Raw genomic sequence first — 288,358 nt, 5'->3', positions numbered from 1 at the left:
TCTCAGCTCATCATACTACTATTCCACCATCCATGATTTTTCCAAGGATGAAGCATCCCCCACACATACGCAAGAAATTTCTACCAGGGAATGTGGGAGTTTCTCATCCCTCAGGGTGGATGACTGTAGAGAACTTTGTTTATCCTAAGTACTTTATCAAACAAACATAATATTGTAATTATGACCAGCCTGCGTTATATCTCTGATCAAGCTGTGCACTGGGGTACATTGGTCACTCCTGACTTTGCATGTCAAAAATGCTGAACAACATAATGGGCATAATGGGTTTTGTTTAAGATAGTAATTAAAGGGATGCTTTTTAGTAAGTATTAATTTTAGGTTTTTTTTTTAATAATGATATTGGTAAGTTTTTATGGCTCCTTGGGGTGATGATTATGAATATGATAGCAAATTTAATGAAAATGTTAAGGTTTAAGTTTTGTGGTGCTTTTTGGGTACTGTAATATAGTTAGGTTATTATTTTTTTTGTTTTTTTTTTTTGTTTTGTTATGTTAGTGTATTTTTGCCACCCCCTTGGACAAGTTTTTACTTCTTGGGTTGACCACTAAACTTATGTTAAGTTGTTCGTTTGCTTAGAATAAATCTCTCTCTCTCATAAAAGTCTTAAAAAAATAATAGGGGCCAGAACAATGAATCCTGCAACATTTGGTGTTCAAACCTTTCTTCTAGCCTTCCCACTTTGGCTAAACTGTCTATAACAGCAAAAGTGGGACAATTTATATCCACCTTCCCCTTCAACTACTGCAAAGAAAAGAAGAAGGAAACAAATTATTCTATATATTATGCTGTACATAATATTTTCTGGTCTATCTGAATTATAAGACATTCTTGTGATTGAGACTTTGCAAAATAGCCAACTGAGAACCATTGTTAAACTGTTTTCAAGAATTTTCTCATATTTATCTTCATTTTTCTATTGTAAAACATAAACACTGGTGCTTTGAAAACCAGTTATTGCAGATTAATTTGGAATTTAACCCCAGGTTTTCAAGTTCATTGCAGAAATGTTTACATTGTTATCACTTTTCTTTATTTTAAATTTTCAGTTAAGTTTTATCACATATTTTACATTTTTTAAACTAAACATGTCTAAGTAAAATAAACTTCTAGTGTTTTCAAAATTAAGTTATCTATTAGCTTATTCTTCCTAATTTGAAAAAAATCTAAAAAAAATTTGACAAGCAACTTCATGTACAACATACTTTACTTAATTGATATCACAATATGGTAGAACATGGAATACTATGTTCAAACATGAATAGTGTATGGAAAAATTCTTTTTTGGGGAAGAAATTTAAAATCCAAAAAATTATATATACTATGACAATGGGAAAGTATCTAAGACCATAACTATTAAATCTGATGCATTGCTTGGAAAAAACAATACGGGACATAAATATAAAAAAATGGCAATCATGTTTTTTTTGGTCAAAATTTTATTTAGGAAAATTAAACACAAGGCCCTTCATTTTCTAGTTTCATTATTATTGCCTCTTCATATTTGCAATTTTTTTTGGGGCTCCTTTATGGTTTTCTATCCATAAAGGATTTTATTAATCCATAAAATACAAACAATTATTGTGACTTTTAAAATGTATAACCAAAGAAACAGACAATTAGTTTTATTTCGGTTAACTTGTAGTGATGACTGCCAATTAGGTAAGCTACAATAGGAGTAATCATGTAAATCTCCAGCTTTTTTAATTTTTTTGTACAGCTTCAGTTTACAAAGCAATAGACAAGTAATTTGCAAAAAGATCTATCAACCCCTAATTACTATTGCTCTATTACAAATAACAATAAGACCAAATTTTTCAATGCAACAGTACCTAAATAATATACTAGCAACGACTTTATAGTACAAAATAAACAGACTGAAAAAATTTGTTGTTTTAAACTTTTTGGTCCAGGATTTTTGTTCATATCTGTGCTAGACGTGTCTATAGCCAAGTCAACTATTGCACACCCTGAGGGGTGTGGGAATAGGCCATAATTATAAGCCAACAGGCAGTTGATGATTTATTAAACTCTTCAATTTGATGGAGTGCTTGGAAAGCGCTATCTGACATGCATATCATGAAATAACAATAATGCATTTGTTTTTTGTTCCAACTCTTACTTCACAAGAATATTTATTATTTAATACATACTGTAAACTGACAGGTTTCAAGGTTCAATTCTATTTTTGAATAACAAATTTTCCATCGTGTATTTTCAGCTTCATTAATTGTCATCTCTCATGTTTGAAGTTTTATTGCTCCTTTATGGCATTTTAGGTGGTTATACTTCCTGATGATACTGCATTTTTTGTTTCTTGCTAAGTCTGTGGTTAATTTATGTAATTTATTTTTGAGCATAATAAAAGAAAGTCTTTTAATTAGACTTATTAGACCTAAATTAAAAGTTTTCCTGATCAGGTCTTAAGAACTCTTTTGCAACCTTTTTTTATTCAAACACATTTGTTTAACTGATTTAAAGACACAGGTATCACTTGTTCAAGTAATTAAATTTGATTTTTAAGACCTGAAGAAGTTGAATAGATAAGAATGTGTATGATGGAAAAATTATGGACAAGAGATTTATCATTTGACTCTAAAATCAAAAACCAAATAACTTACAGCTATGTTTGATCCCATTAGGAGTAGAGACAAACATTGAACTATTTGTGGGCTCATTCAAAAGCTAGTTTGTATGTCTAAGCAGTATCAATTTAATGTTTTTATTTCACATCAATAATGGTAAATGCTTGGTTGACAATATAATTTAGCTTTGATGAAAGTCACTGCATTGCATGATGAATTTTTTTATTCTTTTTCAAAATTTAATAATTACTCTGGGGGGGACAGTCAGAATTTAAACCCCCAAAGGCCTCAAAGCCTATAGTAACCAGAAGTTTAAAATCATTCAAAGAAAACTCTCTAGTGAAAAAAATAGTTTGTAGCTGATTCAAGAATGGTAGGCCTAATTGTTATTTTACAATTTTACTTTGAAGAACAAGTGTGAGATAAAGTTGGGAGAAATAAAGGGGGTCAGTTAGGTGAAAAGTTTGGATGACCAAGTCCCTCCTTGAGCATTCAAACATGGTGTATATAACAGGTAAAGGGGCCTGGATTGAGTTGGGAAGTCTCAAGACTTGGGCAGATGTCCAAGAATCTCTTAACATGAGCAGTGAATAGGAATAAAACAAATTTATTCTCTTCTGTCTATTTGTTCAAATGGAGCCCAGACAGTAATTTGGAGATGTTTTTTGGCCATCCATGCAGGCAATTTTATTTAGAAAAAAAAAAATTAAATGAACTTTTTAAAAGTGTCTGATGCCCATTGAAAATGACTTCACAACAAAACTTAATTCATTTTTGAGAGCGCTTCAGGCTCTTTTAAAAAATTCTGCAAAATTTTTGTCATACAAATATTTGAAAATTAAGAATAAGAAAAATAAAAAATATCCTGTGAACTACCCAGGGCTATAAATTTAACCGAAAAACAAGCCTTTAATGAGTTGTTGTGGTCCCCATCAATGACTCAAAATGGAACTAGTCCCTATAAGGGAAAGGAGCATGAGAGAGGTATCGAGTGATCTGATCATTTTCTCACTGGCTAAATTGTAGGAAAAAGTAAGCCTATAAATTTATCAAAATGCTCCCAGATAATTGTTAAGGCTATTACTTCATTCCTTAGTGTTATTTAGTCTATCTTTCTCAACTGTTGGTCAAGAACATCAAAAGCCTCTCAGGTAAATTTTACCAATAGGCTAGGCTATATTCTGTATTTAAAAGCATCTTCCTGGGTTATGTTTAGGACCTAGGCTATGATGGAAAATTCCATATATCCTGCCACACTAGGAGGGAGGCTCCTAGTGTGGAATGGTAGGCCTGGAATTGCAGTGTGGAATTACTTCTAGTAGTAATTGGAAAGAGTTTTTTTTTATTCAACAAAAGATATAAAATCTTTAATACCTACCTTGTTTTTGGAAGAGAAAACAATCATTCTCATAGCTAACAAATTGCCACAAATTATTCATTTTTCAATAACAAATCGCCAAAATTTATCAAATATATACAAGATTCTATGCAGGTTGACGTTCTACTCTGTTATTAACACAGAGTAGAACTTTCGATGGATTTGAGATCAACTTTGAGTTCAACTTTAGATGGATTCGAGGAGGATTTACGCAAAAACATACATCCAGCTAGCAAATCCAGCGCGAAAACATAAATCCACGTGGATGTTGAACTCGAGTTCAACTCACGTCCTCGTGAAAACGGCCTCTAGGAGGCACATGAAAGGGCTCTAGGAGGCACATGAAAGGGCTGTGCCCTCCTCAACGCCTCGCTCTTTACGCTAAAGTTTTTATTGTTTAAAAAAAAGAGTTGTGAGAAAGTCAAACTTTAGCCTAAAGAGCGAGGCGTTGAGGAGGGTACAGCCCCTTTCATATACGGAATAATTTCTGTTCGTTTTAAGATTTAATGTCGCTCCTTACTTTCAGTTTAAAAAACCTTTTTTTTATTTAAAGGCTGCAAAAGCGGGGGGTTTGGGGGGGGCGGCAGCCCCCAACTGTGCCTCCTAATCCCTGTACGTTTTAAGGTTCGACCTTGTAACTCAGCCTCTTTAACTCTTTAGAAAGCGTAGTTTTTTTCAAATAATTTCTGCACGTTTTTGTACAGTTTATTACTTATTATTGCTTGACTAACTGTTAGCTGATCGTGTCAGGAATTAAAGATGGGGCTGCCGCCCCCCAAAGCCCCCGCTCTTGAACATTCTTGTGTTAAGACTTTTAATTCCTGATTACTCAAATCACGTCGTACAGGGTGCCTCCTAATCCCTGTACGTTTTAAGGTTCGAACTTGTGACTCAGCCTCTTTAACAGCCCCCCAACTCTGCCTCCTAATCCCTGTACGTTTTAAGGGTCGACCTTGTAACTCAGCCTCTTTAACTCTTTAGAAAACATATTTTTTTTCAAATAATTTAAAAAAGAAACTGAGTTTCTTTTTTAAAGTTTAAATTCAGTATATAAAAAATTTGCTCTGACGGTGAATCGAACCCGGGTTTTCCACATGAGAGTCTGGAGTATCAACCCCTGGACTAAAGAGAAACAATTGTAATTGTTTTTTAGTAAGGGGAATCTATTTTTAACGCAAGCAAATCCCTACAAAACTTGATATTTGGTTTTTGGAAAACAGGGAAGGAGTGATCAGACTGAGCTGAAATTTCGAGGATAAGCTCCCAGGCCCCAGAAAAGCTTATTCTCTAAATTTCAGCCTGATCAGACAACGTTAAAGGGGGGTAGTGGTGGGAAAAATTAACATGGGCTATTATAGGAAAACGAGGTTTTTCGTAAATGTAAATTCGGGGGATCATTTTTTCGGTCTGAAAATATCAAAAAGCCCTAACAGGTCGAATTCTGCTTCGAATGATTCCTCATTCACCCGGATCAGTTGCCAACTGTGGCCTGTAGGCGTGGATAACAAAAAAAAGAGAAATGAAGGTTAAGTGGCTATATTTGGTTTTTTGAAAACAGGAGTTTTTTGAAGGAGTAATCGGATTGAACTGAAATTTCGAAGATAAGCTCCCGGGTCCTAATAAAGCTTAACCTCTAAATTTCAGCCCAATCGGACAACGTTAAAGGGGGGCTGTGGTGGGAGGGTCGAAACTTCCGGCCAGTTTACCCCATGAAGATAAAGTCATAGGAGGATGAAATTTTGCAAGTTTTTTAGTTTGAGCTTGGGCTACAAAATGCGATTACCGCCGTCTCTCTGCGACCTCTAGGACCTGAAATCGCTTAACATTGTGGTGGGTCGCCTCTTTATAGAGGCACAGTGTGCCTCTTTGAAAAGAAAAGAACTTAAATTTTACACACTGAATGAAAGGCTCCAAAATGATGTGAGTATCATGACAGCTGAAATAGCTGCCATCAACATTGCATTGGAAACCATTATAAAGATGCCAAACCCCCCAAGAAACACCCCGCTTATAATTTATTCAGACTCAAAATCAGCCCTTGCCTCAATATCACCAGAACATTCACACTACCCAGACAATGATACCTCCACCACTCTTGTACTATTGAACCAACTACTTAAACAAGGTATATCCACAAAATTCCAGTACATCCCAAGTCACATGGGTATAAAAGGGAACCACAAGGCAGATGAAATAGCTAAATCTGCCCTTCAGCATGAAATAATTTCTGGAAGACCTATCCCAGTAAGAGATGTAAACCATTGGCGCCTAAAAATTTATCTAACAAACCAATGTCCACCAAACCTTTCTCCATTTACATCCCGGAAAGACTCAAAGATGTACCACAGAATACGATCAAATGCTACTGGCCTTAACAGCCAAACTTATCTCTATCAAAACACAACCATTCCAACAGTAATCAGCCCTCTTTGCCGCCTATGTCAAACCTATGATGAGACCATCAACCATGTTCTTTTTGGTTGCCCTGTGGCAACTCTCAACCATAAAAAAGAATGGCTAACTTTATCTGCTATATTCAAGCACCTCCAGCTAACCCCTAATATTGACCAACTAGCACAAACGAGACACTCTTCAACTGATGATGCTGAATTGTTCAAAGCTGTCTTTAACTGCCTAAATATAGGTGGTTTCATCAATGATGTATAAAGCCTATTATTGAATAATAATAGTCTAATCTCTATATTTGATTTCCCAGGACACCCCTGACATAATCATACAATACGAAAAAGGTTAAATGGATTCATCCAAAGCCTATAATTGAAGAAGAAGAAGAAGAAAGAAAAAATTTAAATGGTAAGAATTCCTGAAAAGATAAATTCCGGCCTTTCCAAGATGCACAAAGTAGTTTAGGTTTAAAATGGTAGATGTACTAGCCTAGTTAAATAGTTTCTGGGCTTTTTAACGTCACCTACATTTTTAACTTCCTGAACAGGCAACTATTTGGCTGTCTAGGGTAGGCTATTCTACTGTTTAAATGAGGGTAAATTTCTAGGTGGCACTGTAGGCTAATTTAGCTAAGATGAAAGTGAAAATGTCATTTGATGCCTTTGTTTATGCTCTTTTTTAATTCAGTAATTGCATCTGGGGTAGTTGCATCTTAGGTCCTTTAGGGGCCCCAAAGGTATTTCATTTTTGTAACCACCCAAAGAAGTTATGAACTCTAGTTGGTAAAGTTCTATGAAATCATATTATTGAGTTAGGACAAAAGTGAATACACCATTCAATGCCTTTTTTATGCTGATTACAAATAAAATAATCATTTCTATTGGAAATGAATTTCAGCCCCCCCCCTATATATGCCAATTCAGGGTTAGGTTAGGTATAGCCTATATAGGGGGGGGGGGCTGAAAATCATTTCCAATAGAAATGCTTATTATGTTCGTAATCAGCATAAAAAAAGGCATTGAATGGTGTATTCACTTCATTCCTAACTCAATATTATGATTTTGTAGAACTTTACCCACTAGTTAAGTTATTGAAAAGTGGTTAAAAACATCACTAGTTTATAAATAAGTTGTTCAAGAGTAATACATTCCAAAAATACTTACTTATAGTAATTTAAATCTCATTTATTAGGCAACTCAAATATAAACTGTTTTCCTACCATATCAAGTTTTTCAAATGCTGTCAACAAAAATAGCACTGAATTTTGCAATTTAAAACTTTGCCATCAACAATTCAGGGTAGATATTTGCACAATAGGGGAGTAGGGGTGTGTAAATTTCAGGGTTTCTTTGCAGTGGGCCATATAATTTAGTTAGGATAAAAGTGAAAACATCATTTGATGCTTTTTTATGCTCTTTCATAATCTTTGTAAAATGCCTTTGGGGCCCCTTTAAGGGCTCAAGATGCAATTAGCCACAGAAGCAATTATTGAACTATGAAAGAGCATAAAAAAGGCATCCAATGACATTTCACTTTCATCTTAGCTAAATTATAGTGCCACCTAAAAAAAAATACCTAACTTTCTCTGTAAATTTACATTTTTACACGTTCCCTGTCTTGTTTTTCAAAATAAATAAAGGCCTAGAATATTTCTCTTCATAAGGTGACATGCTAGAACAAAAGAGAGAGAATTTTTATTTTTGTGTTTTGGACAATTGATCCCCAGTTCCCCTTTCCCCCTAATGGTCTTTATAGGCTTAGGCTATTCAATCAAAGTGATATAATAGTGTACTAAATCATATACAAGAATGGATAAAATTGAAGAAACAAAGGAAATATGGTCAACCAATATCTGCTGTAAATTATTAAGAAAAAATTTAAATCCAGTCAATTATAAAGAATTTTAATGTACAATCAGGTTCTTGAGAAGGAATCATCATATAACCATTAACTGAATCAACATTGACAAATTCCACTCTACTAACAGGAAATGCATTTGAAATATATAGCTTTGGCTTTATGTTATGATTTTAAGATTGTTAAAGGTTAAGATTTAAAACTAATTTGAATATTTTTAGGTTTTTATTGTTCTTGAAATTTTTTAAATTTGCAAACTAAAGAGGGTTAGGGAGTAAAGTAAAGCATAACTCTTTAGGAATGATGTTAGTAATTTTTTTTTGATTTTTTAAAGTTGTTTTCAAAATTCATTAGTGTTCTCTTCTGATGACACTGAACTATTCATTAACACCTTATTTCACTCTGAGAAGGATTAGTTCTGTTTTGGCACCAAATAATTAAATATTACAATTTTCACCCATAAATGTTACAATTTTAGGTTGTTTTTTTGCCCTCAGGACATGCCACGCAGGGCACTTAGCACATATCAGTCTTAAATTAACCCATCAAAAATGTTTTTTTTTTTTGTATCTGGTTTTCTTGTAAAAGCCCATATAATGCCCAATTACCAAATTTTGAGACAGCCATTTTGTTCAAAAATAGTCCAAAGGTCATATAACTGTGCCTCATTGTTAAGGGGACAGCTTTTCTCCCCTTCCAGCTTCTAAGGCAAGGGCTTTAAGCTATGCTTTTTTGGGGAAGGGGGAAATGGTTAAAAGGGTATATTTTGATTCCAAAACATCCTAACTTTTTGAACATTAAGGTAAATATATACAGTTTTTGTAAAACAGCACTTTTTCTACTCCAGAAGGCTTAATTTAATGACTTTTGCTTTGAAAAGGGTTTCAGTATGTAGAAAAAATATCTACAAATCTAACTGTTTCATTTGAAATTTACAGTTTTATCAGAGAAGGGTACAAAACTCCAATTTTTTAAATTGGAGGGTTTTCACCTATAAATTCAACTCAAAAAGTCAAAGTCAAATGCTCAAAAAATATGAATATAGCATTAGGCCAAGCTGCAGTTCCTCAGATTACGGAAAAATCTAGCATCTAGCATAAAATCAGTTGGGTAAAGATACTGATGATTCAACAGTTTTTGTAGAACAACACTTTTTCTACTCCAGAAGGCTTAATTTAATGACATTTGGTTTGAAAAGGGTTTCAGTATGTTGAAAAAATATCCACAAATCTAACTGTTTCATTTGAAATTTACAGTTTTATCAGAGAAGGGTACAAAACTCCAATTTTCTTAAATTGGAATGTTTTCACCTATAAATTCAACAGATAAAAAAAGTTACCTGTTTTTGGTTTAAGTTGGAACCCTATTTGACACATGTCAAAATACTTCAGGAATACTTGCAGGCAGATCCTGGTGGATTTGACATGTCTATTCTTTTTATTTTATTGAATTGTTTCTCTTCAACTTTGTCAAATGCATAATTGTATAAAATACTATTCAGATAGTGGAAGCAAAATACTAAAAAATAGCTTCAATTATAGGGACAAAATTGGAAAATAATATAGAGTGTAATTGTGTGACCTCAGTCTCTATAATATATTGTGTGATATAGGCTTATAGTCTGATATAGGTCTCTTTATAAGTGCTACTTAGAAAAGCCCACTTTGTCTCAGCTTTAATTGTTCTGCAAAGATTAATTTGTTGTTTGCAGTTAAGGTGATATCAACATTTGGCCATTTCAAAGTTAATCTACCAGTTTAATCTACTTTAAAAAAACTTTAGTTTGGAAAGTCCAGAATTCTTGAAATATGCATGTCCTACTTAATATGATTAAAACTTTGTGATGCCAATGAGTTTAACATGTTTCATTAGAATTTTGGGTGGGGTAGAAATTCTATGCTAATTATGGAGGGGTTCAGAGAGCATATTTTGTATTTTACAGCTTGGGATCTATTTGAAAGAAAACATGTATAAAATTTGCTAAGAGAGGGTGTACTTCAAATTTATTCAGTGATTAATGAATTAGGGTGTTGTGATCAATCAAGTCAAATGCTTAAAAATATGAATAGAGTATGAGGCCAAGCTGCAGTTCCTCAGATGATGGAAAAATCTAGCGTCTAGCATAAAATCAGTAAAACTACAATAAAAAACAACTTTTTGAATGTTTTTTTTTTTTCATGTTAAATACTATTAAAAATTATAGTCATCAAAACATCTCATTTTTGAGAAAGTATCCATAAATTTCACAACTGTTTTCATCAAAGAACCCTCGAATTTTGACACTAATTTTTGCTATCAGTTTTACATGTGCAGTGAAGTTTTGACAGAGTCACCTATATTTTGACAGTGCCTGTTGCTGTCTGTCAAAGAATTTGACAAGGTTACCATAAGACATTTTCAAAAGAAATGAATCTCATAATAGAAGCCAATATCTACATTTGAATTTGGCTGAAGGAAGATTTTTAGACACTTGGAGCATAGTTTCATCAATAGACCTGTAATATTAGCTGCCATTTTAACTTAATTTTATCAAGAAAAGGTCAATATGGCGGCATTTTACAGAAGATCAGCTGTATCTTGATGCATTGGTGCTGATCCCAACTTTTTTTTTTGACAAAAAAATCAAGTAATGACGGTTTGAACATTACATAGCTAAAAAATTGTCAGGAGCTCATTTTGTGTCAAAACAGGAAACTGATTGAATTGAATATTCTTTTAATACCTGGGTGTATTGGGTATAGTGTCCACGTTTTGCATTGTCAAAATATAACAAAGGCTTCAAGAGATGGTGTTTCAAGTCATAACTAAGCAGAGTTATCCTGTTTTGAAGAAAAAATTCAACAGTGGCTCCAAAATTGCACTGTCAAATCATTGGTACCTTTACCTTACACAACAATCAAAATTCATTTTAATATTAAACTGTAAAAAATCATCCATCATTTGTGCAGGAATATAATTTTGATTAAAACAGCTGAACTACCATGTTTTTGCTGGGTTCTATTTCTATGAAAAATTGGTATTCTTTTACATCAATTTTATTTGCAGAATTTTTATCTAAGAAAGTCTCACAAAGGCCTAAAATATCAGTACCCAAATCAAATAAAAACTTTTCAATCACATCCTGAATGCTCACCCATCCCTGACAATGCCAGAACAATATCCTTCTAAAGCAAGAATTCTTTTGAGTTAATTCATTATAAAATACATATTTGTTTGGTTGAATATTAAAACAATGTAAAATATTATGACCTAAAGGATCTTGAAAAACCGAATTCAATAAAACTGACCTACTTTCTAATTCTTGTAACCTTGATAACAGGATTTCATTCAAAATACTATTCATTATCATAATAAAATTATCATTATCATAATATTAAGTTATATTTGTTACTGTTCTGCAAATATTCACATGTAAAAACACTTTATTTTTTCAAAGCAAAGTAGTCAAAACACAAATTATCCTGCTAAAGTGTGTGTAGCTTTTGGAATTTTGTCTAGTTCTGCTACTGGCAGCTTTGGAACTATTTTCTTTTGTGACCTATATAGGTCTAGACAGGTTTTTAAGATAGATAACAGCAAAGACAAGGAAACATGCTATTAGAAGATAAGTAGCATTGAGAAATATAAGTGACATTGAGAATCAGAATTTGTCAAAAACAACAATGGAGAACAAAGAATTGTGCAGTCAGCAGTCACGAAAAAGCAAATATCAGAGAGCATCAAAAATGAAAGTGAAGAACAAAGAATTGTGCTATTAGAAGACCAGCAACTGCGAGAACAAGAGTAAATCAAAAATGACAGTGAAGTAGAAAAAAAATATTATGTTAGAAGAACAATGCCATTGCAATCTTCAACATGAGTAAACTCTTGTGAAAAACACAGTACAAAACTATAAACATGCAGTAGGCTATGCAAGTCATAATCAAAAGTCATTGGGACCAGTCAGGGTTGTATGTATTTTCTGTGGAGTCGTCAATTTTCCCAAGGAAAAAGCACCCTACAAAGGTGATTCATTTGGAGGTTGCTGTTTGCTTGGTCGAAATGCATTGCCATCTCAAGAATTTTCAAACGAATTGGCTTGGCGTTTTATACTGCATCACATGCTCTCTAAAGAGTTCTGCAAGTAATTTCGAAACTTGAATTTAGACAAAATATTTTGTGAGGCACAAAATACTATGCCAAAGTTCAGGTTAAGACGCAAGAAGCAGAGGATGATGTAAATTACTGCTCTCAGTATAACCCACAGTTAAGACATATTGTGTTTTGTGGTAAAGGAACAATGTTAAAACTTAAAACAAACAGAAATTATTCCGTATATGAAAGGGGCTGTCCTCTCCTCAATACCTTGCTCTTTACGCTAAAGTTTTTATTGTTTAAAAAATAAAGTTGTGAGACAGAGTCAAACTTTAGCGTAAAGAACAAGGCATTGAGGAGGGGACAACCCCTTTCATATACGGAATAATTTCTGTTCGTTTTAATGTTCTGTTCATTTTAATGTTGCTCCTTACTTTCAGTTAAAAAATAACTTGTTTTTTTTTACTTAATTTCTGAACGTTTTTGAATTAATGCAGCTTTGATTTTGGCTCACCATAAATGAATAATTAAAACGAAATTTGCATATTAATTTTCCTTTTTTTTTGGCTAATTGGCTTTCTCGAAATTTTGTTCTGACGTAACTTACGAATTAACTTCCTTAACGAATTTCTATATTTGTATGTTTTTATTACGTATAGTAGGGAGTTTGCTCCCTATTCAATACCTCGCTCTTTATTCTAAAGTTTGAATTTTGTTCGAATCACAAACCCCTGAATCACAAAGGCTGGTTAATTAGAATAGATAGCTCTTTTGAAAGTACTAAAAAACTTTAGCGTAAAGAGTGAGGTATTGACTAGGGGGCGAACCCTCTCATATATGTAATAATTTCTGTTTGTTTTAATGTTGCTCCTTATTTTCAGTTGAAAAAAACTTGTTTTTTTATTTAATTTCTGATCGTTTTTTAAATAATGCTGGAAAATCTGGCGCCCCCGTCATGGAAATATTCCTTCCCCCAAGGAAAGATCCCCCCCGTAACTCCTACTCCGACCCCAACCCCCCACTAGAAAAAAATTCCTCCTGAAAACGCCTGTATACTTACCAATAACCAATACTATATGCAAACAATGGGCAAAGTTTATAACTTGCAGCCATTCCCCCAGGAACAGTGGGGGATTAAGTCATCCTCAAAGACATATTAAGTATACTTTAGACTATGCTGAACAAAATGGCTATCTAAAAATTTTGATTGGGTGACTTCGGGGGAAAAATTAGCATAGGAGAGGGCGAAGTTGCCCTCCAGGTTTTTTTGTCATTTAAAAAGACCACTAAAGGTTTTAACTGCCTTTTAAATGAGACATTTTAAGATATTTTAATACTGTTCGATCGATACAATCACCCCTGGGGAAGACATAAAAAAAGTAAACACGTATCCGTGATCTTCCTTGTGGCAAAAATACAAAACTCATTCTTGAAGATGGGAGCTTGAAACTTCGGTAGTAGGGTTCTCTGATACGCTGAATCTGATGGTGTGATTTTCATTAGAGTTCTATGACTTTTAGTGGTTGTTTCCCCCTTTTTTTGAAAATAAGACCAATTTTCTCAGGCGTGTAACTTTTAGTGGGTAAGACTAAACTTGATGAGACATATATTTGAGATTAGCATAAAAATCTGATTCTTCTGATGTATCTATTGGTATCAAAATTCCTTGTTATAGAGTTTTGGTTACTATTGAGCCAGGTTTGCTCCTTACTTACAGTTTGTTACCACGAACTGTTTGATAAAGGCCCCTATAGTCCCTTTTCTTGCTTTTGTTTAAAGCTTAGTGTCATGAAGGCTACCAATACCCGTGCCAAAACTGCTAAACATAAGAAGAATGTTACCACAAAGCTAACGCCAAATCTGCTTCATCTCTTGGCAGTATCTTACATGGAGAGTGTGAAACCAGCAAAACTGTCCATGCACCTAGGTGCTTACATAGTGTGGGATGAAACAACAGTTGCAGAAATTACATGGGCTTTGAAGATGATTGAGTCTTACTATTCTGGGATATCTGCAGAAAAAATAGCAGATATATTTGGAAAAATATTGCAAGATACAGTGGTGAAAAGCTTTTCCTTTAGGCTAGCGAAGTTTGCTTATTTTTTAACCAAAGCTCTTGGATTATATTTTTTGGAAGACCTTTGATGAAGTTGGCAGAAAGCAGTTGTTGAAAGCGTTAACTTTTCTCTATCCCAATGAAGTTTCAAAGCCAGTTTCTGCTCACAGTTTGTTATATATTGCCAGGAAGCTACCCATCGTGACGCAAAAGGACATGTTAGTTGACAATTTTAAGCTACTCCAGCTATCTGGACTTCCACTTGAGCCGGGAAAGATCAACTGCAAGCAGAACAACGTGATCCAAGAAGAAAAATATTCAAACTTGTCTGAAGTTGTAAAAAATGCTTTGACCACTTCACACGAGTCTGCCAGCATTGAGCGGTGTTTCTCCCTTTTCGTGTGAGTTCTCAGCAAAGAAAAAGCTTTGATGAATGAGTGAAATTTGAATGCAAAACTGTCTGTGATTTTGAGGACGTTTGTAAAATGTTGCTGTCACTGAAGACTTAATGAAACTAGCCAAATCCGCTAAAAAGAGCTATGATTTCTACCTACAGCAGGAAAAAGTTTTGAAAGAAAATACTGAGAAAGAGTGGCAGAATTTGAAGGCAAGAAAATAACTAAGAAAACAGCTGCTCGCTGAAACCTCTTTGAAAAGACAGACAATAGAGGCTATCGAAAAAACTCTCAAAGAAAAACAAAAAAGAAGCGTTTGGTTCCAAGGAATAGGCTGCAGATGAGTTACTAAGGAAAGCTCATAACTTGCTGAAAAAAGACACTAAAAAGAAGGACAAGGTTGAGATACAGCTAACGCAGGCTATGATCAATGGGACTATAAGAATAAGCAGCATTTAGAGTCAAATAAACAGTTAATGATCACATCTCTGTTTCAGTAGAAGGCAGTGCAAAAATGTGGAAACAAATAGCTTGTGTGTTCTTTTTACAGTACCCTTATCTCTTTCATCATATTTTTGTGTTTGATATTTGTATTAGAAATAAAGTGTTCAGAAAAAAGAAGAAAAAAGCTCCTCCCATGATATGATTATTCCCTGGTGGTCGGTTTGTTAATTATCACTTGGCCTCTGATCGTGGAGAAATGTCCGCAAATGATCATTGTTATTGTTTGCGTCCAGAATGGTTCCTAGAGGGGTCCATTTTTTGACCAAAGAGAGGTCCCTAAGTTCTGTATTTCACCACTTGAACCTTTGGCATCCCTGGTTTACTTCATTTCTTGTAAAAAAAAAATTATCCCACTCAGTTTGGTTTCTTGGGAGGTAGGTCAACAGAGCAAGCAGTAGCTTCTTTACTTCATTTCTTATCAGAGGCTATGGATCACATGATCAGTTGGAAAATATTGTTTTTTAAATTATAAAGGCTTTTTATGCAATGGACCTTGCTCTTCTTCTTGATAAGTTGAACAATGCAGGAATTTGTGGAATAGCTCTTGACTTAGTGATATTGTATTTATCTGAAAGAATTTTTAAAGTCCAAGTTGGGAAGGAATCATCTTATATTTTTCCACTAGAAAATATAGGGACACCTTAGGGGTCTATATTGGGGCCAATACTTTTTAATTTATAAAAATCATCTTCCAAATTGCATGCCTTTGGAATAAGAATTACCGATATTATTTGCGGATGACAGAGCAATTAGTTTGAATGCGGGCAATGAGGAGGACCTACGATTATCTCTCGAAACTGTTGCTTTGAATGTAAATTCTTGGGTTTATGCTAATCGACTAATACCTAACCTAGAGAAGTTGGAATTTATTGTTTTTTAGAGAAGTTCAAGGTCACTGAGGTATGCCTCATTTTAAATTGTTAATATTGGAATTTCTTCCATAAAAAGAGTGAATGCATTTAGATATTTATATTGATTCGGCTTTGTCGTTTAAAGCACTTATTAGTAAATACATGGCAACAGTGTCCATTTAATCTTGGTTGTTTGCATAGATTAAAGTTTCTGTTTCCATACCAGATTATGAGGACTTCATATTTTTCATTAGTTGAAAGCTAATTTCAATATTGCCTGAGCGTGAAATTATGGAAGGGTAACTACCTCCGGGAAAGTTATTATGTTGGTAGGACTCACTGGGTGAGAATTCAAGAGAAACTTTCCAAGAACAGTTGAACGCTAAACTTGAGAGTTTAAAATTTGACAAGGTAGAAGATGGTTAGAATAATTTGAGAAAAACAATTTGTGAAGTTGCTGATGGTGTCTTAGGGAAGAAAGATATGACTGCAGCTAGTAATATTATTGAAAAAGCTTTATATCTAATAGAGGAGAAGGGGCTTGTACAAGAATTATCTGAATGATAGATCATATGAAAACAAGGGAAATGTAAAGTAAGTGCAGAAAGCATTAGAATATGAACTAAGGTGTGAAGTGGAGGTCATGGATAAACTTGCCGAGGATCTGGAATATTGTACTGGCATGTTAATAAATTGAGAGGGAGTAGTCAATCCATACTTGTCCCAATCAAAGATAGAAACAGGACCACAATTAGTGATAAGGAAAGAGTTATGAGAGATGAGCAGAATATTTTGAGAGTGTGCTAGACCCAGATATTGTTGCAGGTACAGATATAGAGGAAAATGAAAGTTAGTTATACCTTGGATGTGAAGGAAGATTTGTTATGCGAGGGAGAATCAGTGACAGTATTGAAAGGATCAAAGAATAATAACGCTTCAGGGGCTGATAGTTTGGTAAATGAGTTTTTTAATTATGGTGAATCTGAGGTTAGAAATAAGTTACTGAAGATTATGAATATGATTTTTGAAAAAGGGGAAGTACTTACAAGTTTAAGAAAACTTTTATTAAACCACTATAAAAAAGGTGATAAGAGTGAGTTTGGTAAATATTAAGGCATTAGTCTGGTCTCTGTATGTAGCAGATTACTTAGTAATATGATACTTTTTAGACTGAGAGATCATGTAGACAAAGTTTTAAGAGAAGAACAGTATGGTTTTAGAAAAGGTAGAGGATGTGTTTACTAAATCTTCACTCTTAGGCTAATAATTGAGAAGTGCCTGAGTTGTCAAACGCCTTTGGTCTTCAGTTTTATAGATTATGAGGAAGCATTTGATTCTGTTGATAGAAGAGCTTTACAAAGGTTTTATCCTTGTATGGTATATCAGATAATTACATTAAAGTGATTAGTGGTATGTACGAGAATAACACGGCTGTGGTTAAGGTAGAAAATGAAGATAGCTGCTGGTTCTGTATTAAATCAGGAGTTAAGCAGGGTTGTGTTTTATGTTCGACTCTGTTGATAGAAGAACTTTAGAAAAGGTCTTATCCTTGTATGGTATATCAGACAAATATATTAAAGTGATTAGTGCTATATACGAAAATAACACTCCTGCGGTTAAGGTATGAAATGAGGTTAGCAGCTGGTTTTGTATTAAATCAGGAGATAGCAGGGTTGTGTTCTATCCTCCTTTATATGGATCATTTTGACGGACTTTGTCTTAAGGAGCACAGGAAAGGCATTGGGAGACCACGGAATCAAATGGGGAGGAAAATACTCCTGGAATTAGATTATGCTGATGATTTAAGCATCCTAGATGAAAATGTGAGCAAAGTGAATGACCTTATAGAGAATTTGCAAGCTCAGGGTGCTAGAATATGTAATCATGGTGCTAGTAATCAAGGTTTGAAAATTTATGTTGAGAAGACTAAGTCACTAAGGCTAGGAACAAGTGAAGATTAAAAGGTGACGATGGGTAACGAAAAGATTGATCATGTGGGCATCTTCATTTACCTTGGTAGTATAATTAGCAAAAACAGGGGGAGCAATGAAGATGTCGAAAAGAGAATAGCCAGGGCTCAGGGTGTTTTTTCACAGTTAAAAAAAGTTTGGAAGAAAAGTCTGTTCACGAAGATTAGAATATTGGAAGCTACAGTGGTGACAGTGGTCAAATATGGCTCTGAAAATGGGCGCTCCAAAAAGCGGATGAAGATTTGCTAGATATTTTCCAGAGAAATTACCTATGGATTGTTCTGGGTACCTGGCTGACTGACCGTGTTTCAAACAGTAGGCAGAAAAACAAAAAAATGTGGTTCAATCCTGCTTCCTCGGCCTATGATGAAAGATAGGTTGAGATGGCTAGGGCACGTTCCACGGATGAAGGATGACACATTGCCGGAGATTTTTTTTTTGGCTAACCGTCTAGGGCTAAACGGAAAGCAGGGCGTCCTCGTCCAGGGTGGGGCGATGCCATAAAGAAAGATTAAAAGGTAATGGGAACTTCCTGGGAGGGTTTAAAGTGGGAGGTTTTGAATAGATTGGGATGGAGAAGCGTGTGTAGCTGTTTTGGCCTCAGGCAGGTTATTGCTCCTGTGAGTTTTTAGTAGTAGTAGTTTCGATGTTCACTTTCCTTTCACATTTACGAGGTCTCCAAATTGTTCAAAATAAATCAGTAAGAATCCTGGACCATTTTAACACACCCTTGGAAGACAGAAAATTTGTTTGAAACTAAAATATCTTTTTATTTCTCGATATTCTTGATTTGCTACAAATGTATTGCTACAAATTCCCCTTAATTTTGGCATATAGTTTTCAAAAATCCAAAAATCCTTTTTTTTAAATAAATAGTTTAAGTTCATTAGTGTCTGAAATTGCATATCTTTACATAAAAATACAAATGCACGCAGTTTGAGGAAAAAAGAATTAACGTGGGGTATTAATGTTTATTTAAATATAAATACCCTGCGACAATGTGACAAAGCGCCAATAATTTACCGAATTGACAAGTTAAAAAAAAAAAACGAGTAACAACTTTTTTTTCAAAATGTGTTTTTAAACTTTTTGGTTGCAACGGGCTGTGTATATTGTCTACAATATCAGGAAATTCTCCTAAAAATTTTAGGGCACTGAAAGATGTTAATTTTTTTTTCAAAACGTATTTTTAAATATTTGGTAACAATGGGGTTTGGTTTATCTTTAGTAGGTTGCTAAAAAAGGTTAGAGAGGAACCATTAGAAAAGGTTGGACGGCAAATTTGTGGTTAATTTTTGTTTCAAACGCCATTCTAAAGGGTTTCTTGCCATTTCAATATCTTTGTACTCTGTCTTACGTTACAGCCGTCACTGAAACCATAGTAATTAGAGAATCTTTTGAATAGGGATATTGTTTGTTGTTTTTCACATTGGTACGTCGTCTTCAAGCGTAATTAAAGAGTTTTAACAAAAGGGTGAAATTGATTTCATAATAGCATTGGCATTGATGCTGAAACAATATCAGAGGCAACGATGTAGCGTTGCCTATAGTAAAGGCCAGACGGATCCAATGTTTTATTATTTTTTTTTCCCAGGGGAACTTCATATGGAAATGGTCGTCGTAGAAACATCAAAGGGGGCTCATTCGATTGGAAATCGAGAGTTCTAGAAATTGATTGGAGGGCAACTAGCCCCCCACCCCCCATCATTCTTCCAAACACATCCAATCAAAATTTTGAGATAGCCATTTTGTTCAGCATAGTTGATTCCCTTATAGAAAATATATTTTTGAGGCATATTTTATGCTCTGGGAGCATATAAGGTTCTTATAGAAGGCGTTGTCGTAGAAACTTCAAAACAGGCTCATTCGATTGGAAATTCAAAGGACTAGTGCCCTTTTTAATAGTAGAAAGTAATTGGAGGGCAACTAGCGCCCCCCACGTCCATCATTTCCCCAAACACATCCAAACAAAATTTTGAGAGCCATTTTGTTCAGCATAGTGGATTTCCAGATAGAATATATGTTTTTGGGGAGGACAGACCCCCCCCCCCCCCCCACAACCCTCAGGGCAAGGGTTTTAAGTTATGCCCTAGGGGCATATAAGCTTTTATAGAAGGCGTTTTTGTAGAAACTTCAAAACAGGCTCATTCGATTGGAAATTCAAATGGCTAGTGTCCTTTTTAATAGTCGAAAGTGATTGGAGGAAAACTCGCCCCCCCCACGCCCATCATTCTCCCAAACACATCAAATCAAAATTTTGAGATAGCCATTTTGTTCCGTGTAGTTGATTTCCAGATAGAAAACATCTTTTTAAGGAGGAAACTCCCCCACAACCCTCAGGGCAAGGGTTTTAAGTTATGCCCTTGGCGCGTAAAAGGTTTTTATAGAAGGTGTTGTCGTAGAAACTTCAAAAAAGGCTCATTCGATTAGAAATTCAATGGGCTAGTGCCCTTTTTAATAGTCGAAAGTGATTGGAGGGCAACTAGTCCCCCCATAATTCCCCAAAAAACATCCAATCAAAATTTTGAGATAGCCATTTTTTTCAGCGTAGTTGATTTCCAGTTAGAAAATATGCTCTGATTCCCCCACAACCCTTAGGGCAAGGGTTTTGAGTTATGCCCTGGGGGAATATAAGCTTTTTATTGAAGGCTTTGTCGTATAAACTTCAAAAAGGGCTCATTTGATTGGAAATTCAATGGGCTAATGCCCTTTTTAATAGTCGGAAGCGATTGGAGGGCAACTAGCCCCCCCCACGCCCATCATTCCCCCAAACACATCCAATCACAATTTTGAGATAGGCATTTTGATCAGCGTAGTTGATTTTCAAATAGAAAATATGTTTTTTGGAACACACTCCCCCACAACCCTTAAGGCAAGGGTTTTGAGTTATACCCTGGGGGCATATAAGTTTTTATAGAAGGCGGTGTCTTAGAAACTTAAAAATAGGCTCATTCGATTGGAAATTTAAATGTCTAGTTCCCCTTTTAATAGTCGAAAGTAATTATAAGGCAACTGACACCCCTTCCACGCCCACCATTTCCCTGAACACATCGAATAAAAATTTTGATATAGCCATTTTGTTCAACGTAGTTGAAAGTTCTGGAAAGTATAGATAAATCGTGTATTTCCAAAGCCCAAGAGCCATATACACACAAAAATTTATGAAAAATAAAGAAATCACAACAGAACAAATTACGAAACACACATTAACATGATGCATAGCAAAAAATACCTTATTGTAATTTATGAAGAAAATAAGTGTAATTTCATATAATAAATAATAATTAATTGTAAAAACTTTTCCTTCTTTCTAATCTCTTCTCTATGTACGCACCAATACGAAATATTGTGGTTGGATTACTACTTTGTAAAATGGCATTTTCGGAGAAAATGGTCCAAGTCATCTTCCTCATATCATCTCTACAAAGAGGACACACATACCGACCATCAAGATGTACTATCCCCCTGTCGAACACCATTTGCCTGCTCTGGATCGGAAGGTACATAAGATTATAGCCGGTAAATTAAATTTAAAATAAATTTCCTCTCCAAAACTATGTTTAGCCTGATTATAATGATACAATGTAGCAAAATTTAAAACCAGCCCTTGCCAATACTTAATTTTTTGACCCTCTAAGATAAATTGTACCTGGCCTACTAAATTTGTGGGTAGATCGTGGGAACCAAGACCGTCATTCCATGAGTAAGGCATTCCCACTCTTTTTAGTAATGACCTTATTTGGGATGGCCACGACGTTTTCGAACCCTAACTCAACATCTGATAATAAGCAGCTCTTACTTGTCTATCTTCATTACACCTAATGAGCTTCAACCAAAATCTAAGCATCAAAATAGACCTACGTAGTTTTAACGAAAACAGGCCCATATCACCTTTCAGAATCTGTGAATGAGTTGGCTGATGTAATACAAACAGTCTTTTATAATATAATTTAGCAGGACACTCCCCCCACAGTCTTCAGCGGCAATTGATATAAGTTATACCCTGGGGGCATATATGGTTCTTATGGAAGGAATGCTCATATAAGCTTCAGAGAGTGCTAATTTGATTGGAAATTGAAAGTTCTAGTTCACTTTTTAAACGTCAAAAGATATTGGAGGGTAGCAAGCTCGCCCCCCCCCCACACCCGTTTTCCCCAATACAGCCAATACAAATTTTAAGATAGCTATTTTGTTAAAAATAGTTCATTGATCATATAACAAAAATTTCGGTGTCGACACAACTCACCAGGGCCCGGGGGCAGGCGTTGTAAGTTATGCCCTGGGGGCATATATGGGTCTTATGTAAGGGATGCTCGTATTAACTTCAAAGAGGGATCAATTTGATTGGAAATTGAAAGTTCTAGTTCACTTTTTACAAGTCAAAAGAGATTTTAGGGCATCTAGCCCCCCCCCTCCCCTGTCCATGCCCTTTTTTCTTCAAACCCATCCGATAAAAACTTTGAGATAGTTTTTTTTTTTTAATAGTTCAAAGATCATATATCGAAAACTCAGGGATCAACACAGCCCCCCAGGGCGCGAGGGCAGGTGCTGTAAGTTATGCCCTGAGGGAATATATGGTTCTTATTGAAGGGATGCTCGTAACAAATTCAGAGATGTCTTATTTGATTGTAAATTGAAAGTTCTAGTTAATTTTTTTAGAGTCAAAAGATAATGGAGGGCAACCAAGCCCCCCCCTCCCCTCGCCCCCCTTTTCCCCCAAATGCATCCAATAAAAATTTTGAGATAGCCATTAAGTTAAAAATTTCTCAAAAGTCAGATAACAAAAACTCAGGTGTCGTCACAACCCCCTAGGGCCCGAGGGCAGGCGTTGTAAGTTATGCCTTCGTATAAAAGGGATGCTCGTATAAACTTCAGAGAGGGCTCATTTGATTGGATATTGAAAGTTCAAGCTCATTTTTTAATATTCAAAAGAGATCCGGGGGCAGCTAGCCCCCCCCACGCCTTCTTTTTCAAAACCCATCTGATGAAAATGTTGAGATAGACATCTTGTTAAAAATAGTTCAAAGGTCGGATAAGAGAAATCCGGCGTCAATAGAACCCCCCAGGGCAAAGGGAAGGCGGGCGTTCTAAGTTATGCCCTAAGGGCATGTATGGTTCTTTTGAAAGGGATGCTTATATAAACTTCAGAAGGGGCTCATTTGATTGGAAAATGAAAGTTTTAGTTCAATTTTTAAGAGTCAAAAGATATCCGAGGGCAACTGCGCCCCCACCGCACACCCTTTTTTCCCAAGCCCATCCGACAAAATTTTTATAAAAGCCATTTCATTAAAAATAATTCAAAGGTCAGATAAAAAAAATCCTGTGTCGACGGAACCCGCCAGGGCCCGGAGGTAGGCCTTATGAGTAATTCTCTAGGGGAATATATAGCTCTTATGGAAGGGATCCTGGTATAAACTTCGGAGAGGGCTCATTCGATTTTAAATTGAAAGTTCTTGTTCAATTTTTAAGAGTCAAAAGAGATCGGAGGGCAACTACCCCCCCCCTCCTCCACGCCCTAAATGCATCAGATAAAAATTCTGAGATATACATTTTGTTTAAAATAATTCAAAGTTTTGATAACAAAAAACTCCGGTGTCAACACAGCCCTCCAGGGCCCGGGGGTAGACGTTGTAAGGGTAGACTGCCATATATATGGTTGTTATTGAAGGGATGCTCGTATAAAATCCAAAGAGGGCTTCTTTGATTGTAGATTGAAAGTCGTAATTCTCTTTTTAAGAATAAAAACTGACTGGAGGACAGCTAGCCTCCCCCCAAACTCAAATTATTTTTTCCCAGAGGTAATTTATATAGAAGGGGTCGTTGTATAAACTTAAAAGGGATTGAAAATCGAGAGTTCTAGTGTCCTTTTTAAGATTAAAAAGTGATCAAAGGGCAAGTGGCTCCCCAAGCTCTTTTTCCCCAATACATCTGATAAAAAATTTGAGGTAGCCATGTTAAAAATAAATCAAAGATCATATAACAAAAACTCCTTTATGTATGGTCATTTCGTTAAAAATAGTTCAAAGAACAGATAAGAAAATCTCCTGTTTCGCACAATATCGGATTTTTATCGGATGGATAAACCCATCCGATAAAAATTTCAGGTGACCATTTTATTTAAAAATAGTTCAACCACCAGATATTAAAACTCCCGGGTCGACACAACCCCCCAGGGCCCAGGGATAGGCGTTGTAAGTTATACTCAAGGGATATATATGGTTCTTGTAGAAGGGATACTCGTATAAACTTTAGAGAGGGCTCATTTGAATGAAAATAGAAAGTTCTAGTTTACTTTTAAAGAGTCAAAAGAGACTGAAGCTTAATCCAGTCCCCCACGCCCTTTTTCCCCAAACCCATCCGATTAAAATTTTGAGATAGCAATTTTGTTAAAAATAGTTCAAAAATCAGATAATAAAAACTCTGAGGTTGGCACAAACCCATTTTTTCACTTTGATATTGTTACTTTGATATCAGTTTTGATACTTTGATGAATATTTGATTTTTTTTTAAACTTTGATTTTGAAATAAGGAATTTTGAAAAACTCGAAATTTTTTGAAATAAAAAAATAAAAAAAAATATTAAAAAAAAACTTTCATAAATAGAATTTTTTAAAATAATTTCAATCTCAATTTTAAAATTATTATATACATATCAAAATATCTTTTAAAATGTAACATACAAACGATCATAAATTACTATTTAATAAAGAAGGAAACCCAAAACGAACAGAAATTAAATAGCCAATCATAGCAACAACATACAACAAGTTATAATATAAATGAATAAATAGATCTAAAGCGAGTAATGCTTAGATTGAATATGAATATCAAGCTTAGCAAGAAAAAGAAATTTTCCTCTTGAAGTATAAATGAAACTTAAAACGAGCAGAAATTAAATAAACAATCAATGCAAACAAACATACAATTGATATTAATGTAAATTAATAATTAAATCTTAAAACGAGTAAAACTTAAATTTAATATGCAAATCAAGCTTGAAACGAACAAAAATCACCACAAACAAGAGTTTGGGTATGACCTCCTTCTCTCAATGTAAAAGTCTAAGACCTACTGCGTCATTTGCGCTTTACTGAAAACTATATGCTTCTTGAACAGTCTTGGAAAGTTTAAACAACATCAAATTGAATATTTTATGTATAATGATATTAAATGTTGAAAGATCCATCAGTTCAAGTATTTATTTCACAGTAATTGTATTTTTATTTTCAATACTGTAAGAACTGGAAAAGAAAATATTTGTAGTATAATCTGTTTTCAGTTAAGCGCCAATGACTCAGTAGGTTTTTGGTTTTTATTTACAGTTAGAAAAGGAGGCTGTATCCAAGCATTTATTTGTAGGGAAATTATATTCGTCTTTAACAACTTTAAAAAGATCTAATAAATTAAACTGAATATTTGATGTATAATGATATTAATTGCTGAAAGCTCATCAGTTCAAAATGTTACTTTAATTTAAATTTTTATTTTCAATTTTAAGTACAAAAGAAAATATCTGTCATAAAATTGGTTTTCAGTAAAGTGGCATTGACGCAGTAGGTTTTAGACTTTTACAGTGAGAGAAAGAGGTCATACCCAAACTCTTGTTTGTGGGAATTTTTGTTCGTTTCAAGCTTGATTTGCATATTCAATTTAAGTTTCACTGGTTTTGAGATTTATTTATTAATTTTACATTTTGGGTTTCATTTATTCTTTAATTGTAATTTCTGGTCGTTTTGAGTTTGAATTTTAAAAGGAATTTGAATCTGCTGAGCTTAAGTTTAAAATGGCCTTTACTTTTCATTGAAAAACTTATTTTTAGGAAAGTTTTTTTTTAATTAATTTGTATAAAAAAGTAATTAAAGGCAAATTTAGACCTTGTCTTAAGTGGTTCTTACCAGTTTAACCTTAGTTAACCGAGTTGTCCTCCTAAGTTAACCTACACAATTGATTGATTTTTCAGAACAATTTAAGACAAATATTATTACGTTTTAGTGGACATTAAAGAACTAAAAAATTTTCTGGAAATATTTCGTAAATTGCTTGAGTTTCATTCTAAATTAGAATAATAAATTCCTTTAGAAGGTAATTACTTATTTTTTAATTGATAAATACAATGCTATAGCATAATATCTTTTTCGATCTAATTTTAGGTCTATTGTCACATTGTTGAAGCCCTAAAAGTAAGAACAACTAGATACATCCTTTTGAAAATACATAACGCATATATATATATATATATATATAAATATATATATATATATATATATATATATATATATATATATATATATATATATATATATATATATATATATATATATATATATATATTAGACCTACACTTTGTAGTGTTTTAAACATTAAAACAATGAATAAAGCTGTCATTTCACGGGTTGAACCAAATTTCCAACCTAATAGTTTTTGGCTTGAAAAATTAACTGAAAGAATACAGCAAGCAGCCGTAACAGCTAATAGAATAAGGTTTTGCTTTTTTACCGTGAAAGTTTATTATAACTTAAAATCAACAACTGCACTTTAAAAATAGTTACATCAAAAAGCCAGTGTTTGAATTTTTGCGCTCTCATCTTAAAAGAAAAGAAATGGCCAGATTTCTAATGGCTTTGACTGCTAAAGGAGTTGAGCCTGTGCTTTCGACTGTATTAAGATAAAATATGCTTTGCAGTGGTTAATAGTCATTATTATTCATCAGTATATCACTATATTTTTCGTATTTTAGGACTCTCCTGACTAAAATCTGTGTCGTATCCAAGTGTAAATGATAGTATTATACTTCTCATAATTTGCATTAAGTCCATTCATAGATCTTTCATGGACTTGCAACAAATTCCGAAAATGGCCGATCTCATCACGGTTTCTGAGGAGTCTTTCATTAAAAACGGTAATTCTATACATTTAACTTTTTTGTCATTAAGTGGTCCTAAGAAAAAAAATATAACTGCATATGTTCTTGGATCTAAGGATTAAGAGCTGAGGGGTGATAAAAATGGCTTCTTTGTGCTGCAACACACATTTAAATTCAGATAATTAGCTTTTATTTTTAAATTTGGTGAGACAAGTAATCATCCTGTAGATAATTTTTCAGTCAATCGTTTCTGTGTGCAGGTATGATGAACAATATTTTACCACGAAAGTAAGGGTAGTCCTGTGGCTTCAGGTGGCAATATCAAGTTACAAGACATGTAAGAGATGAATAAAGTTAGTTAAATTCAGCCATTAAATTTTAGGAGACTATATTTTGTGTTTTATTGTTTAGGAACTTATGCAGAAAACTCCCAATTGATTGGTATTTTTTTTTTCTTTAGTTGTGTCATTTTTTTGTGATTGTTAAGCTTTAAAATTTTTTTTTTTTGTTTAAATTTTTTATTCGATATTCATTTTTTTAATTTATTATGTTATCTTAAATTTACACTTATCCAGCTATTATTTATATGCTATGAATTTTGTTCTTATGAATTTTGTTTTATGACTTTCAGGTTTTCGTTCGTTCTATGTTAATGAGTTTCGTTGAATGTTTCAGGTTTTCTTTTGCTTTATAGAAAACAGATTTTAGAAATGATTTGTGAAAAAACAGAACATACATATAATTTTATGTGTACATATTATGTCTGTATATTTACGTTTTTACACGTAACTAAAAAGGAAAAGCCGTTAGATTTGTTTCGTAAGTTTTACTGTTAAATTTTTCTATGTCTGTTTAATTCAAAATTTGTTTTAGAAGCTGAAGACGCTTTATTAGGTGACATTGAGAAGCCCTTTCCTTTTCCAAACCATCTTTTGTCACCAAAACTTGAAGATGTTCCCTTGCTCAATTTACCTAGCATTTCAGGACCATGTAAAATGGAATGCGACAGCCAGGAATTGCAGCCCAAATGTTCTAACAAGGAAGGTATATCTGAAACATTGTGTTTTTGTTGATTGAAATGTATTGGATAATATTTTATGGGACAAAAATAGGACAAAGGGGCTTAATCTTAAGATAGAACTTTTGTTTTATCTTATTCCAATGTGCAGGTGTTAGCCAAACCGTTTTTGTAGTCTTTCATGAACATTTTTAAATTTTTGCCTGCAAGTAGCCTAGTTTGGCAGGTTTTATTATTTTTCAAAAGGCTTGATAATAAGCCTTATATATATTTATTATATATTTATAATAAATAATATGCATGATATATGAAATATTTATTAGGTAATAATATACTTGTACATATGAAAAGATATATTACTAGAATTTGTTTAGAAACATACAAAATCTAAAATTAAAAATTGCACAATAATTTGCAAAATTGTATTTATTATAGTTAAAAATCATATGCCCTATTTTTCATCACAATCGCTTTTTTTTTGTAGCCTATGCCTTAATAATTTTTTTTGTAGTAGCCTATAACATAAACGTCTTAGTAGCCTACTAGTAGCCTATTCTGTGAACGTCGTAGTTCACTTGAATATATTTGAACGCAGGCGTTGAGTGGTAAGTATTAAATTAAAATTTAAATAGATAAATATGTATATTTTTTCTTATTCCATAACAAATTAAATCTTGGTTGAATGTTCGATGCTGCTGGACGTAAGACGTTTTGAATATTATTTAGCAATGAATAATATTGAGATTAAAGCTGAGAAAACTTTTATAAAACTTTCAATTTTATCATTTGAAGTAAATATATTGCTTTTTTTTTAGATAAAAGTTGAGATTGTTTAATTTTGCAACGACCAATAACAGCATCTTGGATGGTCATAAGTCATTTTGAAACATTTTCGTTTGGTTTGAAAATATTTCAATTCCACCCTTTAATAACAATAATATTCGTAAGCTTCAACCTCTTTACAACCATTTTACTTTTGCATTTAATAATAAAGTTATTTAGTTGGAATCCGTATCCTTAGAGAGATTTGAAAGTAAACGGCTGTTAAGGGCATGGCTCTTAATAAAATTTATAATTATAACAGTATCCTGAAGCATGTTATTTAATTCTGGGTCTGTTTTTTGCTGCAAGGGTGTCTTGGAGAATAAGGTAGTGAGTAAAAGTTATTTGATCAAATTTTGAAAAAATTATTTAAAACCAATATTTTTGCCCCATCTGTACATCTTACACCATCTGTGTATTTTCAACAACAATTTTATCTTTCCAAACCTTCAGTTAAAAAATTTTTCAACTTTGTAATATAATTATGTCTTTCCCTGTATTATGGTCTTTTATAGCACGAAAAATAACAATTCTTCCTCCACGAATCTTTATAAATGTACCTGACATATACTAACAACTGAGCCAATTTATTAATATCAGTTGTCTCGTTCAACTGAATTGAAAATTTTGGGATTTCTTTAATTCTTGTAAGAAGTTGCACTAGTTGGTCTTTGTATATTAGAAATTCTGTTCGAGACAGTGTTGTTTGACAAAGAATTTTTTTGATTTCATTGGCATATGAATTCTTCTAGTATTTCTATAATTTTTCTACAAATGGCAGCATGTAGTACAATATCTGTTCGAATAGTGAACGGCATTTTATTTTTAGCAATACAGCCTGAAACTTCATGTGACATTAGTAAATATTTTCATTAATGGTCATTAATTTCGCAAAGGATTTTTTTTGCTTTATTTAAAGATTCATACTGTCTTTCAAAAATTATTTTGGTTTATTGGCATAAAAACATGCTTTGATTCAAGATGTATTATTTTATTTTTGAAGGTTTCATACCCTCTGGAGCCTATTATTTATTGTTGATCAACCAAAGTGGTTGTTGATTACCGTTACAATTTTGAAATGTAAAGCAGAATTGAAGAAATCACTCATTATATTTTTTTTTTGTACATTAGATATTTTTTTCAATACTTTGTTATAAAATATACTTTTTCAATTCATAGTAAAAGAAAAGCTACTTAGCTCTAGAAAATAATTGTCCATTTTTTTCTCCTTGCTCATTAAGTGGTTCTAAGAAAAACAAAAATGTAACTGCATATGTTCTTGGATCTAAGGATTAAGAGCTGAGGGGTGATAAAAATGGCTTGTTTGTGTTGCAACACACATTTAAATTCAGATTATTAGCTTTTGTTTGTAAATTTGATGAGACAAGTAATCATCCTGTAGATAATTTTTCATGCAATCTTTTCTGTGTGCAGGTATGATGAACAATATATTACCACCAAAGTAGGGGTAGTCCTTTGGCTTCAGATGGGAATATCAAGTTATAAGACATGTAAGAGAGGAATAAAGTTAGTTGAATTCAGCCATTAAACTTTAGGAGACTATATTTTGTTTTTATTGTTTAGGAACTTATGCAGAAAACTCCCAATTGATTGGTATTTTTTTTTTTTTTTTTTTTTTACCTTTAATTATGTCAATTTTTTGTGTTTCTGTAAGCTGTAAAATGTTTATGTTTATAGTTATATTTTTTTATTCAATATTCTTTTTTCTTTTTTTTAGTATGTTATCCTAAATTTACAATTATCCAGCCATTAGTATCTATGCTATGAATATTGTTCTGTTAATTTCAGGTTTTTGTTCGTTCTATGTTAATGAGTTTCGTTTAGTGTTTCAGGCTTTATTTTGCTTTATAAAAAGCAGATTTTAGAAACGATATTTGAATATACATCTAATTTTATGTATACATATAATGTTTGTATATTTACATTTTTACACGTAACTAAAAAGAAAAAGCAGTCAGATTTGTTTAGTAAGCTTTACTGTTAAATTTTTCTATGTCTGTTTAATTAAAATTTTGTTTTAGAAGTTGAAGATGCTTTACAAGGTGATTTTGAGAAGCCCTTTCCTTTTCCAAGCCATCTTTTGTCACCAAAACGTGAAGATGTTCCCTTGCTCAATTTACCTAGCATTTCAAGACCGTATAAATTTGAATACGACACGCAGGCATTGCAGCCCAAATATCCTAACAATGAAGGTATATCTGAAACATTGTGTTTTGTTGATTGAAATGTATAGGATAATATTTTATGGGACAAAAGAACTTAATCTTGAGATAGAACTTTTGTTTCATCTTATTCCAATGTAGAGGTGTTTGCCAAATCGTTTATGTAGTCTTTCATGAATTTTTTTAATTTTTTACCATATCAGCGATTGTGGGTGGTTCAAGTTCTAATTCAGCAGATTCCTCTTGAGCTATAAGTGACATGTTAATCTCATTTAAGCCAATATGAAACAGTCTTTGAATCCAAGCTACCTTTTTGAAATCAATATTTAATCTAAAATATGTACAGAACTGTGTTACTAGCGCTATGAAGTGATCTACAATAATTTTTGCAATAAACGCTTTAGAATGATTTCTCTCGGTTATAAAATGGTCCACACTGGAAAATATTTCGAATGATTCTTTTTTTCTACCACAATTACCAATAATTGATGCTTTCTTTTATAAAACTTTCGATTTTATCATTTGAAGTATATGTATAGCATTATTTTTGGTGATACAAGTTGGGATGTGGGTGATACAGTTGGTGATACAGTTTGAAAATATTTCAATTCCACGGTTTAATAACAATAATACTCTTAAACTTCAACCTCTTTACAACCATTTTACTTTTGCATGTAATAACAAAGTTGTGTAGTTGGAATCCGTATCCTTAGAGAGATTTGAAAGTAACCGGATTTTAAGGGCATTGCTCTTAATAGAATTTATCATCTTAACAGCATCCTGATGTACATCGTTTAATTCTGGTGCTATGTTTTTTGCTGCAAGGGCGTCTTGGAGAATAAGGCAGTGAGTAAAAGTTATATGAATATAATGAGCAGCTTGAAAAAATGATTTAAAACCAATATTTATGCCCCATCTGTGTATTTTACACCATCTGTGTATTATCAACAGCAATTTTTTCCTTCCAAACCTTCAGTATTAAAAATTTGTCAACTTTGCAATATAATTATGTCTTTCCCTGTATTATGGTCTTTCAAAGCACGAAAACATTACAATTCTTCATCCACGAATCTTTATAAATGTATCTGGCATATACTAACAACTGAGCCAATTTAGTAATTTCAGTTGTTTTGTTCAACTGAATTGAAAATTTTGAGCTTTCTTTAATTTTTGGAACAAGTTGCACTAGTTGGTTCTTGTTAATATCAGAAATTCTATTCGAAACAGTTTCGTTTGACAAAGAAATTTTTAAATATCATTGGCATATTTACTTTCATCTAGTATTTCTACGATTTTTCTACAAATAGCAGCAGGTAATACAAGATCTTCTTGGATGGTGAACGACATTTTTTTTTAGCAAAACAGTATGAAACTTCATGTGACGTTAATAAATATTTTCATTGATGGTCATCAATTTCTCAAAAGATTTTTTTGCTTTATTTAATGATTTATACGGTCTTTCAAAATATTATTTTGGTTTATTGGCATAAAAACATGCTTTGATTCAAGATATATTTTGTTTAAGGTTTCATTCTCTCTGGAGCCTATAACTTATTGCTGATCAAACAGAGGAGTTGTTCATTTCTTTTACAATTTTGAAATGTAAAGCAAAATTGAAGAAATTACTCATCATATTTTCTTTTTTGTGCATTAAATTTTTTTCAATACTTTGTCCTACCTGAACAAATTTGTAGCATTATTTTCTGCGTCAGTTTCAGTCTTATATAAGTTGAGCCATTTATCCATGGCTAAAACTTATTATGATCCCAAAATCAAATAAGTATATAAGATAACATATTACATATAATAATTGACTAATTAATGAATAAAAAGAAAAAAAAATTAAATCTCGTTTAAAAAAATTTAACGGCAAAGTGTTGCCAGAAGGTACAAAAATAAGTCACAGTCTTGAAAAATAATTCTACAGTGCAAAACGCAATCTCCGACTACATAATCCCGAACCTATTAGAAGAATTGACAAACAAAAGCCTTTAGTTCGCCCTTCTCTGCCTTTCGAGCACACAGAGAGCACAGCTTTGTTATGTGACGTAAAAATTATTTGATTCAAGTGATTTATGGAAGTCCGAAGAACATGTTTTTTTTCCGAAAAAGCAATTCATCCCAAAAAATAAGCCAGATCACAATAACATTAGCCAAGATTTAAGCCAGTAGATAAATAAAAAAAAATATCACCATTCACCATCAAAATAAGTCAGTCTGGGGAGAAATAAGCCAATATGACAACACCGCGAGTAGTTTACATTACTGTCAGTGTTGTTTAATCATGGTTTTGCTGAACGCGTGTGTGTGCATTCCAAACTTTTTTTGAGCACAGGTTTGTGAGAGTATTTCTGCAAAAATACACATCTAGATGCTATAAAATCGTCTATTTAAATATTTAACATTAAAATCTCTCGCGACCCCAGAATTTTGCTATTCGACCCCATTTCGAGTCGCAATCCATAGTTTAAGAAGGCCTTATGTAGAATATTAATTTACTGAAAAAACTAGATTCAAACACAAAATACAGAATGTGTTTTGTGCAGATGAATTCAAAGTTTTTTTTGTCGAAGTTTTTTTTTCCCAAAGATTTATTATATGGACCATTATTGAAGTGGTTTGGCCCGGATTAGCACAAATATTTCTGTTCTGCAGGACCCGAGGACGAAAGTGACCCCTGGCCCAAAAAAAAACTTTCCAGCTTCTCTCATGTCCAAACAGCCTAAGAAGGGGTACTTTTTCTTCTGGTGGGAGGGAAGTTATTTTCACGATTAAACATGACAACACTGACGGAAATGGGATATATCCCTAACAACTTCTTAATTTGACCCCCCCCCCCTCCCCAACAAAAAGAAACTTAGAAATCTGCAGTTTTTAGGTATGAATAGACCTAAGAATGGTCCAAGAGGGTGAATATTTAATTTTAAGTTGAGTTCGTTGGAATTGTCCGTTGGAATGATATATTTATTAATATATAAATATATTTATTATGTTTTGTCAAAGATTCAAAGATTATTATGTCAAGTATTCAGTTTAATTTTATTAGTTCTTGCCAAAGCTCTTAATTTGTTTTGGAATAAAGAATTATTTTGAAATAGGGAATTTTGATAAACTTAAACAAATTAATAAATTTTAAAACAAGGAAAGCTTTAATTGACTATGCAAAATATATTTTGCTATTGAGGTATAAATGAGACCCAAAACAAACAGAAATTAAATAAACAATAATAGCAAACAAACATGCAACAGGTAATAACACAAATGAACAAATGAATCTTAAAATGAGTAAAACCTAAATTGAATATGCAAATCAAGCTTAAAACAAACAAAAATCTTTTGCTATTGAGGTATAAATGAAACCCAAAACGAACAGAAAATAAATTAACAATCATAGCAAACAAACATACAATAGGTGGTAATACAAATGAATAAACTCATCTTAAAACGAGTGAAAGTTAAATTGAATGTGCAAATCAAGCTTGAAATAACCGAAAATCATCACAAACAATTGTTTGGGTTTTGCCTTCTTCTCTCTGTAAAAGTTTAAAACCTACTGGGTAATTGGCGCGTTACTGAAAACGTTTCTTGAACAGCCTTTGAAAGTACAAATAAAATCAAACTGAATCTAGGTTTGATACTTTCAAATAACAGGTTTAATGTTCATATTAGGGAAGGGGGCAGTATCCTAACTCTTGTTTGTGGTGGAACTATATTTGTTTTGAAAATAAATAATAAAATCAAACTAAATATTTGAGATATAATGATATTAATTGTTGAAAGCTCATCAGTTCAAAATTTAATTTTTCCATAATTTTTATGTTTATTTTCAATGTTGTAATTAGTACAAAAGAAAATATTTCTAACATAATTAGTTTTCAGTAAAGTGCCAATGACGCAGTAGGCTTGAGACTTTCACATTGAGAGAAGGTGGCAAACCCCAAACTCTTGTTTTTAGTGATTTCTGGTTGTTTCAAGTTTGATTTGTACATTCAATTTCAATTTAATTGCCATGATTGTGTATTTAATTTCTGTTCGTTTTTGGTTTCATTTATACTTCAAAAGCAAAATATTTTTCCTTGTTTTGAGTTTGGTTTGCATATTCAATTTAAGCTTTTATCGTTTGAAGATTTATTTATTGGTTTATAATAATACTTGTTGTATGTTTTTTTTGCTATAATTATTTGTTTAATTTTTGTTCGTTTTGGGTTTAATTTATTCTTTAATAACAAGTTCTGGTCTTTTTAAGTTTGAGTTATTGTAGATTTCCATTTTTTCTGACCTTAACTGATAAGGGTTTTTATGCAAATCAAACAAATAAATAAATCAACCACCAGAAGCAAACTTGTTTAGGCTATACACCCTTAAAAAAAAACCTGATATATAAATCGCTATCAACAAAGTAAAACAAAAAAATAAAAAATAATAAAAAAAAAAAAAACACGGCACAACCTCCTCCAACTTAGTGCAACTCCTAAAAAAAACCATAACTAATTATCACCGTTCTCTCACTACCACCCTCATACAACCACAATAAATACAACTGAGAGACCACTCAAGAGAAAATCGCTAAGAAATATTATACTCACCAAAACACAGAGATTTTAACCTACTCCTTAAACTAGCAATATTTTCTTCAACTAATAATTTATTTGGTAAACTATTATAAAACCCTGGTCCCACATGACGGATAAAGAAGAATGATCTTCGAGTTGAAGCCTGGGGTCGTCTTATCTGGGATTCTGTTCTGGTTGAGTATTCATGGACATTACATCCAGCCACGAACATTTGACCGAAACATTGTGGCAATAATCCACGCTCATATTAAAACAAAAACAAAGCTGAATAAAATTTAAAAACTCCTTGTAAAGGCAGAATATGTAGTTCAACATATCTCCTTCTCACTGATGCACCTTTTTTATCACCACAAAGCACTGTAATAGCTGAGTTTTGCATCGCACGAAGCGGAAGTAGATGTGTCGGGAAAGTACTCGACCAAACGACATTACAGTACAAAAGGTACGGGTGAACAGGAGAAAAATACAAAGACCTTATTACATCACAGGGGAAAAAATTCTTCAGCTTTCTCATAATCCCAACATTCCTTGCAATCGTACGACTTAACAACTCTATATGGGGTTTATAACTTAAACATTCATCTATCAGGACACCAAGGTACTTGACAGTCTTTAGTCAATGGATTTAAGTATCAACAAGTCTAAGCTCATTAATCCATGGATAGTAATTGGGGTTTCTTCCGTAAACTAGAAACTGTGACTTATTGTTATTTAAACTCAGTTTGTTAACTCTTCCATTTCTCAATTTGGTTCATACCCGTAATAAGCTTCTCCATGAGTTGCAGTTCCGTCTTCGCTGCCACTGTAAAATGCGCATCATCCGCAAATAGCGCAATAATTAACTTTATGGTTTCGCTAACGGGAAAATTCAGGTCAAACGGCAAATCCTCCACAGCTCCGCACAAATCATTAATGAAGATTAAAAACAGTGTAGGCCCGAGCACAGACCCTTGTGGCACACCATATTCAACTTTCTTTGTACCTGATACGGCACCTACAACACTCACATACAAAGAACGATTATGAAGGAAAGACATTAAAAGGCCTAAGAACGCACCAGGAAATCCACAATTATCAAGTTTTGCAAGCAGAATACCATGATCAACCGAATCAAAGGCCTTCACAATATCGAGGAAAACTGAAGATGCTTTCCAACCAGCATCCAGGGCATCATTTACGAACGTCACCAAAAACAGAACGGCCTGATCCGTCGACATTCCTCTTGGGAATCCAAACTGGGTTGGAATTAAAAGTCTCCGTGATTCTAGAAACTCAACCATTCTAGCATTTATCGTCTTTTCAAACACTCTACTTAACACTGGGAGAAGAGTTATTGGTCTATAATCATGGAAAGAATTCTTATCACCACCTTTAAATAACGGAATAACTTTAGCCGACTTAAAGCAATCAGGAAAAATACCACATTTCATACACTGATCAAATAGGTACACCAAATGCTCTGATACAACTGGAAATACATGCTTCAAAACGTTCAGGGAAAAATAATCACTACCTGCGGTATTACTCTTCATGCTCCAAGCTGTATTTTGGAGCTCCTCAACATTAATCGGACATAAAAAAGCAGAAATATCACTAGCCATAGGTAAAAACTGAACAAAAGACTCTTCTACAGAGGAGGAGGATCCTGTACCTGCCATATTTGCTGCTTCCTGCGGCGATGAGGTACAAACTGGGGTTACAGAACTCTGAGTTGGGCGGTTTGCCGAGTTGATTGTTTTCCAGGTCTTCGCAGGATTTCCTTCCGAATTTTTAAATCTTCTCTGCAATATTATATTTTAGCTTTTCTAAGTAGCTTATTTAATTCGTTATTATTTTTCTGTACCTCTCTTCGGCATATGGTGATGTATTAGAATACTTAAATAACCACCTCCTTTTCATTATCGCAGCCATCAATACTTTATAAATCCAAGGTTTAACTGGTGTCTTGGTTTGAACTGACTGCCTTGACATTTCACAACATGACTACAATATTTCATTCACTTTACCGTACCATAAACAAAACTTCATATTTACATGAAGTTCACTATCTTCAAGAAACTGAAACTTACATTTTTCTAATTCATTTTTAAACCAAATCAAAACATCTCCATCAATTCTCAGTCGATCCTTATGTGTTTTTGAATTCTTACTCTTCGATGTACAACAATTATTCACACATAGCAGAACACCAAAGTGATGAGAAACATTATTAATCACAACCGAAACTGAATCATACTTAATATCACAAAAAATATTATCAAGGAGGGACTAGGAATTAGCAGTTACCCGAGTACAGATATTCACCATAGCAAGCCATAGCACACCATAACAAGACATCACATTCAAGAATTCACGAATTTTAGGATTAGCACTCACTCTTTTTAGGTCCAAATTAAAATCACCACACACGAACAAAAGTTTATTACTATCAGCAAGCTCATCCAATTGCTTTTCTAGGAGCTCCAAGAATTCCTCAGTAGAACCTGACGGCGGTTGGTACACTACAACCACAAAAAATTTCTGTCCCGATTGACATAATTCTAATACCAGACTTTCAAATACCATTTCCTTATTAACACGCTTTTCATTCCTCACCTTAATATCGAGACCATTCGCAACATAAACTGCCAGTCCACCATGTTTCCTTTTCTCTCTATTCTGAACATGAAGTCGATACTCACCTATATCTAATAAACTTGTCGTATGATCTCTCAACCATGTTTCTGTCAGAGCAATCACATCTAATTTCGAAAACAGACACAATTCGTTTAAATAATCCAATGAGCTATTTAGACCTTGACAATTCCACAATAACAACTTCAGTCCACTGGGTCCTGACAACACATTATTAATTTCAATAGTGCATTTATGATATGTTTTAGGGTGTACCTCACAAAAATCCTGATCTAGATCTTTATGGGGAATACCACCTTGTAAATCCTGAAAATTTAGCGATTCTCTCTCAAGTGATTTCAATCTTTCCAAATCAACAACTAGAATAATAACCATTCATCGAAGGGGTAGCGAGAGAACGGTGAAACAAAACTACTACTTTACCAATTACTTTTCCTGGTTCACACCAAATCGAAGACAGGCCGGCCGTAAAAAGAAAATAAACCTGAAAAAAGAAAAAAATTTAAAAACAAATTACAGAAAAATGGAACAGAAAATAAAAGCAAAAAAAAAACAAATTAACACACAACTAGCGAAAGGAAATTCCGCCACAATAATAAGCGCATCCATTCAACAATATAGGAGCCTACTACCACCTTCTCATATTTATCCTTTAAACTAAAATAGAAAAAAATCTTTACTCTTAAACAAACTAACAAAAAAATAACAAAACAGTTTTCTTTTCATAAGCTAAACTTTTCAAAATTTTTCTAATCAACCATTCATGTACAAAACCAAAAAAAAAACATAAAAAAAACAAAAAACTATCAAATCAATCATTCCTTAGGGCCCCCGGGAGCCGCAGAGGGGGGAAGTCCATACGCTAATTCTTTGATCCACTCATTGCAAGTAAACTTCATTTTTCGACCACCAGGTCGTTCAAAGTGGAGATACGGTGGCACTGTATTAGACACCCATGACGTAATACCGATTGAACTAAGACGCGATTCCTTTTCATACTGTCTTTTCCTCGCCTCTCTCACAGAAAGTGGGGCATCATCACTCACATAAATATTTTGCCGGTTTTGCATCATTTTTCCCTTAAGCTTTTTTCCATTCTTGAGTATTTCGATCTTATTCTAACGGTTGCTTACATTAACCTTGAAATATTTCTTGTCCTTTTTAATCTCAATAACCGAAAACTGTGGTATCACTGGTAAAGCCAAACCGTCTGTAAATAACTCAGTAAACATTCCTTTAGCCTGATCCTCGTCTTCACCAACTGTGTTCCATACTACCACATTATTTTCTGTCGGCTGATACTCTGTAGCCATAATCCTACCAGACATACGCAAAGTCTTTTCTTTGTAGTACTTCACTTCCGTTTGCAGGTTAACAACTTGAATTTCAGCATAGAAACTTCATTTCCCACAGCAGTCATACGTGAACTCGACCCCGAAAGTTCAGTCCGTAAAGCCATTTGCTCCGATTCTATTGCTTGTATTTTATTTTCTAGTTTAGTAAATCGCTGATTGATCGAATGGACTGAGTTACCAGTATCTCGCAAAATGTCCATCATTTTTGCAAAATCCCCTGACAAGGTCTGTAATGATGCCGGAGTTTTCGCCGACTCCCGAGTAATTTCAGACGTATTGGGGGTGCTTGTCGTCATATTCTCACTTAATAAATCCTCATCCTGACGACTCCTCTTATTCTTTTTCCTAACCATTTTGATGTTGGAAATAATAACAAAACTGTCTTACCCGAAAAAGCACCAAATCTTTACCCACGTTGGTGCGAACGCGCAGTAATCTTAGCCGTTAGGCACGGCAAACACCTTAATCCGCTTTCAATTGAATTCAAGATCCAAATCTTCTTTCTGCGCATCAATTGGTTACAGCAAATATTCCTTCAGACAGAAATGTATATCCTCAATAAACCTCTATTATTTTGCAAACATTTTCCTCCGATCACAGCACACAGAGTTTAGCATTAATCAAACTATATTCATTTCGTGACGTCACTCACAGAGCAGGCGATAGCAAGCGCCTAGAGATGTTAACCGGGTGATAGCTGATTCATTACTAAGTTCAATATGACCTTTACTTTTTTTTAAAGACGTCTTTTACAGAAAGTTTTTTTTTTTAATCAATTTCTGTTTGTTTTTGATTGCCAAAGTTTCAAATTTTACATAATTCCCTATTTCAAAATAATTTTTTATTCCAAAACAAATTAGTAGTTTTGGCAAGAACTAATAAAATTAATCTGAACAGTCGAAATATAATGATATAAATTTCTTAAAGCTCGCTAGATCACGATTTTGTATCACCCAGAGTCAAGGTTGTGACACTTAAAGGTATAACCGTTTTTGCCGCTTTACGTTTATAAGTTTCCGGGGAAATTCCCAAAACTCTGGGTATAGTGAAAACTGCAAGGCCTATTTATAAATCTTTGCCTGATTTCACTGCAATTTTCATTTAATTTTCAATGTTGTACTAAGTACAAAAGAAAATATTTATAATATAATTTGTTGTAGTAAAGCACCATATACGAAATAGGTCTTATGCTTTTACCGTGAGGGAAACGAGAAGTAGTCAAACTCTTGTTTATAGGGAAGAATATAGATGTCTTGAACAGTTTTGAAAAGAGCTTATAAAATTACACTTAATTCCCATGACTTTTGGAATAAAACATCTTTAATAAGTTGCTTTTTTCGGGGGGGGGGGAGGGAGGTTGGGCTCTGGATCAGCTCCCATGATTTCTCATTGAAAATTTTTTCGGTGGGGGATGGGTATCGGGCCTTGGAGGGGCAGGGGTGAATTCCGATAATATTTGGAATAAAATATCGTTAATAAATTTGATTTTTTTTTGGGGGGGGGGGGTGGTTGGGTATTGCAGGGAGGGCCAGGGGTCAGCTCCCTAAAGTTTTGGGATGAAATATCGTTGGTAATTTTTTTGAGTGGGGGTGGGGGTCAGGCTTATCTGATCTTTGAACTATTCTAAAACCCTCGCATAAAGGCCTTACAAGCCCCGGCATAAAATACAACACTTGCTCCTGGGCTGTGTTGACACTGAAGGCTAAAAAGTTCGATTGGATGGATTTGGACAAAGATGGCAGGTGGGCTAGTTGCCCTCCAGTCCCTTTCGACTCTTGAAAAGAGAACTATAACTTTCAATTTCCAATGGAATGAAACCCCTCCGAAGTTTATACGACCATTCCTTCCATGAAAACCTTATATGCCCCGGAGCATAATCTACAACACTTGACCCTGGGTTCAGGGGGGTTGTGTAAACCTCGGAGTTATTATTATATGATCTTTGGTCGGTTTTAGACAAAATGAGTATCTCAAAAATTCGATCAGATGCATTTGGGGAAGAGGATTTGTTGGGGGGGGGGGCAGTTATCACCGGATCACTTTTGACTCAAAAAGGGAACTAGCACTTTCAATTTCTAGTGAATATGAGGCCCCTCCGAAGTTTAACTCTTCCATAAGAACCTTATATGCCCCTGGGGCATAAGTCACAACCCTTCCCCAGGCTCTGGTGGGGTTATGATGACCCAAAAGATTTTTTATCTGATCGTTGGACTATTTTTAAAAATAGCTATCTTAAAAATTTTGATTGAATGCATTTGGGGAAAACAGGATGAGTTTGTGAGTGGGGGGGGGGGGGGGTAGATGCCCTCCGATCACTTTTGAATCTTAAAAAGGTAACTTGCACTTTGAATTTCCAATCAAATGAGCCACTTCTGAAGTTTATATGACCACCCCTTACATAAAAACCTTATACGCTCCAGGGGTATAGCTTACAACACGCCTCCGGGCTATGGTGGGTTGTGTCGACCCCGGAGCTTTTTTTTTTTATTTAATCTATAAAGTGTTTTCAAAAAAATAAGTATCTCATAATTTTGATTGGATGCATTTGGGAAGAGGGTTTGTGTTTGTAGGGGGAAGGGGAGGGGTAGATGCCCTCCAATAGCTTTTGACTATTTAAAGGGTAGTTATTACTTCCGATTTCCAATTGATTGAGCCCCCTCCAAAGTTTATATGAACATCCCATCCATATGAAGTGCCTCTTGGGTTAAGAAATGATAAAACATTGGAGCCTTAGGGTTGGTGGGGGGAGGTTAGTTGCCATCGGATCACTTTTGACTCTTAAAAAGAGAACTAGAACTTTCAATTTTTAATCATTTGAGTCCCCTCTGAAGTCTGTACGACCACTTGTTGCACAAAAACCTTAGATACCCCTGGGCCCGGGTTCTCTTTGGGGTTATGTTGACCTTGAAGTTTTTGTCGTATGATCGTTGGACTACTTCAAACGAAATGGCTATCTAAAAATTTTGATGGGATGCATTTGAGGGAAAGAGGGGGGGGGGGGTAGATGCCTTCCAATCACTTTTGATGACTCTTAAAAAGATAGTTTTTGTTAATTGATGTTTGAACGAAACGACTATCTCAAAATTTTGATTGGGTGGATTCTGGTAAACAAGAGTCTTTTTTTTGGGGGGGGGGGGCTGGTTTCCATCTGATCACTTTTGACTCTTCAAAAGGAGAAATTCCAATTTACAATCAAATGATCCCCCTCCGAAGTTTATCTGACCATTCCTTCCATAAAAATATTATATGTCACCGGGGCACAATTTACTACACTTGCTCCGGGGTTCTGGGCGGATGTGTTATCCCTGGAGTTTTGTTATATGATCTTTGGTCTATTCTGAACAAAATGGCCATAAAAATTTTGATTGGACGCATTTAGGGAAAAGAGGCTTGGGGGGGGGGGGGGCTCGTTGCAATCAGATCACTTTTGACTCTTAAAATGGGAATTAAAACTGTCAATTTCTAAAAATTTGAGTCCCATTCCAAGTTTATGTGACAACCTTTTCCATAAAAACCTTATATGCCTTCCGGGCTTAAGTTACAACCCGTTTCCGTGCTCTGGGGGCTATAATGATCCCGAAGTTTTTGTGGTCTGATCGTTGGACTATTTAAAACAAACTGGCTATCTCAATATTTTCAGTCAATGCATTTGGGGAAAAAAGGGCGTGCGTGTGGGTGGGGGGGGGGGGGTAGACGCCCTCCCTTCATTTTGACTCATCAAAGGTAACTAGAACTTTCAATTTCGAATCAAATGAGCCTCCTCTGAAGTTTATACGACCACCCCTTACATGCTCCTGGGGCATAGCTTAAAAGCTTGCCCCCTGGCTCTGGGGGGTTGTGTCAACACCGGAGTTTTTTCATCTCATGTTTGAACTATTTTTAACGAATAGGCTATCTCAAAATTTTTATCAGATGGGTTTGGGGAACAAAGGACGGGGGGGGGGCTAGTTGCCCTACTATCCCTTGACTCTTAAAATTGAACTACAACTTTCACTTTCCAATCAAACAAGCCCCCTCTGCAGTATCTACGAGCATCCCTTCCATAAGAACTATATATACCCCAGGGTATAACTTACAACGCCTACCCCCGGGCCATGGGAGGCTGTGTCCACCCTGGAGGTACTGTTGTCTGATGTTTGATTTGTTTTTTAGCAAAATGGCTATTTCAAAATTTTTATCGGATGCATTCGGGGAAAAAGGCATGAGGGGGGGTTAGTTGCCCTCCTATCACTTTTGACTCTTATAAAGGGTATTAAAACTTCCGATTTCGAATCGATTGAGTCTCTTCTGAAGTTTATATGAACATCCCTTCCATAAAAACTCATATTCCCCCGGGGCATAACTTAAAACACTTTCCCCAGGGTTTTGGGGGGTTGTGTTGTCCCAGAAGTTTTGTTATCTGACTTTTGAACTATTTTTAACAAAATGGCTGGTCTCAAAACTTTTTACCGAATGGGTTTAGGGAAAAAAGGGCGGGGGGGTATTTGTCATCCAATCTCTTTTGAGTCTTAAAAAGTGAAGTTGAATTTTCAATGTCCAATGAAATGAGGCCTCTCTGAAGTTTAAACGAGTATCCCTTCCATAAAAACCATATATGCCCCCAGGGAATAACTTACATCACCTGCTCCCAGGCCCTGGGGGTTTGTGTCGATCGCGGAGTTTTTGTTATCTTTTTTAAAACTATTTTTAACAAAATGGCTATTTCAATTTTTTTTTCAGATTTATCTGGGAAATAAAGGCGGGAGGGGGCCTGTTGCCCTCCTATCAATTTTGACTCTTAAAAAGGGCACTAGAACTTCATATTTCCAATTGAATGAGCCCATCCGAAGCTTATACTACCACCCTTCCCTTATGAATTGCCTCTGGGGAAAAAATAATAATAAAACATTGAAGCCTGACGGCCTTTACTATAGGCAACGCTCTAGCGTTGCCTCTGATTAGAATAACAAATTTTAAAAGCCAAAATAAGCGTCACCATGTGGGAGAGGAGAGGAATCCAAAGTAAAATTAGTTCTTAAAACCTCTCGAAAGACATACTTCTTCTTTTTTTTAACTCTGTAGACTTTCCAAACATTTTGAGAGATATTGTTTTCGTTTTTTTAGTTTTGATTTTGGTGTTATTTGGTTTTCGTTTTTTTTAACTGTAGAATTTTAAACTTTTAGTTCACTCTTCACCTCATGTGTCTGGACTTCACTTACAGAGAAATACGTCTCTAGTTGTTTCAAAGAATCCATCTACCGGCGGTGCCTCAATTGTATTTGCACCAAAATCTGAAGGGAAAAACTTGGAAAATCAGAAAACAGGTTTTAAAAGTCGCCTTCAAAGTAAAAAGTGTGGAAAATTGGAAGGATATCAAATAAATCATAAAGAAAAAAAGATACATAAATGTGAGGTATGTGACAAGACTTTTTCTCAATTGTACAATTTGAACAGGCACCAAAGATTGCATACAAGTGAGAAACCGTATAAGTGTGATGTTTGTGATAAAACCTATTCTGAAGCAGGAAGTTTGAACACGCACCAAAGAGTGCATACAGGTGAGAAACCGTTTAAGTGTGATGTATGTGATCAAACTTTTTCTTAAGTATCAAATTTGAACCGACACCAAAGAGTACACACGGATGAAAAGCCGTTTAATTGTGACATTTGTGACCAGACCTTTTCTACAGCATTAGATTTGAACAGGCACTAACAAATACATGCCGGTGATAGCCCATTTAAGCGTAATGTATGTGATCAGACCTTTCCTCATGCATCAAATTTGAACCTGCACCAAAGAATTCATACGGGTGAGAAACCGTTTAAATGTTATGAATGTAACAAGACTTTTTCTAACTCAGCAAATTAGAAAATACACCGAAGACTGCATACGGGTGAGAAACCGTTTAAGTGTGGAGTATGTGACAAGACCTTTTCTCGCCTAGCAACTTTGAACCAGCACCAAAGAGTGCATACAGGTGAGAAACCGTATAAGTGTGATATTTGTGACAAAAAGTTTTCTCAGGCAAGAAGTTTGAACACCCATCAAAGAATGCATACGGGTGAGAAACCGTTGAAGTGCGATATTTGTGATCAAACCTTTTATCAAGCAGGAAATTTGAAACAGCATCAAAGAGGGCATACGAGTGAGTAACCAATTAAATAGTGTGCATGTTTGAAGTGTTTTTTGCAAGCTTTCAGTGTGAATACACATCAAAGACTGCATATAGGTGAGAAACCTTTCATATGTGATGTCTGTAGAAAAACTTTTTCTAATGTTAGCAATTTTCACAGGCATCAAAAAGTGCATTCGGCAGTTTAGGAAGATTTTTGTAGCACAAGCTGTATCTTCATTGGTTTGTGGTTATTATTCTCACAACCAATTAATAATACATCGCATTAGTTTTTTTCAATGTTTTTCCATGTGTTTAGTTTCAGCAATTTCATCATCATCCTGATAAAAATAGTGATACATAATTGCTTGATTGTGATAAATGTGATGGTTGTAAGAAATTCTTATCTACATCAAGGTTTTGAATGAGTTCCAAACAATTCATACAACTGAAAAAACTGTTTAAAAGGCTTTTTATGTAGGAAGTGTTTGCCTTGACTGGACTCTTTGAACACGCACAGAGTGCATACAGGTGAGACACCATTTAAATGTGACTTGTGCAAAAGAGTATTTTGATTTAAGTCAGCTCTGAATTAGTATCCAATATCCTATTCTAGAAAAAGCATCTAACAACCTTTTCTAGAAAAGTCTCTGAGATTACAGACTACAAGAAGACCTTTGGAACCATAGTGATTTTTATTTAAAGAAGAAAGCTTGATGAAGAATCAAAGCTCTTCTACGTTGGCTAATTCTCATATTTGAGTTAACACTTTGGATATTTATATAATTTTTCGGTAATTTCGATTTTTGCAAGTGAAGCTAGTCTTTGCATCCAAGGACCAACGTGGAGTCACATGAGCCGAAAAAAGCAAATCCCTATTTTCCGAAAAATTTGCTCTTTAATTGATAATCTCAATAGAAACAGAAGTTTACATTGTCCAAAACTGAAATGCATAATAATCAGAATTTTTAAGCAAGCAAAAATTTACGCAAGAAAGCAAAATATAATTTATTGTCATTAGTTTCATTTAATTCCACAAAAAGAAAAAAAAGATGAAAGGGATCAAAAGGCAAAAGAAATGGGAATCATGGATCAATTGACGATTGTCCATTGTTTCTTTTTCTTCTTTATAAACAATCTGCACTTAATTACTCCGGCTTCTATTGTAAAATAGAACTCTGTAAGATAAATTTCAGCCACAGGTGTACCTCTTTTGTTTATGGTATTGTGCAGAATTATGTATCTTTAGACCAAGAGACTCAACCGCACAAAAGAACTGAAAACATTGATTTGTCCATATATTATGTTAGGAAAGACCCAAAAGCATTGTTTTTGAATTGCTTGGAACTTTTATTTGTCAGTACATAGGAAAAGTGTTGTTTTGTATCTTGAAAATGAAAAAAATGGTCATCTTCCATACAACATTTTAATGCGTTCCAATATTAGTATGTACTATAAAAATTTACTTTCTGAATTACTTTGAAATTTTTAGAATTTTTGTTTGCTTGCCTAAGTAGATCAAAAGATTTATTTGAGAGGGAGGGGCCTACAAATGATCAAGATTTCATGAACTCGCTGTTCTTGGCCAAGGTAACCGACATTTTGAAAAACTGAAAGACTTGTTTGTTTTTTTCATAATATTTGTGCTGGTGAAGCCCCAAACCGGGATTCAGAGTAGAATCCAATTTTTTATGGATATATTCTGAACTTATGCTGATAAATTCGTGGTGTAAGAGGGGTCTTATGCTGAAAAAAGTAATAAAAGAGCAAGTCCTCTCCTCTCAAAAACGGACTCAATAAGTCTGTTTTGATTTGTTTTGTGAACAGTCTAAGAGGGGATCAGCAGAAACTGATCGAAATTAGCATTCTAATCAGCTTGAAAGGATCCATTAGATTATCTTTTTTTGCCACCAAGACCAAAAAGAATCAAAGATTTGTGTCTAAAATTGGCTTTTAAATTTCATACATTGGTTGTGTATCTTGTGTCAATAGGTCTTCTATGTGGAAAAATTGAGAGGACCTTTTTGTTTACTTTTATTAAGTCAAGTTGCTGGTTATTTAGCATCCCTTATAATTTGTCTGGATTTAAGAGCCCCCCCCTCTTATTTCAAGGCATTATTCAAAACTTGCTGATTTTATTGGGACTTTTTCCAAACAACATTGAGAATGAACTCTTGGTGGGCAATAATTAGGCAAATTCTCAAAATCAGAAATCTTTTATATGTAAACTAGGGTTAAGTACAGACATTTGCAGAGAAAAGACAATGTAGTTAATTTTGATACCAGTCCAAGAAGATTCAATATAGGAAAATTTTCGTAAACAAATGTAGCGTCTCAGTAAGAGGGGGGGAATTCTGCTGTTACAAATGGTGAGAAGTTTCCAATTTGTTGTAAACTTTATTGATTCCTAATAATTCCATTAGATCAAAGGCATAAAATTACTAAAGCTCCAAATAATCCTTAAAAACCTTGTTTTATTTACTTGGAAACTGTTTGTTTCACCTACTAAACCTGTAATCTGAAAACAATGCCGTCACTATGTACACATTAACACTCTGAGAAACAGCAGAACTGGGCTTTGAATTAAAATTAGAATGTTTAAACCCACAGTAACACCTCTTGCTCTCAGATATATTTAATCATAAAGTTGAAGAAGGATTAGTTTTAGCTCTTCCAGAGAATCGAGTATTGGAAGTGTTTGTTTAACTGATCATAATAAACGTTTTACTGGTTGCCGAAAATTGGCCATTTTGGCAATTTTTATCATTCTATACGAAATAAGTGAGTTGCCAAAGACTCACTACCTTTATAAAAACATATTTTTTTATTTTGGTTTCTTTGATATTCACAATGAAATTTTAAAATGACATTTTTAAATTGCCACAATGGACCAAGATGTGATGAATAGTATTGCAGGTGGCCTAGTTGGAGCCTTCAGACCTCTCCCTGGAGACTATATGGTACCCAATATATTCAATTATACATTCTATAATTGAATATATTGGAAAATCTATTGAAATATTTAGTATTTTTTGTGAAATTTTATCACTGTTTGTGAAGGTTATCACTCTCTATTAAAAGGAGTTTATCCATATTTGAACTTTTATCTAAAGTACTGACTTATCCATAGAAGCCTTCTTTTAAACTCATTAAATATAAGATTGAATTGTATTTAAGGTGGTCCTTACCTTAGTCTGATCTGTGAAAGTATAAATGAGAGTGTGGGTCATGTGATGCATTTGTGTGTATAATTGAGCGAGTTGAGAAATAAAGTCTATTAAAAGTATTAGGTTGGATAGGAGATGGCTTGTGAATGTTTTCAGGGAATGAATATTTTGCAAGATTCAAAAACTCAGGACAATTGCTCCAATTGGCAATGGAGCACACATGAAGAATTTTTTTTTTCTTTGTTTCCGTTTTGGTTGTTGTTTTTCTTTATTTCTGCAATGTAAAATAATTAAAGTTATTTTTCATTCTTTGTTTTGTAATGGGACTGAAGTGGACTGAAATAGCTATGTGTCCAATAAGAGAGTCATGCATACTCCTGCCATTTACCCGTTCCCCAGCCATTTAAACATTTGCCTCTCAATTACTTGGACTATCTGTCTTGACTTTTCTCTGTCTACAGTTACCCAGCGTCTTGATGCAACCTATGCATCCTATTGTAAAATACTTGATAACTTCAATTCAAAATCAACGGATTTCAGAATGTGGGGCTAAGCTTAGGTAACGAATAGGTAGGGGAGAGTGTGTTTGGTTCGGACACGGGGTGAGTCTGGACAAGAGCCTCTCTTCCTACAACGCCCTCTAAAATTCACCAAAAAAATACCATAGACGTGCCATCTAGTACCCTACTTGAGTATGTAGTTTGGTTATCACACGTGCAATCGTTTTGGAAATATTTGAGAAAAACCGAAAACAGGTTGGTGTGGCGTCCTGTATCTTTCTTTGTTTGTGATTTTATTTGGCCATTATTACTAGTCATTGAATTTTGCTGACTGTTGCAGCGTTTAACTATGGCATTGCTAAATTGTTTAAATTTTAGTTTTTTGCGGCATCTATAGTAGTTACAGTGTCAGTGAGGTTTCAGACTTTTTATCGCGGGTAGGGTTGCTTCGGACAACGGTAGTGGGGTGGATTCGGACATTGTCTGAACCCACCCCAGACACTTTTTGTGGTCAGTATTTCCAACTTTTCCTCTTTTTTTCACATCGTGTACCTGTTAATATGCATTTTATTACTTGTTACTAAAAACAGTTTCTTTCAGAATGCCCCGATCATACAAAAGGCAGCGACAAGACCCTCCCGTTAACCTAGAAAACATGAAGAAAGCAGTTGGGGCCTATCTGAAAAAGAAAGGAACATTGAGACAAATTGCAGAAAACTTCGGCATAAAGAAGTCGGCGCTACTGGACTATGTAAGGCGCTCACGGCTGCAGACAGGAGAAGCGAATAAAAGTGCCAACAAAAAACCTCGGCCAATACAGATAAACTTTCGGACGAGACCAAAACATAAAAGGCAAGTTTTTGAAAGCAAACACGAGCGAAAACTAGCTGACTACTTTCGCACTTGTTTGAGAATGAACCATGGACTGACAACAACTGAAGCACGAAAATTTGCTTACTCTTACGCCCGTGCGAATAACATTTCTGTACCAGAAAACTGGTGTTTCAATGAAGCAGCGTCAAAGGACTGGCTTCTTGCGTTTCTGAAGCGGAATTCAGACATCTCGGTGAGGAAGCCAGAAGTCAGGCGAGAGCCTCCGGCTTCAACAAAACTGTCGTTCAGACGTTTTTTGACAAGCTACTTGATGTCTATGGAAGGTTTGGAGCCAAACTGACGGCTGATCGCATCTGGAACGTTGACGAGACAGGTATAGTCACCGTGCTTCCACCACCGAAAGTCCTAGTACCAACTGGACAAAAACAGGTTGGTCAGACTGTGTCTGCAGAAAAAGGTCAAAACGTGACTGCTGTATGTTTCGCCAGTGAGTCTGGACCGACTATTCCACCGGTCTTCATTTTTCCGTGAGTGGATTTCATACCTAGAATGACAAACGAAGGCCCCCCTGGTTGCCTTGGGCTTGCAAATCCTAGTGGTTGGGTCAACGGCGACTTGTTCTTGGAGGCTATGTGACACTTCACGAAAATAACCAAGCCAGATGAAGAGACTCCCATCCTACTGCTCATGGACAACCATGATAGCCATCTGGATGTACGTGTGATCGAACACTGTAAGCAAAATCACGTGACACTGTTGACATTCCCACCCCACTGCTCCCACAAGCTTCAGCCACTTGATGTAGCAATGCTTTCTCCTTTCAAGGGTGCACTGAAAGAGCTCTTCAATGAATGGCTGCAGTTGCATCCCGGACAGCGCATTTCAATTTATGAAGTAGCACCACTCAGCAGGGTTCCTTTCCTGGAGAAGTTCAGTGCATCCAACATAGTCTCTGCGTTTCGAGCAGCTGGAATCTTTCCATTCAATCGCAATGTATTCCCAGAGGGAGATTTTGCCCCATCCTTTGTGACGGATAGGCCACTAAACCAAACAACCAGTTCGCGGAGCCCCTCGTCGCAAGCCAACTCCGAAGCTGGACCACCAATTACTTCTTTCATAAGGTCGCCCGAAGAAATAAGACCTTTTCCCCGAGGGGGGGCTGTTACTGCTCCGGGACGTGGGAATCGCAACAGAGGGAGGACCCGTATTCTCACTGACACCCCTGAGAAAGAAGAGATCGTAGCTAAAAAGGAAAAGAAGGCCAAGCCGACGCCATCTACAAAGAAACGTAAGAACAGTGTGGTCCACAAGCTTAACGAAGACGATGTAACCGATGAGGCGGAGACTCTTTCTGAACCTGTTGCCCCGAGCGACTCCTCAAGCGACGAGTCTGTTCACTGTGGAGACGTAGAAGAGAATCTTGAGCCTTTTGATATTGACCAAGCTCAAACGGATAGCTATGTTCTGGTAAAATTCGAATTGGGCAAATCGAAGAAGTTGGATATCTTCTACGTTGGCCAGATAAAAGGAAAAACTGGAAGCGATCTAGAAGTCTTGTTCCTTCGCAGAAATGAAGCACGGTTCATTTTTTCGGATATTGAGGACAAAGCCTTCGTCCCTTCAAACGACATTGTTCTTTCTCTTCCATCACCAACTGCCACTGTAGGGACTGAACGGACAAAGCGAGGACTCACTTTTCAATGTGATCTCAGCAGCTACAACATGAGATAGAGCTCCTGTGAGCTTTGGTTCAAATTACTGGATTTTTTTCTTCAACTTTCATTTTACTTGTTTTACTTTTATACATATTCAAATTTTCAGTAAATGGTGTTTTTTTCTATAATCTGTGAGGTAGCCGAACCCATATTATTGCTGTCCGAAGTAACCCCACGCCATGTCCGAACCCACCCCACACCGTGGGGTAACTTCGGACAATTATTTTTTTTTATTGTTGGATTTTTTTGTCTAAAGACGAAAGATAGAAGTCTACCAAAATTCCTGACAAATCTTGGACACAATCTCTTTCTTTTAAGATGAAAACGGAAGATGGATACTGATTGGGACAGAAGCTGCACCCAATCAAAAAATTTTGTCCGAACCAACCCCACCCTCCCCTACTATCTGAAAGATAAAGATGGCTTTAAACGATTGTTCACCTTTTTTTGTTTCAAGCAAATTTATGGTCCTATGTCAGTTTTAAATTCTTCGTCAACCTTCTTAAGACCATAGGCAGGTGAGCCTTGTTTGCCTCTTTTTGAAGTCTTGATCAGCATGCCTAAGACTCTAGGCAGGCCTGCCTTTCCAAAAACTAACCTGAAAAGTATGTGTCCTATAAGAGAGTCATGCAACCTAACCTAACCTGTCTTGACTTTTATCTGTCTACAGTTACCCAGCGTCTTGATGCAACCTATGCAACCTATTGTAAAATACTTGATAACTTCAATTCCCTTGTTTTTGAATTAAAGTTATCAAGTATTTTACAATAGGTTGCATCAAGACGCTGGGTAACTGTAGACAGAGAAAAGTCAAGACAGATAGTCCAAGTAATTGAGAGGCAAATGTTTAAATGGCTAGGGCACGGGTATGCAGGAGTAAAATAGCGTAAAGTATAAATGGCAGGAGTATGCATGACTCTCTTGAATTGAAGGTATCAAGTATTTTACAATAGGTTGCATCAAGACGCTAGGTAACTGTAGACAGAGAAAAGTCAAGACAGGTTAGGTTAGGTTGCATGACTCTTATTGGAAGAAATTGAATTCCTTCTTTTTTCTAATTTACTAAGATAAATTGGGTATACGGGTTTTCATTTTCAATTTAGAATTTTTTTTTCTTGTCCATCGTGTTCTAAATTTAGCGAATTTTAGAATATACAATCTTACCAAATCTTCATTTTAGAACCGAATCTTACTGAGCAAGGCTGTGTCCCAAATTCAATAGATTTCAAAAGAAGAAAATTTACCCTTATAAAGAATAATCTTAGTTTTTATTAACTATCTTAGGCAGCGCAATTGCGATGCCTAAGTAAAGAACGATGTTGGCACAATGTAATTTTTTTTTTTTTTTGGTTTTAGACCAGGGCTCTTCGTATCAAAGAAGTTGTCGTAGAAACTTCCAAAAGGACTCGTTCGATTGGAAATTGGAAGGGCTTGTGTCCTTATTAATAGCAGAAAGTGATTGCAAGGCAACTAACACCCTTTCCACGCCCACCATTTCCCCAAATAAATCCAATCAAAATTTTGAGATAGCCGTTTTATTCAACGTAGTTTAAAGATCTGGAATTATATATCTTTAAGGAGGATACATCCCCCACAGCCCTCAGGGCAGGGGTTGTAAGTTATGCCCTGGGGGCATATAAGGTTGTTATAGAAATTTTTGTCGTAGAAACTTCAGAAAGGGCTCATTTGATTGGAAATTCAAAGGGCTAGTCCCCTTTTTTTATAGTAGAAAGTAATTGGAGGGCTACTAACCCCGCTCTCACGCCCATCAATACCCCAAAGATAGACAATCAAAATTTTGGGATTTCCATTTTTTTCAACATAGTTTACATTTTTGGAAATTTGGTCTTTGAAGAAGACAACCCCCCCCCCCCACACACACACACAGGCTTCATGGCAAGGGTTGTAAATTATGCCTTGGGGGCATATAAGGCTTTTATAGAACGTTTTGTCGAAGAAAACTTCAAAAATAGCTCATTTGATTCGAAATTGAAAGGGCTAGGGCCTTTTCAGTAGTCGAAAGTGATTGGAGATCAAATAGTCCCTCTCTGACGCCAACCATTTCCTCAAACACACCCAATCAAAATTTTGAGATAGCCATTTTGTTCAATACCGCTGAAAATTTTGAAAATTGTCACTTTGAGAATATCAACCCCCCCCTCCATAGTCCTCAGAACCAGGCTTTTAATTTGTACCTTTGAGTAATGCAAGGTTTTTATAGAAAGCGTGGTCATTGAAGATACAGAAAGGGCTCATATAATTGGAAATTGAAAGGGCGAGTGCCGTCTGTAATAGTAGAAAGTGATTGGAGGGTAATTAAACCCCCCCCCCCCCTCACGCCCACCATTTTCTCAAGCACATCCAATCTAAATTTTGAGATGGCCATTTTCTTCAACGTGGTTTAAAGTTCTGGAAATTAGGTCATTGAGGATGACACAAGGGTTGTAAGTTATGCCCTGCGGGCATATAAGATTTCATAGAAAGTGTCGTAGAAACTTCAAAAAGGGCTCATTCGATTGGAAATTGAAAGGGCTAATGCCCTTTTTAATAGTCGAAAGTGACTGAAGGATAAATAACCTCCTTCTCACGCCCACCATTCCCCAGACACATCCAATCAAAGTTTTGAGATAGCCGTTTTGTTCAACGTAGTTGAGAGTTCTGGAAATTATGTCTTTGAGGATGACAAAGCCCCCATATCCCTCAGGGCAAGGGTTGTAAGTTATGCCCTGGGGACATATGTTTTGATAGAAAGCGTTGTTGAAGAAACTTCCACAAGGGACTTCCACTATATCCAAAACTTCCACTATATCCACAAACACATTCAATCAAAATTTTCAGATAGCCATTTTGTTCAATGTAGTTTAAAGTTCTGGAAACTAAGTCTTTGAGGATGACAACCTCCCACAGCCCACAGGGCAAGGGTGGCAAGCTATGTCCTGGGGGCATATTAGGTTCTTATAGAAAGTGTTGTCGTAGAAACTTCAAAAAGGGCTCATTCGATTGGAAATTGAAAGGGATAGTACCCTTTTTAATATTCGAAAGTGATTGGAGGGCAACTAACCCTCTCTCACGCCCACCATTTCCCCAGATACATTCAATCAAAATTTTGATAGCCATTTTGTTCAACGTAGTTGAAAGGTCCGGAAAATATGTCTTTGAGGATGACAAACGTCCAACAGCCCCCAGGGCAAAGGTTATAAATTATGCCCTTGGAGCACATAAGGTTTTTTATAGAAAGCTTTGTCGTACAAAACTTCAAAAAAAGCTCTTTCAATTGGGAATTAAGAAGGCTAGTGCCCCTATTAATAGTCAAATGTGATCGGAGGGTGAATGCCCCCCGCCCATCATTTCCCGAAAAACTTCCAATCAATATATTGATATAGCCGTTTTTTTAATGTAGTTGAAGGGTCTGGAAATTGTTTCTGAGTAAACAACCCCCCCCCCCACAGTCCTCATGGCTAAGGTTGTAAGTTATGCCCTGAGAGCATATAAGGTTTTTTTTAAAAAGTGTGTTCGTAAAAACTTCAAAAAGGCTTCATTCGATTGAAAATTCAGAGGGCTATTGCTCGTCGAAATTAATCGGAGGAAGAATCCCCCAGCCTACGCCCATCATTTCCCCAAACATTTCCGATCAACATTTTGGTATGGCCATTCTGGTCAACATAGTTGAAAGGTCTGGAAATTATGTCTTTGAGGATGACAACCTTCCCCTCATAGCCCTCAGGACAAGGATCGTAAGCTATGCCCTTTGTGCATATACGGTTTTTATACAAAGTTTAGTTGTAGAAGCTTCAAAAAGGGCTCATTTGACTGGAAATTGAGAGGACTAGTGCCTTTCTTAATAGTCGAAATTGATCAGAGGACAAATCCCCCCTCCCCACGTCCATCATTTCCCCAAACACTTTCAATCAAAATTTTAAGATAGCCATTTTGTTCCACGTATTTGAAAGGTCTGAAAATTATGTCTTTCAGGATAACAAATCCCCTCAGCCCTCAGGGCAAGGGTTGTAAGTTGTGCCCTGGGGGCATATAGTACTTTTTATAGAGAGCCGGGTCATATAAACTTCAGAGGGGGTTTATTGGATTGATAATCATATGCTCTACTGATTTTTATAAGCGTCAAAGTAATCGGAGGGTAGCTATTTTAAACTGACAATGCACATTTTTTGCAGTAAAGTACAAATTATATTTTGGCTTTTAGAAAGCATAGGGTTTTAGAAACCTACTCATATTAATTTCTGCTCGTTTTAAGTTTGATTCTGTTACTTATTTTAATATCTGTTTGTTTTGGGTTTCATTTATTTATTGATACTTATTTTTGGTAGTTGTATGCTTGGTAGATTATTTGATCCGAATGTTTCGTTACTTGAAAAAATGTCTAAAACATATTGTGGAACAAAGAAATATGTATTTGAAAGATAAGAGGAAGCGAGAATTATAATGAGGCAAAACCAAAAGTGAAGAACAAAAATATACGGATACAAGTCATCGGACAACGAGGATCATAACGAATCGAAAATGAAAGCAAACAGCAGATAAATATGTGTTTAGAAGATACGCGAACGGGAGAATCAGAACGTGTTAAAAATGAAATTAAAGAACAGAACTGTGTGGTTAGCAGACACGCGTTAGAGAGTAACAGAACTTGCCAAAAATGAAAGTGAAGGAGATTGAATTGTGCTTTTAGAAGACAAATGAAAGCGAAAATCAGAAAGATTTTCAGAAATTTTATGCTCATTCCAAATATAAAAATTATTTTACCTGGAAATGTTATGATAATAGTGGACCCTAAACATGAGACCTCTTTCTGTTATTCCTGGCTTTAGAAAAAATGTCAAAATGTTCAATAAAAACTTGATTTTATTTGATTATAATTCCATTTTGTTAAAGTCATTTAATTAACAGTTATTGATATATCAAGATCCTATTGAATAAAAATATTGTAAATCTTTTCAAATTTCCCTATATGTAACTTTTGTTTAAGCCCATGTATTCATAAATGGATTTGACTTTGACCAGGGCTGTTCCTAGGATTGGTGGTGCCTAGGGAAGTATTAATTTAGTGTCCCCTTCCAATTCAAATATAAGCAAAAACACTAAATCCAAGTGAAAATTCTGGTCAAAGTGGGTAATTCTCCAGCTACACCCCTCTCTCATCTGCACTGGCGCTTAGGGCAGTTGACCCAATTGCCAAACCCTCTAGGAATAGCTGACTGATAAAATCAAGATCCAGAAAAAAACAGGCATAAATAAGTTGGACTATTTATTTACATATTAGGGGGGATTAAGGGTAAAGTATAGTGGATCTGCAATCAGGGCTGTTACTAGCCAAAACGTTTGGGGGGGGGACAAGAGATTTTACCAACTGGCTTCTCATTTTACCGACTGTTTTTGACAAAAACTAGTATAATGTCCGTTTCGAATACAATAAATAAAACTACTGCACGAGTCAGCAAAACTGCTGCATTTACCAGCCAACATTCAGATTTTGGTACATATCATGCCACTATTTTAATCCTATTTATTTGACAAAATGGAAATTGTGTCACCATCTGTATAATTACTGCAGGAGTAAGTAAAACTTCTGTGTTTATCGACCAAGTTCGAAATTTCTGTAGATGACATGTCGGTTTTTTGTGATCATTATTGAAGATAATGATATGATAATCATTAGATAATGATGCACATTCTGATAAGAGCGGGATCTTCGGCAATTTAAAATGGAAATTGAAAACTACTAGCACCAAACGCAGCGTTGTGACTGGGGAAATCATTAGCTGCGTTCGTTTTCGTCGTTCTATGGAAATCCAATTTTCGGTTCTACAAATAAGCCGTTCGTTTTCACCATTCGGTTTTATTTTGCGCTTATAAGCCGTTCTTGAAAATGCCGTTCTTCATTCTTAAGGGCTAGGCACACGTAGCTGATTTCGGGAACTGATTTCCAAATCAGCGCCGATTTTAAAAGAAATCGGCGTCAATTTGAGCTTGGAAAATTTTCTAGTTTTCGGCGCAGATTTACAAAATCAGCGCTGATTTTCATCATGATCATACAAAAAAATAGGGATACAAATAAATAGTAAGCCAGAGATATCTGTGGTGAGAAACGCCACTACTGAGCTGAGAACTAAGCTGAGATCAACCAAGCAACTATTAATAAACTCCGGTTTATGATTCGTGTCCATGATTTTTTGTTTTGAAAATTTTGCGCAATAAATTTTTCTTTCCAAAAAATTTGCTTACCGCTATCGTTTGTCCACTGATGCTGAAATCGGTTCCCGAAATCAGCTTCGTGTGTCTAGCCCTTTAGAACGACGAACTGAGCCTCATACTCCGTTTCACTACTTTAGTTTTATTTTTGAGCGCCATAATTTAAAATCCAAAACAATGCAAAAAGAACTACCAGCCAGTGAATTGATTTGTTTAACTTTGTAGATTTCATGGTTAGGACGTTTCATCTAGAAATGGTAGGAATTTGTTTTGTAGATCTGTCAGAGGGTTAATACCTTTTAACAAGTTTATGGAAGCAGGTTTGGCATCAAGTGTTTTCCAAACTTACCAGAAAAATTCCTGAGGTGTACTTTGGAAAATCTATTACTATTACTTTCAAAACATATGGGAGGTAACCACTGGCCCTCCTTTGCTTAACCCTCCCGCCTTCCAAAAAAAATATTTGCAATACTTTATTCCCAAAACTTATGCAGAAAAATATTTTATTCCAAAACATACTATGCAGAATAATTGTAGCTTACACATTGTGCCTGTAACCCTGCTTTACTTTACCGAACCCTCCTAATGTTCAAATCTATACCTGAAATTTCTTGTTTCCCTTTTTTATGCCAATCTCTCTCTTGTTTTAACCAGTGTACCTGTAAATTCAATCTACCGTGACCAAACAAGAACTAGAAAAACAATGACAGGCAGCAGAATGCTTTTGAAATATAGAATTTTGGCTACATATTTGCACATTATGGGGGCTGGAGTGAAGTATGGGAGAGTTGCATGATTGTAGGCTAAGCGGATGGTCAGTTGTACCCGATGCTGTCCCTACTGCTTTTAATTAAATGGCGGAAAATCCAAAAAAGTCTCACTGGAAAAGAAAGAGCCCAAAGGTGAGATTAAATATGTCAAAGCTTGAAGGTTTATCCCTTCTGTCTGTTTAAGGAACACAGATACATAATTGAAGCTTTTTTTCATTTTTATCTTAAGGGTGCCCTTCATTTAATTTGTCCTGCTTATTTTCTACAAGAGTGCTTTTTTTTACAAATGTCTCGTTTATCAGAGGTTCATTTTGTGATAGTGATAAAAAGTCACAAAGAATACTAGATGTTTCGGTCACATGTATATGTTAGCAAAATATCTAGTATTTTGTGCGAAAGTTATCACTGTCTGTTAAAAGGAGTTTATCCCTATTTGAACTTTTATTTATCGTCATGGAAAGGCAGTGTGGTCTTCAAAATTATCTTAGTCAGTAATTAAATATTTTTTCATCCTTGAGCAACCTAAAGGTGGTAAAATAGGGACGCTTGAAACTAAGGAACCAAGCTTACTAGGCTTCGTAATTTGTTCCCCTCTTGAGTCCAAGCAATTTCTGTCCAGCATTTTGCTTACAGGTCCAGTGGACATTGTCTGTCGTGAGTCAAATTGCAAATCTTGATCATCCCTTAGTTCTAGGACTATCTACCTTTGTTCTGCCATAGGATGGATCGATGGATAAAAGATTATCTATCAACAAGTAAAATGACATCATTTTTATGATATCTTCAAAAAGGTTGATGCCCGATTTGCCCTTTAATTAGCCCTGGTTTGATGGCAACTTCATTTTAATTAAAGTTGTTATTAAAGTATCTCCCAAATCATTCGTAACAGAAATTTGTCCATGGTTGGTTTAGATTCTTTCTAAAATGTTTTAATACAGCGGGGATTTTAAAATCAAGTTTACTGAATCAGCAATATGAATATTTATAACATTTTCAAGACTTTATACTTTTTTATGAAAAATTTTCAACAAAGCAAATGCACAGCTTTAATTTTGTTCTATGTCAGCTCTAGAAAATTCCCCAGCAGCAGGTGCAAAACATAGACGTGAGGTTCCTGATGTCACATTGTCTGCCACAGTTTTTAGCTGAATTTCTTTTTCAGAATCACTTCACCGCTCTAACAACTCTAATGCTTGTTTTGCTGCATTCAGAACTATCGTTTCCATTTTGGTTGCGGTTGAATTTCTATCTGGCTGATTGAATTTCTATCTGTGGTTTGAAATTAAGGAAGCTCTTGTTTCAGCTAAAACAACGTTCTTAGAGCGGCAAAATAAAACGCAATTTAAGAGTAAAATCCAGAACATCTTCCTAGAACTAAGAACGACGAACGGCGAAAACGAACCCAGCTATTAAAAGTGTCTCTTAATAAGTGGAAAATTGCAAACAGAACTGAATACAGGGTCGCCACTACCATGGATATATCAATGTTTGCATGAATTTCTTGACCTATTACATGAAAATTTGAAATGCCATGGATTTACATGGATTTTTACTAAAAAACATAGATTTTTACCTGAAAACATTGATTTTTTCCAAGAAATCACGAGTTTAAACTTTTCTGTTGAAATTTTTGAATACCAGATAAATTTAAGTTCAAAAACGGCTCAAATAGCCAAAAAAAAAGGTCAAAATCACAAGCTGGGCTTCATTAACTGCGTTTATCTTCGTGTTTCTATGGAAATCCAATCATCGGTTCTACAAATAAGCCGTTCGTTTTCGCCGTTCTGTTTTATTTTGCGCTTATAAGCCGTTCTTTGAAATGCCGTTCTTTGCTCTTAGTACGTCGTTCTTAGAACGACGAACTGAGTCTCATACTCTGTTTCATTACTTCAGTTTCATTTTTGAGCGCCATAATTTAAAATCCAAAACAATGCAAAAAGTACTGCCAGCCAGTGAATTGATTTGTTTAACTTTGTAGATTTCATGGTTAGGACGTTTCATCTAAAAGTGATAGGAATTTGTTTTGTAGGTGCATCAGAGGGTTAATATCTTTTAACAAGTTTGTGGAAGTAGTTTTAGCATCTCAAGTGCTTTCCAAACTTACCCAAAAAATTTCTGAGGTGTACTTTGGAAAATTTTAAGAGGAATTCATCGGTCATTCAGAGCGATAACATCAATTAGTTTAAAACAGTTAATACACAATACAGTGTGCAAGGACGAGGAGAAGTTAGCTGCTCCTCCCAGTATAGCAGCGTCTCTGGATAAAGATTCATTTCTTTGACAACTGAAGAAGAGAGCGCTACAAAGCTGTGTCCCGGGCTAAAGCGGGACGCAACGAATAAACTCTACTGCCGGAGAATATTGCTGGCAGAGAATAAGGTAGGCAATCTTAATTATCTTGAATAAGCAAGCAGAAATGGAGGGGAATCAGATTCAGCCACCTCAACTTCCGAATGCGTCAGATCCCGACGCGATTTCTCAGTTTATGCGTGAAATAAATTGGATTTGATCCTACAGCTCTCAAACAGCTTATCCGGTATAGAGGCAAAAATGAATAGTTTTAGTAAACAGCTAGATACAACAAAATCAGAAATTTCAAATTTTTTTGCCAATCTGTCTCTCTCATTTTAACCCATGTGAAAAAAAGACCGGGACAGGCAGTAGACATGGAGTGAAGAACAGTGACAGGCAGCATAATGCATTTGAAATTTATAATTTCAGCTATATGTTTGCACATTAGGGGGGTGGGAGTGAAGTATGGGAGAGCTGCATGATTTTGCCCTTGATATGTAGTCTAAGTGGATGGTTATTTGTACCTAATGCTGTCCCTACTGCTTTAATTAGATGGGAAAAGATCCAAAGAAAGTCTCCCTGGAAAAAAAGAGCCCAAAAGAGAGATTGAATATGTCAAAGCTTCAAGGTTTATCTCTTCTGTCTGTTTAAGGAACACAGATGCATAATTGAAGCTTTGTTCATTTCTATCTTAAGTGTGCCCTACATTTATGAGCTTACAAATGATGGGTGAAAAATGGTACTTTTTCAGCCGTCATTTGTCCTGCTTATTTGCTACAAGAGTGTTTTTTTTTTTTGCAAATGACTCATTTATATCAGATGTTCATTTACAAGCTGATGACCTTTTTTAGAATCCCTAGTCTCGAATTTATATTTGAATCTTTTGAAGATAGGAGGTATAGACATCCTGCCTGTTTAAAGAAAATGGATACACACAAATAGGTTTAATTGCACTAGCACCCTAAGACCATGACATTACAAAACAAAGAATAAAAAATAACTTTTAATTATTTCACATTGCAGAAATAAAGAAAAACAACAACCAAAACGGAAACAAAGAAAAAAAAAAAATTCTTCATGTGTGCTCCATTGCCAATTGGAGCAATTGTCCTGAGTTTTTAAATCTTGCAAAATATTCATTCCCTGAAAATATTCACAAGCCATCTCCTATCAAACCTAATACTTTTAATAAACTTTATTTCTCAACTCGCTCAATTATACACACAAATGCATCACATGACCCATACTCTCATTTAAACTTTCACAGATCAGACTAAGGTAAGGACCACCTTAATTACAATTCAATCTTATATTTAATGGGTTTAAAAGAAGGCTTCTATGGATAAGTCAGTACTTTAGATAAAAGTTCAAATATGGATAAAATCCTTTTAATAGACAGTGATAACCCTCGCAAACAGTGATGAAATTTCACAAAAAATTCTAGATATTTCAGTCCCACGCATATGTAAGAGAAATATCTAGTATTTTTTGTGAAATTTCGTCACTGTTTGTGAAAGTTATCACTGTCTATTAAAAGGAGTTTATCCCTATTTGAACTTTTATTTATCGTCATGGAAAGGCAGTTTGGTCTCCAAAATTATCTAAGTCTGTACATAAATATATTTTCATCTTTAAGCCACCTAAAGGTGGTAAAATAGGGACGCTTGAGACTAAGGAATTAAATTTATTAGGCTTAGTAATTTGTTCCCCTCGAGTCCAAGCAGTTTCTGTCCAGCATTTTGCAAATAAGTCCAGTTGACATTGTCTGTCGTGAGTAAAACTACAAATCTTGATCATCCCTTAGTTCTATGACTATCTACCTTAGTTCTGCCTTAGGGTAGATCGAAGGATTATAGACTACATATCAACAAGTAAAATGACATCATTTTATACGATCCCGAAAAAGGCTGAGGCCAGATTTGCCCTCCAATTAGCCCTGGCTTGATGGCAACTTTATTTTAATTGAAGTTGTTATTAAAGTATCGCCCAAATCATTCGTAACAGAAACTTGTCCATGGTTTGTATACACTCTTTCTAACATATTCTAATGCAACAAGGATTTTAAAATCAAGTTTACTGAATCAGCAATTTGAATATTTACATCATTTTCTAAACGTAATACTTTTTTAAGACAAAGTTTCAGCAAAGGAAAAGCACAGCTTTAATTTTATTCTATGTCAGCTCTAAAAAAAAATCCCTAGCAGCTGATGCAAAACATAGCTGGGAGGTTCCTGATGTCACATTGTCTGCTACAGTTTCTAGCTTGATTTCTTTGTCAGAATCACTTTTCTGCCCTTGTAACTCTAATGCTTGTTTGCTGCATTCAGAACTATCGTTTCATTTTCGTTGCGGTTGAAATTCTATCTGGCTGATTGAAGTTCTATCTGTGGTTTGAAATTAAGGAAGCTCTTATAAACCGTTTTTTCAGCTAAAACGACGTTCTTCGAACGGCAAAATAAAACACAGTTTAAGAGTAAAACCGAGAACATCTTCCTAGAACTAAGAACGACGAATGGCAATAACGAACGCAGCTATTAGCTGCGTTCGTTTTCGTCGTTCTATTGAAATCCAATCCTCGGTTTTACAAATAAGCCGTTGTTTTTCGCCGTTCGGTTTTTTTTGCGCTTATAAGCCGTTCTTTGAAATGCCGTTCTTCGTTCTTTGTACGTCGTTCTTAGAATGACGAACTGAGCTCATACTCCCTTACACTACTTTAGTTTATTTTTAAGTGCCATAATTTAAAATCCAAAACAATGCAAAAACACTGCCAACCACTGATTTGATTTGTTTAGCTTTGTAGATTTCCTGGACAGAACGTTTCGTCTAAAAATGGTAGGAATTTGTTTTTTAGGTATGACAGAGCTTTAATGTCTTTTAAAATGTTTGTGGAAGCAGTTTTAGCATCAAGTGCTTTCCAAACTTATCCAAAGAATTTCATGTACTTTAGAAAAATTTAAGAGGAATTCTTCCATATCATAGATTACAATTACTTTCCAGAACATATGGGAGGTAGCCCCTGGCCTCCTTTGCCTAGCCCTCCTCCCCTCCAAAAAGTATTTACAATGCTATATTCCGAAAACTTATACAGAAAAATATTTTATTCCAAAACATACTATGCACAATAATTGTAGCTAACACATTTTGCCTGCAACTCTGCTCTACTTGACCCCAACCCTCCTAATGTTCAAATATATACCTGAAATTACACATTTCCTATTATCTCTGCCAATCTGTCTCTTTTCTTTTAATGCATGTACCTGTAAATTCAATCAACTTTGGCAAAAAAGAGCTAGAAAAACGGTGACAGGCAGCAGAATGCATTTGAAATATATAATTTTGGCTATATATTTGCACATTATGGGGAATGGGGTGAAGTATGGGAGAGCTGCATGATTTTCTCCTGGATATGTATGCTAAGTGGATGGTCATTTGCACTTGATGCTGTCCCAACTGCTTTTAATTAGATGTGAAAAAATTCAAAAAAGTCCCTGGAAAAAAAAGAGCCCAAAAGTGAGATTGAATTTGTCAAAGCTTGAAGGTTTATACCTTTTGTCTGTTTCAGGAAACCAGATGCATAATTGAAGCTTTGTTCATTTCCATCTAAATGATCCCCTTCATTTATAACCCTACATTCGATGGGTGAAAAATGTTACTTTTTCACCCATAATTTGTCTTGCTACTTTTCTACAAGAGTGTTTTTTTTAATAATGACTCATTTACACCAGAGGGACATTTACAAGTTGATGACCTACTTTAGAATCCCAAGTCTTGAAATTACGTTTGAACTTATTGAGGCTAGGAGGTATGGACCTACTGTCTGCTTAAAGAAAATTGATACATATAAGTAGGTTTTATTGCACTAACATCCTAGGGCCATGGAAATGAAAAACAAAGAATGAAAAATAACTTAATTATTTTACAGTGCAGAAACAAAGAAACAACGAAAAAAAAGAACCAAAACAGAAACAAAGAAAAACAAATTACAAAATTATTCATCTGTGCTCCATTGCTAACTTGAGCAACGGTCGTAAGTTTTTAAATCTTGGAAAATATTTATTCCCTAAAAACATTCACAAAGCCATCTCCCATTAAACCTATAAATTCAATCAACTTTATATCTCAAGTCACTCAATTAAACACACACATACATCACATGAGCCAAACTCTCATCTATACTTTTACAGATCAGACTAAGGTAAGGACCATCTTACTGACAATTCAGTCTTTCATATAATGTTTTTAAAAGAAGTCTTCTGTGGCTTAGTCAGTAATTTAAATAAAAGTTCAAATAGGGATAAAATCCTTTTAATTAACAGTGATAACTTTCACAAACAGTGCTAAACTTCACAAAAAATACTAGATATTTCGATCACATACATATGTAAGCAAAAAATCTAGTATTTTTTTGTGAAATTTTATCACTGTTTGGGAAAGTTATCACTGTCTTTTAAAAGGATTTTACCCCTATTTAAACTTTTATTTATCGTCATGAAAAGGCAGCATGGTCTCTAAAATTATCTTAGTTAGTACTTAAACATTTTTTTCATCTTTGAGCAACCTAAAGGTGGTAACAAGGGGCGCCTGAGACTAAGGAACCAAGCTTATTAGGTCTAGTAATTTTTTCCCCTCTGACTCCAAGCAATTTCTGTCCAGCTTTTGCATACAAGTCCAGTGGACATAGTCTGTCATGAGTTAACCTACAAATCTTGATAATCCCTTAGTTTTATAACTATCCATCTTAGTTATGTCCTACGATGGATCAATGGATAATAGATTATCTATCAACAAGTAAAATGACATCATTTTTATACGATCCTGAAAAGGGCTTATGCCAGATTTCCCTTCCAATTAGTAATGGCTCGATGGCTACTTCATTTTGATTAAAGTTGGAATTAAAGTATCTCATAAATCATTCGTAACAGAAATTTGTCCATGGTTGATTTATACTCTTTCTAAAATGCTTTAATAGAACAGGGATTTTAAAATCAAGTTTACTGAATTAGCAATACGAATACTTACATCATTTTCTAAACGTAATACTTTTTTAAGAAAAATTTTCAGCAAAGCAAATACGAAGCTTTAATTTTAATCTATGTAAGCTCTAAAAAAATCCCCGGCAGCAGGTGCAAAACATAGCTGTCAGGTTCCTGGTGTGACATTGTCTGCTACAGTTTCTAGCTGGATTTCTTTTTCAGAATCACTTTCCTGCTTCTTCAACTCTACTGCTTGTTTTGCTACATTCAGAAATATCCTTTCAATATTCGTTTCGGTTGAAATTCTATATGGCTGATTGAAATTCTGTCTATGGTTTGAAATTAAGGAAGCTCTTACAGAGTCTTACAAGCCATTTTTACAGCAGAGTAAAACCGAGAACATCTTGTTAGAACTAAGAACGACGAATGGTGAATACGAACGCAGCTAATCAAAATGGTTTCACTTGGACTGCATTCTCATCCATAGCAAAGAATTCAAAAAGTTTGTGTGAATTATTGCCATGACACCAAGAAGAAGAAGAGTAACGGTTGAATAAATATCTTCTTTCTGTGTTAAAAAATGTTAAAAAATATCATTATTTGTGGAGATTTCAATACCCACAGCCTTTTGTGGGGGAATAAACCAGCAAATAAAGCTGGTAAATTGATTGAGCATATGACTTCAAATAATAATTAATTAGCTGTCGCTACCCCTTCAAACCTGAATACATATTTCAACCCCAAAAGTGGTAGATTCTCCACAATTGACCTACAAATTGTGTCATTAAATATTTTGAATAAAATTTATATAAATAAAATTGATAGTCTATGTACTGACCACTTTGCTATAGTTTGCTCCCTAAATGAACCTGCTGAAACTATCACATACCTCTAAATATATCAACACTAAAGCAAATTGGTCTATGTTCCAAAATAAGCTAAATGATGAAAGTACAAGTTTCACCCAAAATTCATGCATTTCAAACACAACAGTTGACACACATGCTGAAGTCTTGACATCTTTACTAATAAATACAGCTAATCATGCATATCTCCAGGACAACACCCAAGAAAACCTTCCCTAAACACATTCCTAAAGCATGGTGGACAAGTGAGTGCCAAAATAAATGGAGAATAAAAAGGCAGGTAGGACAGAATTCATAAAAAAAACATCACCAACTACATATGTTAAAAAAATACAAGCAGAATCTTATCTAAAAAGGACTATAATAGATGCTAAATATAAATATTGGAATAATTTTGCAAATAATCTCTCCAGAGAAACACATGAGCCAATTATACATAAAGTCATAAGCCACATCTGTGGGAAGAAGACTTCCCCCAACCCACTCCTGTATAAGCTTATACATAATAATACCCATTATGACTATGATAATGAAGAAGCTAAGCTATTTGCAACTCTTTTTGTTAATAAGTTAACATCAAATAATTGAAGCAAAATGTCCTCAATTCCCATGAACCCAAGTTACCAACCACGCTCAGGATCCGAGTATATAACTAGTCCATTTTCAATCCAGGAAAGGAATAATGCAATACATCATATTAGGACCAAAACTAGTGGCAGCTATGACAATATACACCCTACATGGATACAGAATCTCACCCCTTCATGCAAACAAGAACTTCTAAATTGTTATAATCACGCTTGGGCATCTTCTATGTTCCCCAATATATGGAAATGTTCGTCCCTCCTACCAATCCTAAAGAAAAATAAACCCAAAAATAACCCTGAGTCCTATAGGCCCATAATGATTACTCCTGTGATGGGTAAAATAATGGAGAAAATGATCTATTACAGACTCCTCTGGTTTGTTGAAAAAAATAATATGATCCCTCACACTCAAACTGGATTCAGGAAACACCACTCCTCAACATATGCTTTCATTTTGCTAACAAATGCAATAAATGAATCATTCTCAAAAAATAATGTCCTAGTTACAGCTTTCCTAGATTTTGAAGGGGCATATGACAATGTGAACCACCAAATCCTTTTAAAGAAACTTGCAAACCTCGGACTACCCCCCAAGCTAGTATCTTTTATAAAATCCTTCATAGAAGTGCGAAGTTTCATTGCTTGTGTTGGTTCAGCCTCTTCACCCCAAAAGACAATAACCAAAGGCCTACCTCAGGGAGCAGTCCTCAGTTGCCTCCTCTTTGCCCTATATCTCTGGGACATGAACGTACCCCACACGAATCTATAATATGCTGACGATCTGGTGCTATGATCATCTGGCAACACCTTTGAGATAGCACAGTCAAATCTGCAAAAGTCACTTTTCCAATTTGAAAAATTCTCTCAACATTCAGATTTACCAATTGCACCTACAAAGTCAAAAATAATCCAATTTTACCGGAAGCAAAACCATGTTAATGCAAAATTAACTCTAAATAAAACAACTATTCCAGAAGATAATCATATTAATTACCTAGGTCTCATGCTTGACCAAAAACTTAATTTCCACCTCCACATTTCAAACACAATAAAAAAATGCTATAAAACAACAAATATACTAAAAAGACTTTTTTCCACACCCTGGGGATATAAGGAGAAAACCTTACTCCAGTTTTATAAATCACATATAAGACACCATATTGACTATGGGCTCAAGGTCTATGGTGCATGTGCAAAGACCCAGATACAAAAAATTTAAACAATACAAAATGATATAATGCGTCTCATATTTGGTCTTAGGAAACCCACAAGCACCAAGTTTCTGGTCTCCGACTCTCTTTATTGTATAATGCCTTGAGTTGCTGGCCTCAGCTCCTCAGTATAAGTTGGACATTGAGACTTATCATTGTCTCAGTATTATAGATAATCTTGCTTCAAGTGGCATAAAAACTTATTTCCAGTATATTCCTAGCCACTCTGGCATAAGTGGTAATCATCAGGTTGATGAAATAGCAAAAAAATGCTGTAAATATTGACCAGCCAAGTGGGAGACCAATCCCAATCAGAGATATTTACCGATGGAGGCTATCAGATATTAATTTTAATAAGATTAATCCTATCCTTTTTCCCTTTCCCAATAAGTATCTTTCTAAAACTTATCATAGAATTCGTTCTGGAACAAATGGACAAAATTTTCTTGCATTCTTATATAAGGTTTCTAATTCAAGTGGTTCAATTCCCCTGTCCCCTCTTTGCAGGCATTGTAATAAGAATAATGAAACAATTGACCATTGCCTATTTGAATGTAATATGCTGACGTCTTCACAACATACCTTGCTTTGTAAACTGTTCAAATGCTTCAAACACCACAAAATCTCACTATCAGCCAAGAGCCTAGCCAACTATACCTGCACACAGAGCACAGAAATTGATATCTATCATCTTATATTTGAACTCCTTGAGTCAAAAGATCTACTGAAAGATATCTGACAATATCTAATAAATAAGAGACAACCAAGCCAGTAGCTCTGATGCCCACAGAGTGAAGCAAAAAGAAAAGGGCTAAATAGTATCAACTGAATAGCCCACCTGCTATGAATTAGAAGAAGAATAATTTTAGGTACAGTTCTACCAAATCATATTATTGAGTTAGGAATAAAGTGAATACACCATTTGATGCCTTTTTTTATGCTGATTACAAATATAATAATCATTTCTATTGGAAATGAATTTCAGCCTCCCCATATATGCCAATTCAGGGTTAGGTTAGGTTGTAGAAATATAGGCTATACCCTGAATTGGCACATATAAGGGGGGGGGGCTGAAATTAATTTCCGATAGAAATGATTATTGTATTCGTAATCAGCATAAAAAGAGGCATCAAATGGTGTATTCACTTTATTCCTAACTCAATAATATGATTTGGTAGAAATTTACCCATTTCTTACTTTATAATATTAGTCTGGGACCCAACCGAAGGAATGTGCTCTATTTCAGTTTGTGAGTGGTCAGTGAAATGACCAAGATTTTTCTGTACCAAAGGACAGAGCATGACCTGCTGATCCCGAGAAGGCCCGCTATACCGGTGTCAGACGCTGGCATCAGCAGCTATATCAGTTCGAAGTTGCCTTTTCGCTTCTTTTTTTCTCGGCTAGCAACGCCATTATGAGAGTACAAGATACATGCCCTAAGTAGAAAACGCTATTGTCGAGGGAAAGTATCTGGATAGAATGATCCCACAAAAGCCAACAAGCTAATTTCATTATCTCATACATCCAGCATATATCAGTATTTGCCAGCGTGTTTCAGGCTTCATCAGTGATTTATCAAGTGTAGTGTATCTAGCAAGCGTAGCCTAGTATTAGTAGGCTATAGCCTAGTATTTCAGGGGTTGACAACCTTCTGTATCAGCTTCCTGTTCAGTTCCGAGCACAGTTTATAGAATTAGCAGTATGATCATTCCCTATCTCACCCATTATAAAATTAGTGACTTACAAATAAAGTAAACATACTACTTGATGCCCTTTTTATGCTCTTAACCAATATAATAATCATTTTTGTCAAAATGAATTTTCTCCCCCCCCCCTAGGCTATATATACCAATTCGGGGTATATATTTGCACATTAAAGGCAGGGGGGTAAGTTTTAAACCTACCTCTCATGTGTATCAGAAATAAACTTTACCCCCACTGCCCGAATGTGCAAATATATACCCTGAATTGGTATTAATAGGGGTGGGGGTAAAAGTCATTTCTGAAAAAGAGGGGTAGAATATAGAAAATAGAGAGGTATTGTCTGGGTGACAACTATCATTTTGAGAAAGCATAAATTCGGGAATCTAAAAATTTCAGTTGTATTAACATGCTTCAGAATTTAGCCTAGTTCTAATAGCACTATTTCTTACATTTAGAAACAGTAGGCTAACAAAGGGGGAATAATTGATCATTATTTTTTTTTTAACCTTGTTTCCATCAGGGGCATAGCTCCAGTATTGATAAAATTCTACTTAAGCTACTTTTGGCTATCTTGGATAGGGGATAAGTTAGGAAAATGAAACTTTCAGGGATGGGTCTACAGGCTAAAGTATGTCCTGGGAAGGTATTCTGAAGTACCCACCTCCACTCCTCCCTCTAGAGGGTCCTGGCCTTTGATTTTGAGTGAAACCTTGCAAAATAGATCTTCTGCTTGAATGAATTAAAACAACAAAATTTTCAGCTTCACAATCCCAAGCATTAAGGTTTTAAAGATATGCAAATACATTTTATATATTAAAAAAAAAAATATTAATATGGCTCAAAATTCTACTCAAATAACAGGAATTATATTTTCAGAACTAAAGCCAGAGAATAAGAAACCAGTAACTGAAAATTAAGGTAATGAGTTGTTTTGTCAAATTTCAATAGGTTCTACCTGTCATGTAGGCAAATTTCGGGACCCTTTAGTGGGAGAAAGAGTGGAGGAAGGTACTTCAAAATACAATCCCAGGAGATACCTTAGCCTGTAGATCCATCTGTCTTTTTGGTAAAATTCTACTTTAGCTACTTTTGGCTATCTTGGATAGGGGTTAGGTTAGGAAAATGAAACTTTCAGGGATGGGTCTACAGGCTCAAATGTGTTATGGGAAGGTATTCTGAAGTACCTACTTCCACTCCTCCCTCTAGAGGGCCCTGACCTTTGATGACTTTTAAATATCTGTGTGTTATGAAAGTGAAACCTAACGTAAGTCTATCGGATCAAGCTATTTTGCGCCCCCCCCTAAAAAATCCTGGATTCGCCCCTGAAACCATCACACCTATTCCACCAGTTATTAGAAGAAAAAAAAATCCTTATTTTCACAAATTTCATCAACCCCCCGCTCCCTTTATATAATTTGTTGTAGTAAAGCACCATATACGAAGTAGGTCTTATGCTTTTACCGTGAGGGAAACGAGAAGTAGTCAAACTCTTGTTTATAGGGAAGAATATAGGTGTCTTGAACAGTTTTGAAAAGAGCTTATAAAATTACATTTAATTCCCATGACTTTTGGAATAAATCATCCTTAATAATTTGTTTTTTTTGTCAGGGGGGGGGGTTGGGCTCCGGATCAGCTCCCATGATTTCTCATTGAAAATTTTTTCGGGGGGGGATGGGTATCGGGCCTTGGAGGGGCAGGGGTGAGTTCCCGTAATATTTGGAATAAAATATCGTTAATAAATTTGATTTTTTGGGGGGGGGGTGGTTGGGTATTGCAGGAAGGGCCAGGGGTCAGCTCCCTAAAGTTTTGGGATGAAATATTGTTGGTAATTTTTTTGAGTGGGGGTGGGGGTCAGGCTTATCTGATCTTTGAACTATTCTAAAACCCTCGCATAAAGGTCTTATAAGCCCCGGCATAAAATACAACACTTGCTCCTGGGCTCTGTTGACACTGAAGGCTAAAAAATTCGATTGGATGGATTTGGACAAAGACGGCAGGTGGGCTAGTTGCCCTCCAGTCCCTTTCGACTCTTGAAAAGAGAACTAGAACTTTCAATTTCCAATATAATGAAACCCCTCATAGGTTTACACGACCATTCCTTCCATTAAAACCTTATATGCCCCAGGGCAAAATTTACAACATTTGCCACAGGGTTCTGGAGGGCTGTGTAAACCCCAGAGTTTTATTATATGATCTTTGGTTGGTTTTGGAAAAAATGAATATCTCAAAAATTCGATCAGATGCATTTGGGGAAGAGGATTTGTTGGGGGGGGGGCAGTTATCATCGGATCACTTTTTACTCAAAAAGGGAACTAGCACTTTCAATTTCTAGTGAATATGAGGCCCCTCCGAAGTTTAACTCTTCCATAAGAACCTTATATGCCCCTGGGGCATAAGTCACAACCCTTCCCCAGGCTCTGGTGGGGTTATGATGACCCAAAAGATTTTTTATCTGATTGTTGGACTATTTTTAAAAATAGTTATCTTAAAAAATTTGATTGAATGCATTTGGGGAAAACAGTGTGTGTTTGTGAGTGGGGGGGTCTAGAAGCCCCTGATCACCTTTGAATGTTAAAAAGGTAACTTGCACTTTGAATTTCCAATCAAATGAGCCACCTCTGAAGTTTACATGACCACCCCTTACATAAGAACCTTACATACTCCCGGGGCATAACTTACAACACGCCTCCGGGCTCTGGGGGGTTGTGTCGACCCGGAGCTTTTTTTATTTAATCTATAAAGTGTTTTCAAAAAAATAATTATCTCATAATTTTGATTGAATGCATTTGGGAAGAGGGTGTGTGTTTGTAGGGGGGAGGGGGAGGGTGTAGATGCCCTCCAATAGTTTTTAACTATTTAAAGGGTAGTTTTTACTTCCGATTTCCAATTGAATGAGCCCCCTCCAAAGTTTATATGAACATCCCATCCATATGAAGTGCCTCTTGGGTTAAGAAATAATAAAACATTGGAGCCTTAGTGTTGGTGGGGGGAGGTTAGTTGCCATCGCATCACTTTTGACTCTTAAAAAGAGAACTAGAACTTTCAATTTTTAATCATTTGAGTCCCCTCTGAAGTCTGTACGACCACTTGTTACACAAAAACCTTAGATACCCCTGGGCCCGGGTTCTCTTTGGGGTTATGTTGACCTTGAAGTTTTTGTCGTATGATCGTTGGACTATTTCAAACGAAATGGCTATCTCAAAATTTTGATCGGATGCATTTGAGGAAAAGAGGGGGGGGGGGGGTAGATGCCTTCCTATCACTTTCGATGACTATTAAAAAGATAGTTTTTGTTAATTGATGTTTGAACTATTTTGAATGAAACGACTATCTCAAAATTTTGATTGGGTGGATTCTGGTAAACAAGTCTTTTTTTTGTTGGGGGGGGGGGTTGTTTCCATATGATCACTTTTGACTTCAAAAGGAGAAATTCCGATTTACAATCAAATGATCCCCCTCCGAAAGTTTATCTGACCATTCCTTCCATAAAAATATTATATGTCACCGGGGCACAATTTACTACACTTGCTCCGGGGTTCTGGGCGGATGTGTTATCCCTGGAGTTTTGTTATATGATCTTTGGTCTATTCTGAACAAGATGGCCATAAAAATTTTGATTGGACGCATCTAGGAAAAGGAGGCTTTAGAGGGGGGGGGGGCTCGTTGCCATCAGATCACTTTGACTCTTAAAATGGGAATTAAAACTGTCAATTTCTAAAAATTTGAGTCCCATTCCAAGTTTATGTGACAACCTTTTCCATAAAAACCTTATATGCCCACCGGGCTTAAGTTACAACCCGTTTCCGTGCTCTGGGGGCTATAATGATCCCGAAGTTTTTGTGGTCTGATCGTTGGACTATTTCAAACAAACTGGCTATCTCAATATTTTCATTCAATGCATTTGGGGAAAAAAGGGCGTGTGTGGGGGGGGGGGTGGATGCCCTCCCGTCATTTTGACTCATTAAAAGGTAAGTAGAACTTTCAGTTTCCAATCAAATGAGCCTCCTCTGAAGTTTATACGACCACCCCTTACATGCTCCTGGGGCATAGCTTAAAAGCTTGCTGGGGGGTTGTGTCAACACCGAAGTGTTTTCATCTCATGTTTGAACTATTTTTAACGAATAGGCTATCTCAAAATTTTTATCAGATTGGGTTTTAGGAACAAAGGATGGGGGGGGGGGGCTAGTGGCCCTACTATCTCTTGACTCTTAAAATTGAAATACAACTTTCACTTTCCAATTAAACAAGCCCCCTCTGAAGTATCTTCGAGCATCCCTTCCATAAGAACTATATATGCCCCAGGGTATAACTTACAACACCTACCCCCGGGCCCTGGGAGGCTGTGTCCACCCTGGAGGTACTGTTGTCTGATGTTTGATTTGTTTTTTAGCAAAATGGCTATTTCAAAATTTTTATCAGATGCATTCGGGAAAAAAGGCATGGGGGGGGGTTAGTTGCCCTCCTATCACTTTTAACTCTTATAAAGGGTATTAAAACTTCCGATTTCCAATCAATTGAGCCTCTTCTGAAGTTTATATGAACATCTCTTCCATAAAAACTCATATTCCCCCGGAGCATAACTTAAAACACTTTCCCCAGGGTTTTTGGGGGTTGTGTTGTCCCAGAAGTTTTGTTATCTGACTTTTGTACTATTTTTAACAAAATGGCTGTCTCAAAACTTTTTATCGAATGGGTTTAAGGAAAAAAGGGCTGGGGGGTATTTGTCATCCAATCTCTTTTGAGTCTTAAAAAGTGAAGTTGAATTTTCAATTTCCAATGAAATGAGGCCTCTCTGAAGTTTAAACGAGTATCCCTTCCATAAAAACCATATATGCCCCCAGGGAATAAATTACATCGCCTGCTCCCAGGCTCTGGGGGTTTGTGTCAATCGCGGAGTTTTTGTTATCTTATTTTAAACTATTTTTAACAAAATGGCTATCTCAAATTTTTTTTTCAGATTTATCTGGGAAATAAAGGTGGGAGGGGGTCTGTTGCCCTCCTATTAATTTTGACTCTTAAAAAGGGCACTAGAACTTCATATTTCCAATTGAATGAGCCCATCCGAAGCTTATACTACCACCCTTCCCTTATGAATTGTCTCTGGGGAAAAAATAATAATAAAACATTGAAGTCTGATGGCCTTTACTATAGGCAACGCTCTAGCATTGCCTCTGATTAGAATAACAAATTTTAAAAGCCAATATACGTGTCACTATGTAGGAGAGGAGAGGAATCCAAAATAAAATTAGTTCTTAAAACCTCTTGAAAGATATACTTCTTTTTTTTTAACTCAGTAGACTTTCAAAACATTTTGAGAGATATTGTTTTCGTTTTTTTATTTGTGTGTTATTTGGTTTTTGTTTTTTTTAACTGTAGACTTTTAAACTTTTAGGTCATTCTTCACCTCAAGTTTCTGGACTTCACTTACAGAGAAATACGTCTCTAGTTGTTTCAAAGAATCCATCCACCGGCGGTACCTCAATTGTATTTGCACCAAAATCTGAAGGGAAAAACTTGGAAAATCAGAAAACAGGTTTGAAAAGTCGCCATCGAAGTAAAAAGTGTGGAAAATTGGAAGGATATCAAATAAATCATAAAGAAAAAAAGATACATAAATGTGAGGTATGTGATAAAACCTTTTCTGAAGCAGGAAGTTTGAACAAGCACCAAAGACTGCATGCAGGTGAGAAACTGTATAAGTGTGATGTTTGTGATAAAACCTTTTCTGAAGTAGGAAATTTGAACAAGTACTAAACAGTGCATACTGGTGATAAACCGTTTAAGTGTGATATATGTGACAAAACCTTTTCTCAAAAATCAGATTTGAGGCGGCACCAAAATGTGCATACGGGTGATAAACCGTTTAAATGTGATGAATGTGACAAGACCTTTTCTCACCCAGCAAATTATAAAAAGCACCAAAGAATACATACGGGTGAGAAACCGTTTAAGTGTGGTGTATGTGACAAGACCTTTTCTCGCCTAGCAACTTCGAACGAGCACCAAAGAGTGCATACAGGTGAGAGACCGTATAAGTGTGATATTTGTGACAAAACCTTTTCTCAAGCAGGAAGTTTGAACACCCATCAAAGAATGCATACGGGTGAGAAACCGTTGAAGTGCGATATTTGTGATCAAACCTTTTATCAAGCAGGAAATTTGAAACAGCATCAAAGAGGGCATACGAGTGAGTAACCAATTAAATAGTGTGCATGTTTGAAGTGTTTTTTGCAAGCTTTCAGTGTGAATACACATCAAAGACTGCATATAGGTGAGAAACCTTTCATATGTGATGTGTAGAAAAACTTTTTTGATATTAGCAATTTTCACAGTCATCAAAAAGTGCATTCGGCAGTTTAGGAAGATTTTTTTAACACAAGCTGTATCTTCTTTGGGTATGTGGTTATTATCCTCACAACCATATAGTAATACATCGAATAATGGTTGTTTATTAATTTTTTTTTTTTCATGTGTTTAGTTTCAATAGTAATTTCATCATCATCCTGATAAAAATAGTGATACATATTTGCTTGATTGTGATAAATGTGATGGTTGTAAGAAATTCTTGTCTACATCAAGGTTTTCAATGAGTTCCAAAGAGTTCATTTAAGTGCGAAACTGTTTAAAAGGCTTTTTATGTAGGAACTGTTTGCCTTGACTGGACTATTTGAACACGCATAAAGAGTGCATACAGGTGAGACACCATTTAAATGTGACTTGTGCAAAAGAGTAATTTCATTTAAGTCGGCTCTGAATTAGCATCTAACAACCTATTCTAGAAAAAGCATCTAACAACCTTTTCTAGAAAAGTCTCTGAGATTATAGACTACAAGAAGACCTTTGGAACCATAGTGATTTTTATTTAAAGAAGAAAGCTTGATGAAGAATCAAAGCTCTTCTACGTTGGCTAATTCTCATATTTGAGTTAACACTTTGGATATTTATATAGTTTTTCGGTAATTTCGATTTTTGCAAGTGAAGCTAGTCTTTTCATCCAAGGACCAACGTGGAATCACATGAGCCGAAAAAAGCAAATCCCTATTTTCCGAAAAATTTGCTCTTTAATTGATAATCTCAATAGAAACAGAAGTTTACATTGTCCAAAACTGAAATGCATAATAATCAGATTTTTTAAGCAAGCAAAAATTTACGCAAGAAAGCAAAATATAATTTATTGTCATTAGTTTCATTTAATTCCACAAAAAGAAAAAAAAGATGAAAGGGATCAAAAGGCAAAAAAAATGGGAATCATGGATCAATTGATAAAAATAAATTTGTGGCCCATGTGTTTCTTTTTCTTCTTTATAAACAATCTTCACTGAATTACTCTGGTTTTTATTGAAACACGAACTCTGTAAAATGAATTTCAGCCAAAGATGCACCGCTTTGTTTATGGTATTGTGCAGAATGATGTATCTTTGGACCAAGAGACTCAACTGCACAAAAGAACTGAAAACACTGATTTGTCCATATATTATGTTAGGAAAAACCCAAAAGCTTTTTTTTTGAATTGCTTGGAAATTCTATTTGTCAGTAGATAGGAAAAGTTTTGTTTTGTGTCTTGAATATGAAAAAAAATGGTTATCTACCATACAACATTTTAATGCGTTCCAATATTAGAATATACTATAAAAATTTACTTTCTGAACTACTTTGAAATTTTTAGAATTTTTGTTTGCTTGCCTAAGTAGATCAAAAGATTTATTTGAGAGGGAGGGGCCTACAAATGATCAAGATTTCATGAACTCGCTGTTCTTGGCCAAGGTAACCGACATTTTGAAAAACTGAAAGACTTGTTTGTTTTTTTCATAATATTTGTGCTGGTGAAGCCCCAAACCGGGATTCAGAGTAGAATCCAATTTTTTATGGATATATTCTGAACTTATGCTGAACTGCACAAAAGAACCATGACAAAACACTAGTGAAATATTCCAACTCTTTCATTTCAATGAAAGAAATTCAAAATGAACTTTGAATAATCAAGAGAATGTTACTGTGACAAGGTAAACCACAACAAAACACTACTGAAATATTCCAACTCTTGCATTTCAACGAAAGAAATTCAAAATGAACTTTGAAAAATCAAGAAAATGTAACTGTGAAATGTAAAACACAAGAAAACACTACTGAAATATTCCAACTCTTGAATTTCAACGAAAGAAATCCAAATGAACTTTGAAAAATCAAGAGAATGTAACTTTGACATGGTAAACTACGACAAGAAACTACTGAAATAGTCCAACTCTTGCATTTCAATGAAAGAAATTCAAAATGAACTGTGAAAGATCAAGAGAATGTAACTGTGAGAAGGTAAACCACGACAAAACACTACTGAAACATTCCAACTCTCACATTTCAATGAAAGAAATTCAAAATGAACTTTGAAAAATTAAGAGAATGTAACTCTGACAAGGTAAAGCACAACAAAACACTACTGAAATATTCTAACTCTTGCATTTCAATGAAAGAAAAACCAAAATGAACTTTGAAAAATCAAGAGAATGTAACTGTGAAAATGTAAACCACAACAAAACACTACTGAAATATTCCAACTCTTGCATTTCAATGAAAGAAATCCAAAATGAACTTTGAAAAATCAAGAGAGTGTAACTGTGACATGGTAAACCGCGACAAAACACTACTGAAATAATCCAACTCTTGCATTTCAATGAAAGAAATTCAAAATTAACTTTGAAAAATCAAGAGAATGTACCTCTGACACTGTAAACCACAACAAAACACTACTGAAATATTCCAACTCTAGCATTTCAACGAAAGAAATTCATAAATGAACTTTGAAAAATTATGAGAATGTAACTGTGACAAGGTAAACCATAACAAAACGCTACTTAAATATTACAACTCTTGAATTTCAATGAAAGAAATTCAAAACTGAACTGTGAAAAATCAAGAGAATGTAACTGTGACAAGGTAGATCACAACAAAACACTACCGAAATATTCTAACTCTTGCATTTCAATGAATGAAATTCAAAATGAACTTTGAAAAATCAAGAAATTGTAACTCTGACAAGGTAAACTACAACAAAACACTACTGAAATATTCCAACTCTTGCATTTCAACGAAAGAAATTCAAAATGAATTTTGAAAAATTAAGAGAATGTTACTGAGACAAGGTAAACCATGACAAGACACTACTGAAATAATTCAACTCTTGCATTTCAACGAATGAAATTCAAAATGAACTTTGAAAAATCAAGAGAATGCAACTGTGACAATATATAGCACAACGCAGCCCTCCTGAAATATTATAATGCTTTAATCTAAATTAAAAAAATAAAATTTATCTTCTGAAATTCAAGAAAATGTAACTGTCAAAATGTTAACAAGAACAAAACGCTGCTGAAAAAATCTAACTTGCATTTCAGTTACAGACATTCAAAATAAATTTTGACAAATCAAGAAAATGTAACTGTGACAAGGTAAACCACGACAAAACACTACTGAAATATTCCAACTCTTGCATTTCAATGAAAGAAATCCAAAATGAACTTTGAAAAATCAAGAGAATGTAACTGTGACACTGTAAACCACAACAAAACACTACTGAAATATTCCAACTCTTGCATTTCAACGAAAGAAATTCGTAAATGAACTTTGAAAAATCATGAGAATGTAACTGTGACAAGGTAGACCATAGCAATACACTACTGAAATAATCCAACTCTTTCATTTCAATGATAGAAATTCAAATGAACTTTGAAAAATCAAGAAAATGTAACTGTGACATGGTAGATCACAACAAAACGCTACTGAAATATTCCAACTCTTGCATTTCAATGAAAGAAATCCAAAATGAACTTTGAAAAATCAAGAAAATGTAACTGTGACAAGGTAAACCACGACAAAACACTACTGAAATATTCCAACTCTTGCATTTGAATGAAAGAAATTCAAAATGAACTTTGAAAAATTAAGAGAATGTAACTGTGACAGGGTAGACTATAACAAAACACTACTGAAATATTCCAAATCTTGTATTTCAACGAAAGAAATTCCAAATGAACTTTGAAAACTCAAGAGAATGTAACTGTGACAATGTAAAGCACAACAAAACACTACTGAAATGTTCCAACTCTTGCATTTCAATGAAAGAAATTCAAATGAACTTTGAAAAATTAATAGAATGTAACTGTGACAATGTAAGCCTCAACAAAACACTACTGAAATATTCTAACTCTTGCATTTCAACGAAAGAAATTCGTAAATGAACTTTGAAAAATCATGAGAATGTAACTGTGACAAGGTAGACCATAACAATATACTACTGAAATAATCCAACTCTTTCATTTCAATGATAGAAATTCAAATGAACTTTGAAAAATCAAGAGAATGTAACCGTGACAAGGTAGATCACAACAAAACACTACTGAAATATTCCAACTCTTGCATTTCAATGAAATAAATCCAAAATGAACTTTGAAAAATCAAGAAAATGTAACTGTGACAAGGTAAACCACGACAAAACACTACTGAAATATTCCAACTCTTGCAATTGAATGAAAGAAATTCAAAATGAACTTTGAAAAATTAAGAGAATGTAACTGTGACAAGGTAGACTATAACAAAACACTACTGAAATATTCCAACTCTTGTATTTCAACAAAAGAAATTCAAAATGAACTTTGAAAAATCAAGAGAATGTAACTGTGACAATGTAAAGCACAACAAAACACTACTGAAATGTTCCAACTCTTGCATTTCAATGAAAGAAATTCAAATGAACTTTGAAAAATTAAGAGAATGTAACTGTGACAATGTAAAGCACAACAAAACACTACTGAAATAATCCAACTCTTGCATTTCAATGAAAAAAATTCAAAATAAACGTTGAAAATCAAGAGAATGTAACTGTGACATTGTAAACCACAACAAAACGCTACTAAAATAGTCCAACCCTCGCATTTAAATGAATGAAATCCACAACGAAATTTGAAAAATCCTGTGAATGTAACTGTGACAAGGTAAACCATAACAAAACACTTCTGAAATATTCCAACTCTTACATTTGAATGACAGAAATTCAAAATGAACTTTGAAAAATCAAGAAAATGTACCTGTGACAATGTATATCACAACAAAACACAACTGAAAAATTCCAACTCTTGCATCTCAATGAAAGAAATCTAAAATGGACTTTGAAAAATCAAGAAAATGTAACTGTGACAAAGTATAGCACGACAAAACACTACTGTAATATTCCAACTCTTGCATTTGAATGAAAGAAATTCACAATAAACTTTGAAAAATTAAGAGAATGTAACTGTGACAAGGTAAACTATAACAAAACACTACTGAAATATTCCAACTCTTGCATTTCAACGAAAGAAATTCAAAATGAACTTTGAAAAATTAAGAGAATGTAACTGTGACAATGTAAAGCACAACAAAACACTAGTGAAATATTCTAACTCTTGCATTTCAACGAAAGAAATTCAAAATGAACTTTGAAAAATTAAGAGAATGTAACTGTGACAAGGTAAACCATGACAAAACACTACTGAAATATTCCAACTCTTGCATTTCAACGAATGAAATTCAAAATGAACTTTTTAAAAATCAAAGGAATGTAACTGTGACAAGGTAAACCACAACAAAACATCACTGAAATATTCCAGTTCTTGCATTTAAACGAAAGAAATTCAAAATGAACTTTTAAATATCGAAATAATGTAACTGTTACATGGTAAGCCAGGATCAACCACGACAAAACATTACTGAATTATTCCAACGCTTGCATTTCAATTAAAGAAATCAAAATGAACTTTGAAAAATAAAGAGAATGTAACTGTGACACGATAAACCACAACAAAAAAATACTGAAATATTACAACTCTTGCATTTCTATGAAAGAAACCCAAAATAAACTTCGAAAAATCACGAGAATGTAACTGTGACAAGGTAAACCATGACAAAACACTACTGAAATGTTCCAACTCATGCATTTCAATGAAAGAAATTCAAAATGAACTTTGAAAAATCAAGAGAATGTAACTGTGACAATGTAAACCACAACAAAATATTACTGAAATATTTCAACTCTTGCATTTCAACGAATGAAATTCTATATGAACTTTGAAAAATCAAGAAAATGTAACTGTAACAAGGTAAACTACAACAAAATACTACTGAAATAATCCATCTCTTGCATTTCAATTAAAGAAATTCGCAATGAACGTTGAAAATCAAGAGAATGTAGCTGCAACAAGGTAAGCCATGACAAAACACTACTGAAATAATCCAACTCCTGCATTTCAATGAAAGAAATTCAAAATGAACATTGAAAATCAAGAGAATATAACTGTGACAAGGTAAGACATGAAAAAACACTAGTGAAATAATCTAACTCTTGCATTTCAACGAAAGAAATCCAAAATGAACTTTGAAAAATCAAGAGAATGTAACTGTGACATGGTAAACCATGACAAAAAACTAATGTTGTGAAGGGGAGTCAAAAGTTGGGGGTGGGGCCCTTTTGTGTCCCAAAATGCACAAATTAAAAATTATTAAAAAATGGGGGCTCAGGAGCTTTTGGGGTGCCGGGGGACCTTTGGGGGCCCGGGGGCCTTTGGGAGCCCGGGGGTTCCTTCGCGGTTGGGGTAGGGGAATCGGAGCCCTTTGGGGTTGGGGTAGAGGACCTCACGACACTGTTCAAATGGAACTTGTGTAAAATAACGACCACAGAGTTTCACCCTCAAATCCTCTTCTAAAACATCTTTTAAAATCATCTTTTAAAATGTCTCTAACTGTTTCGCCGAAATAATTCCCTAAAATGTCTAAAACGGTTTCGCCCAAATAACCCCTAAACGTAATTTCTGCGTGTTCCTTTTGTTTTTGACATCCCTGCGCTGTCACATTTCAAATTACTAGGAAACCCTCTCCCGCGTTAATCTCTTCATCTCTAAGATCAAAACATTCGCCTGGAAACAATTCTCCTGGAAGAACTCCAAAGACATTAATAAACATTCGCCTGGAAACAATTCTCCTTGGAAATAAATCAAAGACATTAATAAATTTCACCCGGAGACAATTTTTCGGAAATGTGATCTCTCTGGGGATTCCATACCCATATAATGTGTGCTGTTCGGGACTGACAGCACTGGTGTTCTCCCCAGGGACTCTTTGCCCATATATGGACCCCTGTCAGCATTGAAGTAAATTGTAGATGGCAGCAGGGGTGAAGGGTGGGAGTCAATAAGGCCTTTCTACTGTTCTCATTTCCTTTAAATCTTTCTTTATGACGTCCTCCCACCCCAGACGGGGACGACCTGCTTTCCGTTTAGCCCTAGATGGTTGGCCGAAAAGAACAACCTTCGGCAATCTGTCATCCTACATCCGCAACACGTGCCCGAACCACCTCAACCTTTCTTTCATTATAGCCCTAGAGAGCGGTATTGAACCACATTTTTCGTATAGCCTATTGTTTGAAAAACGGTCAGTCAGCCGGGTACCCAGAACAATCCTTAAACAATTTCTCTAGAAAAAATCTAGCAAATCTTCATCCGCTTTTCTGAGCGTCCATGCTTCAGAGACAAATTTGACCACTGTCATCACTGTAGCTTCTATTATTCTAATCTTGGTTTGCAGACTTATCTTCCTATTCTTCCAGACTTTTTTTAACTGTGAAAAAACACCCTGAGCCTTTGCTATTCTATTTTTAACATCTTCACTGCTCCCACCATCTTTACTAAGAATACTACCAGGGTAAGTGAAGCTGCCCACCTGATCAATCTTTTCATTACCCAACGTCACCTTTTCATCTTCACTTATTCCTAGCCTTAGTGACTTAGTCTACTTAACATTAATTTTCAAACTAAGCCTTGCACCCAGAACTTGCAAAACCTCTAAAAGTTTATTCATTTTGTTCACACTTTCATCTAGAATGCTTAAATCATCAGCATAATCCAAGTCCAGAAGACTGTTTCCTCCCCATTTGATTCCGTGGGCTCTCATTGCCTTTCCTGTGCTCTTTACAACAAAGTCCATCAAAATAATCCATATACAGGGGGATAGAATACAGCCCTGCTTAACTCCTGATTTAATACAAAACCAGCTGCTTACCTCATTTCCTACCTTTAACGCAGCAATGTTATTCTCGTACTTAGCAATAATCACTTAAATGTATTTATCTGGTATGCCATAGAAGGATAAAACCTTTACTAAAGCTCTTCTATCAACAGAATCGATCGCTTGCTCGTAATCTATAAAACTGAGGACCAAAGGTTTTTGAAAATTCAGGCACCTCTCAATTATTAGCCTAAGAGTGAAAATTTGGTCGACACATCCTCTACCTTTTCTAAAACCGCACTGCTCTTCTCTTAAAACTTTGTCTACGGCATCTCTCAGTCTAAAAAGTATCATATTACTAAGTAATTTACTACCTACAGAGACCAGACTAATGCCTCGATAATTATACACTCACTTTTATCACCTTTCTTATGAAGTGGCTTAATTAAGGTTTTCCTAAAATCGTTAGGTACTTCCCCTTTTTCAAAAATCATATTCATAATCTTCAGTAACGTGTTTCTAACCTCAGAACTACCATATTTAAGAAACTCATTTTCCACCCTATCAGCACCTGGAGCCTTATTATTCTTTAATCCTTTTAGTACTGTTGCTAATTCCTCCTCACAAAACAAATCTTCCTTCACATCCAAACTATCACAAACTTTTTCATTTTCCTCTTTGTTTTTTCCTGCAACTCTATCTCGGTTAAGCAAGTTCTCAAAATGTTCGGCCCATCTCTCTTTACTTTTTTCCTTATCGCTAATTGCGACCCCCTTCCTATCTTTAACTGAGACAGGTCCAACTTGGCTATTCCCTCTTATTTTGTTAACGTACCAGTACAAAATTTTATTATCATGCCGTCTAGCTGCATCTTTAAGATCCACGGCACTCTTATCCATGAGCTCCATTTCACATCTCCCTAGTTCAAATTTTAATACTTCTCCACTTTCTTTACATTTATTTTGTTTTCATACGATTTATCACTCTGATAATTCTTGTACAAGTCATTTCTCCTTTCTATTAAACATAAAGCTTTTTCACTAGTATGCTTAGCTGCAGTTCTAGCTTTCTTCCCTAATACACCTTCTGCAACTTCACAAATTATTTTTCTAAAATTATTCCAACCATCTTCCACATTATCAAATTTTAAACTCTTAAGTTTAGTATTCAACTGTTCCTGGAAAGTTTCTCTCAAATTCTCATCCTGGCGTACTACCAACATCATAACTTCCTGGGAGGTAGTTACCCTTCCGTTATTTCAGTTTTACATTAACCCTTGACACTACTAGATGGTGATATTTACTTTTAACATCAATAACAGCACTCTTATATACCCTAGTATCTTGTATTGATCCTGCAAGTCTTCGGTTTAGTATAACATAATCAATAAGGTTCGCTGTCTTACCATCACGTGAATACCATGTTAACTTATGAGCCATTTTATGACCAAACACCGTATTGATTATAACTAGATTGTTATACCTACAAAATTGCAAAGGTCTGTATCCATTACTGTTTTCTTTTCCTAGACCAAATTTACCTAGGCTGGGTTACCATCTATCCCTATTTCTACCAACCTGGACATTAAAATCTCCCAGTAATAACATCATATTTCTACCTGGGACCTAGTCTATTTGCTCCTGTAACTGTAAGTAAAATTCATCTGAGTCCCTAGTATCTCTGTCAGTCGGTTCTATAGGGGCGCATACTACTATAACTGATACCTTGAACTTTCTAGTCATAAAATGAGCAATTAGTATTCTATTATTAATACATTCCCAGCCTAAACAAGACTTGACAGCTTCCTTATTCATCATAAGCTCTACTCCCTGTCTATTTACCCCATCCTTCCTGCCTGAGTAAACAAATTCTATATCACCTAATTTCATGCTTCCTACCCCTGGGATATGAGTTTCTGAAACCCCTAATAAATCCAATTCGAATCGTCTGAATTCGTCAGCCAACATGTCGATATGATAGTCATTTTTTAATATTGTAACATTCCAAGTTCCAATTTTCATGTTCTTTAAATCATTGAAATTATTTTCGCCTCAGGAAAAGCAAGGATCCCGGATACCAGTGCAGGACGTGGATCACATATCTTCTCAAGTCTACACAGAAGTGCTTAAGCCGACTTAGAACCGGACAGCAAGAAGTCCCTGGGACCTCCATGAATGGAGGTTTTGTGCAATCCTGGGCCCATCTTGGTCACAACATAGTTTTAAGCACTTGGCGATGCTCTTCTATCAACAAGAGTCAAAATCCTGCACAGACATTTTCAAGCCTATTACCTCCGACTCATTATATATTCATTCCTACAAATATTATGCTACTACGGGGAGGCAACCCATTATAGATAAATTAGCTAGGAAGAGGTTTTTCAGCCCATCAAAACATACCAAGCCCAGAAGAATTGTCCATTAGTCAGAATCCCGTGCGAATGCTGTGTCGTTTACTAGGCTATAATTTCCTCGAGGGGCGTCCCTCCTCAAGTGGGAATATAGTTGACCGCAAGCTCCCCAGTCTTGCAGGTACACCAAACAGGTCGAGGCAACCCTTTGAGTCCGTTGTCCATAGATCTGGATCTTACGCCCTGCCACAGTTGTCCTCCTATAGAGGATCCTCCCGCGTTGGTGTTCTGCATCACCATGCAATTTAACCCATTACTGGGAGAAAGTATGCAACTCATGGGACTTGTGGACAAACCAGCGGGTCCTTTTGAGTGTACATTTGAGGGGCCTTCTTCCTCCTCCACCTGTATTTATGACCCCGGGCGAGGGTGTCAATCACTTATTACAGACGATAAAAGGCAAAATCCGGATAGGTTAAACTAATTGGAAAAGGCAGCCTACTTACGACCTATATTTCTAGCACTTCTAGGCTATGATTGTTACTTGGAAAGGTTTCGGTTGGTCAAAACTTAATTTTGATTCATTTAACGAGCCATCACATGAATATAATCTAAATAAAATTATTAAAAACTAATCTACAGGATTTAAGAGATAAAAAAACTAATCTATACTTCTAAATAAAAAATGAACAAACAGAAGTTAAAATAATAATACTTTTGATCAAACCAAAATCAGCCAACTGTAAATAAATGAGGCTTGCTCAGCAACAAAAGACTTTAGAATTTCGTTTTTGATCCCATAGATACTTCTTTCACTGCTGCTTGATTAAAAATGCGTTTTCAGCATTTTTACATTGAAGAAAGCATTAAATCTGTATAACTTTAAATCTTTCAATGCTCAGTTAGAGTAGGAGTGGCACAGCGTGAGGCAGGGGGTCTTCAAATTGAAGCCATGGATGGAGGGGGGAGTAATTTGTCTCAATGGTGCCAATTTACTAAAATAGAGAGTAGGACAAGGATTTTTTTAGTACAAACAATTTTAAAAATCTAGGGGGGAGGGAACACTTTTATTTGTTTCCTTTTATAACAAAAGTGCCAAAAAAGATTTTTTCACAGCCTAGGGGCCAATTGCCCTCCTACACACACACACCACCCCAATTGGCACTCCTGGTATGCCTTGTAATGGAAGAAATAATCTCTACATGTAATAATCTCTACATGTAGCGGTAATACAAAGAGATAAGATGTCTTTGTCGGCAGTGAAAGGAATTTTACACCTCGCGTGTGGGTTTTGCAAAGCTAAAGTACTACAAATGTTTTCTTTGTTGGCATTAAAGGGAATTCCACACCTTGTGTTCGGGTTTTACCAAACTAAGTATTACAAATGTTTTCTTTGTCAGTACTAAAAGAAATTTCACACCTAGGGAGTGTAGGTTTTTTAAACTAAGTATAACAAATGTTTAATAGTTTCTGAATCGGTGGTACAAAGAGTTAAGATGTCTTTGTTGGCATTAAATGAATTTCACACCTCGTATGTGGTTTTTGCAAACTAAGCATAACAAATGTTGTGAATTCTTTAAACTACTTATTGGAATAGGTAGGATTAGATTTGTTTGAAATGCTATGAATATTTTTGTAGTGAGAAAAGGAAGGGGTTTGGGTTTGTGTTATCTGATTATGCCAAATACTATCCTTCCCATTGTTTAAGGATGTCCCCATCGTTGTGTCCACTAGTTCTCCTTTTTCTTTTTGACTTTGACAAAGTATTTGTGATTACAGGTTTTATTGATCCAATAAATTAATTTATTGGATTATTTTATGTCAGTCATAAACTTTACACGCTTCTGACTACTTTATGATGTTTATATTTTTGAAACGTTACTTTCAGTTCCATCCCCTATTTCACTCTATTTGGCGAAGGGAAAAAAAGTTTTTCTATGGATTATTACATATTGATTATATGTCTGACTATCTAAATATTGTTTTCCTCTACCTAATATTAAAAATATGTTCACCTGATATGCTAATATCTCTGCATTACTTGAATATTTTTCACTTGTTTCTAACATTAAAATCAACCTACGTTACCTTACATGATAACGATTTTCATTAATGAAAACATATGTTCCTCATTTCTAATACTACACTATGCTTCCACCTGATGCTATACTAACGTGATGTCATTGAACTCAAACAATAGTTTGTATGACTAAGCTGCAATACATATAAATGTGAATTAAACAACTGATAAAAGAAACGAATTAACATAACGCTATTCAAAAGTTTTAACTTAATATCTGGGAGTCGCACTAAAATAATATTACTTGTTTTATTTGTTTCTGGATATTTTTTTTTATATTTAACTATACTTAAATGATAGATACCCTTACTTCATCACACACACGTACTTCATCACACTTTACTTTCTTACTTTTACTTACTTTCAGATACACTTACTTCATCATCTTATGTGTCTCTATAATACTCACATACGCTGTCACTGTATTTTGGCTTCCATTTACTTTATTTCTGGATTGGCTAATTGTTTATGGGTTTGTCTTCTTGGTTTTCCATTTTTGTCACTTTACCCCAGAAAATTTTTAGTAAATGTACAGTTTGTGTTTCCCGTCAAATTGTTCATGCGTCGTTTTTCTTGTCATGTACAATGGGCTGGTTGTGTAATATACGATAATATTTACAGATTGGTGGAAACTTAATTTTGGGGCCTGCTTCAATACATTGTCTTTGATCCTTGGTTAGGATAAACAATTGTTGAGGGATTAACCACTGGGTTGGGTTGGGTTTCTTCTCTGGTCACTTTATTCTAGGGAAAAATTTAATACACGTACAGTCTGTGTTTCCCGTAAAATATTTTATGTGTGACCCTTCTTGTTGTGGACGTTTGGCTGGTTTACCAACGCACCACGATATTCACGGATGGTTGGAAATTTGATTTTGGTTTTTTTCAATGCATTGTCTTTAATCCTTGATATGGATGTACAATTGTTGAGGTATTAACCTTTGGGGTATTATTCGGTCTTCAGGATTTAATCCCTGGGATCTTGCCGTCTAAATATAGTTACTCGACGGATTTTATGCAGTTCCACGATATGCTTAGGTTGGGGTGGTTTTCTAAATAATTGTCATTAGATAGATATGGGTATTTTGTTTGACGATATTGTTCGTGGTGGTTTTACCTGGTACTAGGTTCTGGTAACCGTGATTTTGATCATACTATTGTCTTCAGGGATTTTTCTTGTGAGTACTGGTGGTTGACGAATGATGAAGTTAGACGCTACTAGGTTGTATCCGTGTAAGGTTGCTTGTACACCATGATTAACTTCCATTAGATTACTCCAAGTTCTAGAATATGAATACTTAGGCTGAATCATATGTTCACTGCCATCGAGTGGATTAAAACACATAAAGGAATAGTACATAACTTAATTTAGAATGTTATACGGTAACTATTATTTGATGCAATTGTTGTAAGTAATCACATTAACGGTTTCGATCTAATTAAAACAATTTTAAAAGAAAACTTCACATGCGTTTTGGTATAATTCAATAATACTGGATTACTGTTTGACAGACTCAGTAACCATTGGAAAAATAATAAAGTAGAAGGAAAATTAATACAATATAAGAATTTCGACAACAATGCTAATATATACTTTCAGCACGCGTTGCTGCGCTTACTTCTTTTTAAACGTTCTTTATCGTTCAGCTAAGTCTAAATTTAATCTTAAATTATCTAATTAACCATGAGGTAGCTCACATGGTTAAATATGAGGTGTTAGTTTACTATAGGTTTTATGCATTTATTGTTCACGCACATCCATGCTGTTTAAAAAACGCTTATTTCATCGTCATAGCCGCATGGTTTTACGTAAACAATAATTAGAGAGGTAGGACTAGACATAGGATGAACGAATGAGGACCTCTATAACAACTCGATTGATAATGTCCTCCCTTTTTACTTGGCTTAGGCGTTTTGTGGGAGTTCCAGGTTTAGGTTTTGTATCTCGTTTGGTTCAATGTGATCATTCTTTGGGTTTTGCCTCTGTGGTCTAAAAATCTTCCATAATTCAGGGTTCATAACATTCTTATAGTTAGGGAAATCATAAACACGAAACATAAGGTCAAGAGTAGAGTCCACCAAAAATTTGTTGAAAATAGTCCGTATCTATTTTCTACGTATGTTAATCTTTGATCTTCATTAGTGAATAGGTGAATAAGGGAGTCTAGTGCTTCTATTATTTTTGTAAGCGGTAGGGGTCCTTTGACATTCTCAATTTTAGACCATATTGAGGTTTTTACTTCCTCGTTATTAATGCTTGGAATGGTGTACGATAAATTGACTGGTTTGAAATTGGTTACTTTAGGACTCATTATATTTGTGCTCCTGGTTATTAATGGTGTTTTACTGTTGTTTCTTTGGTTACCAGTTGGCACCCATGTTTAGGGTTATCGTTCCTACATCTTGTAATAGTAATTCAGTTACGTAGCTTGGATCAATTCTTTCTATATTATTATGACATGATAGGGTTCGAACTGTTTCTTTTGGAACAGAAAATAGCCACAGATCATTCTTAAGATCGATGAATATCTCTTGTTTCGTACTTCCTTTTAAAGCTTCACAGGAATTAGGGATTTCTTCCTGTTGGGTCTCTTTCAAAAATATATCTAACATACAAGATCCGGTTTTGACGTTGTAAATGGGCAAAGTTAGCTGACATACTAGATTTTTGAATGACATGCATTCCTTTAGGTCCTGTGGGTTGGCCAAAGCATATTTTCTTCTGTCTTGGTCGACGAGCAAGTATTCTGCTTCGGGCATAATAGTCAGGAATGAATTAGTCTATCCTATATGAGCTGGAAATGTAGAATTGTTATATAAGTGATATTTAGACTGCTGATTTATTAATGGAATTGTTACTACTGCGAACAATTGTTCATTTATCTCTGTGATGTAAACCTTCAGTTTTGTGTAATAATGGAATAGGTTCGCACCTTCTGGCTCTGTGGGTAAATGCAGGCCAAACGTTATATGCGTTTTTATTTCGTCCAAAATACTTTTTAGGTTAGAAGGATCTACTAGGTTGTAGGATAAGGTTCCTCCGGTAACGGAAAATAAAAAGAATTCACATACGACATTGTCACTATATCAAGTGACACCATGGTGAGGCTCCAATCGGTTATCACACGGTCCACCTTGTTCTTCAAGTAATTCATTATATTCACTGTCTTTGAGATTTTCTTTGAAAATGCTTCAAATTTATCTCTTTGATAATTGGCTGTGCTAGCATGTATTTTTTGGACATTTAAGGTCACGTTCATGGTATTATTTAGTATCCTTACGTTTTCTCTTAGGGCATCCATATCCTCTTCTGTTGATAACCCAAATAAGCGAGAAGCAAGTTCTCCGACAATCGGAATTAGACTCGTAGATCTGTAGTGTTTGATTTTTCGAAAAAATACTCCGAAGATTCTTGTGGTACTTTGTTTTAATGTTTTTATCTCTCTATTGAACAATTCGAATAAGGCTTGTAGTCTTTACCTATACAATATTAAGAAGGATTGGTGGATTGATACTTTTAGGGCGTTTTTCTCATTTAGATCAGGTAACGGTTCGGTATTATCTTTAATTGGCTTGTCGGCTATGGCTAGTCTGGTACATATATATTTGCCATCTATTGTCCAACATTTTTTTGGTGCGTGTTTTTCTTTTTCCTTATTTTACGAACTTTTCTTTCTGTTATTAGCACTGTACCCTAGTACTGCTATGGTTTGTGTTTGCGTATGCATTATTGGAATCCTTGCTCTTGGTTTTATATAGACTTTGCCCAAAGAATAGGTATATGTAAATGGGGCTCTTGTGGTCCTTGTCCATCTTGTAAATGACGTTGGTTTCCGATAAGCTATGGTTATTAATTCGGTTCTGTTGTTATGATCTGAAACGATTACGTAATAACTATACCAATTTAATCTAACAATGGTTACGTTACGTTACGATAGTTTACGATTAAAAGGTGTAGGCAACTAATTAAGGATCTTTACAACTCATTTACCAAATCGGCTTCGTTACTTCTGTGGCTTTTAATCTTACTAATATACCTGCATTTCTTCTTTTGTATAAGTTGTTCTTCGTAAGGGAATCACTACTCAAGAAGCTGACCCAGAGGATAATAAGAACTGTGTTCCTGCTCCATGACAGTGAATCCCTCACGAGTCGGACTTCTTTGTCCATCTTCTTTGCAGGTTTCTTTTGGGTGGTTATTTTTGTTAAAGTAATTTTCCTAGCAGTAGAATTATTGCAGGGGGTGCACGGATCACTTGATTTTCATGTATTACGTGGGGTTCTTCAATATTTTTTGTTTTCGAAAAAAAAATTAGCGGAGAAAAACCACAAAACAAGACGCCATTGGTTGGTATTTCAGGGCTGAACTCTCCACGACATAGGGTCTTTAACTTCAATTTATCGGTTCACTGTAAGTAGTAAAAACGTCGAAGCATCACTTTATTGATGGTTAAGGTGCATAGTTTTAACAAAGGTTTAAGAATTTTTTTTGAGGACCATTTCTAGTAGCGGTACAAGTTGTTTCTCATAGAAGAGTGAAGGCCAAACAGAGATGTTGAGTGGGATAATAACACCATGCAATATCAATTTGTGGCCATAGCTTCCCATGACTGAAGGTCCTTCCATTTAATTCTATGAGAGGTTACGACAAGCAGTTATAATGTCCAACTTTAATTTTATTAACTGTTGGAATATTTCTGGAGGTTTTCATTGCTTGCTTTTCGTAAGCCCTTAGGTTGATTTCCATATAGTAACTTAAACCTGCCATAATCAAACCAATAGAAAAACAAATATTACCGGTTTGACGATCGCGAACCCAAACTCCCCATGGCAGAACACGCAATTTTCCCGTTGCAGCAAGTTTCTTGACTTTCCTTTTTACTTGTTTTTTTTTGGTTGAAGCTGCGTGAATAAACATTGTACTGAACATTTTAGGTGAGTCATGTGTAGTTATTACATTTCGGTCCGGGGACCTATTGCCTACTTTCTACCTAATACTAGAGTATAATATGTACATAGTGTTCTTATGTCAATTTAACCTACTCTGTTTTATGTTTCAAATTGCAGACTTTTATTGAGAGTCTTAGTTCTCTTACTACTTCCCAGAAAAATTTCGATTTTCCCCGTATAAGTTTTACCGGAGCGTAAGGTCTCTTACTACTTATTTTTAACTGACTGTCCTTTTCAATTTACTTCCGGGTGAGTACCCGAGTTTAAGTTGTCAAAAAGATAAAAAACTAGAATTTGAGTGCCTCTTCACGCCGAACATAATCGATTCCTCCACTGATTTATTAAATCAAGGTTCCACAATGTAGGGGTTATTAACCCTAGAAGGGTAAGCTTTCGTAAATTTTACGACGTTAAAACACTTTTTCGTGGTTGCCATGGAAACGGATGCATTGCGCGAACTGACCTCCTCGATATGCTAATATTATGACTAGCCAGTTCTTGTGCCGTCACCGAGGTTTTATTATCTGAACCGGTTGGGGAGATATTAAGGGTGAGTAGTAAAATTTACGAAAGCTTACCATCTACGTAACTTTTTCACCTATTTCAGGAATAGGGATTTTTTTTATCAAAACTTGGTAATTAGTAAGCTTCTTCGGACAATGAGGTTAGATCAGTTTTTTAATGTTGTTGACAAGCTTCGTAGTAAATTTCGTGAGGAAATAGCACATGAAAATGCTGAATTTGGCTATTTTCTGATTTAACAAGTGAGCAGCAAAAATTTTTCTTTTTGCAGAATGACTTCGCGACGGCTTTCAGATGCGGAAATCCTGCGTCTGCTTGAATCAGAAGATGGTGAAGCAGCAGAGGATTCTTGTACAGACGATGAGGAGGACCAGGAAATCCTTGACATTTCTAATAGCGAAGATTCCGATGATGACTATTTTCCTCCAGACGAGAACGAATATAGCAGCCCTGATGAAAACCTTTCTACTACAATGAGTTTAAGCCAGCCGTATTCGAGGCGTAAAAAAACCGTTGCTGAAGGTCCTACATCTCCTGAGTCGTCGAATGAGACCGATGACGACCCTCCTCTATCCTCTCAGCTGCCAGGGGACGAACATATTGTCATTCCAAGGAAAAACTCTTTGAAAGGAAAGAATGGTCATCGATGGTCGGCTGTCCCGCCGTCCAGACCTAACAAGGCAAAGGCGAGAAACATTATTAGATGTGTAGCTGGTCCTGTAAGAGGCGATACAAAAGCGGCCAAAAGTGAACTGTCAGCATTTCACCTTTTTTTTTTCAAACGCTGGCTTCGAGAAAATAACGAAACAAAGGAACGAGCAAATAGTGAGGAAGAAAGACTCGTATTCACAGCAAAGTGCAACCACTGCTGCAACGACTGAGATAGAAGTTAGGGCCCTAGTTGGTATCCTCATTCTCTCAGGTTCACTCAAAGATGGGCATCTTTCGACCGAGGAGCTGTTCGACACCCAATTGAGTGGCTCTGCATACCATGCCACCATGAGCCGTCAGCGCTTCAGATTCTTGGTAAATTTTTTAGGGTTTGATGATAAAAATATTCGGGAAAAATAAAAAAATATGATCTATTTGCAACTCCAATAGACACTCGGGAATTGATCATAGAGAACTGAAAAGAATATTTTTGTCCAGCCCCAAGCTTCACTATCGAAAATCAACTTTTAGGATTCCGTGGATGTTGTGCTCTTAGAATGTATAATCACAACCAACCTAGCAAGTACGGACTTAAGATTGTCATGATGTGCGACGTTGGAACAAAGTACATGGTGAATGCAATGCCATATTTGGGAAAGGCGACAAGGACTGACAGATTTCCACTAGGACCATACAATGTGCAAGAGCTCACAAGACCTATCTGGGGGACAAATAGAAATGTCACGACTGACAACTGGTTTACATCGATTCTGTTTGCAGCAGAACTACTGAAAGAACCGTATCGACTGACTACAGTTGGTACAGTACGAAAAAACAAGAGAGAAATTCCGGAAGAGCTGCTTGTAAGCAAAGGGAGAATCACAGGAACCTCAATGTTCTGTTTCGATCGGGATCTGACTCTAGTGTCTTATCTTCCTAAGCCATCAAAAATGGTCCTGCTTCTGTCAACTTGCAATGAGGGTACCAGTATCACGTATCCAAGCAAGAAGCCTGATATCATTGAGTACTACAATAACACCAAAGGCAGTGTAGACACATTTGACCAAATGTGTAGTTCAATGTCAGCGGCTCGGAAGACCAACAGGTGGCCCATGTGCATGTTTTATGGGCTGATCAACATCGCGTGTATCAACAGCTATGTCATCTACTCCTTCAATATCTCCAAATCTGGTGGAAGACCACTTTCACGAAAGGATTTCATGAATGTTCTATTCAAAGAGTTGACCCAGCCGCATATGACCACTCGCTTAGAAACCCCCACTTTGCAGCGCTCGATCAGACTCGATAACAGTCAAACAATGGAGGTGACAGGTGAAATACATTCAGGAACGTCTGTGGAAGGGAGAAGAACGACCTGCAACCTTTGCCCAGCGCACATTCGCCGAATGACTACCAATTTTTGCAACCACTGCAAAAAACCGTTCTATGGTGAACACCGTACGAAGTCATGCATATCAGGTGACTCCAAGAAATAAAAGCAACCTTTTGTGCTGTGTAAAACATTATCTGCAGATCTGTTTTCGATAAGTCCCACTTGCTTTTAAAATATAGTTCAGTGATGAGTTTTAAAAGTCAATGTTTCTGCAAGTAGTATTTTTTACGAAAGCTTACCATCTACGTAACTTTTTGGGAAGCTTACCTTTCTAGGGTTAAAATTCTGTGTGTTGTAATTGCTTTTTTTTGTTTTTGTCCCTATTCGACTCTTGTGCCAGAAGATGCCACATCTCCCCATGTTATTATATAGTATTTTTGTGGAATATCAATAATTAAATACGGTTTATTTTTTAAATAATATTCATATATACTAAATATCAGTATTGAGCATGACGAGATCGCAGTTACAGTTAAAACCAACAGCAAATTGAAAACTTTTCTTTAATTATGATCTAAACCGTGTGCATTTATGCCGCATTTGGTGACAGTGTTCCTTAAATAAGCTTAAGAATATATTTATATTTTGTAGTGATCTCATTTGAGAGTTAGCGCTGTACTATTCCTAATTTTAATGTATTAAAATATTATAGATGTAATATTTCAGTCGTAAGGTTTATAGGAATTTGATAGGGAAACATGGAAATAAGGTCGTGCAAAACGCATATCCTCGGCATTATGTTCTACGAACTTCCAATCCACACACTATACGTATATATTTTTCTTAGTTTTTTTTTGTATACCGGTATTATGATTATCATGATTTTTATAACGATAATTAGTAAAAACCCTTTATTTAGGAAACTTTCTGACCGTGCATCGAAAGAATTTATTCAGCACTTTTATGCAAAATTTCTTGAAGGAGTTTAACAAAAAAAAAAACGGCAATTTGTGAAACATGACTTTACGATATTTTTCTTCATTTCAAATAATTTTTATAAGGTAGAGTTACGAGATCCAGGCGATTTAGGTTGGATTTAATTTCAAAAATTTTATACTTGGGTACTTTTGGATAAATATTTTAATAGGTTGCATATTGCCCTCCTTTTGCTTTCTAGGCAAAAGGTCATTGCCTATTCAGGCCTAGTGCGTATAAGGGCGTAAAGACATTTCTTTTATTAATTTCTTTCCCTTCTTTCTTCTTACTGCTAAATATTACCCAAATTATAATTTTCTTCATTGGCTTGTTCTTGTAGAGGCTTATTTAAAAATCCTTTACTACGCTTGAGTTTTTTGTGGGAAATCATTAAGTCAAGATCTATTTAAATCAAAACACTATTTCCTTATTATCGAGATCTAGAGGTAGTTTGCCTATTTCAGCCGTAGTCATTATTTGAAAAGCTATGGGTGGCTTGTAAATGATCAACTATTTAGTTATGCCATACTCGTGAAGTGCATATTCTGTGATTAATTTTACTTCGATATATATACTTGGTGCATCTCGGTTATTTTCAGTTTAAATATAATTTGCCTTAAGATAATCTTAAATTTTGTACTTTTAAATACTATTTTGCGACAATATAAGTTTGTCATTAATGCTAATTGTGTTATTACTATTAACATATGATGCAAGCTTTGGACAAGGCGAGTGCTTTACTTGTCTTAAAAGGTATGTGAAATTATTAATTATCATGGTTTTCTTTTGTATTTTAAACTTTTCTTAATGAACACATTATTTTGCTTTAAACCCATAAGAAGAAACTGTGTTCCGGCTGTATTTCGTTAGTCGCGAAGAGCTTGCTCTTTTCGTGCTCTGGACAATCAGCAGAATCTTCCTTCTGGCTGTTTTTTTTTCACATTCTCATGTACTGGGTTTTTAATTGTCGATTTTTGAAGCAAAACATTATTTTATAAGGGAATTAAACGAAAGCTTTTTTTTAAGATAGATATTTCTGTCTGTACAAGTTTCTTTTTTCATTTTCGAATGTTTAAAAGCTGTTACCAAAGATACAGTTTGGTTCTCCAGCCACGAGACATGAAGGGATGTATTTGCTAGAACTCTTGTTTTGGAGATTCTTATAAATAGGGGAAGTTTTCCCTCTCACTTATGGAATTGATTAACTGTTGTCGCAACTGGTCACCTCTGTCGATAAGATGCTGCAACTTGTTTTAACTGGTGTGCCTATTATCGGTCTTTTGGCATATACTTCTGAATGGAACTACTTGTTTGTATTTTATTAATCTAGGATAATCCTGCTTAATAATTTCACATTATTGTATGTTTATTTTTTATTAATTTACAGGATATTTTTTTCAGGTTATTTACTCTAATTAATATTTTTCTCTACTGGTTAAGGTTGCGGGTCAAATTTTGCAGCTTAAACGCGACAATTGTCCATTTATCTTAGTCGTGAATTTTGATTTTTTTTTTCATCCGTTAATCCTTTCTTGAATAAGATACGTACACGGAAAATCATCATGTGGGCCTTATATGAGTCTCCATGTTACGTTGACACATTTTGAGCCATATTTTCTTGTTTATCCAGGTTCCATTTTAGAACAATATCTGTTATTCTTGAGTTCCAAAGATATTAACATGTTTGTTCTTATGATCGGTTCTTCATATCATAAGAACAATATTGTGGTTGGTCGGATCAATAGCTATCTCCGTGTCATACGCCACTCAACTGCTCAATTTAAAAACAATTATATAGCGTATAACACCAAAACAGCCACTTAATTGTACTCTAGGTTGTACCTATATCCTTGGGCCAATTTCATTTTTATCTGTATATTCTACTTTTTCTTTTGTATCATTAGTTCAATTTCGCATTTTCTGTCATGAACACATTCCGTCTTATTTGTGACTCCATTTTACAATGTTTCGAGACTTTGATAACTAATTTATGTATTTTGGACTTATGGAAATCATTTTTCACAAAACCACCTACTTTGCAAGAATAATCTACGACTAGTTTCTTAATTACAAACATCAATTCACAAAACGACTTTATTTAAGGCAAGTGTTACACTTGACTTAATAGGTGTAAGGATCAATTTTGAATTTCACAGCAAAAATTATTTAAAAAAGGAAGTGATTACTAGGCTAATATTTAAAAATTTTCTCGTTGTTCTTATTTTCTGTAGGGTAGTTATTTTTTCTAGCTACACAATTTATTTTCGATAGTTACAATTTATTTTAAGAAAAATTTTCGCCAATTTTTTTTTGTTGAAACAATTGACAGGTTTTTGATGGCTATTCTGTCACCTGCCTATCGGCTTTACACCTCCTCCCGCTTTAGACAATCAGAGATTGCGCCACGTGGATCAAGGGTCAAAGTGTTGGTTACCAATTTGGTCCATGGTACAATCTTTCTCCCTTTACCAGCCAAAATATTTTTTTTGTCCTTTTTAATAGACAGAGTAATTAAAAGTAAAAAAATTAGCTGGCATTTGTTATTTTACGTTATTCTATGAATTTATGATTATATTTTTCAGTCTCTATGAGAAAGGCATCCTGATTTTCTAGATAAAGACGCGAAAATAAATTTATTGATTTGTCCTTAGTTTTTAGGAGTAATGGGCGTATAGTGAAACCATTTGTGTAAAATAGTTTCCCTGCACTGGCATTTTACACAGGGATAATCAAATGGCATGGATAATTTATGATGTTAAAAGCAAAAAAATGGTAATATCTTAGATAAAACCGCAAATACTCGCTGGTTTTCTTTAGATTTTGTGAGGTGGCTTAAAGTAAATTGTAGGGGTTTTCGAAATAGCTGAATTTGTTTTAAAACTCAAAAGAATACTCTCAGTTCCCGTTGGTCTATACTTTTTTATTTTACTGAGAAAAATGATATATTATTTACCGTTCATAACCACAGTTTTACGTATAGATTAAACGTCTACTTCTGTCACCAAGAATATAGAATTTTACGGGTAATTGTTTTCCATGAAAGAATTTTGCCAGACTTTTGAGTCCAAACTATTACTTTAAGAAATTAGTAATAGATTTTAAAACAATAGTAAAGCCTGTTTCTCTTGTCCTGATTGACAGAAACTCATTAGCTATAATTTGGTTAATTATTATATTTCTACTAGTTGCCAGATTATGCCTTAAATTATTATCGCGTTTATATACGTTCAATTTATTTCTTCACTGCTAATTTTTTTGCCAAGGATGTTTTTCGAACTAACAGAAAAATCTTAGCTGTTATTGGTACGACAACAACTTGTTTATAATTTTGTCAAATAAATACTCCAGGTTGTTTAGTATTTAAATAAATTCTTACAAAACGTCTGTGTACCTATTTTTGGTTATCTTTTGGGTAAAATAAAAATAATTACGTTGCTTGATTATTAGAGTATCTGAGGTTAGGAATCTCTTGTTCATTATAAATAGAATTTGTTGCATTTCTGAGGAAAAATAATATTAACTAGTTGATAAAGAAAAAGGCTTTCCAGCGCATTGGAAGATCAGGACTACTAGCGTTGCGAGCATAAGGGGGAAATTCTCGGACGGGATATACTAAGGACGCCTTTTTTTAGAAATATTGCAAAAATAGAAATATTTGAGGAAGTATTACGTGTTTCCTGCTCCTTGTGTTTTATTAAGGGCCAATCTGCGTGCTATCATGCATAGCAAACGTCGGGGCAAGGAAATACTACCATATTTATAGGAACGCTTGTTACATTAAAGGTATTGTTGATTTAATTGGTTCAAGCATACGATTTCTGAGAAAATTGTATAAGAATACATAGGAGTCAGGGAGTTTTAACCAAACTTTTATGATGACACTTACCACTTGAACAACTGTATGTAAAACCTTTTTAATAACAATAATATTTTGAGAGCTCTGGTCAACTCTCAGTCAATTTTTTATACTCTTAAGTTTTTTTTTGAAAATTAAGGTTTATTTGCTATTCAATATATCGTTAATTGGACAATTTATCCATAACTAGCAAAGTTTTTATTTGTAGTTTAACGTGTTTTCGCACGACTTATTTGATTACCGTCATATATATTTTTTGCAAAGTTAATTATACTCTAGCTACAAAAAAATTATTTTTTTTAAAAGGTGAAATATTAAGCTATAAATTTTACATTTGTGGTCTCTAAGTGGCGGTAGTGGTAGATATTTTCTTAGTTTTTTTAATCCGGCTGTAACAGTTGTGCTTTGGGCGTTTCATTTGGTAGAGTAAATTCTAAGGAGCATTGGCCAGTTAGATTATTTACTTGAGTAGTGGGGCATTCGGTTTCGGGAGTCGCACTATTCAAGGTGGAGGAGTTTTGTTGTGCAGATTCCGCTTGAAGGTCTTTAAGTGGATACTGTACTTGATTGGGGACCGTGAAATATGGGGGTTGTGGTGATCCTTCGTTATATTTGATTCCAAGAATACTTTCCAATTGTGGGTTGAATGTTAAATTGACTTCAACTGTAAATGAGGTTTCTACCGATTTCTCCAAGTTTTAACAAAATTCCCTCTGTTTTGTAATTCTTTAGTGATTTCCGTTTTGTTTTCTTCCAGTTGTCTATCTAAGCTTTCCTGTATGAGTTTAATTATTTCTTTTTGTCCCTTTAAGGGGTCGTATTTATGCTGTAGGCTTAGGAGTTTGACTTGTTCAGGTACTAGTGCTTCTTGCACCGCTGCTGTTGCAGTTAACACTGTATTGGTTCTATAATCTTCCACTTTTTAACCGATTTCTTGCATATTATTATATAAGCCTTGTAGTTTTGAGAGCTTATCAAAGTAATTGTATCCACTGATAAACGTAGCGTCGCTTAATGATTCCATTTCATTTTGGATTTTTACGGCCTGTTCTTTGACTTCCATAAACTCAGTCTCGATTAGCTTATTTATTTTTTTTAGCTACAAGAATCTCATTTATTTTCTTGTTTATTTTTTCTTTAGATGCCTTGACCTTACAAAGGGATTCAAGTGTAACTTCTATCATTTTATCAATCTTTAGCCTCTCTTTTTTGATCGGTGCCGCAGCATCTATGAGCTTCGAGTGCCTCAGGAATAATTGGTCCATAGCTTTTCTGTTAGCAACAGGATAGCACCAGATTCTTAAGGGGAAGGTCGAACAATTCTTGCTCGTGGGCTTGTAATCTCAGGGGTTTCTGTCAAATCGATATTCAGGTTATCTGTAAAGGTTAATTGTTAGTTTCGTTTTATTATTTTTTTTCAATTTCTTATCCAAACAATTTTGTTTTATATATTTTGGTATGTTTATCATCTTCAAATTTGTATTAACAATATTTTATGAGTTTTTAAGTATTTAGTTTCTAGACGTATTTCCATTTATCTGGTTTTTAGATTACTCTACCAGGCTTCGTGTTAACTTCCTCCTCGCTTTCTTGAGGTTTATTCGTTTTAGGCTTTCCCATTAATATTAGATCAAACATTTGCTTCAATAGGAATTTCTGACCTTTTAATTTAACTTCCTTCTCAAGGCCCGCAGCTGTAGTTAGTTTTCGTCTCCGTGTGTCGGGGTTCCTCAGGGGCTGATGCATCGTCTGATCCAGTGGAGCTGGTCTCAGAAGACTCATCATTAGGGCTTTTGGGGGTGGTCCTCTGCAATTTTGGGGTGTCACTGGCCTGCCCTTCATATATTTCTTCTCCTCTGGAGGGAGAAGGTTTATTTTCTGGGTCCTCATGTTGAATTCTTGACTCGGGAGAGTTAAAATATTCTTGAGATCTTTGGGAAGAGTCAATTGTCTTCGCGGGGTGCCTTCATTAATTAAATGCCATGTCCTCAGGGGGGTGGGGTATTTTTTGCACCATGGTCGCTCTTCAGGAGGACCATTCCTTGGGCTTAACTTTGAACACTGTTATATCGTGATATTTTCCTGGATTGGCATCTTCAGGTGTCTGTGGATTCCAGGATAATGTGTTTTGCCTTGTTTTTACAGGAAAGTTGATTATATCCATAGCTTTTCTCAAGTTTTTTCTTGTTTGGGTCTTTGGCCGGAGTTTTCTTTATTTTGTTACCAGGGGTTTCTATGGCTCTATTTAATTCATCCTGTAATGACAGGGGTCTCTCTATTGGGGTTGATGGTGATACCATATCATCTGGAAATCTTTTGGAGGGACAAGGGGTAGAAATTTTATAAGGAAAGAATTTGGTTTTTGGGGATAGCGAATAATCTAATTCTTCTGAACTTTCTGAGGATGAACTTTTTTACTCCTTGGTTTTTTTATTCTCATTGGTATTAGGGACTTTCTTTCAGGAACAACTAAATTTTTCATAGCTAAGAATTCCTCGAAGTTTTCTTCATCAGTATCATTTTCGAAATAATCTTGTCTGAAATTAATAGGTTTTAATTCGGCCAACCTCGATCGAGGTGGTTCGTCTTCTGCGTCTGATGAATCGGTAGGCGTGAATTGCGAAACCCATCTTTATGGAAATTTTGTCTCTTTTTATTCGACTAACGTGTATTTTATAGATTCTTCCGGTATCGGGGTTTGCCATTTTAAAGGTAAAACCGTTATCGTACTTTTCTTGATTATTGTATACAGTCCAGAGTATTTATTGGAAAGTTTTTTTCCTTCTGTTTTAGCTTCACTCTTTAGGTGGACGCAGTCTCCTATCTTGAAATCTATTTCTCCCTTAATTTTTGGTAGGTTTCTTAGCTCTTGACTTATTTTAGATTTTTCCAACTCTTGCCTAACTATCTTGTAAGTTTTCCTCATTCTATTTATGAATTCTTGTTTGTTATCTTTTGTGCTATTATAATATTGCCTGGACTCAATGATTTCTTCATAAGTTATTCTGAAGTTACGGCCATACAGTAAATAAAAGGGATTTTCTTTAGTTGTCTCCAAATAGGCACTGTTGATTACATTGGTTAGATATGGTAGGAATTTATCCAAGTCGTTCCTATTATCTTTTGTATAAACGCTTAAGACGTTCGAAAATATTTCATGCCTATTTTCTATCTTACCATTGGCTTGAGGTTGGTATGGAGATGTCACCAATTTCTCTGCATTAAGAAAACTCATTAAATCTTTTGTTATCTTGGAAACAAAATTATTTCAGTTATTACTGAAGTGCTATGAATATTTCTGAATTGCTATGAATATATATATATATATATATATATATATATATATATATATATATATATATATATATATATATATATATATATATATATATATATATATATATATATATATATATATATATATATATATATATATATATATATATATATATATATATATATATATATATATATATATATATATATATATATATATATATATATATATATATATATATATATATATATATATATATATATATATATATATATGTATTAAAACTATGGGGCAACATTAATACTTAAAACAAACAGGAATTAAATTAAACAAGTAAATTTAAACTTAAATTAAAAGGGAATTTCGACTACAATCGACACATTATTCGTTTTTCTTGCTGATTCTAAGGTTTTAATTATTTACCCCGCGGAAAATCCCCCCACTGAAAAAATTGGAAGGTACCCCTCCCCCTCACAAAAAATTCCCCGCAGAAAATACTCTCCCGCGCAAAATACTCCCGCGGAAAATACCTTGTGTGGAAAGTATCCCCGCGGAAAATACCTTCAGAAAATATCCCCCCCCCTGCCGGAGGAAAATACCCCCTCGACACACACATTTTTTTTTATTGTTTGTTTCTACTATGCTTTCCTTTCTTTTGGTTACCTCATAATTAATATATAGTCTCCAATTAGCCTTGATACAGGGTTACTAAAATTGTTCAAGCATTAGAAGTTGTAAAAGTAGGCCTAGATATTTAAACAAATTACTTGGCTATCCCGAATTTGAGCAGAACATATTTTCAATAGAATTTCCTTCGCCTAACTAACAGCTTTGCAAGACTCTAAAAAGATCCAAAACTGCAGTTTGAAATATTACGCCCATTGTAAATATTACAGGGGTGAAGGGACCAGAATACTAATTGTGAGGGGAGTACTGACAAATACAATTCTTAGATAAAAAAGAAAAGAACTTAAATTTTACTCACCGAATGAAAGAAAAAATTTAAATGGTAAGAATTCCTGAAAAGATCAATTCCTTCAATATATTATGCTTTCAATCGTTAAGTATTAAATATTAATACAGTATGTTCAAAACCAAAATAGCAAAGAGAAAACAAAATTTAAAATTATTATTCAGCTTTCAAAACAATTCTCCCTCTTTAGAGGTTCAACTTTAAAACCCAAAATCCAACCGAGCGTTCAATATCTTAAAGCAAAATTCTTGTCTAATTTTGTCAAGATTGTCTTGACCACGAATGACATAAATGTAAGAATCCTAATAACATTTGGAATACTGCATTAGCATTGGTTTAACCTAAATGCAGGAAAATGATAGTTTCGTGAAAATGTGAAGAACCGTCTATACTTAAATTATATGTGTCTGGTTATTATACAAAGTAACACAGGAGGCGAAAATTAACAAACAAGAGAGTAGTGAAAAATCATTGTACGTAAAGAAATATTTGCTAGGGATAGTCACTAGGGGTGACACCGTGATTGGTTGATTTTCGGGGAAATTTCGGGGATTCGGGGAGCCAATTCTTTTTTCGGGGACACATAGATTTTCGGTTAAATCCCCGAAGATTCGGAGAAAGCGGAAGCCCTGAACGCAGCCACAGTGTCGCAATTTTTTTTTTCACCCGACGGCAACCCTGCTGAAATGAGTGGAAAATTTTAAACAGAACTGGATAAATAATATGATAGGCCTAGCCTGAACGGTTGGATAAATATCTTCTTTCTTAAGTATATATTTTTACTGTGTTTTATCCTGCTTAATCATTTGCAATTTCGGTAAAATTCTACTTCAGCTACTTTTGGTTATCTTGAAAAGGGGTTATGTTAGGAAAATGAAACCTTCATGGATAGGTATCAAGGCTAATGTGTGACTTGGGGAGGTATCTTGAAGTATCTATCCCTACTCCTTCTTACCTTAGAGGGTCCTAATCATTTAAGACTTTTAGAAATCTATGAGTTGTAGAAGTGAAGCCTTAAAAAATAGCTCTTCTGCTTAAATAAGTTACAACAACATGGTTTTCAACTTCACAACTTTGCTCAATCCCAAGTTATAAGGTTTTAAAGGTATGCAAATACATTTCCTGAATTTTGGAAATAAACTATTTATGTGTCTTAAAATTCTGCTCAAATAACTGAAATTGCATTTTCAGGGCTAAAGCCAGAGAAAAAGAAACTGACAACTGAAAATTAAGGTAAAATGTTGTTTTTCAAAATTTCAATGGGTATAGACCTGTCATGTAGGCAAATTTCATGACCCTCTAGAAGGAGAAGGAGTGGAGGTAGGTACTTCAAAATACCTTCCCGGGAAATACTTTAGCCTGTAGACTCATCCCTGAAAGTCTCATTTTCCTAACCTAACCCCTTCCCAAGATAGCCAAAAGTAGCTAAAGTAGAATTTTACCGCAATTTCAATTATTGTTCCTTAACTATTTACATTTTCAATTATTGTGCCTTATTAAAGCAGTGAGAATTTGGCTTGTAGGGTCAATATGAGTAACCTAGACCCCCAGTTGGGGGGTCCACCTATATCAGGTGCTTATCAGTCACCACCCTATATGATCATTCAATCAAACACCAGTGTTGGTGGACAATATGGAAGTAATGTTCAGTATGTTTCAGCCCTTATGTCATACAGCCAGTATCAGGCTCGCCATTTTTCTCAACAGGGGCAGTGGCAGCCCCATCAACAAGTTGTTCATGTGCCAGTGAATAGCTCTAATCGACAACTTAGTACAGCCAGCATCAGTGGCTACAATCTACCTGTCAATAACAGGTTCCAGGTTCTTGACAATAATAATGACTTCCCATCTTTACCAGCAGAATCTGATGAAGATATGTGAAGTGTTAATCCAATGTTGGCAGAAGGAATAATAGACAGTAGTGAGGATGGAAAAATTAGATTCCCAAGTCTGGGATTGAACCCTTCTTTGGGAAGGGAACGAGTAAGATCCCCTGGTGTAAGTACACAGAGCAAAAATAAAAAACAAGAAATGGAGTCAGTAGTTACAAAACATTGTGATATTCCTGTAAATGAATTGTTTCTGACAAGAGTAGAATTTGAAGCGATAGATAAGAATCAAAAATTAGTAGATGAATTTTCTATACTTAAATCACTAAAGGAGTGTGTTTCCCCCATCAGGTTTGAATTTGAATCAAATAGAGAAAGAAATATGCTGTCAGTTTATGTGAACACCATTGAAGAAGCAGAAAAAGTTCAAAAAATTCAATCAATAGGAGGTGTAAAAGTGAAAGCACTAGAAGAGGGATTATCAAGGGAGTGCCCTTGTACTTGAGTGATGAACAATTAAAAGAGTGCATAGAGTCATCAGTTCAGATCACTGAGGTTATACGGCAGAAGAGATACAATAGAGAGTCAAGGAAACTTGAAGATAGCTATGCTGTTATGGTGGTGTTTTCTAGCAATTACTTGCCACTTATTGTGTGGTGTTGTGGAAGGAAAAAGGAAGTTTTTGTATATAATCGTAGAATTCTTCAGTTTTTTAAATGCCAACATTATGGTTATCTACAAAAAAATTGTAAAGCAAATGACCCAGTTTGCTTAAGCTGTTCTGGAAAGCATGAGTCTGTGAATTGCCCTCTCAAAAACAGTGATTCTACAGAAAAAGTACAAACTTATAGATGTGCTAATTGCAAAGGCTGTCACTCCTCAACATCTAGGGAATGTCCTATCAGGCAACAAAATAGAAATGTATTACTGATGGCAGAAAAATACAACATGGGGTACAAGAGATCCCAGGTTGTGTACAGAACATACGCACCAACAGCCTGCAAATAATCCCTCAGCCACAGCTCATTGAATCAGAAAAGTAAAGATAATACATCAGCAGCAGATATTCTTATACCTATTATTTCAGCCCCGGCTATCACACCAGAGATTTTTCAAATACAGCACAGCAGTATAAAAAGCTGAATAGATCATTTATGCACAGTTATCTAAACTTTGACCAGTGCAAAATTAGACAGTCTCAAAATTAAAGGTGCTATTTTAAATTCTCACAACAATGAACAGAACAACTAATTATCTGAAGGTAATAACATGGAACTCACAATCATTTCTTAGAAATAACAAAGAAATCTTCCCAAATTGTATGGACGAGTAAAATGTTGACATCTTTTGTATACAAGAAACTTGGCTTCTGAATAAAATAGCTCCAAAAGTATATCCCTACCAAACTATAATGAAGGAAAGAAGCAGTGGTAATGGTGGTGGTGTAATGATAGAAATACATAAAAATATACATTTTGTTCCACTTACAATGCATTCTACGGACTCTATGAATGATAAAGGAAGAGGTAATTGGGTGCAATATATTCATCAAAGGTAAGAAACCTCTATATATAATTAATATTTATAATCCTTCAGGGAACAATGACATTGGTACCGAGTTACTTGCTTTAGTCAGTGAAATCCCAAGCAATTGTGATTATATTATTGTAGGAGACCTGAATGCTCATAGTAGTGTATGGTGCTACTGCCCAATTATAAACCAAGCTGGAACCAGTGTGGAATATTTACTCCTAAATAGCACATGTTGTTTATTGACTCCCAAAGGGTTAAGAACAAGGCATAATTCCCAGAGGTTAACATATACCACCATTGATCTTCAGTTTTGTAGCCCCAATATGCTACTAAAGCAAACATATCTGTTTTAGACTCTGCATCTTTTAAAGGCGACCATAATTGTATTTCAATTGAAGTAGCACACCACCTATCACCACAAAATGAAAAACAAACACCATCAAAACATAACTTGAATAAAGTGAAATGGAATGAATATACAATGAAATGCAGACAAACTGACATAAAGGAAATTGTAAGCCATGGTCTAAGTAGTGTTGACAGTATAAATATTTTCCAGCGTGAAATTTTAAAAATTGCAGACAGTACAGTGCCACAAATTGTTGGCAGGAACAAACATAAATGGTCTAAATGGTGGAATGAAAGTTGTGAACAAGCAAAAAAAAAATTTCAACAATCTTAAAAAGAAGTATAACCGTGTAATCTGTATTGAAAATCTCATAGAACTTAAGAAGGCTAGAGCCAGTTTTAGACGAACTATAGTTAAAGCAAAAGAAGAGTCATGGAAGAAGTTCCTTGATGGTCTTGACTTTCAAAAACCTTCCTCCAATGTTTTCAGATTTATAAAGTCAATGATGGGTACTCCACCAGCCTGCTCCAATCCTCCTCTATATTTGAATGGTCATGCACTAGTTACAGATGAAGAAAAATCTATGGCAGGATTGGAACTTCTTCAATGCACTGTTGGTTTCCACGACCCAGATTCTGAGGGAGATGAACGTACTATTTGGAAAATAAATCACATCAACAACCAGAGTAATGAAGAGCCTTATAATGATCTATTTAGAGTTGTTAAGCTGAATAGTGTGATATGTAGCTTGCCAGTTACTGCACTAGGTAATGATGGAATTTACCCCCATTTCATTAAAAATCTATCTGAGACTTGAGTAACAACTCTTTTGGACATCATAAATGATCAATGGTTCCATAACGAATTTCCTGAAATATGGAAAGAAGGCGTTGCAGTTATGCTACCCAAGTTTGGCAAGGACCTAACCAGTTTAAATAGCTATAGATTTATTACCCTGTTGCCAGTTATTGGTAAAGTTTATGAGAGACTTATAAAAAATAGAATAAATTACATCACAACAGAGAAAAAGAATTTGAATGATTTTCAATGTGGATTTGTCAAAGATCGTAGTACAATTGAAAACTTGGTAATGTTTCAAAAAACTGCACTGCATTGCCTCCAGAACAAATTGATTATGGTTGCAGTATTCTTAGATCTGAAGTGTGCCTTTGATAGGATTGTTCATAGAAAAATTCTTAATAATCTTATAGAAGCCAAATTTAAGGGAAGAATACTTGCAGTAATTTATAGTTTCTTAACCAAACATAATGTCAAGGTCAAAGTTGGAAAACACACTACAGTGGACCAAATAACACCTATGAGATCTGTTCCCCAAGGCTCTGCATTGGGTCCCGATTTATTTAATTATAGTGTCAATGACATACCCATAGATGATGGATCTATTCACCCATCTGTCTTTGCGGATGATATAGCTTTATGGGCCACAGGTAGAACAATTGAAGAAGTAAAAGATGATTTAAAAAGTTCACTTCGAGCTCTGGAAACCTGGGCCTGTGATGCTGACATTGAATTTTCCTTGGAAAAAACAGTAGCCATGTTAATCACAAATAAAAAGCTTGTGACAAAGCCAACATTGCTCCTTGATGGGCATCAAATTAAATTTGTTGAAGAGACTAAATTTCTGGGCTGCAAAATTGATTCTAAGTTATCTTGGATAAATCATGTTAATGATGTAAGCAGATCGTGCCAAAAAAGACTGAATGTGATGAAAATGCTTACTGGACCCAAACATGGAGTAAAAGCTCCTTTCCTTGTGGAGTTTTACTGCAAATATGTTCGTCCAAAAATTGAATACGGCTTGCAGATATATGGTCTGTCAGGGATTAGTTCTCTGAAAAAACTTGACGCAATCCAAAATTCAGCAATTCGGATTGCCTTTGGAGCCAGGAAAACAACGCCAACAAAATTTCTACACAGTGAAGCTGGAGTACCGTTAATTTTGACCCGTATGAAAATTCAAGCACTAAGTTATCTTCAAAAGGTTTGGATCAGTGACAATAATCCTATTAAAACCAGAATCATCAAGACTGGTAAAATGCTCACAAAAAATCCACCCAGGAAAAGGAATAAGCAGTATTGCATTGAATTTGCTCTTTCATTGCTAAATGATGAAGAGATTAGACTGAACCTTACAATAGCATTGAAGGCTCCTTCAGTGATACAAATCCCTCCTTGGACACTGAAATCCCTATCAGGAAGCACTGAATTTTCTGCAATCACAATACCACATGCACTTCATTTATTTAAGAGACTTACAGAATTCCTATATAAGTATCATATCCAGGTGTTCACTGATGGTTCACAAGATAGTCAGGGAGTCAGTTTGGCATGTTTAATACCAAATTTTCGAATAATTAAAAAGTATTGTCTCCCCCCTCTCTCTTCAATTTTTCAGGCAGAGTGCATTGCAATTCAAATTGCCGTCAATGTGATCAGAAGTTATTGCCAAAAGCATGAACCATATGTAATATTTTGTGACTCTAAGAGTGTTCTAACAGTAATTCTAAATTTCCATCTAAAAAAGAATAAAAGTTCTGAAATTTATAAATGTTACTCTATGTTGCTTTATTCATTGAATAGCGGCTGGTCAATATCTTTACAATGGTTGCCTGGTCCTGCTGGGATCCCGGGTAATAAGGTTGTGGACAAACTATCAAAAGAAGCCATATTGGATGGTGAGGTTTTAATGCCAGACACACCAAATGAAATTAGCCAGATTGCTAATATAATACAAAAGATAATAAGAAATGACCAATTATTGCTAAGTAATACAGCAACAATCAGAATTAGCAATGACAGCATGACCTCAGCCAAATCAAATCTTGGCATTTACCATCATCTTAACAGACACAGAGGAAGAGCTGCTTTTCGTACAAGATCAGGACATTGTGGCCCAGGAAGTTATATGGGGCGTTTTTATGGTGAAAATCCCAATTGCGAAATTTGTGGAATAAATGAAACATTGGAACATATTTTGTTCGATTGTCCATCATATGTAAAATATAGGAAAAAGATTAAGGACTTTTTTGAATTGTATGGTTTACCATTGCAGATAAATCATGCTACATGGAATAGTGAACATTCATTAACAATAATTAATCTCATATTGGATTTTTTGTCAAGGACTGATAATTTGTAAATATGTAGTGCCTATCTATAAAATTGTAAAAAATTCCGACTTTTTATTTGCAGCAGTCGGAAGTTTACTGCACATCGAAGAAAGATAAATAACACGAAATTTGGTCACAAGGTCCTTGAAGACGTGAGGTGACCTCAACTCAACTCAATGATAGGCCTAGCCTTATCTGTAAATGTATAACATTTAAAGATGAAGTCTCTGTGTAAGTAATAAATAATCCGTATTGGTTTTGTTTCAAGAAATAATTAAATTCAATAGGCCTATCCAAGATGCACAAAGTAGTTTAGGTTTTAAATGGTAGATGTAGGCTACTAGCCTAGTTAAATTGTTTCTGGGCTTTTTAACGTCACCTAAATTTTTAACTTCCTGAACAGGCAACTATTTGGCTGTCTAGGGTAGGCTATTCTACTGTTTAAATGAGGGTAAATTTCTAGGTGGCACTGTAGGCTAATTTAGCTAAGATGAAAGTGAAAATGTCATTTGATGCCTTTGATTATGCTCTTTTTTAATTCAGTAATTGCATCTGGGGGTATTTTCATCTTGAGTCCTTTAGGGGCCCCAAATGTATTTCATTTTTGTAGCCACCCAAAGAAGTTATGAACTCTAGTTGGTAAAGTTCTATGAAATCATATTATTGAGTTAAGACAAAAGTGAACACACCATTCAATGCCTTTTTTTATGCTGATTACAAATATAATAAGCATTTCTATCGGAAATGAATTTCAGCCCCCCCCCCCCTATATATGCCAATTCAGGGTTAAGTTAGGTTAGGTATAGCCTATATAGGGGGGGGGGCTGAATTCATTTCCGATAGAAATGCTTATTATATTCATAATCAGCATAAATAAGGTGTTGAATGGTGTCTTCACTTTATTCCTAACTCAATAATATGATTTCATAGAACTTTACCCACTAGTTAAGTTATTGAAAAGTGGTTAAAAACATCACTAGTTTATAAATAAGTTGTTCAAGAGTAATATATTCCAAAAATATGTATTTATAGTAATTTAAACCTCATTTATTAGGCAACTCAAATATAAATTGTTTTCCTATATCAAGTTTTTCAAATGCTGTCAACAAAAATAGCACTGAATTTTGCAATTCAAAACTTTGCCATCAACAATTCAGGGTATATATTTGCACAATAGGGGAGTAGGGGTGTTTAAATTTCAGGGTTCCTTTGTGGTGGGCCATATAATTTAGCTAGGATAAAAGTAAAAACATCATTTGATGCTTTTTTAATGCTCTTTTTATCTTTTTTATGCTTTTTTGAAGTAATTATTGAACTATGAAAAAGCATAAAAAAGGCATCCAATGACATTTTCACTTTCATCTTAGCTAAATTATAGTCCCACCTAAAAAAATACCTAATTTTCTCTTAACTTTACATTTTTACTTGTTCCCTGTCTAGTTTTTCAAAATAGATAAAGGCCTAGAATATTTCTCTTCACAAGGTGACATGCTAGAACAAAAGAGAGAGAATTTTTATTTTTGTGTTTTGGACAATTGATCCCCAGTTCCCCTTTCCCCCTAATGGTCTTCATAGGCCTAGGCTATTCAATCAAAGTGATATAATAGTTGACTAAATCATATACAAGAATGGATAAAATTGAAGAAACAAAGGAAATATGGTCAACCAATATCTGCTGTAAATTATTAAGAAAAAATTTAAATCCAGTCAATTATAAAGAATTTTAATGTACAATCAGGTTCTTGAGAAGGAATCATCATATAACCATTAACTGAATCAACATTGTACAAATTCAACTCTACTAACAGGAAATGCATTGGAAATATATAGCTTGGGCTTTATGTTATGATTTTAAGATTCTTAAAGGTTAAGATTTAAAACTAATTTTAATATTTTTAGGTTTTTAATGTTCTTGAAATTTTTTAAATTTGCAAACTAAAGAGGGTTAGGGAGTAAAGTAAAGCATAACTCTTTAGGAATGATGTTAGTAATTTTTTTTTGATTACTTAAAGTTGTTTTCAAAATTCAATAGTGTTTTCTTCTGATGACACTGAACTCTACATTAACACCTTATTTCACTCTGAGAAGGATTAGTTCTGTTTTGGCACCAAATAATTAAATATTACAATTTTAACCCATAAATGTTACAATTTTAGGTTGTTTTTTTGCCCTCAGGACATGCCACACAGGGCACTTAGCACATATCAGTCTTGAATTAACCCATCAAAAATGGTTTTTTTGTGACTGGTTTTCTTGTAAAAGCCCATATAATGCCCAATTACCAAATTTTGAGACAGCCATTTTGTTCAAAAATAGTCCAAAGGTCATATAACTGTGCCCCATTGTTAAGGGGACAGCGTTTCTCCCCTTCCAGCTTCTAAGGCAAGGGCTTTAAGCTTTGCAAGTTGTCTATTGTTAAGATATAAAGTATTTATGGGAAGAGTGGTCTTATTAACTTTTTATTGAGGCTTATTAAAGTGGACATCAAAAGTCCTAATGCCCTTTTTAAGATTCTAAAGTGATCAGAGGACAACCACCCCTACCCATGCCCTTCCCCACTTTTTTTGGGAAGGGGGAAATGGTTAAAAGGGTATATTTTGATTCCAAAACATCCTAACTTTTTGAACATTAAGGTAAATATATAATTAGCTGTAGGGTAAAGTTACTGATGATTCAACAGTTTTTGTAAAACAGCACTTTTTCTACTCCAGAAGGCTTAATTTAATGACTTTTGCTTTGAAAAGGGTTTCAGTATGTAGAAAAAATATCTAAAAATCTAACTGTTTCATTTGAAATTTACAGTTTTATCAGAGAAGGGTACAAAACTCCAATTTTCTTAAATTGGAATGTTTTCACCTATAAATTCAACAGATAAAAAAAGTTACCTGTTTTTGGTTTAAGTTGGAACCCTATTTGACACATGTCAAAATACTTCAGGAATACTTGCAGGCAGATCCTGGTGGATTTGACATGCCTATTCTTTTTATTTTATTGAATTGTTTCTCTTCAACTTTGTCAAATGTATAAATGTATAAAATACTATTCAGATAGTGGAAGCAAAATACTAAAAAATTGCTTCAATTATAGGGACAAAATTGGAAAATAATATAGAGTGTAATTGTGTGACCTCAGTCTCTATAATATATTGTGTGATATAGGCTAATAGTCGGATATAGGTCTCTTCATAAGTGCTACCTAGAAAAGCCCACTTTGTCTCAGCCTTAATTGTTCAGCAAAGATTAATTTGTTGTTTGCAGTTAAGGTGATATCAACATTTGGCCATTTCAAAGTTAATCTACCAGTTTAATCTACTTTAAAAAACTTTAGTTTGGAAAGTCCAGAATTCTTGAAATATGCATGTCCTACTTAATATGATTAGAAGTTTGTGATGCCAATGAGTTTAACATGTTTCATTAGAATTTTGGTTGGGGTAGGAATTCCATGCTAATTATGGAGGGGTTCAGAGAGAATATTTTGTATTTCACAGCTTTGGATCTATTTGAAAGAAAACATATGTAAAATTTGCTAAGAGAGGGTGTACTTAAAATTTGTTCAGTGGTTAATGAATTAGGGTGTCGTGATCAAACAAATCAAATGTTTCAAAATATGAACATAGCATGATGCCAAGCGGCAGTTCCTCAGATGATGGAAAAATCTAGCACCTAGAATGAAATCAGTAAAACTACAATTAAAAACAACTTTTTTCCATGTTGAATTTTTTTTCATCAAAACCTTTCATTGCTGAGAAAGTATCCATAAATTTGGCAACTATGTTTTCATCAGAATTTTGACACTAATTGTTTCTCATCAGTTTTACATGTGCAGTGAAGTTTTGACAGAGTCACCAATATTTTGACAGGGTCTGTTGTTGTCTGTCAAAAATTTTGACATGGTTACTATAAGATATTGATAGAAGCCAATATCTACATTTGAATTTAGCTGAAGGAAGATTTTTAGACACTTGGAGCATAGTTTCATCAATAGGCCTGTAATATTAGCTGCCATTTTAACTTAATTCTATCAAGAAAAGGTCAATATGGCGGCATTTTACAGAAGATCAGCTGTATTTTGATGCATTGGTGCTGATCCTAACTTTTTTTTTTTTTTTTTAAAGCAAGTAATGACGGTTTGAACATTACATAGCTGAAAAATTGTCAGGAGCTCATTTTGTGTCAAAACAGGAAACTGATTGAATTGAATATTCTTTTAATACCTGGGTGTCTTGGGTATAGTTTACATGTTTTGCATTCTCAAAATATAACAAAGGCTTCAAGAGATGGTGTTTCAAGTCATAACTAAGCAGAGTTATCCTGTTTCTAAGAAAAAATTCAACAGTGGCTCCAAAATTGCACTGTCAAATCATTGGTACCTTTACCTTACACAACATTCAAAATTCATTTAATATTAAACTGTAAAAAATTATCCATCATTTGTACAGAAACATAATTTTAATTAAAACAGCTAAACCACCATTTTTTTGCTGGGCTCTATTTTTATGAAAGAATTGGTATTCTTTTACATCAATTTTATTTGCAGAATTTTTATCTAAGAAAGTCTCACAAAGGCCTAAAATATCAGTACCGAAATCAAATAAAAACTTTTCAATCACATCCTGAATGCTCACCCATCCCTGACAATGCCAGAACAATATCCTTCTAAAATAAGAATTCTTTTGAATTAATTCATTAAAAAATACATATTTGTTTGGTTGAATATTAAAAGAATGTAAAATATTAAGAGCTAAAGGATCTTGAAAAACCGAATTCAATAAAACTGACCTACTTTCTAATTCTTGTAACCTTGATAATAGGATTTCATTCAAAACACTATTCATTATCATAATATTAAGTTACATTTGTTACTGTTCTGCAAATATTCACATGTAAAAACACTTTATTTTTTCAAAGCAAAGTAGTCAAAACACAAATTATCCTGCTAAAGTGTGTGTAGGTTTTGGAATTTTGTCTAGTACTGCTATTGGCAGCTTTGGAACTTTATGCATACCTTTCGAGACCTATGTAGGCCTAGACAGATTTTTAAGATAGATAAAAGCAAAGACAAGGAAACATGTTATTAGAAGATAAGTAGCAGTGAGAATTACACGTGACAGTGAAAATCAGAATTTGTCAAAAACAACAATGGAGAACAAAGAATTGTGCAGTCAGCAGTCACGAAAAAGCGAATATCAGACAGCATCAAAATGAAAGTGAAGAACAAAGAACTGTGCTATTAGAAGACCAGCAACTGCGAGAACAAGAGTAAATCAAAAATGAAAGTGAAGTAGAAAAAAATATTATGTTAGATGAACAATGCTATAGCAATCTTCAACATCAGTAAACTCTGGTGAAAAACCCAGTACAAAACTATAAACATGCAGTAAGCTATGCAAGTCATAATTAAAAGTCATTGGGACCATTCAGGGTTGTACGTATTTTCTGTGGAGTTGTCAGTTTTCCCAAGGAAAAAGCAGCCTACAAAGGTGATTCATTTGGAGGTTGCTGTTTGCTTTGTCAAATTGCATTGTCATCTCCAGAATTTCCACTTCGGCCTGATGACCATCCTCTTGGCAAAAAAGGAGGAGGAAACAAATTGGCTTGGCCTTTTATATTACATCACTTGCTCTCTAAAGAGTTCTACAAATAATTTCGAAACTTGAATTTAGACAAAATATTTTGTGAGGCACAAAATACTATGCCAAAGTTCATATTAAGATGCAAGAAGTAGAGGATGATGTAAATGACTGCTCTCAGTATAACCCACAGTTAAGACATATTGTGTTTTGTGGTAAAGGAACAATGTTAAAACTTAAACCGAACAGAAATTATTCCGTATATGAAAGGGGCTGTTCCCTCCTCAATACCTTGCTCTTTATGCTAAAGTTTTTATTGTTTTAAAAAAAAGAGTTGTGAGACAAAGTCAAACTTCAGTGTAAAGAGCAAGCCGTCGAGGAGGGGACAGCCCCTTTCATATATGGAATAATTTTTGTTCGTTTTAAGCTTTATGTCGCTTTTTACTTTCAGTTAAAAAAAAGCTTGTTTTTTTAGTTAATTTCTGAACGTTTTTGAATTAATGCAGATTTGATTTTGGCTCACCATAAATGAATAATTAAAACGAAATTCGCATATTAATTTTCCTTTTTTTTTGGCTAATTGGCTTTCTCGAAATTTTGTTCTGACGTAACTTACGAATTAACTTACGTAACGAATTTCTATAATCATATGTTTTTATTACGTATATTAGGGAGTTTGCTCCCTATTCAATACCTTGCTCTTTACGCTAAAGTTCGAATTTTGTTCGAATCACAAACCCCTGAATCACAAAGGCTGGTTAATTAGAATAGATAGCTCTTTTGAAAGTACTAAAAAAAACTTTAGCGTAAAGAGTGAGGTATTGACTAGGGGGCGAACCCTCTCATATATGTAATAATTTCTGTTTGTTTTAATGTTGCTCCTTATTTTCAGTTGAAAAAAACTTGTTTTTTTATTTAATTTCTGATTGTTTTTTAAATAATGCTGGAAAATCTGGCGCCCCCTTCATGGAAATGTTCCTTACCCCAAGGAAAGATCCCCCCGTAACCCCTACTCCGACCCCGACCCCCCACTAGAAAAAAAATCCTCCTGAAAACACCTGCACACTTCCCAATAACCAATACTATATACAAAAAATGGGCAAAGTTTATAACTTTCGGTCCTTCCCCCGGGAACAGTGGGGGATTGAGTCATCCTCAAAGACCTATTAATTATATTTTAGACTATGCTGAACAAAATGGCTATCTCAAAATTTTGATTGGGCGACTTTAGGAAAAAAAATGAGCGCTGGAGGGGGCCAAGTTGCCCTCAAATTTTTTTGGTCACTTAAGACGGGCACTAGAACTTTTAATTTCTGTTCGAATGAGCCCTCTCACGATATTCTAGGACTACTGGATCGATACGATCACCCCTGGGGAAATAAAAACAAATAAACACGCATCTATGATCTTTCTTCTGGCAAAAAATACAAAATTCCACATTTTTGCAGATAGGAGCTTGAAACCTCGATAGTAGGGTTCTCTGATACGCTGAATCTCATAGTGTGATTTTCATTAAAGTTCTATGACTTTTAGGGGCTGTTTTCCCTTTTCGAAAATAAGGCAAATTTTCTCAAGCGCGTTACTTTTGATGGATAAAACTAAACTTGATGAAAATTATATATTTGAAATCATCATAAAAATCTGATTCTTCTGATGTATCTATTGGTATCAAAATTCCTTTTTTTAGAGTTTCGGTTACTATTGAGCCAGGTTGCTCCTTACTTACAGTTTGTTACCGCGAACTGTTTGATAAAGGCCCCTAAAGTCCCTTTTCTTGCTTTTGTTTAAAGCTTAGTGTCCTGAAGGCTACCAATACCTTTGCCAAAACTGCTAAACGTAAGAAGAATGTTACCACAAAGCTAACGCCAAATCTGCTTCATCTCTTGGCAGTATCTTACATGGAGAGTGTGAAACCAGCAAAACTGTCCATGCACCTAGGTGCTTACATAGTGTGGGATGAAACAACAGTTGCAGAAATTACATGGGCTTTGAAGATGATTGAGTTTTACTATTCTGGGATATCTGCAGACGAAATAGGAGATATATTTGGAAAAATGTTGCAAGATACAGTGGTGAAAAGCTTTTCCTTTAGGCTAGCTAAGTTCGCTTATTTTTTAACCAAAGCTCTTGGATTATATTTTTTTGAAGACCCTTGATGAAGTTGGCAGAAAGCAGTTGTTGAAAGCGTTAACTTTTTTTCTATCCCAATGAAGTTCCAAAGCCAGTTTCTTCTTACAGTTTATTATATATTGCTAGGAAGCTACCCATCGTGTCGCAAAAGAACATGTTAGTTGACGAGTTTAAGCTATTCCAGTTATCCGGACTTCCACTGGAGCCGGGAAAAATCGACTACAAGCAGAACACCATGATCCAGGGAGGAAAATTTTCAAACCTGTATGAGTTGTAGAAAAATGCTTTGACCACTTCACACGAGTCTGCCAGCATTGAGTGGTGTTTCTCCCTTTTTGGGTGAGTTCTCAGCAAAGAAAAAGCTTTGATGAATGATTGAAATTTGAATGCAAAACTCTCTGTGATAGATAGGTTGAGCATATTTGGAGGACATTTGCAAAATGTTGCTGTCACTGAAGACTTGATGAAACTAGCCAAATCCGCTAAAAAGAGCTATGATTTCTACCTACAACAGGAAAAAGCTTTGAAAGAAAACTAAGAAAGAATGGCAGGATTTGGAGGCAAGAGAATAACTAGGAGAGCAGCAGCTCGCTGAAACCTCTTTGAAAGGACAGACAATAAAGACTCTCCAAGAATCTCTCAAAGAAAAATAAAAAAGAAGCGTTTGGTTCCAAGGAATAGGCCGCAGATGAGTTACTGAAGGAAAGCTCATAACTTGCTGAAAAAAGACACTAAAAAGAAGGACAAGGTTGAGATACAGCTAACGCAGGCTATGATCAATTGGACTATAAGAATAAGCAGCATTTAGAGTCAAATCAACAGTTAATGATCACATCTCTGTTTCAGTAGAAGGCAGTGCAAAAATATGGAACCAAATTGGTTGTGTGTTCTATTTACAGTACCCTTATCTTTTTCATAATATTTTTGTATTTGATATTTTGTATTCAAAAGTAAATTGTTCAGAAAAAAGAAGCCAAAAGCTCCTTCCATGACATGATGATTCCCTGGTGGTTGGTTTGTTAATTATCACTTGGCCTTGGATCGTGGAGAAATGTCCGCAAATGATCATTCTCATTGTTTGTGTCCAGAATGGTTCCTAGAGGGGTCCATTTTTTGACAAAAAAGAGGTCCCTAAGTTCTATATTTCACCAATTGAACCTGTGGCTGCCCTGGTTTACTTAATTTCTTGTAAAAAAAAAAAAAAAAAAAAATCTCCCACTCAGTTTGGTTTCTTGGGAGGTAGGTCAACAGAGCAAGCAGTAGCTTCTTTACATCATTTCCTATCAGAGGCTATGGATCACATTATCAGTTGGAAAATATTGTTTTTGAAATTATAAAGGCTTTTTATACAATGGACCTTGCTCTTCTTCTTGATAAGTTGAACAATACAGGAATTTGTGGAATAGCTCTTGACTTAGTGATATGGTATTTATCTGAAAGAATTTTTAAAGTCTTAGTTGGGAAGGAATCATCTTATATTTTTTCCACTAGAAAATATAGGGGCACCTTAGGGGTCTATATTGGGGCCAATACTTTGTAATTTATATAAATGATCTTCCAAATTGCATGCCTTTGGAAGAAGAATTACCGATACTATTTGTGAATGACACAGCAATTAGTTTGAAGGTGAGTAATGAAGAGGACCTACGATTGTCCCTCGAAACTGTTGCTTTGAATGTAAATTCTTGGTTTCATGCTAATCAACTAATGCCTAACTTAGAGAAGTCGGAATTTATTGTTTTTTAGAGAAGTTCAAGGTCACTGAGGTATGCCTCATTTTAAATTGTTAATATTGGAATTTCTTCCATAAAAAAAGTGAATGCATTTAAATATTTATATTGATTCGGCTTTGTTGTTTAAAGCACTTATTAGTAAATACATGGCAACAGTGTCCATGAATCTTGGTTGTTTGCATAGATTAAAGTTTCTGTTTCCATACCAGATTATGAGGACTTCATATTTTTCATTAGTTGAATGCTAATTTCAATATTGCCTGAGCGTGAAATTTTGGAAGGGTAACTACCTCCGGGAAAGTTATTATGTTGGTAGGACTCCTGGATGAGAATTCAAGAGAAACTTTCCAAGAACAGTTGAACGCTAAACTTGAGAGTTTAAAATTTGACAAAGTAGAAGATGGCTAGAATAATTTGAAAAAACAATTTGTGAAGCTGCTGATGGTGTCTTAAGGAAGAAAGATGTGACTGCAGCTAGTAATATTATTGAAAAAGCTTTATATTTAATAGAGGAGAAGGGGCTTGTACAAGAATTATCTGAATGGTAGATCCTATGAAAATGTAAAGTACGAAAAGTACTGTAAAGACGGCATAATAGTAAAATATTGTACTGGCATGTTAATAAATTGAGAGGGAGTAGTCAGTCCAGACTTGTCCCAATCAAAGATAGAAATAGGACCACAATTAGTGATAAGGAAAGAGTTATGAGAGATGAGCAGAATATTTTGAGAGTGTGCTAAACCCATATATTGTTGCAGGAACAGATATAGAGGAAAGTGAAGGTTTGTTTTACCTTGGATGTGAAGGAAGATTTGTTATGTGAGGGAGAATCAGTGACAGTATTGAAAGGATCAAAAAATAATAACGCTTCTGGGGCTGATAGTTTGGTAAATGAGTTTCTTAATTATGGTGAATCTGAGGTTAGAAATAAGTTACTGAAGATTATGAATATGATTTTTAAAAAAGGGGAAGTACTTACAAGTTTAAGAAAACTTTTATTAAACCACTATAAAAAAGGTGATAAAAGTGAGCTTGGTAAATATTAAGGCATTAGTCTGGTCTCTGTATGTAGCAGATTACTTAGTAATATGATACTTTTTAGACTGAGAGATCATGTAGACAAAGTTTTAAGAGAAGAACAGTATGGTTTTAGAAAAGGTAGAGGATGTGTTTACTAAATCTTCACTCTTAGGCTAATAATTGAGAAGTGCCTGAGTTGTCAAACGCCTTTGGTCTTCAGTTTTATAGATTATGAGGAAGTATTTGATTCTGTTGATAGAAGAGCTTTACAGATGTTTTATCCTTGTATGGTATATCAGATAATTACATTAAAGTGATTAGTGTTATGTACGAGAATAACACGGCTGTGGTTAAGGTAGAAAATGAAGATAGCTGCTGGTTTTGTATTAAATCAGGAGTTAAGCAGGGTAGTGTTTTATGTTCGATTCTGTTGATAGAAGAACTTTGGAAAAGGTATTATCCTTGTATGGTATATCAGACAAATATATTAAAGTAATTAGTGCTATATACGAGAATAACACTGCTGCGGTTAAGGTAGGAAATGAGGTTAGCAGCTGGTTTTGTATTAAATCAGGAGATAGCAGGGTTGTGTTCTATCCTCCTTTATACGGATCATTTTGACGGACTTTGTCTTAAGGAGCACAGGAAAGGCATTGGGAGACCACGGAATCAAATGGGGAGGAAAATACTCCTGGAATTAGATTATGCTGATGACTTAAGCGTCCTAGATGAAAATGTGAGCAAAGTGAATGACCTTCTAGAGAATTTGCAAGCTCAGGGTGCTAGAATAGGCTTGAAAATTAATGTTAAGAAGACTAAGTCACTAAGGCTAGGAACAAGTGAAGATTAAAAGGTGACGATGGGTAACGAAAAGATTGATCATGTGGGCATCTTCATTTACCTTGGTAGTATAATTAGCAAAAACAGGGGGAGCAGTGAAGATGTTAAAAGTAGAATAGCCAGGGCTCAGGGTGTTTTTTCACAGTTAAAAAAAGTTTGGAAGAAAATGTTTTCCAGAGAAATTACCTATGGATTGTTCTGGGTACCTGGCTGACTGACCGTGTTTCAAACAGTAGGCAGAAAAACAAAAAAATGTGTTTCAATCCTGCTTCCTCGGCCTATGATGAAAGATAGTTTGAGATGGCTAGGGCACGTTCCACGGATGAAGGATGACAAATTCCCGAAGATTGTCTTTTTTGGCTAACCGTCTAGGGCTAAACGGAAAGCAGGTCGTCCTCGTCCGGGGTGGGGCGATGCCATAAAGAAAGATTTAAAGGAAATGGGAACTTTCTGGGAGGGTTTAAAGAGGGAGGCTTTGAATAGATTGGGATGGAAAAGAAGCGTGCGTAGCTCTGTTGGCCTCAAGCAGCTTATTTCTGCGGGGAGTTGTTAGTAGTAGTAGTTTGGATGTTTCCTTTCACATTTACGAGGTCTCCAAATAGTTCAAAATAAATCAGTAAGAATCCTGTACCATTTTAACACACCCTTGGAAGACAGAAAATTTGTTTGAAACTAAAATATCTTTTTATTTCTCGATATTCTTGATTTGCTACAAATGTATCAAACAGTTCGTGGTAACGAACTGTAAGTAAGGAGCAACCCAGCCCAATGGTAACCGAAAGTCTAAAAAATGGAATTTTGATACCAATAGATACATCAAAAGAATCAATTTTTAATGCTGATTTCAAATATATAAGTTTCATCAAGTTTAGTCTTACCCATCAAAAGTTAATTGCCTGAGAAAATTTGGCTGATTTTCAAAAAAAGGGGGAAAGACCTCCTAAAAGTTATAGAACCTTAATGAAAATCACACCATCATATTCAGCGTATCAGATAACCCTACTGTAGAGGTTTCAAGCTCCTATCTACAAAAATGTGGAATTTTCCATTTTTTGCCAGAAGAAAGATCACGGATGCGTGTTTATTTGTTTTTTTTTTTGTTTTTTTTTTTTTTTTTTAACCATGGGTGTTCGTATAGACCCAGTGGTCCGTTAAAATAGTGGGAGGGCTCAGTTGAAAGAAAATTAAAAGTTATATTTCCATTTTTAATTGACAAAAAAAAATGGAGGGCAACTAGGCCCCCTCCCACGCTCATTTTTTTCCCAAAGTCACCCGATCAAAATTTTGAGATAGCCAATTTTGAGAAAATATGATAAAAATTTCTTTTAGGATGACTTGATCCCCCAAAGTCCCCAGGGGGATGTCTTAAATTTATTATCTTTAATAATTGTTAAATTTTATTTTTTTTTATTTGTAAGTATAATGACTTTTTCTGTGGTTATTTTTTCTGGTTGGTGGGGGAAGGAGAGGGTCGGGGGCTATATGGAAGGATCTTTCCATGAAGGAAGTTTTCATGGGGGAAGGGACATTGCTATGAAGGGGCGCCGGATTTCCCAGCATTATTAAAGAAAAAGATCAGGAATTAAATACAAAAAAACAAGTTTTTCAACTGATCAACTGATTGTGATTAAGAGGTCATTTTTAAAGAACTGGAAAAAAAATTCGAACTATAGTTTAAAGAACAGGGTATTGACTAGGGGGCGAACCCCCTAATATACGTGTTAAAAATTTATGAATATAGAAGTTCGTTACGTAAGTTAATTCCAAGTTACGTATATTTATTACTAATAAAAACGTTCGTAAATAAAATTAAACAAGTTTCGAGAAAGCCATTTAACCAAATATAATATGCAAATTTTGTTTTAGTTATTCATGTACGATGAGCCAAAATCAAAACCTGCATTAATTCAAAGGAGTTCAAAAATTAAATAAAAAAAACAAGTTTGTTTAACTGAGAGTAAGGAGCGACATTAAAACTTAAAACCAACAGAAATTATTCCGTATATGAAGGGGCTGTCCCCTCCTCAACGCCTCGCTCTTTACGCTAAAGTTTGACTTTCTCACAACTCTATTTTTTAAACAATAAAAAAACTTTAGCGTAAAGAGCGAGGCGTTGAGGAGGGGACAGCCCCTTCATATACGGAATAATTTCTGTTCGTTTTAAGTTTTAACGTCGTTCCTTACTTTCAGTTAAAAAAACTTGTTTTTTTTATTTAATTGCTACAAAAGGATTAGAGAGGAAAGGATTAGTAGCAATATCAATCTGTATCAATTTGTAGCAATATCAATTTGTAGCAATATCAATCTTGATATTGCTACAAAAGGATTAGAGAGCTAAAAAAGATTTGAGAGGAACCATTAGAAAAGGTTGGACAGCAAACTTATGGTTAATTTTTGTTTCAAATCGAAGCCATTTTAAAGTGTTTCTGGCTATTTCAATATCTGTGTGCTCTGTCTTAGGTTACAGCTGTCACTGCAACCATGGTATATAGAAAATCTATTGAATAGGGATATTGTTTGTTGTTTTTCACATTAGTATATCGTCTTCTAGTATAATTAAAGAGTTTTAATAGAAAGGCGAAATTGATTTCATAATAACATTGGCATTGATGCTGAAACAATATCAGAGGCAAGATGTAGCGTTGCCTATAGTAAAGGCCAGACGGCTCCAATGTTTTATTTTTTTTTCCCCAGGGGAACTTCATATGGAAATGGTCGTCGTAGAAACTTCAAAGGGGGCTCATTCGATTGGAAATCGAGAGTTCTAGAAAATTATTGGAGGGCAGCTAGCCCCCCCTACCACGCCCATCATTCTCCCAAACACATCCAATCAAAATTTTGAGATAGCCATTTTGTTCAGCATAGTTGATTTCCTTATAGAAAATATATTTTTGAGGCATATTTTATGCCCTGGGAGCATATAAGGTTCTTATAGAAGGCGTTGTCGTAGAAAATTCAAAACAGGCATTCGATTGGAAATTCAAAGGACTAGTGCCGTTTTTAATAGTAAAAAGTGATTGGAGGGCAACTAGCGCCCCCCCCACGCCCATCATTTCCCCAAACACATCCAAACAAAATTTTGAGAGAGCCATTTTGTTCAGCGTAGTGGATTTCCAGATAGAATATATGTTTTTGGGGAGGACAGACCCCCCCCCCCCACAACCCTCAGGGCAAGGGTTTTAAGTTATGCCTAGGGGCATATAAGGTTTTAGAGAAGGCGTTTTCGTAGAAACTTCAAAAAAGGCTCATTCGATTGGAAATTCAAAGGGATAGTGCCCTTTTTAAGAGTCGAAAGTGATTGGAGGGCAACTAGCCCCCCCCCCCCCACGCCCATCATTCCGCCAAACACATCCAATCAAAATTTTGAGATAGCTATTTTGCTCAGCGTAGTAGATTTCCAGGTAGAAAATATATTTTTGAGGAGGACAATCCCCCACAACCCTCAGGGCAAGGGTTTTAAGTTATGCCCTTGCGGCATATAAGGTTTTTATAGAAGGCGTTGTCGTATAACCTTCAAAAAAGGATCCTTCGATTGGAAATTCAAAGTGCTATTGCTCTTTTTAATATTAGACAGTGATTGAAGGCACATAGCCCCCCCCCCCACGCCCATCAATCCTCCAAAAACATCGAGTCAAAATTTAGAGATAGCTATTTTGTTCAGCGTAGTTGATTTCCAGGTAGAAAATATATTTTTGAGGAGGACAATCCCCCACAACCCTCAGGGCAAGGGTTTTAAGTTATGCCCTAGGGGAATATAAGCTTTTTATTGAAGGCGTTGTCGTAGAAACTTCAAAAAAGGCTCATTCGACTGGAAATTCAAAGGGCTACTGCCCTTTTTAATAGTCGACAGCGATTGGAGGGCAACTAGCGCCCCCCCTTACCCATCATTCCCCCAAACACATCCAATCAAAATTTTGAGAGAGGCATTTTGTTCAGCGTAGTTGATTTTCAAATAGAAAATATGTTTTTTGGAGTACACTCCCCCACAACCCTCAAGGCAAGGGTTTTGAGTTATACTTATAAGGTTTTATAGAAGGCGGTGTCTTAGAAACTTCAAAATAGTCTCATTCGATTGGAAATTTAAATGTCTAGTTCCCCTTTTAATAGTCGAAAGTAATTCTAAGGCAACTGACACCCCTTTCACGCCCACCATTTCCCTGAACACATCGAATCAAAATTTTGATATAGCCATTTTGTTCAACGTAGTTGAAAGTTCTGGAAATTATAGATAGATCGTGTATTTCCAAGGCCCAAGAGCCATATACACACAAAAATTTATGAAAAATAAAGAAATCACAACAGAACAAATTACGAAACACACATTAATATGATACATAGCAAAAAATACCTTATTGTAATTTATCGAGAAAATAAGTGTAATTCCATAAAATAAATAATAGTAGAGAGGCCTCATGAGCTGGTGTCACTCACCCCTGCTGCCACCTACAACTTTTTTTTACATAATTTATGTCTGTTTGTTGTCATTGAGAATGAAAAAACTGGATTTTTCTCACTTTGATGGATGTTTTCTTGGATGGTTATGGGGGTTGGTCAATTTATTTGATGTTTTTCATGGATGTCAACAGTAATTTATGTCTGTTTTATGGTTTTTGTCAGTGAGAATGGAAAAACAGTATTTTTCTCACTTGAAAAAACAGAAATTTTCTCACATTGATGGTTGTTTCATGGACGGTTGTGTGTGTTGGTCAATTTATTTGATGTTTTTCATGGATGTCAACAGTAATTTATGTCTGTTTTATGGTTTTTGTCAGTGAGAATGGAAAAACAGAATTTTTCTCACTTGAAAAAACATGAATTTTCTCACTTTGATGGATGTTTCTTAGAACGGTTATGTGTGTTGGTCAATTTATTTGATGTTTTTCATGGATGTCAACATCAATTTATGTCTGTTTTATGATTTTTGTCAGTGAGAATTGAAAAACAGGAACTTTCTCACTTTAATAGATGTAGAAAGCATTTTTTGTATGTTTTTGTGATTTGTACATTGAGAATTTGAAAAAAAACGACCAGTATAGCAATTTATGGATATTTTATTGTTTTTGTCCCTGAAAATGGAAAAAAATGTAGTTTATACCATTAATAAATGTCAACAACAATTTATGTCTCTTACCTAAAACCAGTCAATAAACAAATTGTTTCCGGGCAAAGTTTAATAATGTCGAACAGGCACTGTCAATCATTAATCAAATTGTTTCCAGGCGAAGTTTAATAATGTCTGACAGGTGATGTCAAGATTGATTGATATGTTACGAAAGGGGAATTAATTTGTTGTTTCTAAGGGGAATTATTGATTCAAGAAAGGGGAATTAATTTGTAGTTTCTAAGGGGAATTATTGATTCACGAAAGGGGAATTAATTTGTTGTTTCTAAGGGGAATTATTGATTCACGAAAGGGGAATTAATTTGTTGTTTCTAAAGAGAATCGTTTCCGAGCGAATGTTTTGATCTTAGCGCTGAAGTGATTAGCGCGCGAAAAGGTTTCTTTGTAATTTTAAATGTGAAAGCACAGGGATGCCAAAAACAAAAGGAACTCGCTGAAATTACGTTTAGGGATTATTTGGGCGAAAACGTTTTAGCCATTATATGGAATTATTTCGGCGAAACAGTTAGAGACATTTTAAAAGATGATTTAAAAGATGATTTTTGAAGAGAATTTGAGGGTAAAACTCTGTGGTCGTTATAATACACAAGTTGTATTTTAACAGTGTCGTGAGGTCCTCTACCCCAACCCCAAAGGCGCCGCATACCCCCCCCCCACCCCGAAGGAAGCCCCCCGGGCCCCAAAGGTCCACCGGGCTCCCAAAGGACCAATCGGCCCTCAAGTGCCCCCCCGACCCCCAAAGGCCCTTGCCAGACCTCCAAAGGCCCTCCCCGGGCCTCCAAAGGCCCTCCCCCAGTCCCCAAAGGTCCACAGGGCTCCCAAAGGGCCACCCCGCCCTAAAGGGCCCCCCAGACCCCCCAAGGACCCCCGGAGCCCCAAAGAACCCCCGGAGCCCCAAAGGCCCCTGAGCCCCCATTTTTTAATACTTTTTTATGGCTTTATTATATCTTTTCAGAACAAGTTATTTTCTTAATGTCCATCCTAAACCCATTTTACAAGTTCTTTTCACCCACAACTTTACTATACTGATTTTTGAATGCTCCAACACCAAGCAATACTTTTCAATGGCATTTCAGAACAAGTTCTTTTCTTAATGTCCCTCCTAAACCCACTTTACAAATTGAAGTACCCATTCTTTACACCCACAACTTTACTTTACAGCTTTTTTGAATGCTCCAACATCGAACAATAATTTTCAAAAGTCATTTCACAACAAGTTATTTTCTTAATGTCCATCCTAAACCCATTTTGACAGTTGAAGAACCAATTCTTTAAATAAACAACTTTACTTTACATCTTTTTGAATGCTAAAAACAACCCAAAAATTGTCAAATGCAATTAAGAACAGTTTACTTTCTTAATGACCGTTCTAAACCCATTTTACAAATTGAAGTACCCATCCTTTTCACCCACAACTTAGTTATAGGTACGTAAGAGTTTGAATTTTTACCTTAGAGACATAGCTTAGAGTTTTAGTTTGGTTTAGTTTTAGTTAAAAGTTTAGAGTTTTTTTTTAGCTTAGAGTCTTAGCTTAGAGTTTTATTCAGAGTTCTAGTTTAGTTTAGTTTAGTTACAGTTCAGAATTTAGAGTTTTAGCTTAGAGTCATAGCTTATAGTTTTACTTAAAGTTGTAGTTTGGTCAAGTTTTAGTTAAGAGTTTCGAGTTTTAGCTTAGAGTCTTAGCTTAGAGTTTTTGTTAGAGTTGAAGTTTAGTTTAATTTTAGTTAAGAATTTGATGTTTTACCTTTGAGTTTCAGTTAGAGTTCTAGTTTAGTTTAATTTTAGTTAAGAGTTTAGAGTTTTTATCTTATAGTCTTAGCTTAAATTTTTAGTTTGGTTTTTTTTTAGTTAAAAGTTTAGAGTGTTTTTTTTGCTTAGAGTCTTAGCTTAGAGTTTTTGTTAGAGTTCTAGTTTAGTTTACTTTAAGTTAAGAGTTTAGAGTTTTTAGCTTAGAGTCTTAGCTTATAGTTTTATTCAGAGTTATAGTTTAGTTTATTTACAGTTCAGAATTTAGAGTTTTAGCTTAGAGTCATAGCTTATAATTTTACTTAAAGTTGTAGTTTGGTTAATTTTTAGTTAAGAGTTTCGAGTTTTATCTTAGAGTCTCATCTCAGAGTTTTTGTTAGAGTTCTAGTTTATTTTTGTTTTATTTTAGACTTCAGAGTTTTACCTTAGAGTCTTAGCTTAGAGTTTTATCTATAGTTGAATTTTATTTTAGTTACAGTTGAGATTTTATAGTTTTATCTTATAGTCATACATTAGAGTTTTACTTAAAGTTTTATTTTGGCTAAGTTTTAGTTAAGAGTTTCGAGTTTTAGCTTAGAGTCTTAGCTTAGAGTTTTTTGTTAGAGTTCTAGTTTAGTTTAATTTTAGTAAGAGTTTGATGTTTCACCTTTGAGTTTCAGTTAGAGTTCTAGTTTAGTTTAGTTTTAGTTAAGAGTTTGGTGTTTTACCTTAGAGTCTTAGCTTAAAGTTCTAGTTTAGTTTAGTTTTACTTAAGAGTTTAGAGTTATAGCTTAGAGTCTCAGCTTAGAGTTTTTGTTAGAGTTCTAGTTTATTTTAGTTTTAGTTAAGAGTTTAGTGTTTTTAGCTTAGAGTCTAAGCTTAGAATTTATGTTGAAGTTCTAGTATAGTTTAGTTTTAGTTTAGAGTTTTAGCTTAGAGTCTTAGCTTAGAGTTTTTGTTAGAGTTGAAGTTTAGTTTAGTTTTAGTTAGGAGTTTAGAGTTTTTTTTTGTTAGAGTTCTAGTTTAGTTTAATTTTAGCTAAGAGTTTGATTTTTTACCTTTGAGTTTCAGTTAGATTTCTAGTTTAGTTTAGTTTTAGTTAAGAGTTTAGAGTTTACCATAGAGTCTTAGCTTAGAGTTTTAGTTAGAGTTCTAGTTTAGTTTATTTTTAGTTAAATTTCAGAATTTATAGTTTTAGCTTAGAGTCATAGCTTAGAGTTTTACTTAAAGTTATAGTTTGGTTAAGTTTTAGTTAAGAGTTTAGAGTTTTTAGCTTAGAGTTTTTGTTGAAGTTCTAGTTTAGTTTAGTTTTAGTTAATAGTTTAGAGTTTTAGCTTAGAGTCTTAGCTTATAGTTTTGGTTAGAGTTGAAGTTTAGTTTAATTTTAGTTAAGAATTTGATGTTTTACCTTTTAGTTTCAGTTAGAGTTCTAGTCTAGTTTACTTTTAGTTTAGAGTTTACAGTTTTTTAGCTTAGAGTCTTAGCTTAGAGTTTTAGTTGGAGTTCTAGTTTAGTTTAGTTTTAGTTAAGAATTTAGAATTTTAGCTTAGAGTCTTAGCTTAGAGTTTTTGTTAGAGTTCTAGCTTATTTTAGTTTTGATTTCTAGTTTAGTTTACATATAGTTAAGAGTTTGGAGTTTTACCTTAGAGACTTAGCATAGAGTTTTAGTTTAGTTTAGTTTTAGTTAAGAGTTTTTTAACTTAGAGTCTTAGCTTAGAGTTTTTGTTAGAGTTCTAGTTTAGTTTTGTTTTAGTTAAGAATTTTGAGTTTTTTAGCTTAGAGTCTTAGCTTAGAGTTTTTGTTAGAGTTCTAGTTTATTTTAGTTTTAGTTAAGAGTTTAGAGTTTTTAGCTTAGAGTATTAGCTTAGAGTTTTTTTTGAAATTTTAGTTTAGATTAGTTTTAGTTAATAGTTTAGAGTTTTAGCTTAGAGTCTTAGCTTATAGTTTTTGTTAGACTTTAAGTTTAGTTTAGTAATAGTTAGGAGTTTAGAGTTTTAGCTTAGAGTCTTAGCTTATAGTTTTTGTTAGAGTTCTAGTTTAGTTTAGATATAGTTAAGAGTTTTGAGTTTTACCTTAGAGACTTAGCTTAGAGTCTTAGTTTAGTTTAGTTTTAGTTAAGAATTTTGAGTTTTACTTTACAGTCCTAGCATAGATTTTTTGTTAGAGTTCTAGTTTAGTTTAGTTTTAATTAACAATTTTGTGTTTTATAAGAAATTATAAGCATAGAATTTTCGTTATAGCTATAGTCTTTTTTAGTTGTAGTTAAGAGTTTAGAATTTTATCTTAGAGTCTTAGCTTAGAGTTTTAGTTTAGTTTAGTTTTAGTTTAGAGTTTAGATTTTTTAGCTTAGAGTCTTAGCTTAGAGTCTTTGTTAAAGTTGAAGTTTAGTTTAGTAATAGTTAAGAGTTTAGAGTTTTTAGCTTAGATACTTAGCTTAGAGTTTTAGTTTATTTTAGTTTTAGTTAAGAGTTTAGAGTTTTTTAGCATAGAGTCTTAGCATAGTTTTTGTCGAAGTTCTAGTTTAGTTTAGTTATAGTTAAAAGTTTAGATTTTTATCTTAGAGCCTTAGCTTAGAGTTTTTGTTAAAGTTGAAGTTTAGTTTAGTAATAGTTAAGAGTTTAGAGGTTTAGCTTAGAGTCTTAGATTTTAGTTTTAGTTTAGTTTAGTTCTAGTTAAGAGTTTAGAGTTTTTAGCTTAGAGTCTTAGCTTTGATTTTTTGTCAGAGTTATAGTTTAGTTTAGTTATAGTTAAGATTTTAGAGTTTTTAGATTAGAGTCTTAGATTAGAGTTTTAGTTTAGAACAAGTTTATTTAAGAATTTCGAGTTTTATCATAGAGTCTTATCTTAGGGTTTTTTAGAGTTCTAGTTTAGTTTAGTTTTAGTTAAGAGTTTAGAGTTTTAGCTTAGAGTCTTATTTTAGGGTTTTTTGTTGTAGTTCTAGTTTAGTTTAGAGTTTTAGCTTAGATTCGGAGTTTTAATTAGAGTTCTAGTTTAGTTTAGTTTTAGTTAAGAATTTAGAGTTTTAGCTTAGAGTGTTGGCTTAGAGTTTTTGTTAGAGTTCTAGTTTAGTTTAGTTTTTGTTAAGAGTTTATAGTCTTAGCTTAGAGTTTTTGTTAGAGTTCTAGTTAAGTTTAATTATAGTTAAGAGTTTGAAATTTTACCTTAGAGACTTAGCTTAGAGTTTTAGTTAAGTTTAGTTTTACTTAAGAGTATAGAATTTTAGCTTAGAGTCTCAGCTTAGAGTTTTTGTTAGAGTTCTAGTTTAGTTTTAGTTAAGAGTTTAGTGTTTTTAGCTTAGAGTCTTAGTTTAGAGTTTTTGTTGAAGTTCTAGTTTAGTTTAGTTTTAGTTCACAGTTTTAGCTTAGACTTAGAGTTTTAATTAGAGTTCTAGTTTAGTTTAGTTTTAGTTAAGGGTTTAGAGTTTTTAGCTTAGAGTCTTAGATTAGTTTTATTTAGAGTTATAGTTTAATTTAGTTTTAGTTAAAAGTTTAGAGTTTTAACATGGATTCTTAAATTAGAGTTTTATTTATAATTAAAGTTTAGTCTAGTTGCAGTAAAGAATTTAGAGTTTTATCCTAGAATCATAGCTTAGAGTTTTACTTAAAGTTATAGTTTGTTTAATATTTAGTTAATAGTTTCGAGTTTTAGCTGATTCTTAGCTTACAGTTTTTTGTTAGAGTTCTAGTTTAGCTTAGTTTTACTTAAGAGTTTAGAGTTTTACCTTAGAGTCTTAGCTTAGAGTTTTTGTTAGAGTTCTAGTTTAGTTTAATTTTAGTTAAGAATTTGATGTTTCACCTTTGAGTTTCAGTTAGAGTTCTAGTTTAGTTTACTTTTAGTTAAGAGTTTAGTGTTTTACATTAGAGTCTTAGAATAGAGTTTTAGTTAGAGTTCTAGTTTAGTTTAGTTTTACTTAAGAATTTAGAGTTTTAGCTTAGAGTCTTAGCTTAGAGTTTTTGTTAGAGTTCTAGTTTATTTTAGTTTTAGTTAAGAGTTTAGAGTTTTTTGCTTTGAGTCCTTTGCTTAGAATTTTTGTTGAAGTTCTAGTATAGTTTAGGTTTAGTTAATAGTTTAGAGTTTTAGCCTAGAGTCGTAGCTTAGAGTTTTTGTTAGAGCTCTAGTTTAGTTTAGATATAGTTAAGCGTCTAGAGTTTTTGTTAGAGTTCTGGTTTAGTTTACTTAAGAGTTTAGAGTTTTATCATAGAATCATTGCTTAGAGTTTTTGTTGAAGTTTTAGTTTAGTTTTAGTTACGAGTTTAGAGTTTTTTAACTTAAAGTCCTAGCTTAGAGTTTTTGTTAGAGTTCTAGTTTAGTTTAGTTTTAGTTAAGAGTTTGGTGTTTTACCTTAGAGTTATAGCTTAGAGTTTTAGTTAAAGTTCTAGTTTAATTTAGTTTCAGTTAAGAGTTTAGAATTTTAGATTAGAGTCTTAGCTTAGAGTTTTTGTTAGAGTTCTAGTTTAGTTTAGTTTTAGTTAAGTGTTTAGAGTTTTTAGCTTAGAGTATTAGCATAGAGTTTTTGTTGAAGTTCTAGTTTATTTTAGTTTTAGTTTAGATTTTATAGTTTTAGCTTAGAGTCTTAGCTTAGAGTTTTTGTTAGAGTTTTAGTTTAGTTTAGTTTTAGTTAAGAGTTTTGAGTTTTACCTTAAAGTCTTCGATTAGAGTTTTAGTTAGGGTTGAAGTTTCGTTTAGTTTAGTTATAGTTAAGAGTTTATAGTTTTAGCTTAGAGTATTAGCTTAGAGTTTTAGTTAGAGTTATTGTTTATTTTAGTTTTACTTAAGAGTTATAGCTTAGAGGTTTAGCCTAGAATCTTAGCTTAGAGATTTAGTTAGATTTGAAGTTTAGTCTAAACTAGCATAACCACAAAATTACACAATATTGCATAGAAATACCAAACCATAGGTTAGATTAGGTTAGGTTAGGTTAGAGGTTAGTTTTCTCCACGTTTAAGCTAGGTTATAGTAGGTTAGTTTATCATGAGCGCTCATGTTACGCTAACCTAAAATAACCTAACTTAAACGTGGAGAAAACTAATCTCTAACGTAACCTAACCTAAACTAAAGTTTTTGTATTTCTATGTAATATTGTGGAATTTTGTGGTTCTGCTAGTTTAGACTAAACTTCAACTCTAACTAAATCTCTAAGCTAAGATTTTAGGCTAAACATCTAAGCTATAAGTCTTAAGTAAAACTAAAATAAACAATAACTATAACTAAAACTCTAAGCTAAGACTCTAAGCTAAAACTATAAACTATTAACTATAACTAAACTAAACGAAACTTCAACCCTAACTAAAACTCTAATCTAAACTTTAAGGTAAAACTCAAAACTCTTAACTAAAACTAAACTAAACTAAAACTCTAACAAAAACTCTAAGCTAAGACTCTAAGCTAAAACTATGAACTATTAACTAAAACTAAACTAAACTAAAACTTCAACAAAAACTCTAAGCTAAGACTCTAAGCTAAAAACTCTAAACTCTTAACTGAAACTAAACTAAACTAGAACTCTAACTAAAACTCTAAGCTATGACTCTAAGGTAAAACACCAAACTCTTAACTAAAACTAAACTAAACTAGAACTCTAACTAAAACTCTAAGCTAGGACTTTAAGCTAAAAAAACTCTAAACTCGTAACTAAAACTAAACTAAACTAAAACTTCAACAAAAACTCTAAGCTATGATTCTATAATAAAACTCCAAACTGTTAAGTAAACTAAACCAGAACTCTAACAAAAACTCTAAACTAAGACTCTAAGCTAAAAACTCTAAATTCTTAACTATAAATAAACTAAACTTCAACTCTAACTATAACTCTAAGCTAAGACTCTAAGCTAAAACTCTAAACTCATAACTAAAACTAAACTAAACTAAAACTCTATGCTAAGTCTCGAAGGTAAAACTCCAGACGCTTAACTATATCTAAACTAAACTAGAAATCTAACAAAAACTCTAAGCTACGACTCATAAGCTAAAACTCTAAACTATTAACTAAACCTAAACTAAACTAGAACTTCAACAAAAACTCTAAGCAAAAGACTCTAAGCCAAAAAATCTAAACTCTTAACTAAAACTAAAATAAACTAGAACTCTAACAAAAACTCTAAGCTAAGAATCTAAGCTATAATTCTAAACTCTTAACTAAAACTAAACTAAACGAGAAATCTAACTAAAACTATAAGCTAAGACTCCAAGGTAAAACACTAAACTCTTAACTAAAAGTAAACTAAACTAGAACTCTAACTAAAACTCAAAGGTAAAACATCAAATTCTTAACTAAAATTAAACTAAACTAGAACTCTAACAAAAACTCTAAGCTAAAATTCTAAACTCTTAACTAAAACTAAACTAGAACTCTAACTAAAACTCTATGCTAAGACTCTAAGGTAAAACACTAAACTCTTAACTAAAAGTAAACTAAACTAAAACTCTAACTGAAACTCAAAGGTGAAACATCAAATTCTTAACTAAAATTAAACTAAACTAGAACTCTAACAAAAACTCTAAGCTAAGACTCTAAGGTAAAACTCTTAACTCTTAAGTAAAACTATGCTAAACTAGAACTCTAACAAAAACTGTAAGCTAAGAATCAGCTAAGACTCGAAACTCTTAACTAAATCTTAACCGAGACATAACTTTCAGTAAAATTCTAAGCTAAGAATTTAAGCTAAAACTCCAAATTCATTACTGCAACTAAAATTTAACTTTAAGTAAAACTCTAAGCTAAAACTCTATGGTAAAATTCTAAACTATGAACTAATATTAAATTAAAATAGAACTCTATATAAAATTAAGCTAAGACTTTAAGATAAAAAATATAAACTTTTAACTAAAACTAAACTAAACTATAAATCTAAATAAAAACGTAATTCTAAGACAAATTTCTAAACTAAAACTAAACTAAAATAGAAAATCAACAAAAACACAACGCTAATAATATAAGCTAAAAATACTAAACTAATAAATAAAACGAAACTAAACTAAAACTCTAACAAAAACCTTCGTATGAAAGGGATGTTCGTATAAACTTCAGAGAGGGCTCATTTGATTGGATATTGAAAGTTCAAGCTCATTTTTTAATATTCAAAAGAGATCCGAGGGCAGCTAGCCCCCCCCACGCCTTCTTTTTCAAAACCCATCTGATGAAAATGTTGAGATAGACATCTTATTAAAAATAGTTCAAAGGTCGGATAAGAAAAATCCGGTGTCAATAGAACCCCCCAGGGCACAGGGGAATGCGTTCTAAGTTATGTCGACACAACCCCCCAGGGCCCAGGGATAGGCGTTGTAAGTTATACTCAAGGGATATATATGGTTCTTGTAGAAGGGATACTCGTATAAACTTCAGAGAGGGCTCATTTGATTGAAAATAGCAAGTTCTAGTTCACTTTTAAAGAGTCAAAAGAGACTGAAGCTTAATCCAGTCCCCCACGCCCTTTTTCCCCAAACCCATCCGATTAAAATTTTGAGATAGCAATTTTGTCAAAAATAGTTCAAAAATCAGATAATAAAAACTCCGAGGTTGGCACAAACCCATTTTCTACTTTGATATTGTTACTTTGATATCAGTTTTGATATTTTGATGAATATTTGATTTTTTTTAAACTTTGATTTGAAATAAGGAATTTTGAAAAACTCGAAATTTTTTGCAATCAAAAACGAACAAAAATTAATTAAAAAAAACTTTACTAAAAATAAGTTTTTCAAAGAAAAGTAAAGGCCATTTTAAACTTAAGCTCAGCAGATACAAATACCTTTTAAAATTCAAACTCAAAACGACCAGAAATTACTATTACAGAATAAATGAAAAACCCAACACGAACAGAAATTAAATAAACAATCATAGCAAAAACATACAACAAGTTATAATATAAATGAATAAATAGATCTAAAGCGAGTAATGCTTAGATTGAATATGAATATCAAGCTTAGCAAGAAAAAGAAATGTTCCTATTGAAGCATAAATGAAACTTAAAACGAGCAGAAATTAAATAAACAATCAATGCAAACAAACATACAATAGATATTAATGTAAATTAATAATAAAATCTTAAAACGAGTGAAACTTAAATTGAATATGCAAATCAAGCTTGAAACGAACAAAAATCACCACAAACAAGAGTTTGGGTATGACCTCCTTCTCTCACTGTAAAACTCTAAAATCTGCTGCGTCATTGGCGCTTTACTTAAAACTATGTGCCTCTTGAATTGTCTTGGAAAGTTTAAACAACATCAAATTGAATATTTAATGTATAATGATATTAAATGTTGAAAGATCCATCAGTTCAAGAATTTATTTCACAGTAATTGTATTTTTATTTTCAATACTGTAAGAACTGGAAAAGAAAATATTTGTAATATAATCCGTTTTCAGTTAAGCGCCAATGAAGCAGTAGGCTTTTGGTTTTTATTTACAGTTAGGAAAGGAGGCAGTATCCAAACACTTATTTGTAGGGAAATTATATTCGTCTTTAACAACTTTAAAAAGAGCTAATAAATTAAACTGAATATTTGATGTATAATGATATTAATTGCTGAAAGCTCAACAGTTCAAAATGTTATTTTAATTTTTATTTTCAATTTTAAGTATAAAAGAAAATATCTGTCATAAAATTGGTTTTCTGTAAAGCGGCATTGACGCAGTAGGTTTTAGACTTTAACAGTGAGAGAAAGAGGTCATACCCAAACTCTTGTTTGTGGGAATTTTTGTTCGTTTCAAGCTTGATTTGCATATTCAATTTAAGTTTCACTGGTTTTGAGATTTATTTATTAATTTTACATTTTGGGTTTCATTTATTCTTTAATTGTAATTTCTGGTCGTTTTTAGTTTGAATTTTAAAAGGAATTTGAATATGCTGAGCTTAAGTTTAAAATGGCCTTTACTTTTCATTGAAAAACTTATTTTTCGGAAAGTTTTTTTTTAATTAATTTGTATAAAAAAGTAATTAAAGGCAAATTTAGACCTTGTCTTAAGTGGTTCTTACCAGTTTAACCTTAGTTAACCGAGTTGTCCTCATAAGTTAACCTAAACAGTTGATTGATTTTTCAGAATTATGTAAGACAAATATTGTTACGTTTTAGTGGACCTTAAAAGACTAAAGACTAATTTTTCTGGAAATGTTTCTTAAACTGCTTGGATTTCACTTTAAATTTGAATTTTAAATCCTTTAGAAGGTAATTACTTATTTTTTCACTGATTAATAAAATGCTATAGTATAATTCTTTCGCGATCTAATTTTAGGTCTATTGTCACATTCTTGAAGCCCTAAAAGTAAGAACAACTAGATACATCCTTTTGAAAATACATAATGGCATATACATAGTGGGCCTACACTTTGCAGGGTTTTAAGCATTAAAACCATGAATAAAGCTGTCATTTCAGGAGTTAAATCAAATTTTCCAACCTAATAGTTTTTGGCTTGAAAAATTTACTAAAAGAATGCAGCTAGCAGCCGTAACAGCTAATAGAATAAGGTTTCGCTTTTTTACCGTGAAAGTTTATTATAACTTAAAATCAACAACTGCGCTTTAAAAATAGTTACATCAAAAAGGCAGTGTATGAATTTTGGTCCCTCTTCTTAAAAGAAAAGAAATAGCCAGATTCCTAATGCCTTTGACTGCTAAAGGAGTTGAGCCTGTGCTTTCAACTGTATTAAGATAAAATGTGCTTTGCAGTGGTTAAAAGTCATTATTAGTCATCAGTATATCACTATATTTTTTGTATTTTAGGACTCTCTTGACTAAAATCTGTGTCGTATCAAAGTTTAAATGATAGTATTATGCTTCTCATAATTTGCATTAAGTCTATTCATATATCTTTCATGTACTTACAACAAATTCCGAAAATGGCTGATCTCATCACGCTTTCTGAGGATTCTTTCATTAAAAAAGGTAATTCTATACATTTAACTTATTTGTCATTAAGTGGTCATAAGAAAAAAAAAATATAACGGCATATGTTCTTGGATCTAAGGATTAAGAGCTAGGGGGTAATATAAATGGCTTATTTGTGTAGCAACACACATTTAAATTCAGATTATTAGCTTTTATTTTTAAATTTAGTGAGACAAGTAATCATCCTGTAGATAATTTTTCAGTCAATCTTTTCTGTCTGCAGGTATGATGAACGATATATTACTACCAAAGTAAGGGTAGTCCTGTGGCTTCAGGTGGAAATATCAAGTTACAAGACATGTAAGAGATGAATAAAGTTAGTTAAATTCAGCCATTAATTTTTAGGAGACTATATTTTGTGTTTTATTGTTTAGGAACTTATGCAGAAAACTCCCAATTGATTGGTATTCTTTTTTCTTTAATTGTGTCATTTTTTTGTGATTGTTAAGCTTTAATTTTTTTTTTTTTTGAAATTTTTTTATTCGATATTCATTTTTTTAATTTAGTATGTTATCTTAAATTTCACTTATTCAGCTATTAGTTCTATGCAATGAATTTTGTTTTATGGATTTGGTTTATGAATTTTGTTTTATGAATTTCAGGTTTTCGTTCTTTCTATGCTAATGAGTGTCGTTGAATGTTTCAGGTTTTCTTTTGCTTTATAGAAAACAGATTTTAGAAATGATTTGTGAAAAAACAGAACATACATCTAATTTTATGTATGCATATCATGTCTGTATATTTACATTTTTACACGTAACTAAAAAGAAAAAGCTGTCAGATTTGTTTAGTAAGCTTTACTGTTAAATGTTACTATGTCTGTTTAATTCAAAATTTGTTTTAGAAGCTGAAGACGCTTTATTAGGTGACATTGAGAAGCCCTTTCCTTTTCCAAACCATCTTTTGTCACCAAAACTTGAAGATGTTCCCTTGCTCAATTTACCTAGCATTTCAGGACCATGTAAAATGGAATGCGACAGCCAGGAATTGCAGCCCAAATGTTCTTACAATGAAGGTATATCTGAAACATTGTGTTTCTGTTTATTGAAATGTATTGGATAACATTTTATAGGACAAAGGGGCTTAATCTTAAGATAAAACTTTTGTTTTATCTTATTCCAATGTGCAGGTGTTAGCCAAACCGTTTTTGTAGTCTTTCATGAACATTTTTAAATTTTCGCCTGCAAGTAGCCTAGTTTGGCATGTTTTAGTATTTTTCAAAAGGTTTGATAGTAAGCCTTATATATATTTATTATATATTTATAATAAATAATATGCATGATATATGAAATATTTATTAGGTAATAATATACTTGTACATATGAAAAGATATATTACTAGAATTTGTTTAGAAACATACAAAATCTAAAATTAAAAATTGCACAATAATTCACAAAATTGTATTTATTATAGTTAAAAATCATATGCCCTATTTTTCATCACAATTGCTTTTTTTTGTAGCCTATGCCTTAATATTTTTTTTTTTTTTGTAGTAGCCTAAAACATAAACGTCTTAGTAGCCTACCCTTAGCCTATTCTGTGAACGTCTTAGTTCACTTGAAAATATTTGAACGCAGGCGTTGAGTGGTTAGTATTAAATTAAAATTTAAATAGATAAATATGTATATTTTTTCTTATTCCATAACAAATTAAATTTTGGTTGAATGTTCGATGCTGCTGGACGTAAGACGTTTTGAATATTATTTAGCAATGAATAATATTCATTGCTAAATACAAACATTATGTAAAAAACAAACAAACAAACATTTTTCCTGGAAACTTGACCCTGGAAAATTCCCCCCAAAGACTTTTTCCCCACGAAAAATTTGTCCTGGTCTTTTGACTTGAGTCACATTTGACTTGGTCTTTTGAATAAGAAGTGCCCATAAATTTGATTCGATTTAGGATTGCATGGGAGAAGGAGTGTACATTTCTTAATGAACATTTCTTTCACATTTCTTTCTTCTTTTGCTCCTGGATAACTATTTTTAGTTAACGTCAAACGTCATCTATTTTTATAAACTTCTGTCGGCGTATTTGGATCCTGCTACATACTTTTTATGACAAAAGTCGTGTATGATCTTTGCTCTAAGCTCTAAACCAGATTACGCCTTCTTAACCCCCCCCCCCCCCATGCAACGTTTTTTTTAAGTAAAAAGATGTTGACAAAAGGTGCAAAGGAACCATGGCCAAAGTTACATAGGGGCCTAATAAATAAAAATTATGCCAGTAACATTTAAAAGCTATAGGTCTCTACCTTTATCGGAGGCTTCGTTCAATTTTTTCGACCTTACTTAGTCATAAAGCTTCTAACGTCAGCATAAAGCTGAGAAAACTTTTATAAAACTTTCAGTTTTATCAATTGAAGTAAATATATTACATTTGTTTTAGATACAAGTTGAGATTGTTTAATTTTGCAACGACAAATAACATCTTGGATGGTCATAAGTCATTTTGAAACCATTTGCGTTTGGTTTGAAAATATTTCCATTCCACCCTTCAATAACAATAATATTCGTAAACTTCAGCCTCATTACAACCATCTTACTTTCACGTGCATGTAAAAACAAAGTTGTGTGGTTGGAATCTGTATCCTTATAGAGCTTTGAAAATAAACGGCTATTAAGGACATGACTCTTAATAAAATTTATAATCATAACAGCATCCTGAAGCATGTTTTTTAATTCTGGGTCTGTTTTTTGCTGCAAGGGCGTCTTGGAGAATAAGGTAGTGAGCAAAAGTTACTTGATCATAATGAGCAGCTTGAAAAAATGATTTAAAACCAACATTTATGCCCTCTCCGTGCATCTTACAACATCTGTGTATTATCAACAGCAATTTTTTCTTTCCAAACCTTCAGTATTAATATTTGTCAACTTTACAATATAATTATGTTTTTCCCTGTAGTATGGTCTTTCATAGGAAGGAAAAATAAGAATTCTTCCTCCACGAATCTTTATAAATGTACCTGACATATATTAACAATTGATCCAATTTTTTAATTTCAGTTATCTCGTTCAACTGAATTGAAAATTTTGGGATTTCTTTAATTCTTGTAACAATTTGCAATAGTTGGTCTTTGTATATTCGAAATTCTGTTCGAGACAGTGTTGTTTGACAAAGAATTTTTTTGATTTCATTGGCATATGAATTCTTCTAGTATTTCTATAATTTTTCTACAAATGGCAGCATGTAGTACAATATCTGTTCGAATAGTGAACGGCATTTTATTTTTAGCAATACAGTCTGAAACTTCATGTGACATTTGTAAATATTTTCATTTAATGGTCATTAATTTCGCTAAGGATTTTTTTTGCTCTATTTAAAGATTCATACTGTCTTTCAAAAATTATTTTGGTTTACTGGCATAAAAGCATGCTTTGATTCAAGATGTATTATTTTTTTTTGAAGGTTTCATACCCTCTTGAGCCTATTATTTATTGTTGATCAACCAATGTGGTTGTTCATTACCGTTACAATTTTGAAATGTAAAGCAAAATTGAAGAAATCACTCATTATATTTTCTTTTTTGTACATTAGATATTTTTTTCAATACTTTTTTGTAAAATATACTTTTTCAATTCATAGTAAAAGAAAAGCTACTTAGCTCTAGAAAATAATTGTCCATTTTTTTTCTCCTTGCTCATTAAGTGGTTCTAAGAAAAACAAAAATGTAACTGCATATGTTCTTGGATCTAAGGATTAAGAGCTGAGGGGTGATAAAAATGGCTTTTTTGTGCTGCAACACACATTTAAATTCAGATTATTAGCGTTTGTTTGTAAATTTGGTGAGACAAGTAATCATCCTGTAGATAATTTTTCAGTCAATCTTTTCTGTATGCAGGTATGATGAACAATATATTACCACCAAAGTAGGGGTAGTCATGTAGCTTCAGATGGGAATATCAAGTTATAAGACATGTAAGAGAGGAATAAAGTTAGTTGAATTCAGCCATTAAACTTTGGGAGACTATATTTTGTGTTTATTGTTTAGGAACTTATGCAGAAAACTCCCAATTTATTGGTATTTTTTTTTTTTTTTTTTTTTTTTACCTTTAATTGTGTCAATTTTTTGTGATTGTTAAGCTGTAAACTGTTTATGTTTATAGTTATATTTTTTTTATTCAATATTATTTTTTTTTATTTCAGTATGTTATCCTAAATTTACGCTTATCCAGCTATTAGTGTCTATGCTATGAATTTTGTTCTGTGAATTTCAGGTTTTTGTTCGTTCTATGTTAATGAGTTTCGTTTAGTGTTTCAGGCTTTATTTTGCTTTATAAAAAGCAGATTTTAGAAACGATATTTGAAAAAACCTGAATATACATCTAATTTTATGCACACATATAATGTCTGTATATTTACATTTTTACACGTAACTAAAAAGAAAAAGCAGTCAGATTTGTTTAGTAAGCTTTACTGTTAAATTTTTCTATGTCTGTTTAATTTAAAATTTGTTTTAGAAGTCGAAGTTGCTTTACCAGATGACCTTGAGAAGCCCTTTCCTTTTCCAAACCATCTTTTGTCACCAAAACGTGAAGATGTTCCCTTGCTCAATTTACCGAGCATTTCAGGACCGTGTAAATTTGAATACGACACCCAGGAATTGCAGCCCAAATGTTCTAACAATGAAGGTATTGTGTTTTGTTGATTGAAATGTATTGGATAATATTTTATGGGACAAAAATAGGACAAAAGAACTTAATCTTGAGATAGAACTTTTGTTTCATCCTATTCCAATTTAGAGGTGTTTGCCAAACCGTTTATGTAGTCTTTCATGAATTTTTTTTTAATTTTTTACCATATCAGCGATTGTGGGTGGTTCAAGTTCTAATTCAGCAGATTCCTCTTGAACTTTAAGTGACAGGTTAAACTCACTTAAGCCAATATGAAACAGTCTTTGAATCCAAGCTACCTTTTTGAAATCAATATTTAATCTAAAATATGTACAGAACTGTTTTACTAGTGCTATGAAGTGATCTACAATAATTTTTGAAATAAACGCTTTAGAAAGGTTTCTCTCGGTTATAAAATTGTCCACACTGGAAAAAATTCGAATGATTTTTTTTTCTACCACAATTACCAAATGTTGACGCTTTATTTTATAAAACTTTTGATTTTAACATTTGAAGTAAATATATTGCATTTTTTTTGGTGATACAAGTTGAGATGTGGGTGATACAGTTGGTGATACAGTTTGAAAATATTTCAATTCCACGGTTTAATAACAATAATACTCTTAAACTTCAACCTCTTTACAACCATTTTACTTTTGCATGTAATAACAAAGTTGTGTAGTTGGAATCCGTATCCTTAGAGATTTGAAAGTAACCGGATTTTAAGGGCATTGCTCTTAATAGAATTTATAATCTTGACAGCATCCTAATGTACATCGTTTAATTCTGGTGCTATGTTTTTTGCTGCAAGTGTCTCTTGGAGAATAAGGCAGTGAGTAAAAATTAAACGATTATAATGAGCAGCTCGAAAAAATGATTTAAAACCAATATTTTTGCCCCATCTGTGCATCTTACACCATCTGTGCATTTTCAACAACAATTTTTTCTTTCCAAACCTTCAGTATTAAAAACATGGTCTTGCTGAACGCGTGTGTGTGCATTCCAAACTTTTTTTGAGCACAGGTTTGTGAGAGTATTTCTGCAAAAATACACATCTAGATGCTATAAAATCGTCTATTTAAATATTTAACATTAAAATCTCTCGCGACCCCAGAATTTTGCTATTCGACCCCATTTCGAGTCGCAATCCTTAGTTTAAGAAGGCCTTATGTAGAACATTAATTTACTGAAAAAACTAGATTCAAACAAAAAATACAGAATGTGTTTTGTGCAGATGAATTCAAAGTTTTTTTCAAAGATTTATAATATGAACCATTATTGAAGTGGTTTGGCCCGGATTAGCACAAATATTTCTGTTCTGCAGGACCCGAGGACGAAAGTGACCCCTGGCCCAAAAACTTTCCAGCTTCTCTCATGTCCAAACAGCCTAAGAAGGGGTACTTTTTCTTCTGGTGGGAGGGGAATTTATTTTCACGATTAAACATGACAACACTGACGGAAATGGGATATATCCCTAACAACTTCTTAGTTTGACCCCCCCCCCCCCAACAAAAAGAAACTTAGAAATCTGCAATTTTCAGGTATGAATAGACCTAAGAATGGTCCAAGAGGGTGAATATTTAATTTTAAGTTGAGTTCGTTGGAATTGTCCGTTGGAATGATATATTTATTAATATATAAATATATTTATTATGTTTTGTCAAAGATTCAAAGATTATTATGTCAAGTATTCAGTTTAATTTTATTAGTTCTTGCCAAAGCTGTTAATTTGTTTTGGAATAAAGAATTATTTTGAAATAGGGAATTTTGATAAACTTAAACAAATTAATAAATTTTAAAACAAGGAAAGCTTTAATTGACTATGCAAAATATATTTTGCTATTGAGGTATAAATGAAACCCAAAATAAACATAAATTAAATAAACAATCATAGCAAACAAACATACAATTGGTACTAATATAAATGAATAATTTAATCTTAAAACGAGCGAAACTTAAACTGAATATGCAAATCAAGCTTGAAATAACCGAAAATCATCACAAACAATTTTTTGGGTTTTGCCTTCTTCTCTCTGTAAAAGTTTAAAACCTACTGGGTAATTGGCGCGTTACTGAAAACGTTTCTTGAATAGCCTTTGAAAGTACAAATAAAATCAAACTGAATCTAGGTTTGATACTTTCAAATAACAGGTTTAATGTTCATATTAGGGAAGGGGGCAGTATCCTATATTATACTCACCAAAACACAGAGATTTTAACCTACTCCTAAAACTAGCAATATTTCAACTAATAATTCATTTGGTAAACTATTATAAAACCCTGGTCCCACATGACGGATAAAGAAGAATGATCTTCGAGTTGAAGCCTGAGGTCGTCTTATCTGGGATTCTGTTCTGGTTGAGTATTCATGGACATTACATCCAGCCACGAACATTTGACCGAAACATTGTGGCAATAATCCACGCTCATATTTAAACAAAAACAAAGCTGAATAAATTTAGAAACTCCTTGTAAAGGCAGAATATGTAGTTCAACATATCTCCTTCTCACTGATGCACCTTTTTTATCACCACAAAGCACTGTAATAGCTGAGTTTTGCATCGCACGAAGCGGAAGTAGATGTGTCGGGAAAGTACTCGACCAAACGACATTGCAGTACAAAAGGTACGGGTGAACAGTAGAAAAATACAAAGACCTTATTACATAACAGGGGAAAAAATTCTTCAGCTTTCTCATAATCCCAATATTCCTTGCAATCCTACTACTTAACAACTCTATATGGGGTTTATAACTTAAACAGTCATCTATCAGGACACCAAGGTACTTGACCCTTATGACCCTTGCCCGGGGTCATAAATACAGGCGGAGGAGGAAGAAGGCCCCTCAAATGTACACTCAAAAGGGCCCACTGGTTTATCCACAAGTTCCTTGAGTTGCAAACCTTCTCGCAGCGATGGGTTAATTGCATGGTGATGCAGAACACCATCGCGGGAGGATCTTTTATAGGAGGACAACTGTGGCAGGGCGTAAGATCCAGATCTATGGACAACGGCCTCTGCAAATGGCTGCCTCAACCTTTTCGGGGTACCTGCAAGACTGGGGACCTTGCGGTCAACTCTATTCCCACTTGAGGAGTGGCGCCCCTCGAGGAAACTATAGCCTAGTAAACAACACAGCATTCGCACGGGATTCTGACTAATGGACAATTCTTCCGGGATTGGTATGTTTTGATGGGCGTCTTTGGGCTGAAAAACCTCTTCCTAGCTAATTTATCTATTACGGGTTGCCTCCCCGTAATAGCATAATATTTGCAGGCATGAATATATAATGAGTCGGAGGTAATAGGCTTGAGATTGTCTGTGCAGGATTTTGACTCTTGTTGATAGAAGAGCATCGCCAAGCACTGAAAACCGTGTTGTGACTAGGATGGGCCCAAGATTGCACAAGCCTCCATTCAAACTGGGGGTTCCAGGGACTTCTTACTATCCGGTTCTAAGCCGGCTTAAGCACTTCGGTGTAGACTTGAGAAGATATGTGATCCCCGTCCTGCACTGGTATCCGGGATCATTGCTTTTCCTGAGGCGAAAAAAATTTCAATGATTTAAAGAACATGAAAATTGGAACTTGGAATGTTACAATATTAAAAAATGACTATCGTATCAACATTTTGACTTACAAATTCAGACGATTTGAACTGGATTTATTAGGAGTTTCAGAAACTCATATCCCAGGGGTAGGAAGCATGAAATTAGGTGATATAGAATTTGTTTACTCAGGCAGGAAGGATGGGTTACATAGACAGAGAGTAGGGCTCATGATGAATAAGGAAGCTGCTAAGTCTTGTTTAGGCTGGGAAGGTATTAATAATAGAACACTAATTTCTCATTTTATGACTAGAAAGTTCAAGGTATCAGTTATAGTAGTATACGCCCCTGTAGAACCGACTGATGGAGATACTAGTGACTCATATGAATTTTACTTACAGTTACAGGAGCAAATAGACAAGGTCCCAGGTAGAAATATGATGTTATTGATGGGAGATTTTAACGCCCAGGTTGGTAGAAATAAGGATAGATGGTATCCCAGCTTAGGTAAATTTGGTGTAGGAAAAGAAAACAGTAATGGATACAGACTTTTGCAATTTTGTAGGTATAACAATCTAGTTATAACCAATACGGTGTTTGGTCATAAAATGGCTCATAAGCTAACATGGTATTCACGTGATGGTAAGACAGCAAACCTGATTGATTATGTTATAGTAAACCGAAGACTGGCAGGATCAATACAAGATACTAGGTTATATAGGAGTGCTGTTATTAATGTTAAAAGTAAAGATCACCATCTAGTAGTGTCAAGGGTTAATTTAAAGCTGAAATATTGGAAGGGTAATTACCTCCCGGGAAGTTATGATGTTAGTAGACTCCAGGATGAGAATTTGAGAGAAACTTTCCAGGAACAGTTGAATACTAAACTTGAGAGTTTAAAATTTGATAATGTGGAAGATGGTTGGAATAATTTTAGAAAAATAATTTGTGAAGTTGCTGAAGGTGTATTAGGGAAGAAAGCTAGCACTGAAGCTAAGAATATTAGTGAAAAAGCTTTAAGTTTAATAGAAAGGAGAAAGGACTTGTACAAGAATTATCTGAGTGATAGGTCGCATGAAAACAAAAGAAATGTAAAGAAAGTGGAGAAAGCATTGAAACATGAACTAAGAAAGTGTGAAGTAGAGGCCATGGATAAAATTGCCGAGGATTTAGAAGATGCAGCTAGACGGCATAATAGTAAAATATTGTACTGGCACGTTAACAAATTGAGAGGTAGTAGTCAATCCGGACTTGTCCCAGTTAAAGATAGGAATGGGGTGGCAATTAGCGATAAGGCAAAAGCTAAAGCGAGATGGGCGGAACATTTTGAGAATTTGCTTAACCGAGATAGAGTTGCAGGAAAAAATATAGAGGAAAATGAAAAAGTTTGTGATACCTTGGATGTGAAGGAAGATTTGTTTTGTGAGGAGGAATTAGAAACAGTACTAAAAGGATTAAAGAATAATAAGGCTCCAGGTGCTGATAGGGTGGTAAATAAGTTTCTTAAATATGGTGGCTCTGAGGTTAGAAATAAGTTATTGAAGATTCTGAATATGATTTTTGAAAAAGGGGAAGTACCTAACGATTTTAGGAAAACCTTGAATAAGCCACTTTATGAGAAAGGTGATAAAAGTGAGTGTGGTAATTATCGAGGCATTAGTCTGGTCTCTGTAAGTAGCAACTTATTTAGTAATATGATACTTTTTAGACTGAGAGATGCCGTAGACAAAGTTTTAAGAGACGAGCAGTGCGGTTTTAGAAAAGGTAGAGGATGTGTTGACCAAATTTTCACTCTTAGGTTAATAATTGAGAAGTGCCTAAGTTTTCAAAAAGCTTTGGTCCTAAGTTTTATAGATTATGAGAAAGCGTTCGATTCTGTTGATAGAGTAGCTTTAGTAAAGGTTTTATCCTTGTATGGTATACCAGACAATCTAGGAATAAGTGAAGATGAAAAGGTGACGTTGGGTAATGAAAAGATTGATCAGGTGGGCAGTTTCACTTACCTTGGTAGTATTATTAGTAAAGATGGTGGGAGCAGTGAAGATGTTAAAAATAGAATAGCCAAGGCTCAGGGTGTTTTTTCACAGTTAAAAAAAGTCTGGAAGAATAGGAAGATAAGTCTGCAAACCAAGATTAGAATCTTAGAAGCTACAGTGATGACAGTGGTCAAATATGGCTCTGAAGCATGGACGCTCCGAAAAGCGGATGAAGATTTGCTAGATGTTTTCCAGAGAAATTGCTTAAGGATTGTTCTGGGTACCCGGCTGACTGACCGTATTTCAAACAATAGGCTATACGAAAAATGTGGTTCAATACCGCTTTCTAGGTCTATAATGAAAGAAAGGTTGAGGTGGTTAGGGCATGTTGTGCGGATGAAGGATGACAGATTGCCGAAGACTGTTCTTTTCGACCAACCATCTAGGGCTAAGCGGAAAGCAGGTCGTCCCCGTCTGGGGTGGGAGGACGTCATAAAGAAAGATTTAAAGGAAATGGGAACTTCCTGGGCGGGTGTAAAAAGGGAGGCTTTAAATAGATTGGGGTGGAGGAGGAGCGTGCGTAGCTGTGTTGCCCTCAGGCGGCTTGGTGCTGCGATGAGTTGTTAGTAGTAGTAGTAGTAGGTACTTGACAGTCTTTAGTCAATGGATTTAAGTATCAACAAGTCTAAGCTCATTAATCCATGGATAGTAATTGGGGTTTCTTCCGTAAACTAGAAACTGTGACTTATTGTTGTTTAACCTCAGTTTGTTAACTCTAGTCCATTTCCCAATTTGGTTCATACCCGTAATAAGCTTGTCCATAATTTGCAGTTCCGTCTTCGCTGCCACTGTAAAATGCGCATCATCCGCAAATAGCGCAATAATTAACTTTGTGGTTTCGTTAACGGGAAAATTCAGGTCAAACGGCAAACCCTCCACAGCTCCGCACAAATCGTTAATGCAGATTAAAAACAGTGTAGGCCCGAGCACAGACCCTTGTGGCACACCATATTCAATTTCCTTTGTACCTGATACGGCACCTACAACACTCACATACAAAGAACGATTATGAAGGAAAGACATTAAAAGGCCTAAGAACGCACCACGAAATTCACAATTATCAAGTTTTGCATGCAGAGTACCATGATCGACCGAATCCAAGGCCTTCAAAATATCGAGGAAAATTGAAGCCACTTTCCAACCTGTAGCCAGGGCATCAGTTACTAACGTCACCAAAAACAGAACAGTCGGATCCGTCGACAATTCTTTTTGGAATCCAAACTGGGTTGGACTTAAAAGTCTCCGTGATTCTAGAAACTCAACGATTCTAGCATTTATCATCTTTTCAAACACTCTACTTAACACTGGGAGAAGAGATATAGGTCTATAATCATGGAAAGAATTCTTATCACCACCATTAAATAACGGAATAACTTTAGCCGACTTAAAGCAATCAGGAAAAATACCACATTTCACACACTGATCAAATAGGTACACCAAATGATGGAAAACTGGAAATACATGCTTCAAAACTTTCAGGGAAAAATAATCAATACCTGCGGCATTACTCTTCATGCTCCAAACTGTCTTTTGGAGCTCCTCAACATTAATCGGACGTAAAAGAGCAGAAATATCACTAGCCATAGGTAAAAACTGAACAAAAGACTCTTCTACAGAGGAGGAGGATCCTGTACCTGCCATATTTTTTCCAATATTTTCAAAGTGGTCACACATCTGATCAGCTGCTTCCTGCGGCGATGAGGTACAAACTGGGGTTACAGAACTCTGAGTTGGGCGGATTACCGAGTTGATTGTTTTCCAGGTCTTCGCAGGATTTCCTTCCGAATTTTTAAATCTTCTCTGAAATATTATATTTTAGCTTTTCGAAGTAGCTTATTCAATTCGTTATTATATTTTCTGTACCTCTTCGGCATATGGTGATGCATTAGAATACTTAAATAACCACCTCTTTTTCATTATTGCAGCCATCAATACTTTATAAATCCAAGGTTTAACTGGTGTCTTGGTTTGAACTGACTGCCTTGACATTTTACAACATGACTACAATATTTCATTCAGTTTACCATACATTTTTCCCTGAAGCTTTTTTCCATTCTTGAGTATTTTGATCTTATTCTCACGGTTGCTTACATTAACCTTGAAATATTTCTTATCTTTTTTAATCTCAATAACCGAAAACTGTGGTATCACTGGTAAAGGCAAACCGTCTGTACATATCTTAGTAAACATTCCTTTAGCCTGATCCTCTTCTTCACAAACTACGTTCCATACTACCACATTATTTTCTGTCGGCTGATACTCTGTAGCCATAATCCTACCAGACATACGCAAAGTCTCGACTTTGTAGTACTTCACTTCCGTTTGCAGGTTAACACTTCATTTCCCACAGCAGTCATACGTGAACTCAACCCCGAAAGCTCAGTCCGTAAAGCCATTTGCTCCGATTCTATTGCTTGTATTTTATTTTCTAGTTTAGTAAATCGCTGATTGATCGAATGGACTGAGTTAAGAGTATCTCGCAAAATGTCCATCATTTTCGCAAAATCCTCTGACAAGGTCTGTAATGATGCCGGAGTTTTCGCCGACTCCCGAGTAATTTCAGACGTATTGGGGGTGCTTGTCGTCATATTCTCACTTAATAAATCCTCATCCTGACGACTCCTGTTATTTTTTTTTCCTAACCATTTTGATGTTGGAAATAATAACAAAACTGTCTGACCGGAAAAAGCACCAAATCTTTACCCATGTTGGTGCGAACGCGCAGTAATCTTAGCCGTTAGGCACGACAAACACCTTAATCCACTTTCAATTGAATTCAAGATCCAAATCTTCTTTCTGTGCATCAACTGGTTACAGCAAATATTCCTTCAGACAGCAATGTATATCCTCAATAAACCTCTATTATTTTGCAAACATTTTCCTCCGATAACAGCATACAGAGTTTAGCATTAATCAAACTATATTCATTTCGTGACGTCACTCACAGAGCAGGCGATAGCAAGCGCCTAGAGATGTTAACCGGGTGATAGCTGATTCATTACTAAGTTCAATATGACCTTTACTTTTTTTTAAAGACGTCTTTTACGTAAAGTTTTTTTAAATTAATTTCTGTTCGTTTTTGATTGCCAAAGTTTCAAGTTTTTCAAAATTTCCTATTTCAAAATAATTTTTTATTCCAAAACAAATTAACAGCTTTGGCAAGAACTAATAAAATTAAACTGAATATTTGAAATCTAACGATATAAATTTCTGAAAGCTCACCAGCTGAAGATTTTGTTTCACTCAGGGACGGATTTAAAGCTTTAACACTTATAGGTACAACCATTTTTGCTGCTCCGTTTTTGCGAGATTTTTGGGGAAATCCCCAAAACTTCCGGGATAGTGAAAACTGCAAGGCCTATTTATAAATCTTTGCCTGATTTCACTGCAATTTTCATTTAATTTTCAATGTTGTACTAAGTACAAAAGAAAATATTTATAATATAATTTGTTGTAGTAAAGCACCATATACGAAGTAGGTCTTATGCTTTTACCGTGAGGGAAACGAGAAGTAGTCAAACTCTTGTTTATAGGGAAGAATATAGGTGTCTTGAACAGTTTTGAAAAGAGCTTATAAAATTACACTTAATTCCCATGACTTTTGGAATAAAACATCGTTAATAAGTTGTTTTTTCGGGGGGGGGGGGGGCTCTGGATCAGCTCCCATGATTTCTCATTGAAAATTTTTCGGTGGGGATGGGTATCGGGCCTTGGAGGGGCAGGGGTGAGTTCCCATAATATTTGGAATAAAATATCGTTAATAAATTTGATTTTTTTTTTGGGGGGGGGGGGTTTGGGTATTGCAGGGAGGGCCAGGGGTCAGCTCCCTAAAGTTTTGGGATGAAATATCGTTGGTAATTTTTTAGAGTGGGGGGGGGGTCAGGCTTATCTGATCTTTGAACTATTCTAAAACCCTCGCATAAAGGCCTTATAAGCCCCGGCATAAAATACAACACTTGCTCTTGGGCTCTGTTCACACTGAAGGCTAAAAAATTCGATTGGATGGATTTGGACAAAGACGGCAGGTGGGCTAGTTGCCCTCCAGTCCCTTTCGTCTCTTAAAAAGAAAACTATAACTTTCAATTTCCAATAGAATGAAACCCCTCCGAAGTTTATACGACCATTCCTTCCATAAAACCTTATATGACCCGGGGCATAATTTACAACACTTGCCCCAGGGTTCAGGGGGGCTGTGTAAGCCCTAGAGTTGTATAATTTGATCTTTGTTCGGTTTTGGACAAAATGAATATCTCAAAACTTCGATCAGATGCATTTGGGGAAAACAGGATTGGTTGGGGGGGGGGGGCAGTTATCATCGGATCACTTTTGACTCAAAAAGGGAACTAGCACTTTCAATTTCTAGTGAATATGAGGCCCCTCCGAAGTTTAACTCTTCCATAAGAACCTTATATGCCCCTGGGGCATAAGTCACAACCCTTCCCCAGGCTCTGGTGGGGTTATGATGACCCAAAAGATTTGTTATCTGATCGTTGGACTATTTTTAAAAATAGCTATCTTTAAAAATTTGATTGAATGCATTTGGTGAAAACAGGGTGTGTTTGTGAGTGTGGGGGGGGGGGGGTAGATGCCCTCCGATCACTTTTGAATCTTAAAAAGATAACTAGCACTTTGAATTTCCAATCAAATGAGCCACCTCTGAAGTTTATATGACCACCCCTTACATAAGAACCTTACATACTCCCGGGGCACAACTTACAACACGCCTCCAGGCTCTGGGGGGTTGTGTCGACCCCGGAGCTTTTTTTTTATTTAATCTATAAAGTGTTTTCAAAAAAATAAGTATCTCATAATTTTGATTGGATGCATTTGGGAAGAGGGTTTGTGTTTGTCGGGGGGAAGGAGAGGGGTAGATGCCCTCCAATAGCTTTTGACTATTTAAAGGGTAGTTATTACTTCCGATTTCCAATTGATTGAGCCCCCTCCAAAGTTTATATGAACATCCCATCCATATGAAGTGCCTCTAGGGTTAAAAAATGATAAAACATTGGAGCCTTAGGGTTGGTGGGGGAGGTTAGTTGCCATCGGATCACTTTTGACTCTTAAAAAGAGAACTAGAACTTTCAATTTTTAATCATTTGAGTCCCCTCTGAAGTCTGTACGACCACTTGTTACACAAAAACCTTAGATACCCCTGGGCCCGGGTTCTCTTTGGGGTTATGTTGACCTTGAAGTTTTTGTCGTATGATCGTTGGACTACTTCAAACGAAATGGTTATCTAAAAATTTTGATGGGATGCATTTGAGGAAAAGAGGGGGGGGGGTAGATGCCTTCCAATCACTTTTGATGACTCTTAAAAAGATAGTTTTTGTTAATTGATGTTTGAACTATTTTGAACGAAACGACTATCTCAAAATTTTGATTGGGTGGATTCTGGTAAACAAGTCTTTTTTTTGGGGGGGGGGTGGTTTCCATCTGATCACTTTTGACTCTTCAAAAGGAGAAATTCCGATTTACAATCAAATGATCCCCCTCCGAAGTTTATCTGACCATTCCTTCCATAAAAATATTATATGTCACCGGGGCACAATTTACTACACTTGCTCCGGGGTTCTGGGCGGATGTGTTATCCCTGGAGTTTTGTTATATGATCTTTGGTCTATTCTGAACAAAATGGCATGTTGCCCTCCTATCAATTTTGACTCTTAAAAAGGGCACTAGAACTTCATATTTCCAATTGAATGAGCCCATCCGAAGCTTATACTACCACCCTTCCCTTATGAATTGCCTCTGGGGAAAAAATAATAATAAAACATTGAAGCCTGACGGCCTTTACTATAGGCAACGCTCTAGCGTTGCCTCTGATTAGAATAACAAATTTTAAAAGCCAATATACGTGTCGCTATGTGGGAGAGGAGAGGAATCCAAAATAAAATTAGTTCTTAAAACCTCTCGAAAGATATACTTCTTTTTTTTAACTCAGTAGACTTTCAAAACATTTTGAGAGATATTGTTTTCGTTTTTTTTATTTTTTATTTTTGTGTTATTTGGTTTTCGTTTTTTTTAACTGTAGACTATTAAACTTTTAGGTCATTCTTCACCTCATGTGTCTGGACTTCACTTACAGAGAAATACGTCTCTAGTTGTTTCAAAGAATCCATCCACCGGCGGTACCTCAATTGTATTTGCACCAAAATCTGAAGGGAAAAACTTGGAAAATCAGAAAACAGGTTTGAAAAGTCGCCATCGAAGTAAAAAGTGTGGAAAATTGGAAGGATATCAAATAAATCATAAAGAAAAAAAGATACATAAATGTGAGGTATGTGACAAGACTTTTTCTCAATTGTACAATTTGAACAGGCACCAAAGAGTGCATACAAATGAGAAACCGTATAAGTGTGATGTTTGTGATAAAACCTTTTCTGAAGCAGGAACTTTGAAGAAGCACTAAAGAGTGCATACAGGTGAGAAACCGTTTAAGTGTGATATTTGTGACAAAACCTTTTCTCAAAAATCAGATTTGAGGCGGCACCAAAATGTGCATACAGGTGAGAAACCGTTTAAATGTGATGAATGTGACAAGACCTTTTCTCACCCAGCAAATTATAAAATGCACCAAAGAATACATACGGGTGAGAAACCGTTTAAGTGTGGTGTATGTGACAAGACCTTTTCTCGCCTAGCAACTTTGAACCAGCACCAAAGAGTGCATACAGGTGAGAAACCGTATAAGTGTGATATTTGTGACAAAACCTTTTCTCAGGCAGGAAGTTTGAACACCCATCAAAGAATGCATACGGGTGAGAAACCGTTGAAGTGCGATATTTGTGATCAAACCTTTTATCAAGCAGGAAATTTGAAACAGCATCAAAGAGGGCATACGAGTGAGTAACCAATTAAATAGTATGCATGTTTGAAGTATTTTTTGCGAGCTTGCAGTGTGAATACACATCAAAAACTATATACAGGTAAGAAACGTTTCAAATGTGATGTATTTAGAAAAACTTTTTCTAATGTTAGCAATTTTCACAGGCATCAAATAGTGCATTCGGCAGCTTAGGAAGATTATTTTAGCACAAGCTGTTTCTTCATTGGCTTGTTGTTATCATTCTCACAACCAAATAGTAATACATCAAATAAGGTTTTTTTTTCTATTTTTTTTCATGTGTATAGTTTCAATAGCAATTTCATCATCATCCTGATAAAAATAGTGATACATATTTGCTTGATTGTGATAAATGTGATGGTTGTAAGAAATTCTTATCTACATCAAGGTTTTGAATGAGTTCCAAAGATTTCATTTAAGTGAAAACTGTTTAAAAGATTATTTATGCAGGAAGTGTTTGCCTTGACTGGACTATTTGAACGCACAAAGAGTGCATACATGTGAGACACCATTTAAATGTGACTTGTGCAAAAGAGTAATTTCATTTAAGTCGGCTCTGAATTAGCATCTAACAACCTATTCTAGAAAAATCATCTAACAACCTATTCTAGAAAAAGTCTCTGAGATTATAGACTACAAGAAGACCTTTGGAACCATAGTGATTTTTATTTAAAGAAGAAATCTTGATGCAGAATCAAAGCTGTTCTACATTGGCTAATTCTCATGTTTAAGTTAATAATTTGGATATTTATATAGTTTTCTGGTAATTTTGATTTTTGCAAGTGCAGCTAGTCTTTTCGTCCAAGGACCAACGTGGAATCACATGAGCCGAAAAAAGCAAATCCCTATTTTCCGAAAAATGTCCTCTTTAATTGATAATCTCAAAAGAAACAGAAGTTTACATTGTCCAAAACTGAAATGCATAATAATCAGAATTTTTAAGCAAGCAAAAATTTACGCAAGAAAGCAAAATATAATTTATTGTCATTAGTTTCATTTAATTCCACAAAAAGATGAAAGGGATCAAAAGGCAAAGGAAATGGGAATCATGGATCAATTGATAAAAATAAATTTGTGGCCCATGTGTTTCTTTTTCTTCTTTATAAACAATCTTCACTGATTTACTCCGGTTTTTATTTAAAAACGAACTCTGTAAAATAAATTTCAGCCAAAGATGCACTGCTTTGTTTATGGTATTGTGCAGAATGATGTATCTTTGGACCAAGAGACTCAACTGCACAAAAGAACTGAAAACACTGATTTGTCCATATATTATGTTAGGAAAAACCCAAAACCTTTGTTTTTGAATTGCTTGGAAATTCTATTTGTCAGTAGATAGGAAAAGTTTTGTTTTGTTTCTTGAATAGAAAAAAAATGGCTATCTACCATTCAATATTTCAATGCGTTCCAATATTAGAATGTGCTATAAAAATTTACTCTCTGAATTACTTTGAATTTTTTAGAATTTTTGATTTTTTTTTGCTTGCCTAAGCAGACCAAAAGATTTATTTGAGAGGGAGGGGCCTACAAATGATCAAGATTTCGTTAACTCGCTGTTCTTGGCCAAGGTAACCGACATTTTGAAAAACTGGAAGACTTGTTTTTTTTTCATAATAATTGTGCTGGTGAAGCCCCAAAACGGGATTCAGAGTAGAATCCAATTTTTTATGGATATATTCTGATAAATTCGTGGTGTAAGAGGGGTCTTATGCTGAAAAAAGTAATAAAAGAGCAAGTCCTCTCCTCTCAAAAACGGACTCAATAAGTCTGTTTTGATTTGTTTTGTGAACAGTCTAAGAGGGGATCAGCAGAAACTGACCGAAATTAGCATTCTAATCAGCTTGAAAGGATCCATTTGATTGTCTTTTTTTGCCACCAAAAAGAATCAAAGATTTGTGTCTAAAATTGCCTTTTAAATTTCATGCATTGGTTGTGTATCTTGTGTCAAGAGGTCTTCTATGTGGAAAAATTGAGGGGACCTTTTTGTTTACTTTTATTAAGTCAAGTTGCTGGTTATTTAGCATCCCTTATAATTTGTCTGGATTTAAGATCCCCCCCCTCTTATTTCAAGGCATTATTCAAAACTTGCTGATTTTATTGGGACTTTTTCCAAACAACATTGAGAATGAACTCTTGGTGGGCAATAATTAGACAAATTCTCAAGATCAGAAATATTTTATATGTAAACTAGGGTTATGTACAGACATTTGCAGAGAAAAGACAATGTAGTTAATTTTGATGCCAGACCAAGAAAATTCGATGTAGGAAGGTTTTCGTAAACAAATGTAGTGTTTCAGTAAGAGGGGGGGAATTCCGCTGTTACAAATGGTGAGAAGTGTCCAATTTGATGTAAACTTTATTGATTCCCAATTATCTATTAGATCAAAGGCGTAAAATTACTAAAGCTCCAAATACTCCTTAAAAATTTTGTTTTATTTACTTGGAAACTGTTTGTTTAACCTACTATACCTGTAATCTGAAAACAATGCCGTCACTATGTACACATTAACACTCTGAGAAACAGCAAAACTGGGCTTTGAATTAAAATTAGAATGTTTAAACCCACAGTAACAGCTCTTGCTCTCAGATATATTTACTCCTAAAGTTGAAGAAGGATTAGTTTTAGCTCTTCCAGAGAATCGAGTAGACTACTGTAAGTGTTTATTTAACTGATCGTAATAAACGTTTTAATGGTTGCCGAAAATTGTCCATTTTGGCAATTTTTATCATTCTATACGAAATAAGTGAGTTGCCAAAGACTCACTACCTTTATAAAAACATATTTTTTATTTTGGCTTCTTTGATCTTCACAATGAAATTTTGAAATGACATTTTTAAATTGCCACAATGGATAAAGATGTGATGAATAGTATTGCAGGTGGCCTAGTTGGAGCCTTCAGACCTCTCCCTGGAGACTATATGGTACCCAATATATTCAATTATACATTCTATAATTGAATATATTGGAAAATCTATTGAAATATCTAGTATTTTTTTTGAAATTTTATCACTGTTTGTGAAGGATATCACTGTCTATTAAAAGGATTTTATCCATATTTGAACTTTTATCTAAAGTACTGACTTATCCATAGAAGCCTTCTTTTAAACCCATTAAATATAAGATTGAATTGTAATTAAGGTCCTTACCTTAGTCTGATCTGTGAAAGTATAAATGAGAGTGTGGGTCATGTGATGCATTTGTGTGTATAATTGAGCGAGTTGAGAAATAAAGTCTATTAAAAGTATTAGGTTGGATAGGAGATGGCTTGTGAATGTTTTCATGGAATGAATATTTTGCAAGATTTAAAAACTCAGGACAATTGCTCGAATTGGCAATGGAGCACACATGAAGAATTTTGTATTTTTTTTTCTTTGTTTCCGTTTTGGTTGTTGTTTTTCTTTATTTCTGCATTGTAAAATCATTAAAAGTTATTTTTAATTCTTTGTTTTGTAATGGGACTGAAATAGTTATGTGTCCAATAAGAGAGTCTTGCATACTCCTGCCATATACCCGTGCCCCAGCCATTTAAACATTTGCCTTTCAATTACTTGGACTATCTGTCTTGACTTTTCTCTGTCTACAGTTACCCAGCGTCTTGATGCAACCTATGCAACATATTGTAAAATACTTGATAACTTCAATTCAAAATCAACGAATTTCATTATGTGGGGCTAAGCTTAGGCAACGAATAGGTACTATCTGAAAGATAGAGATGGCTTTAAACGATTGTTCACCTGTTATTTCAAGTAAATTTATGGTCCTATGTCTATTTTAAATTCTTGGTCAACCTTCTTAAGACCATAGGCGGGCGTGCCTTGTTTGCCTCTTTTTAAATTCTTGATCAGCATGCCTAAGACTCTAGGCAGGCATGTCTTTCCAAAAACTGACCTGACAAGTATGTGTCCAATAAGAGAGTCATGCAACCTAACCTAACCTGTCTTGACTTTTCTCTGTCTACAGTTACCCAGCGTCTTGATGCAACCTATACAACCTATTGTAAAAAACATGATGACATAAATTCAGTTGATTTTGAATTAAAGTTATCAAGTATTTACAATAGGTTAGGTTGCGTCAAGACGCTGGGTAACTGTAGGACAGAGAAAAGTAAAGACAGATAGTCCAAGTAATTGAGAGGCAAATGTTTAAATGGCTGGGGCACGGGTATGCAGGAGTAAAGTGGCGTAAAGTATAAATGGCAGGAGTATGCATGACTCTCTTGAATTGAATTTATCAAGTATTTTACAATAGGTTGCATAGGTTGCATCAAGACGCTGGGTAACTGTAGACAGAGAAAAGTCAAGACAGGTTAGGTTAGGTTGCATGACTCTCTTCTTGGAAGAAATTGAATTCCTTCTTTTTTCTAATTTACTAAGATAAATTGGGTATACGGGTTTTCATTTTCAATTTAGAATTTTTTTTTTTGTGTCCTTCGTTTTATAAATTTAGCGAGTTTTAGAATATACAATCTTACCAAATCTTCATTTTAGAACCGAATCTTCCTGAGTAAGGCTCTGTCCCTAATGCAATAGATTTCAAAAGAAGAAAATTTACCCTTATAAAGAATATTTTTAGTTTTTATTAACTATCCTAGGCAGCGCAATAGCGATGCCTAAGTAAAGAGCGATGTTGGCACGATGTATTTTTTTTTTTTTTTTTAGACCAGGGCACTTCGTATCAAAGGAGTTGTCGTAGAAACTTCCAAAAAGACTCGTTCGATTGGAAATTGGAAGGGCTTGTGCCCTTTTTAATAGCAGAAAGTGATTGCTAGGCAACTGAGACCCTTTCCACGCCCACCATTTCCCCAAATAAATCCAATCAAAATTTTGAGATAGCCGTTTTGTTCAACGTAGTTTAAAGATCTGGAATTATATCTTTAAGGAGGATACATCCCCCACAGCCCTCAGGGCAGGGGTTGTAAGTTATGCCCCGAGAGCATATGAGGTTGTTATAGAAATTTTTGTCGTAGAAACTTCAGAAAGGGCTCATTTGATTGGAAATTCAAAGGGCTAGTGCCGTTTTTAATAGTCGAAAGTGATTGGAGGGCAAATAAACCCCTCTCGCGCCCACCATTTCCCCAAACACATCCCATCAAAATTTTGAGATAGCCATTTTTTTAATGCAGTTGAAAGTTCTGGAAATTAGGTCTTTGAAGAAGATTAAATAAAAAAAACAAGTTTTTTAAACTGAAAGTAAGGAGCGACATTAAAACTTAAAACGAACAGAAATTATTACGTATATGAAAGGGGCTGTCCCCTCCTCAACGCCTCGCTCTTTACGCTAAAGTTTGACTCTGTCTCACAACTTCATTTTTTAAAACAATAAAAAGTTTGACTTTCTCACAACTCTATTTTTTAAAACAATAAAAAACTTTAGCGTAAAGAGCGAGGCGTTGAGGAGGGGACAGCCCTTTCATATACGGAATAATTTCTGTTCGTTTTAAGTTTTAATGTCGCTCCTTACTTTCAGTTTAAAAAACTTGTTTTTTTTATTTAATTTCTGATCGTTTTTTAGTTAATGCAGCTTTTATTTGCATAAAAATTTTACTTTTCTTTTGCTAAATGGATGTCTTTACAAATTAACTTGCGTAACTAACTTCTATATTGGTATATTTTTCTTCTGGCAAAAAATACAAAGTTGCAGATTTTTGCAGATATGAGCTTGAAGCCTATGTAATAGGGTTGTCTGATACGCTGAATCTGACGGTGTGATTTTCATTAACATTCTTTCACTTGTAGGGGATGTTTCCCCCCTCTTTAAAAAATCGAGTAAATTTTCTCAGGCTCGTAGCCTTTGATGAGTAATACTAAATTTAATAAAATTTATATATTTAGGATCAGCATTATAAACACACTCTTTTGATACATTTATTGACATCAAAATTTAGTTTTTAAAAGTTTCGATTACTATTGAGCCGTATCGCTTGTTTTTTTATTATTTTTTTTTATTACGTATATGTTATTACTTATATGAAGGGGTTATCCCCTTAGTCAATACCACTCTCTGTACATTAAAAGTTTAAAAAAAATTTTGATTCAGAAAATCCTGAATCATCAAGGCCGTTTAATTAGAATAGATAGTTCTTTTTAAAGCACTAAAAAAAACTGTAACGTAAAGAGCGAAGTATTGACTTGGGGGAGAACCCCCTCACATACGTTATAATTTCTGTTCGTTTTAAGTTCTAATATTCCTTCTTACATTTCAGTTGAAAAAACTTGTTTTTTTTTATTTAACTTCTGATCGTTTCTTAAATAATGCTTGGAAATCCGGTGCCCCCTTCATAGAAATGTCCCTTACCCCAAAGAAACATCCTCCACGGAAATATTCTCCCGGGTAATCCCCTCCTCTCGCCCCCCCCCCCCTCCAGAAAAAATCCTTCCTGAAAATGGTTGTATACTTCCCAATAACCAATAAATAATGCTGGCAAGTCCGGCGCCCCCTTCATGGCAATTTCCCTTCCCCCATGCAACCTTCCTTCATGGAAAGATCCTTCCATATAGCCCCCGACCCGCGCCGTCCCCCACCTACCAGAAAAAATCTCCTCTGAAAAAGTCTGTATACTTCCCAATAACCAATACTATATGTTAACATTGAGTAAAGTTCATAACTTTCAGCCCTGCCCCTGCGGACTTTGGGTGATCAAGTCATTCTAATAGACATTTTTATCATATTTTCGACCATGCTGAACAAAATGGCCATCTCAAAATTTTGATCGGGTGACTTTGGAAAAAAAATGAGTGGGAGAGGGTCCCTAGTTGCATTCCATTTTTTTTGGTCACTTATAAAAGGAACTAGAAATTTTAATTTCCGTTCGAGTGAATCCTGCCACAACATTCTAGAACCACTGCGCCGGTACAATCATCCCTAGGGAAAAAAAAAATAAACACGCATCCATAATCTTTCTTCCGGCAAAAAAGTCCACATCTTTGTAAATAGGAGCTTGAAACCTCTACAGCAGGGTTCTCTGATACGCGGAATATGATGGTGTGATTCTATAATTCCATTAAGATTTTATAGATTTTAGGGGGTCTTCCCCCCTTTTTTTGAAAATGAGCCAAATTTTCTCAGGCGCGTCCCTGTTAATGGGTAGCACTAAACTTGATTAAAATTATATATTTGAAATCAGCTTTGAAATCTGATTCTTTTGATGTATCTATTGGTATCAAAAATCCATTTTCTAGAGTTTCGGTTACGATTGAGCCGGGTCGCTCCTTACTTACAGTTCGTTACCACGAACTGTTTGACAACCCCCCCGCCACACACACAGGCGTCATTGCAAGGGTTGTAAGTTATGCCTTGGGGGCACATAAGGCTTTTATAGAACGTTTTGTCGAAGAAAACTTCAAAAATAGCTCATTTGATTCAAAATTGAAAGGGCTAGGGCCTTTTCAGTAGTCGAAAGTGATTGGAGATCAAATAGTCCCTCTCTGACGCCAACCATTTCCTCAAACACACCCAATCAAAATTTTGAGATAGCCATTTTGTTCAAAGTAGTTGAAAGTTCTTGAAATTAGGTCTTTAAGAATGACAACACCCCCCCCCCCCCGCCCCAGCCCTCAGGGCAAGAGTTGTAAGTTATGCCCTGGGGGCATAACTCAATCACTGGCAAGTTATACCAGTGATTGGAGGATAATTAAACCCCCTCTCACGCCCACCATTTTCTCAAGCACATCCAATCTAAACTTTGAGATAGCCATTTTCTTCAACGTGGTTTAAAGTTCTGGAAATTAGGTCATTGAGGATGACACAAGGGTTGTAAGTTATGCCCTGCGGGCATATAAGATTTTATAGAAAGTGTTGTCATAGAAACATCAAAAAGGGCTCATTCGATTGGAAATTGAAAGGGCTAATGCCCTTTTTAATAGTCGAAAGTGACTGAATGATAACTAACCTCCTTCTCACGCCCACCATTCCCCAGACACATCCAATCAAAGTTTCGAGATACCGTTTTGTTCAACATAGTTGAAAGTTTTGGAAATTATGTCTTTGAGGATGACAAACCCCCCATATCCTTCAGGGCAAGGGTTGTAAGTTATGCCCTGGGGACATATGTTTTGATAGAAAGCGTTGTTGAAGAAACTTCCACAAGGGACTTCCACTATATCCAAAACTTCCACTATATCCACAAACACATTCAATCAAAATTTTCAGATAGCCATTTTGTTCAATGTAGTTTAAAGTTCTGGAAACTAGGTCTTTGAGGATGACAACCTCTCACAACCCACAGGGCAAGGGTGGTAAGCTATGTCCTGGGGGCAAATAAGGTTTTTTTTATAGAAAGTGTTGTCGTAGAAACTTCAAAAAGGGCTCATTTGATTGGAAATTGAAAGGGATAGTACCCTTTTTAATATTCGAAAGTGATTGGAGGGCAACTAACCCCCCTCTCACACCCACCATTTCCCCAGATACATTCAATCAAAATTTTGATAGCCATTTTGTTCAACGTAGTTGAAAGGTCCGGAAAATATGTCTTTGATGATGACAAACGTTCAACAGCCCCCAGGGCAAAGGTTGTAAATTATGCCCTAGGAGCACATAAGGTTTTTTTTTATAGAAAGCTTTGTCGTACAAAACTTCAAAAAAGGCTCATTCAATTCGGAATTGAGAAGGCTAGTGCCCCTATTAGTAGTCAAATGTGATCGGAGGACTAATGCCCCCCGCCCCACGCTCATCATTTCCCGAAAAACTTCCAATCAATATTTTGATATAGCCGTTTTTTGAATATAGTTGAAGGGTCTGGAAATTGTTTCTGAGTAAACACTCCCCCCCCCCACAGTCCTCATGGCTAAGGTTGTAAGTTATGCCCTGAGAGCATATAAGGTTTTTTTAAAAAGTGTGTTCGTAAAAACTTCAAAAAGGCTTCAATATGATTGAAAATTGAGAGGGCTATTGCCTGTCGAAAGTAATCGGAGGAAGAATTCCCCCCCCCCCCAGCCTACGCCCATCATTTCCCCAAAAATTTCCGATCAACATTTTGATAGATCTTCACCACACTTCACTTGACACTGAATCAACATTCATATTAAAGCGATATTTTTCTCCCATTCTCTCTCAAAAATACAAAACACAGCTTTTCAAAGAATTTCGGGCATGCCGTGGTTTTTACCACATTTTGGTTCGAAGGTGCCGCGGAAATGCCGCTTTTTGACGAGGCCGGCGCCGCGGAGTGGTGCCGGTCGAGTGGCAACACTGCTCTTACAAGCCATTTTTTCAGCAGAGTAAAACCGAGAACATCTTGTTAGAACTAAAAACGACGAATGGCGAAAACGAACGCAGCTAATCGAAATGGGTTCACTTGGACTGCGTTCTTATCCATAGCAAAGAATTCAAAAAGTATGTGTGAATTATTGCCATGACACATGGTTGGACCGGTTGGATAAAAGATCTTTTTCTTCAAGTTACAATTTTCTTGTGAGTATTGGTAATTGTTTGGATTTTATTAAAAAATTTTAGACTATTTAATAAATAAAAATTGACATTTGTGATTTTAGCTGAATGTTTCAGCTACCTGACCAGGTTTTACCTGGTCCCACCCAAAATTTTCACCCCCTTACACTCAACCTATAATTGGTATCCTCCCCAATGGACAAAGAATAAGAATTTTTAATCCAGCTGATATTCAAGGGAGCTCAACTCAAACAAGTGTAACTACTAGTCATATCCCTAGCTCTGTCCCTCATAGTTATGTTTTACCTCCCACATATCCTAACTACACCATCCCAACAACAAACAAATATTCTGTGCTCAATGAAGAGTGCTATCCAGCTTTACCCTCTTATGACAGTGATGAAGAGCTCAGAACAGCTGGAAATCCATTGGAAATAGAAGGAATTGCTGTGCACGAAAACGGATTAGTATTACCAAGACTAGGGCAGAATCCAAACATTGGCACAAAAAGGAGAGACTTGTCCCCAGACAGTGAAACAGGTCTAGCTGCAAAGTGTAAGCAAAGGAAATCTGCAACACCTCAAGCAAATTACATACACAAAGATACACAGAGCATCATCCCAGAACAAGAACATTATAAAGTGTTATTAGAAAGTATCATAGAGGAAAGTGTAAAAAACTTCCCTCCTGATTATGAAATTGCAAAATCAATCCAAACAATATTGAAGAATTCCAAATTTGAGCTTGAAGTTAAGAAAGAAAGAAGGAACATGCTTTTATATCTACAAGGTGAAGATGAGGCTGTAAAGATTTTATCTACCAGCACACTCTGCAACATCACCATAAAGACAAAAAGAAATTCAACCTATAGTAAGAGGAATAATTAAAGCTATCCCTCTTAACTTATCCATAGAGGAAATCAAAGAGAGCTTACAAACCCCAACAACTGTGAAAGATGCTATAAGACAGAAAAGATGCAATAAGGAATCTAAAAAACTTGAAGATAGCCTTGCAGTATTAATTATTTTTGAGGGTAGGACCCTACCACCAAATATCTGGTGCTTTGGAAGAAAAAAGGAGGTATACCAATACTATCACAGAGTCCTCCAGTGTCACAAGTGCCAGAAATATGGACACACTCAGAAAGAATGTAGAGCTAAAGAGTCAATATGTTTGAGGTGCTCAGAGAAACACCCGTCAAACCAGTGCCCACTTAAAACAATAGACCCTGAAATCAGACCAAAAGCATACATGTGTGCCAATTGTAATAGAAGTCACTCATCAACATCCAATTGGTGCCCAGTAAGGCAGCAAAACCAAGGAATCCTCCAAGTAGCTGAAAAATATCAAATTGGGTTCCGTATGGCACAGGTAGCTTATAAAAGCTACGCTGATGTGCTAAACAAGAGGAGGCTACATCACAATTAGATCAACCAGACCCCACAACGCCAGATAACTGACAGATTTGTAAAATCTTCCAAAACAGACGCAGCTGAAAAGTTAGTAATTGGTCTATTATGCAGCCCAGATCTGATGAATTTATCAAGCCTAAGCCTACCAGTTCGTATTGAAAAGCTCTGTAAGTTGGTAGAAGAATTAAATTTAGGCTCCCTTAATCAACAAAAGATTTCAAGTGTTTGTCTGCTTAATAATGCTTCATTAGATATGCATCATGGTCCCTAAAATAATGTCATATTATTCTTGACCACTGCCAGGAAAATACTATTGATATAACCTGTATCCAGGAAACTTGGCTATAACCACATATAAGAATGTGGATGACAATTTTGATGACAAAATTTAATATGCCAATTTGTAGACTTGTAGTGCAGCTTTTACAAGACATAGGAGCAGATAAGAAAATATAGTCCAGTTTGTTACTTAAATTTGGTGCATCTTGAATATAAGTGCAGTGTAAAATTATTGTGACAATTCACCCCTTACTTCCCTTTTCAACTTTCTAAAGTGATATTTTGAGAAACCATTGAATGAGGACCTAAGTGACATTTACTGTCAAGAAAGGTCCGAAATCCTGCTGCTGCTGCTGCTGCCATGACACAAAAACAAAAAATTTCTCTAGCTAGGGTAAACTGAAAATCTTCTGTATAGGGGATCCATACTAGTTTAATATTACCATCTTGGTCCTCTGCAGAAGAAACAGGAAAAAAAAAACTTAAGAGATTAATCTCTTAAGAATATAGAATAAGAAGAAGATAATATAATACCCAATATTCTATGCTGGGCCTATTTTAAGAAATTTAAAATAAATTTCTTGTGATTTATTGCCTCAATTAATCAGTAGTTGTACTGAACCAATAGTGCTCAAATCTTACTCAGGGCCATACTGCGGTGTTTCTTTTGATCCTGAAACTTTCCCCATAGTAGAGTGCAGACGGTTTGTTATCATTGTAATATCCTTTCTTGTTTTCGTTTTGTTTTAGTTTAAAGCTTATTCCAATAGGCAATGCTTAGAAATCCTCCAAAAAAAAGACCTCCAGATCCCACCCCAAATACCAGTGAAACTGATACCCATATTGGCTGGTCAAGCTCACTATCAGAAAGTTCACATGATAGCTCCAATTCTGAGAATAGGACAATGATCAGTGTAGGGGCCAATGTCACTATAAATGATGATAATGGGTTTCAAGAGGTCCTTTCTAGAAGCTCAAAAAAAAGGAAAAAATATCCTCAATCAAAAGCATTTCCCCTCTCCCTACCCAAAATCCTCCCTCCCAAAACTTAGGAATTCATCTTAAATTCTCTCGTATTAACTATTTTGAAATAAAAAAATTACCGTACTGTCATAAGAGTTACAATTACCGAACTGATAAAATCATTGTTTTCTATGAAGATTCACCATGATGGATCCCTGCTAATAGCTTTAAAAGATCAGAAACCAGCAGACTCAATAATTAATTTAAAATCCCTTCTGAACACCCCAATTAATGCATCTAAATGGAACCCAAAACAATCCCCAACAAAAATAGTAGTTTATAATGTTCCCCCAGAAATACCAATTCAGGAGTTAAAAGAAGGGCTCTCAGATAGGGCTGGAAACACAATCCCACTTGAGGATGTTACCCAACTTGGTAAACCTAACTCTAATGCCTAAAAACAAGTAGATCATTCTTATTTACACTGAAGGAAAAAATTAACATCCCAGAAAAATTAATCCTATTTGGGCAAATGAAACCACACAAGGAATACAAACCAAAGCCTATCCAATGTTAGAAGTGTCTCAAACTGGGACACACAACAAACAAATGCAATGAAATTCTGCTAGAGTGTAGTAATTGCAAAGCATTCCATCCTAAAGAGTTGAAAACTTGCAACAATACTCACCCTACATGTATCAATTGCAAAGGTTCACATGAATCTACCAATAAATCACTATGCCCTGCATATAATAAAACAGCACTAACACTCAAAATAGCAACAGAGAAGGCCATCCCACACCCCTTTGCAGCAATGGAAGCAAATGCTGCCCAACAGTACCAAATAAAGCCCATAATGAAACCAACCAAAATCCCCAAGTCAAACGCCCCCAATGCATCAAGTACCCCATATGAGACACCATCCTCTAAGCCCCCTAGCTCACATCCCTATCAGAATGAATCACCAAGTCAACAAGCCTGCTTGTCTGGTGAAATAAGGTCAGCCTGCCCCCCCCCCTCCCAAGAAGAAACAAACCAGAAACACTACCAGGAATTAATCCCTCAATTGACAAACAGGATGCACAACCAAACATGCAATCCCCACTTATATGCTTTTTCATTCTTAACTGTAATGCAGTTCAGGCCATGAACATACATCAACTACAGAAAACAAAAATCATTGCAGATTTGGCAAAAATCTACATCCGTGATGATATGCTCATTCAAGCAAAAAAAGATCTTGCTTTATTTTTAACAAAGCTGAACATTGATACACAGTCATATGAAAAATAAATCAACAACACAACACATATCAATACTCCAGTGGAACGTAGGACCACTCACAGAAAATAAACTAAATGAACTAATATCTTTTATGAATAATAATTCCATTAATATTGCTTGCCTCCAGGAAACTCATTTAACCCAAAATCAACAAATTAAGTCTCTGGGATATACTATCCTGAGAAAGCATAGATCTTCAGAGAGAAAAGGAGGTGGAGTAGCTTTATTAGTTAAAAATAATATAAAATTCTGTGGCATCAATTTTCCAAATTTTGCAAATGATGTTGATGCAATGGGTATCAGTTTTTGGTTGAATAATACAAAAACCTACATAATAAGCTTTTATAACCCTAATGGTCAAACTACATATGCAATGGCTTTCTTTAATTAGATAAATATTTCTGATATGTTAAAAAATATCATTGTTTGTGGAGATTTCAATGCCCACAGCCTTTTGTGGGGGAATAAACATGCAAATAAAGCTGGTAAATTGATTGAGCATATGACTTCAAATAATAATGAATTAGCTGTTGCTACCCCTCCAAACCTGAATGCATATTTCAACCCTAAAAGTGGCAGATTCTCCACAATTGACCTACAAATTGTGTCATTAAATATTTTGAACACAATTTATATAAATAAAATTGATAGTCTGTGTACTGACCACTTTGCTATAGTTTGCTCCCTAAATGAACCTGCTGAAACTCTATCACATACGTCCAAATATATCAACACTAAAGCAAATTGGTCTATGTTCCAAAATAAGCTAAAGGATGAAATTACAAGTTTCACCCAAAATTCATGCATTTCAAACACAACAGTTGACACACATGCTGAAGTCTTGACATCTTTACTAATAAATACAGCTAATCTTGCTATTCCCAGGACAACACCCAAGAAAACCTTCCCTAAACACATTCCTAAAGCATGGTGGACAAATGAGTGCCAAAATAAACAGAGAATAAAAAAGGCAGGTAGGACAGATTTCATAAAAAAACTATCACCTACTACATATTTAAAAAATTACAAGCAGAATCTAATCTAAAAAGAACTATAATAAATCTAAATATAAATACTGGAATAATTTTGCAAAAAATCTCTCCAGAGAAACACATGAGCCAATTATACATAAAGTCGTAAGCCACATCGGTGGGAAAAAAACTTCCCCCAAGCCACTCCTGGATGAGCTTATACATTATAATACCCATTATGACAATGATAATGTAAAAGCTAAGCTATTTGTAACTCTTTTTGTTAATAAGCTAACATCAAATAATCGAAGCAAAATGTCCCCAATTCCTATGAACCCAAGTTACCAACCACGCCCAGGATCCGAGTATATAACTAGTCCATTTTCAATCCAGGAAATGAATAATGCAATTCATCATATTAGGACCAAAACTAGCGGCAGCCATGACAATATACACCCTACATGGATAAAGAATCTCACCCCTTCATACAAACAAGAACTGCTAAATTGTTATAATCACGCTTGGGCATCTTCTATGTTCCCCAATATATGGAAATGTTCATCCCTTCTACCAATCCTAAAGAAAAATAAACCCAAAGATAACCCTGAGTCCTATAGGCCCATAATGAATGCTCCTGTGATGGGGAAAATAATGGAGAAAATGATCTATTACAGACTCCTCTGGTTTGTTGAAAAAATAATATGATCCCTCACACTCAAACTGGATTCAGGAAACGCCACTCCTCAACAGATGCTTTCATTTTGCTAACAAATGCAATAAATGAATCATTCTCAAAAAATAATGTCCTAGTTGCAGATTTCCTAGATTTTGAAGGGGCATATGACAATGTGAACCACCAAATCCTTTTAAACAAACTTGCAAACCTTGGACTACCCCCCAAGCTAGTATCTTTTATAAAATCCTTCATAGAAGTGCGAAGTTTTATTGTTTTTGTTGGTTCAGCCTCTTCACCCCAAAAGACAATAACCAAAGGCCTACCTCAGGGAGCAGTCCTCAGTTGCCTCCTCTTTGCCCTATATCTCTGGGACATGAACCTACCCCACACGAATCTACATTATGCTGACGATCTGGTGCTATGGTTTTCTGGCAACACCTTTTAGATAGCACAGTCAAATCTGCAAAAATCACTTTTCAAATTTGAAAAATTCTCTCAACATTCAGATTTACCAATTGCACCTACAAATTGAAAAATAATCCAATTTCACCGAAAGCGAAACCATGTTAATGCAAAACTAACTCTAAATAAAACAACTATTCCGGAAGATAATCATGTTAATTACCTTGGTCTCATGCTTGACCAAAAACTTAATTTCCACCTCCCCATTTCAAACATAATAAAAAAATGCTACAGAAAAACAAATATACTAAAAAGACTGTTTTCCACACCCTGGGGCTGTAAGGAGAAAACCTTACTCCAGTTTTATAAATCACATATAAGACCCCATATTGACTATGGGCTCATCGTCTATGGTGCATGTGCAAAGACCCAGATGCAAAAAATTGAAACAATACTAAACGATATAATATGTCTCATATTTGGTCTTAGGAAACCCACAAGCACAAAGTTTCTACTTATGGAGAGTGGATTAACAACAATCTGGGAGAGACGTAGCTTTCTCTTGAGAAAACATCTTACAAAAATTGAATCAAATAGCTCACACATCCTGCATAATTGGTTAAGAAATCCAGCCATGTATAGAGGCATTGCAGATGAGTATGCCAATATTCAGAAGAATTTCCCCGTACCGGCAAAGTCTATTGCACCTACTATCCCCCAATTCCCTCCATAGAATTGGTCAATTCCCATAATAAATACTGATTTCTCAAAGTGGAATAAAGATTTAACCCCCATTGCTTTTGTCCAGAAAAAATTTGCCGAACTTATTACAATTTCCTATAAAAATCACTTCCAAATATTTTTTGATGGGTAAAAAATGAATGAGAAGGTAGCAAGTGATGCTTTCCTTCCTCACCTGAAAATTGCAATGGGCGAGAGATTATATAATAATTTATCTATAATGTCTGCTGAGTTAAATGCCATAATCATGGTATTAGAACACCTTAAGGAAAACCAGCCTTTGATTTCAATTCCAAATAATACTATCATATATTCCGACTCTCTATCTAGCCTTGAGTTGCTGGCCTCAGCTCCTCAGTATAAGTTGGACATTGACACTTATCATTGTCTCAGTATTATAGATAATCTTGCTTCAAGTGGCATAAAAACTTATTTCCAGTATATTCCTAGCCACTCTGGCATAAGTGGTAATCATCAGGTTGATGAAATAGCAAAAAATGCTATAAATATTGACCAGCCAAGTGGGAGACCAATCCCAATTAGAGATATTTACCGATGGAGGCTATCAGATATTAGTTTTAATAAGATTAATCCTATCCTTTCCTCCTTTCCCAATAAGTATCTTTCTAGAACTTATCATAGAATTCGTTCTGGAACAAATGGACTAAATTTTCTTGCATTCTCATATAAGTTTTCTAATTCAAGTGGTTCAATTCCTCTGTCCCCTCTTTGCAGGCATTGTAATATGATTAATGAAACAATTGACCATTGCCTATTTGAATGTAATATGCTGATGTCTGCACAACATACCTTGCTTTGTAAATTGTTAAAATGCTTCAAACACCACAAAATCTCACTATCAGCCAAGAGCCTAGCCAACTATACCTGCACACTCAGCACATAAATTGATATCTATCATCTTATATTTGAACTCATTTAGTTGAAAGATTTACTGAAAGATATTTGAGAATATCTAATAAATAAGAGACAACCAGGGCAGTAGCTCTGTAGCCCACAGAGTGAAGCAAAAAGAAAAGGGCTAAATAGTATCAACTGAATAGCCCACCTGCTATGAATTAGAAGAAGAATAATTTTAGGTACAGTTCTACCAAATCATATTATTGAGTTAGGAATAAAGTGAATACACCATTCGATGGCTTTTTTTGCTGATTTTTTATGCTGATTACAAATATAATAATCATTTCTATTGGAAATTAATTTCAGCCCCCCCCCATATATGCCAATTCCGGGTTTGGTTAGGTTGTAGAAATATAGGCTATCCCCTGAATTGGCACATATAAGGGGGGGCTGAAATTTCCGATAGAAATGATTATTGTATTCGTAATCAGCATAAAAAGAGGCATCGAATGGTGTATTTGCCCATTTCTTACTTTATAATATGGGTAAATATATAATATGGTTAGAAATATTCACAGAAAATTTCACCTTCATACCTTCATAGGTTGTGGATTTTGAGCTAGCCAGAACAAACTGTGTGTATTCATTTAATGAACCTTCTATGGTTACTGTAACTAACGATACTAATTGTATTAAGTTGAAACTTTTGAGGAATGTTTAGGAGGTTTCAATTAAATGAATGCAGAGTTAAATTGCATAATCATGGCATTAGAACACCTTATGAATAATCAACCTTTGATTACTAATTCACAAAATATTAGTTTATTATAACTCTTTGTCAAGTCTAGAGTTGCTATCTTCAGCTCCTCAGTATAAGATGGGGTAAAATTCTACTTTAGCTACTTTTGGCTATCTTGGATAGGGGTTAGGTTAGGAAAATGAAACTTTCAGAGATGGGTCTACAGGCTAAAGTATGTCCTGGCTCCCATCTCCGGGTTTATCTCCCTGACCTAAAATTGCTTACCCGATAGCTCTGAAAATAAAAACTGTCCTTAAAAGAACTGCTGACACTTACAGCTCTCAACTGATACTAAGTTTTTGAATTTTTTTGCTATTTTTGATATTTTAGTTAAAAGTACAAATATAAGCGTGAACTTAAAATTAATGACTAAAATATTTTTTTTTCATAAATTTTTCATTGTTATTTGGAATTACTTTGTCAGGAGCTTTCAAATGAGGTGTTACATGACTATATTCAAAAAAATATTATTTTGACTGTTAGGCCAATTGAGGTGGAGGCAGGCCAATTTTGTTGCCTCATTTTTTTTATTCAAAAGCTATCAATCAGCACATCATTTAAAAGCTATCTTTCTTCTAAACATGTTTCAAAGGTTATTTTCTACATCAAACCTAAAACGGCCCCACAAATCCTCTTTTGCCTCCCATCTCCCCTTTCCTCCAAAACCCTCCTTTTCAAAACAAGAAAAATTAAAATTCGTAAACAGATTTTTTATAGTAAGATATTTCTTAAATGGAGAAGTTTTCATTGCCTAGGAATGTCCTAGTTCCATAAAACCCCCTACCCCTGAATATAAGTACCTCCCAAAGAAAAACATGGCAAATTTAAATTTGGTTCAAAAACTATTGGATAAGACTTGGATATTTAAAATCTTTATGTCAGGAGCTATCAAATGAGGTGTCGCATGACTATATTCAATTATATTTTATCTTTACTGTTACAGAGGTAGGCCAAATGAGGTCTTTCATTTTTTTCAAAGCTGAATATTTTTCTAGCATAGTGTTCTACATTAAACCTAAAAGAGCCACACAAATCCTCTTTTGCCTTTCATATCACCTTTCCTCTCAAACCCTCCATGTCAAAACAAGGAAAATGAAAATTCGTAAATATATTCTTTTTAGTAAGGATTACTTTAAACGGAGAAGGTTTCCTTCCCTAGGAATGTCCTAGCTCCATAAACCCCCCTAACCCTGAATATCAGTACCTCTCAAAGAAAAACATGGCAAATTCAAATTTGGTTCAAAAACTATCGGATAAGACTTGGATATTTAAAATATTTATGTCAGGAGCTTTCAAATGAGATGTTGCATGACTATATTCAATTATATTATATTTTTACTGGTATGGAGGTAGACCAAATGAGGTTTTTTATTTTTTGTCAGAGCTTATCAGCTTATCAAACAGCACATCATTTGAAAGCTTTCCTTCTTCTGAATACATTTCTAGCGTTGTTTTCTACATTAAACCTAAAAAGGCCACACAAATCCTCTTTTGCCTCTCATCTCCCCTTTCCCCTCAAACCCTCCATGTCAAAACAAGAAAAATTAAAATTCGTTAAAAGATTCGTTGTAGTAAGATATTAAATAAAAAAAACAAGTTTTTTTAACTGAAAGTAAGGAACGACGTTAAAACTTAAAACGAACAGAAATTATTCCATATATGAAGGGGGCTGTCCCCTCCTCAACGCCTCGCTCTTTGCGCCAAAGTTTTTTTATTGTTTAAAAAAATAGAGTTGTGAGAAAGTCAAACTTTAGCGTAAAGAGCGAGGCGTTGAGGAGGGGACAGCCCCTTCATATACGGAATAATTTCTGTTCGTTTTAAGTTTTAACGTCGTTCCTTACTTTCAGTTAAAAAAACTTGTTTTTTTTATTTAATTTTTGAACGTTTTTGTATTAATGCAGGTTTTGTTTTTGGCTCACCGTACATGAATAATTAAAAAAAAATTTGCATATTATATTTGGTTAAATGGCTTTCTCGAAACTTGTTTAATTTTATTTACGAACGTTTTTATTAGTAATAAATATACGTAACTTAGAATTAACTTACGTAACGAACTTCTATATTCATAAATTTTTAACACGTATATTAGGGGGTTTGCCCCCTAGTCAATACCCTGCTCTTTAAACTATAGCTCGAATTTTTTTCCAGTTCTTTAAAAATGACCTCTTAATCACAATCAGTTGATCAGTTGAAAAACTTGTTTTTTTGTATTTAATTCCTGATCTTTTTCTTTAATAATGCTGGGAAATCCGGCGCCCCCTTCACAGCACTGTCCCGTCCCCCCGGACCCCTTCCGGCAGGGCCCGAGCCGTCCCTATAGCGCCCCCCCCGCGCCGTCCCCCCCCTCCCCCCCACACACTCCTCTGACCACGTCGGGAGACTGCCCAAGCACCAATACTCTAGGTTAACATTGAGTAAAGTTCATAACTTTCAGCCCTCCCCCTGGGGACTTTGGGGGATCAAGTCATCCTAAAAGACATTTGTATCATATTTTCGACCATGCTGAACAAAATGGCTATCTCAAAATTTTGATCGGGTGACTGGGAAAAAAATGAGCGTGGGAGGGAGCCTAGTTGCTCTCAATTTTTTTTTTGGTCACTTAAAAAGGGCACTAGAACTTTTAATTTCCATTCGAATGAGCCCTCTCACGATATTCTAGGACCACTGGGTCGATACGATCACCCCTGGGGAAAAAAACAAAACAAAAACAAACAAACAAACAAATAAACACGCATCCGTTATCTTTCTTCTAGCAAAAACTGCAAAATTCCACATTTTTATAGATAGGATGTTGAAACCCTTACAGTAGGGTTTCCTGATACGCTGAATATAATGGTGTGATTTTCATTAAGGTTCTATAACTTTTAGGGGGTCTTTCCCTTTTTTTTTGAAAATCATCTAAATTTTCTCAGGCGCGTAACTTTTGATGGGTAAGATTAAACTTAATGAAACTTATATATTTGAAATCAAAATTAAAATCTGATTCTTTTGATGTATCTATTGGTATCAAAATTCCGTTTTTTAGAGTTTCGGTTACCATTGAGCCGGGTCGCTCCTTACTTACAGTTCGTTACCACGAACTGTTTGATGTCTTAAATGGAGAAGTTTTCCTTGCCTAGGAATGTCCTAGCTTTATAAACCCTCCTACCTCTGAATGTAAGTACCTCCCAAAGAAAAACATGGCAAATTCAAATTTGGCTAAAAAACTATTGCATAAGACTTGGATGTTTGAAATCTTTATGGCAGGAGCTTTCAAATGAGGTGTTGCACGGCTATATTCAATTATATTTAATTTTTTTATTTTTATGGAGGTAGTCCTAGAGGTAGAGTCTAGAGGAAGTCCAAATGAGGTTTTTCACTTTTTGTCAAAGCTCATCAAACAGCACATCATTTGAAAGCTATCCTTGTTCTGAACATATTTCTAGTGTTGTTTTCTACATCAAACCTAAAAGGGCCACACAAATTCTTTTTTGCCTCCCATCTCCCCTTTCCTCTCAAACCCTCCATTTCAAAACAAGAAAAATGAAAATTCGTACAAAGATTTGTTTTAGTAACATATATTTTAAATGGAGAAGTTTTCCTTGCCTAGGAATGTCCTAGCTTTATACCCCCACCCCCTCCCTACCCCTGAATATAAGTAACTCCCAAAGAAAAACATGGCAAATTCAAATTTGGTTAAAAAACTATAGCATAAGACTTAGATATTTAAAATTTTTATGTCAGGAGCTTTCAAATGAGGTGTCGCATGACTATATTCAATTATATTTTATTTTTATTGTTATGGAGGTAGTCTAGAGATAGACCAAATGAGGTTTTTTGCTTTTTGTCAAAGCTTACCAAACAGCACATCATTTAAAAGCTATCCCTCTTTCTGAACATGTTTCTAGTGTTTTTTTCTGAATCAAACCTAAAAGGGCCAAACAAATCCTCTTTTGCCTCCCATCTCCCCTTTCCTCTCAAACCCTCCATGTCAAAACAAGAAAAATGAAAACTCGTAAAAAGATTTGTTATAGTAAGATATATCTTAAATAGAGAAGTTTTCATTGCCCAGGAATGCCCTAGCTCCATAAACCCCCCACCCCTGAAAAAAGTACCTCCCAAAGAAAAACATGGCAAATTCAAATTTGGTTAAAAAAATATTGGATAAGACTTGAATATTTAAAACCTTTATGTCAGGAGCTTTCAAATGAGGTGTCGCATGACTGTATTCAATTATATTTTATTTGTACTGTTATGGAGGTAGTCTAGAGGTAGGCCAAATGAGGTCTTTCATTTTTTATCAAAGCTGATCAAACAGCACATCATTTGAAAGCTATTCTTCTTCTAAACATGTTCTTAGCGTTGTTTTCTATATTAAACCTAAAAGGGCCACACAAAACCATTTTTGCCTCCCATCTCCCCTTTCCTCTCAAACCCTCCATGTCAAAACAAGAAAAATGAAAGTTCGTAAAAAGATTTGTTATAGTAACATATATCTTAAATGGAGAAGTTTTCCTTGCCTAGGAATGTCCTAGCTCCATAAACCCCCTACCCCTGAATATATATGAATAATTGACTTTCTCACAACTCTTTTTTTTAAACAATAAAAACTTTAGCGTTAAGAGCGAGGCGTTGAGGAGGGCAGAGCCCCTTTCATATACGGAATAATTTCTGTTCGTTTTAAGATTTAATGTCGCTCCTTACTTTCAGTTTAAAAAACCTTTTTTTTATTTAAAGTCTGCGAAAGCGGGGGTTTGGGGGCGGCAGCCCCCAACTGTGCCTCCTAATCCCTGTACGTTTTAAGGTTCGACCTTGTAACTCAGCCTCTTTAACTCTTTAGAAAACGTAGTTTTTTTCAAATAATTTCTGCACGTTTTTGTACAGTTTATTACTTATTATTGCTTGACTAACTGTTAGATGATTGTGTATTATTCTTTTCTTTCTCCACAGGGTGTTTTAAGGGTCGACCTTGTAACTCAGCCTCTTTAATTCTTTAGAAAACGTAATTTTTTTCAAATAATTTAAAAAAGAAACTGAGTTTCTTTTTTTAAATTTAAATTCAGTATATTAAAAATTTTTCTAACGGTGAATCGAACCCAGGTTTTCCGCCTGACAGTCAGGAGTCAGGACTGCTGCACTAAAGATACACAATTGTAATTGTTTTTTTAGTAAGGGGAATCTATTTTTGACGCAAGCAAAACTTGATATTTGGTTTTTGGAAAACAGGGAAGAATTGATCAGATTGAGCTGAAATTTCGAGGATAAGTTCCCAGGCCCCAGGAAAGCTTATCCTATAAATTTCAGCCCGATCAGACAACGTTAAAAGGGGGTTGTGGTGGAAAAAATTAACATGGGTTATTATAGGAAAACAAGGTTTTTCGTAAATATAAATTCGGGGGATGATTTTTTGGGTCTGAAAATATCAAAAGGCCCTAAGAGGTCAAATTCTGCTTCGAATGAGTCCTCATTCACCCGGATCCGTTGCCAACTGTGGCCTGTAGGCGTGGCTAAGAAAAAAAAGAAATGAATTTCAAGTGGCTATATTTAGTTTTTTGAAAACAGGGAAGGAGTGATCGTATTGAGCTGAAATTTCGAGGATAGGCTCCCAGGCCCTAGGAAATCTTAGCCTCCAAATTTCAGCCCCATCGGACAACGTTAAAGGGGGGCTGTGGTGGGAGGGTCGAAACTTCCGGCCCTGTTTACCCCATGAAGATAAAGTCGGAGTAGGATGAAATTTTGCAAGTTTCTTAGTTTGAGCTTGGGGTACAAAATGCGATTACCGCCATCTCTCTGCGACCTCTAGGACCTGAAATCACTTAACATTGGGGTGGGTCGCCTCTTTATAGAGGCACAAGTGTGCCTCCTTGATCTTTTGGTCTCTTCTTTTCAGTCTTCGGGTTTAGAATTACAAACAGGATGTTTTGTTTAAGAAAGCTTCGACTCGATTTTGACACCATACTCTGATTCAAAATACCCTATAATTACTCTAGATACTGTGTTGATTTGCGTAATAAATCTTTCTTTTCCTTTAAAAATGGGAGTTAGTATTTGGGCCCGTGTGATATTAATTGATGTGCCAAACGTGCAGAGACTGTATACCACACATGGTTCTCCAAAATCTATTAATCAAGCACAAGCTTAAGCTCTGAAGTTGTCAACAAAATAAGTGACTGCTCCCCAGCAATTTGACTGCTTAACTTGGAAAGATATAATTCCTTGTTTTCTCAAGATTATCCGACCGATTTGTTATCAATATTGGATCGTAATATTATCTACACAACTGTATGACATCATCAAGGAGCTAAATTTGGAAGGAATTTCATTTTACTTACATTTTTTGACAAATTCGTTAGTATAAAAATAGAGGGGAGGGCGGTTAAAATATTGTAACCCCACCTCTTCTTGCATTCCATCCATAATATCACTGACTTGTAAAAGAGATTTTTGCTTTTCTATACAGATTCGTGTAGCCGTTTTGAACAATAATAGATAAATGGATGTCCACGTAATTGTGTTAATTAGGTACTGATAGCCTAAATTTTACTGTCCATTTTTATTTTATATTTTTCAGGCTAAATCAACGACACTACCTATTAAACATTGAAATATGATTTAAGGAGAATAATAACTACCTTCATAAATATCAGTTCACCGTTTATATTATTGTAATAAGTTTTCAGAAAAGTTAACACATCAGCAATCAGTTTCAAGATTTTCAACGCGGGAATGGTAACTTGGCAAAATATGGTAACTTGGGAATGCATATTTGGCATCAGCGAGGCGTTGAGGAGGGGACAGCCCCTTTCATATACGGAATAATTTCTGTTCGTTTTGAGTTTTAATATTGCTCCTTACTTCAAGTTAAAAAAAAACTTGTTTTTTATTTAATTTAAAGAATCTAACAAATTAATTACTTGGGTACTCGTGTACTCGTGTCGAAAGGCAGATCTAGAGCGACATCTTGGGTAAAGGACAATGTGACAAGGGTGCCAATAATTTACCAAATTGACAAGTTTATTTTTAAAAAAGGTAAAAACAAGAAAAAACAAATGAAGATTCCAGAAAAATCTTGGTAGGGGGGTGGTTGTTTCCCCTGCTTCCACCCTGAATCCGATAAAGTTCATGGTGTTTCCAGTGTACTTTTATGAAACCATAGAATCTTGTCAAACTGTCAAATCAGTCTGTGCCAAGATCTTACATCACCACTTCCAACAAATGTATCATTGTTTTTTAATGGAAAAGAATCTCTAGAGTTTTTGATTTGATCGCCGCTTAGGATAAAATTTAGCAATTACACTACACGACGTCTTAGACGTAAAAATTATTTATGACACCCGTCAAGTGTGTATCCTTTGCTTGTAAGTTTCCACTAATTAGGCTAGATTTCCCTTTGGGTTTATGATTTTATTGCTGTTTTACCAGCAAAGAATGAATCTTCGTACAGCACAACAGCAGAAATATTTATAACCAACTAGCGCGCTTTGATATTGTATCAATTTTACAAAAACTTTTCACTATTGTTCGTTATATATATTTCTGCTGTAGTTCAGAGTGAATTCATTTCTGAGAAGAATCTTAAAAAAAAGAAGAAGATTGCTGTTTTGCCAGACAATTACTGTACTAAAGACGATTTTTTAATATTGTTATCTAGCATGCTTGGGCACCGGCAAGGGCAGACAGGGGGCCATGCCCCCCTGGAAATTTGGGACTATAAAGTAATTATAAGGAAACCAAAGGAAAGAGAGCAGAATGGAGAAAACCCATGGAAAAAATGTTTGTTGCCCCATTGTTGGCTGCCTGCCAATAGATTTCGACCCATAATAAGGAAAGTATAAGTTCTAATTTGTAGCTGAGTAACCCCTAACCAGCTTTCCACAAATAGTTTTCCTATATGGTTTGGTTGGAGCCAAAAAAAAACAAACCAAATTCTTAATAGTAATGAATGGTAAGTAAATAATGATCCTTGTCAATAACGGAAGTATAAGAGCCTAACTATAGATAACATTCAGTCAAAGAATCATTTGATGTAGAAAACAACGCTAGAAATATGTTCAGAAGAAGGATAGCTTTCAAATGATATGTTGTTAGATAAGCTTTGACAAAAAATGAAAGACCTCATTTGGGCTACCTCTAGACTACCTCCATAACAGCAAAAAATAAAATATAATTGAATATAGTCATGCGAGACCTCATTTGAAAGCTCCTGAAATAAAGATTTTAAATATCCAAGTCTTATCCAATAGTTTTTGAACAAAATTTGAATTTGCCATGTTTTTCTTTGGGAGGTACTTATATTCAGGGTTATGGGGTTTATGGAACATTCCTAACGCAAGTTTATCGGATCAAACTATTTTGCGCCCCCCCTAAAAAATCCTGGATCCACCCCTGGTGTAAGGGCACTATAAATTTTAATTTGTAATTCAATGAACCCCGTTCCAAAGTTTATGCAACCACCTCTTCCACATAAAGCGACAGTAGCACTTTATGTGGAATACTTTCAATTTCCAATCAAATGAGCCCTCTCTAAAGTTTATACGATTATCCCTTCCATAAAAAATAATATGAAGGATTCGGAGAATCCTTAAATTACAACCCTTGCCCTGAAGGCTGTGGGAGAGTTGTCATCCTCAAAGACCTAATTTCCAGACCTTAAAACTACGTTTAATAAAATGGCTGTCTCAAAATTTTGATTGGATGTGTTTGGGGAAAAGGTGGGCGTGAGAGGGGGGTTAGTTGCCCTCAAATCACTTTCGACTAATAAAAAGGGCACTAGCCCTTTGAATTTCCAATCAAATGAGCCTTTTTTGAAGTTTCTACGACACCGCCTTCTATAAAAACCTTATATGCTCCCAGGGTATAACTTAAAACCCTTGCCTTGAGGGTTTTGGGGGAGGCTCCTCCTCAAAAACATATTTTCTATCATAAAATCAACTACGCTGAACAAAATGGCTATCTCAAAATTTCGATTGGATGTGTTTGGGGAAATGATGGGCGTGGGGGGGCTAGTTGCCCTCCAATCACTTTCGACTATTAAAAAGGACACTATCCCTTTGAATTTCCAATCGAATGAGCCTTTTTTGAAGTTTCTACGACAACGCTTTCTACAAAAACCTTATATGCCCCCAGGGCAAAACTTAAAACCCTTGCCCTAAGGGTTGTGGGGGAGTGTCCTTCTCAAAAATATACTCTGTCTTTAGAAATCAACTGCGCTAAACAAAAAGACAATATCGAAAGTTTTATGGGATGTTTTTGGGGAAATGATGGGCGTGGGGGGGGGGGGGGGCTAGTGGAACTCAGACCCCGTTCGACCGTGCAAAAATGCACTGTCCCTATAATTTCCCCACGAAAGGATCTGTTTAGAATTTGATATAAAACCACTGGCTATAAAAACCTTATTGGCCCCAATGGTATTACCTAAATCCTTAGCCCTTAGGGTTGTGGGGGAGTGTCCCCCTCAAAAATATATTTTCTATCTGGAATTCAACTACGCTGAACAAAATGGTCATCTCAAAATTTTGATTGGATGTGTTTGTGGAAATGATGGGCGGGGGGGCCTAGTTGCCCTCCAATCACTTTCGACTATTAAAAAGAGCACTAGCCATTTCAATTTCCAATCAAATGATTCCTTTTTGAAGTTTCTATGACAATGTTTTCCATAAAAAAAACCTTATATGCCCCCAGGGGATAACTTAAAACCCTTACCCTGAGGGTTGGGGGGGGAGTGTCCTCAAAAATATATTTTTTATCTGGAAATCAACTACGCTGAACAAAATGGCCATCTCAAAATTTTGATTGGATAAGTTTGAAGGAATGATGGGCGGGGGGGGGGAGGGGCTAGTTGCCCTCCAATCACTTTCGACCATGAAAAAGGGCACTAGCTTTTTGAATTTCCAATCGAATTAACCTGTTTTGAAGTTTCTACGACAACGCCTTCTATTAAAACCTTATACGCCCCCAGGGCATAACTTAAAACCCTTGCCCTGAGGGTTGTAGGGGAGTGTTCTCCTCAAAAATATATTTTCTTTTTGGAAATCAAATACGCTGAACAAAATGGCTATCTCAAAATTTCGATTGGATGTGTTGCGGGGAATGATGGGCGTGGGGGGGGGCTAGTTGCCCTCCAATCATTTTAGAATATTCAAAAACGCACTAAAACTTTTGATTTCAAATTGAATGAACCCCATTTCAAGTTTCTACAACGACCCCTTCCATATGAAGTGCCTTTGGGAAAAAAAATAATAATAAAACATTGGAGCCGCATGGCCTTTACTATAGGCAACGCTACAGCGTTGCCTCTGATTATTAAGCCTAATTACCCACTGTACTTTTTGAATTAAGACACGTTATTAGATTTCTTCTTTTTAAGTGTGCTGACTGGAAGGCCCAACATGTGCCTTCGGATTTTACGTTTATACTATTCGACCGAAAAATAAAAAAATGAAACAGTACTGAAAATGATTAAAAAAAAGAATACGATAATGTTGAAAAGAAATAAATGTTATGTTTTTATTACAGAACTTACATTCACAATTAATTGATGTAGATGTAGAAAAAGATCTCTACAGCCACCCCCACCCTTTCCTTTGAACTAATTCTGTATATGCCTGAATATCAATGAGAGTTACAATGTTTTGGTATTAACAAACACCTAAGAGGCGTCTGCCCTCCTCCCTAACAAAAGAATCAAAAGTGCAAAAAAATCATATATAGCCTATACCGTGTGTCTTAACCTTTGTTTGCCTCTCATTACAGGCAATCTAACGGTCTTATGTCAATTTTTGAATTCTTGGTCAGCATGCCTAAGACTCTAGGCAGGCATGCTACTACTACTACTACTACTAACAACTCACTGCAGCACCAAGCCGCCTGAGGCCAACACCAATAAGAATCAAAAATCAGAATTTAAGAAAATGAAGCGAAAATAGTAAAAATTTTTAGTTTATTTAGCAGTAACACATGTCTTTAAACTCCCCTCCCCCAGAAGTTTCCCCCAACCGTCGGATAATTTCCCCAGGAAAATCTCCCATGGTAAAATTTCCCCAGGAAAATCGCCCATGGTAAAATCTCCCAATTTTCCTTTCATAAAAACAGCCTAGACCAGAAATACTCACGAGAATCAAGATGGATTAAATAGCAACCCCCCCACCCGTTCCTTTGAACTAATTTTGTTTATATCTGAAGGCCCAATGACAGGTAGAATGTTTCGGTATTAACAAACACCAATTAGGCTTCTGCTCTGCTCCATAACAAGGAAAGAAACAGAGAGTGTAAGGCAGTGGCGGATCCAGGGGAGAGGAGAGAGGGCGCCCCCTCCCTAACGTTTTAGGCTTCTGCAGTGAGGCGGTGCCCAAACTCTTGTTTGTAGTTATTTTTATTCCATTCAAACTTGATTTGCATATTCAATTTAGGTTTCACTTGTTTTAAGATTTATTTATTCATTTACATTAATAAATATTGTATGTTTGTTCGTATTGATTGTTTATTTAATTTCTGTTCGTTTTAAGTTTCATTTATACTTTAATACCCAACTATTTTTTTCGTTTTAAGCTTGATTTTCATATTCAATCTAAGCATTACTCGCTTTAAGATCTATTTATTCATTTATATTATTATTTGTTGTGTGTTTTATGCTATGATTGTTTATTTAATTTCTGTTCGTTTTGGGTTTCATTTATTCTTTAATAGTAATTTCTGGTCGTTTTAGTTTTAATTTTAACAGATATTTGTATCTCCTAATCTTAAATTTAAAATGACCTTTAGTGTTCTTTGAAAAACTTATTTTTTGGAAAGTTTTTTTTAATTAATAACTGTAAAACGACATAAATATCAATACAGATCAAATCAATTTTCAATATATAGTATTTATTTTCAGGTTGAAAATTGTCCAAGGAATAGTTCTTAGAGGAAAATTGTCAGGGGTGAAATTTTTCAGATGTGAAGGATTGAATTTTCTTGGATATATATATATATATATATATATATATATATATATATATATATATATATATATATATATATATATATATATATATATATATATATATATATATATATATATATATATATATATATATATAATTATTTTAAATATCAAAGTTTTATCCAATAGTTTTTGAACCAAATTTGAATTTGCCATGTTTTTCTTTGGGAGGTACTTACATTCAGAGGTAGGAGGGTTTATATAGCTAGGACATTCCTATGCAATGAAAACTTTTCCATTTAAGATATATCTTACTGTAACGGATCTTTTTACGAATTTTCATTGTTTTTTGTTTTAACAGGGAGGGTTTGAGCGGAAAGGGGAGATGGGAGCGGAATGAGGATTTGTGTGGCCCTTTTAAGTTTGATGTGGAAACCGACACTAGAAACATGTTAAGAAGAAGGATAGCTTTCAAATGATGTGCTGTTTGATAAGCTTCGACAAAAAATGAAATACCTCATTTGACTTACTTCTAGACTACCTCCATAACAGTAAAAACAAAATATAATTGAATATAGTCATGCGACCCCTCATTTGAAAGCTCCTGACATTAAGATTTTAAATATCTAAGTCTTATGCAATAGTTTTTGAACCAAATTTAGATTTGCCATGTTTTTCTTTGGGGGAACTTATATTCAGGGATAGGGGGCTTATGGAGCTAGGACAATCCTAGGTAATGAAAACTCCATTTAAGATATATCTTACTATAACGAATCTCTTTACAAGTTTTCATTTTTCTTGTTTTGACATAGAGGGTTTGAGAGGAAATGGGAGATGGGGGGCAAAAGAGGATTTGGCTGGCCTTTTTAGATTTGATGTAAAAAACAACGCTAGAAAAATGTTCAGAAGAAGAATACTTTTCAAATAATGTGCTGTTTTATAAGCTTTGACAAAAATGAAAGACCTCATTTGGCCTACCTCTAGACTACCTCCATAACAGTAAAAACAAAATATAATTGAATATTGTCATGCGACCCCTCATTTGAAAGCCCCTAACATAAAGATTTTAAATTTATAAGTCTTATGCAATAGTTTTTGAACCAAATTTGAATTTGACATGTTTTTCTTTGGGAGGTACTTATATTCAGGGGTAGGGGGGTTTATGGAGCTAGGACACTCCTAGGCAAGGAAAACTTCTCCATTTAAGATATATGTTACTATAACAAATCTTTTTACGAACTTTCATTTTTCTTGTTTTGACATGGAGGGTTTGAGAGGAAAGGGGAGATGGGAGGCAAAAATGGTTTTGTGTGGCCCTTTTAGGTTTAATGTAGAAAACAACGCTAGGAACATGTTCAGAAGAGGGATAGCTTTCAAATGATGTGCTGTTTGATAAGCTTTGACAATAAATGATAGACCTCATTTGGTCTACCTCTAGACTACCTTCATAACAGGAAAATAAAATGTAATTGAATATAGTCATACGACACCTCATTTGAAAGCTCCTGACATACAGATTTTAAATATCCAAGTCTTATCCAATAGTTTTTGAACCAAATTTTAATTTGCCATGTTTTTCTTTGGGAGGTAGGTACTTATATTCAGGGGAAGGGGGTCTATTCAGCTAGGGCATTCCTGGACAATGAAAACTTCTCTATTTAAGATATATCTTACTATAACGAATCTCTTTACGAATTTTCATTTTTCTTGTTTTGACATGGAGGGTTTGAAAGGAAAGGGGAGATGGGAGGCAAAAGAGGATTTGTGTGGCCCTTTCTGGTTTGATTCAGAAAACAACACTAGAAACATGTTCAGAAGAAGGATATCTTTCAAATGATGAGCTGTTTGATAAGCTTTGCCAAAAAGCGAAAAACCTCATTAGGTCTACCTCTAGACTACCTCCATAACGATAAAAAATAAAATATAATTGAATGTAGTCATGCGACACCTCATTTGAAAGCTCCTGACATAAAGATTTTAAATATCTAAGTCTTACGAAATAGTTTTGAACCAAATTTGAATTTTCCATGTTTTTCTTTGGGAGGTACTTATATTCAGGGGGGGGGGGTTATTGAGCTAGGACATTCCTAAGCAAGAAAACTTCTCCATTTAAGATATATGTTACTATAACAAATCTTTTTACGTATTTTCATTTTTCTTGTTTTGACATGGAGAGTTTGAGAGAAAAGGGGAGATGGGAGGAAAAAGAGGATTTGTGTGGTCCTTTCAGGTTTAATGTAGAAAACAACGCTAAAAACCTGTCCAGAAGATGGATAGCTTCCAAATGATTTGCTGTTTGATAAGCTTTGACAAAAAATGAAAGACCTCATTAGGCCTACCTCTAGACTACCTACATAACAGTACAAATAAAATATAATTGAATATAGTCATGCGACACCTCGTTTGAAAGCTCCTGACATAAAGGTTTTAAATATTCAAGTCTTATGCAACAGTTTTTGAACCAAATTTGAATTTGCCATGTTTTTCTTTGGGAGGTACTTAAATTCAAGGGTAGGGGGGTTTATGGAGATAGGACATTCCTTGGCATGGAAAACTTCTCCATTTAAGATATATGTTACTATAACAAATCTTTTTACGAATTTTCATTTTTCTTGTTTTGACATGGAGGGTTTGAGAGGAAAGGGGAGATGGGAGGCAAAAATGGTTTTGTGTGGCCCTTTTAGGTTCAATGTAGAAAACAACGCTAGGAACTTGTTCAAAAGAGGGATAGCTTTCAAATGATGTGCTGTTTGATAAGCTTTGACAATAAATGATAGACCTCATTTGGCCTACCTCTAGACTACCTCCATAACAGAAAAATAAAATGTAATTGTTTATAGTCATACGACACCTCATTTAAAAGCTCCTGACATAAAGATTTTAAATATCCAAGTCTTATCCAATAGTTTTTGAACCAAATTTGAATTTGCCATGTTTTTCTTTGGGAGGTACTTATATTCAGGGGTAGGGGGTTTATGGAGCTAGGGCATTCCTGGACAATGAAAACTTCTCTATTTAAGATATATCTTACTATAACGAATTTTCATTTTTCTTGTTTTGACATGGAGGGTTTGAAAGGAAAGGGGAGATGGGAGGCAACAGAGGACTTCTGTGGCCCTTTTAGGTTTGACTCACAAAACAACACTAGAAACATGTTCAGAAGAAGGATAGCTTTCAAATGATGTGTTGTTTGATAAGCTTTGCCAAAAAGCGGAAAACCTCATTTGGCCTACCTCTAAACTACCTCCATAACGATAAAAATAAAATATAATTGAATGTAGTCATGCGACACCTCATTTGAAAGCTACTGACATAAAGATTTTAAATATCTAAGTCTTATGAAATAGTTTTTGAACCAAATTTGAATTTTCCATGTTTTTCTTTGGGAGGTACTTATATTCAGGGGGAAGGGAGGGGTTGGGGGATGGAGCTAGGAAATTTCTTGGCAAGAAAATTTCTCCATTTAAGATATATGTTACTATAAAAATCTTTTTACGAATTTTCATTTTTCTTGTTTTGACATGGAGAGTTTGAGAGGAAAGGGGAGATGGGAGGCAAAAAAGAATTTGTGTGGTCCTTTTAGGTTTAATGTAGAAAACAACGCTAGAAACATGTCCAGAAGACGTATAGCTTCCAAATGAAGTGCTGTTTGATAAGCTTTGACAAAAAATGAAAGACCTCATTTGGCCTACCTCTAGACTACCTCCTTAACAGTACAAATAAAATATAATTGAATATAGTCATGCGATACCTCATTTGAAAGCTCCTGACATAAAGGTTTTAAATATTCAAGTGTTATCCAATAGTTTTTGAACCAAATTTGAATTTGCCATGTTTTTCTTTTGGAGGTACTTATATTCAGGGGTGGGGGGGTTATGGAGCTAGGGCATTCCTGGGCAATGAAAACTTCTCTATTTAAGATATATCTTACTATAACGAATCTCTTTACGAATTTTCATTTTTCTTGTTTTGACATGGAGGGTTTGAGAGGAAAGGGGAGATGGGAGGCAAAAGAGGATTTGTGTGGCCCTTTTAGGTTTGATTCAGAAAAAAACACTAGAAACATGTTCAGAAGAGGGATAGCTTTCAAATGATGTGCTGTTTGATAAGCTTTGACAAAAAGCAAAAAACCTCATTTGGTCTACCTCTAGACTACCTCCATAATGATAAAAATAAAATATAATTGAATATAGTCATGCAGTTGGGGGCGGTGGTCAGCAACCTGCTCGCGGTACCCCTGCTTATACTAATCTAAGCTGACCATTTTGTTCCAATTCGTTGGTTGGTCGGTGGGCTAGTAACCTACCACCGTAAAAACTAATTACTCAAGAAACAGCAACAGATAGCCTCGGATTGACTTCTTCTTCTTCTGTGATGACGACTAATGCACGCCCCTGGACTGGATTCTTGAAAACGGCCGATTGTTTTGTATTGGATACTGGAATCTTAGAACAGTTAATCAAGAAACACAGCCAGGAAAACTCAACAGTGTTATGATAACCCTTGATAAATTCCGTATTGACATAGCTGGACTTTCTGAGACCAGGCTTACTGGTTTTGGGACTTTGAAATCTGAGAATTACCACATCTTGTATTCCGGACTTGAGACTAGAAAAGAAGCAGGTGTCGCAATGGCACTAAGTAATCGGGCCAAAAAATGCCTAGTGGATTGGGAACCAATTAGTGAGCGGATTCTTCGTGCCCGTTTCGCCACTTCACAGGCCAAATTGACAGTTATTGTAGTGTACACCCCAACGAATGATGCCTGTGATCGAACCAAAGATGAATTTTATCGTGCGTTATCGAATGTTGTTGTAAAAACGCATCGTCATGATATTGTGACTGTGGGTGGGGACTTTAATGCTAAAGTTGGAGGTGATGCTTCCTATGCCCCAACTATCCTCGGTAAACATGGACTGGGGGAAATTAATGACAATGGTGTGCGACTAATCGATTTTTACGCTACTCATGAACTTATCATCGGCGCAACATGGTTTCCACATAAACAGATTCACAAGTATACTTGGAACTCGCCTGATGGTGTAACACGAAATGAAATAGACCATATCCTAATTGAGAGGCGCAGGCGACGATGTTTAGAGGATGTTAGAACCTTCCGAGGTGCCGACTGTTATTCCGATCACCAACTTGCTGTTGCCAAGTTCAAGCTGAAACTAAAAACTGTGACAAAGCCCCAGCGGCCAGTGAAAACCTTCAATTTGAGGAAATTGCAGGACCCGAACGTATTGCAAAAGTATATTACAGCTTTGTCAAACAAGTTTTCCCTTCTAAGGGACGAAGTGTCGCTGGATAGTCAGTGGGAAAAAATTGCAGAAACCGTGAAAGAGGTTGCACAAGAAGTTGTGGGTTACAACAGGAAGAAGAAAGAGCAGTGGATATCTGAAAGTAGTTGGGATATTATTGATCAAAGGTCACAACTCAAAATCCTCGTAGATAAGTATGACCATAGCACGACTTGTTCTAGAGAATATGTAGTTAACCTGAAAGCGCAGTACAAGCGTCTCCATAAGCATGTCAAAGCAGCAACCAGGGATGATAAGAGGATTTACCTCGAAACTATGGCCGAACAGGCTGAGGCAGCCGCTAGACGGGGAGATAGCCGTACTGTGTATGCCATAACGAAGCAGTTGGCGGGTATTTCAAAGGCGTCGTCAACCCAAGTTGAAAGCAAAGATGGCATTTTATTAACCCAGACTGATGACATAGTCCGACGCTGGAAAGAGCATTTTAGCGAGGTACTAAATCAGATGCCTCCCACAACTACTTTAAATATCCCTGAAGAACCACTGTTCGATCTTGGAATATGTCCTGGACCTCTCATACTTATTGAAGTCAAGGAGGCCCTAAGGACTTTGAAAAACGGAAAGGCTGCAGGCAATGATGGCATATCACCAGAATTACTGAAGTACGGTAGAAGCACCCTAGCCAAACCCATATTTAAACTTCTTTCCCGTGTTTGGGATGAAGAAAAAGTCCCTAGTGAATGGTCGAAGGCAGTAATTGTAAAACTATTCAAAAAGGGACATAAGACTAAGTGTGATAATTGGAGAGGTATTGCTTTACAGTCTGTTGGCAGCAAAGTTCTGTGCCAAATAATTCTTAACAGGATTCAAAGTAAAGTGGAGAAAGTTCTGAGAGATGAGCAGCACGGATTCCGCCAGAATAGATCGTGTTGCGACCTGATATTTAGCCTGAGAGTCCTGCTGGATGAATCCAATGAATGGCAAGTTCAGCAACTTATAGTATTTATAGATATTCTCAAAGCTTTCGACTCGATACATCGCGGAACCATATGGAAGATTTTAGTGCATTATGGAATTCCGACCAAAATTGTAAATATAATTAAAGCGCTAGATCATGATATCATGTGCGCAGTACAGACAGAGGGTGGCCTAACGGAGTGGTTTTCTGTTCAGTCAGGTGTAAGGCAGGGCTGCATTCTATCACCATTAATGTTTGCCATAGTGATAGATTTTGTTCTCCGTGGATGAAGTTTTAGTTGCGGTATACAATTAAATCCACTGAGAGAACTCAATGATGGTGATTTTGCTGACGATGTTGCGCTTATTACCCACGACTCTGAAGATATGCAACGCAACATTAATGAACTCGGTCGTATGGCAGATGCTGTCGGACTCTCCATAAATGCTAACAAGACCAAATCAATGTCGAATGCAGTCATACCTGACTTAGCCGAAGGACTTTTGGTTAACAACGAGGAAATTGAGGAAGTGAGAGAGTTCAAGTATCTTGGCAGCATTCTTACGCAAGATGCCAATTCCGAAAGAGAAATACTGTGCCGAATAACATTGGCTGGGTCTGCTTTCAGCTACCTTAGAAATGTTTGGAGAAATAATAAATATTCCCAGAAGTTAAAGCTTAGAATTTATAATAGCAATGTGGTCTCTGTCCTTATGTACGGCTGCGAAACTTGGAGCATCACTGCTCATCTAGAACGACGACTCCAGGCATTCGACAATAATTGCCTAAGGTCTATCCTAAATATACATTGGACAGAAAGAATACGAAATGATGAAATATATCGTATGACAAATCATACCCCCATCCTTGATCTTATTAGAAAGCGGCGATGGATGTATTGGGGGCATATGGTGCGAATGGGGGAAGGAAGGCTGCCGCACGATGCATGGTGTTGGACACCCCCGGTCTCCGCAAATCAGGGAGACCGAAAATGACCCTTGGCAGGTCGCTAATGAAGGAGGCAAAGCTGGCGAGGTCCTCGTTGGAGGAGCTATGGTTGAAGGCTCAGGACAGGTCGTCGTGGCGAATCACTGTTGCTGCCTTATGCGCCCCCAGGCGTAGGAGGACCTAAGTAAGTAAGTCTAATAGTCATGCAACACCTCATTTGAAGACTCCTGACATAAAGATTTTAAATATCTAAGTCTTATGCTATAGTTTTTGAACCAAATTTGAATTTGCCTTGTTTTTCTTTGGGAGGTACTTATATTCAGGGGTAGGGGGGAGGGGGTATGGAGCTAGGACATTCTTAGGCAAAGAAAACTGCTCCATTTAAGATATATGTTACTATAACAAATCTTTTTACGAATTTTCATTTTTCTTTTTTTGACATGGAGGGTTTGAGAGGAAAGGGGAGATGGGAGGCAAAAAAGAATTTGTGTGGGCCTTTTAGGTTTGATGTAGAAAACAACACTAGAAACATGTTCAGAAGAAGGATAGCTTTCAAATGATGTGCTGTTATATAAGCTTTGACAAAAAGTGAAAAACCTCATTTGGACTATCTCTAGACTACCTCCATAACAATAAAAATAAAATATAGTTGAATATAGCCGTGCAACACCTCATTTGAAAGCTCCTGCTATAAAGATTTCAAACATTCAAGTCTTGTGCAATAGTTTTTTAGCCAAATTTGAATTTGCCATGTTTTTCTTTGGGAGGTACTTACATTCAGAGGTAGGAGGGTTTATAAAGCTAGGACATTCCTAGGCAAGGAAATTTTCTCCATTTAAGATATATCTTACTATAACGAATCTTTTAACGAATTTTCATTTTTCTTGTTTTGACATGGAGGGTTTAAGGGGAAAGGGGAGATGTAAAAAACAACGCTAGACACGTATTCAGAAGAAGGATAGCTTTCAAATTATGTGCAGTTTGATAAGCTCTGACAAAAAGTGAAAAACCTCATTTGGTCTACCTCTTGACTACCTCCATATCAGTAAAAATATAATATAATTGAATATAGTCATGCAACACCTCATTTGAAAGCTCCTGACATAAATATTTTAAATATCCAAGTTTTATCCAATAGTTTTTGAACCAAATTTAAATTTGCCATGTTTTTCTTTGGGAGGTACTTATATTCAAGGGTAGGGGGGTTTATGGAGCTAGGACATTTCTAGGTAAGGAAACCTTCTCCATTTAAGGTATACCTTACTATAAAGAATCTATTTAGAATTTTTATTTTTCTTGTTGACATGGAGGGTTTGAGAGGCAAGGGGAGATGAAAGGCAAAAGAGGATTTGTGTGGCCCTTTTAGGTTTAATGTATAACACAACGCTAGAAACATATTCAGAAGAAGGATAGCTTTCAAATGAGGTGCTGTTTGATTAGCTTTGACAAAAAATGGAAGACCTCATTTGGCCTACCTCTAGACTACCTCTGTAACAGTAAAGATAAAATATAATTGAATATAGTCATGCGACACCTCATTTGAAAGCTCCTGACATAAAGATTTTAAATATCCAAGTCTTATCCAATAGTTTTTTAACCAAATTTAAATTTGCCGTGTTTTCGTTTGGGAGGTACTTATATTCAGGGGTAGGGGGGTTTATGGAGCTAGGACATTCCTAGGCAATGGAAAATTCTCCATTTAAGATATATCTTACTATAACAAATCTCTTTACGAGTTTTCGTTTTTCTTGTTTTGACAAGGAGGGTTTTGGAGGAAAGGGGAGATGGGAGGCAAAAGAGGATTTGTGGGGCCGTTTTAGGTTTGATGTAGAAAATAAACATTGAAAAATGTTTAGAATAAAGATAGCTTTTAAATGATGTGCTGATTGATAGCTTTTGAATAAAAATGAGGCAACAAAATTGGCCTGCCTCCACCTCAATAGGCCTAACAGTCAAAATAATATTTTTTTGAATATAGTCATGTAACACCTCATCTCATTTGAAAGCTCCTGACAAAGTAATTCCAAATAACAATGAAAAATTCTATAAAAAAAATATTTTAGTCATTAATTTTAAGTTCACGCTTATATTTGTACTTTTAAGTAAAATATCAAAAACAGCAAAAAAATTCAAAAACTTAGTATCAGTTGAGAGCTGTAAGTGTCAGCAGTTTTTATTTTCAGAGCTATAGGGTAAGCAATTTTAGGTCAGGGAGATAAACCCGGAGATGGGAGCCAGGAGATAACTTCATCCTGGTCCTTCTGGTGGGTCCTGAAATTTGCCTACATGACAGGTCTATTACCTATTGAAATTCTGACAAATCAACATTTTACCTTAATTTTCAGTTATCCGTTTCTTTTTCTCTGGCTTTAGTTCTGAAAGAGCAATTCCTGTTATTTGAGTAGATTTTAAGCCATATCAATGTTTTTTTTTCAAAATTTAGGAAATTTATCTGTATATCTTTAAAACCTTGTAAATTGGGGCTGAAAACAATTTTGTTGTAGGCTACTTCATTTAAGCAGAAGATCTATTTTGCAAGGTTTCACTTTTATAATACATAGATTTGTAAAGGCCATCAAAGGTCAGAACTCTCTAGAGAGAGAAGGGGTAGAGGTAGGTACTTCAAAATACCTTCCCAGGACATACTTTAGCCTGTAGACCCATGTCTGAAAGTTTCATTTTCATAACCTAACCCCATTCCAAGATAGTCAAGAGTAGCTAAAGTAGAATTTTACCTAAGATGGATATAAACACTTTTCATTGTCTTAGCATTATCAATAATCTTGCTTAGAGAGGCATAAGAACTTACCTTCAGCATGTTCCAAGCCACTCAGGTATAACTGGTAACCATCAGGTGGATGAAATTGCAAAAAAAAATGCTATAAATATTGACCAGCCAAGTGGGAGACCAATCCCCATTAGAAATATTTACTGCTGGAGACTATCAGAGGTAATGTCCAATAAGAATAATCCAATTCTATTCTCCCTCTCCCAATAAGGATTTTTCAAAACTTTATCATTGAATTTGTTCTGGCTCAAATGGGCTAAATTTTCAGGCACTTTCATATTAATCCCCTAATTCAAGTAGCTCAGTTCCCTCATCCCCCCTTTGCAGGTATTGTAATATAAAAAATGAAACAATTGACCATTGCCTATTTGGATAGAATATGCTGACATCTGTACAGTGTACCCTGCATTGTAAAATGTTAAAGTGCTTCAAACACCATAAAATGACTATACCTGCACACAAAGCACAGAAATCAATGTTTATCTTTTTATATTTCAACTCCTAGAGTAAAAAGATTTACTGAAAGAAATCTGAGCAGATTCAATAAATAAGAAGCAACCAATCCAGTAGCTCTGTTCAGTTCACAGAGTGAAGCAAAAGAAAAAGGGCTGTATAGTCTTGACTGAAAAGCCCCACCTGCTGAAATAGAAGAAGACATGCCAAAGCAAGTATCAAGAGTGTCAAAATGACAGCAAAGAACAAAGAACTGTCAAATCAGACACGTCAAAAATGAAAGTGCAGAAGAAAAAAGGTACTTGTGTACATAATAGCACACACTCAAGAAAAAACCCGGTTTATATCTATCTGTATTAAAAAACAATTAGCTTATTCTCAGTGGAAAACAATTGAGTGGGTGACAGAATACATTGGACTTCTATAATTTGGGCTATATATTTGCACATTGGGGGGGGGGGGGTTAAGTATGTGGACAGCATAAAGTTTGAAAAAAAAATTTACTTTATAATATGCAAAATAATCATAACTAATATATTTTGCATGCAGACCCACTATACTTTTCCCCCCCCCCGAATGTGCAAACCTATAGCCAAAATTTGTTTCTAAAGTATTATATTTTCATCATATTTTGGTATATTTCATTAGGATTGACCAAGCTTCACGTCTTGAGTGTGTACCATTATGTACACAATTACCAAAAAATATATTATGATTGAAAAAAGAACCATCACATTCTTTGATGCCAACAAATTGTGGCATAAAACCCAGTAAAAGCCTACAAAGATGCTGTAAACAATGCAAGTGTTAGTTACAAATCATTAGGACCCTTCAACTCTGTATATATTCACTGTGGAATCCTCCATTATCCAACAGAAAATATAGCCAAAAAGATGACTTATTTAGGCTGCTTGGTCAAATTGCATTCCTGCATCAACAATTTCCAAATGAATTAGTTTGGCCTGTTATAGGACATCATTTGCTCTCTAGAGAGTTTCACAAATAAATACAAAACTTGAACTCATGTTTTGCTTTAGCTTCATTCAACGTAAGCAATTATTGAACCAAAAAAAGTTGTAACATTTTCAGCTTCAAAATAGATGGACAAATTTATCACAAAATCAATTTTATGGCACAGCCATCACAAACCCCTGAAGGTGATTTTAAACCATATTCATATGGCCAAATGTACTTTTTAGATCCCAATGGAGATGTTAAAGAACATTTTTCACACCTTTTAAATTGTTAGAACAGTCATAACCCAACAGATCTGTAGGAAGAAATATTGTGAGACATAGACAGTCATGCTAAAGGTTACATGAAAATACAATATATATATATATATATATATATATATATATATATATATATATATATATATATATATATATATATATATATATATATATATATATATATATATATATATATATATATATATATATATATATATATATATTGTATTTTCATATAACCTTTAGCATGACTGTTGGTGTCTCACAATATTTCTTCCTACAGATCTGTTGGGTTATGACTGTTCTAACAATTTAAAAGGTGTGAAAAATGTTCTTTAACATCTCCATTGGGATCTAAAAAGTACATTTGGCCATATGAATATGGTTTAAAATCACCTTCAGGGGTTTGTGATGGCTGTGCCATAAAATTGATTTTGTGATAAATTTGTCCAGCTATTTTGAAGCTGAAAACATTACAACTATTTTTGGTTCAATAATTGCTTATATTAAATGAAGCTAAAGCATAACATGAGTACAAGTTTTGTATTTATTTGTGAAACTCTCTAGAGAGCAAATGATGTCCTATAACAGGCCAAACTAATTCATTTGGAAATTGTTGATGCAGGAATGCAATTTGACCAAGCAGCCTAAATAAGTCATCTTTTTGGATATATTTTCTGATGGATAATGGAGGATTCCACAGTGAATATATACAGAGTTGAAGGGTCCTAATGATTTGTAAAAATTGATAGTTGTTTTTAATGTAACATACTGTTTGCATGTTTACATAATGGTACACACTCAAGAAGTGAAGTTAGGTCAATCCTAATTAAATATACCAAAATATTATGAAAATATAATACTTTAGAAACAAATTCGGGCTATAGGTTTGCACATTCGGGGGGGGGTAAAGTATAGTGGGTCTGCATGCAAAATGTATCAGCTACGATTATTCTGCATATCATTAAGAAAGAACTGTTTTCAAACTTTACACTGTCCACATACTTTACCCCCCCTAATGACACTCTTGATACTTGCTTTAGCATATCTTCTTCTATTTCAGCAGGTGGGGCTTTTCAGTCAAGACTATACAGCCCTTTTTCTTTTGCTTCACTCTATGAACTGAACAAAGCTACTGGATTGGTTGCTTCTTATTTATTGAATCTGCTCAGATTTCTTTCAGTAAATCTTTTGACTCTAGGAGTTGAAATATAAGAAGATAAACATTTATTTCTGTGCTTTGTGTACAGGTATAGTCATTTTATGGTGTTTGAAGCACTTAAAAATTTTACAATGCAGGGTACACTGTACAGATGTCAGCATATTCTATCCAAATAGGCAATGGTCAATTGTTTCATTTTTTATATTACAATACCTGCAAAGGGGGGTTGAGGGAACTGAGCCACTTGAATTAGGGAACTGATATGAAAACACCTGAAAATTTAGCCTGTTTGAGCCAGAATAAATTCTATGATAAAGCTTTGAAAAATCCTTTTTGGGGAAGGGAGATAGAATTGGATTATTCTTATTGGACAGTACCTCTGATAGTCTCCAGCAGTCAATATCTCTAATGGGATATCCCAAATATCTCCAATGTGCAAATATATAGCCCAAATTATAGAAGTCCAATGTATTCTGTCACCCATCAATTGTTTTTTACTGAGAATAAGCTAATTGTTTTTTAATACAGATAGATAAAAACCAGGTTTTTTCTTGAGTGTGTGCTATTATGTACACAAGCACCTTTTTTCTTCTGCACTTTAATTTTTGGCATGTCTGATTTGACAGTTCTTTGTTCTTTGCTGTCATTTTGACACTCTTGATGCTTGCTTTGGCATGTCTTCTTCTATTTCAGCAGGTGGGGCTTTTCAGTCAAGACTATACAGCCCTTTTCTTTTGCTTCACTCTGTGAACTGAACAAAGCTACTGGATTGGTTGCTTCTTATTTATTGAATCTGCTCAGATTTCTTTCAGTAAATTTTTTGACTCTAGGAGTTGAAATATAAGAAGATAAACATTGATTTCTGTGCTTTGTGTTCAGGTATAGTCATTTTGGGGTGTTTGAAGCACTTTAACATTTTATAATGCAGGGTATACTGTGCAGATGTCAGCATATTATATCCAAATAGGTAATGGTCTATTGCTACATTTTTTATATTACAATACCTGTAAAGGGGGGGATGAGGGAACTGAGCTTCTTGAATTAGGGAACTGATATTAAAGTGCCTGAAAATTTAGCCCATTTGAGCCAGAACAAATTCAATGATAAAGTTTTGAAAAATCCTTATTGGGAGAGGGAGATAGAATTGGATTATTCTTATTGGACATTACCTCTGATAGTCTCCAGCAGTAAATATTTCTAATGGGGATTGGTCTCCCACTTGGCTGGTCAATATTTATAGTATTTTTTTTGCAATTTCATCCACCTGATGGTTACCAGTTATACCTGAGTGGCTTGGAACATGCTGAAGGTAAGTTCTTATGCCTCTCTAAGCAAGATTATTTATAATGCTAAGACAATGAAAAGTGTCTATATCCATGTTATACTGAGGAGCTGAAGACAGCGACTCTAGGCTTGACAAAGAGATAGAATAAACTATAATATTTTGTGAAATAGTAATCAAAGGTTGATTATTCATAAGGTGTTCTAATGCCATGATTATGGCATTTAACTCTGCATTCATTTAATTGAAACTCCCCCTAAACATTCCCCAAAAGTTTCAACTTAATACAATTAGTATCGTTAGTTACAGTAACCATAGAAGCATCATTAAATGAATACACACAGTGTCTTCTGGCTAGCTCAAAATCCACAACCTATGAAGGTATGAAGGTGAAATTCTCAGTGAATATTTCTTTTGTACAGATGACAACCTGCCATCTGTATGCAGGTTTTAAAAGGGTATATTAGCAATATCTTAGGAACAGTTTTGTGTGTAAAATTAAAACATACATTGCTTGTTGTGAGGGATGTTGAACAAACCAAAAGACAATATTTGCATCATAATACTAATGCTTCTACTCCTACAGCTGCTGCTACTATTACTATTGCTGCTACTACTGCTACTGCCACTAAAGCTAAGAATACTGTCATTAACTGTACTCCTACTGCTACTACTATATTTACTGGTGCTACTACTACAACTAATAAATCTAAGGGTATTAAGGCAAAAATTTTGGGCAATATTGCAACTGTATTGAAATGAATCAAAACATACAATGCCAATTTAGGTTGTCAAGAGGACATTATCAGCAATGTTTCATGACCATTTGATGGTATTAAGTTAAAATTTTCATTGTGTGTTGTAGGGGATGTTGAAAAAAGTGCTACTTGCATGCTGATACTAATGCTAATACTGCTACTACAACTATTGCTACGTATAATTACTGAACCTTTCAATAATGCTGAAAAAATTGATGTCTCAAAACTTTGTTTGGGTATTTGTTATAGGAAATGTTAGGCATGGGGAGGGGGGATGTTTTCCTCAATTCAATTTGACTCTTGAAAACGGCACTATAACTTCCAATTTAAAATCAAATGAGACCCATTTGAATTTAATACAACCACCCATTCCATAAAAACCTTACATGCCCCCAGGGCATAACTTAAAGCCCTTGCCCCCGGGTTCTGGGGGGTGGGCTGTGCCACCCCTGGAAGCTTTTTTATGTGTTCTTTAGACTATTTTAAGCAAAATTGCCATTGCACAATTTCAATCAAATGCATTCGGTGAAAAGAGGGGTAGTTGGGTGGGGGGGGAGGGTGCTAGTTGATCTCCTTCACTATTGAGTCTTAAAAGGGAACAAGAACTTTCAATTTCAACCAAATGAGCCACCTCTAAAGCTTATGTCCTCTCCGACTGTCCCCTCCCCTCCCCGTCCCCTCCTCAACGCCTCGCTCTTTACGTTAAAGTTTGACTCGGTCTCACAACTTTATTTTTTAAAACAATAGAAAACTCCAGCGTAAAGAGCGAGGCGTTGAGGAAGGGACAGCCCCTTTCAAATACGGAATAATTTCTGTTCGTTTTAAGTTTTAATGTCGCTCCTTACTTTCAGTTAAAAAAAAACTTGTTTTTTTATTTAATATCCATCTTATACTGAGGAGCTGAAGATAGCAACTCTAGGCTTGACAAAGAATTAAATAAACTATAATATTTTGTGAATTAGCAATCAAAGGTTTATTATTCATAAGGTGTTCTAATGCCATGACTATGGCATTTAACTCTGCATTCATTCCAATACGTTGAACAAAATGGCTGTCTCAAAATTTTGATTGAAAGTGTTTGGGGAAATGATTGGCGTGGGGGGGGGGGTTGTTATTTGCCCTCTGATCCCTTTTGACTAATGAAAAAGGCACTAGTCCTCTCAATTTCCAATCAATTGAGCTCTTTTTGAAGTTTCTACGACAAACCTTTCTATAAAAACCTTATATGCCCCAAGGGTATAACTTTTGACCCCTTGTCCTGACAGCTATGAACGGGTGGGGGGGGGGGGTTGTCATCCTCAAAGAGACATAATTGCCAGACCTTTCAACTGTGTTGAAAAATATGGCTATATCAAAATATTTGGGGAAATGATTTGTGGGTGGGGGGTTGAATTTCCCTCTGATTACTTTTGACTATTAAAAAGGACGATATCCCTCTCAATTTCCAATCGAATGAGCCCATTTTGAAGTTTTTACAACAACGCTTTCTACAAAACCTGTCATTCCCCCAGGGTATAACTTACAACCTTAGCCCTGAGAGCTGTGGGGGGGGGTGTCATCCTCAAAGACCTAATTTCCAGAACTTTCAGCTAAGTTGAACAAAATGGCTATCTCAAAATTTTGATTGGATGCGTTCGGGGAAATGGTGGGCATCAGAGGGGGGTTATTTGCCCTCCAATCACTTTCGACTGTTAAAAAGAGCACTAACCTTTTGAATATCCAATCAAATGAGCTCTTTTTGAAGTTTCTATGACAACACTTTCTATCAAAACCTTATGTGTCCCTAGGGCATAACTTACAACCCTTGCCCTGAGGACTCGAGGGGGGGGGGGCGGGTTGTCATCCTCAAAGACCTAATCTTCAGAACTTTCAGCCACGTTGAACAAAATGGCTAGCTCAAAATTTTTATTGGATGTGTTTGGGAAATGGTAGGTGGAAGAGGGGGTTTAGTTGCCCTCCAATCACTTTCAATTATTGAAAAAGGCACTAGTTCTTTCAATTTCCAATTGAATGAGCCCTTTTTGAAGTTTCTATAACAATGCTGTCTATAAAGACCTTATATGCCCCAGGGCATAACTTACAACCCTTGCCCTGAGGGCTATGGGGGGAGTGTCATCCTCAAAGACATAATTTTCGGATCTTTTAACTACGTTGAACAAAATTGCTATCTCAAAATTTTTATTGGATGTGCATGGGGAAATGGTGGGCGTGGGAGGGGTGTTAGTCTCCCTCCAATCGCTTTCGACTATTAAAAAGGGCACAAGACCTTCCAATTTCCAATCGAATGATCCCTTTTCGAAGTTTCTACAACTCTTTTGATACGAAGTACGGTGGTCTTAAGGAAAACCAAAAATAATACATTGTGCCAACATGTTCTTTACTTAGGCAGCGCTATTGCGATGCTTCTGATATATGTATAGCGTTTTTGGTGAATTCCTTAGTTTCTGAAAATGCATTTCTTTATATTTCTCATATTCCCAATAACTGCCTACCTCTCTGGAAGCATTTGTCATGGTAACATGCCTCGTTTCAATCAAAACTATCATTGATTCTTGACAGCAGGATGATATAGATGGTGACTGTTATTGTACATATAAAAAAAAATACAAAAACACGGAATTTAAGAAAAAAGAAAATTAAAGTCCGTATTTGTATTTATTTAAATTGAATTGCCAGAATGGCACTTGTGTTACAGTCTCCTTCTAAAGCTTGGCTATGCCTGTGCTATATGCAAAAGTTTGATGATCTTTTTATTTTAAATTTGTTATCTATTTTTGTTTTGTTTATATTCTGTATCCTTATCTATATTCCATATCCCTTTTTTCAGCTGTTTGTTCTTAAAGTACCCAGGACACTAAAAATAAATTCTGATTCTTTAAATTGGCCAAGAGGAACCTAACACATTCATATACGTCTTATAAAATTAGAAGAACATGGGAAATCAATTTTTAATGCAAAACATATTTGAGGCAAATGATTTCAACACCTTGTGAGTTCTTGGCTCCCAGATGGATCTGGAGCAAAATCTGGGGGGATGTGACAAAGGCGCCAATAATTTACTGAATTGACAAGTTTATTTTTAAAAAAGAGTTACTTTTTTTTGTTTTCATGTGCTTTTAAACTTTTTGGATGTAATGGGCTGTGGTTTATCTTTATTAGGCTGCTAAAGAGGCTTAGAGGGGATATTGTTTGTTGTTTTTCACATTGGTATATCGTCTTCAAGTGTAATTAAAGAGTTTTAATAAAAAAGTAAAATTGATTTCATAATAACATTGCCATAGATGCTGAAACAATTTCTGGATAAAAAAGTAGGCTAAATGAAGGCAAATTTTGACCTTCTCACAAGTGGGTCCCACCAGGCTAACCTTAGTTAACCTAATTGTCCTCCTTAGTTGACCTAAACAATTGATTGATTCTTCAGAACTATTTCAGACAAATTTTGTTACATTTTAGTGGACATTAAAAAACTAAAGACTTATTTTTTCTGGAAATATTTCTTAAATGGCTTGAGTTTCATTTTAGATTTTAATTTGAATTTCCTTTAGAAGGCAATTACTTATTTTTTAATTGATAAATACAATACTATTGCATAGTATCTTTTTGGATCTAATTTTATGTCTATTGTCGCATTCTTGAAGCCCTAAAAGTTAGAACAGCTAGATATAACCTCTTGGAAATACATAATGGCATATACATAATGGGCCTACACTTTGTAGTGTTTTAAGCATTAAAACCATGAATAAAACTGTCATTTCAGGAGTTCAACCAAATTTTCCAACCTAATAGTTTTTGCCTTGAAAAATTTATCAAAAGAATACAGCTAACAGCTAATAGAATGCCTTTCAGTGCTGAAGGAATTGAGCCTGTTCTTTCTACTGTATTAAGATAAAATCTGCTTTGTAGTGGTTAAAAATCACTATTAGTCATCAATCACTATATCTGTTGTATTTTAGGATTCTCCTGACTAAAATCTGTGTTGTATCAAAGCGTCAATGAAAGTATTATACTTCTCATAATTTGCATTAACTCCGTTGTCCAAGATCTTTCATGGACTTGCCACGAATTCCGAAAATGGCTGATCTGATCATAGTCTATCAGGATTCTTTCATTAAAAACGGTAATTCTATACATTTGTCTTTTTTTTGTCACAGAATAAAAGAAAGGCTACTTTACTCTAGAAAATAATTGTCTTTTTTTCTCCTTGCTCATTAAGTTGTCCTAAAAAAAATGTAACTGCTTATGTTCAGGGATCTAAGGATTAAGAGCTGAGGGGTGATAAAAATGGGTTCTTTGTGTTACAAAACACATTTAAATTCAGATTATTAGCTTTTATTTTTAAAAGTGGTGAGACAGGTAATCATCCTGTCGAGAAATTTTCAGTCAATCTTTTCCGTGTGCATGATGAACAATATATTACCACCAAAGTAGGGGTAGTCCTGGGACTTCAGATGGGAACATCAATTTATAAGACATGTAAGAGAGGAATAAAGTTAGTTGAATTCAGCCATTAAACTTTGGGAGACTATATTTTGTGTTTTATTGTTTGGGAACTAATGCACAAAACCCCCAATTGATTGGTATTTTTTTTTACCTTTAATTGTGTCAATTTTTTGTGATTATTAAGCTGTAAAATGTTTCTTTTTTGGTTATATTTTTTTATTCAATATTCTTTTTTTTTAATTCAGTACGTTATCTTAAATTTGAACTTATCCAGCCATCAGTTCTATGCAGTGAATTTTGTTTTATGAAATTCAGGTTTTTATTTGTTCTATGTAAATGAATTTCGTTGAATGTTTCAGGTTTTCTTTTCGTTTATAAAAAGCATATTTTAGAAACGATTTTTTGAAAAAACCTGAATATACATTTAATTTTATGTATACATATAATGTATGTATATTTACATTTTTACACGTAATTAAAAAGAAAAAGCTGTCACATTTAGTAAGCTTTGCTGTTAAATTCTTCAATGTCTGTTTAATTTAAAATTTGTTTTAGAAGCTGAAGACGCTTTACCAGGTTACCATGAGAAGCCCTTTCCTTTTCCAAGCCATCTTTTGTCACCAGAACGTGAAGATGTTCCCTTGCTCAATTTACCTAGCATTTCAGGACCATATAAATTTGAATACGACACGCAGGAATTGCAGCCCAATTGTTCTAGCAATGAAGGTATATCTGTAATATTGTATTTTTGTTGATTGAAATGTATTGTATAATATTTTATGGGACAAAGGGACTTAATCTTAAGATAGAACTTTTGTTTTATCTTATTCCAGTTTGCAGGTGTTTGCCAAACCGTTTTTGTAGTCTTTCATGAACATTTATTAATTGTAACCTGAAAGTAGCCTAGTTTGGCATGTTTGATTATTTTTCAAAAGGCTTGATAATAAGCCTTAAAACCAGATCTCTATATCTATTTTACAATCCATATTTATAGTGTATATTACTCTATAAATTAAGAAATAAATCAGTCTATTATTTGATTTCAGGTTGAATTTGAAAGATGCAGACAATCGGCTGTTATGATTTGAACTGCCTAATAGAAATATTTAGTGTAGAACAGTGCTTATTATACTTTTTTTCATTCACGACCCCATTTATGATTTCTAGTTTCCTGACGACCCCATATAAATGTAAAACAAACAAATTAATGAATATTTTTGGTGATTTATTTATTAGGTAATAATATGCATGTACACATGAAAATATATGTTTCTAGAATTTGTTTAGATGCATACAAAATATACATTAAAAAATTGCAAAAGTGTATTTATTATAGTTACAAAAATCTTATGCCCTATTTTTCATCACAATTGCATTTATATATATATATATATATATATATATATATATATATATATATATATATATATATATATATATATATATATATATATATATATATATATATATATATATATATATATATATATATATATATATATATATATATATATTTGTAGTGACATAAATAAAAGGGAATTCCGTGAACGTCTTAGTTCATTCGAATATATTTGAACGCAGGTGTTGAGTAGTAAGTACTAAATTAAAATTAAAGGAAAAAGTTGAATAAAGTGGTGTGCCTTTTTTTTCTTATTGCATAACAAATTACATCGTGGTTGAATGTTTGATGCTGCTGGACGTAAGATCTCTTTAAAAAAATTTTAGCGATGAATAATGCTGAGATGTAATATGTATTAAAGCTGAGAGAGCAATTTAAAAGAAATATGTAGTTTCTAATGGCGGAAGAACACTTAACACCATATCAGCGATTGTGGGCAGTTCAAGTTCTCATCCAGTATTCAGTTAAGGACTGTGTTGGAAACTCTAGTTTTAAGTTTGAGTCACTCGAAAGTTCAGCAGATTCGTCTGTGAGCTTTAAGTGAGAGGTAATCAATCTCACTTAAGCCAATCCAAAAAAGCCTTTGAATTCAAGCTATATTTTTGCAATCAATATTTAATATAAAACATATACAGAACTGTGTTTCTAGCGCTATTAAGTGATCAACAATAATTTTATTGTTTATTAAATTTATATTTAATAAACATAATAATAATTTTATTTATTTATAATATTCTATAATAATTTAAGAATGATATCTCTTGGTCATAAAATTGTCGACACTGGAAAACATTTCAAACTACTTTTTTCAACAATACGTACCAAATGCTGATGCTTTCTTTTATAAAACTTATCAATTTTTTCATTTGAAGCAAATATATTGGATTTTTTCTAGATACAAGTTGAGATTGTTTAATTTTGCAATGGCAAATAACACATCTTTTATAGTCTTAAGTCATTTTGAAACATTTTTGTTCTGTCTGAAAATGTTTCAATTCAACCCTTTCATACCAATAATATTCTCAAACTTCAACCTTTTTGCAACCATTTAACTTTCGCATGTAATAATAAAAATGTGTTGATGTAATCCGTATCCTTACTGAAATTTGAATAAAAGGCTGTTGAGGACATGCCTCTTAATAAATTTTTTAATCTTAATTCTGGTGCTAAGTTTTTTGGTGCAAGATCCTCTTGGAGAATAAGGCAATAAATAAAAGTCCCCAAGGCCAGAACATAATTTGCACTTTACTGAAAAAAAATACTTTACTGAAAGGCATAGGGGTTTTGAGCCCAACTTATGTTATCTGCTCGTTTTGAGTTTGACTCAAAACGTATTTATAATTTCTGTTCGTTTTGGGTTTCATTTATTCATCGATGCTGATTTGTGGTAGTTTCACGCTTGGTAGATTATTTTATTTTATTTTTACTTATTTTTTGTTTGATGGAGTTCTTTAATTTTCTTTGAAAGCTTATTTTATGAAAAAGTTTTTTTTAATCAATTTCTGTTTGTTTTATATTTAAATCGTCTTTCCATGGGAAAAGAAAATAATACTATAAATCGTTTCGTTTTTTTAAGAATTTATAGTTTGGCTTGCTATTTGTATGCTAGAGAAAAATTTTCTGCAATTTTTAACAACATACACCCTTTTAAAAATCTGGACACAAATAGTAGTGTTTAATTTAGTTTCATACCTCCTCTAGTTGACCTGAATAAGAAAACTTGATACCATTCGCAAAAAAATCTATTTACTTTCCTTGATAGCTTGGATACACTTACGCTATTTTGATTTGGTTCAATTTTAAGAGCAGAAGTAGACCCGAAAGTTTGAACATAATACCCTCAGTCGTTCTTGGGATACTGCTGAGATGCCTTATTGGGAATTAGCATTAACACAGTGTATTTTGATTTAATCTTAAAGAAACATTTATTTTTTAAACATAAAGGCAAATGGGAGGGGGGGAATGGTAAGGGGATTAGTTTCCCTCAAATCACTTCGACTTTTAAAAAGGGCATCAGCCCTTTCTATTTTCAATCGAATAAGCCCTTTTCGAAGTTCCTACGACAACTCCTTCAATACGAAATTCCCTGGTCTAAACAACAACAACAAAAAAATAATACATTATACCCACATCGATCTTTACTATAAAAATGTCAAGCCTTGCAATATCTTTAGTCTATTAAAAAGGGCGCAAGGCCTTTCGATATCCAATCGAATGAGCCCTTTTTGAGTTTCTACGACAACGCTTTCTGTAAACACCTTATATGCCCCCAGGGTATAAATTACAACCTTACTAAGGGCTGTGAGGGCGGTTGTAATCCTCTAAGACCTAATTTCCTGAAGTTTCAACTACGTTAAACAAACTGGCTATCTCAAAATTTTGATTGGATGTGTCTGAGAAAATGGTGGGCGTGAGAAGGGTGTTAGTCGCTCTCCCATCACTTTCAACTATTAAAAATGACACTAGCTCTTTCAATTTCCAATTAAATGAGCCCTTTTAAAGTGTACGACAACGCTTTCAATAAAAACCCTATATGCCCCCAGTGCATAACTTACAACCCTTGCCCCGAGGGCTGGGGGGAGGGTGTCATCCTCAAAGACCTAATTTCCATAACTTTCTGCAACGTTGAACAAAATGGCTATCTGAAAATTTTGATTGGATATGTTTGGGGATATGGTGGGCATGAGAGGGGGGTTAGTTACCCTCCAATCACTTTCAACTATTAAAAAGGGCACTAGCCCTCTCAATTTCCAATTGAATGAGCCCCTTTACAATTTCCAATCAAATGAGTCCTTTTTGTAATTTCTACAAACCTAAATTTATAAACCTTATATGCCCCCAGGGCATTACTTACAACCCTTGCCATGAGGGCTGTGGGGGAGTGTCCTCCTCAAATATATAAGTTTTATCTGGAAATCAACTACGCTGAACAAAATGGCTATCTAAATATTTTGATTGGATGTGTTTGGTGAAAAGGTGGGCGTGAGAGGGGGGTTAGTTGCCCTCAAATCACTTTTGACTATTGAAAAGAGCACTAGACCTTTGAATTTCCAATCGAATGAGCCCTTTTTCAAGTTTCTAGCACTAAGATTTCAATGAAAACTTATATTCCCCCAGGGCATAACTTATAACCCTTGTCCTGAAGACTGTGGGGGTAATATCCTGCTCAAAGGTATAATTTCCTATGCTTTAAACTGCGTGGAACAAAAAGGCTATCTCAAAATTTTTATTGGATGTGTTTGGGGAAATAGTTGGCGTGGAATGGGTTTTAGTTGGCTTCCAATCACTTTCGACTATTAAAAAGGGCACTAGCCATTTCAATTTCCAATCGAATAAGCCCTTTTTGAAGTTTCTACGACAACGCGTTCTATAGAAACCTTATATGCCCCCAGGGCATAACTTACAACCCTTGCCCTGAGGGCTGTGAGAGGGGGGGAGGTTGTCATCCTCAAAGACCTAGTTTCTAGTACTTTTAACTACGTTGAACAAAATGGCTATCTTAAAATTTTAAATTGGATTTGTTTGGGGAAACGGTGGGCGTGAAAGGGGGGTTAGTTGCCCACCAATCACTTTCGACTATTAAAAAGGACACTAGCCCTTTGAATTTTCAATCGAATGAGGCTTTTTTTGAAGTTTCTATGACAGTGCCTTCTATAAAAACCTTCCATGCCTCCAGTGCATAACTCACAACCCTTGCCCTGAGGCCTGTGGGGCAGTGTCTTCCTCAAAAACATAATTTCTATCTGGAAATCAACTACACTGAACGAAATGGCTATCTAAAAATTTTGATTGGATGTTGTTCGGGAAATTGTGGGCGTGGAAGAGGTGTTAGTTGCCTTCCAATCACTTTCGACTATCTGAAAAGGGCACAAGCCACTCCGATTTCCAATTGAATGAGTCCTTTTCGAAGTTCATACGACAACTTCTTCGATACGAAGTGCCCTGGTCTAAAGGAAAAAAATAATAAATAATACATTGTGCCAACATCGTTCTTATATGCCCCCAGGGCATAACTTACTACCCTTGCCGTGAGGGTTGTGGGGGAGTTACCTCCTCAAAATCATAATTTCTATCAAGAAATCAACTACGCAAAACAAAATGGCTATCTCAAAATTTTGATTGGATGTGTTGTGGGAAATGGTGGGCGTGGAAGGGGTATTAGTTGCCTTCCAATCACTTTCGACTATTAAAAAGGGCACTAGCCACTTTAACTTCCAATCCAATGAGTCCTTTTCGAAGTTTCTACGACAACTTTGATACGAAGTGCCCTGGTCTAAGACCAAGAAATAAAAATAATACATTGTGCCAACATCGTTCTTTACTTAGGCAGAGCAATTGTGCTGCCTATGATTAAGAGCTGAGGGTGATAAAAATGGCTTCTCTGTGGTGCAACACACAATTAATTTCAGATTATTAGCTTTTATTTTGAAATTTGGTGAGACAAGTAATCATTCCGTAGGTAAATTTTCAGTCAATCTTTTCCGTGTGCAGGTGTGATGAACGATATTACCACCAAAGTAGGGTTTGTCTTGGTGCCTCAGATGGGAATATCAAGTTATAAGACATGTAAGAGAGGAATAAAGTTAGTTGAATTCAGCCGTTAAACTTTGGGAGACTATATTTTGCATTATATTTTTGAGAACTAATACAGAAAACCCCCAATTGATTGGTATTTTTTACCTTTAATTTTATATTATTTTTTTTATTGTTAAGGTGTAAAATGTTTATGTTTTGGTTCAATTTTTTATTGAATATTCAATTTTTCAATTCAGTATGTTATCCTAAATTCACACTTATTTAGCAATTAGTTCTATGCTATGAATATTGTTTTATGAATTTCAGGTTTTTGTTTGTTCTATGTTAATGATTTTCATTGAATCTTTACTTTTGCTTTATAAAAAGCAGATCTTAGAAACGATTTGTGAGAAAACGTGAATACACATCTAATTTTGTGTATACATATACTGTTTGTATATTTAAATATAATGTAAATGTGCATTTACATATAATGTCTTCACATTTTTACTCGTAACTAAAAAGAAAAAGCAGCCACATTTGTTTAGTAAGCTTTGCTGTTAAATTTTTCTATGTCTGTTTAATTTAAAATTCGTTTTAGAAGCTGAAGACGCTTTACCAGGCGACCTTGAGAAGCCCTTTCCTTTTCCAAACCTTTTTTTGCCACCAAAACGTGAAGATCTTCCCTTGCTCAATTTACCTAGCTTTTCAGGGCCATGTAAATTTGAATACGACAGCCAGGAATTGCAGCCCAAATGTTCTAACAAGGAAGGTATATCTGAAACATTGTGTTTTTGTTGATTGAAATGTATTGGATAATATTTTATGGGATAAAAAATAGGACAAAGGGGCTTAATCTTAAGATAGAACTTTTGTTTTATCTTATTCCAATGTGCATGTGTTAGCTAGACCGTTTTTGTAGTCTTTCATGAATATTTTTAAATTTTCACCTGAAAGTATTCTAGTTTGGCATGTTTTATTATTGTTTAAAAGGCTTGATAATAAGCCTTAAAACCTCATCTCTATATAAATTTTGCAATCCAAATTTATATTATATATTTCTTTATAAATTGAGAGATAAACCTGTCTGTTATTTTGAATTCAAGTTGAATTTGAAAGATGGAGAAAATTGGCTGTTATGATCTGAACTGCCTACCAGAAATTTTTAGTGTAGAACAGGGATTCTTAAATTTTTTAGTTCACGACCCCTTTGATGATTTCTAGTTTCTTGACGAGCCCATATACATTTAAAACAAAAAGATTAATGAATATTTTTTGATGATTCATTTATTATGTAATAATATATATGTACATATGAAAATACATATTACTAGAATTTATTTAGAAAACACACAAAATATAAATTAAAAATGGCACAAAAAGCTGCAAAAATGTATTTACTATAGTTTTGTCAAATTTGCATTTAATTTTTTTTTTTTTGTAGTAACATAAATAAAAGGGAACTCTTTGAACGTTTTAGTTCACTGAAATATATTCGAACGCGGGTGTTTAGTGGTAAGTATTAAATTAAAATTAAAGGAAATAATTTAACGGCATGGATAGGTCTATTTTTCCTTATGCATAACAAATTAAATCTTGGTTGAACGTTTGATGCAGCTGGAAGTAAGACCTCTTGAACATTTTTTAGTGATGAATAATACTGAGATGTAATTAATACTGAAAAAGTAACTTAACATAAATATGTAGTGTCTAATGGCAGAAGAATATTTAACACAATATCAGCGATTGTGGGCAATTCAAGTTCTGATCAGTTAAGAGGTTAGTCAAGGGATTCAGTTAAGGGCTGTTTTGGAAACTCTAGTTTTAAGTTTGAGTCACTCGAAAGCTCAGCAGATCTCTTTTGAGCTTTAAGTGAGAGGTGATCAATCTCGCTTAAGCGAATCAAAAAGCTTATTGAAGCTTCCTTTTTGAAATCAATATTTAATATAAAATATGCACAGAACTGTGTTTATAGCGCTTTTAAGTGATCTGCAATAATTTCTGCATGACACACTTTAGGATTATTTCTCTCGGTCATAAAATTGCCGACACTGGAAAACATTTCGAACTATTTTTTTTCTACTATAGTCTACCAAATGTTGACGCTTTCTTTTATAAAACTTTTAATTTCATCATTTTAAGTAAATATATTGCATTTTTTTTGGAGATACAAGTTGAGATATTTGAATTTTGCAATGACAAATAACACATCTTGGATAGTCATGTGTCATTTTGAAACATTTTCGTTTGGTTTGAAAATATTTGAATTCCACTCTTTAATAACTATATTATTCTTAAACTTCAACCTCTTTACAACCATTTTACTTTCGCATGTAATAATAAAGTTGTTTAGTTGGAATCCATATCCTTACAGAGATTTGAAAATAAACGGATGTTAAGGGCATGCCTCTTAATAAAGTTTATAATCTTAACAGCATCCTGAAGTACATCTTTTATTTCTGGTGCTAAGAAAGTGTACTTTTCCTTCTGGTGTCTTTAAGAGTAGTTTATTTTCACGATTAAACATGAAAAAACTGACGAAAATAGGATTTTACCATGAAAATTCTTAATTGACCCCCCCCCCCCCCCCCCCCAAAAAAAAAACTTATAAATCTGTGATTTTTCGGTATGAATAGAGGGTGAATATTTAATTTGAAGTCGTGTTCGTTGAATTGTCCATTATGGACAATTATATATTTATTAATATATAAATATATTTATTATGTTTTGTTAAAGATTCAAAGTTTATTATATGTCAAGTATTGAGTTTAATTTTATTAGTTCTTGTCAAAGCTTTTAATTTGTTTTTGAATAAAGAATTATTTTGAAATATGGAATTTTGAAAAACTTAAAAAAATTAATTTATTTTAAAACAAGGAAACATACATACAATATAAATGAATAAATAAATCTTAAAACGAGCGAAACATAAATTGAATGTTCAAATCAAGCTTGAAATGAACGAAAATCATCACAAACAAGATTTGGGTTTTGCCTCCTTCTCTCACTATGAAAGTCTAGAACCTACTGGGTAATTTGCGCGTTACTGAAAACGTTTCTTGAACAGCCTTTGAAAGTCAAAATAAAATCAAACTCAATCTAGGTTTGATAATTTCAAATAACCGGCTTAATGTTCAAGCTGAATATTAGGGAAGGGACAGTGTCCCAACTCTTGTTTGTGGTAGAACTATATTTGTCTTGAAAATAACTAATAAAACTAGACTGAATATTTGATATATAATGATATTAATTGCTCAAAGCTCATCAGTTCAAAATTTAATGTTACTGTAATTTGTATGTTTATTATCATTGTTGTAATAAGTTCAAAAGAAAATATTTCTATTATAATTCCTTTTTCAGTGAAGCGCCAAACTCTTGTTTGTAGTGATTTTTGTTTTTTTCCAGCTTGATTTGTACATTCAACTTAAGTTTCGCTCGTTTTATGATTTATTTATTCATTTATATTAGTACTTATTGCATGTTTGCCATGGTTGTGTATTTAATTTCTGTTCGTTTTTGGTTTCATTTATATTTCAAAAGCAAAATGTTTTATTCCTTTTAAGCTTGATTTGCATATTCAATTTAAGCTTTCCTCGTTTTAAGATTTATTTATTGTTTATATTAGTACCTGTTGTATCTTTTTTTCCATAACTGTTTATTTAATTTCTCTTCTTTTTGGGTTTAATTTATTCTTTAATAGCAAGTTCTGGTCGTTTTGAGTTTGAGTTCTGGTTGGTTTGTATTTTTTCTGATCTTAAGTCTAATATGGCCTTTACTTTTCTTTAAAAACTTCTTTTTCTTGAAGTTTTATCTAAAATAAGTTTCTGTTCGTTTTTGATTGCAAAAGTTTCAAGTTTTTCAAAATTCCCTATTCAAAATAATTTTTTATTCCAAAACAAATTAACAGCTTTAGCAAGAACTAATAAAATTAAACTGAATATTTGACTTCTTACGATATCAATCGCTGAAAGCTCACCAGCTCAAGATTTTGTTTCACTCAGGGCCAAATTTAAAGCTTTGACGCATCTAGGGTCCAGCGTTTTTGTCGCTCCGTTTTTGCCAGATTTTCGGGGAAATCTCCAAAACTCCCGGGATAGTGAAAACCGCAGGGCTTATTGATAAATCTTGTCCTGATTTCCCTGCAATTTTCATTTTAATTGAAAATCCAGCTCCCATGATTTCTCATTGATAATTTGTTTTTGGTGAGGGATGGGTATCAGGCAATGGAGCGGCAGGGGTGAGTTCCCATAATATTTGGAATGAAATATAGTTAATAAGTTTGATTTTTTTTTTTTGGGGGGGGGGGGCTGGTCGGGTCATGCAGGGAGGGCCAGGGGTCAGCTCCCTAAATTTTATCGTCAGTAAGTTTTTTTAGTTGGGGTGGGGGTCAGGCTTATCCGATCATTGAACTATTCTAAAACCCTCGGATAAAAACCTTTTATGCCCCCTGGGCATAAAATATAATACTTGCTCCTCGGCTCTGAGGGGTTGTGTTGACCCTGGAGGTTAAAAAATTCGATTGGATAGATTTGGACAAAGGTGGCAGGTGGCCTAGTTGCCCTCCAGTCCCTTTCGACTCTTAAAAAGAGAACTAGAACTCTCAATTTCCAATAGAATGAAACCCCTCCAAAGTTTAAAAGACAATTCCTTTCATAAAAACCTTATATGCCCCCAAGGCAAAATTTACAACACTTGCCCCAGGGTTCTGGAGGGCTGTGTAAACCTCCGAGTTTTATTATATGATCTTTGGTCTGTTTTGGGCAAATTGAATACCTAAACAAATTCGATCAGACATATTTGGGTAAAAAAGGTTGGTGGGTGGGGGTGGGGCAGTTATCATGGGATCACTTTTGACTCAAAAAGGGAACTAACACTTTAATTTCTTATGATATGAGTCCCCTCCGAAGTTTAACTCTTCCGTAAGAACCTTACATGCCCCTGGGGCATAAGTCATAACCCTTCCCCAAGCTCTCGTTGGGGTTATGATGACCCAAAAGATTTGTTATCTGATCCTTGGACTATTTCTAAAAAATAGCTATCTCAAAAATTTTGATTCAATACATTTGGGGAAAAGAGGGTGTGTTTGTTAATAGGGGAGGGGGACAGGTTAGATGCCCTCCGATCACCTTTGAATCCTAATAAGACAACTTGAACTTTGAATTTCCAATCAAATGATCCACTTATGAAGTTTATATGACCACCTCTTACATTAAAACTTTATATACTCCCAGGGCATAACTTACAACACCCCTTCGGGCTCTGGGGGTTGTGTCAATCCCGGAACTTTTTTATTTAATCTATAATGTGTTTTGAAGAAACCCTCCAATAACTTTTGACTATTAAAAGGGTAACTATTACTTCCTATTTCCAATTGAATGAACCCCCTCCAAAGTTTATATGACCATCCCTTCCATATGAAGTGCCTCTAGGCTAAAAAAATAATATAACATTGGAGCCTTATGGTCTTAGGGCTGGTGTGAGGAGGCTAGTTACAATATAATGACTTTTGACTCTTAAAAAGGGAACTAGAACTTTCAATTTATAATCATTTGAGACCCTTCCGAAGTCTGTACGACCACTTGTTCCACAAAAACCTTAGATACCCATGGGCATAAGTTACAACCCTTTCCCCGGGTTCTCTTTTGGGTTGTGTTGACCCCGAAGTTTTTGTCGTATGATCGCTGGACTATTTCAAACAAAATGGCTATCTCAAAATTTTGATGGGGTGCATTTGAGGAAAAGAGGAAGGGGATAGAATTCCTCCGATCGCCTTTAAATCCTAAAAAGGTAACTTGAACTTTGAATTTCCAATCAAATTACCTGTCTCATTATAAGTAAGTTTATATGACCATCTCTTACATAAAAACTTTATATACTCCCGGACCAAAACTTACAATACGCCTCCAGGCTCGGGGGGGGGGGTATGTCGACCCCGGAGCTTTTTTTTATTTAATCTATAATGTGTTTTGAAGAAAATAAGTATCTCATAATTTTGGTAGGATTCATTTGGGGAAAAGAGGGTGTGTGTTTGTGGGGGGAGGGGGTAGATACCCTCCAATAACTTTTGACTATTAAAAGTGTTGCTATTACTTCCTATTTCCAATTGAATGAGCCCTTTCCAAAGTTTATATGACCATCCCTTCCATATGAAGTGCCTCTAGGGTAAAAAAAAATAATATAACATTGGATACTTATGGCCTTAGGGCTAGTGGGAGGAGGTTAGTTGCCATAAGATCACTTTTGACTCTTAACAAGGGAACTAGAACTTTCAATTTTTAATCATTTGAGTCCCCTCCGAAGTCTGTACACCACTTGTTCCACGAGACCTTAGATACCCCTGGGCATATGTTACAACCCTTTCTCCGGGTTCTCTTTTGGGTTATGTTGACCCCGAAGTTTTTGGTCGTATGATCGTTGGACTATTTCAAACAAAATGTCTATCTCAAAATTTTGAAGGGGTGCATTTGAGGAAAAGGGGGGGGGGGAGATGCCCTCCAATCACTTTTGATGACTCTTGAAAAGGTCGGAGTTTTTGTTATTTGATGTTTAAACTATTTTAAACGAAAGAACAATCTCAAAATTTTCATTGGATGAATTTTGATAAAAAAGGGTCGTTTTTTTCGGGGGGGGGGCTAGTATCTATCTGATCACTTTTGACTCTTAAAAAGGAGAAATTCCGATTTAAAATCGAATGAGCCCCCTCCGAAGTTTATTCGACCATTCTTCCCATAAATATATTATATACCCCCGGGGCACAATTTACTACACTTGCCCTTGGGTTCTGGGTGGATGTGTTGACAAAACAGATCGTCTCTTCTATAAAAACCTTATATGCTCCCGAGGCTTAAGTTACAATCCGTTCCCGGGCTCTGGGGGATATAATGACCCCAATGTTTTTGTGATCTGATCGTTGGGCTATTTCAAACAAACTGGCCATCTAAATATTTGCATTGAATGCATTTGGGGAAAAGAGGGTGTATGTGTGGGGGGGGGGAGGGTAGACGCCCTCCCATCACTTTTGAATCATAAAAAGGAAACTAAATCCTACAGTTTCCAATCAGATGAGCCTCCTCTGAAGTTTATACGACCACCCCTTGCATAAAAACCTTATATGTCCCTGGGGCATAACTTAAAAGCTTGCCCCCTGGCTCTGGAGGGTTGTGTCAACACGGGAGTTTTGTCGTCTGATGTTTGAACTCCTTTTAACAAATAGGCTATCTCAAAACTTTTATCGGATGGGTTTGGGGAACAAAGGACGTGAGGGGGGGGCTAGTTGCCCTACGATCTCTTTTGACTCTTAAAATTGAACTACAACTTTCACTATTCAATAAAATAAGCCTCCTCTGAAGTCTCTACGAGCGTCCCTTCCATAAGAACTATATATACCCCCAAGGCATAACTTACAACGCCTACCCCCGGGCCCTGGGAGGCTGTTTCCATCCTGGAGTTACTGTTGTCTGATGATAGATTTATTTTGTATCAAAATGGTTATCTAAAAACTTTTATCGGATGCATTTGGGGGAAAAGGTATGGAAGGGGATAGTCGCCCTCCTATCACGTTTAATTCTTATAAAGTGTACAAGAATTTCCGATTTCCAATCGAATGAGCCTCTTTCAAAGTTTATGTAACCAGTCCTTCCATAAAAAATTATATGCCCCTGGGGCATAACTTAAAACACTTGCCCTGGGGTTCTGGGGGGGGGGATGTTGTCCCATAAGTTTTTTTTTATCTGACGAACTATTTTTAACAAAATGGCTATCTTAAAAAATTTTATCGGATGGAAAGAAAGGCGTGGGGGTATTTGTCAATTTCCAATCAAATGAAGCCTCTCTGAAGTTTAAACGACTATCCCTTCCATAAGAACCTTATATGCTCCCAGGGAATAACTTACAACGCCTGCTCCCGGGCCCTGGGGGTTTGTGTCGACCACGGAGTTCTTGTTATCTTTTTTAAAAACTATTTTTAACAAAATGCCCATCTCGTATTTTTATCAACTATATCTGGGAAAAAAAGGCATGCGGGGGCTTGTTGCCATCCAATCAATTTTGACTTTTAAAAACGGCACTAGAACTTCATATTTCCAAGTGAATGAGCCCCTCCGAAGCTCATACTTCCACCCCTTCCTTATGACTTGCCTCTTGGAAAAAAAATATATTGAAGCATGGCGGCCTTTACCATAGGTAATGCTATAGCGCTGCCTCTGATTAGAATAACTAATTTTAACAGCCAATTTTGATTTCTGTGATATTTGTGTTTTGTTTTTTTTAACTGTAGACTTTTAAATTTTTAGGTCATTTTTCACCTCATGTGTCTGGACTTCACTTACAGGGAAATACGTCAGTAGTTGTTTCAAAGAATCCATCTTCAAGCGGTTTCTCAATTGTATTTACATCAAAATCTGAAGGAAAAGGCTTAGAAAACCAGAAAACAGGTTTGAAAAGTTGCCTTCAAAGTAAAAAGTATAGAAAATTCGAAAGATATCAGAGAACTCGTATAGAGAAAGAGATACATAAATGTAAGGTATGTGACACGACCTTTTCTCAGTTGAATGCGCGGTTTGAACCGGCACCAAAGAGTGCATACGTGCGATAAACAGTTTAAGTGTAATGTATGTGATAAAACTTTTTCTCAGGCATCATATTTAAACCGGCACCAAAGAGTGCATACGGGTGATCAACCGTTTAAATGCTATGAATATAGCTAGACCTTTTCTCACTTACCACATTTGAAAACCCACCAGAGAATGCATACGGGTGAGAAACTGCTTAAGTGCGATGTTTGGGATAAAACCTTTCCTCATGCAGCAAATTTTAAAAAGCACCAAAGAGTACATACCGGTGAGAAACCGTTTAAATGTGATGCAAGTAACAAGACCTTTTCTCAGGCAGCAAATTTGAAACAGCACCAAAGAATGCATACGGGTGAAAAACCGTTTAGGTGTGATGTTTGTGACAAGACTTTTGCTCAAGCAGCAGATTTGAACACCCATCAAAGAGTACATACGGGGGAAAAACCGTTTAAGTGTGATGTTTGTGATAAAACTTTTTCTACAGCACCACATTTGCACAGGCACCAAAGAGTTCATACGGGTGAAAAACCATTCAGGTTTAAAGTTTGCGACCAGACCTTTTCTGAAGCAGCAGATTTGAACACCCATCAAAGACTGCACACTGGTGAGAAACCATTTATTTGTGATGTATGCGACCAAACCTTTTCTCAAGCTGGAGGTTTGAAGAAGCACCAAAGACGGCATACGGGTGAGTAGCTAATTAAGTAGTATGTATGTGAGAAGTGTTTTTTGCAAGCTTGAATTGAACACACATCGAAGACTGTATATAGGTGAGAAACTATTCATATGTAATGTGTGTAGAAAAAATTTTCTGATATTAGCAGTATTCACAGGCATTAAAAGTGCATACGGCAGTTTAGGAAGATTGTTGTACCACAAGCTGTATCTTCTTTGGGTATGTGGTTATTATCCTCACAACCATTTAGTAATACATCGAATAAGTTTGTTTTCAATTTGTTTTTTTATGTGTTTAGTTTCAATAGCAATTTCATCATCATCCTATGAAAATAGTGATACATATTTGCTTGATTGTAATAAATGTGATGGTTGTAAGAAATTCTTGTCTACATCAAGGTTTTGAATGAGTTCCAAAGAGTTCATACAACTGAAAAAACTGTTTAAAAGACTATTTATGCAGGAAGTGTTTGCCTTGACTGGACTATTTGAACACGCACAAAGAGCGCATACAGGTGAGACGCCATTTAATTGTGATTCGTGCAAAAGGGTATTTTCATTTAAGTCAGCTCTGAATTAGCATCTAACAACTTATTCTAGAAAAACCTTCTGAGATTATAGACTACAAGAAGACCTTTGGAACCATAGTGATTTTTATTTAAAGAAGAAAGCTTGATGCAGATAAAAGCTTTTTTATATCTACTAATTCTCATATTTTAATTAACACTTTGGATATTTATATAGTTTTCCAGTAATTTCGATTTTTGCAAGTGAAGCTAGTCTTTTTATCCAATGACCAATGTAGAACCACACGAGCCAAAATCGGCAAATCCGTATTTTCCGAAAAATTTCCTCTTTAATTGATAATCTCAAAAGAAACGGAAGTTTACATTGTCCAAAACTCAGATGCATAATAATCCGGATTTTTAAGCAACCAAAAATTTACGCAAGAAAGCAAAATATTATTTGTTGTCATTTGTTTCAATTAGTTCCACAGAAAGAAAAAAAAGATGAAAAGAATCAAAAGGCTAAAGAAATGGGAATCATGGATTAATTGACAAAAATAAATCTGTGGCCTATGTGTTTCTTTTTTTTTCTTTATAAACAATATTCACTGAATTACTCCGTTTTCTTTTGAAAAAACGAACTCTGTAAGATAAATTTCAGCCACAGCTGCACCACTTTGTTTATGGTATTGTGCAGAATTATTAATCTCTGGAGCAAGAGACCCAACCGCACAAAAGAACTGGAATCATTGCTTTGTCTATATATTATTTTAAAAAAGACCCAAAAGCCTTGTTTTCAAATTGCTTGGGGATTTTATTTCTCAGAATATGGGAAAAGTTTTGTTATGTTTCTTGAAAATTAAAAAAAAATGGTTATCTACCATACAACATTTCAATGTGTTCCGATATTAGAATGTACTTAAAAAATTTACTTTCTGAATTATTTTGAAATTTTTAAAAATTTTAGAGTTTGTTTGCTTGGCTAAGTAGACCCTAGGATTTATTTGAGAGGGAGGGGACCTACAAATGATAACGATTTTGTTAACTCGCTGTCCTTGACCAGGTAACCGAAATTTCGAAAACTGAAAGACTTTTTTTGCATAATAATTGTGCTGGTGCTGCCCCAAAACGGGATTCAGAGTAGAATCCAATTTTTTTCCGATTGACGTTGGATGAGGAACCCCTATGAGAACAATTTTTTATGGATATATTCTGAACTTATGCTGATAAATTCGTGGTGTAAGAGGGCCCTTATGCTGAAAAAACTTATTAGCCATACTTTATTCCAAAAGTCATTGGAATTCGGTGTGATTTTATAAGCTTTTCCAAAACTGTTCAAAATGCCTATATTCTTCCCTACAAACTAGAGTTCCGCTACTCCCCGTTTCTCTAACGGTCAAAGCATAAGACACACTGCGTATTTGGTGCTTTACTAAAACGAATTATATTCTAAATATTTTCTTTTTACTTAATACATAATTGAAAATAAAATAACAATTGCAGTGAAATCAGGCCGAGATTTATCAATAAGCCCTGCAGTTTTCACCACCCCCAAAGTTTTGGGGATTTTCCCGAAAATCTTGCAAAAACGGAGTGGTGAAAACGCTTGAGCATAAAAACGTCAAAGCTTTTAAATCCGGCCCTGAGTAAAACAAAATATTGAGCAGGTGAGCTTTCAGCAATTGATACTATTAGATGTCAAATAATCAGTTTAATTTTCCGAAACAAAAAGTTTTTAAAGAAAAGTAAAGGCGATACTAAACTTAAGATCAGAAAAATAGAAACCAACAATAACTTAAACTCAAAATGACCAGAACTTACTATAAAGAAAAAATAAAACCCAAAACGAACTGAAAGTAAATAAGCAATCATAAAAAAAACATACAACAGGTACTAATATAAACCAATAGATAAATCTTAAAATGGGAAAAGCTTAAATTGAATGTGCAAATCGAAATTAAAAGGTACAAAATTTTTTTGCTTTTGAAGCATAAGTGAAACCAAAAACGAACAGAAATTAAATACACAATCATAGCAGACATACAATAGGTACTAATATAAATGAATAAATGAATCATAAAACGAGCGAACCTTAAATTGAATACTTAAATCAAGCTTGAAACAAACAAAAATAACTACAAACAAGAGTTTGGGGGTTGCCTCCTTCTCTCAATGTGAAAGTCTAAGACCTACTGCGTCTACTTCACTGAAAACGAATCATATTACAAATATTTTCTTTTGTACTTATTAAAACGTTGAAAATAAACATAATGTAAAATTAAATTTTGAACTGATGAGCTTTAAGCAAATATTATTATATAGTGAATATTCAGTCTAATTTTATTAGTTATTTTCAAGCTGTATAGACTGTTTTTCCAGGAACCCAGAAAGGGTAGGAAAAGAGTTGCGAGACATACCGTCATTTATTATATCGACAGGGTGTCCGTTTAACCTCCAAGCACATAGCTAGAGATATTAGTGGTGACCCAAGTTCAGGCACCCTTGGCCTAGAGGTTGGCCGTTTGACCGTTCGATCCTGTTATCATACCCTGAAGCAGGGTGTACCGTACTAAAGTATTAACATATTATATATTAACGGAATAATAGTGGTAACCGCAGGCATTCCACTACAATATTTGGTGCCAGCGAGGCTTCCCCTCCAGTGAGTTTTTAAGCACCATTTTTGCGCCAATATACTGTAGCAGTCATGGCTTACCACTAGAAACAGTGATGGCAGCAACAAAGGTCCTATCGGTGAAACTGATAGTAAAAGAATTCCGCGTTTTCGAAGGACCGGAATTGACATTGGAAAAAGGATTTTCAGTAAGATCGAAATAATAATTGACGTTAACTGAATCTTGAAATAATAGCGGATAAACGGAAAGTTCACCCAAGGTCAGAAAAGGGACAAGAGTTCGTATAATTAGATAGGCATTCGAAAAAATCTACCGCGGTAAGCCAAAGATCGTATTCAGATTCACAATTATATAGGAAATACCCTAGGAAAACCACCATAAGATGGAACCCTTTATCACTCAGAGGGTGAAATAGACATTTCTGACACGAATGAAGACGGAAACTTCAAAACACAATCAAGAATAGAACGATATCCGGTACGAACCGTAGAGGGAGAAAAGAATGTACGGCAGATTTAAAATGAGTTATTCCCAGACAGAGAAGCCCAGACAAAAGACACGGATATGGGGGTAAAAAGAATACAATCGGGAAGCAGCGCACCCGTTAATATCAAAGATCATGAAATATGAACAGTGATGCTAATACACGAAAACAAATCATTATATAAAAAAGAGTAAAAAAACAAACTCACCCTTCAGATGCCGTGCAAAATGTAGGGGAGTTGCGGGCAAGAGAAAATATTATTATAGTACGAACAGACTCAGAAAACGAATTAAGAGAATATGACGACAGAAGGAAGCCGAGTACCAGGAGCAGTAGAAGCTTAATTTCTAGCAGGGGATCGCGAAAAAGTAGTAATGTAGATATGACACAACATATATTAAAGTTAATGGAAGAAGATAGAAACGAAAAAGAGAAAGATTGAAATGAAAGAGAGAAAGGAAGGAAACAAAGAAAAGAGGTGGCCAAAAGAGAGCATCGCGAATCTTTGGAAAAAATACAGGCTAAAATAGATGAAATTAAAAGAGACAGAGGGGAGTTAGAAAAAACAAGAGAAACCCTTAGAAAGGCTAATATTGAGGCTGATAGAATAGCCAGAGAACGAAAAGAGGAGATTGATAGAAGAGAGAGAGAGAAGAAAGAGTGAGATCACCAAAAGTTTCAAAGAACCATTATAGGTCTAATAGAAACCCGCTGGGGTATTCCAGAAAGTGAGATTTTATCACAACTAACTAATAGACTGTCAGATAGCCATAACAATTTGCCTAAGAATCAATCGTGAGAAAATGAAAATTACCAGACATTAAATGCTAAGAGGGAAATGTATGACACTTCGTTGACTATGCGGGGAGGTGGACCGACCCAAAAAACAAATGGCAGGCTGAGCCACCCTGTTGAAAAAACGAAGTGCTTGATACTCCTGTTCGAAATTTTGATGATTCGGTAAAATGGGATTCCTCAGAGCCATTTTCTAAAAATTGCCATAAAAGAGATGAGAAAGTAACCTATAAAAGAAAAAATTGGGCTATGGCCCATAATAAAGAAACATTGACGAGTTTGTGAGATCACATAAAATAGAAGGAGAATTAAACGGAATGGTACCGAAATTGACCGAAATGGTAATTGACTCAGGGAGTGAGCAAACTTTTGTGCGAATGGACCTAATTAAAAAGACACAATAGACCATGAAAATAATATTACAACAGTATGTTACTATGGAGATAAGCACCAACACCCGTCTGCTTGGGTAAGAACAGAAAATGCGAAGAAGGACGGTACAGTCCAGAGAAAAACGATAAAAGTAGGCTTAGTACCTACTCCTGCAGTGGATGTTTTAGTGGGAGGAGACTTTGGGGACATCCGAAATCTCCTATCCTTAAAAGTGACTAATTTAACGGTTGGAGATACAAAAAAGAGGCAACATAATATCGAAAATAAAACGCACCAAATGTATCTTTCGGAAGATTTTTCAGAAAACAGAAAACTTCAGAATATTTATATCGAATATGAGACGCTAGAAAGTATATGCCAAAATAAAGCGCTAATTATACCAAAGAAAAATGAGACAAAATTTATAATACGCGCTTTTCCTAGTAAAGTTCGAGAAATTTTAGTACAATGTGATAAACCAAATGTTGGAATTTAATTCCCATTTGATCACAATTTATTTAATGCTACGGCAAGAGAAAAGAAAACTAAAAAGAGGAAAGAAATATTAAAAGGTATTACAAAAGAGAAATGCATTCAAGAATGTGGACGCTGGAGTCCAATACAGATTTAACGATGATTTATTATTTTGCGTGAATGACAAAATGAGAACAGTGAAAATCGAAAAAGAAGTGCTAATAAGAGACAAAATTTGCGGATTCATTCTGCAGTGGCGAAAAATAAAAATTAGATGGGCTGTGTCAAGCTAACATAAATATAATAAATTTTAGGGGGAAAAAGAGGTCCCAGACCCATGGAGAATAAAGCAAGATGATCATAAAATAGAGTTGAACAACTACAACGGGCTGGGGGAAAGTTGGAAGATGTTGATTGTCAGGTTGGATTGGAAAAACTTGGGAAGGAATCTTAGATTCGTCCTATCACCTCTATGGGATAGTTGGTCTCTTTTGCAGGGAGGAGCCCCTTTAGGATATAATAAACGAAGGACAATTTGCTCACTAGACAACTGGTTGGCCAGTTGTGACCCTGTTACCGAGATTTTGCCTCTCTGATCTGGAGTCCTTGGGGGATACTCTCTCCCAGTAACTTAATATTTCACCCAAACCTTTGTTCAGTAACCCTATTCACGGTTTTAACTCTTCAAGGAAATCGACAATTGTGTCTGGCAAACCTTATTCAGTATCCAAAACCATCTTCAATTAGTATCAACGCCTATTCTTCATCTGATTATCCCAGGGTTGAGATCACAGAAAGAACTGAATAATGATTCGCTCAAACTTTTAGCTGATTTCCCTGTACCCTTATCTTTTTCACAGGCCTGTGTAATTTTGGCCTTGGATTATTTCAAATTATGCCAAAGGGCAATTTACATTTTAAGTGAGAGGTGGTGTTGTTTCCACAGATGGAAATTAAGACTCTAGGGCAGCTAATTTTTTAGGATGGCTGGCATCGTCGAATGGGCCACATGCTGATTCTCTGCTCCTCTCAAATTTAAATTCGTGACAGCGAGAAATTTTTTTTTGATTGAGCTGAGCACGATTATATTCTGTAAATCTTAGGGACTTCAATTTTCAAAACCTCATGCAGAAGCCATATGATACAGACCATGGTGGTTGTACAGTAGAGACGTGCGGATGGCAACAAATCCAGAGCCAAGCGATAGAATCAAAGGCACTGGTGGAAGAAAGAAGACAAATGGATTTTATAAAATTGAAGTTCAGTGTTATGTTTGTTCGGGTGGACCAGTGTGGCACATGGGTGGTCATTTATCTTACGGGGGAGGTGTTGGGGTTCCACCCCTTGTTTTTTTCAGATAAGTGATCCATTTTCATTTCTGTGATTCCATTTGTTTATAAGATAATTGTCAATCGTAAGTTAAACTCTCGTCGTCAAGGCAACCCTTTTACAAGAGAAGACAAGTTTACTGAATTTTAATCAGGTATAAGTCACCACATGGGCTTGATAGATCTCAATCCATTGGTTCTTAAAATGTTCGTAGAGCAAATTCAATTGAGGGACTTGATACATTGGATTGGCCCACGTCAAAATGAGCCACAGCTCAAGTGCCAAGATTCTTTAAGTGTTCAACTACTATTTTTAAGTCTTTTTGGAGAGTGTGTATTGAGAAATTGATATATTTTGTGCCCTTTTGAAAGATTACAAGTAAGCTATTTTCAACAGCTGTGTAGACTATTTTTCCAGGTACCCATACAGGGTAGGAAAAGAGTTGCGAGACATACCGTCATTTATCATATCGACAGGGGGTCCCTTTACCCTCCAAGGAGATAGCTAGAGATATTAGTGTTGACCCAAGTTGAGTCACCCTGGGCCTAGAGGTTGGCCGTTTCACCGTTCGATCACGTCGTCATACCCTGGAGCAGGGTGTACCGTACTAGAGTATTAACATACTCTATATATACGGAGCAATAGTGGTAACGGTGGATACTACATTACAATATTTGGCGCCAGCGAGGCTTCCCTTTAGTTAGTGGTGTAGCACCATTTTTACACAAATTTCTGGTGACAGTCGTGGCTTACCACCCAAACACTGTCCAAGAAACATTTTTAGTAAAGTGCCAATTACGAAGTAGGTTTCAGACTTTTACAGTGAGAGAAGGAGGCAAAACCCAAACTCGTTTGTGAAAATTTTTGTTCGTTTCAAGCTTGTTTTGCACGTTCAACTCAAGTTTCGCTCTTTTTAAGATTTATTTATTCATTTATAGAAGTACCTATTGTACGTTTGTTTGCTACGATTGTTTATTTAATTTCTGTTTTTTTTTAGTTTCATTTATACTTAAAGAGCAAAATATATATGTTCATTTTAAGTTTGATTTGCATATTCAATTAAAGCTTTCCTCGTTTTTAAATTTATTTATTCGTTTAAGTTTCAAATTACTAAAAATTTCCTATTTCAAAATGATTTTTTATTCCAAAACAAATTAACAGCTTTGGCAAGGACTAATAAAATTAAACTGAATATTTAACATATAATAAACTTCGAATCTTCGACAAAGCATAATAAATATATTTATATATTAATAAATATATAATGCCCCATAATGAACAATTCCAACGAACTCAACTTCAAGCTAAATATTCATCTTCTTGGACCATTCTTAGGTCTATTCATACCTGAATATCGCAGATCTTTAAGATTTTTTTTTTGGGGGGGGGAGGGTTTGTTAAAAATTCAGAAGTTCATAGTTTAAAATCTCATTTTCGTCAGTGTTACCATGTTTAATCGTGAAAATAAAGGACTTCAGAAGACACCAAAAGGAAAAGTACACCTTATTAGGCTGTTTGCTGTCGCATGTTTTGCCTGCTCATTTTGGGGTTCAACGTTACTCCTTACTTTCGTAATAACAGCGTAGACCAGAAATATTCCCAGAGATCGTAAGGGAGTAAATGTCCATTTCACATTTTCCGTGCGTTTTTAAGTATTTATTTATAGGCCTATTTTGTGCTTTAAATCATGCAGATTGAAAATCATTACAAGTTGCTTATTTGAAGAATGGGAAATTTACCTCACTATCTTCAAAAAAATTGGACGTGAGAGAAGCTGGAAAGTTGTGTGGCCCAGGGGCCACTTTGGTCTTCGGGTCTTGCAGAACAGAATTTTTTGTAATAATTCAGGTCAAACAACTTCAATAATAGTTCATATTATAAATCTTTGAAAGATAAACTTCGACAAAAAAAAAAAAAATAAAACTTTGACTTCTGCACAAAATACATTCTGTATTTTTTTTTTAATCTAGTGTTTTCAGTAAATTAATATTCGACACAAGGGCTTCTTATACTATGGGTCGCGACCCAAAATATGGTCGTGTAGCAAAATTCTGGGGTCCCGAGAGATTTTAGTGTTAAATACTAAAATAGACGATTTTATATCATCTAGATGTGCATTTTTGCAGAATTACTCTCACAATGTTTCAGCTATACCTTCATTATTAGAACATTTGGGCTGCAATTCCTCAGTGTCTTATTCAAATTTACATGGTCCTGAAATGCTAGGTAAATTGAGCAAGGGAAGATCTTCACGTTTTGGTGACAAGATGGTTTGGAAAAGGAAAGGGCTTCTCAGGGTCACTTGGTAAAGCGTCTTCAGCTTCTAAAGCAAACTTTAAATTAAACAGACATAGGAAAATTTAATAGTAAAGCTTACTAAACAAATCTGACTGCTTTTCTTTTTAATTACATGTAAAAATGTAAATATACAGACGTTATATGTATACATGAAATTGAATGTATATTCAGAATTTTTCGCAAATCGTTTTTAAAATCTGCTTTTTATAAACCAAAAGAAAACCTGAAACATTCAACGAAATTCATTAGCATAGAACAAACAAAAACCTGAAATTCATAAAACAAAATTCACAACATAGAACTAATGGCTGGATAAGTGTGAATTTAGGTTCATGTAGTGAATCAAAAACATGAATATTGAATAAAAAATTTACCAAAAAATAAACATTTTACAGCTTAACAATCAATTTTTTTTACACAATTAAAGGTAAAAAAATACCAATCAATTGGGGTTTTCTGCATTACTTCCCAAACAATAAAATAAAAAATATAGGCTTCCAAAGTTTAACGGCTGAATTCAACTAACTTTATTCCTCTCTTTCATGTCTTATAACTTGATATTCCCATCTGAAGCCCAGGACTGCCCCTACTTGGTGGTAATATATCGTTCATCATACCTGCACACAGAAAAGATTGACTGAAAAATTATCTACAGGATGATTACTTGTCTCACCAAATTTTAAAATAAAAGCTAATAATCTGAATTTAAATGTGTGTTGCAGCACAAAGAAAACATTTTGATCCCCCCTCAGCTCTTTAACTTAGATTCAAGAAGATATGCAGTTACATTTTTCTTAGGACCACTTAATAAGCAAGGAGTAAAAATAACAATTATTTTCTAGGGTTTCTCTATAATTCTGGGACAAAAAAGATAACAGTCTTCAGTCTTTCAGGCTTCCATTAGATCTTGACCTGTCAAGACGTCTTGTTTAGAATTAAATGACACTTGTGATTTTTAAGTGAAGACGCGAGATTAACCTTGTGAACTTTTCTCTAGCAAGTACCAGTGCTAATCCTGGCTTAGGTGACCAGGTTTTAGTTGAATATTTAGCTTCCAATTCAAGGCCTGTCTCGTTTTTATTCCTTAGCATAGAATGCCCCATCCTTGTAATGAATGCTACAGAAAATGTGGAACTGGGTCTTTCCAGTGTTCTAAGTGCATTTATTTCTTAAAATCTTAATTAAGTTTTGATTTCTTAAAGTTATAAAAATGAAAACATTTAAAAGGATTTTTCTCGGTAAAGTACAAATTATATTCTGGCTTTTAGAAAGCATATGGGTTTAAAACCCTACTCATATTAATTTCTGCTCCTTTTGAGTTCGCCTCTATTATGCATTTTAATCTATGTTTGTTTTGGGTTTCATGTATTTATTGATACTTATTTGTGGTAGTTGTGTACTTGGTAGATTATTTGATTTTTTTTTCATTTTTGGTTTAATGAAGTTCTTTACTTTTTTTGAAAATTTTATTTTTTGGAAAATTAAAAAAAAAATTCTGTACGTTATGCCCCCTGGGCATCATTTACAACCTTTGCCCCTAATCTCTGGGGTTGGCTTCAACCCTGAAAGCCTTTTTATATGATGTTTAGACTATTTTGAATAGAATGGCAACCTCAAAATTTCTAATAGATGCATTTCGGGACAATACGACGTGTGTGTGGAGGGGAGGGGGTAGCTGCCCTTCGATTACTTTGACTCTTAAAAAGAGCATTAGAACGTCTGATTAACCATCCAATGAGCCCCTTCCGAAGCTATTATGACCCCGCCTTTAATAAAAACCTTGTATACCCCTAGGGCAAAGCCTACAGCCCCTTCCTTGAGGACTGGGGGGATATATCATCCCCAAAGACATATTTTCTCGGCTTTTCACATACATTGAACAAAATGTCCCCCTCAAGATTTTGATTATAAGTGTCTGGGGAAATGATGGGCGTGACGGGGGAGGGGGGGGGCATTCGCCCTCCGATCACTTTCGACTAATAAGAAAGGAACTAGTCCTCTCAATTTTCAATCGAATGAGCTCTTTTGAAGTTTGTACGACAAAAATTTCTATAAAAACCGTATATACCCCAAGGGCATAGCTTACGACCCTTGTCTTGAGGTCTATGGGGGGAAGGATCTCATCCTGAAAGACATAATTTCCAGACCTTTCAACTACATTGAACAAAATGGCTATATGAAAATGTTGATTGGAAATGTTTGGGGAAATGATGGGTTTAGTGGGGGATTCATCCTCCAATTACTTTTGACTATTAAAAAGGGCAATGACCCTCTCAATTTCCAATCGAATGAAACCTTTTTGAAATTTTTACGACAACGCTTTCTATAGAAACCTTATATGCTCCCAGCGCATAACTTACAACCCTAGCCCAGAGGGCTGTGGGGGGGGGGTGTCATACTCAAAGACATAATTTCCAGACCCTTCAACTATATTCAACAAAATCGCTATGTCAAAATGTTAATTGGAAGTGTGTGGGGAAATGATGGGTGTGGAAATGTCCCTCTCCTACAATAAATGCCTACGCTTTGTAGGTAGATGAATGGGCAAGCAAACTTTATTCCTTGTTACAAAAGGACAAGCCTCGAAAGTTTATTTAGATTCTGTTGGGTAAGAGAGAGACATTCGCCCTCCGATCACTTTTGACTATTAATAAGGACACTACCACTCTAAATTCTCAATTGAATGAGCCCTTTTGAAGATTCTACGACAACGCTTTCTATAAACACCTTATTTGCCCCAGGGCAAAACTTACAACCTTTGCCCTGGGGGATGTGGGAGGTTTTTCATCCTCAAGACATAATTTTCCGACCTTTCAACTAGGTTGAACAAAATGGCTATCTCAAAATGTTGATTGAATGTGTTTGGGGAAATGTTGGCCATGAGAGGGGGGTTAGTTGCCCTTCAATCACTTTTGACTATTAAAAAGGGCACTAGTCCTTTTAATTTCTAATAGAATGAGCCCTTTTTGAAGTTACGACAACAAAACTTCTTAAAAAACCTTATATACCCCAGGGCATAGCTTGCAACCCTTGTCCTGTGGGTTTTCATCCTCAAAGACCTAGTTTCCAGAACTTTAAACCACGTTGCAAAGAATGGTTATCTTAAAATTTTGATTGAATGTGTCAGGGGAAATGGTGGGCGTGAGAGGGGGGCTAGTTGCCCTCCAATCACTTTTGACTATTAAAAAGGGCACTAGCCCTTTCAATCTCCAATCGAATGAGCCCTTTTTGAAGTTTCTTCAACAACACTTTCTATAAAAACTTTATATGTCCCCAGGACATAACTTACAACCCTTAATCTGAGGGGTGTGGGAGGTTTGTCATCCTCAAAGACATAATTTCCAGAACTTTCAACTACGTTGAACAAAAAATATCAAAATTTTGATTGGATGTGTTTGGGGGAATGGTGGGCGTGAGAAGAAGGTTAATTACCCTCCAATCACTTTCGAATATTTAAAAGGGCGCTAGTCCTTTCAATTTTCAATCGAAAGAGCCCTTTTTGAAGTTTCTAAGACAACATTTTCATTAAATGTTTTTTATAAATGCTTTAAAAAGAAATTTAAACTATGTTGAACAAATTGGCAATCTCAAAATTTATATTGGCTGTGTTTTGGGAAATAATGGGCGCAGGAGGGGGTTTAATTACCCTCCAATCACTTTATACTTTTGAAAAGTTCACTAGCCCTTCAAAATCTAGGAAAGCTGCAACTAGGATATTATTTTTTGAGAAAGATTCATTTATTGTATTTGTTAGCAAAATGAAAGCATCTGTTGAGGAGTGGTGATTCCTGAATCTAGTTTGAGTGTGAGGGATCATATTATTTTTTTCAACAAACCAGAGGAGTCTGTGATAGATCATTTTCTCCATTGTTTTCCCCATCACAGGAGTAATCATTATGGGCCTATAGGACTCAGGGTTATCTTTGGGCTTATTTTTCTTTAGGATTGGTAGGAGGGATGAACTTTTCCATATATTGAGGAACATAGAAGATGCCCAAGCGTGATTATAACAATTTAGCAGTTCTTGTTTGTATGAAGGGGTGAGATTCTTTATCCATGTAAGGTTTGTATTGTCATAACTGCTGCTAGTTTTGGTCCTAGTATGATGTATTGCATTATTCATTTCCTGGACTGAAAATGGACTAGTTATATACTTGGATCCTGGGCGTGGTTGGTAACTTGGATTCATAGGAATTAGGGATAGTTTGCTTCGATTATTTGATGTTAGCTTATTAACAAAAAGAGTTGCAAATAGCTTAGCTTTTTCATTATCATTGTCATAATGGGTATTATTATGTATAAGCTAATACAGGAGTGGGTTGGGGGAAGTCTTTTTCCCACAGATGTGGCTTATGACTTTATGTATAATTGGCTCATGTGTTTCTCTGGAGAGATTATTTACAAAATTATTCAAGTATTTATATTTAACATCTCTTATAGTATTTTTTAGGTTAGATTCTGCTTGTAATTTTTTTAAATATGTAGTAGGTGATGGTTTTCTTATGAATTCTGTCCTAGCTGCCTTTTTTATTCTCCATTTATTTTGGCACTCATTTGTCTACCATGCTTTAGGAATGTGTTTGGGGAATGTTTTCTTAGGTGTTGCCCTGGGGATAGCTTGATTAGCTGTATTTATTAGTAAAGATGTCAAGACTTCAGCATGTGTGTCAACTGTTGTGTTTGGAATGCAAGAATTTTGGGTGAAACTTGTAATTTCATCATTTAGCTTATTTTGGAATATAGACCAATTTGCTTTAGTGTTGATATATTTGTAGGTATGTGAGAGAGTTTCAGCAGGTTCATTTAGGGAGCAAACTATAGCAAAGTGGTCAGTACATAGACTATCAATTTTATTTATATAAATTTTATTCAAAATATTTAATGACACAATTTGTAGGTCAATTGTGGAAAATCTGCCACTTTTGGGGTTGAAATATGTATTCAGGTTTGGAGGGGTAGCAACAGTTAATTCATTATTATTTGAAGTCATATGCTCAATCAATTTACCAGCTTTATTTGCTGGTTTATTCCCCCACAAAAGGATGTGGGCATTGAAACCTCCACAAATAATGATGTTTTTTAACATATTAGAATTATTTATATAATTAAAGAAATCCAAGGCATCTGTAGTTTGGCCATTAGGGTTATAAAAGCTTATTATGTAGGTTTTTATATTATTGAGCCAAACACTGATACCAATTGCATCAACATCATTTGCAAAATCTGGGAAATTGATGCCACAGAATTGTATGTTATTTTTAACTAATAAAGCTACCCCACCTTTTTTTCTCTGATGATCTATCCTTTCTCAGGATAGTATATCCTAGGGACTTAATTTGTTGATTTTGGGTTAAATGAGTTTCCTGGAGGCAAGCAATATTAATGGAATTATTATTCATAAAAGATATTAGTTCATTTAGCTTATTTTCTGTGAGTGATTATTTTCTGTAGTTGAGTGGTATGTTCATGGCCTGAACTGCATTACAGTTTAGAATGAATAAGCATATATTTGGGGATTGTATGTTTGGTTCTGCTTCCTGTTTGTCAGTTAAGGGATTAATTCCTGGTAGTGTTTCTGGTTTGTTTCTTCTTGGGACGGGGGGCCAGGCGGACCTCATCTCACCAGACAAGGAGGCTTGTTGACTGGGTGATTCCTTCTGATCAGGTTGTGAGCTAAGGGGCTTAGAGAATGGGATCTTAGATAAGGTGCTGGCGGCAGTGGGGGCGTGTGACTTGGGGGTTTTGGTTGGTTTCGTCACAGGCGGTATGGAGTATTTCTGAACAGTATTTTCTTCTATTTTTGAATAGGGGGTATTGAACGTGCTTACCTCTTAATATTTTCAGGGTTAGAGCTCTTTTATTATATGCAGGGCATAGTGATTTATTTGTAGATTCATGTGGGCCTTTGCAATTGATGCATGTAGGCTGTGTGTTGTTGCAAGTTGTCAACTCTTTAGGATGGAATGCTTTACAATTACTACACTCTAGGAGAATTTCATTGCGTTTGTTTGTTGTGTGTCCCAGTTTGAGACACTTCTGACACTGGATAGGCTTAGGTTTGTATTCCTTGTACGGTTTGATTTTCCCAAATAGGAATAACTTTTCTGGGATATTAATTTTTTCCTTCAGTGTAAATAAGAAAGACCTACTTGTTTTTAGGCCATTAGAGTTAGGTTTACCAAGTTGGATAACATCTTCAACTGGGATTGTGTTGCCAGCCCTATCTGAGAGCCCTTCTTCTAACTACTGAATTGGTATTTCTAGGGGAACATTGTATACTACCATTTTTGTTGGGGATTGTTTTGGGTTCCATTTAGATGAATTAATTGGGTTACTCAGAGAGATTTTAGATTAAGTATTATGTCTGCTGATTTCTGATCTTGGACAGCTATTAGCAGAGATCCATCACGGTGAATATTAAGAGAGAACATTGATTTTAGCAGTTTGAAAAATGCAACTCCTATTGCAGTAATCTTTTTTATTTCAAAAGGGGTAATAGGAGAAATTTTAAGGTAAATTCCTAAGTTTTGGGAGGGAGGGTCTTGGGCAGGGAGAGGGGAAATGCTTTTGATTGGGTTGATTTTTTTTTCTTTTTTTAGAGCTTCTAGAAAGGACCTCTTGAAACCCATTGTCATCATTTATAGTGACATTAGCCCCTACACTGATCATTGTCCTATTCTCATAATTGGAGCTATCATGTGAACTTTGAGATAGTGCACTTGACCAGCCAATATGGGTATTAGTTTCATTGATATTTGGGGTTGGATCTGGGTTTTTTTTTTGGAGGACTTCTAAACATTGCCTATTGGAAAAAGCTTTAAACTAAAACAAAACTAAAACAAGAAAGGATAATACAATGATAACAAACCGTCTGCACTCTAGCCTACTATGGGGAAAAGAAACACCACAGTATAGCCCTGAGGATGATTTGAGCAGGATTGGTTCAGTACAACTGCTGATTAATTGAGATAATATTTCGCAAGAAAATTTATGTTTAAATTTCTTAAAATGTTGAGCTTCTTTAAATTTCTGGCTTGTAAGAGCTTCCTTAATTGCAAACCATAGATAGAATTTCAATCAGCCAGATAGAATTCCAACCGCAACGAAAATTGATAGGATAGTTCTAAATGTAGCAAAAAAAAGCAGTAGAGTTGCTAGAGCAGGGAAGTGATTCTGAAAAAGAAATCCAGCTAGAAACTGTAGCAGACAATGTCACACAAGGAACCTCACAGCTATGTTTTACACCTGCTGCCGGGGATTTTTATAGAGCTTTCATAGATTAAAATTAAAGCTTCGTATTTGCTTTGCTGAAAATTTTTCTTAAAAAAGTAGTACGTTTAGAAAATGATGTAAATATCCATATTGCTAATTCAGTAAACTTGATTTTAAAATCCCTGTTGTATTAAAGCATTTTAGAAAGAGTATAAAACAACCATGGACAAATTTCTGTTACGAATGATTTATGAGATACTTTAATACCAACTTTAATTAAAATGAAGTAGCCATCAAGCCATTGCTAATTAGAAGGCAAATCTGGTATCAGCCCTTTCCAGGATCGTATAAGAATAATGTCATTTTTACTTGTTGATAGATAGTCTACTATACATTGATCCATCGTAGGACAGAACTAAGATAGATAGTCATAGAACTAAGGGATGATCAAGATTTGTAGGTTGATTCATGACAGACTATGTCCACTGGACTTGTATGCAAAAGCTGGACAGAAATTGCTTGGACTCAGAGGGGAACAAATTACTAAACCTAATAAGCTTGATTCCTTAGTCTCAGGCGTCCCTTGTTACCACCTTTAGGTTGCTCAAAGATGAAAAAAATGTTTAAGTACTGACTTACATAATTTCAGAGACCACACTGCCTTTCCATGACAATAACTAAAAGTTTAAATAGGGGTAAAATCCTTTTAATAGACAGTGATAACTTTCCCAAACAGTGATAAAATGTCACGAAAAATACTAGATATTTTGCTTACATATGCATGTGATCGGAATATCTCACTTTTGGGCTCTTTTTTTTCAGGGAGACTTTTTGGATTTTTTACATCTAATTAAAAGCAGTTGGGATAGCATCAAGTACAAATGACCATCCACTTAGCATACATATCCAGGAGAAAATCAAACAATGAAAAAAAGTGTATGTGTCGAGGGGGTATTTCCGCCGGCAGGGGGGGGGGTATTTTCAGATGGTATTTTCCGCTGGGGTACTTTCCGCACAGGGTATCTTCCGTGGGAGTCTTTCAGCGGGAGAGTATTTTCTGCGGGGACATTTTTTGTGAGTGGGAGGGGTACCTTCCAGTTTTTTCCACGGGGGGATTTTCCAGGGGGTAAATACCTAAAACCTTAGAATCAGCATGAAAAACCAATAATATGTCAATTGTAGTTGAAATTCGCTTTTAATTTAAGTTTAAATTTACTTGTTTAATTCAGTTCTTGTTGGTTTTAAGTTTTAATGTTGCCCCATAATTATTGCTGAGCTTAATGACTTAATGAAAAACTGGTACTGGTATTTACAGTTCACATGTGTTCACAATTTTGTTATTTTTTACAATTTTGAAGTTTTTGCCGCGATATCAGCAAAAAAGGTTTTCAGATGTGGGATGGTTTCCAATCCCGTACTCGAGCTCTAAAACCTACTCTGTAAAACGCTTGATTTACTATGCAAATTCAAGCCCTACTTGAGCCCGAAACCGAAGCTAAAACCAATTTTGCCTCCATAAGTTTTGCAACGAAATTTCATTTTGTTTTTTTCCCCGAAAATTCCCCGAATCTTGAAGACTTATCCCCAAAAACTCCCCGAGATTTCAAGGCTTGTCCCCGAATTTCAAGATTCGAGAGTGGAAGCCCTGGCTGCGTTTGCTGCTAGTAGTTTTCATCTTTCCATGTTAAATCACCGAAGATTCCACTCTTGTTGGTTATCCATACTCTTTGGACATAGCTTTAATTTCAACTGTGCATACAAGGTTTTCTCTGGAGATTTACACATAAGGAGAATTAGGGCTAGATGTACGGTTGTGGGCGAAGCAATTTAGCGTTAAGGCACTGATGATTCAACAGTGAAATTTTGAAACCACTGTCAAATTTTCCCTTCAAAACAGAATACCTTTGTTTAGTCGTGACTTGGAACAAAATGGCTATCTCAAAATTTTGATTGGATGTGTTTAGAGAAATGATGGGCGTGGGGGGGGGGTTATTTGCCCTCCAATAACTTTCGACTATTAGAAAGGGCACTAGCTCTTTGAATTTCCAATCAAATGAGCGTTTTTTGAAGTTTCTACGACAAAGCCTTCTATAAAAACCTTAAATGCCCACAGAAAATAACTTAAAACCCTTGCCCTGAGGGTTGTGGAGGAGTGTCCTCCTCAAAAACATATTTTCTATTTGGAAATCAGCTACGCTGAACACAATGGCTATCTCGAAATTATGATTGGAAGTGATTGGAGGAATGATGGGCGTGGGGAGCTAGTTGCCCTTCAATCACTTTCGACTATAAAAAAGGGTACTAGCCCTTTGAATTTCCAATCGAATAAGCCTGTTTTGAAGTTTCTATGACAACGCCTTCTATAAAAACCTTATATGCCCCCAGGGCATAACTTAAAACTCTTGCTCTAAGGGTTGTGGAGGAGTGTCCTTCTCAAAAACATATTTTCTATCTGGAAATCAGCTACGAAGAACAAAATGGCTATCTCAAAATTTTGATTGGATGTGTGTGGGAGAATGATGGGCGTTGGGGGGGCTAATTGCCCTCCAATCACTTTCGACTATTGAAAAGGGTACTAGCTCTTCGAATTTCCAATCGAATGAGCATGTTTTTAAGTTTCTACGACAACGCCTCCTATAAAAACCTTATATGCCCCCAGGGCATAACTTAAAACCCTTGCCCAGAGGGTTGTGTCGGAGTGTCCTCCTCAAAAATATATTTTCTATCTGGAAATCAACTGCGCTGAACAAAATGGCTATGTCAAAATTTTGATGGGATGTGTTTTGGGGGAATGATGGGCGTGGGGAGGTGGAAGTTGCCCTCCAATCACTTTCGACTATTAAAAAGGGTACTAGCCTCTCCAATTTCCAATCAAATGAACCCTTTTCGAAGTCTCTACAACAACTCCATAGATACGAAGTGCCCGGGTATGGAGAAAAAACAAACAAAAAACACACACATTTTTTTATATATATTGATTGGATGTGTTTGGAGAAAAGATGGGCTTGAGAGGTGGGTTAGTTGCCCCCAAATCACTTTTGGCCATTTAAAAGGGCGCTAGCCCTTTGAATTTTCCATCGAATAAGCCCTTTTTTAAATTTTTACGACAAGGATTTCAATAAAAATCTTATAGATACCAATGGCATAGATTACGACCCTTGCCCTGAAGATTGTGGGGGGGGGGGGGTGTCCTGCTCAAAGGTATAATTTCCTGAACTTTGAACTGCGTGGAACAAAATGGCTATCTCAAAGTCTTTATTGGATGTGTTTGGGGAAATACTGTTCGTGGAAGGGGACCTATGTTACTTTCCAATCACTTTCGACGATTAAAAAGGCCACTAGCCATTTCAATTTCCAATCGAATGAGCCCTTTTTAAGTTTTTACGACAACGCATTATACAAAAACCTTATATGCCCCTGAGTATAATTTACAACCCTTGCCCTGAGGGCTGTGGGGTAGTTTTCATCCTCCTGACCTAATTTCCACAACTTAAAACTACGTTGAATAAAATGATTATCTCAAAGTTTTGATTAGATGTGTCTGGGGGAAAAGTGGGTGGGATAGGCGGTTTAGTTGCCTTCTAATCACTTTTGACTATTTAAAAGGGCACTAGCCCTTTAAATTTCCGATCGAATGATCCTTTTTTAAAGTTTCTACGACAACGCCTTCTATAAAAACCAAATATGCCCCAAGGGAATAACTTTCAACCCTTGCCCTAGGGGCTTGCCCTAAGGGGGACTTTCCTCAAAAACATAATTTCTATCTGGAAATCAACTACGCTGAACAAAATGGCTATCTCAAAATTTTGATTGGATGTGTTTACGGAAATGGTGGGCGTTGGAAGGGGTGTTAGTCATTTTCCAATCAATTTTGACTATTAAAAAGGGCACAAGCCACTCCAATTTCAAATTGAAAGAGCGCTTTCCGAAATTTCTACGACAATTTCTTTGATACGAAGTGCCCTGCTTTAAAGGAAAAAATTAATAAATAACACATTGTGCCAACATCGTTCTTACGTGCCCCCAGGGTATAACTTAAAACCTTTGCCCTGAGGACTGTGGGGGAGTGTCCTCCGCTTTACTTAGTCCCAAATTCTTGTCTCGTTCTAGACTGTCCCCGTTCTTCACTTAGGCAGCGCGTAATCGCGCTGCCTATGATTTATGCAACAACTTTCTATATAAGCCTTATATGCCCCCAGGGCATGACTTACAACCCTTGCACTGAGGGCTCTGAGGGAGCTGTCATCCTAAAAGACCTAATTTCCAGACCTTTCAACTACGTTGAACAAAATGAATATCTCAAAATTATAATTCGATGTGTTTGGGAAAATGTTGGACGTAAGAGGGGCGTCAGTCGCTATCCAATCTCAACTATTAAAAAGGCACTAGCCTTTTCAATTTCCAATTGAATGAGTCCTTTTGAATTTTCTACGACAACGCTTTCGATAAAAACTTTATATGACCCCAAGGCATAACTTACGAAACTTGCCCTGAGGGCTATTGGGGAAGGGGTTGTCATCCTAAAAGACCTAATTTCCAAAACTTTTAACTACGTTGAATAAAATGGCTATCTAAAAATTTTCATTGGATGTGTTTAGGGAAAAGGTGGGCGTGAGAGGGGGGTTAGTTGCACGCAAATCACTTTCGACTCAATTCAAGAACATTAAAAACCTAAAAATATTTGTGTTAGTTAAATATTTGAAGAGTTATGCTTTACTTTACTCCCTAACCCTCTTTAGTTTGCAAATTTAAAAAAAATTCAAGAACATTAAATGCCTAAAAATATTTGAATTAGTTTTAAATCTTAACCTATAACAATGTTAAAATCATAACATATAGCCCAAGTTATATATTTCCAACACATTTTCTGTTAGATGAGTTGAATTTGTCAAGGTTAATTCAGTTTATGGTCATATGATGATTCCTTTTCAAGAACTTTATTGTGCTTTAAAACTCTTTATAATTTGCTGAATTATATTCTTTCTTTATTATTTACAACTGAAATTGGTTGAATATATTTCCTTTGTTTCTTCAATTTTATCCATTCTTGTATATGATTTAGTCAACTATTATATCACTTTGATTGAATAGCCTAGGCCTATAAAGACCATTAGAGGGAAGTATTTTTGCTGAAAAATAACCAAGTAATGTCAGTTTGAACACTACATAGCTAAAAAATTGTCTGGAACTCAGTTTGTGTCGTAAATAGAAAACTGATAGAATTAAATATTTTTTTTCTTACCTGGGTGTATCAGATATAGCATCCACGTTTCGCATTGTCAAAATATAAGGAAGGCTTCAAGAGATAGTGTTCCAAGTCACGACTAAGCAGAGTAATTCTGTTTTGAATGAAAATTTTGACAGTCGTTTCAAAATTTCACGGTCGAAACATCGATGCCTTTACGCTAAATTGCTTCACCCACAACCGTACATCCAGCCCCAAATCTCCTCATGTGTTAATCTCCCAGAGAAATCCTTGCATGCACAGTTGAAATTAAGGCTATGTCCAAAGAGTATGGGTAACCAATAAGAGTGGAATCTTCGGTGATATAGCAGCAAACGTAGCCGCAGTGTCTCATTATTTTTTTCACCCGACGGCAACCCTGCTCTAAATGAATGGAAAATTTAACAGAACTAACTCAATAGGCCTATCCAGGATGCACAAGTAGTTTAGGTTTCAAATGGTAGATGTACTATTTAGCCTAAATAGTTTCTGGGCTCTTTAACCTTACCTACATTTCAAACTTCCTGGAGAGGCAAGTATTTTGCTGTCTAGGGTAGGCTATTCTACTGCTTAAATGAGGGTAAATTTCAAGGTGGCACTATAATTTAGCTAAGATGAAAGTGAAAGTCATTTGACACCTTTGTTTATGCTCTTTTTTAATTCAATAATTGCATCTGGGGGTAGTTGCATCTTGAGTGCTTAAGGGGTTCCAAAGGTATATTATTTTTGTAACCACCCAAAGAAGTTATAAACACTAGTTAAGTTATTGAAAAGTGGTTAAAAACATCACTAGTTTATAAATAAATTTTTCAAGAGTAATATAGTCCAAAAATACTTATTTATAGTAATTTAAACCTCATGTATTAGGCAACTCAAATGTAAAATATTTTCCTACCATAGGCTAGGCCTATCAAGTTTTTCAAATGCTGTCAACAAAAATAGCAGTGAATTTTGTAATTTAAAACTTTGCCATCAACAATTCAGGGTATATATTTGTACATTAGGGGAGTAGAGGTGTGTAAATTTAAGGGTTTCTTTGCAGTGGGCCATATAATTTAGCTAGGATGAAAATGAAAATGTCATTTGATACTTTTTTTATGCTCTTTCATAATTCATATAAAATATCTTCAGGGCCCCTCTAAGGGCTCAAGATGTAATTAGTCACAGAAGCAATTATTGAACTATGAAAGAGTATAAAAAAAAGGTATCCAATGACATTTTCACTTTCATCTTAGCTAAATTATAGTGCCACCTAAAAAATACCTAATTTTCTCTTAACTTTACATTTTTGCTCTTTTCCTGTCTAGTTTTTCAAAATAGATAAAGGTCAAGAATAGTTTCTCTTCACAAGGTGACATGCTAGAACAAAAGAGAGACAATTTTTATTTTTGTGTTTTAGACAATTAATCCATTCCCCTTTACTCCTAATGGTCTTTATAGGCCTGCGCTATTCAATCAAACTCATATAATAGTTGACTAAATCATATACAAGAATGGATAAAATTGAAGAAACAAGGGAAATATGGTCAACCAATATCTGTTGTAAATTATAAAGAAAGAATTTAAATCCAGTAAATTATAAAGAATTTTAATGCACAATCAGGTTCTTGAGAAGGAATCACCATATAACCATAAATTGAATCAACATTGACAAATTCAACTGAACTAACAGGAAATGCATTTGAAATATATAGCTTGGGCTATATGATATGATTTTAAGATTATTATAGGTTAAGATTTAAACCTATAACATCTTCTGATGACACTGAACTGTACATTAACACCTTATTTCACTCTGAGAAGGATTAGTTCTGTTTTGGCACCAAATAATTAAAACTTACAATTTCACCCATACATATTTAAATTTTAGTTGTTTTTTGCCCTTAGAACATGCCACACAGGGCACTTAGCACATAGTAGTCTTGAATTAACCCATCAAAAACAGATTTTTTTATGACTGGTTTCATTGTAAAGGCCCATATAGTGCCCAATTACCAAATTTTGAGACAGCCATTTTGTTCAAAAATAGTCCAAATGTCATATAACTGTGCCTCATTATTAAGGGGACATCCCTTCTCCCCTTCCAGCTTCTAAGGCAAGGGCTTCGAGCTATGCAAGTTGTCCAATGTTAAGGTATAAAGACATATATTTATGGAAAGAGTGGTCTTATTAACTTTTTATTGAGGATCATTAAAGTGGACATCAAGAACCCTAGTGCCCTTTTTAAGATGCTAAAGTGATTAGAGGACAACCACCCCTACCCATGCCCTTTTCCCCTTTTTTCAGGAAGGGGGAAATGGCTAATAGGGTGTATTTTGAGGCCTAAACATCCTTAATCTTTGAACATTAAGGTAAATTTATAATTAGCTGTAGGTAAAGTTACTGATGATTTAACAGTTTTTGTAAAAAAAGCACTTTTTTACTCCAGAAGGCTTAATTTAATGACTTTTAGTTTGAAAAGGGTTTCAGTACTGTATGTAGAAAACATATCTACTAATCTAACTGTTTGATTTGAAATTTGCATTTTTCTTAGAGAAGGGTACAAAACTACAATTTTCTTAAGTTGGAGCATTTTCACCTGTAAATTCAACTCAAAAAGTCAAAGTCAAATGCTCAAAAATGTGAATATAGCATGAGGCTAAGCTACAGTTCCTCAGATTATGGAAAAATCTAGCATCTAACATAAAATCAGTAAAACTACAATAAAAAACAATTCTTTTAAAGTTTTTTTTCATGTTAAATATTAAAATAATAGTCATCAAAACCTCTCATTGTTGAGAAAGTATCCATAAATTTCACAAGTGTTTTCATCAGAGAACCCTTGAATTTTGACACTAATTGTTTTTCATCTGTTTTACATGTTCAGTGAAGTTTTGACAGGTCACCTATAGTTTGACAGGGACTGTTGCTGCCTGTCAAAAATTTTGATAAGGGTATTACAAGATATTCTCAAAAGAAATGAATATCATAATAGAAGCCAATATATACATTTCAATTTGGCTGAAGGAAGATTCTTAGACACTTGGAACATATTTTTATCAATATCATAGTAGCAGCCATTTTAAGCTAATTTTATCAAGAAAAGGCCATTATGGCTGCATTTTAGAGAAGATCAAAAAAGCCAAAAAAAAACAAGTAATAACAGTTTGAAGATTACGTAGCAAAAAAGTTGTCAGGAGCTCATTTTGGGTCAAAACAGGAAACTGATTGATTTAAATATTCTTTTCATATCTGGGTGTCTTGGATATAGTGTCTATGTTTTGCATTCTCAAAATATAACAAAGGCTTCAAGAGATTGTGGTCCAAGTCATCACTAAGCACAGTTATCCTGTATTGATGGGAAATTTTGACAGTGGTTCCAAAATTGCACTGTCAAATCATTGGTGCCTTTACCAGGTAAAGGTACCAATGTTTTGACAGTTTTTGTAAAAAAAAAACACTTTCTACTCTAGAAGGCTTAATTTAAAGACTTTTTGGTTTGAAAAAGGTTTCAGTATGTAGGAAAATATTTACAAATCTAACTGTTGGATTAGAAGTTGGATGTTTTTTCAGATAAGGGTACAAAGCTATGATTTTCTTAAATTGGAGCGTTTTCATCAACAAATTCAACAGAATGAAAAAGTTACCTGTTTTTGATGTAAGTTTGAAACCAATTTGACACATGTCAAAATACTTGGGGAATACCTGTGGGTGGATCCTGGTCAATTAAGCCTACCTATTCTTTTTATTTTATTTCTTTGTTTCTCTTCAACTTTTATAAATGTGTAAATGCATAAAATACCATTCAGATAGTGGAAGCAAAAAACAAAAAAGTTTCCTCAATTATAGGGACAAAAGTTTGATAATAATATGGAGTGTAATCCTGTGACCTATGTCTCTTTAATATACTGTGTGATATAATAGTGTGATATAGGTCTCTTTATAAACGCTATCTGGATTGGCCCACTTTCTCTCAGCTTTGATGGTCCTGCAAAAATTTCTTTGTTGTTCACAGTTAAAGTGTTGTCAAGATTTGGCCATTTTAAAGTTAATCTAACTTAAAATCTGACTTAATCTACTTAAAACAATTTTAGTTTTGACTATCCTTTGTCTGGAAAGTCTAGATTTCTTGAAATATGCATTACATATTTAAGATTATTAGAAGTTTGTGGCACCAAGGAGTTTAACATGTTTTATTAGCATTTTTGGTGGGATAGGAATTCTATGCTAATTAGGGAGGGGCTCAAAGGGAACATTTTGTATTCTACTTTTTGGGATCTTTTCAAAAAGACATGAATAAAAATTTACTAAGAGAGGGTGTACTTCAAATTTATTCAGTGATAAATGAATTAGGGTGTTGTGGTCAACCACCTTAAATGCTTAAAAATATGAACATAGCATGAGGCCAACTGGTAGTTCCTCAGATGATGGAAAAATTTAGCATCAAATAAGTAAAACTGCAGTTAAAAATAAAACTTTTTTGAATGTTTTTTTTATGTAAAATATTATTACAAATAATAACAGTCAAAATTTCTTGTTGTTGAGGAAGTACCCATAAATTTGACAACTATGTTTTTGTCAGAGGACCCTTGAATTTTGACACCAATTGTTTCTCATCTGTTTTACATGTTCAGTGAAGTTTTGACAGATTCATATATATTTTGACAGGACCTGTGGCTGTCTGTCAAAAATTTTGACAAGGTTACTACAAAATATTCTCAAAAGTAAAGAATCTCATAATAAAAGTCAATATCTACATTTCAATTTGGCTGAAGGAACATTTTTAATTGGTCTTGTGTTCTTCTACAACAGACAAAAATTTTTGACACTTAGAACATAGTTTTGTCAATATAATATTAGCTGCCATTTTAACTTAATTTAAGAAAAAACAATATAGTTACATTTTAGAGAAGATCAGATGTATCTTGATGCATTGGGGCTGATCCAAAGTTTTTGGCTGAAAAATAACATAGTAATGACAGTTTGAACATTACATAGGTAAAAATAACTGGGAGCTCATTTTGTGTCAGAAACAGGAAACTGATTGAATTGAATATTTTTTTTCTTATCTGGGTGTATTGGATATAGTATCCATGTTTTGCATTGTCAAAATATGACAACGGCATCAAAAGATGGAGTTTCAAGTCACAACTAAGCAGAGTTATTCTGTTTTGAAGAAAAAAAATTCAACAGTGGCTCCAAAATTGCACTGTCAAATTATTGGTACCTTTACCTTACACAACATTCAAAATTCATTTTAATATTAAACTGTAAAAAATCATCCCTCATTTGTGCAGAAACATAATTTTAATTAAAACAGCTAAACCACCATGTTTTTGCTGGGCTCTATTTGTATGAAAAAATTGGTATTCTTTTATGTCAATTTTATTTGCAGAATTTTTATCTAAGAAAGTATCAGAAAGGCCTAAAATATCAGTGCCCAAATCAAATAAAAACTTCTCAGTCCCACCCTGAATGCTCACCCATCCCTGACAATTCCAGAACAATATCCTTCTAAAACAAGAATTCTTTTGAGTTAATTCATTAAAAAATACGTATTTGTTTTGTTGAATATTAAGAGAATGTAAAGTATTATGAGCTAAAGCAAATTAAATAAAACTGACCTACTTTCTAACTCTTGTAACCTTGATAACGGGATTTCATTCAAAACACTATTCATTATTGTAATAAAATCATCATTATCATAATATTAAATTACATTTGTTACTGTTCTGCAAATATTCACATGTAAAAACACTTTATTAGTTCTGCTACTGGCAGCTTTGGAACTTTTTGCTTTTGTGACCTATACATGCCTAGACAGATTTTTAAGATAGATAACAGTAAAGACAAGGAAACATGCCTATAGAAGATAAGTAGCATTGAGATTATAAGTGACATTGAAAATCGGAATTTGTCAAAAACAACAATGGAGAACGAAGAATTGTGCAGTCAGCAGTCACAAAAAAGTGAATGTCAGAGAGCATCAAAAATGAAAGTGAAGAACAAAGAACTGTGCTATTAGAAGACCAGCAACTGCAAGAATAAGACTAAATAAAAAATGAAAGTGAAGTAGAAAAAAAATATTATTTTAGAAGAACAACGCCATAGCAATCTTCAACGTAAGCAAACTCTGGTGAAAAACCCAGTACAAAACTATAAAGATGCAGTAAGCATTCAGGGTTGTATGTATTCACTGTTGAATCGTCAGTTTTCCCAAGGAAAGAGCAGCCTACAAAGGTGGTTCATTTGGAGGTTGCTGTTTGCTTTGTCAAATTGCATTGCCATTTTTTGAATCGGCTTGGCCTTTTATATTACGTCACTTCCTCTCTAAAAAGTTTTACAAACAATTTAGAAACTTGAATTTAGACAAAATATTTAGTGAGTCACAAAATACTATGCCAAAGTTCACATTAAGATGCAAGAAGTAGAGGATGATCTAAATGACTGCTCTCAGTATAACCCACAGTTAAGACATATTGTGTTTTGTTGAAAACGGATGGATTTTGCAGAATAATGAATTTTCCATAGATTTAAGCATGTGCAAACAAAGGGTAAAACGAATTTTGTTTTTGCCCTGTATTGCATTTAGAAGTTCAAAGCTTCTCTTTTCTTATTTAAATACCTTATCCAGTTCCAGGAGTACCAAAAAGCTGTTACTATTGTGAAAAATGGATTTTTGACAGAGTGGGATGGTATGTCTACTATTCTGTTTAAAGATTGAGCTGATGTACTTTATCAGTACTTTCTCTGATGCACTTGCTTGAAAAATGCATTTCCCAGTTTTTCTTAAAGTAGAAAAATTTTTTACCCTTTTTTTAAAAATAAGATAAAAAACGTAATCCAAACAATTAGAGGTCTATTATATTTTTGTCACCTAATTCTAAATGTTTGTAATTATAGTGAAGAGTATGTTTACCAGGGCTCCCACAAAGTCCCTAAAATTGAGTGAAGGTTCCTATTGATCCTTCAAATTGATAAAGGTCCCTAAAGTCCCCTTTCTTGCTTTTGTTTAAAGCTTAGTGTCCCGAAGGCTACCAATACCTGTGCCAAAACTGCTAAACACAAGAAGAATTTTACCACAAAGCTAACGCCAAATCTGCTTCATCTCTTGGCAGCATCTTCCATGGAGAGCATGAAACCAGCAAAACTGCCCATGCACCTAGGTGCTTGTGTAGTGTGGGACGAAAGAACAGATGAAACACGTAGTGTGGGATGGAAGACCCTTGATGAAGTTGGCAGAAAGCAGTTGTTTAAAGCGTTAACTTTTTTTGTATCCCAATGAAATTCCAAAGCTAGTTTCTGCTCACGGTTTATTATATATTGCCAGTAATCTACCCATCGCGACACAAAAAGACATGTTAGTTGATGAGTTTAAGCTAGTCCAGTTATCCGGACTTCCACTGGAGCCAGGGAAGATCAACTGCAAGTGGAACAACGTGATCTAGGAAGGGAAATATTCAAACTTGTCTGCAGGAATAAAAAAAGTTTTGACCACTTCACACAAGTCTGCCAGCATTGAGCGGCGTTTCTCCCTTTTTGGGCGAGTTCTCAGCAAAGAAAAAGCTTTGATGAATGAGTGAAACTTGAATGCAAAACTGTCTGTGATTTTGAGGACGTTTGTAAAATGTTGCTGTCACTGAAGACTTGATAAAACTAGCCAAATCCGCTAGAAAGAGTTATGATTTCTACCTACAGCAGGAAAAAGCTTTGAAAGAAAACTGAGAAAGAATGGCAGGATTTGGAGGCAAGAGAATAACTGGGAGAGCAGCAGCTCGCTGAAACCTCTTTGAAAAGACAGACAATAGAGACTCTCCAAAAATCTGTCAAAGAAAAACAAAAAAGAAGCATTTGGTTCCAAGGTATAGGCTGCAGATGAGTTACTAAAGAAATCTCATAACTGGCTGAAAAAAAGCCACTGAAAAGAAAGACAAGGTTGATATAGAGCTAACGCGGACTATGATAGATGGGACTAAAAGAATCAGCAGCAGTTAGAGTCAAATAAACAGTTAATGATCACATCTCTGTTTCAGTAGAAGGCAGTGCAAAAATATGGAACCAAATAGGTTGTGTGTTCTATTTACAGTACCCTTATCTTTTTCATCATATTTTTGTATTTGATATTTTGTATTCAAAAGTAAATTGTTCAGAAAAAAAGAAGCCAAAAGCTCCTTCCATGACATGATGATTCCCTGGTGGTTGGTTTGTTAATTATCCCTTGGCGTCTGATCATGGAGAAATGTCTGCAAATGATCATTCTCATTTTTGTATCCAGAATAGTCCCTAGAAGGGTCCATTTTTTGACAAAAAAGAGGTCCCTAAGTCCCTATATTCCACCACTTGAACGTATGGCAGACCTGGTTAACTTCATTTCTTGTAAAAAAAAAAAATATCCCAATCAGTTTCGTTCTTCGAAGGTAGTTCAACAGAGCAAGCAGTAGCTTCTTTACATCATTTCTTATCAGAGGCTGTGGATCAAAATTATCAGTTGGAAAATATCGTTTTTTAAATTATAAAGGCTTTTTATGCAATGGTCCTTGCAATTCTTCTTGATAAGTTGAACAATATAGGAATTTTTTGAAATAGCTCTTGACTTAGTGATATTGTATTTATCTGAAAGAATTTTTAAAGTCCAAGTTGGGAAGGAATCATCTCATTATTTTAGTTTTAATTTAGTTTCATACCTCCTCTAGTTTACCTGAAATGGAAAACTTGATACCATTTGCAAAAAAGTGTGTTTAATTTCTTTGATAGCTTGGAGCGAGAGAGGGGGGTTTGTGGCCCTCAAATCGCTTTTGACTATTAAAAAGAGCTGCCTTCCAATCACTTTCGACCATTGAAAAGGGCACTAGCCCTTTGAATTTCCAATCGAATGAGCCCTTCTTCGAAAAACCTTATATGCCCCCAGTGCATAACTTACGACCCTTGCCCTGAAGGCTGCGGGGGAATGTCCTCCTCAAAAACATAATTTCTATCTGGAAATCAACTACGCTGAACAAAGATGTGTTTCGAAACGTGGGCGTGGAAGGGGTGTTAGTTGCCTTCCAATCACTTTCGAGTATTAAAAAGGGCACTAGCCCTTTGAATTTCCAATCGAATGAGCCCTTTTTCAACTTTCTATGACAAAGATTTCAATAAAACTTATATGCGCACAGGGCATAACTTAGAACCCTTGCCCTGAAGACTCTGGGGGGAATGTCCTGCTCAAAGGTATAATTTCCTGAACTTTAAACTGCGTGGAACAAAATGGCTATCTCAAAATTTTGATTGGATGTGTTTGGCGAAATGGTGGGCGTGGAAAGAGTGTTAGTTGCCTTCCATATACTTTCAACTATTAAAAAGGGCACTAACCATTTCAATTTTTAATCAAATGAGCCCTTTTTGAAGTTTGTACAACAATGCCTTCTATAAAAACCTTATATGCCCCCAGGGCATAACATACAACCCTTGCCCCGAAGGCTGTGGGGAAACATAATTTCTATGTGGAAATCAACTATGCTGAACAAAATAGCTATCTCAAAAATCTCCAATTTACAATTGAAAGAGCCCTTTTCGAAGTTTCTACGACAACTTCTTCGATACAAAGTGCCCTGCTCTAAAGGAAAAAAAAAATAATACTGTGTGCCAAAATTGTTCTTATATGCCCTCAGGGCATAACTTAAAACCTGAACCCCGAGGGTTGTGGGGGAGTGTTCTATCTGAAAATCAACTATGCTGAACAAAATGGCTATCTCAAAATTTCGATTGGATGTGTTTGAGGGAATGATGGGCGTGGGGGGGGCTATTTGCCTTTTAATCACTTTCGACTGTTGCAAAGGGCACTAGCCCTTTGAATTTCCAATCGAAAGAGTCTTTTGAAGGTTCTATGACAACGTCTTCTATAAAAACCTTATATGCCCCCAGGGCACAATTTACAACCCTTGCCCTGAACGCTGTTGGCAGAGTGTCCTCTTTAGAAACCTAATTTATCTCTGTAAGTCGATTACGTTGAACCAAATGGCTGTCTCATAATTTTGGTTAGAGGTGTTTCGGGAAATGGTGGGCGCGGAAGGGCTGTTAGTTGCCTTCCAATCACTTTCGACTCTTAAAAAGGGCACTAGCCCTTTGAATTTCCAATCGAATGAGCCTTTTGAAGTTTCTAAGACAACGCCTTCTATAAAAAATGCCCCCAGGGCCTAACTTACAACCCTTGCCCTGAAGGCTCTAGGGGAGTTTCCCCCTCAAAACATAATTTCTATCTGGAAATCTACTATGCTCAACAAAATGGCTATCTCAAAATTTTTTTTGTATTTCGGGAAATGTTTGGCGTGGAAGTGGTGTTAGTTGCCTTCCAATCACTTTTGAATATTAAAAAGGGCACAAGCCACTCTAATTTCCAATTGAATGAGCTCTTTTCGAAGTTTCTACGACAACTTCTTCGATACGAAGTGTCCTGCTCTAAAGAAAAAAATAAATAAATAACACATTGTGCCAACATCGTTCTTATATGGCCTCAGGGCATAACTTAAATCCCTTTCCCCGAGGGTTATGGGGGAGTGTCCACCTCAAAAACATATTTTCTATCTGGACAAAATCAACTACGCTGAACAAAATGGCTATCTCAAAATTTTTATTGGATGTGTTTGGGGGAATGATGGGCGTGGGGGAGGCTAGCTGCCCTCCAATCAATTTTGACTATTAAAAAGGGCACTAACCCTTCGAATTTCCAATCGAATGAGCCTCTTTCGAAGTTTCTACGACAGCGCCTTCTATAGAACCTTATATTCCCCCAGGGCATAACTTATAACCCTTGTCCTGAAGGCTGTGGGGAAGTGTCCTCCTCAAAAACATAATTTCTATCTGGAAAACAAATACGCTGAACGCCTATTGCTAAAGGAGTTGAGCCTGTGCTTTCAACTGTATTAAGATAAAATGTGCTTTGCAGTGGTTAAAAGTCATTATTAGTCATCAATATCTATATCTTTTGTATTTTAGGACTCTCCTGACTAAAAGCTGTGTCGTATTCAAGTGTTTTTGATAGTATTATTCTTCTCCTAATTTGCATTAACTCCATTCATAGATCTCTCATGGACTTGCCTAACATTCCGAAAATGGCTGATCTCATCACGGTTTCTGAGGATTCTTTCATTAAAAACGGTAATTCTATACATTTAACTTATGTTATTAAGTGGTCCTAAGAAAAAAAATGTAGCTGCATATGTTCTTGGATCTAAGGATTAAGAGCTGAGGGGTGATAAAAATGGCTTCTTTGTGCTGCAACACCCATTTAAATTTAGATTATTAGCTTTTATTTTTAAATTAGGTGAGACCACCAAAGTAGGGGCAAGTCATTTTATTTCATTTGCATTAACCAAACTTGACTTTTTTAGAGAGACCCATATAATGCAAAAGTACCGTTAATCCTATTGAAATATACCAAACTATGATGATTGTGTAATACCTAAGAAACAAAATTATTCAAACTACAACCAAGAATCATAGAAAGCAGGCTGCGCAGAACGTAATATATTAAATACCGGTACCTGTGCATTTTTTGTTACACACGAAAGAAGTCAAGTTTGGTTAATGCTAATGAAGTATAATAAAATAGGATGAATATATAATAGTTTAGAAACAAATTCGGGCTATATGTTTCCACATTAGGGGGGGTAAAGCAGAGCATATATTGAACACGTAACCTAACATAGGTACCTTTTTCTTCCCCTAAAACCCAAAAAACAACAGTTTAGATATTGTAAACGCAATGAAACCAATCTTTGCATTCATTTCTATTGTAAATACTCGTTTGACGGGTTTCCTGTCTGGTTTCCTTGTACAAACTATAGCGGTGTTTACCATATAAGGTACGAGTACCTAAATACAAAATACTAATCATTATTATGATAATAATTATTCAACCTTCTAATCTTTTTAATCCCGAACAAATACTTCGTTTATTGGTGTTGACCTTAATTTTAGTTCGTTGTTTATTTTCGCTGAAGCATTTACAGGGTTGACAACGAGTAATAATATTTGAATTATGAACATTCAATTGTTATTGTGTGAAGACTGACCCGGGGCAAAAATCTATGGAAGAGGGGGCATAATTTTTTATTTTTAGAATCAAAGGGAGCAATATAGTTTTTTTTTCCAAGGAAAATACCAAACAACGTTATCTCTCAAAATTCAAGATGGGGAGGGGAAAAATACAGAGGGTAAGTTCTGTCTCTGTAATGGTCACTTTAACAGGTCTAAAGACGGTTTTACTTATAACTTTGGGTGACTACATTTTATGTTTTATTGTTTGGGAACTAATGCAGAAAATTCCCAATTGTTTAGTTTTTTTACCTTTAATTTTGTCAATTTTTTTGGAATTGTTAAGCTGTAAAATGTTTTTTTTTGTTAAATTTTTTTATTCAATATTCATTTTTTTTAATTTAGTATGTTATTTTAAATTTATACTTATCCAGCTATTAGTTATATGCTATGAATTTTGTTCTTATGAATTTTGTTTTATGAATTTCAGGTTTTCGTTCGTTCTATGTTCATGAGTTTCGTTGAATGTTTCAGGTTTTCTTTTGTTTTATTAAAAAAAAAACAGATTTTAGAAATGATTTGTGAATATCAAGCTTCAGATGGGAATATCAATTTATAAGACATTTAAGAGAGGAATAAAGTTAGTTGAATTTAGTCATTAAACTTTGTGAGAATATATTTTGTGTTTTATTGTTGGGGAACTAATGCAGAAAACTCCTAATTGATTGTTATTTTTTTTACCATTAATTATGTCAATTTTTTGTCATTGTTAAGCTGTAGAATGTTTATTTTTTGGTTATATTTTTATTCAAAACTCATTTTATTTATTCAGTACGTTATCCCAAATTTATCTAGCTATTTGTTCTATGCAATGAATTTCGTTTTTTGAATTTCAGGTTTTTGTTCGTTCTATGTTAATGAGTTTCGTTTAATGTTTTCAAGTGGGGGGGGAGGGGATTTTCTTTGATTGTTGGTGAGGGGGATTTTGCTTGGATATTGGGTGGTTTTATACCATAGTTTGAGGGGTAATTTTATGTGACGGGGGATTAAAACGGGGTCAAGAAGGGAGCATAGGTCGGTGACCATTACTGAGTCAAAATCAGATTATACAGTTACAGGTTCCTTAGGGAGCGGTTGGAGACACGGACTACTATTTCTGAGAAGTACTAATATGAAGAGACAAAAATAAGAAAGTAATGTATTTACTTTTACTCACATTTTTGGTACAAGGCTTGATCAGGAATATCAAATAAATGGCACTTCAATTTAATGGTGTGGGCACTAGGGTAAATTGCACACTGATAGATAGGTTCTAACACGGGTCTTTTCAAATCACGAGTTTAATATTTAGTTTAAACATAGCAAAAGACTCGAATGACACTGTCAAAAATTGTTAATGGGCTGATAATAAGTTCATTCAAAACTTACGCAAGTCTGGTCAAAAACTACTCGAAAAACTCTTCTAGATTGAGAGAGAACTCTCCTAAGACTGCTCTAAAACTGCCAAGTCCTAACTAACTATACTGTCCAAATTTCGCCGGAGGTTACGTTAAGGCGTTGCTGGAAGTATGTTATCCGTATTCATGTTGGACCAAGAGAATACAATACAAATTGTATACAATAAAATTTGATTACATTGTGATACATAACATAACTATTTTTTGTCTACTAAATTGTACCTTAGATTGACAGTTTGGGTAGAAAAATACAGCTTTGTATTATCACGGGACAATGCAATTTTGATTACATTTTGATACATAACATAAACTCTGTTTTGGGACAATACAATTTTATTTCACGAAAAAACATTTTATCTTTCGTGACTATGTTTTGGCTACAAAATTCTACCTTTGATTGACGGTTCAGTGATAATGATTTCTAAATTCAAGCTGTGTTGTTGACCACCTGTCCCGCAATGTCTAATATTATTGACGGTCCAGTGATTACGATTTCAATTAAATGTTTATTGTTGGAACGGTTATATAAGGATATTCGATCAGGATACCTTTTTTGCTACTTTTTAAACTGCACGATCTAGCCTTATTCAATGTCTGTGGGTTACTTTGATTTTTAGGTTCATATTTTAAGTAGTTCTATTTTACATGGGTAACCTTAACATGGAAGGGAGGGAGGCTTGCAACGTAATTTGAGGTTTTTGAATTTTGATCCCGTTACATATTACCCTTCCCATTGTTAACGATGTCCTCATCGTTGGGTTTACTACTTCTCTTTTAATTTTTTGAATTTTGATCCCGTTTTATCATTGTTAATTTCAAAATTTGAAATTTATCCTCTGAATTAATTCTCTTTTAGTAAGACATAATATTTTTTTTCATATTCCTGGTTGCTTTATGTGACTACATTTTTGAAAGCATTACTTAAAGCTCCATCATGTATTCACTCTATTTGGCGAAAGGGCCAAAGAGTTTCTACTAACTATAATATTTTGATTATATCTAAATATCATTTTCCTCCACCTAATGCTGAAAATACCTCCACCTGATATGCTAATATTTCTACGTGATCTAATTATCTAGTTTCTGATAATACAATTAGTCTATTACCTGACATGATATCGATAAGGAAATTACACGCTCACTATTTCTAATTTTACATAATATTTCTAGCTGACGCTTTACTATTCTACTACCTGATATGATACTGATAATGAAAAAACACGTTCACTATTTTTAATTCTACATGATATTTCCACCTGACGCTTTATAGACATTATAAGCCACTGACTTCTAAGGGCAGCTTATTACATTTAACTTTTAATGCACCGATATATATGGATTAAAAACAACTTGCAAAGAAACGAATTTGACACATTGATAGATTTTAACTTAATATCTTATTGCAACACTGGAATAATGTGACTTGCACTTGTTTTATCTTTTTCATGAAATGTTTCTCAATATTCATTAAAGTCACATATTAGATACATAAGATTTCACACTTACTTCATAATTCTACGCGTCTCTATAATAATAACATATGTTGTCACTATTTTGGGCTTCCATTGGATTAATTTTGAGTCAGCTAATTGTTTATGGTTTGTCATCGCGGTGTTTCATTTTTGGCACTTATGGCTTGAGGTAAGAATTTTAAAATGTTCACAGGTACGACTTCTCGCACAAAATTGTCCGTGCCTGGTTTTTCACGTCGTATACGAAGGGTTGGTGTTATAGAATCGTTAATATTTTTACTAGGTACATATCGATAGGGGAGTTAATCATAGGGAATGGGTATCTTGATAGCGGGGCTTGGTATCTCTTCTGAGCACTTTTATCCTCGGGAAAATTTAATATGCGTACAGTTTATGTTTCCGTAAATTGTTCACGTTTGGCTCTTTTTTTTAACGATGGGCTGTGTTACGACATCTAGGGGCAATTACGGTTGGATTAAAACTTGATTCTATGGTTTTTGTTAGATTTTTTGTCTTTGATTCGTGGTTTAATGATACACAATCGTTGAGGGATTAACCACTGGGATTATAGTGTTATTAGTTGGGTTGGGTCTCTTCTCTGGGCAATTTATTCTGGGGAGAGATTTAACACATACAGTTTATGTTTCCCATAAAATTGATCATGTTTGGCTCTTTTTTCATGGGGGATGGGTTGTTTGCGACGTCCAATAATAATTACGGTAGGGTCTAAACTTTATTTTTGAATCTTGTTTTAACATATTGTCTTTGATTCGTGGCTTATGATACGTAATCATTGAGGGATTAACCTCCAGGATATTTCTTGGTCCTTGGGATTTAATGTTTGGGACCTTGTCGTCTAAGGATAGTTATTCAACGGATTTTTATGCAGTTTTACGACATGCTTGGGTCGGGGTGGTTTTCTAGATAATCGTCGATAGATATAGATGGGGTTTTCTGTTTGACGATATCGTTTGAGGTAGTGTTACCTGGTACTAGGTTTTGGTAACTGCGATTGTCATCAAAATATTGTCTTCAGGGATTTACTTGTTGAGTTCTTATCGTTGGTTGACGAATGATAAAAGTAGATGCTACTAGGCTGTATCTGTGTTGCGTGCTTGTATACCATGATTGAGTTTCCATTGATTTACTCCGCTTCCTAGAATATAAATACCTAGGCAGAATCATATGCTCTTTGCAATCACAGAGGTTAAGACACATAAGGCAATAGTACATAATTTATAGGCTATTATACAGGGACTATTAGTTGAAGCAATAGTCGTGGTTAATCACACTAACGATATCGAATTAATCAAAGCAACGTTAAATTTAAAGAAAAAATAAAAGCAATTCTCATCGTTTTAGCATATTGCAGAAATATTGGATTACTCTGAGACAGGTTCAGTAATCATTGAAAAAAATGATTAAGTACGCAAAAAATTACACAATATGACAATTTCAACAACACTATATATATTTTTTCAGCATATGTTTCAGCGCTTAACTTATTTCAAACGTTTCTCAACATTCAACAAATTTTGCGTTTAATTTTCAACTATCTAATTAAACTAATTTTCAACTATTTTATTGAACATGAGGTAGCTTACATGGTTTAATAAGATGTCTTAATTTACTATAAATTTTTAGCCTTTACTGTTTACGCATGTCCATGCCGCCTAAGAAATGCATATTTATTGTCACAGCTGAATGGGCTCCCGCAAACAATAATTAGAGAGGTGGGACTGGACATGGCACTGTCATACTCTCTGGAGCCTATAATTTATTGTTGATCTACCAAAGTGGTTGTTCTTTACCGTTACAATTTTAAAATGTAAAGCAAAATTGAAAAAATCACTCATTATATTTTATTTTTTGTATATTAGATATTTTTTCAATACTTTGTTATAAAATATCCTTTTTAATACTTTTTCAATACATAATAAAAGAAAAGATTTGTCATAAAATATGTTTTTTAATACTTTTTCAATACGTAGTAAAAGAAAAGCTACTTAGCTCTAGAAAATAATTTTCCTTTTTTTCTCCTCGCTCATTAAGTGGTTCTAAGAAAAACAAAAATGTAACTGCATATGTTCTTGGACCTAAGGATTAAGAGCTGAGGGGTGATAAAAATGCCTTCTTTGTGCTGCAACACACATTCAAATTCAGATTATTAGCTTTCTTTTGAATTTGGTGAGACAAGTAATCATCCCGTAGATAATATTTTAGTCAATCTTTTCTGCGTGCAGGTATGATGAACGATATATTACCACCAAAGAAGGGCTAGTCCTGTGGCTTCAGACGGGAATTTCAAGCTATAAGACTTATAAGAGAGGAATAAAGTTAGTTGAAATCAGCCGTTTATCTTTGGAGACTATATTTTGTATTTTATTGTTTGGGAACTAATTCAGAAAATCCCCAATTGATTGGTCAATTATGCAATTTTTTGTGATTGTTAAGCTGTAAAATGTTTATTTTTTGTTTTTTTTTATTCAATATTCATTTGTTTTGATTCAGTACGTTATCCTAGATTTAAACTTATCCAGCTATTAGTTCTATGCTATGAATTTTGTTTTATGAATTTCAGTATTTTGTTCGTTCTTTTTCAACGAGTTTCGTTGAATGTTTCAGGTTTTCTTTTGTTTTATAAAAAGCAGGGATTTGTAAAAGAAACTGAATATACATCTAATTTTATGTATACATATAATGCCTATATATTTACAATTTTACACGTAACTAAAAAGAAAAGCAGTCAGTTTTGTTTAGTAAGCTTTACTATTAAATTTTTCTATGTCTGTTTAATTAAAAAATTTGTTTTAGAAGCTGAAGACGCTTTACCAGGTGACCTTGAGAAGCCCTTTCCTTTTCCAAACCATCTTTTGCCACCAAAACGTGAAGATGTTCCATTGCTCAATTTACCTAGCATGTCAGGACCATATAAATTTGAATACGACACCCAGGAATTGCAGCCCAAATGTTCTTACAATGAAGGTATATATGAAACATTGTGTTTTTGTAGATTCAAATGTATTGGATGATATATTATGGGACAAAAATAGGACAAAGGGACTGAATCTTAAGATAAAACTTTTGTTTTATCTAATTCCAATGTACAGGTGTTTGCCAAACCGTTTGTGTAATCCTTCATGAATTTTTTTTAAATTTTTACCTGAAAGTAGCCTAGTTTGGTATGTTTTATTATTTTTCAAAAGGCTTGATATTAAGCTTTAAAACCACATCTCTATATAAATTTTACAATCCATATTTATAGTGTATATTTCTCTATAAATTAAGAGACAAATCTGTCTGTTATTTTGATTTTAAGTTTAATTTGAAAGATGCAGACAGTTGACTGTTATGATTTGATTTGCCTACTAGAAATTTTTAGTGTAGAACAGTATTGCTTATACGATTTTCTTTCTTAACCCCATCATGATTCCTAGTTTCCTAGTGACCACGTTCAAATATTAAACAAAAAGATTAATGAATATTTTTTAATGTATATGTATTAGGTAATAATATACATGTACATATGAGAATATATATTACTAGGATTTATTTAGAAACATACAAAATTAAAAATTGCACAAAAAGTTGCAAAATTTTATTTATTATATGAGGTAGTTACAAAAATTATATGCTTTAATTGATTTTGTACAGTATGCTTTAACTCGAAGAAAGTAATTTTTGCATTCCAAATCTTTAGTATTAAAAATTTGTCAACTTTGCAATATAATTATGTTTTTCACTGTATTATGGTCTTTTATAGCACGAAAATATAACAATTCTTCCTCCACGAATCTTTATAAATTTACCTGACATGATCCAATTTAGTAATTTCAGTTGTTTTGTTAAATTGATTGAAAATGTTGGGCTTTCTTTAATTCTTGTAACATTTGTCCTTGTTAATATTAGAAATTCTATTCGAGACAGTGTCGTTTGACAAAGAATTTTTTTTTTATATAATTGGCATATTTTTTTCATCCCGTATTTCTACGATTTTCGACAAATAACAGCAGGTAATGCAAGATCATCTCGACTGATGAATGACATTTTTTTTATTTAGCAAAACAGTATGAAACTTTGTGTGACGTTAATAAATATTTTCATTAATGGTCATTAATTTCGCAAAGGATTTTTTTTGCTTTATTTAAAGATTTATACGGTATTTCAAAATATTATTTTGGTTAATTGGCATAAAAACATGCTTTGATTCAAGATGTATTATTTTTTTTTAAGGTTTTATTCTCAATGGAGCCTATAATTTATTGCTGATCAAACAAAGGTGTTGTTCATTTCCGTTACAATTTTGAAATTTAAAGCAAAATTGAAGAAGTCACTCATCATATTTTCTTTTTTGCACATTAAATTTTTTTTCAATACTTTGTCCTGCCTGAACAGAGTTTGTAGAATAATTTTCTGCGTCAGTACCATTCTTATATGAGTTGAGCCATTTATCCATGGCTAAAAACTATTATGATCCCAAAATCAAGTAAATATATAAAATAACATATTATATATAATAATTGACTAATTAGTGAATAAAAAGAAAAAAAAATTAAATCTCGTTTTGCTGAAACACTTACAATTGATATCACTAACGACAAAGTGTTGCCAGAAGGTACAAACTATAAGTCACAGTCTTAAAATTTTTTTTATAGTGCCAAACGCAATCTTCGACAACATAATCCCGAATGTATTTGAAGAATTGACCAACAAAAGCGTTTAGTTCACCCTTCCTAGCCTTTCGAGCACATAGAGATTACAGCTTTGTTATGTGAAGTAAAAGTTATTTGATTCAAATGATTTATGGACGTCCGAAGAACATGAGAGTTTTTCCCGAAAAAGCAATTCATCCCAAAAAACAAGCCAGACACAATAGAATTACCCAAAATTTAAGCCAGCAGATAAATTAAAAAGAAATGTCACCATTCACCATCAAAATAAGCCAGTCTGGGGAGAAATAAGCCAATATGGCAACACTGCGAGTAGTAGACACTGCTGTCAGTTTTATTAAATCATTGTCTTGCTGAATCAGTATGCGTGCATTCCAAATTTTTTTCGAGTGTAGGTTTGTGAGAGTAACTCTGAATAGATCAGTCTTAAAACTTTCGAAACTTAAATTAAACCTGCAATTCAAGCTTGAAACGAACAAAAATCACAACAAACAAGATTTTCGGTTTTGCCACCTTCTCTCACTGTAAAAGTCTAAAACCTACTGCGTAATTGGTGCTTTACTGAAAACGTTTCTTGAACATCCTTTGAAAGTACAATTTTAACTCTGCAAGAATACACATCTAGATGTTATAAAATCGTCTATTTAAATATTTAAAATTAAAATCTCTCGCGACCCAAGAATTTTGCTATTTGACTCCATTTGGGGTCGCGACCCATAGTTTAAAAAGGCCTTGTATAGAATATTAATTTACTGAAAATACTAGATTCAAGCAAAAATACAGAATGTATTTTGTGCGGATGAAATCAATGTCTTTTTGTGTTCTTTTTTGTCGAAGTTTTTTTTTCAAAGATTTATAATATGAACCATTATTGAAGTGGTTTAGCCCAAATTAGCACAAATATTTCTTTTCGGCAAGACCCGAGGACCAAACTGGCCCCTGGCCCCTACAACTTTCCAGCTTCTCTCGTGTGCAATTTTTTTTAAGATAGTGAGGTATATTTCCTATTTTTAAAATAAACAACTTGCGATGAATTTCAATCTGCATGATTTAAAGCACAAAATAGGCCTATAAAAAAAACTTAAAACGCACGGAAAATGTGAAATTGATATTAAGTCTCTTATGATATCTGGGAATATTTCTCGTCTACTCTGTTATTACGAAAGTAAGGAGTAACGTTAAACCCCAAAATGAGCAGACAAAACATGTGACACCAGACACCCTAAGAAAGTGTGCTTTTCCTTCTGGTGCCTTTGGGAGTAATTTATTTTTACGATTAAACATGGCAACACAGACGAAAATAGGATTTTGCCCTAAAAACTTTTTAATTTGGAACAACTCCCTCCCCCCTCCCCCCCCCAAAAAAAAAATTGAAACCTGTGATTTTCAGGCATGAATAGACCTAAGAATGGCCCAAGAGGGTGAATATTTAATTTGAAGTTGAGTTCGTTGGAATTGTCCATTATGGAAAATTATATAGTTATTAACATATAAATATATTTATTATATTCTGTCAAAGATTCAAAGAATATTATACTTCAAATATTCAGTTATATATTCAGTTCAAATATTCAATTTAATTTTATTAGTTCTTGCCAAAGCTGTTAGTTTGTTTTGGAATAAAAATTTATTTTGAAATGGGGAATTTTGAAAAACTTGAAACTTAAACACATAAATAAATTTTAATACGAGAAAAGTTTTAATTGTATATTCAACATATATTTTGCTTTTGAAGTATAAATGAAACTTCAAACAGACAGAAATTAAATAAACAATCATAACAAACAAACATACAATAGGTTCTAATATAAATGAATAGATAAATCCTAAAACAAGCGAAACTTAAATTGAATAAGCAAATCAAGCTTAAAATGAACAAAAATATTTTGCTATTGAAGTATAAATGACACCCAAAAGAAACAGAAATTAGATAAACAATCATAGGAAACAAACATACAATAGGTACTAATATAAATGAATAAATAAATCTTCAAACGAGCGAAACTTAAGTTGAATGTGCAAATCAAGCTTGAAATTAACGAAAATCATCACAAATAAGAGTTTGGGTTTTGCCTCCTTCTCTCACTGGAAAAGTTCAAAACATACTGGGTAATTGGCGCTTTTATACTTTTTTTTTACTCTGTAGACTTTCAAAACATTTTGAAAGATATTGTTTTCGTTTATTTTTAGTTTTGATTTTTGTGTTATTCGGTTTTAGTTTTTTTAACTGTAGACTTCTAAATTTTTAGGTTGCTTTTCACCACATGTGTCTAGGCTGCACTTACAGGGAAATGCGTCCCTAGATGTTTCAAAGGATGCATCTACGAGCGGTCTCTCAATTGTACCATCATTAAAATCTGATGGAAATGGCTTAAAAAATCAGACAACAGGTTTGAAAAGTTGCCTTCAAAGTAAAAAGTATGGAAAATTGGAAGGATATCAGAGAACTCGTAAAGAAAATAAGTTATATAAATGTGAGGTATGTGACAAGACCTTTGCTCGATGGTACAATTTGAACAGGCACCAAAGAGTGCATACAGGTGAGAAACCGTTTAAATGTGATGTTTGTGATAAAACCTTTACTCACGCATCAAATTTGAACCAGCACCAAAGAGTGCATACGGGTGAGAAACCGTTTAAATGTGATGTATGTGACAAGACCTTTGCTCAATGGTACAATTTGAACAAGCACCAAAGAGTGCATACGGGTGAGAAACCGTTTCAGTATGACGTTTGCGATAAAACCTTTTCTCATGCATCACATATGAACCAGCACCAAAGAGTGCATACGGGTGAGAAACCGTTTAAGTGTGCAGTTTGTGATAAAACCTTTTCTCAAGCAGCACATTTGAAACGGCACCGAAAAGTCCATAACACCCATGAACACCCATAAAAAAATGCATACGGATGAGGAACCGTTTAAGTGTGGTGTTTGTGATAAAACCTTTAATCATGCATCAAATTTGAACCAGCACCAAAGAGTGCATACAGGTGAGAAACCGTTTAAATGTGATGAATGTGACAAGACCTTTTCTCTCCCAGCAAATTTTAAAAAGCACCAAAGAATGCATACGGGTGAGAAACCGTTTAAGTGTGAAGTTAAACGGAAGCAAATTTGAAACGACACCGAAGAGTCCATAACACCCATCAAAGAATGCATACGGATGAGGAACCGTTTAAGTGTGATGTTTTTGATAAAACCTTTACTCACGCATCAAATTTGAACCAGCACCAAAGAGTACATACAGGGAGAAACCGTTTAAATGCGATGAACGTGACACGACCTTTTGTCACCCAGCAAATTTTAAAAAGCACCAAAGAATACATACGGGTGAGAAACCGTTTAAGTTTGAATTTTGTGATAAAATCTTTCCTCGCGCAGCAAATTTGAAAACCCACCAAAGAATCAATACGGGTGAGAAACCGTTTAAGTTTGATGTTTGTGATAAAACTTTTTCTCAAACAGGAAGTTTGAACACCCATCACAGAATGCATACTGGTGAGAAACCGTTTTAGTGTGATGTTTGTGATAACCTTTTCTACAGTGTCGAATTTTAACCATCATCAAAGAGTACATACGGGAGAGAAACTGTTTTAGTGTGATGTTTTTGATAAAACTTTATCTCAAAAATCAGTTTTGATGCGGCACCAAAGAGTGCATATGGGTGATCAACCGTTTAAATGTGAAGAATATAGCTAGACCTTTTCTCACTTAGCACATTTGAAAACCCACCAGAGAATGCATACGGGTGAGAAACTGTTTATGTGTGATGTTTGGGATAAAACCTTTTCTCAAGCAGGGCATTTGAAACGGCACCGAAGACTCCATAACGCTCATGAACACCCATCAAAGAATGCATACGGATGAAAAACCGTTTAAGTGCGATGTTTGAGACCAAGCCTTTTCTCAAGCAGGAAATTTGAACAAGCACCAAAGAGGGCATACGAGTGAGTAACCAATTAAATAGTATGTATGTGAGAAGTGTTTTTTGCGAGCTTGCAGTTTGAATACACATCAAAAACTGCATATAGGTGAGAAACGTTTCATATATGATGTCTGTAGAAAAATATTTCTGATGTTAGCAATTTTCACAGGCATTAAAAAGTGCATACGGGAGTTTAGGAAGATTTTTGTAACACAAGCTGTTTCTTCATTGGTTTGTGGTTATTATTCTCACAACCAAATAATAATACATCAAATAAGGTTTTTTCAAAAAAAAAATTCATGTGTTTAGTTTCAATAGCAATTTCATCATCATCCTGTGAAAATAGTGATACATATTTGCTTGATTGTGATAAATGTAATGGTTGTAAGAAATTCTTGTCTACATCAAGGTTTTGAATGAGTTCCAAAGAGTTCATACAACTGCAAAACTGTTTAAAACACTATTTATGTGCGAAGTACTTGCCTTGACTTGACTATTTGAATACGAACAAAGAGTGCATACATGTGAGACGAAGAATCAAAGCTGTTCTGCGTAGGCTAATTCTCATATTTGAATTAATAATTTGGATGTTTATATATTTTTCCGGTAATTTTGAGTTTTGCAAGTGAATTTTGTCTTTTCATCCAATGACTAATGTAGAACGATATGAGTCAAAAAAGGCAAACCCCAATTCTCCGAAAACTTTCCTCTTTAATTGATAATCTCAAAATAAACAGAAGTTTACATTGTCCAAAACTGAAATGCATAATAATCAGGATTTTTAAGCAAGCAAAAATTTATGCAAGAAAGAAAGATATAATTTGATGTAATTTGTTTTTATTTAGTTCCACAAAAAGAAAAAAAAGATTGAAAGGGATCAAAAGGCTAAAGAAACGGGAATCATGGATCAATTGACAAAAATAAATTTCTGCCCATTTGTAGAGCCATCTATCCAAAACACAAGACCATTTAGGATATATTAAAATATCTGTTTAATGAAGTTTATGTTAAAGATGACGCAAGGAGCTACATTCGGGTTGCAGCGGTAGTTATTAACATAGTAAGAGATGATCACGTCCAATTCTAAAATATATAATAACCCATAGCTCCTAAACATTAGGTCAGATCAAAACAAGAAGTACACTATTAGAACCGCCTTGTCTGAAACCCCTATTTACTAAAGTTACCGTCCCTTGGCTTGAACAACAAGGGAAATACATTGGCTTGTAAATCAAGAAAAGTGATTGCAACCAGGATATTATGCATAGAGGGTATTTTTTCCCCTTTTTTTCTATCTTCAGCTAGCTTGGCACTGGAAAGTCACAGACAGCTGTTTAATGGCTCATTTTGAAGGAAATTGACGGGGTTAAAAACCTTTTGTAATTAAAAAAAATATATTTTAATATAAAATCATTTTTTTACGAAAAAACTGCATTTTCACGGTAAAGAATGATGATTGACGTCATAGTCATAGGTATTTAATCATAGGCAGCGCTATGTACCCTTTTTAATAGTCGAAAGTGATTGGAGGGCAACTATCCCCCCCCCCTCCACGCCCATCATTCCCCCAAACACATCCAATCAAAATTTTGAGATAGCAATTTTGTTCAGCATAGTTGATTTTCAGATAGGAAATATGTTTTTGAGGAGGACACTCCCCCACAATCCTCAGGGCAAGGGTTTTAAGTTATGCTCTGGGGGCATTTGAGGTTTTTATAGAAGGCGTCGTCGTAGAAACTTCAAAATATGCTCCTTCGATTGGAAATTCAAAGGGCTAGTGCCCTTTTCAATAGTCGAAAGTGATTTGAGGGCAACTAACCCCCTTCTCACGCCCACCTTATCCCCAAACACATCCAATAAAAATTTTTAGATAGCCATTTAATTCAACGTAGTTGAAAGTTTTGGAAATTAGGTCTTTAAGGATGAGAACCCCTCCCCCCAGCCCTCAGGGCAAGGGTCTTAAGTTATGTCTCGGGGGCATATAAAGTTTTTATTGAAAGCGTTGTCGTAGAAACTTCAAAAGGACTCATTCAATTGGATATAGAAAGGGCTAGAGCCTTTTTAATAGTTGAGATCGGATAGCGACTAACGCCCCTCTTACGCCAAACCCCTCTTACGCCCCTCCCAAACACATCAAATTATAATTTTGAGACATTCATTTTATTCAACGTAGTCGGAAGTTCTGGAAATTAGGTCTTTTAGGATGATAACCCCCTCAGAGCCCTCAGTGAAAGGGTTGTAAGTTATGCCCTGGGGGCATATAAGGTTTACATAGAAAGTTGTTGCATAAATCGTACGCAGCGCGATCGCGCTGCCTAAGTAAAGGATGGGGACACTCGAGAACGAGAAAAGAAACGGGGACTAGGTAAAGCGGAGGACATTCCCCCACAGTTCTCAGGGCAAGGGTTTTAAGTTATGTCTTGGGGGCATATAAGAACGATGTTGGCACAATGTATTATTTATTAATTTTTTTCTTTAGAGCAGGGCACTTCGTATCGAAGAAGTTGTCGTAGAAATTTCGGAAAGCGCTCATTTAGTTTGAAATTGGAGTGGCTTGTGCCCTTTTTAATAGTCGAAATTGATTGGAAGCTGACTAAAACCCCTTCCAACAACCACCATTTCCCGAAACACATCCAATCAAAATTTTGAGATAGCCATTTTGTTCAGCATAGTTGATTTCCAGATAGAAATTATGTTTTTGAGGACAGTCCCCCTTAGGGCAAGCCCTTAAGGCAAGGGTTGTAAGTTATGCCCTGGGGGCATACTTGGTTTTTATAGAAGGCGTTGTCGTAGAAACTTTAAAAAAGGCTCATTCGATTGGAACTTCAAAGGGCTAGTGCCCTTTTAAATAGTCGAAAGTGATTAGAGGGCCTATTACGTGATTAGAGTGATTAGAACTAACCCGCCTATTACGTCTACCTTTTCCCCAAACACATCTAATCAGAACTTTGAGATAGCCATTTTATTCAACGTAGTTTCAAGTTCTGGAAATTAGGTCTTTGAGGATGACAACTCCCCCACAGCCCTCGGGGCAAGGGTTTTAAATTATGCCCAGGGGGCATATAAGGTTTTTATATAACGCGTTGTCGTAGAAACTTAGAAAAAGGACTCATTCGATTGGAAATTGAAATGGCTATTGGCCTTTTTAATAGTCGAAAGTGATTGGAAAGCAACTAACACCCCTTCCTCACCCACTATTTCCCCAAACACATCCATTAAAGATCTTGAGATAGCCATTCTGTTCCACGCAGTTCAAAGTTCAGGAAGTTATACCTTTGAGCAGGACACTCCCCCCACAATCTTCAGGGCAAGGTTTATAAGTCATCTTTGTCGTAGAAACTTGAAAAAGGGCTCATTCGATTGGAAATTCAAAGGACTAGTGCGCTTTTAATAGTCGAAAGTGATTTGAAGGCAACTAACCCCCCTCACGCCCATTTTTTCTCCATACACATCCAATCAATATTTGAGATGGCCATTTTGTTCAGCGTAGTTGATTTCCAGATAGAAAAATATTTTTGAGGAGGACACTCCCCTACAACCCTCAGGGCAAGGGTTTTAAGTTATGCCCAGGGGGCATATAAGGTTTTTATAGAAGGTGTTGTCTTCAAAACAGGCTCATTCGATTGGAAATTCAAAGGGCTAGTGCACTTTTTAATAGTCGAAAGTGATTTGAAGGCAACTAACCCCCATCTCACGCCCTACTGCTCTCCAAACACATCCAATCAATATGTAAAACAAATGTGTTTTTTTGTTTGTTTTTTCTCAATACACGGGCACTTCGTATCGAAGCAGTTGTCGTAGAGACTTCGAAAAGGGCTCATTTGATTGGAAATTGGAGTGGCTAGTACCCTTTTTCATATTTGAAAGTGATTGGAGGGCAACTAGATTCCCCCCCCCTCCCTCACGCCCATCCTTCCCCCACACACATTCCATCAGAATTTTGAAATAGCCGTTTTGTTCAGCATAGTTGATTTCCAAATAGAAAACATATTTTTGAGGAGGACACTCCCCCACAACCCTCAGGGCAAGGGTTTTAAGTCATGCCCTGGGGGCATATAAGGTTTTTATAGAAGGCGTTGTCGTAGAAACTTCAAAACAGGCTCATTCGATTGGAAATTAAAAAGGCTAGTACCCTTTTAATAGTCGAGAGTGATTGGAGGGCAACTACCCCCCCCCCCATCACTCCCATATTCCCCCAAACACATCCAATCAAAATTTTGAGATAGCCATTTTGTTGAGGGTAGTTGATTTTAAGATAGGAAATATGTTTTTGAGGAGGACATTCCCCCACAACCCTCAGGGCAAGGGTTTTAAGTTAGGCCCTGGGGGCATTTAAGGTTTTTATAGAAGACGTTGTCCTAGAAACTTCAAAAAAGCTCATTCGATTGGAAATTCAAAGGGCTACTGCCCTTTTTAATAGTCGAAAGAGATTTGAGACCAACAAACCCCCCTCTCACGCCCACCTTTTCCCAAAATACATCCAATGAAAATTTTTAGATAGCCATTTTATTCAACGTAGTTGAAAGTTTTGGAAATTATGTCTTTAGGGATGACAACCCCTCCCCCCACAGCCCTCAGGGCAAGTTTTGTAAGTTATGCCTTGGGGGCATTTAAAGTTTTTATTGAAAGTCTTACGCCCACCATTTTCGCAAACACATCGAATTATAATTTTGAGATATTCATTTTGTTCAACGTAGTTGAAAGGTCTGGAAACTAGGACTTTTAGGATGATAACCCCCTCAGAGCCCTCAGTGCAAGGGTGTAAATTATGCCCTGGGGGCATATAAGGTTTATATAGAAATTTGTTGTATAAATCATAGGCAGCGCGATCGCACTGCCTAAATAATGAATGGGGACACTCGAGAACGAGACAAGAAACGGCGACTAAGTAAAGAGGAGGACACTCCCCCACAATCCTCAGCGCAAGGGTTGTAAGTTATGCCCTGGGGGCATATAAGAACGATGTTGGCACAATGTATTATTTATTAATTTTTGCCTTTAGAGCAGGGCACTTCGTATCAAAGAAGTTGTCGTAGAAATTGCGAAAAGCGCTCATTCAATTAGAAATTGGAGTGGCTTGTGTCCTTTTTACTAGTCGAAATTGATTGGAAGTTGACTAACACCCCTTCCAACGCCCACCATTTTTCGAAACACATCCAATCAAAATTTTGAGATAGCCATTTTGTTCAGCATAGTTGATTTCCAGATAGAAATTATGTTTTTGAGGACAGTCCCACTTAGGGCAAGCCCCTAGGGCAAGGGTTGAAAGTTATGCCCAGGGGGCATATTTGGTTTTTATAGAAGGCGTTGTCGTAGAAACTTTAAAAAAGGATCATTCGATTGGAAATGTAAAGGGCTAGTGCCCTTTTAAATAGTCGAAAGTGATTAGAGGGCAACTAAACAGCCTATCACGCCCACCTTTTCCCCAAGCACATCTAATCAAAACTTAGAGATAACCATTTTATTCAAAGTAGTTTTAAGTTGTGGAAATTAGGTCATAAGGATGACGACTACCCCACAGCCCTCAGGGTAAGGGTTGTAAATTATGCCCAGGGGGCATATAAGGTTTTTGTATAACGCGTTGTCGTAGAAACTTAAAAAGGGCTCATTCGATTGGAAATTGAAATGGCTAGTGGCCTTTTTAATCGTCGAAAGTGATTGGAAAGCAACTAACACCCCTTCCCCGAACACTATTTCCCCAAACACATCCAATAAAGATTTTTAGGTAGCCATTTTGTTCCACGCAGTTCAAAGTTCAGAAAATTATAACATTTGAGCAGGACACTCCCCCCACACTCTTCAGGGCAAGGGTGATAAGTTATGCCATGGGGTTATATAAGGTTTTTATTTAAAGCTCTGTCGTAGAAACTTGAAAAAGGGCGCTTTCGATTGGAAATTCAAGGGCCAGTGCTCTTTTTAATAGTCAAAATTGATATGAAGGCAACTGACCCCCCTCTCCCGTCCATTTTTTCTCCAAACACATCCAATCAAAACTTTGAGATAGCCATTTTGTTCAGCGTACTTGATTTCCAGATAGAAAATATGTTTTTGAGGAGGACACTCTCCCACAACCCTCAGGGCAAGGGTTTTAAGTTATGCCCTGGGTGCATATAAGGTTATTATAGAAGGCGTTGTCGTAGAAACTTCAAAACAGGCTCATTCGATTGGAAATTCAAAGGGCTAGTGTCCCTTTTAATAGTCAAAAGTGATTGGAGGGCAACTAACCCCCTCTCACGCCCATCTTTTCCCCAAACACATCCAATCAATATATAGAAAAAAATGTGTTTTTTTATTTGTTTGTTTTTTGTCCATACGAGGCGTTGTCGTAGAAACTTAAAAACGTGCTCATTCGATTGGAAATTCGAAGAGCTAGTACCCTTTTTAATAGTGGGAAGTGATTGGAGGGCACCTAGCCCCCCCCCCCCACGCCCATCATTCTCCCAAACACATCCAATCAAAATTTTGAGATAGCCATTTTGTTCTTCGTAGCTGATTTCCAGATTAGAAAATATGTTTTTGAGAAGGACACTCCTCCACAACCCTCAGGGCAAGAGTTAAGTTATGTCCTGTGGGCATATAAGGTTTTTATAGAAGGTGTTGTCGTAGAAACTTCGAAACAGGCTTATTCGATTGGAAATTCAAAGGGCTAGTACCCTTTTTAACAGTCGAAACTGATTGAAGGGCTTGCCCTCGCACGCCCATCATTCCTCCAATCACTTCCAATCATAATTTAGAGATAGCCATTTTGTTCAGCGTCAGCTGATTTCTAAATAGAAAATATGTTTTTGATGAGGACACTCCCTCACAACCCTCAGGGCAAGGGTTTTAAGTTATTTTCTGGGGGCATATAAGGTTTTTATAGAAGGCGTTGTCGTAGAAACTTCAAAAAATGCTCATTCGATTGGAAATTCAAAGAGCTAGTGCCCTTTTTAATAGTCGAAAAGTTATTGGAGGCAACTAACCCCCCCCCCCACGCCCATCATTTCTCTAAACACATCCAATCAAAATTTTGAGATAGCTATTTTGTTCTTCGTAGCTGATTTCCAGATAGAAAATATGTTTTTGAGAAGGACACTCCTCCACAACCCTCAGGGCAAGAGTCAAGTTATGCCCTGGGGGCATATAAGGTTTTTATAGAAAGCGCTGTCGTAGAAACTTCAAAACAGGCTTATTCGATCGGAAATTCAAAGGGCTAGTACCCTTTTTAATAGTCGAAAGTGATTGAAGGGCAATCAAAATTTTGAGATAGCCATTTTGTTCCAAGTCACGACTAAGCAGAGTTATTCTGTTTTGAAGGAAAAATTTGACAGTGGTTTCAAAATTTCACTGTCGAATCATTGGTGCCTTAACGCTAAATTTCTTCACCCACAACCGTACATCTAGCCCAAAATCTTCTTATGTGTAAATCTCCAGAGAAATCCTTGTATGCACAGTTGAAATTAAGGCTATGTCCAAAGAGTATGGGTAACCAACAAGAGTGGAATCTTCGGTAATTTAACATGGAAAGATGAAAACTACTAGCAGCAAACGCAGCCAGGGCTTCGACTCTCGAATCTTAAAATTCGGGGACAAGCCTTAAAAACTCGGGGAGTTTTTGGGGACAAGTCTTCAAGATTCGGGGAATTTTTGGGGAAAAAATAAAATGGAATTTCATTGCGAAAATTATGGAGCCAAAATTGGTTTTAGCTTCGGTTTCAGGCTCAAGTAGGGCTTGGATCCGCGTAGTAAATCAAGCCTTTTACAGAGTAGGTTTTAGAGCCAGAGTACGGGATTGGAAACCATCCCATAGCTAAAAACCTTTATTGCTGATATTGCAGCAAAAACTTTAAAATTGTAAAAAAATAAAAAAATGTGTACACATGTGAACTGTAAATACCAGTATCAGTTTTTCATTAAGTCATTAATCTCAGCAATAATTATGAGGCAACATTAAAACTTAAAAAAAAACAAGAACTGAATTAAACAAGTAAATTTAAACTTAAGTTAAAAGGGAATTTCGACTACAATTGACATATTATTGTTTTTTCATACTGATTCTAAGGTTTTAGGTATTTACCCCCCGGAAAATCTCCCCGTGGAAATAGCTGGAAGGTACCCCTCCCACTCCTCAAAAAAATGCCCCCGCTGAAAATACCCCCAAGGATGATACCCTGTGTGGAAAGTACCCCTACGGAAAATACCATCAGAAAATATCCTCCCCCCCCCCTGCCGACGGAAAATACCCCCTCGACACATACACTTTTTTTCATTCTTTGTTTCTACTGTGCTTTTCTTTCTTTTGGTTACCTCATAATTACTATACAGTCACCGATAAACCCCCACCCCTCCCACCCACCCTGCGGCCATCCATGTTTCAAATGTAGTATTTATTGCAGTCTCATTTTTATATCAGCCCATCTAATTTCCTGGACATGATAGATATAGGCTTCAAATTATATAAAAGTTACTGATTGTTTTTTTTTTCTTAGTTGTATTGTTTGACGTTATTAACCAACAGTTCGTGGTAAATAAATCCGAAAATTATATAAAACTTGAGCAGAAAACAATATGAGCCTAATAACCAAATTTATACTTTAAGCTGTAATGGATATTTTCTTATAAATAATATTTTTGGGGTTACTTCCGTTAAAGTCCCCTATTCCCCGACCTTTTACAAAGTCTATAGCTAAATTTTACCTCATTAGAAGGGGAAGGCGGTGGTGCATTTCTTATAATAAGAATGTGGTTTTTAGGGACAGTTCTCCCGATAAAATAAATTTTACCACAGTTTCTTTAAATTGTTTTGTTTTTATCTCAGAATTAACCTTCATACAGGGTTACTAAAATTGTTCAAGCATTAGAAGTTGTAAAAATAGGCCTAGATATTTAAACAAATTTACTTGGCTGTCCCGAATTTTAGCAGAACATATTTTCAGTAGAATTTCTTTGCCTAACTAACAGATTTACAAGACTGTAAAAAGATTCTAAAACTGCAGTTTGAAATATTACGCCCACTGAAAATATTACACGGGTAAAGGGACCAGAATACTAATTGAGAGGGGAGTACTGACAATACAATTCTCAGATAAAAAAGAAAATAACTTAAATTTTGCATACCAAATGAAAGAAAAAATTTAAATGGTAAGAATTCTTGGCAAAAAGATAAATTCCGTCAATATATTATGCCTTCATTCGTTAAGTATTAAATATTAATACAGTATGTTCAAAACTAAAAATAGAAAAGAGAAAACAAAATTTAAAATTGTTATTCAGCTTTCAAAACAATTCTCCCTCTTTAGAGGTTCAACTTTAAAATCCAACCGAGCGTTCAACAACTTATAGCAAAATTCTTTTCTAATTTTGGCAAGATTGTCTTGACCACGAATGACATAAATATAAGAATCTTAATAACATTTGGAGTACTGCAATCAAAATGGTTTAATCTAAATGCAGGAAAATGATAGTTTTGTGAAAATATGAAGAACCGTCTATACTTAAATTATATCGGTTTGGTTCTTATGCATAGTAACGTAGGAGACGAAAATTAACAAACAAGAGAGTAGTGAAAAATTATTGTACGTAAATAAATATTTGCTAGGGATAGTCACTAGGGGTGACACCGTGATTGGTTGATTTTTGGGGAAATTTCGGGGATTCGGGGAGCCGTTTTTTTTTCGGGGACACATAGATTTTCGGAGAAATCCCCGAAAATTAGAAGATAGCGGGAGCCCTGAACGCAGACACAGTGTCTCTTTTTTTTTCATTCGACGGCAACCCTGCAGTAAATGACTGGAAAATTTTAAAAAGAACTGGATAATGCCTTTTCTACTGTTTAAGGGAGGGTAAATTTCTAGATGGCACTATAATTTAGCTAAGATGAAAGTGAAAATGTCATTTCATGTTTTTGTTAGTCCTCTTTTTCAATTTAGTACTTGCATCTGGGGATAGGTCAAGTTGCATCTTGAGCCCTTAAAGGGCCCCAAAGGTAATTAATTTTTGTAACCACCCAAAGAAGTTATGAACACTAGTTAAGATATTGAAAAGTGGTTAAAAACATGACTAGTTTATAAATAAATTTTTCAAGGTAATATATTCCAAAAGTGCTTATTTATAGTAATTTAAACCTCATTTATTAGGCAACTCAAATATAAACTGTTTTCCTACCATATCAAATTTTTCAAATGCTGTCAACAACAATAGCACTGAATTTTGCAATTTGAAACTTTGCCATCAACAATTCAGGGTATATATTTGCAGATTAGGGGAGTAAGGGTGTGTAAATGTCAGGGTTTCTTTGCATTGGGCCATATAATTTAGCAGGTAGGATGAAAGTGAAAACATCATTTGATGCTTTTTTTATGCTCTTTCATAATCTTTGTAAAATACCTTTAGGGCCCCTTTAAGGGCTCAAGATGCAATTAGCCACATAACCAATTATTGAACTATGAAAGAGCATAAAAAAGGCATCCAATGACATTTCACTTTCATCTTAGCTAAATTATAGTGCCACCTAAAAAAAAATACCTAACTTTCTCTTAAATTTACATTTTTGCTTGTTCCCTGTCTAGTTTCTTAAGATAGATAAAGGTCTAGAATAGTTTCTCTTCACAAGGTGACATGCTAGAACAAAAGAGAGACATTTTCATTTTTGTGTTATGGACAATTAATCCCCAGTTCCCCTTTCCCCCTAATGGTCTTCATAGGCCTGGGCTATTCAATCAAAGTGATATAATAGTTGACTAAATCATATACAAGAATGGATAAAATTGAAGAAACAAAGGAAATATGGTCAACCAATATCTGCTGTAAATTATAAAGAAATAATTTTACTTCCAGCAAATTATAAAGAATTTTAATGCATAATCAGGTTCTTGAGAAGGAATCATCATATAACCATAAACTGAATCAACATTGACAAATTCAACTCAACTAACAGGGAATGCATTTGAAATATTTAGCTTGGGCTATATGTTAGGATTTTAAGATTGTTATAGGTTAACATTTAAAACTAATTTGAATATTTTTAGGTTTTTAATGTTCTTGAAAATTTTTTAATTTGCAAACTAAAGAGGGTTAGGGAGTAAACTAAAGCATAAATCTTTAGGAATGATGTTAGTAAGTTTTTTTTTTATTTTTTAAAGTTGTTTTCAAAATTAAATAGTGTTCTCTTCTGATGACACTGAACTGTACATTAACACCTTATTTCACTCTGAGAAGGATTAGTTCTGTTTTGGCACCAAATAATTAAATATTATAATTTTCACTCATAAATATGAAAATTTCAGGTTGTTTTTTGCCCTCAGGACATGCCACACAGGGCACTTAGCACATAGCAGTCTTGAATTAACCCATCAAAAATGTTTTTTTTTTACTGGTTTCCTTGTAAAGGCCCACATAGTGCCCAATTACCAAATTTTAAGACATCCATTTTGAGACATCCACTGAACTGTACATTAACACCTTATTTCACTCTGAGAGGATTAGTTCTGTTTTGGCACCAAATAATTAAATATTACAATTTTCACCCATAAATATGAAAATTTCAAGGTTGTTTTTTGCCCTCAGGACATACCACACAGAGCACTTAGCACATATCAGTCTTGAATTAACCCGTCAAAAATGATTTTTCGTGAATGGTTGCCTTGTAAAGACCCATATAGTGCCTAATTACCAAATTTTAGAGACAGCCATTTTGTTCAAAAATAGTCACCTGATTTAAAAAAGAAAAAAGTTACCTGTTTTTGATGTAAGTTGGAACCCTATTTGACACATGTCAAAATACCTCTGGAATACTTGCAGGCAGATCCTTGTGGATTTGACATGCCTATTCTTTTTATTTTATTATTTCTCTTCAACTTTTTCAAATGCATAAATGTATAAAATACTATTCAGATAGTGAAAGCAAAATACTAAAAAATTGCCTCAAGTATAGGGACAAAATTGGACAATCATATGGAGTGTAATTGTGTGACCTCAGTCTCTATAATATATTGTGTGATAGGCTATAATAGTCTGATATAGGTTTCTTTATATGTGCTACCTAGAATAGCCCACTTTGTCTCAGCTTTAATGGTTCAGCAAAGATTACTTTGTTTTTCACAGTTAAGGTGATGTCAACATTTGGCCATTTCTAAGTTAATCTACCAGTTTAATCTACTTTAAAAAACTTTAGTTTGGTAGGTCCAGAATTCTTGAATTATGCATGTCCTACTTAATATGATTAGAATTTTGTGACACCAATGAGTTTAACATGTTTCATTAGAATTTTGGGTGGGATAGAAATTCTATGCTAATTAGGGAGGGGTTCAGAGAGAATATTTTATACTTTACAGCTTGGGATCTATTTGAAAGAATACATGTATAAAATTTGCTAGGAGAGGATGTACTGCAAATTTATTCAATGACTAATCAATTAGGGTATTGTGATCAATCAAGTCAAATGCTTAAAAAATATGAATAGAGTATGAGGCCAAGCTGCAGTTCCTCAGATGATGGAAAAGTCTAGCATCTAGCATAAAATCAGTAAAACTACAATAAAAAACAACTTTTTCTAATTTTTTTTTTCATGCTAGATATTATTAAAAATAATAATCATCAAAACCTCTTATTGTTTAGAAAGTATCCATAAATTTGACATCTGTTTTCTTTAGAGAAACCTCGAATTTTGACACTAATTGTTTCTCATCTGTTTTACATGTTCAGTGAAGTTTTGACAGAGTCACCTATATTTTGACAGGGTCTGTTGCTGTCTGTCAAAAATTTTGACAAGGTTATTGCAAGATATTCTCAAAAGAAATGAATATCATAATAGAAGCCAATATCTACATTTGAATTTGGCTGAAGGAAGATTTTTAGACACTTGGAAAATAGTTTCATCAATATAATATTAGCTGCCATTTTAACTTAATTTTATCAAGAAAAGGCCAATATGGCAACATTTTAGAGAAGATCAGATGTATCTTGATGCATTGGTGCTGATCCTAACTTTTTTTTCCAAAAAAAAAAACAAGTAATGACTGTTTGAACATTACATAGCTAAAAAATTGTCAGGAGCTCATTTTATGTCAAAACAGGAAACTGATTGAATCAAATATAAAAGTGAAAACATCATTTGATGCTTTTTTTATGCTCTTTCATAATTCATATAAAATACCTTTGGGGCTCCTTTAAGGGCTCAAGATGCAATTAGCCACAGAAGCAATTATTGAAGTTTGAACGAGCATAAAAAAGGCATCAAATGACATTTTCACTTTCATCTTAGCTAAATTATAGTCCCACCTAGAACAATACCTAATTTTCTCTCAACTTTACATTTTGCTCCTTCCCTGTTTAGTTTTTAAAAATAGATAAAGGTCTAGAATAGTTTCTCTTCACAAGTTGACATGTTAGAACAAAAGAGAGACAATTTTTATTTTTGTGTTTTGGACAATTAATCCCCAGTTCTCCTTACCCCCTAATGGTCTTTGTAGGCCTATTCTATTCAATTAAAGTGATATAATAGTTGAATAAATCATATTCAAGAATAGATAAAACTGAAGAAACAACGGAAATATGGTCAACCAATATCTGCTGAAAATTATAAAGAAAGAATTTAAATCCAGTAAATTATAAAGAATTTTAATGTAGAATCAGGTTCTTGAGAAGGAATCACCATATAACTATAAACTGAATCAACATTGACAAATTCAACTCAACTAACAGAAAATGTAGTGGAAATATATAGCTAGGGCTATATGTTAGGTTTTTAATGTTCTTGAATTTTTTTTTTTTTATTTGCAAACTAAAGAGGGTTAGGGAGTAAACTAAAGCATAACTCTTTAGGAATGATGTTAGTAAGTTTTTTTTTGATTTTTTAAATTTGTTTTCAAAATCAAACAGTGTTTTCTTCTGATGACACTGAACTGTACATTAACACCTTATTTCACTCTGAGAAGGATTAGTTCTGTTTTGGCACCAAATAATTAAATATTACAATTTTCACCCATAAATATGAAAATTTCAGGTTGGTTTTTGCCCTCAGGACATGCCACACAGGGCACTTAGCACATATCAGTCTTGAATTAACCCATCAAAAACGGGTTTTTGTGACTGGTTTATTTGTAAAGCCCCACATAGTGCCTAATTACCAAATTTTGAGACAGCCATTTTGTTCAAAAATAGTCCAAAGGTCATATAACTGTGCCTCATTGTTAAGGGGACAGCCCTTCTCCCCTTCCAGCTTCTAAGGCAAGGGCTTTAAGCTATGCAAGTTGTCCATTGTTAAAATATAAAGTATTTATGGGAAGAGTGGCCTTATCAACTTTTTATTGAGGCTCATTAAAGTGGGCATCAAAAGTTCTAGTGCCCTTTTTATGATTCTAATGTGATCAGAGGACCACCACCCCTACCCATGCCCTTTTCCATTTTTTTTCAGGAAGGGGGAAATGGCTAAAAGGGTGTATTTTAATGCCTAAACATCCTAACTCTTTGAACATTAAGGTAAATATATAATTAGCTGTAGGGTAAAGTTACTGATGATTCAACAGTTTTTGTAAAAAATGACTTTCAATTTCAGAAGGCTTAATTTAATGACTTTTGGTTTGAAAAGGGTTTCAGTATGTAGAAAAAATATCTGCAAATATAACTGTTTGATTTGAAATTTACAGTTTTATCAGAGAAGGGTACAAAACTCCAATTTTTTTAAAATTGGAGCATTTTCACCTATAAATTCAACAGATAAAAAAGTTACCTGTTTTTGGTGTAAGTTGGAACCCTATTTGACACATGTCAAAATACCTCTGGAATACTTGCAGGCAGATCCTGGTGGATTTGACATGCCTATTCTTTTTATTTTATTTAATTGTTTCTCTTCAACTTTTTCAAATGCATAAATGTATAAAATACTATTCATATAGTGGAAGCAAAATACCAAAAAATTGCCTAAAGCATAGGGACAAAATTGGACAACCATATGGAGTGTAATTGTGTGACCTCAGTCTCTATAATATATTGTGTGATATAATAATCTGATATAGGTCTCTTTATAAGGGCTACCTAGAATAGCCCACTTTGTCTCAGATTTAATGGTTCAGCAAAGATTACTTTGTTGTTCACAGTTAAGGGGATGTGAACATTTGGCCATTTCAAAGTTAATCTACCAGTTTAATTTACTTTAAAAAACTAGTTTGGAATGTCCAGAATTCTTGAAATATGCATGTCCTACTTAACATGATTAGAAGTTTGTGACACCAATGAGTTTAACATGTTTCATTAGAATTTTGGGTGGGATAGGAATTCTATGCTAAATAGGGAGGGGTTCAGAGAGAATATTTTGTATTTTAAAGCTCGGGATCTATTTGAAAGAAAACATGTATAAAATTTTCTAAGAGAGGATGTACTTCAAATTTATTCAGTGATTAATGAATTAGGGTGTTGTGATCAATCAAGTCAAATGCTTAAAAATATGAACATAGCTTGAGGCCAAGCTGCAGTTCTTCAGATGATGGAAAAATGTAGCATCTAGCTTAAAATCAGTAAAACTACCATAAAAACAACTTTTTTAATGTTTTTATTCATGTTAAATATTATTAAAAATAATAATCATCAAAATCCGTAAATTTCAATTTAATCCATAAATATGACAACTGTTTTCATCAGAGAACCCTTGAATTTTGACACTAATTGTTTCTCATCTGTTTTACATGTTCAGTGAAGTTTTGACAGAGTCACCTATATTTTGACAGGGTTTGTTGCTGTCTGTCAAAAATTTTGACAAGGCTATTACAAGATATTCTCAAAAGAAATGAATATCATAATAGAAGCCAATATCTACATTTGAATTTGGCTGAAGGAAGATTTTTAGAGACTTGGAACATAGTTTCATCAATATAATATTAGCTGCCATTTTAACTGAATTTTATCAAGGAAAGGCCAATATGGCTACGTTTTAGAGAAGATCAGATGTATCTTGATGTATTGGTGCTGATCCCAACTTTTTCCTACCAAAAAAAAAAAACAAGTTATGACAGTTTGAACATTACATAGCTAAAAAATTGTCAGGAGCTCAATTTGTGTCAAAACAGGAAACTGGTCGAATTGAATATTCTTTTCACATCTGCGTGTCTTGGATATAGTGTCCATGTTTTGCATTCTTAAAATATAACAAAGGCTTCAAGAGATGGTGTTCTAAGTCAACACTAAGCAGAGTTATCCTGTTTTGAAGGAAAATGTTGACAGTGGTTCCAAAATTGCTCTGTCAAATCATTGGTGCCTTTACCTGGTAAAGGTACCAAATATTTGACAGTTTTGTAAAAAAAAAACACTTTTTCTACTCCAGAAGGCTTAATTTAAAGACTTGGTTTGATAAAGGTTTCAGTACGGTATGTAGAAAAATATTTACAAATCTAACTGTTTGATTAGAAATTTGAAGTTTTTTCAGAAAAGGGTACAAAACTATGATTTTCTTAAATTGGAGCGTTTTCATCTACAAATTCAACAGAACAAAAAAGTTACCTGTTTTTGATGTAAGTTTGAAAACAATTTGACACATGTCAAAATACTTGGGGAATACTTGTGGGTGGATCCTGGTGGATTCAACATTCCTATTCTTTTTACTTTATTTCTTTGTTTCTCTTCAACTTTTGTAAATGTGTAAATGTATAAAATACTATTCAGATAGTGTAATCAAAAAACAAAAAAATTGCCTCAAGTATAGGGATGAAATTGGATAATCATGTGGAGTGTAATTGTGCCACCTAGGTCTCTACAATATAATAGTGTGGTATAGGTCTCTTTATAAACGCTATCTGGATTGGCCCACTTTGTCTCACCTTTGATGGTTCTGCAAAGATTTCTTTATTGTTCACAGTTAAAGTGTTGTCAAGATTTGGCCATTTCAAAGTTAATCTAACTTAAAATCTAACTTAATCTACTTAAAACAATTTTAGTTTTGACTATCCTTTGTCTGGAAAGTCTAGAATTCTTGAAATATGCATTTCCTATTTAAGATTATTAGAAGTTTGTGACACCAAGGAGTTTAACATGTTTAATTAGCATTGGGGGTGGGATAGGAATTCCAGGCTAAGTGGGGGGCGGGGGGTTCACAGAGAATTTTTTTGTATTTTACTGCTTGGGATCTATTCAAAAGAAAACATGAATAAAATTTACTAAGAGAATGTGTACTTCAAATTTATTCAGTGATAAAGGAATTAGGGTGTTGTGGTCAACCATGTTAAATGCTTAAAAATATGAACATAGCATGAGGCCAAGTGGTAGTTCCTCAGATGATGGAAAAATCTAGCATCGAACAAGTAAAACTACGATTAAAAAATACCTTTTTAAAATGTTTTTTCATGTGAAATATTATTACAAATAATAACAGTCAAAATTTCTTGGTGTTGAGAAAGTACCCGTAAATTTGACAACTATGTTTTTGTCAGAGGACCCTTGAATTTTGACGCCCATTGTTTCTCATCTGTTTTACATGTTCAGTGAAGTTTTGACAGAGTCACATATATTTTGACAGGACCTGTTTCTGTCTGTCAAAAATTTTGGCAAGGTCACTACAAGATATTCTCAAAAGAAATGAATCTCATAATAATTGTCAATATCTGCATTTCAACTTGGCTGAAGGAACATTTTAGATTGGTCTCGTGTTCTGCTACAACAGACAAGAATTTTTGACACTTAGAACATAGTTTTGTCAATATAATATTAGCTGCCATTTTAACATAGTAAAAAAAAAACAGTATAGCTACATTTTAGAGAAGATTAGATGTATCTTAATGCATTGGGGCTGATCCCAAGTTTTTTGGCTGAAAAATATCCAAGTAATTACAGTTTGAACATTACATAGGTAAAAAATTGCTGGGTGCTCATTTTGTGTCAAAAACAGGAAACTGATTGAATTGAATGTTTTTTTCTTATCTGGGTGTATCGGATATAGTGGCCGCGTTTTGTATTGTCAAAATATAACAAAGGCTTCAAGAGATGGGGTTTCAAGTCACAACTAAGTAGAGTTATCCTGTTTTGAAGAAAAAAATCAGGTTTTTAAAATTGCACCCCAGTGGCTTCAAATTTACCTTATGCAACATTCAAAATTCATTTTAATATTAAACTGTAAAAAATTATCCTTCATTTGTACAGGAATATAATTTCTAATTAAAACAGCTAAACCATCATGTCTTTGCTGAGGTCTATTTCTATGACAAATGGTATTTTTTTATATCAACTTTATTTGCAGAATTTTCATCTAGGAAAGTCTGACAAAGGGCTAAAATATCAGTACCCGAATCAAATAAAAACTTCTCAATCACATCCTGAATGCTCACCCATCCCTGACAATTCCAGAAAATATCCTTCTAAAACAAGAATTCTTTTGAGTTAATTCATTAAAAAATACATTTTTGTTTTGTTGAATATTAAAAGAATCTAAAATGTTGTGAGATAAAGGATCTTGAAAAACCAAATTAAATAAAACAGACCTACTTTCTAATTCTTGAAACCTTGATAACGGGATTTCGTTCAAAACACTATTCATTATCATAGTAAAATTATCATTATCATAATATTAAATTACATTTGTTACTGTTCTGCAAATATTCACATGTTAAAACACTTTTTTTTTCAAAGCAAAGCAGTCAAAACACAAATTATCCTGCTAAAGTGTGTTTAGTTTTTGGAATTTTGTCTATTACTGCTATTGGCAGCTTTGGAACTTTATGCATACATTTCGAGACCTAAATAGGCCTAGACAGATTTTTAAGATAGATAACAGCAAAGACAAGGAAACATGCCGTTAGAAGATAAGTAGCATTGAGAATTATAAATGACTCTGAGAATCAGAATTTGTCAAAAACAACAATGGAGAACAAAGAATTGTGCAGTCAGCAGTGACAAAATAGCGAATATTTGAGAGCATCAAAAATAAAAGTGAAGAACAAAGAACTGCTATTAGAAGACCAGCAACTGCGAGAATAAGAGTAAATCAAAAATGAAAGTGAAGTAGAAAAAAAATATTACGTTAGAAGAACCACGCCATAGCAATCTTCAACATCAGTAAACTCTGGTGAAAAACACAGTACAAAACTATAAAGATGCAGTAAGCTATGCAAGTGATAATCAAAAGTCATTGGGACCATTCAGGGTTGTATGTATTCTCTGTGGTTTTGTCAGTTTTCCCTAGGAAAAGGCACCCTACAAAGGTGATTCATTTGGAGGTTGCTGTTTGCTTTGTCGAATTGCATTGCCATTTTTTGAATCGGCTTGGCCTTTTATATTACGTCACTTCCTCTCTAAAAAGTTTTACAAACAATTTAGAAACTTGAATTTAGAAGAAATATTTAGTGAGTCACAAAATACTATGCCAAAGTTCATGTTAAGATGCAAGAAGCAGAGGATGATGTAAATGACTGCTCTCAGTATAACCCACAGTTAAGACATATTGTGTTTTGTGGAAAACGGATGGATTTTGCAGAATAATGAATTTTCCATAGATTTAAGGATATGCAAACAAAGGGTAAAACGAATTTTGTTTCTGCCCCATATCGCATTTATAAGTTCAAAGCTTTTCTTTTCCGATTTAAATACCTTATCCTGTTCTTGGAGTACCAAAAAGCTATTAATAGTGTGAAAAACGGATTTTCGACTGGGTGTGATGGTATGTCAACTTCTCTGTTTAAAGATTTAGGTGATGTACTTTGTCAGTACTATCTCTGATGTACTTGCTTGAAAAATACATTTTTCCCGGTTTTTCTTAAAGTAGCAAAAAATTTTACTGGTTTTTAAAATAAGGTAATAAAGGTAATCCAAGCAATTAGAGGTCTATTACAATTTTGTCACATAATTCTGAAGTTTTGAAATTATATTGAAGATTGCGTTTACCAAGACTCCCACAACGTCCGTAAAATAGTGTGAAGGTTCCTATTGGTCCTTCAAATTGATAAAGGTCCCTAAAGTCCCCTTTCTTGCTTTTGTTTAAAGCTTAGTGTCCCGAAGGCTACCAATATCTGTGCCAAAACTGCTAAACACAAGAAGAATTCTACCACAAAGCTAACGCCAAATCTGCTTCATCTCTTGGCAGCATCTTCTATGGAGACCGTGAAACCAGCAAAACTTCCCATGCACCTAGTGTCTTACGTAGTGTGGGATGAAACAACAGTTGCAGAAATTATATGGTCTTTGAAGATGATTGAGTCTTACTATTCTGGGATATCTGCAGATGGAATAGCAGATATATTTGGAAAAATGTTGCAAGATACAGTGGTGAAAAGCTTTTCCTTTGGGTGAGCTAAATTTGCTTATTTTTTAACCAAAGCTGTTGGATTATATTTTTTGGAAGACCCTTGATGAAGTTGGCAGAAAGCAGTTGTTGAAAGTGTTAACTTTTTTGTATCCCAATGAAGTTCCAGAGCCAGTTTCTGCTCACATTGTATTATATATTTCCAGGAAGCTACCCATTGCGCCGCAAAAGAACATGTTAGTTGACGAGTTTAAGCTAGTCCAGTTATCCGGACTTCCACTGGAGCCGGGAAAAATCGACTACAAGTGGAACACCATGATCCAGTAAGGAAAATATTCAAACTTGTCTGAAGTTGTAAAAAATGCTTTGACCACTTCACACAAGTCTGCCAGCATTGAGCGGTTTTTTCTCCTTTTTTGGGCGAGTTCTCAGCAAAGAAAAAGCTTTGATGAATGAGTGAAACTTTAATGCAAAACTGTCCTTGATAGATAGGTTGAGCATATTTGGAGGACATTTGCAAAATGTTGCTGTCACTGAAGACTTGATGAAACTAGCCAAATCTGCTTAAAAGAGCTATGATTTCTACCTACAGCAGGAAAAAGCCTTGAAAGAAAACTGAGAAAGAACGGCAGGATTTGGAGGCAAGAGAATAACTGAGAGAGCAGCAGCTTGCTGAAACGTCTTTGAAAAGACAGAAAATAGAGACTCCAAAAGTCTGTCAAAGAAAAACAAAAAAGAAGTGTTTGGCTTCAAGGAATAGGCTGCAGATGAGTTACTAAAAAAAGCTCATAACTGGCTGAAAAAAGACACTGAAAAAAAGGACAAGGCTGAGATACAGCTTACGCAGGCTATGATAGATGGGACTATGAGAATCAGCAGCAGTTAGAGTCAAATAAACAATTAATGATCGCATCTCTGTTTCAGTAGAAGGCAGTGCAAAAATATGGAAACAAATATGTTGTGTGTTCTACTTACAGTACCTTTATCTTTTTCATCATATTTTTGTATTTGATATTTTGTTTTCAAAAGTAAAGTGTTCAGAAAAAAGAAGCAAAAAGCTCCTTCCATGACATAATGATTCTCTGGTGGTTGGTTTGTTAATTATCACTTGGCCTCTGATCATGGAGAAATGTCCACAAATGATCAGTCTCATTTTGTCGTCCAGAATGGTCCCTAGATGGGTCCATTTTTTGATAAAAAAGAAGTCCCTATATTTCACCACTTGAACGTGTGGCAGCCCTGGTTTACTTCATTTCTTGTAAAAAAAAGTTCTCCCAATCAGTTTCGTTTCTTCAGAGCTAGTTCACCAGAGCAAGCAGTAGCTTATTTACATCATTTCTTATCAGAGGCTATGGATCACAATAATCAGTTGGAAAGTATTGTTTTCTAAGGCTTTTTATGCGATGGTCCTTTCAATTCTTCTTGATAAGTTGAACAATATAGGAATTCGTTGAATAGCTTTTGACTTAGTGATATTGTATTTATCTGAAAGAATTTTTAAAGTCCAAGTTGGGAAGGAATCATCTCATATTTTTCCACTAGAAAATATAGGAGCACCTTAGGGGTCTGTATTGGGGCTGATACTTTTTAATATAAATAAATGATCTTCCAAATTACATGCCTTTGGAAGAAGAACTACCGATATTTTTTGCAGATGACACGCAATTAGTTTGAAGGTGAGCAATGAGGAGGATCTACGATTGTCCCTCGAAACTGTTGCTTTAAATGTAAATTCTTGGTTTCATGCTAATCGACTAATTTCTAACCTAGAGAAGTCGTAATTTATTGTTTTTGAGAGAAGTTCAAAGTCATTGAGGTGTGGCTCATTT

At 34.8% G+C, this 288,358-nt stretch overlaps 4 protein-coding genes and 1 pseudogene across 5 annotated transcripts in view; all 5 read left to right on the top strand.

The window, feature by feature from the left end:
• Window positions 1–31,353, top strand: part of LOC148944083 (uncharacterized) — a 215,533-nt gene extending 184,180 nt beyond the window's left edge. Inside the window, exons 1-4 of one of the 2 annotated variants that reach the window (XM_089100794.1) lie at window positions 6,822–7,123; window positions 26,832–26,993; window positions 27,831–28,001; window positions 30,840–31,353. In XM_089100794.1, the coding sequence (XP_088956920.1) occupies window positions 26,924–26,993; window positions 27,831–28,001; window positions 30,840–31,042 (444 nt within the window). In that variant the 5' untranslated portion in view covers window positions 6,822–7,123; window positions 26,832–26,923 and the 3' untranslated portion in view covers window positions 31,043–31,353. Of the gene's footprint in view, window positions 1–6,821; window positions 7,124–26,831; window positions 26,994–27,830; window positions 28,002–30,839 lie in introns of those variants that run through there. The other variant, XM_089100793.1, reaches the window with a different exon arrangement.
• Window positions 31,354–70,253: 38,900 nt separating this feature from the next.
• LOC148944080 (uncharacterized) lies at window positions 70,254–222,720 on the top strand. Its single transcript, XM_089100790.1, has 8 exons — window positions 70,254–70,339; window positions 112,382–112,530; window positions 141,174–141,341; window positions 144,790–144,960; window positions 206,880–207,050; window positions 212,840–212,992; window positions 220,551–220,708; window positions 220,965–222,720. Exons 2-8 carry the CDS (start codon window positions 112,518–112,520, stop codon window positions 221,502–221,504), a joined length of 1,374 nt encoding a protein of 457 aa, XP_088956916.1. The 5' UTR covers window positions 70,254–70,339; window positions 112,382–112,517; the 3' UTR covers window positions 221,505–222,720.
• LOC148944081 (uncharacterized) lies at window positions 70,282–95,273 on the top strand. The gene is made up of 2 exons (XM_089099827.1): window positions 70,282–70,295; window positions 94,664–95,273. The coding sequence occupies exon 2, from the start codon at window positions 94,665–94,667 to the stop codon at window positions 95,271–95,273; it is 609 nt and encodes a 202-aa protein (XP_088955953.1). The 5' UTR covers window positions 70,282–70,295; window position 94,664.
• Window positions 72,437–76,723, top strand: LOC148944082 (uncharacterized; annotated as a pseudogene).
• Window positions 221,488–265,332, top strand: LOC148944079 (uncharacterized). The gene is made up of 4 exons (XM_089100791.1): window positions 221,488–221,496; window positions 253,852–253,928; window positions 260,551–260,721; window positions 264,656–265,332. The coding sequence occupies exons 2-4, from the start codon at window positions 253,859–253,861 to the stop codon at window positions 265,297–265,299; spliced, it is 885 nt and encodes a 294-aa protein (XP_088956917.1). The 5' UTR covers window positions 221,488–221,496; window positions 253,852–253,858; the 3' UTR covers window positions 265,300–265,332.
• Window positions 265,333–288,358: the final 23,026 nt, after the last annotated feature.

The sequence above is a fragment of the Artemia sp. Qi Xiang Cuo genome, chromosome 14 (assembly GCF_049724085.1).
Source record: "Artemia sp. Qi Xiang Cuo chromosome 14, ASM4972408v1, whole genome shotgun sequence".
Lineage (NCBI taxonomy): Eukaryota > Metazoa > Arthropoda > Branchiopoda > Anostraca > Artemiidae > Artemia > Artemia sp. Qi Xiang Cuo.
Note: the sequence above shows the minus strand (reverse complement) of the source record. Positions and strands in the feature narration are given on the sequence as shown.

Excerpts from the sequence above, each read along its gene's own strand:
- LOC148944081 (XM_089099827.1), top strand. The coding sequence starts at position 94,665 with ATGACTTCGCGACGGCTTTCAGATGCGGAAATCCTGCGTCTGCTTGAA.
- LOC148944080 (XM_089100790.1), top strand. Across the intron at positions 207,051-212,839 it reads CAATTGTTCTAGCAATGAAG|AAGCTGAAGACGCTTTACCA; the intron begins GTATATCTGTAA and ends AATTCGTTTTAG. Across the intron at positions 212,993-220,550 it reads CAGCCAGGAATTGCAGCCCA|CTGGACTTCACTTACAGGGA; the intron begins AATGTTCTAACA and ends CACCTCATGTGT.
- LOC148944079 (XM_089100791.1), top strand. The coding sequence starts at position 253,859 with ATGGACTTGCCTAACATTCCGAAAATGGCTGATCTCATCACGGTTTCT. Across the intron at positions 253,929-260,550 it reads GGATTCTTTCATTAAAAACG|AAGCTGAAGACGCTTTACCA; the intron begins GTAATTCTATAC and ends AATTTGTTTTAG. Across the intron at positions 260,722-264,655 it reads CAAATGTTCTTACAATGAAG|GTTGCTTTTCACCACATGTG; the intron begins GTATATATGAAA and ends CTAAATTTTTAG.